Genomic DNA, 288358 nt, shown 5'->3' on the forward strand with positions numbered 1-288358 from the left:
CCCATTATGCATGTGTCACCCTTGAGCCAGAAATGACACAAATTCACTCGAAGGATGGTTTACAGGAGAAGAGTGTTTAATATGAAAAATCTTCTCTTTTATAGACAGATTAGACACATTCTACTTGATTGGCTAACTAACAAACACATCTTTCTCACAAACAGTCCTTGAGAAGAACAGAAAAACAGAGTAGGAAAACACCACTTGCAGTTTGTTTATACTGACAAGTTATCATTGTTTCTACAACTCCCTAAAAAGTCTCACAAGCCCACTGTGAGAAAACAAAGCCCATTTTCTCGCTTTCTGACCAGGCTGTTACATCCACACATCTGGAGGAGTTTCACTATTTAGATGATTACCGTCAAGCTCAGACTTTCATCCTTGCACAATAAGGATCAGTTTGCAATCAAATGTTTTGGAATGCTTTCTGGCCATTTATCACACAAGTAATGTCAGCAACCCCCTTCCAGAATGTTCTAAAAAACCATTAATGTGTAAGTGTTCTACAAGCATGGTTAGTGATAGGATGTTGAACAGTGAAAACCATTTTCACTTTGATACAGACTATCCTACTCTGACTTCCAAGCATGTTTGGATAGGTATAACATTTGCATGGGAAACAATATTTAGCAACAACACAAAACAATAGGCACTGCTAACATTCACCCTGGGTAAAACAGCTTTTCCACTGTCCAGTCATATTTCACACTTTGCACACTAAACACTGCTCATTTCACAAAATAGTCACTGCACTGAACTCTGCCTCTGGCAAATGTAGAACAGGACCTATCCAGAACCATGATGTCTTATGCCAAACAAAACTATTGTTTGGGTTTTTTCAGCTAGAATTTTTAAGGTGAAAAAATGGTATTTGTACTCACTAAGCTAGCAATTTTCTCAGGAGATGCTGTTTCATCCTCACTTACTTGGAACCTTAGTCTCCTCTGCCATTGCAAACAACTGAGCAGTTCTGACTGGCTACATGGGCTTCTGCATCATCAGTGTGAGGTGGTGGAACCACTCACAACAGCCGGGGCCCTGTTTTTTGTACAGGCAACCCAAAACAATGCAGGTGAAGGAAATGAAGGTTTACCTCATTCCTTTAGAGAAATAACATCTTCCCCCTTTCCCATAGTCCAGACTATCTCCATAGTACTTGAGATTCACTGAAAAATGAATTCTAGGAGTAACACTGAAAAACACTGAAGCTTTCAGCCAAAAGACTTTTTCATTTAAAAAAAAAAAAACCAAAAAACAACCAACCAACCAACCCTGAGTTTTTCACTGAAAACATACAAATTTTTCAAGCAGTCCTATTTGTTAAAAACCACTAAGGATTGGTTTTCTGTCTGTTACTGGATTTCTTAGTCCTGGCCTAAGAATATGGCCTAAAAAAATCCATACTACTGCTAAGAAAAAAAAAGTAAGATTGCGTTAAGTAAGCATGGTAAAAAGCATTTCAGTTCCCATTAACTAAATTAATTTAATCACAATAAGAACATGAAGAAAACAATTAAGAAGTTGATGAAACTCCCCTTTTGGCCCTGGGAAGTCCATTTCCTCAATTTATAATATGTATGAGATGCAGAAGAAATCTTTGCTGGCAGCGCTTCAGTTCAAGATAAAAATTATAATGCTTCAGTGCACACTGGCAAAAGTATTTCACAAAAATTTCTGTTGAGCAATTAGAAAAAAATATTTATTATTCCACTCAGATCATAAAAGTAGCTTGATTTTTACTTCAAAAACAGTTATTTCAAACAATAGTTATTACGCATTTTTAATTAAGCAAGTCTGAATAAGTTGTGACTGAAAATTTGACAGAGCTAATCATGAAGCTTTCTGAACCACCAATAATATTTAAATGAATTTCCCACTTCTAGGAAAGATTTCAGAGGACTGAGGTGAGGAAAGAACTAATACAGCATCAGTTTTTCAGTAAGTAGGTAGACTGATTTAAATTGTCATAGCGGGAAACAGAAAGAAAATAATGGAATAACCCATAATTTCTGATCATTCCAGGACACAGAAAGCAAAACTAATTGAAATTAATAAAGCTTACAAGCAAGAAAGCTGGTCAGATAAAACTGACTCCTTATATTGATCAGCTAAAATTCAAAATTGGTTGAAGACAAAGCCAACACACATGTAGTATTTCTGTTACTGATAGGCATTTAAAAGTGTGCCACATGACAGACAGAAGCCAGATTTGTACAAAATTAACTATTTGGTATGAAATACATTGCAACTATGGTTTCTGAATTTATACAGACATTCATTAAACGCAATCATCTGCTCTTATTTTAAAAATTAGTTCTTTACTATAATATTTTTGTTCAATAATTGAAATACAAGATAAAATTACCTTTCAAATCTCATCTAAAGATGAAAAATTTTCAAAGGAGAGAAGCAGAGAAAACTAATGAATACAACTGGCCACTTCCTGCAACCAGCTTGCTTTGTTTTCTGGCTGCAAACTGCATTCAAAGAATGTTGAAACATACAGGGGTTCACCAACCACAGAAGCAACAGGCACAGGGATTATTTGTATTTCAAATTTGATGTCAGTCATGGCCAAGACTGCTATAAAAATGAGGTAGAGTAGCAGTAGGGAGAATTGATACTGTACAATTCTTTTAGCAGTCCTGTTTTGCTATTAGTGTTCCAATTAAAGATGCATTTAAATTATTGTAAAGGATCCAAAGAAGAGTGCCACAAACAGAAGATCCAGAAGACTTGAGCCTATTTCCTTATTTTTAAAAAGAAAGCTGAAGAGTGACTTGTTCAGCTTGAAAATGCCTACAGTGAAAACAGCAATGTCACACCATGCACTTTCAGTTTAGCAGACAACAGACAAAAGATCTGACAGCTGGATATGGAAAGATGACAAATTCAGGCTCAATGTAAGAGGCATGTGTTTAATAGTAATTATACTTTAAACAATTTGGGTGGATTCTTAATTGTAGAAGCTTTCAAATCAATGCAGGATACTTCTTCTAAGAACAGCTTTAGTTCAACAAGAATTTGAGGAAGTCTTGGAAACTGCTCAGCAAGAGAGCAGACTGAACACATGGTGTTTCCTTCCGCCTTCTGAATCAGATTACACTGGAACTGTTACATTTTTCTCATGGAAATACCTCAAAGGAGGTAGATTTAAAAAGGGAAAATGGGCATGAGCATTTTGGACACATAGGACCATGCAGTGCAGTTGGGACTACATGGCTACATTACACCACAACCTGAAAGAAGCATCACTTAGGTACAGCAAGTGTGTAAAATTGTGTAGGTAGGATGGGACCCTACATTTTTGTACTAGAAATTATGAAAATGAAAGCAAGAACAGCATGCTATGTTCAGTATAGTGGATGCCAGAAATTTTGCATGCCAGGAGATTGCTCAGCTCAAGCCTACAGGGGTACTGTTTCTTTCAGACTGTTTTTATCATGAGAAAGAAAAAAACGACAGATGCAATGCACCCAAAAGAAGAAATTCATCTTTTTGGCCTTGGTGAAATAAAGGTGAAGATGCCTGACATGCTGCAGATAAACTTAACCATGTAAAGGAAAAGGCAGTCAGAAGAGACAGAAACCTGAGAATTTCCTGCTTGAATTGTATCCATACTTTGTGAATACAAAATTTGCAAACGCTGAGTTTCTAGTTTCAGGAAATCAAATTATTCCAATTGATGACACTCCTTTTTAGATATAAGGCAATGAGATGCAAGTTGTCTTTTCTAATGCCAAGTAAGAGCTTTGAACAGAAATCTCATGTATCTTAAGATTTCATGCCATGTGGCTGCTGGATGTTTTGAGCATGACTGCCTAGTTCTCCCTTCAAGTCAAGTTTGAACAAAAGAAAGACCACGTAAGACGGCCGCATTTTGAAGAAATGTGTTTTGGTGAAAAGCTGGTATAGATTTAGTTGGAGAATTTTTTCTCCAACTAAAACATTTTTTACTCCAGTAATTCTTTCAGTAGCCAAGATTCTTACTTCACAATTTCAAACTTCTGCATACCCAGCTGACAGGATTAAGACACAGCGTAGGAGTTCACCCTGCACAGACGGTGAGCATAATGTACAGTCATCATGGAGACAACAGCTCCGAGATGGAAAAATCCTTCCAGGTTGTTCATGACAGATCCATGGCAGTGGTCACCCACGACAATATATTTTTAGAGTTCTGTACAGCCCACTTCTATGCATGCTCCTCCCAGAGACCCTTTAATTCATAGATACTGTTAAAGCTCACATGACTCTCTTCAGAGAGATACATCATAGTATCACTTTTGTATCTGCACTTTCCCACATGCTGCTGTGGAGCTGTACTTAAAGCATGTTTGGAACCAGGGACTTTGCAGTTCAACAGCACTAAATAATCCACAAACTTTTCAAGTACATACTTTATTTCATTCATATTTCACAGTCAATTTCTGTGAAGTTTTAGCAAAAAGGTCATGTTCTATAACAGAGGTGTTAGGCTACTGTATTCAGAGCTAGCAACGGGCTTTGAAAGTACAGAAAATACCTAAATTCCAACTAGAACAGTAGAATTTCAAAAAGACATAGTAAAAGTAATCAAAAATACCAACATTTATTAAAACTTAATACAAAAACCAGTCTGTCTGACCCATCAAGCTACCCCACATGTAAGTTGTCAACAATAGCTGAAGCTGCAGCAGGCCATCTGACTGATTAGACCAAGACTGTCTTCAGCTAACTTCTTAGTACCAAATCTTGCTGCTTTAAGGATCAAAAGAAACTGTGAGTTCATTGTTTACAGTTTCCATTCAGAGACTAACATTTCTGTTCAAATCTGCTGGACCACTTTCAGATCCTGCGCAGAATCTGGACTTATCCTGGTCCTGATGTGGTCAACTAATTTTCCAAATGCATTTCCAAGCTAACCTATTTTATTATATTGCAGTCAAGAAAGGAAAGCCCTTGTTGTTTTAAAGCTTTATCAGGGCTCCCAGGAATAAAGGCAGCTAAGAAAACTGAACAGAATGGTACCTGATGACATATTTATCACCAGATACCTTCAACATCCTTATTTTTTTATAGATGTTGAGTTAAGGTGTCCCATTATCCAGGGATATGATTCCTAAGGAGCCCCAGATTTAAGTATGAGTTCCAGAGTGGATTTTTCTAGTTCAGTAAATACTATTTAAGTCTGGACTGATGCCCAGTAGGAGATTTCTAACCAGCTGCTGAACTTTATTCACAGATTTATTGAACATATATTTATACAAATTACACCAGCCCATTAGCTGTAAGCACACCCACTTCAGCCCACCCTCCAAACTGTCAGAGAAAAAGTCCATGTGGTACTACATAGACTACGAGAGATTTCCACCAGCTAAATCTCCCTAAGTCAGAGGGTACTGCCCAGCAAAGCAAGTTTTTCATTCCTTTATACTCTATTAGAGCAGTGGAAATAGAATACAGAAGGTCACTGGTAGACTCATTTTTCCTTGTCTCAAACAGCTACGATTGGACTTCACTTTTTCTGCCTCTCTTTCATCTCCAGGTACCCTGAGCCCATCATCTTGTTTTCTAGGGCAATCGCTTCCTAAAAATACATACTCTGAACTTCAAATTCTCCTCTCTATTCAATTTGTCTAAATAAAAAAAAATAGGGAAGGGGATGGGAAAAGGACTTATTTCACCTCACACCAACTCCTTTCACCTACTTGGAACTGATGATGGCCCAACAGTGGGGCCTGTTCTGCTGCTGCACTCTCAGAAACAACTTTCTGAAGATGGGAGTAAGAAGATGCTTGCAGAATACTGCAAATTACTTTCTTCACTTCAAGAATGGGAACATGCTAGCAGAGCACATACAAACTTCTTCAGACCAAGGAATTACACAGAGTTAGCATGAAATTCAAGGTCACACTGCAGTACTAAGTACCCATTCTGCCTGGAACCCACCATGCTATTCCAGTCCCACAGCTGGCTCTGAAGCCAAACTGTTAATGGCAATGCAACTTTACAAATCCTGGACTCAAAAAATGCTCAAGTAGAAGTCTGAGACAGGAAAAAGGAGGCACAGAAGTAACTTGACCAACAGCTCTGCACATTTTTACTACATGTTGGGATAAGTGGGGTCTTCGAGGTTGCCATCAGCTTTATCAGATCCTGTTAGGGATGCTTCTAGCTCTGCCCATGACTGTGGAGCATTGTTCTTTATTGCCTCTATGAAAAGCTGTGTTTGGTGCTTCAGCTGGTCCAGCTCAGCCTGCGTGACCTGGTTCTGATGAATGAGCTCCTTGGTTTTTAAAGTGATCTCCAGCAAGCCCGACCTGCGCAGCACAACGAGCGTATTCTGAAAGCGTCTGCACTTGCTTTGCTGCTGCAAGAGCAGCTCAGGGGTAGTGCAAATCTCTTCTGGTACCAACGGAGGGCTCCACGCTGCAGAAGGCACTGCAGTCTGTGACGCATTCTCGCTCTCATGGAGGGTGCACTTTGCTGCCTGCAGAGTCCCAAAAGGCAAGAGGGGAGTCAAACCTGGCACTTTCTGAGCATCACTGGAAACACGATGAAAACCAGGAAGAGCCGACAGTTTTCCACTTGTCACCAGAGCTGAAGAACTCTGCTGGCTAGAATCCTGAGGGGTCTTAAAGCTAACTGGTAGGTGGGAAAAAGAACTAGTAGGCAAGCCTGTGCTCGTCAGTCCAGGAGAAGTCTCCATCTTGGGTGCTTCTGTGCAGAGTCGTTTATGGCAAGTGGTTTCCTGACATTCTTCTGGATCAAAGGAGTGATCTCTTTTGCAGGGCTGTGGTGCTATTTTGGGATAAGAATTCAGGATGGGCAGGTAATTAGTGGAGTCATTTCTCTTTTTCCCAGCAGGGTGAGGATTAATGGGAGGTGGGATTGATGGACGAAGAAACACCAGCTGTGGCTGAGCTGGAATCACTTCAAAGGATGGCTGCACAGTCCAAGACTGGAGCTGTGATGAACTCCCCTAAGAAGCACAAACAGGGAAAAAGCACAAGTCTTACAAAAGTGTCATAGAAGACCATACAAACAAATTCAAATGAAACAGGTGGACTGTGCCATTTTTCTACCTTTGATATATACTGTCCAATTAATGTGTTATGAAGAGTTTTCCATCAAACTCATCCTTCTCTTTCTCTGACAATGGAGTATAACGCTGGAAATAAAGCTGTAATCCATAATCCTTTTACTATGCAACAGCAGCTATATTTAAAAACAATTCAATCTGAATTTATATATGCTTTCCTAAGTGAGGATTACAGTGCAAGCTTATACTGTAAAATGTTCATTAAAAAGTTTGACCCAGACTTGGGGTCAAACTACAAGTACACAGGAAAGCTGAAAAATAATTAAGCTTTCTGTTATGAAACATCTTAAGAGTCAAGGAAAGATTGCACAGACATTTTAGGAACAATTCAGGCTCCCTCTTTGTTGAAAGGTAGCAACTCAAATCTTCTCTAATCTATCCTTGTAGAAAGATTTTGAAGTGGTTATTTAAGATACACAACAGCTGTTCAGGAAGTCTTGTAATTTGAAGTACAATACACAATTTCAGTAAATGTCAAACTATGAAACAGAAAAAAAAAGGGTGAATATAAACCGATGCAAGGAGAAAAGCCTGTGGTAAACCCAGAGGAGTTTAACTTCGTACCTCTGGGGAAACATTGTGCACTGATAAACCTTAAAAGCATTTTATTTCAAGAATAACGCCCAAGGCTTTATTCCCTCCCACAAGCCATACTCTGGAATAGAGGGGAAAACGTCAATTTTTACAAGACATTACCTCTTTTTCCTCCAACACCTTACTAAAGATCTTTATGAGATTTTCTGGCCAAAAAAATGATTGCTTTTCTCCAAAGACATCAAATGGTCTAGTAAGGGACACTATTTCTTTCTGAAGCAAAATCTCACTTCTTACTATATTTAAGCCACCGCCGCTACAATTATGCTAATATATTGTCAGCTGCTTTTCCAATTCCTTACAACTTGGCACACAACTGGCAGGCCTGCTGAAGGCACAGTTTTTAGCTACCACAAACATTTTTTTTTTTAGTCTATATTAAGTCATCTGAAATCCATATCCTTTCCACCAGTCTCATAAGTTTTAAACTGGCAAACGCTAACATGCTTTGCTAAAGTCCATTCCCCCAGTAAAGGACTTGGAACTTACCAAAAGCAGGTATTACCCACTGATTAGGAACTGAGACTTGGAGATAAGATTCAATTACCTACTCTGACACAATGTAGCTTTGGTTCAGTGGGCAAGATGCTTATGGAATAGGGGTACAGAACAGCTACCTGTAAAAATAAATATTACTACCTTAACACAGAAGAAAGAACATTCAAAAGAAAAGTAACTGGAGATGTAAGGAGTGAGGAAGCATATAAATACTGTAGCTATACAAACACAGGACAGAACATGTAGCCTTAAGAAGCAAGGGTTTGGAGCCAGAAATTGCCATTTACTGCACTGCTGAACTGCACCCAGCACGGCAGAGATCTATAACCACTGAAGCCAAAAGAGCTGTGGTAACTATTTGTCCTGCTCTTGGGTTTCTTCCTATCTCTGTTCTTTCTTTTCCTTCTCATGTAGCACTCCGCTCTAGCTCTCCTACTCAAAATCTCATTTTCAGTAGGGAAGGCCACTTTGATTTCACTAACTCTACAAATTGTGTTTTGTTGCATTTTTTAATGAAAGTTAACTTTTTGATGTATCAGTGTCACTTGCCTAAAAAGCCTTCCCACTTATTAAAGACTTTTGCAAGACTTAAAGAAACCTTACCACAATCAGCACTGGCATTAATTGCCACTTGATACTTTTTACCAGCATTACTGTTAGCTGTTTACATTCTGAAATAGGGCCAGCAGGTAACCACCACTGCAGAGGATCACACTGGTTCCAAGACAGAAGGATGATGCTGATAGAAACTGAAACTGGAAGAAATAATCAGCACTAACTGGATGCTGCTATTTTTGTTTTTTTTTTTTGGTCCAGCAAGCCCAACTGAGCACTGTGTTGAAAAGGCCATCTTAAAAAGATGACCACCTGAGCTAACTAGGCATAATGAAAAAAGGCAGAAAGACATTTCATTACTATTCTGACCTAGACTTGTTGCTTTCCTTCATTGTAGTAAACATTTTTCAATTTTATATTATTGTCTTTAATCATACCTAGTTAGGTATTATGATGCACTGCTCTAGAGAAATAAGTGTGGACATTTTATCCATCTCCAACTCTTTGTTGCTAAATTTCTTTTCTCCTATACTACCAGGGGTTTATACACACACACACACACACACACACATATATACACACACACATATATATGTATTTATGTGTGTGTGTGGTTGGATTTTTTTATATCTCTCTATATATCAGCTACTTATTATTAGTTGCTGCTTCTTATTTGCAACACATCTTTGAGTTTAACACTGGAATCAGTGCAGTAATGTCTTAATTTTTGTGCTCTGGGCCAAAGGCTCCAGCCTTTGGTGAAGCCTGCCTATTCCTGACTTTACATATAAAAACTTCAGCATTTGTTTACACAGTATTTTGTCCACACATCTAGGAATGTGACTATAAAATAAAATTGTCTCTTGTCAAGATAAAGCACAATGCTCAGAGAGCAGAATCACCTTCCCCACAACTGCATAATCTGCTAAATACTAAAAGGGAATATTGCTTGTTGTCATAACAGGCTCAGTAGAAGAAGAATCAGGATTTATATTCTTTTTCCCCTTCCCACTGTATTCTCAGAAGTATTCTAGTAAAAAACATTGAAGAACTTTTGCTCTGCTCCAAAAATGAGTGAGTACAGAGCAGCAGGTCTAATAATATGACCGTACTTTGGACTTCTACTGGAGAACATAAACAGGGAAGGTAATTGCTGCAATGTGAGCCATCACATGCAATTAAGTAAAACAACTATTACAGTAGAAGTACCACAGCTAACTTCAGACAAGGATTTAACTTTTTCATTTATAACATTCTGGATTGGTGCTTCCCATTGAAGCACTTCTGGAATGAGGAAACAAACCTACCATCCTACTTCACCATTTTTTTTTGAATAAAAAAACAAGAGCAGCTTTCAAAAGCAAATCACCCTTTTCTGTTTAATCTTGGGTGCTATTCACATAACATTCTTGAAGATGTGTTTTGGGGGGGGATTCCTTTGAGACAAAGAGGTTTAAGAGATGGAGCAGAGTTTCTACCTTTCACATTTCATCTTAGTGATTCCAGCTGCCTCTCAAAAGAAGAGAGAAACACACTAGAACTTCTTAAATTACAAGGCTTTTTTCTGGACTGCAACAACATTGCAAAATATTTTTTGAAAGGAAAAATGTTTTTTTAAAAAATTAAGAACATGCAATATTTTTCAAGATATTATTTCTTCCCTACCTGCTTAACCAACACATTTTTCATAACAACCATAGGAGATAGTGCAGGAAAGGAGCTGCTTGTGGTCCTCGGGCATTGCCAAGGCCCATCCTCTGCATTCCAACACAGCGCATTCAGCACATCCTCGGAGTCCGTCTGCTCCATAGCACTCGGGCATTCCGAACTTCCATCTGCCAGATGCAGAATTCAGCTGTAAGTTGTTCCACATGCAACATGTTTACTACTGTATTTCAGTTCTAATATTCTGTCTCCTTCAACCAAGTCACAAAGAACAATAAAGTTTAGTTCTGTAATATCAACAAAATTAAAGCTGCTGTGACAGCTGTCAGACAGCCTCTAAACAAAAGGCTTTGTATTTCAGGTCAGTTCTTATACAGACACTTTCTCCCACAAAAATCTATTACTTTCTTTTCTTTCATACTTAGTCTCCAAGGGACTGCATAGTATCATGAAGGCTGCATTAGTCTCAAAAGTGATACAGCAAAGCACTACAGACTCCAGCATTGCCACATCCATAGTTTGTGATGCAGGCATTTTGTGTCTTGAAATTTTCTATCTAAAACCCAGTGAAGCAGGTATCTTTCATAGAAGTGGTTTTTTTCTTGTTTAAAGGTCATTTTTGCACAGTTTTGTTGAGTACTAAAATGGCACACCGTGACTACTATTTTACTGATGTTATAACCATCACCCTCTGGTTCATCAGGCTCTACTGACAATATGGTCAGCTCATGAGAGACACTGGGCAGCACAATCCAATAATTCATTCAACACTGACTGCAAAGAAAAAGTAATTTTGACATCTCCCCTTCTAGACTCTAAAGTCTAAGATTATTCCATTATTCCCATGCCATTCAAATTCACTGGATGAACTCAGTAATTTAGTAATGTTCCATTTCAAAAAAACTTTGGTGGCAAGAGGATTACAGGTGAAACCAATCTTGCATAGAAAGACCCTCCAAGGTAATGAGACACAAACTGGAAGGAGTTACTCAGATTTGTTAAACGTCACCAGTTAAAGCACAGCCTCAGCATGGTAACACACAGAAAAGGTAACAGAGTGTTCTTCTAAACCTGAATATCCGGAGTCCTTGTCAGATTCAGCTGCCGCCATACTGAAGCGATGGTTGAAGCGATGGCTGAAGCTCTTCATTTCTGTCACTCTGCCCAACAACTCCTCACGGGTGGCAGTAGACCACTATTTTGTCTGAGTGTTTCCATAGTGCCGGGGGCAGCTTTTAGCACCTTTTCCATTGAGAAACTACAAAAGGAGTTAAGAACAAAAAGGACTTTATCTGAATCTAAACAAAGTTCCATCAGGAGGATAGCTGCATATCTCCCTTTACACTGACAGTGACCTAACTGCAGACTTCAAGAGTATCTCAAAATGCTGAAAGAATGAAATTCAATTCAAAAGCTAATGTATTGGACGTGTCTTTCCACCCCAAAAAGGTAAAACAATCTAAAACTGAAAGGCTATTCATAACATTTATTTCAAGAACTGGAATTACTCAGGGCATTATTTATCTTACGAAAGCTTTGTTGTCCCAAGGGCTGAATTGCAAAACAAGACAGTTGTGCTGGGTGAAGCTCTTACAACAAATACAGCTGAACCTGCAAAGCTGTGGTTTTGCTAACACAGTTTTGTTTCACTCTCAAGAGTAGAGTAAGTCATCAGAGAAAAGAATGAGTGACCAGTGAACACACAGGGGGCTAAAGAAATCTGCTGCTGGAAGAGCAACACACTGCAATACACTCCTAGGGGAGAAAGAGCCTCAGAAATGCCCACACCCAGAATGAAAACACTGAAAGGCTGAAACTAAAAGCTATGAAAATCAGAAAAATATAATAACATTATGGCCTCCCACACTACATACCTCTCCCAACCTTCAGCTGCTTTCTGAAGTAGGCAGCATTCAGTAAGACTAAGTTTCTACTTCTCTTAAGGTAATTGAGAAATTGGCTAACAGAAAACTGACAGAATTAAGTGCAGAAATTATTTTCCTATTAAGTAACCCACTGAAGTTATGTCTCAATGTTAAGTGTTATATTTAAATTACAAAAATGGGGACTCAGGAGTCTGCATCATAGTCACGCCAGCAGTATGCAGTACAGGCTGCTTCAAATGACACTGCAACAGACATTCTGAAATAATCTACCCCAAAATGCAAGTTTCTCCTTCAGGTCCTGCCAACTTTGTTAGAAGTGTGCTCCAAAATACTGCACCTTAGCACCAGTATTGAGTTCTGAAATAGGAATATGGCTATTACAAGAATGATGGAATTATGGCCAGCAGAAGAAAATTTCCTCAATTAGCTAATTGCATCACTTTTACTTTCCATCTCCAGTCACACCTGCCTGCCTGCTAACAGGTATGGAACAAACATGGTTACACAAGCGCAACCTAGATGCTATCCTTGCAGTGGAAGAAGTGGTTTAAGTCCTGATCCATACTTTCAGCACTCAACCCTTTCCAAAACAAATGTATTTTTTAAGAAAGTGATAAGCAGAAATGCTAATTGAAACTCCAAAACATCAAAACCATCTCAAACCAAAAACAAGAAACAGCAAGAGGGCTAGAAATAAAGCAAGAACACCTCATCTGCCAGCTCTGCATCAAGTGAAGCTTTGGGCAGGGTTGACACATCATCTTCTCTCACAGAAAAAGGCAAAACACCACAACCACAACCGAAAATAAGCACACCAGAAGTGCCACTCCCCCGAGGCACGGGCGTGAGGAGCCTCCTGCTCATTCCCGGGCAGAGCCGCCCCCCGGCCCGGCGGGCAGCACCTCCGCCGCGCACCGCCTTTACAGCCGGGCTCCCGCAGCGTCCTCCGGGGCCGCCCCTCCCGCCGATCCCCCCCGCCGCCGCCCGGGCCCGCACGCCAGACTCCTGCGGCACGAGGACAGCCCGCGCAGGCGGGCCGAGCCACTCGGCTGCCGGTCCCGAGCCACCGCCCCGCCACACGGCGAGGCGCACCAGGTACAGCACAGTCCCGGGGCGCCGGGGCCGCCACCGCTCGCTCACGGCCCGGCCGCGACCACCGCCTCTCGCCGGGCCGGGCCGGGCCGGGCCGCGCCTCACCTGGGCGCGGGGCCGCCACAGCTCCGCCGCGCCGCGCATGCGCCGCACCCGCCCCGCCCTCACGGCCGCCGAGGGGGAGCGCGGCCGCCGCGCCCCGAGCGCGCATGCGCAGAGGCGGCCGGCGGGAGTGCGGGCCGTGGGGCCGCTCGGTGCCGCGCCGGGCCCGTGAGGGAGCCGGGCCGGGTGAGCGGAGCCCGGGGCTCGCGGCGCTGCTGCGCCTCCCGAATGCTGTACAAAAAAGCACGATTCTTACCCACATGGAAGGTTAGGCATTTGTGCAGCCTCTCTCAGTCCTTGAATGAGAGAGGAAATACGAGGAAAGCAGCAGAGGTCTCAAACTTGTCTCAATGAGGGAAAACAGGGAAGGGGAAAAAAAAAAGGGAATCACAGAATCGGTTAGGTTGGAAAAGACCTCAGATCATCGAGTCCAACCTATGACCTCACACCACCATGTCAACTAGAGCGAGTGCTACATACAGTCAGTCTTTCCTAGACACTTCCAGGTACAGTGACTCCATCACCTCCTCAGGCATCCTGTTCTAATGTCCAATGCTCCTTTTTGTGAAGAGATTCCTTCTCATCTCCAGCTTGATCCTCCTCTGGCACAGCTTGAGACTGTCCTCCTGTCTGTCTCTGGCTGCTGGGAGAGGAGGCCGAACCCGCAAGGCTGCAGCCTCCTGGTGAGAGTGATACGGCCACCCCTGAGCCTCCTTTTTTCTGGGCTGAACACCCCTTCTGCTCCTCACAGAACTTGTGCTCTGGATCCTTCACCACCTTCATCACCCTTCTCCTGACTCACTCCAGCACCTCAGTGTCCTTTCCTGAAGGGAGGGACACAGAACTCAAGGTGTGGTTTCACCAGTGCCAAGTACAGGAGAAGAATCACTTTTTCCTGTCATGAGTGAAAACAAAAAAAACCCCAACCAACTTTTACATGGTTGGGAAGTGTAAAATACATGGATTTGGTTTACATGAACTGCATATAAACCAAGGGCAAATAAATAGGAGGAAGTGAGTCCCTCATTCAATGAAAAAACTGCAGTAGCTGTTCTTGTTCTGAGAACTGCATAAATGTTATCAGCACCCAGAAATATGTCAGAATATTTTGCATTTGGACATGAAAGCCATTTCATTAGAGAAAACTGAAAAGGCTATGTAGAAGACCTGAGCAAATACAAAATTAATTCCTTAAATAGAAATGGAAAGAAACACTTCCATTGTTGTGATGGTCCTGTTGAAGAACCTGAAATATGCTGATTAAAGAGGTCAACAAGATCTAAGAAATTCTTGAATGAAAAAGAGAAGGACCTTTAATCTCAGTTTAGTCTAATAAACAACTTGCCAAATGCAACACAAAAATGTCTGAGGTTACATGAAATGGCACCGTCATTTTAAAAAATGTGGCATTGTTGGGTTCCAGTCCTACCAATCTGAAATGCTGTGAGAGAACACTAGTGACTCTTATTCTTGGGATGTATTTTTGAGCACTTAAATGCCAGAGTTGGCTCTGATTACATCTAAGCTGTAGTGTGAGATGTGTGATCTCTAGGCTCTGGATTTGGATCCCTTACTGTTCAGGAGTTTTGAGTTCTGAGGAGAAGCATGCTAAGAATGCTGTTGTATCATCTTATTTGTACAGGCATGGTCCTGGCTTGCCTTGTACCCAGAAACAGCCCTTACTGTCCTCCCCAGAGGCTGGATTTCTCAGGACATGGAGTATGTGTGGGTGCTCAGTGAAAACAGCTCACCAGAGAGCGAGCAGCCTGTGTTTGGGACAGACAGCCTGCTGTCCAGTTCAGGTGATTCAGAACAGATTTGGAGTATGTGATACCAGGCCTTCCTCCAAGGGGCAGCAGGTAGGATAACTGAAACACTGCACTGTTTAATAGAGAAGTTTTCTTGGACAGTCAAGGTAAACCTCTGTTCTAAATAAATGAAATCATCTGAATTGTCCCTGAATTAAGTTGACTTAAACCTTAGGTTTATATTGAACATCATCTAAATTCTTCCTCCTCCAAATACGCTCTTTTTGTAGTTTAAATAATATTTCTGTCCTTACCCCTTCTCTCCCTTTTCATTTCATTTGATCCAAGGTCTCATTTACTGTGTGAGTTCAGTGATTACAGTCAGTGGCAACAGGATGTTTTCCTCTTTCCTTGTGTTATACAGTGGTTGATTTGTTTATCCTAAAGGTGAGTGTTTTGACAAATAAGAATTAACTTTTTGTTCACTTCCCTGTTTATTCTGGTCATACAACAGGAAAAGAGTGAAAAGAATGTGAGTGAAATATGACTGCATGTTTATTCAGTGTAGGTGTTTCAACACTTATTAAAAAAAGGTGTTGAATATCTTCTTTCAGGAGAAGACGCAGAAATCATCTTTCATGGCTTAAGAGTGACAAAGGCAACTTTTTATCTAATTAGGTGGTTAAATAATGTGTGCTTACTGAACAATTAATAAAGGTGTTGATGCATCGACTTCATAAATGCTTGTGGGACAAAGAATCTTTTGTTGTAACACAGTGGTAGAAAGAAATGTTTGGCAAACTTTGGAAATAAAGCACAGCGAGGTCAGAAGAATGTAGTCTCAAATTACACTGTCTGAACTGGAAAGGTTGGGTCTGAAAACACCATGTACTCTATCTTTTTTCTTCATATACTCACTGCTTTGTTTAGCTATCACAGACAAAATACACTTTAGCAAGTACTGTATTATGTTAGTTTGCAAATAAATAGCTTTATTCATTCTCACTTCATTGAACTAGTCTAATTGTTATGATATTTTAATACAGGTATCTTTGTTCCTTCTGTTATTCACTTCTGTAATTTTAATACATAAACAGAAGAATATTGTTTAAATGATGCCTCATAAGTTTTCATTGGTCTCAACAAAAGAATTAATTCATGCAGATAATTGTGTTGTTGGACATTAAAACAATATTAAAGCTCAAAATCTCTTTGAAAAGACATTCCACATATATATTTTGTTAATAATTAATATCTTATTTAATAAATATCAAAGCAGGAAACATTGTGTGATCATGTGCTCTGACCTGCAGTCTGTCACAGATCATGGAATTTCACCCAGAAGTTGACTTAACAAGATTCTTCTCTAAAGAAAGTACTTTAGTAATAACTCCTTTTCTTCTAAATTTCAACTTTAGCTATGTATTCTTTTCAAAGTACACATCTTTCATATTGTTGTATCCATCTGCAACTTCATCTTTGCCAGAAATGTATCCTGTTTAAGACAAGGCAGAATGAAGGTAATTTTAAAATAACAAATGATTTTATGTTCCCTCACCTCCCCAGCAGAGTCATGCTCTCGTCTGCTCTTCAGTACAGTGTGTGGAAAGCTACAAGGTGTAGAAGGATACCTTTACTTAATCAGTGCAGTGCTGTCAGGGAGATCTCATTACAGTATTTTTTTTTCTGGTGGAAGAATCTGCAGGATTTAAACTGTTGTCATGCTACTGTTTTCTCCAAAGCAGGCTAGATGTCGTGGTTTCCTGGAGTTCAAAATTATTTGGGTTTGTATTTCAGATGTTGGTGGTGGTTTTGGGAGTTGTTGTTTTTTGGGGTTTTTTGGGTAAGTGTTGAGTTTGCTAAGGCCATCTCTACAGACTCGTTACTATGTGTTGTAGCTCGTCCAGTGTCTTCATTTTTCTAGTTGTACCTTAATTTTTGAACCTGAGAGCTGAGACAAGCATCTTCACATTCTGCATGGGTTCTGTGTGCCTGCGTTCCTTGTAATAACCACGGGGTGTCGTGAGTCTCTTTGGATTGCCGGCCATCGAGAGGGACAGATGTGGTCCAATCAAGGACTGCCTATGGATTTATTTTTTTTCCGGGTGAAAAGGCCTTCGTCTAATTTACATAGGATTACAATTAGGAGTCCCAAATATTACTTTAAAATAATGTTATTTAGGTAAATGTGTGATTCTTGGGACTGTCCTGTGCAGGGACAGTAGCTGGACTTTGATGATCCTGGTGGTGTCCTTCCAACTGAGAATATTCTGTGAGTCTGTGCTTTTTATTTTTGTACCAAGGGCAACTAATACGAGATAGGAATACTACAAACTACAGCCTAATTCTCTACGTGTTTTATTCCCATTACCATTTAGTCATTCAACTGAATGACATCTTGTTTGGCAGAAAAACACTAAGATGTCAGCAGGTAATTAAAGAAATCCTGATATCATAAATATAACATAGCAGAACCAATGAATTGGTGATCTCAAGTTGGTATTTTCCTAATTTTTGGGAACTATATTTGACATGGCTGAGTTTGAGATTGTGATTTTGGTAAAGATTTTGGCCTTTTATTTTCATCATTTTTTCAAGTAAATGAAAAGGCATGAATTTGTAACTTTATACAGAAGGATAAAAGATGAACTTCATGCAGAAGAGAACTTGAATGTTGAACCTTCGGTACAGACGTGTGCTGCAGAGGATTAGAGACCAACCATATTAGTTGCACATAGAAGGATTACATTTCCTTCAGACTAGTCAGTAGGAGATCATATGATGTGGTAACATTGATCCTGCCCTGTGCTGTGCCTCACAGTATGGATAGATGAGCCAGGCACATAGACTGGACAGGCTTTCTCAGAAGCTCAGATGCCACTGTGGCTCAGTTGCTTTCCCTGTGGGCTTGTTATGTTAGATGCCTGAGCTAATCTGGTGTGTGGGGGTTCTCTTAGTAGTGGTTGAAGCTTTGCCTAACAGTATGATTGTGAAACATTCAGAATTACTAGAACCATCTGAAAGACAAATATAGAACTGCCTCTTGGTTTGCAGGGCAAAGTCTGTTCCCCTATTATAGGGAACAGTAGTGGGATATATTTTACCTTTAACTTAGAAACCTGCACTGCACTGGCTAGCACAGCAAAACTCAGAACAGTTTGTGTCCAGTGCCACAGGAATTGTGAGGGCTTATGGGAGCAGATCAAGAAAAATATGCTAAATGCTGATTTTTTACAGTGGACTGTGTATAATGTAGCCAAATCTGAGCAGATTTTTAGGACACTAGAAAAAGGTGGTGCCATGGTGGCAGTACTTCACAGATCTTCAGACCAACTTTTTAACTTGGTGGGTGAAGAATTCTTGTTAGGAGGATGTCAGTATCAATTAAAACATGCTTTTTGTTCTGGAGTAATTTATGGACCCTGCTGAGGTCCCTAGTTACTGTTTGCAAGCTATGGTCAGGGAGAAACTAAAAACCAGTTTTTATTTGTAGTGATATAGCAGAATGGACAGAAGATATAAACTGGAAGGCTGATTTCTGTTGTGCTGAATTTATGAGGAGCTACTAGGGCCTCACCAGTCTTGAAAATGGGACCCTTTGTTTGTATGTCTTTGGGAAAATAACAGAGTTTCTATGAAATGTTCTGACAGTAATTGTCTTTCAGATTGTATTGACTTAATACAAGGAGAACCTTTAAGGAATATCTGTCAATATCTCTGAAAAGCTCACAGAAAAATTGCATCATTTACTTGTGAATACAATATTAATCAGTACAGTACAGAATTAAAAAGTAATAAAATAGGTATAAAATGTGGTGGCATTCCTAATTGAAATACAGTCATTGGTTTTTGTTGAAAACTTTTGCAATCTTGGACTTTCCTGGAGTGTAGAAATACTCTACTTCTTTTGTTAAAATTAATATAGCCCTCTAAACTTCTAACCTTCTGGAACAGTTTTATGTTTACCAGGTTTCTCAAGTGTGATTGTTATAGTGGTCAAATAAAATGGAGGATTGCATAGTGGGAATAGGAATGCCTGAAAAATGTGTATTTCTATCCCAAGACAATTTATGTAATTGGATTTGTGATGCCCTGCTGTAATATTGTTTTTCTTTGTTACATTGCTGCATGGAGAGACATAGCATTGATAAATAGTGTGTGTATGTTCCTACAGACCAGAGAAAGAAACCTGTAATGGAATATCAGAAATGCCAGGCATACCCAGGCTGTCACAATCTTGTCCAGCTCTGCTATGCCAACAAATAAACGGTTTCAATAGGGCAAAAGCAAAATGTACTAAGAACAGTTGAATATTTACCAGATGTTATGGCCTTTGAGGCTCCAGGACTAGCTCTGTGTAGATGTAAGACTGAATTAAATTCTTTCAGTTTTGCCAAGGGCAGGAAAAATCATATCTTGTCAGAGAAGACAGTTTTTCTCTTTGTTTAAGGAAATTCTCCACATGATGGCAGTAAAAAACCTCTGGAATTCAGAGGTGGCTTGTTTCACCTTCAAAAGCCATAGAGAAAAAAAAAAAAACAACCCAAGATGAAGAACTGAGTATGTGACTGAGCTTTTAGATTTGCCATTTTTCTCTTGGTAGGCCTTAAATTCCCCAGATAGTTTTCCAGACAGCAAGGCTACATGCAGCCTGGAACAAGGAGAATAGGTCACCTGTCACATTATACTAGGGCACGGTGTCACTCACAGGCATTCCTTCAAAAGATATTTTTGGTTTCTTATGCTGTATAGAAATGTGCAGAGGGAGAGGATAAGGAAAAAAAGAGGTTGTGTTTAATTCCTATCCACAAACTTGTTTCTGCCCAAAGAACTTGGAGTCTGTAGCTCAAGTCACATAGCAGAGAGCCCTTGGATAAGCACCCAGTTTTCCCCAAGTGGGCATTTGACCAACTTGGTTTGATTGCTGTAATGATGCCAGACAGAGATTAGTTGTGGAATGAGTTTGCAGTTGAGACTCAGCCTGTCTAGAGCACTTGGATATCTTGGTGTATGGAAGCACTTAGAGAGGAGTGTATTTAAAGAACCCAGAAGCAGCTGTGTGGCTAAAATTAAAACGCGTTTTTCTTGTATTGTTTTTGCTTGGTTTCCTGTTGCACACTCTGGACCTGTCTTACGAGAGCAAATGGGCAAAGGAAAGGGATGAGTCAAAGGGATGAAAATCAATCCTAGAAATTCCTGCTTTGCTTTTTACAGCCTGGATACACCAGATATTTGACATTAAAAGGCCTGTGGCTAAAACAGTCTTTGAAAGGCTGCTCTTTATGTTCATATGTCTTTCATTCCATTCTTCAGTCATTTAGCCCATAGATTTCCTTTTTGTGTGTGTACAAGGATTGCTGCTCCATTCCTTTCTCCCCATCTTTTCTTCCCAGAAAATAGGAGATCTAATTCTACAGTAGCTAGCACCAAATATGCTATAGCTGATCAAAATGTTTGTAAAAATATCTAATGTAAGAGGCAGAAAACTACTGATATGTAAGTAAAACCATAAAGTACAACATAGAGATATATCAGAGCAAGATCTCTGATAAAGCAAAGTTAAAAATATAAACAATGTTTGTTTATAATTAGTATAGCAACTGCTCCTTTAGCAGAAAAGTAATTTTCTTTGAAAGAGTATATTACTTAGAAGTCTTAGCATGGAAGACATTTAGCAATAAATTTTTATTCAGATACTTCTGACATGGAGAATTATTACCCCAGAATACTGTACAGGGAATTAGGAAATAGTTTTAAAAACTTGGTCAAGGTCATATAGGAAATCTGTGCAGAGTCAACAAAACATGAGAATAATAAAGGCAATTTCTGTTCACCACTTCCCTCTCTGATCATGTGCCTTACAGAGATTGTAGAGCCTTGCTGTCAGACCAAAAACTTGCTTAGTCTGATGCCCTAAAAGCTGCTTTGAAGATAAACACAAAACTCTTAAGTTATGGGCAGCTTGGTGTATGATTCCATATGATCTTCTAGCAAAGCAAAAGGACACGTTTATATGTCATAGTGAATGTAAGGGAGCTATTCAGAGAAGCACAACTGCACTCCACACCAATAAATCTACTTATTCCATCTGCTTAAAATGCCCTGAAAATATTTTAATAGATTAAAAAATAAATACAAATATATGTTAAACCATGCAGCTTTCCTAAAGAGTAGAAATACTATTAAGGAGTGAGATAAAATGACCAGCCCACCTTGCCACCAATGGGAAAGTAGAAGTCAGGGTGTTAACTCTCCAGTTTTTGAAACCACAGGCTGGTCAGAAGTAAGAAACAGGATTTCATCTGGCTCATCTATATTCTTTATGGGGTTTCCAGTCTCTGTGTATGTGCAGCTTCTCTGTTCATGACAAGGAGAGTTGCATACTGTAGCCTGAGCCCCCAGGTCAGCAGTGCTGAAAGGGTCTCATTTGCAGTTTGAATGGTCGAGGTCTACTCTAGAAAAAACAAAACCTAAAAACCAGGGGGTGGTTAACAGTCTGAATAAAAAAAAAAAAAAAAACAACAACCTGAAACTATTACTCATCTAAATCAATCTTCTACAATCAGCAATCATTTCAGCCAGTGTTTTGTGTATTCTGCTGAAATCTCTCAGGGGTGAAAGATTCAGGAACAGTAGCCCAATTAAATGCTGGTAAAGACTGTGGCTTTCACAAGTACCAACTTTTTTTTTTTTCTTTTTGTGGTTATACAGATAATGGATCTCTAGTAACCTTGTACATTTTCTGAAAGAAGAAAAGATGGTGATTACATTTTCTGTTTGTTCTGTTTTGCATTTGTTTTTCCTCTTCAGAAACAGCTCAGTTGTGAATAACCCTGAGTGATAAGTAAGAGAAATTCAGTATGCAGTTTTGGTGCTACAAAAGGGCCCACTGGCAATTTCAATGCATATTTCCCAAGTCCTCAGAAAGGTCATTGAGGGTCTCCATTACACGCAGTCTAGAGCCTGCTACAATTTTCTCATACAATTTAATCTGCTGCCTGGATGGCCTCCAGTGTACAAGCAACTGACAATCTACAGTCTTTGGAATTGATTTCCTGGAATTGTGGAATGCCTACTTGGCCTCCAGATGACAGATGTGTGCTGGAGCTCTCAGTGCTGCTACTCTACAGAGATGATAGAAAATTTGCCTCATTTCAACATTTTCTGTAAGCTTTTAAATCTTCTTTTAGTGATTTTAGGGATGAAGTTATCACTGAGATACAAGTGTCATTCTGAGTGGGCATCATTAATAAAAATTCTTTGCTTTCTGTGGTATTCATCATGTAGGGACCTTTTTGGGCTTATAAATTTACTCTGAGACAAACACTGTATGAATTTGTTAACTCTTGTCATAGCCATTTTGCACTTGGGGAACCAAAAATTAAAGGACAGATAAGTGAGTTGCCAAAGTTCACACACCAGGGCACTGTCACCATCAGAAAAAGTTTTCAGTCTTAGAGTTTACTTCAGGCAACTAATGTGGATCCATTGTCTTTACTGGAATTGTACCTGTACTTTACTTAAAACACATAAAAAATGCAAGTTCTTCTTAGTAAACACGATGTCTGCATAAGTAGGAGACTGAGAAAATAACTTGAGATTTCTAATCTATTTTCTGGTTTTAAGACCAAATATTCTCCTATTTTTCTTCTGTATATAGCAAATGCTCCTAAATCTGGAGTATAGCTGCCCTTCTATTTCTCTTATAGTGCATAGAAGCAAACTCCAAATATCAGACTGAGAGTCAGCATAAAAAACCCAAATGACGAATGAACATTGGGAAAAGTTTGGGGTTTTCATTGAAAAAAACTGATATAAACAGTTCCACGAGAATGGGTGTTTTTCCTTTGATGACTGGCTATGCAGTCAATCTGAAACCTGAGTGATCTGCTCTCCTTTCAAATGTAGAAATGTTTCTTCACACATAGAAATTGGAAACAGAAAATAGTAAAATAGAAAAGCTGGGATTCTTAATATGAAACTCCAACTCAATTAACATAGTAATGGATTGTTAAAATGGCTTATTTGATGGAAATACAAGGGCACACATGGTGGCTTGTCCAGAAAGAGGAAACATACACCTGATGACAAAACAGGGAGATTTCTGCTGCAATCCCAAGCCAGAAATACCTGTTGTGTAAGGCTTGAATTCAGTTTTGGATTTTGTGGGGTCACACTTTTTTGGGGTGTTTTTGAATCTAGCCAAATGCTGTAGGGCATGAAGCTTCATAAAAACAGGGGAGGAAAGTTAGGTAGACTTCAGCTGGAAAGGAATATAACAGCTTACAGTGAGAGAGTAAGTAAGTAAACAAATAAACAAATAAATACATATTTATATATAGTGTCAGCCTTGATACAGAAAGCAGAGAAGTAGAGGAAGCAACTAAAGAGGTTAGCATAGCAGCTTTGTGCTAAATAGGATGTGGATGAGAACATGAGAGTGAAAGAGAACTTGTGTGGATATGAAATGAAAGTATCCATGACCCTTTGTAAGGAAAGGAGGGAGAACAGCAAAGTGAGAGGAAAAGGATTTCAAGAAAGCAGACTTCAGCAAACTCAGGATACTGGAAGATCACATGTCATGGAAGAGAAATTTAAAGGAATAAAGGAATTAAGCACTTCCTGACAGAAAGCATACACTTTGGAATTTAGTGATCCCAATGCAAGGAAAGAATAGTGAGTATATAGCAAGAAGTCATCTGGTTAAATCATATACATTGCCCTCAAACATGTGAGTCATACAGGAAATGAAAATTATGTGAGATTACTAGCATTAGTATAAAGGAATGCATAAGTATGTGGGGACATAAATCAAAAAGAAAAAGGCACAGAAGAAGTTATAATTAGGAGAAGCAAGAAACCTTTTATAGGTGACCAACTGAAAAAAATATGTTTTTATAAGGACATCACAGTTTATGACTATGGAGTTTCTACTTGAATTCGGTAAGGAATGAGAGAAAGACTGAGAAACTATTCCATACTAAACAGAGAGAGAAAACTAATAATATCTTAGATCAATTTAACGCCTTTTTGTTTCAATATTCACTACAGAAGTCTGCTGTAATCATGTGGCTAATAATTATTATGAAAAACTAAGGACCATAATCTTACAGACTAATAAAATTGACTCTAGCTTATTTAGAGCACTGGCCAGAACTATTTAAAGGTGTCAGCAGGCATCTCTGATAACATAGGAGATGCTTGCTAAGGCTCTAAGAGATTGAAAAAGGAAAAATGTAGTGCTTAAAGGATAAAAAAAGCCATTTTTGCACATTAAATCTTTGTGAAAGAAATATTATAAAACAAAAGAAAACTTTGTACTAAACATAGTTATGGAACTGGAAGCCTTATGGGTGGAATTTAGTATATTCTTAGCCACAGGAGAACAGAGATGGAGCTAAATGTTAGATATAGTGAAGGAGAAAATAAGCAAGAGTATCATGTAATCAAGGATGGATTTGATCTGAAATTAATGGAAGAGAAATCATTGAAGATCATGATTAGCAAATCTTTTTTCCATTCTTTAGAGTATTAACTTCAAGAAGTGGTTATTTTCATTTTATTTTTAGTAAATGGGATAGTTATTTTATTAATACAACAAATAGGTAGCTTAGAAGTAGTAGTAACAAAAATTCCATGTATTTTAACCTGGGTTGAGAAAGGGAATACTAAAAGACTTGGTGGGAAAAAGTGATTGGAAAGACTGAAGTTATGAAAACAGCTCATTTTTCTGAAGTAAAATGTAAGCATTGTCAAGAGTTGTTAAATCTCAGGATAAAAAGAATTCACACTTATTTCAAAATGAAAATTAGTTTCTTCAGAGTTTCTACATCAAATGAATGAAGCGTTGTCTGTTGAAGTAGAAGAGAAAACATGGGTTTGATGATCTTCCAAGTGAGACATCTTCAGTGTCATTGAAAGTTAGCCACAATGAAAATGTAATTCCCTACCCTAGGTCTTCCTACAGCTCTTCAACTGCAAATTCCTTTCAGAGCATTCTCAGTTCATCTTTGAAAACCACAATATGACAGATCAATTGGTGACTGCACCTTAAAAAAAAGGAAGAAAAGAAAGAAATTAAGTCAAAGTCTTGAACTTGTTAGAAAGTTGCAATCCTCTTTTCTTCTAAAAACATCATCTTCAGTGTAGCACAAAATGAGCAATTTGAAAGTGATTGAAGCACTTTGCCCTGAATACTCTCATTCAGACAGATTTAAATTTGTGGTTTCATATTAGATACTACAAGTGAAGAGACAGGGGAAAAAATTAAAGGAACAACTAAAAGAATCAGCTTTGACATTAAGGCAGATGGTTCATTGCACATGAGAAATGATCCAGTAGTGGATACAAGTTTCCACAGAGAAAAAGGGGTTCCTACTTAATGCTATTGATTTTGTGTCTGAAAAGAAAAGCAGATAATATTGTGTCCAGGTTGGTGTAGATGTTGCCTACTAGTTCAAAAGAAAAACAGAGGAGGGATCTTTTCGTTTGTTCTAATGATAGAAATAAGGAGAATAAAGCTATTTACATTAAAAATCACTTTAAACATTTCTATGGTAGGTGTTCAGTATGCATTGATAGTACAGTTGTGAAATAATGGAGCATTTCACACCATCATATGGCATATTTTGAGAGTTCAAAGATTTTCCTGCAACCATCTATCTCATATTTGTTTGATTAAAAAAGAGGATTGATGCTGCACCTTCTCAACAACATTCAGAGGAACTCTGTGCAAAATTTTGGACCTGATTTTAATTCACAGAAAGAGGACTTGCATAGCACAGAGTGACCTAAAAACACCTCTAAGTCCATTTTGCAGCATCCAAGCAGTACTATGTCATTTTTTGGTCAAATGAGATCAGATCTAAAAGATCTCTATACTTTGATAAGAAATAACACAGGCTTTCAAATTCATGTTGAACCCAAAGTGTGGTCAAAACACAGAAGACTTTACTGGTTTTTTTTTTGGTTTTTTTTTTTTTTTTTTTTTTTTTGTTGTTGTTTTTTGGAGGGGGGAGGTTTTTGGGGTTTTTTTGTTTTTTGGGTTTTTTTGGGTTTTTAGGGTTTTTTATAGGCATGTTACATTTACAAAAGCTATTACAATGTGGGTTTGGCAGATAGAAATTCTATGGACATGTCTATGGACAAATCTACAGCCATGGTCACAGGGGAAAAAAATGGCACATCTAATTAACAGCTAGAGCCACACAGGGAGAAAAAAATACTTTGATTATTTCTAGATTTTTTGTTATTAGAAATGTTATTTAGCCAGCATCATTGATTATTCATACAGTTTCCTGATTTATTTTTTTTGTCTAAATTAGGAAAAAGTAGCAGAAATGTGGATTGTAGACTCTAAGCCTACTTTTCTTCCTTCTTTTAAGACTAACAGCCTTTGTACATGACATGTATGGGAAGAAGTGATGCCACAATTTATGTCAAAAGACTGAAATTTGGGAGATGAATCACAGTGAATAGATACTCATAATCTGACAGATGTCAGTTTTGCAAAATATATACAGTTCTGTTCAGCAAGCTCAGTATGTGTCTGGTGATTCAGATTTATTTGGTTGAACAGTTAATCTCTGAAAAACAGTTTTCAGTATTCTGGAATAGCTTGTCAGAATCCAGCTGCCAAATTCCCTGAGCATTCTCTGTCTCTACTCATCTTCCTCCTCCTGCTGGATCCTCTTTCTAAAGAGAGAACAAATGGTCCATTTCCAAAAACTCTGAACAGATTAACATGGATCATGACTTTTCCAGACACTGTTATTCTGGAGTGCCCTGGTTACCAGAGGGAAAGCTTTTTCCTTGCATCTTAAAGCTGCTTCCTCTTGCTAAGAGTGGGAATAGAGTAGATAAGACAAGCTGCCTGACTTAAAACACAATGAGGTAGAAAGGGTCAGATAGAGGTGCAATATTTGTCAGGACATAAGCACAGCACCAGCTGGACTCGGTAAACAGAAAAGGAGGGAAGGAAGCTCCTTAATTAGCAGAACAGGTAATTAAACCTGAGTCCTGGTGTTCTTTTGCTATCATAAAATACATCAGATATCGGCTAGCAAAGTGCATCTTACCCACTTCTAAACTCTGACTTATATTGCATTTATACTGGGGATTTTAGTAGAGTCTGACTCTGACAGCAGCATGTAGTAAGAATTTAAATATTAGAACCCTATTATTACAGATATCAACATAGGTCCATATGATGGAATTTGTGTTCACCCCTAATTAATTATTTATTCCATGACACTGGGGGAGCAATAAGGTTGTGCTTGCATTCTAGAAGGTAAGCAGAGTATCCCAAGTAATTATAGATCTGTTACCCTGGCATCAATCAATGCCAATACAATCAAAAGTTATTAAGAATTTGGGTTTTTTAAAAAAGAATTAAATAATGGAAATATAATGAATGCCAGTCAAAGTTGATGTACAGAAAATCAGTCTAGTCAGTCTGTTTGACATTTATATGTACAGATTCTTATAAGGCAGCTGAACTGTGACTAACAAAAACCAACCTAATTCAAGAATGAATCTTATACAGTGTTAACAAAGCACATGCTGCTCTGGTTGAAGGACTTGGAAGACAAAAAAGTAGTTGTTAATTGAGACTTTTTAATGTTAATTGAGACTTGCTAATGTTAATCATGAACAGAGTTTACCTTGCACAAGGATTGCCACGTGTTATTATAGGCTGGTGGACAGCTAATGACAATCCCTGTTTCCCCCATTATTTTAACAAATAAATGGTACTCAGGGCATTTGGAAACATTTGTGAATAATACAAAAATAGTATAAATAGTGAATAGTGAATGATTCCAGGGAAGTCTTACAGGATCACTTGGACTGGTAGAGTAAATTATGGCCATTCAAAGGAAGTTATATTGTAACACTGACAAAAGCAAGATCATACCTTTATGAGCAGAAAACATGCGGTCTGTTCATCTACAGGAAGAGGAGTTGTTTCCTAGAAAAGAGATTCTGAAAAAGATTTCAAGGTCACAGTGGGCAAATGAGTCAACATGGGTTCCTACTGTAACGATTTGGCAAAAATAGGTAAATTGAATTGGAAATGAACCACTTGAGAAGTCATTTAAATTTTGCATATGAAATTGGTGCTGGAATCCTGACTAACTATGAGACTTGCATTTTAAAGAGAATGGTGAGCATTTTGAGTGGATAGACAGCCACAGAAATAATTGTGGAGAATGTAGTTTGAAAACTGAAGAGCCCAGTCTGCCTAATTCATTTTTTTTAAGAGAAGAGAGAGAGAAATTGTTCAGAAGTGATTTGATAACAATGTATAAATTATTTCCCATAGAGAAAATCTGACATTCTATAGAGCTGTTCACTTCAGGGAAGAAAGACATAGTACAGTAGCATCCTTTTGTTTTGGAACCTGGATCCAAATAAATCCACATTAGGAACAAAACTCAAAAATTTTTGACTGAGATGGACTGAACTACAGAGGAAGGTGGAGATTCTTCAACCCCTAAAATGAAGACTTGAAAGTTTCTCTAAAAAGATATTAATAACCTTCAGATCAAAACAGGACTGGGGGTTATTTTCTTGCATTTGTGAAAAATAAATAAGTAGCCTTAGTATGAGATAAAATTTAATCTTGTGTGATATGCTAGAGATCCCACTAAAGGATTTTAAAAGCCTTTTCTGACCTATGACTTTAGAGAAAAAAAAAAAAACAACAAACATTTTGCTAACAAAAATACCTCAAAAGTATTTTAAAGTTCTAAGTCATGCATTCAGAAGAGGCAAAACAGAATGTAGGCTTCCTGAACAAATTTTCTCTGAACTGTTATGAAATAGTCCAATTACATGTTCTTAGATGTTCGAAGTCATGTGGAAAATGGATAATGAGTAAAAAGGCACTGCCTGGACAGAGCAGAGGAATAGCACCATGGAAATACTATGGTCATGCAATTATAAACTTATCTAACAAATGTACATGAACAAAACTCCTGCTGTCCTTTACAGGCTTGTATCTGTAACATCTGTGACCCTTTAATGGGAACAGTGAGATTGAAGGGAATGAGAAAGAGGCCAAGGCAGTTAAATAGGAAGAGAGTATCCTGAAGGCAGATCTCCCTGAGATGTCTATAGACTGCTTTAAAAGTATTGTGGAAGAAAAATACCTCTTTTAGGGTCTGTTTCTGCATTCAAAAGAATTATTTAGGCCCAGTTCCTCTTTTCCTTTGTTCTGTTTTAGGTTAACTTGGAAGAAATTTTAAAGGGTATTATGTTTAACTAATTGTCAGATTGATCAGTTACCTTGTTTGTCTAAGCATACTAAGTTGGCTGGGCAGAGCTTGATGGGAGTCTGGAGATGCTGGAATTAAAGAAAAGAGATGCCATTTCTCTGAATTTTGTATGTACTTCTCCCATCTCAAGGATGATGGAAAACTATGACTGAAGAGCTGTGAGAACTCTACATTTTACTTCACATTTTTGTAGGCTGAAAATGCAAATAGAAGAAATGTCATAATTCTCTGAATAAAAAGAGAATAAGAACTAAATTTTAGTGATTTTCCCTTTTCTTAGATGCATATAATGGCATAGGGATGGCTTTTTTCTGACATATGCTGCCTCAGGAAGAACTTAAATGGGTTTTTCTCGTGGAATAGTAATAGTAAAAAGAAAGAGATACAAAATAAGAAGGAAATGTACCAAACCAGTGAATCCATGTGATCTTCTGTTTACAGTCTATAAACTTGCATTTTATATGTGTTATACATTTTTTGTCTGATAAAATTTCATGGCATAAAACTTAGATGTTCATTTCCCTTTGCAAGATCTTTCTCCTCATCCTCCTTTCATGAAATAAGAAATGAAACCAATGTAATAACCTTTTATTCACACTGCATGAAAAAGTTGCAACAATCTTGGTGCCTCTTGTAGGAAGCAGTGGTGGGAAATATATCTTCTTGTGAATGTTTTCCTGATTTCAGTGATACTTCTCTAATATCGCTGAGCCAAATTATGTTCATGGAGTTTCGTTTATATTCTTTTATACTGTGTTGACCATTTCTTGTATCACATTAACCATAGTGCTAATATAAGACATGTACTTCTGTTGTTTTGGTGACCTACTGTATTTAAATATGAAAAGAGGTTTTATAAGGTGCAATTTTGGTCTTCATGATTTGAGAATTAAATGGAGAATAAAGGTAATTACATTCAGAGAATAAGGATAGTATATTCAATGGGAATAATTATATGATAACAGAAATTACTATTGCCAGTGTGTAAGAATATAGAAAATGTACAGTTCTTACCTGAGAAAACAGGAAACCTGTATTATGTGCCAGAAAGAACTGGCACTTGAAATTTGCAACTCCACTAGCAAGGATTTTTAATTAGTCTTTCAGTTCTGGGGTGGTACAATGGGATTGGCATATATCAAAATTTGTTTGTTTTTTAAAAGAGAGGGAAAAGCTACAGGATTGTTGTTTTGACCTTCATGTTGTGCAAGGTCTTAGAAAACGTTTGAAAGGAAGGAGCAATCAAGATCATGGAAGCAGAGGTAAATAGAGAATGGGGTAAAATATGAAGGGGTTTTAGCAAAAGTAGATCATGTCAGACAAACTTCATCTTGCTCTGACAGGATAAGGGTTTTCTTCAAAAACTGCAGTGTGGTGGACCTGATATGTCTGGCTTTAAGCAAAACATTTGAAACTGTGTTAATGGAAATCTTTTATTTAAGCAGAAGAGGACACGATTTGGAATTAAAAACTATCTGAAGACTTACAGTGAGGTTTTTTGAAAGAGATGATGCAAAACATAGAGGATTTATTTATGGTATTTTTCAAAACTCATCTTGTGGCTGATTCTCTTTACTCATTTCACATTAATGACCCTAATTCAAAAACCAGTTTGTGCTCATGAAATTTGCAGATAATGGAAAGTTAAGAGGTATTAATAATATTGAGGAGAATCTGCCTATGAGATAGGAAGAATGACATGACAGCAGGAATCACCACAATGAGAAAAAAATTTAATACTGCAAAGTCATGCATTTTGGACCTTCTGCTGTGAGCTGGAGGCATATTGGTCAGCAGGCATGTAAGAAGTTAAACCTCTGTGTTTAGGAAGATAAATGCTGGTAGTATTTTTCAGCCATGAAGAAGGACTTGTCAAGCCTAGATTTCTCCTTGGATGTTGGAAAATATTGATACAATTAAGACAAAATACTGTTACATCTCATCTGGATTACTGGTATCAGACTGATTTTCTGTACTGGGAAAAAAAAGTGAATTTTAACTGGAACAAACCCAGGAAAGGTCTTCAAGGACCTTTAATGGAATAGTAAAAAATGTCTTGAGAGGAGATTACAAGAACATGGCCGGTTTGGCTGACCAAGAGGAAGATTCAAAGAAGATATGATTACTTTCTAGAAATACATTTGGAGGTAAATAGCAAGTAGGGAGAAGAACAATTAAAATTAAAATATAAGATCAGATGGATATGAATTAATCAATAATGCATTTAGACAGAAAGTTGAAAGAAGTTCTCAAGCCATCAGAAAAATGAACTTCTGGAACTATCTCCCAGACACAGTAATGGGTGCAAGGAGCCTTAATGGCTTACAAGGTGAAGCTTTGTAAATTTAGAGCAGGCTAGAGATGGTCATGAAGTTCAAAAGCAAAGCTTGTGAAATGAGGCTTTGTGCATTTGGTTTTCTGTCATTCTTATGAGAGCACTAAAGGAAGGTTTGCTCTTCACGTGCAGCTGTGCCAGGAAGTGTTTGGTGCCACAAGCTTTGCTGTAAAATTATTAAGTAAAAGAGAATAACACCAGAAAAGCTGGCAATGAGGTACAATAGCATAGGCAAAGGAAAAGCTAGGTGCTGGCATGGTTTCTGTGCTGTGGCTATCAGGCACGTCCAGGAAAGCAAAGCAACTGTCTGTTGAAGCCCAGGTTTCAGAATGGGCTCCAAGGGCTTCTGTGGCTCATATGTGCAAGGGCAGAGGATTGAGCCCACCCATACCCACTTGTTAGATGAGCTTATTTATCTCTTGCTGGATCATGGGCTTTCAGTAGTGATAGTATTTCATTGTTGTATTTAATTAATGTATCACATGCTTCTGAGTTTCCACTCATTGCCTGAGGAAAAGGAGAAAAATATATTGTTTTCTTCACTCCTTTCTGGTAGTGTAATTTCATTTTTGAAATATTTTTCACTCTCCCAACTTTCTCTGAAGAGATTGGCCATGAGATGAGCTTTGATGGGATTTTAGTTTTGCTGCACTGATTTCAAGTCAGAAGGAAAATTGTTTTAGGGGTCAAGCTGGCAAGTATCTTCTTGAGGGAGCAGAACGGGGTGGAGGGTTCTTTTCCTTGTATGAAGAGTGTTTCACCTTAGTGTCATTTGAGTTCAACCTAACAAAACCCCTGTCATTATAGGGGCATCAGAAGTGACTTCTGGAAGCTGCATGTTCTTGTGCCTGTAGTGTACTTCTCCAGGATTGAGCTGACACATGGTATTGATATGATTCAAAACTACTGTTTTATTGATGAAGTATAAAACCAAGCTCTTGTTTAATTTTATTACAGTTTGGTAGCATCTTTCTCAAGAATTGAATTTCTAACTACAGCTTTTTGATGAGTTACCAGCTGACTTACTGCATTCCCTCTAAAGTTTGAACTAGGCATGATATACTTCATCACTCCCTGAAGTGCTTTTAATACTGCTGGTTGCTTTTCTGCATTTGAGAGTTTGGATGCATTTAAATTATGGGACAGATAAATTTATAATCCTTATCATACTGTCTTGCAGAGAGCAGTTTCTAAGACACATTGTGCTGAGACATTAACATTTATCATCTTAGATTTTTATTAAATTATTATGACTTTACTATTAAATATCATCTCAAGTATAAAAAAATATCCTGCCTTAGAAGGGGTTGTAATGAGTAAACTCCAAACCAGACAAATAGTACAGGAAATCATTAAGTGAAGTAGTTCACATTGTAATTTAAGACAGATGAGTATTTTTATCTCCAGAAAAGAAAAATGCAGCCCAAACACCAGGTGTAAGGAAGAATTTGAAGGATAGATGAGCAATTCTAATGGGACAAAAATATTACCTTCTACCACTTTCTAGCTTTTACAGAGTTCTTGAAGTAACTGAGCTACTAATAAAATATTCAATCTATTTTTAAAAATCTGAAATAAGTTACCACAATATTCCAAACATTTGCATAGAGGTAAATATTGTACCTATTTATAAATGCTGCTGTGAAGGATACAGAATTTACAATCTAAATGCAATTAAACCAATTTATTTATCAGAGACTTTATTTTCAGATAGCCACACTGGACATTGGTATTCAGAAGAAACCTTTCTTATAGAAGAAATTCATGAAATTATAAGTTATTAAAAAAAAAACAAAAAAAAAACAAAAAACAAACAAACAAAAAAAACCAAAAAAACCAAAAAAAAAACCCAAAAAAAAACTTGAGGGTAGGTTCTTGACATTTTGACCTTTCTCAGTGTGGCATTCCCAGTGTTTGTCATTCCAGGACACAGATATTGCCTTCATGCCATTAAAAACTGTTAATGGGATATGATGTTGAAAACCTTTCCCTAAGGGATCCAGAATACATTGTATTCAGGGATACAGTTCTTAGCTTAAGATCTTTGTCTCTCAGGCCTCTCCACTTACACCTAAAAACATAGGATTCTAAAAAAGATGGGATGTAGGTATGGCTACACTGTTTTTCCTCCTCTTTCAAAGGAGGAATTCTCTTATGAAGTAAGACTAGAAGAAGCTATAGGGAAGCCATGACCACCTCCTTGGCTTATAGGTTTCATTTTTAGTTCCTTGCTCCCTTCCCTGGGAAGAATGTACTCCTTCTGCCCTCTACCCCTGATTTGCTATTTTATAGCCTCCCCTACTAAGAAGAGAAGGAGCTCTTCTTCCTAGTAGTCTGACAAGTCACAGCTGTTAGTTCAAGCAGCATGAAGGAGCTGCTTTCCTGTTCTCACACAGTGGGAGAATTTAAATGCAAAGTGAACCAGGAAGGGGTTTATGTGCGTTATCCTTGACTCTGAACTGTTAAGGGGTTTCCAGTGGCAGAAATTTTAATTTTGTCAGAAGAAATGAAGGAAAGTAACTCCTGTTACAGGAGCAAAGAAAGGAAGAGAAGGTGCTGCAACAGTCTGTTGGATCTGTTGATCTGTTTAGTCAACAACCTTGGATCCTATCTCAGGAAAGGCTTCTTGCATTTAGACTGACTGGATCATTCATCTATAGCAATGTGCCACTTAATCTGGCCTGGCCAAGATACCATCAGCTGATGTCTTTTGAGGTACTTATGAAGGAAATGCCAAATAATTAGTTACTGCTGCCTTATCATCTTTAGGAAGCATTTTCCCTGGACTAAATGAGAGTCCAGGAAAATTACTGCTTTGTGTAAGGGAAGTCAAAGTTCAAAGACAACTTAAGGTCACCAAATTTCTGAAACAGATAGATCCCATCTTGCTGTCATAAACCCCTCAGAGTTGAGGGCCTGGCTTCTGAAACTCCACTTAATACAAATCATGTTTAAGCAAGAGAAAACTTTTGAAACTATTGCGGATCATTCAGGTAGCTCTGGAGTTCACCTTCTGACTCCAATTTTCTTCCACACATTCTGTAGCATGGGCTATTGGTGTTAAGATTCTACTCTTCTATCACCCATTCCTCTGGCAGGAAACCTTGTTTCTATACCTGTCAGTGCATAGAAATTCAGGCGTTATCTTCTTTCAGGGGAATACTTCTACAGATAATTTTCAGACTGGCTTGTGACATGCCTTGCAAATGTATTTATAGTCAGGTATACTTCACAACAAGTGATCAATTAAAACCTTTTCATTTTTCCTTAGATACAGAAAATGGGGGAAAGAGTTTTGACATAGGGAAAAAAAGAACCAAAGCAAGGTCTTTATTTTGTCCACCAGGTGTGTACAGTTAAGTTTAATCATTCTGTTTAAAGCTTTAAAAGGTGGTATTACGTTTGCCTTCTAGAAAGCAAAAAATAAACTGGACAAGTAGAAAGAATGACATAGGTGGAATTGACATGCTGGCACCACATGCCTTGTATTAATTTGTTCATTGTTTTACTTTGTCAATTTAAAAAATGAGGATACATGGGGGAAAAATAGCATAGAGGGTGAGTGTGACTTTCATTTGTGTCACAGCACACAGACTAATTTTGGAAAGTGGCAGGTTCAGCCTTCTTCTCAGACAGACTTTTCCTAGTTTTGATTTGTTTAAGGCACCACTTTCTGGTCACTGGTTCATGGAGCATTGTGCAAATTGAGGATTGTTGTGGCTGCCTGCATCAAACCTTCTTTAGGCAGAAAGCAAACATAAGGAAGATAAGGCAGACCAGAAAAGAATTTGTGAGAGAACAAGGCACACCACTACTTTGGGGAAGAAAATGTTAATAGGAATCTTAGGAATCAAAGAATCATTAAAGATTTCCTTCATTATAGATTCATCTAAATGTGGTGGCACAGATATCCAGTACTGTCTCCTCACTCAACCATTTGTATATCTTTTTCAAAGACAATTTTTAAAAGGCCCTAAAGGAGAGATAATAGATAATAAACTGGGTGGGAGAAGATGGGCAGGGATGCATAGCAATTCCAATGATGAAATTTGTTCCTTTCCCTTGTCTCCTGAATTGTTCAGTCTAACAACCTTCCGGTCCACAAACCTAAAAATGTTGCCAAATAGCTGCAGAAAAATAATTTCCAGAAAAGGGTGGCATCTGATTTATTTCCTGCATCCTATCCTGTCTTGTTGTGGTTTTGGCTGCAAGATTGCAAGTCTAAAACTGAAAGAAGTGTCATCAGCCCCTAGAGACCGTGTCCAAACAATTGAACATGTTTGGAGGAAAGGTTTATTCTTTGGCTCTCTCAATACTTGTAGCTGCCAATTATTGAGTAGTTACAGCCAGACAGACTCACTGTGGTTCATGGTTGGCTCTCAGGTTCCGAAATATCTGGAATTTTTCAATGAAATCTAGGGAAGTGTCCAAACATTTCCTGAATGTTCCTTTGATATTTTGTGCTGCTGATGGCCTTTAGACATGATGGTTTCTCTCAGAAGACATTTCTGACTCATATCTCAGAGACTGGGCTAGTATAAGAGCTTAAATAGAGAAATGAGAATGCCTTTTCTGTTCATGTGAGAAACTGGATTCACTGAGATCTCTTCAGCCCAAGGCAGGCAACTTTTAGGAAGAGCTGAAAGCCACTGAGTTCACAGCCTGTTTTCAGAGCCTGAATGAAACTTGGATGTTGCAGGAAATCTTTCCAGTTCTGGGATTAACAGAGTTAGCAGTCCTCTTTTAGAAACGGCTACTTTCAAAAACAACAAGAATCTGTCAGACCAAATCAAGAGAGAATGCAAGAAACAAACCCCTCTTGCCATTCTCGCTCTTCTTACTTTTCTAAAATAAATCAAAATTGCTCCTGATATCCAAAGTTAAAGTTGAATATAGATATATTTGTGACTATGAGTGAGAGATCTAAAGCCAGAGAGGAGATGGTTTTATTTCTCTCCTGATTATCATTTTTCTTACCTTCTAGTCATTTGTTTGAAAGGTTCAAAACAGTAAGGGTTCTGACTGGAAACAGAACCAAAGTCTTGTCCCCTTGTGCTTCTGGTATCTATTTCATGAAACCCTTGAGATTAGCTCAGCTGATTAGAACATGGTGCTAATAATGCCAGTGTTGTGGGTTTGATCCCTGTATGGCCTTTCATGTAAGAGTTGGGTTCATTTATCCTCGTCCTTTCCAATTCAGAATATTCTGTGATGAACTGCCTTTATCTAGGAAAAAAAACCCATGAAGAGTAATACATGGACATTGTGAAAATGTCAATCATAGGAGACATTGCCAGGAGAAAGAGTTTCAATTCCTGTATTCTTTACCCAAACACACACACACAGTGTGTGTATATATATATATATATATACTCAATTTAAATTTCTGCAATTCGGACAAACACCTCAGTGGAAGGTAATTCTGCATGCTCTACTAGAGAACAGTAATGCATCCTTTCAATATGGAGGATGAATTTGGGTCTCTAGGCTTCTGAATCATTTCCACCTATTTCTCAGTAAGACAAGAAAGTACATCATGTTCTCAGTGGGCTGTGACCATTGCCTTTCGAGTTGCAATCCTTCAGACCTTCATTAGTCCTTAGACTGTCATTAAATGCTTAGTAGTGGTTTTATTTTATCTTTGTTGTTAATGTCTGCAGGTGCATATCTAGAGGACTTGCCTATTAGAAATCATTTTTACAGTAGGGTAGTTCTTGCCTTCTGGGAAACATTACTTTCAGAATCTCTGTCAAAATAAGACTTTCTTTTCCCCCATTTCAGATTCTTTCTTTGACAGAGGCCACTTGGGGTCTCAAAAGGGCTCTAGTTTACATGTGCTTAGACAGCTTCTAAAATTTAGTGTGGACAGATCAAGCTATGTCCACAACAGAATACACAGGTTTCATTATTTTGTTAATTTTATACTGAAGAATGATATGCACTTTGGATACTATCTATATGAGAGAAAGAGAGTTTAAAGTACAAAATAAGCATTTGAAGTTTGGACTTGATGCATTTTCCATCAACACATCAAAGACTGGATCCAGTACTTTGATGAATGTGTTCTTCTTTTGCCCTTTTCCAAAAGTCATGATTGGTTTCCAATCAAAAAAACCGGAGCAACTCTTAAATAATAGAATCATAGAATACCAAGTTGGAATGGGACCTTGAGAATCATCTGTCCCAACCTTTTTTGGCAAAAGGACGGTCTAGACAAAATGGCCCAGCACTCTGTTTAGCTAAATCTTAAACTGTCCAACACTGGCAAATCCACAGCTTCCCTGGGGAGACTATTCCAATGGTTGATTGTTCAGTTGTGAAAACTTTCCTCTTGTATCTTACGGAAGTCTCCCCAGGATTAACTTGTACCCATTAACCCTCATCTTTTCCATGGAACCCCTTGAAAAAAAAGGGGTCTCCATCTTCTTTGCCCTGTAAATACTGGCACATGATGACAAAGTCTCCTCTCAGTCTTCTTTTCTCATGCTGAGCAAACCCAGCTCTTTTAGAGTTTCCTTACACAGAAGTCTTCCCAGCCCTTTGATCATCTTTGTGGCTCTTCTCTGGACCCTCTCCAGCCTGTCCACATCTTTATTTTGTGTAGCAGGGACCAAAACTAAACACAGCTTTCCAGGTGTGTCCTGACAAACACTGAGTGGAGTGGGATAATGAATGACTTCTTTATCTCTGCTGCTGATGCCCTTTTTGATGCAACCCAGCAGCCTGTTGGCTTTCTTTGCTGTAGCAGCACACTGTTCTTTCAGATTGAGCTTCTGTCCACCAGGACTCCCAGACCCCTTCGACAGAGCTGCTCCCCAGCCCAGTAGATACCAACCTGTGCTGCACTTCTGGATTGTGTTTTCCAAGTGCAAGACCTTGCACTTGTCCTTGCTGAACTTTCTAAAGTTCTTAACCCACTTTTCCAGCCCATCCAGATCTTCCTGCAGGGTTGGCTCTCCCTTCTGAAGAGTCCAGTTCCCTAATCAGTTTGGTATCATTGGCAAACTTTGGCAAAGTGTGCTTAATTCCGTCTTTCAGATGCCTAATGGAGATATTAAACAGGGTTTGGCCTACTATCAATGCCAAGGGAACCCCACTTGTGACAGGTTGCTGGTTGGAAAGGGAGCTAATCACCACCAGCCTCTGGGTGTCACCTGTTGGCCAGTTCCCCACCCACCACACAGATCACACCAGCTTCTCTAGGAGGAGGCTGTGGGAAACCATTTCAAAAGCCTTGGAAAAATCCAGGTAGACAATGTCCACTGCTCACCCCACAACAGCCAAACAGGTTACTTTGTCATTGAGGTGATCAGGGTTGTCAGGTATGACTTGCCCTTGCTGAATCTGTGCTGGCTTTTCCCAACCACGTGTTTCATCTGACTTGTGATAGACCCCATGATAAATTCTTTCATAACTTTCCCAGGGACTGCAGTAAGACTGATGGGCCTATAACTTCCTGGATCCTTCTTTAAGTCCTTCCTGTAGATGAGGGTGACATTAGCCTTCTTCCACTCTTCTGGGATGGCCCATGGTCTCCATGACTTCTCAAAGATTTGGAGAACAGCCTTGCAATGATATCAGCCAACTCTCTTACCCTGGGGTGATTATTGGCAGGGTTCATCAATTTGTGGGGATCAAGCTCCTATAATAGCTGACATACCAGCTCTTTCTTTACTGATGGTAGGTTTGTGTTTGCATCAACCTGGATTTTTGTTCCCAAGGCATGCACCCCAACAGTGCTGGTAAAGACAGGTGTGAATAAAGCATTGAGAACCTCTTCCTTTTTAAGCGTTGTTGGTGACAGATTCACCTCTTCTGTTTAACAATGGGCCTTCCTTCTATTTCTTCTTGTTTACATACCTGAAGAACACTTTCTTGTGTTTTTTGACATTTCTGGGCAATTTCAATTTGAGATAGGGTTTTGCTTTTCTAACAGCACCTCTGCACATGCTGGGAATGCTTTTGTAGTTCTCAATGGGTGTTTTCTTTTCTATCTCTTGATATGCTTCTTTTTTGGTTTTGAGCAGACCGAGAAGCTCTCAGATAAACCAAGGGGGGTATTGCTTTGCCTACTTCCACTACTTTAAAGGGTAATGAACTGTTTTTAAACTTCCATGTTTCTCAGGAGAAAAATGCCAACATAGAGAAAACTTTGCAATCAGTACGCTATGGCCTACCATTTACATTAACCAGCTCCCATTTCTGTCAGCCAGGTTACAGTGCTCCTTTGTGCACCAGGAAGATCTTACAGCATCAGTTTCATGGTAAAATGTATTAATTCTCACAGAGTGTTTCCCTTTAAAGAAAAAAAATAATTGAGGACATCCAATCCTGGGCTTTAGGAGTCAAACATCATCAGAATAAGCTTATCCAGATGGCTTATCTCTCTGGCAGTTCACTTGCCAGATTTGTGCCCAGAAGAGCCCCTAGAAATTGGGACATCCACAGCATCTTTCCACCGCAAAGGTGGGAGGACATTTCTACCATAGCTCTGGTTTGCCAACAGCTCATCAAATGAGATTTATGTCTTCTGGATGTGTGGTAAACATGCACATTTACAGAGCTCTTCCACGTTTATTGCTCGAAGGAAAAAATGTCATCTTCTTTTACTTCAAGAGAATACTTGAACCCCAAGCTGCTTCTGCTTGCAAAATAGAGAAGCTAGAGCTTCTTTTCCAGTGCAAGAGGCAGACACAACTGAAACAAAATGTAAATAACCAAAATCTCTCACTCCTTCTAAGATTCTGAACAAGGAAGCAAACTTAGTCTTCCATAACCAAGCTATGAGAAGAACCAGTATTTGAGAACAGTGCCTTACCTCTCCCTGGTTGCATTCTCCACTCAGCTCAACAATCAGCTTTAACTTTGCTTAGTCTGAGCTTCTTTGCCCAGAAATTGCACAGAAAACTCCTGGCTGCCTGATGTTTTCAGTCTTCCCATTGGATGTCTGCTGGTTCAGAGCAGGAAGGGATACTACAGAGCACAGGAGTTATACCTTCACTAATCATGACTCTCACAGGCAAAGGTTCAGACTAAGTTATTAAGGCTATTAAAATCACAGATATGAGGTAATACTTATATGAATTAGATGCAGACTAAAATGCAGAACTGTTAGATTTTCCACATGACAAAAGGTTAATAGTGGGGAGCCACAAGGTAAGATACTAACTATTCCTATTGTATGTGATATATTGAGCAGTTACTTAAAAAAGAGGGAGTGAACAATGAGATGGCAGATACTGCAGATTAAATGAAAGCATATCAGTAGCTGGAATTCATACCCAGCTCTTCTAAGAAATCTTCCTGATCCATTGCATTTTTTATCACAGCAGATTCTTTTAGTCCTTTTCACTGTATTCATGAATGTAACTTGCACAATACAACATCCCAGCAACCTTATGCTTCCCATTCTGCTGAGTGAGGTTTATAGCTTTTCATTTTCATTTTCAGCCTTGGGCTGACTTGTAAGACTGAATCCATGTCCCAGCCTGCAGTCTGGAAGCACTTAATTAGTATGCAGGGCAGGTACTGAGGGAGGCTGTCTCTATGCGACAGCTCTCAATCCACTCCTCTGATTATTATGGCTCATAGAAAAGAGAATGCAAGTGAAATGGAAAAAAATGAAAGAAAAAAATCACTGCATTTTCAGATATTAAAAAAATGGTATAAAGTATCTGGTACTATCAAGTAAGAGAATGTGTCTGGTTCTGTGTGAGCTGCCAGTCTTTCCTCTGCTTAATTTAAAAGCAAGTGTCTCTTAAAGATGGTCACAAGGGAAGAAGCCAAACTTCAAATACAAATTACCTGTTGAGTTTATTATGGACCTTTCTAAGGGAGAGCTTATGACTTTAATATGAAAAGCATTGTAGCACCAAGTAAAAATCCACTCTGTTGATAATTTTCATGTTTTCTTGTTGGGGAGATGGCTTCCTGTCAAGATAGCAAAGCTAAGCTCATTGTGTATGTCTGCATTTGCTTATAGGGGAAAGAACAAGGAAGTTATGGAAAGGTATTATTATGGTTTACCTGGGGTTTTTTTAGGCAGCATAAGAAATGGTGGGGAAAAAAAACACTATTTTTGGCTCTTGTCATTCATCCTGGTGATAGAAAAGTATTTCATGAATAATCAGATCCTCTCTCCTTTTTCCAGTTACATATATCCCAGGTGGCTGCTTATTCATGGCTAAAATACTGCCACTTCTGGGTAGGAATATTGCAGCTGTTTAACAATGGATTTTTATACTATACAAGAGTTTCAGGACTAAAAACTACAAAAGACATCGTAACTAATTTCTTCTTCAAATGAGATTGTACAGTGTAACCACCTTTTATATGGTAGTTACCTTACCTTGTGCTAGAGCTCTTGTCATATCCTCTAAGCCAGTGGTTTGCTTAAGAAAGTTCAATTATGCCATCTTCCTGAGAACCTACCCTAACAGTTAACTAACTGGTTGAGGTAGGGACAGTGCTTTTCTTCCTGTTGGCTCTAAGCCTTTGTGATGAAAGGAGCACAAGATTTATGGTTCCAGAAAAGTAGCAGACAAGAAGGAGCAGAACTCACTAACCTGGTACTCTGACTTCTCGCCTTTAAGACGCAAGCCCTGGGTTCAAGAGCATTTCACATTTCACTCCCATTATGCATTGTTGTGCAGCTCACCATTAGTCCTTTTTGAGATTCTGATTGGGGCATTTAATTTTCTGCTGGCACAGTACAGAAAGCTAAGGTACCTAATCCTTGAGGGTCAGGCAAATAAAACAAATTGTTTCAATATGTACTTTATTTTTTTTTTTGTTGGAAGACAGTGGGTTGTTTCAAAGAGTGCCTGTTGTATCAGAAGAAGAACTCAGGTTTTGATTTTGGAAAATTTATTGTGATAATCTGAACAGCTAGTCTGTTCAATAGTAAGATGAAAACAACATTAAAGAAATTATGGAGTCAAACTTCAGATGACAAATTCAAGATCAATTGTGGCGTCACTAGGAGAGAAACATTTCCAAGCTTCGGGAGGCGCTGGATTTTAATGTTCATCAATCATGTATAAGCCAGAGTTATCCATTTAATTATTTTCATGCAGACTTATGGAAAATCAATAATCACCACCATAAGTGAAAGCTATAATTCCATCAAGAACAAGTGACACCGAGAATGGTGGAAATGAAGCCCAAGTCACTACATGTTAGAGCTGAAATTTTCATGGTTTAAGCTGCTGTGTAGGCAGTGTATGTATAGCCTAGCATCTAAATTTTTTACTACTGTGAATTAGCAGATTATTTCACAGTCCAGTTTCTGTTTGGGATGAAGCTGATTGCTTACCTATTACAATAATTATAATCTATTACTAATTTTGATAGGGCTAAAACCCTGTAACACACTAAAGGGACAGACAGATTCTTTTAGAGACCCTTGGCACAGTGATGATGACACTAAACTGTAGCTACAATAAAACTTTTCTCAATATGATATTAAGGCTAGTATAGCACAGAATTTTTTATTAGAATTGCACAGGATTTCTACAAGCAGAATCAATGTAGTATAATTTATAAGTAGCTTAACACAGAATTTATAATAAAATTTATTACTTCAGATCACCTAGACCCTGGCTTAACTTATGGTTTCTAGTCACCAAGACCTCTGCAGATCAGCCTAGATCTCAATACACATTTTCCAGTGTCAATATAACCAGTATAACCTAGACTCAAAAATCATACAAAGAATCCAAGTCACTTAATCCTCGGAGGCAGCAAATGACTGTGGAGACATCCTTGGCCATGGGAGGGTCATGGGTCTTGTCCAAGTGCTCCACTTAGGACTTGCAGCTGCTTGATTTTGTAGAGTGCTCTGTGTGCTGTTAGGCTTCCCTGTCCTGTGACAATGTCTGGGACCTGGCACATTCCAGGCCAGTAAGGAGGGAAGTAATCAGCCAGGTGCCCAGGAATCTTGATACTGGCAAGGAGGGGGAGAAGAAATCTCCTTGCTTTGTGTACTGGATTCACAGGAACTTCAGGCCCTGATAATAAGGGGAAAAGGAACTCATACACAACTTGCTCTGTCACAGAGAACAACTTTGCCTCATAAAATGGTGCTAGGTAAGCTAACCATATTATCAGGAGTCTTGAGCAGCGTGTACCAGTCCCACACTCCCAAAACATGAAGTAATTTTCTATCTCTTGGAGATAAACACAGGCAAAGAAAAGCCCTAAATTCATGCATCATGAAGCACTTTTGATGATGATAAGATTTGCATTACTCATGAAACTAGGTTTAATTTTTCAAAATATTTGCATGGTACATGAATGGCTGATAAAAATTGATATAATTGTCCTTTTTTTTAAGCTGCATAGTCCTCTTCAGTGCAACAATTAAGTAAGCATCCTCTGCCAAGTACAAGGTAAATAATGCAGCTGATTTTCTGGAGCTTGATTGTACCTACAATTTTGACCTGCTGCTCATCTTCTGCTCTATGTGAACAACAGGAAAAGAATGAATTAAGATTTCATGGAAATGTGCATTTTAGTATTTTAAATTTTTAAGTGTTTGACTTTGTGGCCATAATATTCTTTTAAGAAAATCTCTTTATGTGTAATCTCCTATGTTAATTCCATCATGTGGAACCACATGATGGAATAGGTTTCATGTGGATCATTCCATCATGCTGAACCACATAATGGAATAAATTTCATATGGATCATTAGCAGTGCTGGAACTCAGCTTGTGCAGACCTTTACCATTTGAGCTAACTGACCTTAACAACAGGCAGCTATGCTTTACTACAGGCAGCCTCTAAGGCAAAATGAGACAGCCACTTTGCAAAGGGATTTCATGACTATTTGCTGGTACCTGAGGAATGATGGAACTTGGGAAGCCCTGCCTTGGTACTGTTAAGTGCCTAATGGCTCTAACTCTCTAAAATCTGTCTCCTGTATTTGGAAAGGAACTTCCCATCAGCCAAGTTCAGCCTTTAGTAGGACGTACTCAGTATGGATGAAATGATCAACAAATTTATGTACTAATCTCTAGTATGTACTGGGTATACACAGGTAGCCTTTGTAGGTTATTTTCCATCTTACCAGCACAAATTACCTAGGAAACATAAAAAAAGTCTCTCTACCAGGGCTACTGTAGCATTTGGTGTGCAGTTCTGAAGTGTCAAGGTACTGAACTTCTGCAAACAAATGTAAGATTTTTTTAGCATTGAGAAAATAATATCATTGTCTTTAAGCTATTAATCAGAAAAGACAGAGATATCTATGCTGACATTGTAAAATGTGTCAGCCTGAGGTGCAATGGCACAGAAAATTTAAATTCAAATTTTGGCAGCTACAAGCAACTAAACCAAGGCCCCATAACATCAAGTGTTAGGTAACTTACACTCTGTTTAACCAGATCTTAACAAATGCAAAACTTTCCCAGTAAGATCTGAGACTGTTATAGGGAGGATGTGTAAACATCGATACTCAGGACTCAAAGCACAACTGATTAAAAACAACCTCGACAGAGGTCAGCTTTGTTTCACTGCCAGTATTTAGGGAAATCAATAAAAAACTAAGCAGACTAATTGTTGCAAAATAATATTTTAAAGGAGTTTTGGATTCAGTATAATAGATTTTGTTAGCAAGGGCTTTCAAAATAGAAAATTTTATCTTGATCATCTCCTTTCAGCATTTTTAGTCACTATAAACTGTGACATTTCTGAAGACCTTTGTATGAAGCATAGTCTCATAACAAAACAATTTACTTATTTTGGTAGTTGGCTGGAAACAAACCCACATATGGCAAGTGTAAAATGGAATCATATTATCTTGCTATTTCTATCAGTTTCTGTCTTCTGTAATTCACTAGCATTTATGTAGTGCTGTTGATCATTAAGTGTTTTATTGTCAATTTATTCAAAGACATTAAAATAACTGAATTTTAAAAATAGATATAGTGGCAGCTTCTTTTTATATAAAAAGCTAATTGGAATCTCTGTTGCAGTATACAGTATTATTACCCATATTAGGTGAGATTTTCAAAAGCTCTAAATTTTGAACAAAATACTAACTTGTGTTCTGTCTTAGATCAGTAGTTCTCATTTAATACAGTTACCATATACCTCCACTAATTAGAAGTATAATTAATTTTCCAGCTGTATCAACACTGGACTACTACATCAGAAATGGATGATCTGCCAGTTAATATGATAGTTGTTTGAAAAGGAAGATCTGGACATTTAATGGTATTTTTGAGAAGCACTAGGCTTAACCTGGGACATTTTAATTTACCTGACCCAGGCAAGAGCATAGTTTACGAGACTATGCTAAAATTAGAGATATCCTATTCTATTTTGTGTGTATCTGTATACCATCAACCCCTCTTTCATGCTGATCTCCTCATCCCTCACCCATCTTTAAAAAATACAAGCTTAATTTATTCCAAGTTTTTCTACTAAAGGGGAAGCTAATAGATCTTGGCGCAGGAAAAACTTGCTTTGACTTATAGGCAAACAGTAAAGTTTCAACCTGTGCTAGATGTTATCAAGTTTCAGGTCTCCAGAGATATCCTGACAAGTGTCCTGGCCTTGCAAGTCCAGATGCTTCCTTGCAAAACTTGGTGTTGTGCTGGTGGGTGGTGAGAAGCGGGAATTGATGGGAGGAGAGCTAGCAAAATGTAAAGGTATTTCTGTCCCTTTTTGTCATGTTAATAAGGCTTTACATGACTCCCTCCCAAACCTTCTGCTATATTCTTATTAGTGCCCAAATCCTCAATTATTTGTTTGCAGAGGATAAATAGTTTATTGCTCTCTTTGGGCTTTTTTTGAAGAGTAATGAGGCAATTGTAAAATGAATACTGCCCTACAATAATGTGGCCTCTTATGTTTTTCAGAATTTTTAGTTGCTGGCACTTTCTTTATGTTATGTTCCCCTCACCTTTCTGGGCTTTGTGTTTGTGCCAAAATAGGCATCTTGTGTAGAGGGAGAAACTCCCTACAGTGCCCAGAGGGACACTGCACTGACAGGAGAAAAGATTTTCTAGCATAGTAGAAAAGAGCTCCTACCAAATGGCCATAAACACAGTGACTGGAAAAGCACACTAATTAGCTTTTGGCTTCCTTTTAGGGGCTGGAGCCCATGGACATTCCTGGGGAATAAGACATCACTCATGAGAGGCTGAAGGACTGGGTCATGAGGGAAATCAAGGAGTGGAAATAGTAGCTACAAGAAATGGGGAAGAGAAATGACCACTGATGGTGGCCATTTACTCCCATATTTGCATTTTCTGAGCATGCTGTGAATTCTGTTGCAAAATTAATTCTGACTTGTGTCCCCATTAGGAAGCTAGACTCACTGCCTGCCCTGGTGCTTTTAAGATGTTGCTAGGTAGGACTCTATTTGCAGCATCCATTCTGAATGGAAAGGCTCTCATGGGCCCCAGTGTAGAAGTTTTGGAGGACATGGTAACCTTGATGAGTTGATCGAAAGCTCATTTATTCTCTACCCATCAGGAGTTTAGTGCTTGATGAAATACTCATGTTTGCCTCCCTGTCTGGTAGGACAGCATGACCAGGAGAGCACAAGATAGATAGCACTGATCAAACTGTAATCAATATCCTAATGCAGAAAATACAGGAATCTCATGTTCAGTGCTTGCATTGTGTCATGGTGTCCTTGTATTCTTCCTTGTACTCAGCAGGGTTCTATAGGTCAGGAAGTGAAATCTTCTCTGAATAACTTTGTTGAAGGCCCTCTGCACCAGGTAATCCCTTGACCTCTTTCCCTCTGAGCATACTTTCTGGGTAAATGTCTTATGGTCTTGTGTTGGTTTTGCAGAGCGTGGTTTTTGGTAGTGGGGGCTGGGCCACAGAGTTGGCTTCTGTGAGAAGCTGCTAGAAGCTTCCACCATGTCTGGTAGAGCCAAGCCCTGATGGACATTCGCTGGCCAAGGCTGGGTCACTTAGAGATTTGTGATTATATATTTAAGAAGAAATCAAAACAAAAGTAGTGGCACAGTTTTAATTCCATCCAGACAAGAGGAGGAAGTGAGAATATGTGAGGGAAACAGCATGGAGACACCAAGGTCAGTAAAGGAGGGGGAGGAGGTACTCCAGGCTCAGGAGCCAAGATTCCCCTGCAAGTCGTTGTTAAGGCCATGGTGAAGCAGCTGTGCCCCTGCAGCCCCTGGGTCCACGGGGGATGTGGAGATCCAGCTGCAGCCTGTGGGGGAGGTGCCCAGGCTGGAGTGGGTGCATGCCTGGAGGAGGCTGTGATCCAGTGGGAGACCCAGTGGAGAGAGAAGGGCCCTTTCTTCCAGGCTGGAGCAGCCTGTCCTTGGAAGACTGCACCCCATGGAAGAGTGACCCATACTACAGCAGTTTTGAGAGGACTGTCTGCCCATGGGATGGACTCAGGTTGCAGCAGTTCTGGGAGAGCTGCTGTTCGTGGGATTTGGCCCATGTCTGAAAAGTTCACAGAGAACTGTCTCTTGTGGGAGGGACCCCACAGTCTCACAGGAGAAGGAATTCTCTCCTGAGTGGTGGGAACAAACTTTGGGTGACAAAGTGACCAAGACCCCCACCCGCTGTGTCCCTGCACTGTCAGTGGGAAGCAGGGAGGAGTTGCAGGAAGAAAGGGTTTTTAAGGCCTTCTTTTACTTCTCATTATTCTCCTCTGGTTTTGTTAGTAATAAACTCACTTTGTATCTCTAGGTTTAGCCTGTTTTGCCCTTGGAGTGTTCTGTCCTGGTCCTTATCTCCACTCATGAACCCTTTGTTAAATTCTTCTCTCCTCTGTCCAGCTGTAATGGGGGAGGGTGAGTGAGCAGCTTTCATGGGTGCCTGGCGTTTGGCCAGTGTCAAACCACAACAGATCTCAGGGCAACACCATTTGGGTATGGTGGACCTGAGCACATTTGAGTCGACCAGCTGACAATTTTTCTGCCACTGCAAAGCTGGTTGCAGGAGTCAGGAATGTCCAGGCTTTATGAACAGACCTCTGTGCTTATGGAGATAAGGATAAAACCCATCATTGTGCTGGGCAGGCTCCAATAGTTTGCACAGAGTGACTCTTTATCTAAAGTGGTGGAGTCACTGTCCATCCTCTCTCTCTGTAGAATGTGAAGCAGCCCTGCACTACATTCTTACCTTCTCCCATCTCCATTTGCTGGAGAGATGTGTATTTGATAGGCTCTGCTATAGGAGTAAGCTAGATGATAAGTAGCAGAGGTGTTCTGTTCTGAACAGAGCAGTTTCCCTTTGTCTAAGGTGAGGGAGAGTCCTACAGCCCCAAACTCTAATCATTGTGTCCCATCCGACTGTGTCCAAGTTAGTTCCTCAAAGTCTGATCCCATAGGAACCGATAGCAGCAGAAGCAGAAGTTGCAGCAAGAGGCACCATGTGTACATATCAAAATTGCAAAGCAGAAGATGATGGACAGTGCTGGCTGAAGTCCTGTTTGCATACACACAGGCTGTGTGGCACGAGTGAGAGTGGAGCACATGCTGCAGGGACTGGTGCTACTGGGAGGCAGAGCCAGAGCACGGCTCTTGTGCTGTTGTTCTTATCTGCTTATTCAGTGTATGCTCAGAAAGTGGGGGCACGTCTTGCCTTCTCAAAAGGTCCTCAGACTGGAATAGTGTGTGCAGCCCATGTCACATGCCCAGGTATATAAAATGACATGTCTAACAAAGATGCAATGAGAATATGTGTTTTCCCAGTGTGGCCATTGTTATGATAAAGGCTCATAATTACAAGTGCTGAGAATATATTACTGTGTATATGTGTCTCCGTGTGTTTGCTTGTGAGAGACAAACTGTGTGGTATTCAATGTCTACATTATTCAAAATATTTAAAGCCATAATAAGATATAGCAGTAGGAATTTGTATGAGTTGGGAAAAAAGAATACATGCTAAGGTTTTAGGATGTAATCTTGGCTGATACAGATTAGGTGACACTCATTTTTCTCCCCTGTCATGTGCTAGAGATTTTCTGTCTGTAAAGGAGGTCTTTTAAAGGAAGTCCTCCTTTGTTGTGGCCAAATCTGATCATCCTGAATGCATTGGAAACCACACATGTTTGTATGGTAAAAAAATGCAAAAGCAAAAATTACAGCAAATTCTAAACTCAAAGCACATATTTCACAAGTCTTAAATACTCTACATTTAAATAGGAAAAAGAAGGAGTTGGTAGAGAATGTTGTTGAAGCTATTAGAAAAATATCACTAGTCCTTATTTGTTTTATTTATGTACAAAGTTTCCCAATCCACAGTTTTATGAGTCTTTTCTTCTTTGAATACATCTTGCTTAGGCCCATGTTCAGCAAAACATTTAAATACAGACATGAAGTTATTTACAGGCAGTCTAACTGCCCGTGATTCGATTGAGTCATAGAGGAGCAAAATGATCACCAAAGACACTATTTATGGAAAAGACTTGGGAAACCATAACTTCCTGCATTACATAAACTTCCTGAGTCAAAAAACTAGAAACTGAGATAGGTTTGGCTCGTGTTCTTCTGTATACAAGGTCTGCTAATGCACAGAAACTGGCACAGAAAGGCTGACTCAAATGAAGGCACCGCAAGGGGCCATCGTAGCTGCATCTCATGTAAGTGCAGGAGCTGGAGGGATGGTGGAGTAGCCCTTGAAATAGGACCTGCACTGCTAAGACTCCTGGCCGAGACAGCCTGGGACTGACTGGCTGTCATTATCTGAACAGCAAGTGTTACTTTGGCTGGAAAGAGCTATCCATTTTCTGGAAAATTCCCTTCCTACTGTTCTATGAGCTCTGTGGAGTTTTGCCAGCAGGAGCTGTGCTGTGCAGACTGAGAAATTCCTCCTCTTTTTCTTTTGTTTAAATAGAGTAGGAATTAAAGTAGATTCAAAGTGGATCAACCTGCACAACTGTCAAATCCATGTGAAAACAACAACCTGGTAGTCAACTAGCCATAGCTACATAGTTACATAGCTACAGTAGATCCCATGGCATGCTGATGGAAGTCAGGTTATTAATTCTTTTGTCTGGGACAAAATCCAACATGCTTTATTTTCTGCGTCCTTTAAGCTCTTTCCTGAACTTCCAGTAAGAAGCTGAAGTAGCTTTCTTTATGTCTTGAGCACTGTTGCTTGTGTGATGCCCCAGGAGATGATAAACTCATAGGAAGCCATGTGATTCAAATGTACATACCTGTGGGTAAGACCCCTCTGAGATCCTTCACAGTGCTTAAATGCAACTGCTGTAGTTTTTCTCAAGAAGAGCAGAAGGAACTGAAGAAAGTAAAAGCTGAAATGGTATTAGCAAGTCTTCACAGAGTGGACAGGAAAGGATACTGTGCAAGCAGAAATTTCTTCTGACTCAGCCTAGAGTTGATCTAGCTCACAAAAACACATGTATTACAACATTTTAAGAAGTACAGCAAAGCCCATTTCTGCATTCTTGGGTGCTTCTGCTAAGTCCAAAGGACAAAATTGCTTCAGCATAGTCCATTGTTTGTTTTGGAATCTCAAAGATTAAAGATGTCTATAAGTGCTTTTAATTCTCATGGTTATTGTTAAATATTTCCTTTTATTATCATAGCAGCTACTGCTTACCAAAAAAACAAAAAATAAAAAAAAGGTGAGTTCTCAAGTGCACGCTCACTGTTTCCTGTCTCTGAGCATAGGAATGTTCTGTGCGTGAGGAGACTCCGACTCACATGTCCCAGGAGAGCAGCCTGACCACCAGATTGCAGGCTGTTTTGGAGGCAGGCAGTCTCCACCCTTCCTATTGAAACTGTGCCATGCTGCAGAAAATAATTTAAGTTCATTGGTCCAGAGAAAGAGAAGGGGGGTCACAGGGAGTAGAGAAAGCGTAAGCATGACTGTTCTGGTTATAAGGCACCCGTCTGACAGATAAAGCCTTAGATTCTCTTCCTGGCCTGCTTCTTAAATATTTCGTATAAATGGTCACTGGATAAAATGCAGAAACAGATGTTTTGAATACTGTACTCGGAGGTGCCTGATTTTTCCCAGGCTCTATATAGGAAATCTAGACACAGAACAAAAGGTTCTGAACTCCCTTCTGGGAACCCTTTCACTTTGGCACTGTGGGGTTGAAGTTCTGTGTAACTAATTCTCATATTGGACCTGATCCTCAGGCTATCACTGCAGAAGTCTGTTTCAGGGATTCACAGTCTCCATGATATTTCCCTTCCCAGTGTATTTGGCACTGACGGTTCTTTTGTATTCCTTCTTACAAGTGCTCCATTATTCCTTTGGCTCTTCTGGATAGCTTTAAAATGAAAAGCTTCAAAAATCAGGTCAGACTTTATCTTTGACTAGGGTACATTTTTGTTTTGACCTGTTACAGAATGCAGCCATTTTCCCATCACAGAAGCTTGACTATGCCTGTTTTCAGATAACAAGCAAGATTGGAGTTGAATTTCTAATCAAAAACATTTGTGATACAGTTTGGTTTTATGCGTTTCCCCCAAACATTGCCTGCATTGGAATAATACACACCCTTACAGATGAATTTTTGGATTATATTTGGAGAAAAACTGACTTTGAAAAAGTCTGAGGAAAATCACAGGAATCTTTCCCTGCTCCACCCCCTTTTTTTTAACTAGAACATTCATGTAAGCAATGTGAACAATATTTTTTGCTTTTGGGGGGTTCAGTTTCTGACCTAAACTTCTACAGTTTTGCAGTGATTCCTTAAGCCTGACTGGTTTGGCATTCTGAAAGGGAGCACTAGGAAAGGATATATGTGCAGTTCTTCATGACCAGAGGTGTCTCGCTGGCATGAAGAACATTTGGAAGTGGCTGTGGTGGTGACATATGAGTTGCAGGACAGCAGTGAGAGCAAGAAGTGGCTGATTTTCAAACACTCTTATTTAAGAAATGAGGTTTTATTTCTGATAGGTGAAATTTTTAGAAATAATATTTATAATTTGGATTGTGAGTCAATAGCATTGAATTGTGTGTGTAGAGGTCAGCCTCTCTCAGGTCTCTAAATACCTTAACAGTCCTGTTTTTAACAAAGGAAAAACAGCGTGGGCTAGTTTTGTGAGTTACCCAATTTGTTGGTTTCATCTGCTTTCTGGTGGACATCTGTGTGTGTCTGGCACGTTTGTAGGCAAGAAGGATTCTAGGTGAGATTAGTAAATGGGAACAGACAACAAGACCAAACATTTCAACTTACAGAGATGTTTAACAGGAATTTCAATATAACACCAAGAAAACGTTTGGACCTAGTTTTCTCAGGAAGCTTTGGCAAAGAGCATTCAGTTTCCTTCAGAATTGCTGTGCCTTGATGAAGCAGCCTGAATGTGTGCTGCCACTCTTGAGCAGGGTTATTCTTTGGTGGCCCAGTGCTGTAAGGTGCCTCATCACACTTTGTTTGAATGTTTCTAATGGTGGTGACAGATGTTTCATTGAGTTGCAGAAAGTGAGCTTGGGTTGGTGCTTCAGGAAGCATTTTTGAGGTGGTGAGAAGAGCTACTAGCACAGGAAAAATTTGCTTTAGAAGAGTTTTCTGTAGTGCCAGAGCATTCTCTCTTTTGGCCAGGCCACGGTGTCTCATCTGATCACTGGGCTTGCCAAGACACAGAGGAAAGAATTTGACTTCAGTGGTTCACAAATTACACAGGTGCCAGTATGTCCTTTCCAGTCCCTGTTCTGGAAGCAACTCCTCCATCTCCAGTTACACATGAGCACTCTAACATGCTTTATTACTTTCTCAAGCTGCAGCATATTTCCCAGGTTCATTTGTAGCATTTTCCTGGATTGAACCTGGTTCCAAACATAATAGTATGCTGGCTTTATCCCCATTCAGCATTCAGCTTCAGAAGAAATTATAGGAATGGGCAGTGGAGGAAGACAGGCTGGGGCCTTGTTTTGGTTACAAGATCTAGGCAAACAACTGAGTGTTTTTTTGAACATTTGTACAATAAAAAGTATGACTAGGGAAAGGTAACTCACAACAGATGTGATTCCAGAAGTCTGAAATCCTGTCATAGGGAAGGACGGAAGGAAGAAAAAAAGAGAAATATATTTCCAGATGCCTTTCAAAGCCTCCATTGTCACACATGGATGGTGAAACTCTAATTAGAGATTTAAATATACCTGGGGTCAGGAAGAAGTGGCACCCAGAATATTTTTATTTTCCACTATATACAGGCATGCAAGAGAAGCATTATTTGCAGCTGTACCAGGTAGACAGAGTTTTATGTTGTTTCATCCCAAAACATAAAAACAAATACTGATCTGAAGAAACACAGCCACTCTGGAGGAGGAGACAGTAGCTATTTCATTGCACAAGACATTAACACTATAAAACAGGACAGACACCCAAAACCTCCCCTTATCCTGCATAAACACAGTCTAAGAACATGATATAGTTAACTAGCTTTGAATTTTAGAGATATACTAAATTCAATACTTCCAGATTTGTGGGAAATGTCCTGGGAACATTAAAAAGATATCACATGTCCAATTGGTAATTTTATTTCTCATTTGAAGATTTCCATATCCAACAGTATGGGCACAACTTTACGATGAAGTGATGAATTTTAACAAGCCTTTCTGGATTCCAAGTTTGCCTTGGTCTTTTATCAAAGGGCTCAGCAGAGTTTATGCTATTTAGCTGTGAACCATAATAGTAGCAAATGAAGAAGATAGTGAAGATTTATACAGCTTTATATTTAATATGGGGAGTTTCTAGAAGGAGTCTGTAAGTAGGGACTCTTGCCCAGGCTCCAAGCTTTGGCCAAGCAGTTCTTGGCAGGCTTCAGAGAGGGTGGTGAAAATGCAGCTTTAAGCCATCCTTACATCATCCCAGGGCTGTCTCCCTGCCAGTGTGGTTCCTTGTGTAAACTGTAACACCAGCAGAGCTACTGAATTTTGCAGGAGCTACCACTATACCAAATAAACTACTCTGGTAACTGGGAATCCATAAGAAATAATCTTGGCCCAGCCATTTCTAAACTGTACACCTTTCACAGGGGCTCAGGGAAGGGAGAGCCATTGCAGTCTCTGCAGTGGCTGCAAACCAGCTGAGGCTTTGTCATCTGCACTGGCTGATGTGCAAGGAGCTGGCTGAGCTGCCTCACAGACAGTGATAATGTGGCAAAAAACCAGCTTTAAGTGTCTGGAGGATCTGGCCCTGCGTGTGCATATGCAGATGCATGTGATGTCACTGAATGTCCCCTGCTCCCTGCAAAGGTCACTTTGTGTGAGAATTTTCATTTGCTTCAGAATGAAGCAGCCTTGAGAATGTAATGAAGGAAATTAGGTTTGAAATTTGTTTCCTAACATCCATGAATTGCAGCACCAAGCTAGGGGGAAAGCATTCAAATCCCTCTCTGCCCTCTTGGATAGAATTCTGTTTGTAGCTCTGTAATAATCAGCAGACATCAGTGTCTGCTACAACTGAGTATTTTTGGTACCTAATTGGCACTTAGATACTAATGTGATAGGAGCTTTAGAAATAGCTAAAGCAGATAAATATTGCTTCTTTCTCTGTGTGTCTGTATCGTCTGTGTGAAGCTGTGTATTAATGTGAAAAATTCCCTGTTGATTTTAATGGGATGCATCTATCTGGAGAGAATTTGCTTCTTTCAAAGCTGCAGTAATGTATAGAAGGGATTTTTTTGTGTGTGCTGTGAACATCTAGAACAAATTCCTGAAGTATTATTTGTGCAGAAACTGTGAATGCTCCCAGCTTGCAAATGAAGTCAAAGCCTTGTTAATGTTTACAGTAAAACAGCTGTTCTCAGCATTTCTCCCTGAGCCTCAGCTACTTTAGCTTTGCCATACTCAGCCTTACATCATAGCAGCTGCAATAATAAGAGCCTGAAAGAGGTCAGAAGCAGCCAGTCCTGCTAAACCACACCTTTGTTTAAAAGAGATTTTGGATTGTAAAATGTCTCAATTGCTAAATTTTTCAGCCTGACTGGACTCCATGCATGGGCTGGGTCTTCAAAGACCTAGCTCACCAAATGCACATAGGCACTGCAGAGTAAAGCAGAACACAGGCTCTTTATACATTTTCCTGGGAAACTCTCTGTGGATCCAGGCTGGGAAATGTTCCAAGGCTTCACAGAACTAAAGATAACAGTAATAAAAAATTGGACTGGAGCACACTGACTTTTAAATGAAATAGCTTAGCCCAGTACACTTGCATGGCAAAGCCTTCATAATTTGTGCAGCAAGACTACTAATTTACACAAATGAAAGTAAGATCACTACAGATTACTGAATTTTAACAATTAGCAGGTATGAAAACAAACAACATTCTAGGAAAAGAAAAAAACCATCATCATGTAGGTTGCTTTCAAGACTATATTTTCTTTGTAAATATTTGTGATTGCTCAAATAAGAAATGCTCCTGGCTATGTTTCATAAAATTAATTAGGTGTTAGCAGAATGTAAAATAGACCATTGCCCTGCTCGGTCTTCTTTTCAGAAATGAAAGGGCACAATTTTTGTGCTGTGTATGAAGTGTATGGTCTATTGATTTCTGCAGTGTCTGCATTAGATGTCTTACATGTAATTTACTGAAACCTTTTCTGCTCAGTAGCAGAGATAGCATGCAAAAGAAAATGTGTTCATTGCTGCTTTATTGCATTAAGTAGGAATTGGGCAAAATATGTAATTTTCTTATTTTACTGACAATAAAAATCTGAAAATCAAAGTAAGAAGAAGATAGGATTTGTACAGTTGAAAAATTCCAAATAAATTTATAAGTACAAGCGATTATTTTAACAGCACTTTCACAGTTAAAATTGAGTGTGAACATTGCACTCACATGACAAATTCCACCTGTGACACCAACAGCAACCTTTACTAGTCTTGTGATTCACAGGCTGCAGTCACAGACTGTGAGATGATGTCACTGATGTCCTAGGTTATGGCAGTAGGTTGGGATAGAGGGGCTATCACAGGTGGACTGCTTACTGAGTTTAGCAGATTCCACAGCACTTTGCCATCAAAAGGACTTAAACCCCAAATGTGCTTTACAGTACAAGAAAGAGAAGAAGAAGTAAGCAAAGGAGGCCACACAGAAGAATTTGTAGCTTTCATTGATACAGGTACTTCTAGTTGATACTAGATACTTTTATTCAGCAGGACTGCAAATTCCATTGATACATTGTAAAGACAGTGTAAAGTGGAAATTATTGTGTCAAAATTGTAATAAATTGGACCATAGTTTCAGTAATGACTCATAATGATGGTGAATTACTTGCCTTGAAATAATTCTTTAGAGATTCTTATGATTTCAGGTTGTAGTTGTATGAGGTACTGACCAGCAAAATAAAATACACACCCTTTCTTGAAGAGTGTAGAGGCTAAATGTACAAGAACTATGAAAGGCAATAAGATGAGATGTAATAGTCAAGCAAATTATTCAAAGTAATCATAGGCACAAATGGTACTCCATGCTTTTATCACAAAATCCTCTACTGCCTGGGGAAGAACCCCAGCCTCCAAAAAACCAATTTTATTGGTACCTTCATACATATATATTATGTATACATCTATAATATGTACATATATATTTTGTATACATAATTTAATGATGAGTGCTTTTAAAATATGCACATATCAATGGCATAAACCTTTTGTAACTACACACCTGGGCTAAATATTACTTAGCTGTGTGCATTTTTCTTTGAGTTTCACTGGTGCATTCGGAACACGATCAGTTTGCTCTTGTGGCATAAATTGTCACCTGAACCCCTGAATAAAAATATTGCTTCTACTCTGTCATATAGAGAGAATATATTCTGACTCTCGCTCTAGGTACAAATGTGTCTGTCACATTTGAAAAGGCAACAGTTAAATACATGTTTCTGCTGTCAGAAATGCAGCAGTTAAACCCTAAATAATATCTACAGGATTAAGATCCAAGTACTCTACAAGAAATCTATATGCAGGAATCTTTCCACATTTCCTCTCTATCCCCTATCATAGACTATGGAAGACAATTTCAGAAGAGCTCTAGTATGTATGCTCATTATCTCAATTTTCGGGTAAGTGGAGCAAACAACTTCACCCTAGCAGATTAGTAGCAAAATAGTACACATCCCTCTATGCTAAATGAATGAAAAAAAGCAGGGTTGAGTCAGAATGGGGGCAGAGGGAGAGAGACAGGAGGATTTTTTTAAAAGAGTTTTCTGAATAATCAGGAAATCCAGTGAGACAAACAGAATGTGTAGAGAACAAGCCAGAATTATCAAATTACCATGACAACCATAGGCAAGAACCCAGAGAGAATCAGGTAAAGATATTACAGTAGAATTACAATTAACTTCACTTTTTTTTTTTTTAATAATACTCCCAAGCAATCAAGGAAGAAATATTTCCTTTGGCCTAGCTCATTGTGGTGCAAAGGCTTGTGAAATACAGCCTTGTTTGTAATTTTGAAATTGCTTTGTAAATTTATACAAGTAACTTTTATCTTTATTTTAATATGCTGATTGTTTTAACCATCAGAATCTAATGTCAGATACAAAACTCAGAATCACATATGCTTTAATTTGCTTGAAAATATAAGCTAAAAGAAAATTCAGAAAAGGTAGAGAGGGTGTGTGGATATGTGTGTGCACACACACTTATGGTGTGTATTTCTCTGTTACTCCTTAAAAATTCCTCATGTATGTTTTTCAAATGACTACCTTCTTCATTCAAGTCTTAGATTAACACCCAACCAAAAAGCTTTAAATCTGAATACAGCAAAAAAATAAGTAAAACCAAAGTGGAGTGAAAGTCAAATAAGTAAGAGTGGTGGTGTTTATTTAAAAATGCTACAGGTTAGCCAGCAGGTAGTTAACCAGATTGTCTGTTGAATATGGCTTGACATTCTATTTTAATGTTTCATTTCATGTAACACTGTTCACATATATTGGAAAGATAGAAGTATAGAGTTCTGAAAGGTAGAGATCCATGTTTAGAGACAGAAGGGAGGATTTGTTCACAGGGTGGGTGGTTGACTTTTTTCCCCGGGTTTGAACAAAGCTCTCAGACTGTTAACACTCGAGTACTCGAGTATACAAACAAAATTCCCCCAGTGCTTTGTCTTTCCTAGTGTTTTGTGCCACTATCTAAATGCATATTGCATTTTACGTGTGCCTGTAAACACAGATGCATGCCCATACTGATCTTTTGAAATGCTGCCCTGAAGTTTGCTGCATGGTCAGGGAGAGCAGTGATGCACTCCATTGTTCCCTGCTATGATGTCATGCTCAGACTTCGCCTTGGTTAAACAGAATTCAGTTTACTGCTCTGCAGCAAAATGTCTTTAGGGAAGACAGATCTATTGCTGTGGCAGAGATGGAAAGAAACAATGTGAAAAACAACAAAAAAAGACAACATAGGGAAATTAATATAAATTCTGACTAAAATATTTGCTGCCATATTTTTCTCTACATCTTTACAGAAGTAGATATGCACACTCATCTATACACACATTCAAACTGTGCATAGCTCAAAGGTGTGTTTATTTTAATCTTGGGAACTAGGACAAGCTGAAATTCATTCTCAGGACTTGCATCATCAGTAAGGTTGCTCTTAAACATGCAGTCTTATATCACATTGTTCATTCTTTTTATTTACACTAACCACACATGGAGTGCACATAATGGGTCTAATCCTGCTCACTGATGTTAATGAGAGCTACAGACATCAAGCATGCTACAACATCCAGTGGTAAATTAATTCTTTTCCACAGCATCTGAAAACTCTATGTAGGGATAGTGAGGGGAAGAAAGAGGATGGCCTTTTAATTATACTGGGAGATCCTGAGCTAGAAGAGAAATCTAAAGGGACTGAGTGGGGAGAAGGAGGTTGTTCCTTCTCCTTCCTCCCATCCTCCCGGCCTTAAAAAAAAAAAAAAAAAAAAAAAAAAAAAAAGAACACAACCTGGGGGCCAGTCCTTCCTGAATAGGGACAGTTGGCAGGTATGTGTTAATGTTGTTCCCAGCACTTCGGAGGAGCCAGGCACGGAGACTCACCCTGTCCTTTCAAATCAGTGCTTCCTGTCCTTCAAGAGTTAACCTTCTCTAGAACATTTATTTCACGATCTCAGAGAGGAAAAAAAAAAAAAAAAAACAAAACAAAAAACCAAACCCACACACACGAAAAAAACCAACCCAACAAAAAAACCCCCAAAATCCAAAAAACCCCCAAACCCAAACCTGCAGAGCTGAGAGGCTGCAGATCACAAGGCCATTCTGATAGCCTCCTGTCCCCATGGCAACAGCAACGGCATTTATCAGTTCCTTATGAGAGCAGGCACAGCAAATCTGCATTGCACATGGCAGCCTTCCAGCCTTTCAAATGAAAGAGCACTTTGAACTGCTGCCAAGTGTGGAAGGAGCAGAGCTGTCAGGACTGCTTAATGCTGGCAGTTTGTACTTGGGAGCCTTTCAGTTCCCAGAATCCTTCAGCATGGCAGCCTGCCAGGTACTTAGCGGAAGCTAAAAACTAACCCCCAGACCATTCACTGCAGTGCACTCAAAATTTTCCACATGCACCATGTCACAAGTGCAGACTGTACAATGAAAGCAAACGCCTTCTGCTTGGGATTCTAATTTTATTAATAATCTAGGAAAAAGCAATCAGAGATTAGCTGGCTGACAGCACTACGGTATAGCCACTGTTTATAACTCGGGGGATGCATGTCAAATGTGTATTTCATCCCTTAGAAACAGAATTAGCTCAGACAACAGGGGCTGCACAGCCCTAAATCTACATTTAGTACCTGAATATGGGAAGATTGGTGTTAGCAGAAGGGAGAGGATGGTTATTTACAGTGCAGTGTTTCTTAGCAGTCATTATCAAATGCATAGCAGTGAGATGTGAAACAGAAAAATCAGGCACTATTGCTGGCTGGTAACTATTTTTTGCCCTTACCCTCTGCATTTTGATGACATTGTGAGAATCTCGGAAGCTGGCTGATGAATGTAGCAGAGATATGTGGCTCTTGGTGGGTTTCCTTTCAGTGGTGAGTTTTCATGTGAACTTTTTATTGTTTTGCATTCCCCAAAGCACAAGGGCTTCTACTGCACAAGGGCTTCTACTGGCAGAGGAAACAAATTGGCACAGTTCTGCTTTTTTTTTTTTTTTTTTTTAATCTGCACTGAGATCAAGGGCAAGGGCTTCATTTTCCAGCACTAGTCATAAGCCTTTAGCACAAATAGAATGAAAATTGTCTGTCGCTCAGGCAGTTGGACAGGGTTCAGGAAAACTATGTCTGGCACTAATTCCAAAGGGAGGAAGGTTTGGTTCAATCCAGCATCATTAATTTCAATAAACTGTTTTCACTAGTCTATATCCCACTGTTCAAGAGCTGTTTATTATCTTTTACTAAATAATGTTTTTTTGGAGAACAGAGTAATGAAAAATACCTGATATTACTTGCATACATATGTATGCTCTCACATGTATGTATACACATAAGTAGATATGGTATGTGAGGCTGTATTCTTTTATTTTTTTTTTTTTACTTTTCTCTTTTTCTAAACAATTGCTTGTTTCTTACCTTGCCTTCCCATTACAAAACACATTTATAATGCCAAATATAAAATAGCAAAAATAGCCCAGAAGGTAAAAGAGAGAGAGAGAGAAAGAGAGAGAGGGATGAAAAACCCTGGAGCAAAGACAATCTCCACAAATTTGTGAGTTTCACCAAAAAAACCAAGGAAATGTAGAGCCTCTTTTTCACCTTGCAGCTATCTTTGGCTGCTGCTTGAAGATTTGACTTAATTCACCCAGGCAGCAGTGTCTAAAAGTAATACACCAAGACAGTTAATTTTGGCACTTAGTCTCCCTTAGGAATTTTACCAACAGTCTTTGTAAAGAAAGTAAATGATCTTTTTTTTCCTCTTGGTTTCTCCCCATGGCTCATCTTGATATGTGCTAATAAAAGAAGCTGCCCCCAACCCCCCTTCTGTTCTCACCACTATCCTCTGTCCATATCATCCTTCTTTCAATAACAATATTAATCAGCATTTATAACGTGGTCTTGGAGAAAAAGTGGGTTTGGTCTTTTCAGATGGCCTAGTTAGGAAAAGGAGGTTATGCTGAGTGAAATAACTGAAAATAGTGTCAGAGTCTTTCTTTTTCTTTTTTTTTTCTTCTTTTCTTTTCTTTTCTTTTCTTTTCTTTTCTTTTCTTTTCTTTTCTTTTCTTTTCTTTTCTTTTCTTTTCTTTTCTTTTCTTTTCTTTTCTTTTCTTTTCTTTTCTTTTCTTTTCTTTTCTTTTCTTTTTTCTTCTCTTCTTCCCCCCTTTCCCACCTCCCTTATTTTTTGGAAAACACAGTAAAGTTTTGTTCAGTTCTCAAGTGTTATTAATCACTGGTGGAGGCCAAAAGCAGGGATATTTTTCTTGGCAGCACGTTTTGATAAACAATCTGTGTATGGGGTGAAGGGAGGGAGGAGCCTGTCTTGCTGGTAACTAAGCTAATGTTTGGCAGATTCTTAACTGTCACGAAAGTGCAAGTGGCTCTCAGTGGGAATAGCCTTAAAAATGTACCGATTCAGTTGATTCATTGTTGTTGATTGTTTACTACGTCCACAGGATGTAAGATGAAAACAGTCCAGGAAAAAGTAAAAATAACAACAGCGGAGGCCCCAGCGCTGCGTATCCCAGCCCAAAACACACTGCCCAGTCGCGAGTCCCTTGCAGAGTGAGCAGAATTAATTATAGGTGTCTTATTTTGCACTGTAAGATTTGGCAAAGGTTAATGTGTGGAAATCTAGGCTCCCAGGCAGGTTTTCAAGCCTTAAAGACAGCTGTAGGAAAATCCGTGTGGGGTGGGTCTCAAAGAGGGCCTCCCTCAGTGCTAGCCGGGGCAGAAGCGGGAGCCTGTGTTGGGACTCGGGGAGCCGCGGCCGGCTGCGGGCAGGGCAGGGCAGGGATGGGCTGGGATGGGCAGGGCTGGGCAGGGCAGGGCAGGGCAGGGCTGGGCAGGGCAGGGATAGGCAGGGATGGGCAGGGCAGGGATGGGCAGGGCTGGGCAGGGCAGGGATGGGCAGGGATGGGCAGGGCAGGGATGGGCAGGGCTGGGCAGGGCAGGGATGGGCAGGGCTGGGCAGGGCAGGGCAGGGCTGGGCAGGGCAGGGATAGGCAGGGCAGGGCAGGGCAGGGCAGGGCAGGGCAGGGCTGGGCAGGGCAGGGATAGGCAGGGCAGGGCAGGGCAGGGCAGGGCAGGGCAGGGCAGGGATGGGCAGGGCAGGGATGGGCAGGGATGGGCAGGGCAGGGCAGGGCAGGGCAGGGCAGGGCAGGGCAGGGATGGGCAGGGCAGGGATGGGCAGGGATGGGCAGGGATGGGCTGGGCAGGGCAGGGCAGGGCTGGGCAGGGCAGGGCAGGGCAGGGCAGGGATGGGCAGGGCTGGGCAGGGCAGGGATGGGCAGGGCTGGGCAGGGCAGGGCAGGGCTGGGCAGGGCAGGGATAGGCAGGGCAGGGCAGGGCAGGGCAGGGCAGGGCAGGCCTGGGCAGGGATAGGCAGGGCAGGGCAGGGCAGGGCAGGGCAGGGCAGGGCTGGGCTGGGCAGGGCAGGGCTGGGCAGGGCAGGGCAGGGCAGGGCAGGGATGGGCAGGGCAGGGCTGGGCTGGGCTGGGCAGGGCAGGGCAGGGATGGGCTGGGCTGGGCAGGGCAGGGCAGGGCAGGGCAGGGCAGGGCTGGGCTGGGCTGGGCTGGGCTGGGCTGGGCTGGGCAGGGCAGGGCAGCCCCCGCCCCGCTGCGCTCTCGGCTCCGAGCTCCAGCGCCCCTGTGGGAACGGGACCGGGAAAAGCAGAGGAAACGACAGGCAATGTCCATTATGAAATGTATCTTAAGAGTTTCTAGGCGGGAATGCAATAAACTCTCTATGTCAGCAAGGCTCACTACCTGAAAAATGGTAGGAAAAAATTAGAATTATAATGAGATGAGAACTGAAATGATAAACAGAAACATGTAACTACTCCTATTCTTTGTATCTGAGTGTTTTGACACTTCCTGGCAGCTTCTAGTAGAAGACAATGTTGTTTAACTTTTAATTTGACAAAATTATGCAACTTCTTCCTGAAGTGTTTGTGTTTTGATTTGCTGAACACACTCTCTTTACCACCAAGTGCTCTGTTCACTGCTAATCTCTGCATTGTTTTGAAGCCAGTCATTTGATTGTGACGGATTTTATTTGCTATTCTGAGGTAAATCCATGTAAATTACACTTTCTGGAGTGCACTACCCTTCTCGTTCTTGTATTTTTTCCCAGCTGTAGCTGCTGTTTGGATCAGTAAAGAAAGAGCCATTTCTGTGAGTGCCTGCAGAAGAGCCAGCTGCTCTGACGGCTGCAGTGATCAGTGCCAAAACTTTGTAAAGCAAACAAGAAAGAGTTAAACATATTCCCAGGCTGTGAGCATTTAGAGCCAGACCAGACTGTTCATTCCCAAGCTGCTGAGATCATGGGCTCCTAATTATTATCGCTTGCAAACTTTGGGGCTGTCCTGTATTCTGCATAATTAACAATGCACAGCTGATCGATAACCCACAGTACTTCTCTCTCATCCAGACCTACAGTAACCGCCCTGTTGTGGGAGCTCATGTCTGGGAGTGGCACGGAGTAGTGCCTGGGGTGCAGCCAGGCCACCTGGTTTTGTCTCTTTGTCCTTCATGGTGTGTTGCACCCTCTGCTTTCCATACCTGCTGGTGGCTCTAGGAAAAGTAGTGGCCAGCTCCTGCACACTGTATTTTGTAGGATCATTTTGATTCCTTCATTTAAATCGATGCTTCATGTGCTGTTTTATTGTTCCACAGACCCATATGTGCATGTGTGTACTTTCAAATAAAGATGGTAATAGGAATAAAGGGAAAGGGATTATCAGATGGCAGTATTTATCCTAGGACTGAAAGGAAGGAATTAGTAGATTTCACTTCTGATTGTGAAAATTATAGTCCTTGTCCCTTGGGACTACTGGCAGGTGATAAACTTTGGGCAATCTCTGCGGAATCCCTGATGCTACATCCACAGTGCTGACTTGTGTTCTGCACAGAAAACGTAGCTGGGTAGCAATTGTTCGCAGCCGCAGGTCCGTTCCTCCTTGCACTCCACCTCCCTAAACAATCTACTGTTTGGGGGTTCTTACACTATTTTTTGTTTGCACGCTTCTTTCTTTCAGTTAGCCAGATTAGACACCTGAATGGATTAATTGTTTGGGCTTCCTCTTTGCTTCCTCCAAAAGTAATATTAATTCCTGGATTGTTTCAGAGCTAAATAAACACCACGTATGTTTAGTATAAATCCAGCAAAACCAATCTGGATTGCTCCTGTCCCATCACTTGCATGGCAAAGAGAAAAGGCAGAAGGTGAGTGGGAAAGCTTGCTGCTACCCTCGCAAGGACAGTGCTGCCATAGAGGGGAAGCTTGTTACACTGCTACCGTTCAATCTATTTTTCCCTACACAGATTAGATTGATACTGACAAGTCGTTCCCTGTGAAGGTGCCACAGCGTGGCATTTATTTGCATTTACATTGCAGTTCTGTTCATCAATCAGCTTTGCAGAGATCACTGCTGCTGCTGGCCATATTGTTGCTATGCTGACACTTCATCCTTAAGTGCTGCTTGCGTAATGGTACAGTACGTGCCCATGACCAAAGTTTAAATCAAAGTTTAATCATTACGGAAAGACAAACATATTTCCGCAACCGTGTATCCTGCAAGTAAGAGTAAAGGCAGTTTGGTCGGGTCACAGATGCTAATCTCTCTCTTTTTCTATTCACAAACTATAAAGGGAGTTGACAGCACCTGTAAATGGTTTTCTAAGGCTAGATTATATCTAAGGTGATTATTATTTACACCCACTATAAAGACTGCTCTTCTGAGCCAACAAGCCTGTTTCTGTGAGGTGAGTTTACCAAAAAAGGGCTTTCTTGAAGGAGGATTCAGTAGATCGAGGATCCAGGGTGAGGGGTAGTTCAAGCACATGGAGTGCCTTGTCCTATGTTGGATTTGTGTAACCCGGGGGCTGAAATACAGTCAGGATATGTTGCAGTTCTGCATTCTTAGACATGCGGGACGAAGGGAAAGCTTCAGGTCTCTCAACCGGAGTTTTTAAAGCAGAGGCTGACCTTTTACCACAGCCCAGTTCTGCTCTTCATATGAAGATCAACGTGAGGCAGTAAAAGGATAGGAAAGGAGCTGACATTCCAGTATGAATCAGAAAGAACACATGTTTATTTAGTGAAGTAAAAACATATTAATGTAGAAATCCTGCAGCCGTCCCCAAATCGCTGTGGCTGGAGGCAAAGACTTTTACTTTGACCAGCTTTCATCTGCCATACTTCTGTGAAGCTTTTGTAATGTCCACAGTTTAGGTGTGAAATTTTTAAGTGTGAAATCCACTCCCCTTTAGCGCATCTTCTTCAGCCAATTTGCATACAGGAGACTCACATAATTCAAAGACTTTTCTATCTCTACTTACTGCTTCTACAAGCTTCCCCTGAAAAAGAGTCACTTTGTCACAATTAATTTTCTAACTGTATTTTATCTGGTCCTACCATTTTTGTAACTTCAATGTGAGCATTTCATTAAGCCTTCCCTATAAAATAATTCCACACACATATAATCAAACTCATTTGCCAGCTTTATAGACTAGAACCAGACACATATAAAATGCTTTAGACAACTAAAAATGGAAATGACGCATACTGGTGATATGAAATGAAATATTTAAAGGAAGGGTTTTTTGTCATGTGAGTTCCAAAACGTTATTAATCGAATAGAAGGTATCTTTCCCCGTCGGCGCTGCATGGCTGCTGAGCGTGCCGGTGTAAGGGAGCCGTGGCACCCCGCCATAGAAACACTGTGTCCTTTTAAACACAGAGGGAAACCTGCAATGGACGGGGGTTTCGGCGTTTGTAGCAACAAAGGAATCAGGAAGAGGTACTGAAAGAAAGAAATCCACCCAACACAGCCCAGCTGGGAGAGGTTCCGCGCTCGCCGAGCGTGCGGCTGCTTCCCGCCCGCCCCCCGCCCCCCCCGCTGCGCGCTGTCTCCGCGGGCACCGCGCGCCCGGGACGCGATGCCGGTGGCCGCCCGCGCCGGGTCCCGGCCGAACCGCGTCCCCGCAGCCACAGCTTATTATTCTTTGGACGCGGGCAGCGATGTCGACGTTTGCAAAAATAGCCGCCGACTGCAACGAGAGCAAAAGCGGGCTGTGCCGAGCCCTTCCTGGCCAGCGCGGGCACCGGCGTGGCCGCGGGGCCGGGCGGGGAGCGGGCAACTTCGGGGATCGCGGGCGGGAGAAGGAAAGCTTCGGGGGGGTTTATTTTGTTTTCCTCCCAGTGAAATGAATTCTTGGCTTATTTGCATGAACCGAGGTTGTTTTAAGTAATTTGCCTGTTTAACAGTGTTATGCAAATGTCAGCTAGCTATTTAAAGGGGGAAATAGAAGAAAAAAAAAAAAAAAAGCCGTGTGTTCTCACAACGCCGGGGAAATCCTATGTCCCTTTGCATTAGCGAGATGAGATCACAGCGCTTACTCACCTGCCTGGCCTCTCCTACACCCTTGAGCAATGCACAGCACTATCTTTCCCAGCCCAACCTTAAACACTTGGCAAACATGGCTGGTTTAAACAAATCAAAAGTGGAAGAGCTTCTGATGCAGTCACAGGCTTACAAAAACTGTGTCATTCTGTCACTGGGATCACTGGAAGAGAAACACGAAATCGGATATTAAGGCGGGATCCCCCATTTGCCTCAGCAGCCGGAGCGCACGGGAATCCCACCGACAATCGCGGTGGCAGAAAGCCGCGCAGCCGTCACGAAAGCAAAGCGGGGCGAACCGCGGGTTTACAAAATTCCGAAAGCGAGACATCTGAACTTAGAAAGCGCAGTCAGGGAAAAAAAAAACCCAACCAACAAAACAACAAAAAAAAACCCCGCCGCCACCCACCACCACCACGACGACTGTGCATGCGCGCCCTGGCCGCGGTGCCGCGGCGGGGGGCCGGCGGTGCGGCCGGGGAGGAGGCTGAGGGCGCGATCTGGCGTTCAAGTTTCCAAACATAGCCGGCAGCGCAGGCTGCCCGCGCCCCGCCGCGCTCCAGCTGCGGCCGCGCCGGGGAGGGCGCGGGCAGCGCGCCGGGCATGCGCGCCCCGCGCAACAAGTGGGCTCCGCGCCGGCGGCCGGGGGGAGGGGAGCGGGGCGCGGGCGCTCGGCGGTGACGCGGGGCCCCGCCCGGGTGCAGCCGAGCCGGGAGCACGGCGCGGAGAAGGGGAGGGGCGTCGCGGCGCGGGGGGAGCGCGGCGCGGCGGAGGGGGCGCGCAGCCACACGCGGCGGCGCGCAGCACCCCGCGCTCGGACTGCGAGTAGCGGCGAGGATGTGAGTGAGGAGCAGGCGGCGCCGCTCGCCACGCTGCTGCCGCCGCCGCCGCTGCTCCCGGACAGCCGCAGCTCCGCCAGCGCTCAGGGAAGCTGCCGCTGCCGGGACCGAGCAGCTCCGTGCGGGTGCCCCTGTCTTGCTCACGGCGGTGGATCAGCACGTACCGAACTGCAAGCTCACGAGGCAGCCGTGGCGGGTGGAAGGTGACCCCCCCCATCTTCCTCCGTGCACCTCCGCCTCCTCCCGGAGGAGGAGCAGCAGCAAGCGGAGAGCTAGAGAGCGCAGGGAAACAGAAGCGGCTAGAAAGCGACCCCCACCCACCCAGCCCCCCGGAGGAGCGGTGGAATCGTTTCCCACCCCACCGGGGCAGCAGCGGCAGGACCAGGTAGAGGAAGCCATCTCCGGCAGCAGGAGCGAACTAAAAGCAGACGATCCCCCTTGCTGAAACGGGCAACAGGATCAGGTACGGAGAGCCACCCACCCCCCTCCCTGCAGCCCGGGGGGAAGACTGAGCCAGCCCCTACCCCGGCGGCAGCGGCAGCAGCTCCCCAGCCAGCAGCACCATGTCCGCCGCGCAGGTGTCCTCGTCGCGGAGGCAGTCATGCTACCTATGCGATCTGCCCCGCATGCCCTGGGCTATGATCTGGGATTTCACGGAGCCCGTCTGCCGGGGCTGCGTTAATTATGAGGGCGCCGACCGCATCGAGTTCGTGATCGAGACGGCCCGGCAGCTGAAGCGGGCGCACGGCTGCTTCCAGGACGGTCGCTCCCCGGGCCCCCCGCCGCCGGTCGGCGTAAAGGCAGTGACGCTCTCCGCCAAAGAAGCGGCGGCGGCGGCGGCCCAGCAGCAGCTCAACCATGTGGATGCCACCTCCAAGGCGGCCTCAGCGGGGCTGACCCAGTCCAGCCTGGACCGCTACGGGCTCAGCGCCGCCGCGGCGGAGCAGCGCAGCCGCTTCGAGTACCCGCCGCCGCCGGGCAGCCTGGGCAGCAGCCATGGCGCCCGCCTGCCCAACGGACTGGGGGGGCCCAATGGCTTCCCCAAGCAGCCTGAGGACGGGCCACCGGAGCTGAACCGGCAAAGCCCCAACTCTTCCTCCTCCTCTTCCTCCTCTCGTCGCGGGGCGCACGGGGGGCTCGTGTCTGGCCTGCCCCCGGGGGCCGCCGGCGCTCAGATGAATGTGCCCCCCAACCTGCTGCCGCAGACGCTGCTGAACGGCCCCGCTGCCTCCGGCGTGGCGCTGCCTCCGCCGCACGGGGGCCTGAGTGGCCGCGGCGGCGGGGGTCCCCCCGCTCCCTCCGCCTCTTCCCAAGGGGGCACCTGCGGCGGTGGTGCCGGGGGAGGCGGCGGCTCGTCCTCCGAGGCCTGCGGCAAGCGGCCGGGCTCGGTATCCAGCAGTGACCAAGAGCGGGAGCTGAAGGAGAAGCAGCGCAACGCGGAGGCGCTGGCCGAGCTCAGCGAGAGTTTGCGGAATCGGGCTGAGGAGTGGGCCAGCAAGCCCAAGATCGTGAGGGACACGCTGCTCACTCTGGCCGGCTGCACCCCCTACGAGGTGCGCTTCAAGAAGGATCACGCCCTGCTGGGCCGCGTCTTTGCCTTCGACGCCGTCTCCAAGCCGGGCATGGACTATGAGCTGAAGCTCTTCATCGAGTACCCTAGCGGCTCCGGCACCGTCTTCTCCAGCGCCTCCGGCGTGGCCAAGCAGATGTATCAGGACTGTATGAAGGACTTCGGCCGCGGCCTCTCCTCGGGCTTCAAGTACCTGGAGTACGAGAAGAAGCACGGCTCTGGCGACTGGCGGCTCCTGGGGGACCTGCTGCCCGAGTCTGTGCGCTTCTTCAAGGAGCTGGTGGGCGCCGACATGCTGCCGCAGCCCTACCTGGACGCCAGCTGCCCCATGCTGCCCACGGCGCTGGTGAGTCTCCCGCGGCCGGGGGCCGGGGCCGGCGGGGCGCAGGGCACCGCTGCCGCCTCTAGGGGACCTGGCGGTGGCGGCGGCGGCGGCGGCGGCGGGGCGATGCGCAAGAGGAAAGCCTCTCCTGAGCCCTCGGACTCGGCCGAGGGGGCTCTGAAGCTCAGCGACGAGCAGCAGCGGCAGCAGTGGATGGCCAGCCAGAGCGAAGCGCTCAAGCTCACCATGTCGGCCGGGGGCTTCGGGGCGGTGCACGGCGGGGGCCCCCCGCCGCCGCCGCCCCTCGGGCCTCACTCCAACCGGACCACGCCACCCGAGTCCGCCCCCCAGAACGGACAGTCCCCCATGGCCGCGCTCATGTCGGTGGCCGACACGCTGGGCAATGCCCACTCGCCCAAGGACGGCAGCTCGGTGCACTCCACCACGTCCACCCGCAGGAACAGCAGCAGCCCCGTGTCGCCGGCCTCGGTGCCGGGCCAGCGCCGTCTGGCCTCCCGCAACGGGGACATGAACCTGCAAGTGGCCCCTCCTCCCCCTAGCACCCACCCTGCCATGGACCAAGTGCACCCCCAAAACATTCCGGACTCCCCCATGGCCAACAGCGGGCCCCTGTGCTGCACCATTTGCCACGAACGCTTGGAGGACACCCACTTTGTTCAGTGCCCCTCTGTGCCCAGCCACAAGTTCTGCTTCCCTTGTTCCAGAGAGAGCATCAAGGCCCAAGGGGCGACTGGTGAAGTCTACTGCCCCAGTGGAGAGAAATGCCCCCTAGTCGGTTCCAATGTGCCTTGGGCATTTATGCAGGGCGAGATCGCGACCATTTTAGCTGGGGACGTTAAAGTGAAAAAGGAGAGAGACCCTTGAGTAAGAAATCCAATCCCTTCAGACTCCTGAAGATGTAGAATTGTGAATATAACAAACTGCAAAAGTTAGTCTTATGTATAGACATTATTTTCGTCGTATGTTTCTATATTTTGAAACAAAGGTATGTACTCTTCTTCATTTGAAGGATAGAGCTGGTTTTTGTTAAACAGAATATAATATTGTTTGGTTACTACATAATACCTGTTCTCATTTCTTTGGCAGTGTGTTGGCTAGGTACAAAGTTAATAGCCCTTAGCGATTACCTGCTGCTGGTGTGTATTTTTGTAAATGTATGCACTTCTCTGAAAGAAGAAGAAAAACACAAAAGACAAAAAAAAATTTTTTTTGCCAAGGCCAGTGTTGATGCCTAAAAAATTGCTACAAAAATGGTGACAGCTTACGTTTTACAAGCCCTGAGTGTTAGTCTTTCACCTTTTTTTTTTTGTTTTTGTTTTTTTGTTGCAAAACGGTGGGGTGGCTGTGGGGGGAGGGTGTTTTTTTGTTGCAAGTTTGTAAGGAAAATGTTTCAGTTTGTTTCTATTGATCTGAACGTTTTTTAATCTTCATGTGTTTTTTGTTTTTGCTTTTATTGATGCACGGATGCTTTTGAACAGTAGAGCAAAATGCTGTACATGAGAAACATGCTCTGTTTGTCCTTTATACATTTCTGTAGTTAACAGAACACTGTAATGTGCCTTGGAGCTTAGTAAATTGTAATAAATTCAATTGATATTAATACTTCTTGAGTAGCAAGTTTTATTTTTCTCTAAGCTTAGGCAGTGTGCACAAACCGTGTTGGCTTTTTAAAGGTCTCCATTATACCAATGCAGTTCGTTGTGATAATTGTGGCACTTGTATGCACATTTCCACTAATATGTAGTAATATGATGATGTTGGTGGTGTTATCAAACTTACTTAAATCTTGGCACTGTGCCTATTTACATTTCACCTTTAATGTTGCAGTAACGGTTGCTGACTAAGCATTTTCTATTTACTGTTCCTGCATCTCATTTCCTCCTCCCTTCTCCTCCCCCCCACCAGCTCTCCAGCTGCAAGCTGTTTGCAATACAGGATGCATACATTGCCTGTGCAATTTAGTAAGGCTTGAGATTTAAAATGAAGCCTTCTTTTCACAAAAAAACCCAAAAAAACCAAAAAAAAAAAAAACCAAAAAACCCGCCCAGCATCCCATAGTTAATAATTTTAGTTGATTTTAAGAGTGGTTGTCAAAGTTTGACATTAGCCACAAACTCATGGTAAGGCAGGGCTGTAGCTGAACAGAGTAAGAAAAGGGTAGCATGAAATAACAGCTTCTGCAGTTGGTGTTGCAGCTGGTGGGTTGCTACCCCATTTAGGCATTGGCTTTTCATAACTTGAATTGATGAGCTGTTCAAGGGCTTTATTGTGTTTTCAGGCAAGGAAGCTTCCTTTAAGTGCTGAAGTGAATGCTTTCCTTTCGGCAATGATTATATGTGATTCTTTGTATAATTAACAATTCTGTGTGACATTGGCATTTTCTGGAGATAGGGGAGCAGTGTGATACCTGTTAAGTGATCAACAGGCAAAGTAAATACACAGGCCTCATGCTAGCTAGAAAATGCAAACAAACCTAGTGTGAACTTTGTCCTTTCCAGCGAGGCAAATGGAGGAAAGAGGGGAAAACCTGAAAAAAACCCAGCAGCACTGCTGAAATCTTTTGCAGTTTGACCAGCAGTATATAGAGCTGTTCCAAATGCAACAGTGCCATAGGTTAAGAGCTCTTCATTTTATTGAATAGTAAGGATCCCCACCTGCCAAAGCCCCAGAGTTGTATAAAGGAAAGTCTGGATGGCGTTTGGTATCTGCTTGGTCTTAATACATGCTTGATTTGCATTCCTGGTGGGAACGATGGTAGAAGCCTTGAGACTATATTCTTAGTGTGCCTACAGATCTTTGCAGTCTTGTATAGATACACTCTGGCTGTTTCATGTGTGTGGGGAGGGGGTGGGGTTTGTTATGTTCTGAGATTTAGTATTTGGCATCACTATATCTGTGATTTCAGACAATGACTTTGTGTATGTATTTTTTTTTTCCTGCCAAGTAATATATCAGTGCTTAAAAACCTCCACACATATTGTTCTTATGTAATGGATCAAAGAAGTAATGCAGAAAAATAATGTTTTGAATTAATTGTTGGATACAACTTACATGCTTTTTAGAGTATAGATTTGTACTGTTCCTATTTTCAGTTATTTCTAAGCATGCAATTCTCACACAGCAGTTTATTTTTAAATCATGAGATAGGGAGACTGACACTGTAAGCTCATGACTGGCAGAGAAAAAAATTGTACACATGGTTGAAATTAAAGTTTAAACTTAAGGAGAAGTAGTATTCATATGTGAATTGCAACTGCTATTAAAAGACTGGCTATTCAACATTTAATTATATCACAGAAGTGTGAATACCCTGATTTATATAAACAGAACCAGTCCTGTAATCTTAAAATCATCCATCAGTAGTTATAGCTAGAAAGAGACACATTTGATGGATTTTTAAAATTTCAGATAATTTTTGAAAAGCTCTTATTTTTTGAAACATAAGCCTACTTATGAGACTGATCAGTGTGACTTTTAGCAGGCAAAGGAAAGGTAAGGTGCAGTAAACATTGGTGGAAAATAAGCTTGAAGTGAATTGTAATACTGCAGTTAATTAAAGTTAACCATAGCTACGGGGCGTTTGTTGTATGGAGGTTTTTTGTAACCATGTGACCTTTTCTTTTACTCCGGCTCATTAAGCAGCCAGTCTGGGCATATTAGCCAGCATTTCTTTGAACCCACTCTGTAGGTTTTTATCTTTCTGAAGATGTCCACAGCTGACAAACAAGTTGTAACCTTTTTTCGAGGAGGAAAGGGGAGCTGTCAAGTGAGTCTCATGTACAGAGATTCAGCTTATTTCTGTATTTTACAGTAATGCTCCCATCCCCCATACTTGGCAGTTATTTAAGGTACAGCCCAATGTTTGCTTGAATAAATGGTGTAAGTTAATTTATTTGTCCAGATGGTCATTTATTGTGCTTTCATTCCTTCTTGTAATGGGGAAGTATTTAAATGGTTTATTTTCCCAGGGAGGGTTGTTGTGTTTTGCTTTTTGGTTGATTTTTTTTTTTTCTCCAGTTAGATTATTCTTGACATTTCTTTTAATAGCCTTGTAGCCTATTTTCTTAGAAATGGGTTAGAACATGTGTGTCACTGGATGTTTGTTTTTTAAGCATTGGCAGCTGTGTGTGAGTTGGAGATAGATGTGTTTGTGCAGCGAAGAGCTGCTATGTCCATTTGGGAGAAATACTACACAGTTCCAACAGGAACTCGAGTTTACCAATGGTAACTGGTGTAATTTAATACAAACCTTATCTTTTTTATTTGCTTAGCAATGTTGTGCATATGAGCATGCTCACCTCCCTGAACTAGTCAGGACTAACATTGTTTTGAAACTGCAATCTCTTCAAATAGGCTGGCTGCCAACACAGCTTTGCAGGGCTGCAGCAGTCACTGGAAAAAGGGCTGTCTGTTTCTTTACGTGTCTTGTGAGCTGACATTTTCTTCTCCTCAAGGGAAAGGGCTTTGTCTTCAGAGCTCTCAGGTTCCCAGCTTACTATGCAGTAGTTGCCTTGCAGCTTCCCTTTTCCCTAGGTCTTGCCATTTTCTTCTTTTTTTTTTTCTTTTTTTTTTTTTTTTTGGTATCCAGTCGTTCTCCATTCATTGTAGGATGGATTGTGTTGTGCATTAGCAACTTCTCTCTCTGCCAAAGTGACACATCCTGTAGCTCTGCAGCAGAGTACTGAACTGTCACTGTAGTGCTGACTCTTGTAAGGCTATTCTTGAAGCAGAACAGCTTCCCCCTTGGCGTTCAGCCATCAGAATCCATTACAGCACACATTTTCTACCCAAAACATAGTTCTGTACCTACAGAATTGTCCTTACAACCATCCCCCAGAAGACTCAGAGGGCATGGTTATACCTTCCTGTATAGAAACATGCGCTTCTGTGTTCATCTCCAAGGTGTCTGAAAACCATGTAACCAAGCTCTTGTTGTTTCACCTCCTGCCTTAAAACCTATACTACAGTTTGGTAAGGGGAGTGCCTCTGCTGATAGGGTGATGTGAAAAGAATGGCATACAAGGTCTTTTCCCAGATATGTCTTCAAAGAAGAATTAGTCATGTGTGCACTGACTGAGGCTACCACAGGGCTCCTGTGATGAGCCAGACAAACATCTCTGTCTCCACGTGTTTTCCACAGGGCAGCCCAGCCCCACGCTGCCACTCCTGACTGGGAGACTGCAGGAATCCAGTTCTTCTCCCTGGGAATTGACTTGCCTAACTTCATGAGAAGAAACATGGGAGATTACATGTCATTTCAAGTTTTTGACAGCAAACCCACTCTCTTTCAGCCATTCAGGGAACTGCAGGGTGAACAGCAGAAGGGAGCAGTTAGACATGTGAATGGGAGGGGGAGGATGCTCACCAAAAGTCTGTCTGGCCAGAACAGTCTGTGACTGGTTGGACTGGCTGAGCTGCTTGGGGCTAGGTAGGTTCAAGATTCCAAGGTCTGACTGTTTGGCTGGATGCAATGAACCATGCTGGTATAAGTCTGCATTGCTGAGAGGGGACACAGCTACCCTGAAGTGTCCTCTCTCCCCCTTCACTGACACAGCCGTGCAATCCTGCCTGTTGCCGGGTTGAGACTGCGTTCTCCTCGCTGCTGTGTGCTTTGCCTTCCCGAAGCGCCCTTGCAAGGTTTTTTGGAGGCGGTGGGAGCAGGGGTGGAGGTGAGGAAGGTCAAGCTTCTTAGGTTTCAGCTGATTTGGCATCCGCTCACAGCCCTCCCCGCCCCACCCCCCTCCCCCGTAGCCTTGCTCGGCCATATGCACCCGCTGCTGCTTTTATGACCCTTTGCAAAGAAACCTTTAAAATGTGAACTGCTCCAAATCGCAATTTATTTTCAGAAAATTTCTCTTTCCCCTTTCCTACATGATCATCGTTAACAGTGAGAAGACTCTGGTTTTCTGTCGTCCCCGAAGAGCCTGTAATGGAGAGCTGTGCCTTTCTCTCTGGCTGGCACTGCTCTCCCGGCAGTACTGGGTGTGCCAGGCCACCCGTTCGCTCAAGTCTGCTTCACTGGGGTATTTTTCTATTTCTTTTTTGGCCAGCGCAAAGGCCCTTTACTTTGTTTAGGGAGTGGAGGCTGAGCCTGGCAACTCCACCGCAGCGCGGAGAGGCTTGGCACTGCTGCGGCATGGCAGCTTAGGCAGGGACTGAACCGAACTGAATCAAACCGGGCTGGGCTGGGCTGGGGAGGGTCGCCAGGGCATGCAGTTGCCGCTGGGTTGGGCCGACCTAGACAGCCATGTGATCGCCTGCCTGCCCTCCTGCCTGCCCGCCTCTGCGCAGGGGATGGGAACGGGGACATGAAACATGTCTGTGCAGCTTCAAGGAGCCGAGCAGAATTCCCCACTGTCATCATCCTCCTCCCCTCCCTCCCTGCAGGCTGCCAGAGAGGAGGGCTGATTACAGCTCCGCTATTGTTCAAGTAACCTACAAATGGATTTGCATGGAGGCAGGTTGGGAGGGGCAGAGGGTGGGATTTATTAGCAGCAGCTAAATTCGTCGGGATTACTATTAGACTGAGAGCTTCTCAATGGGAATGATCCCTGGGTGAGCGATGGGGTGGAGGGGAGGGACTGGAAAGCTCCTTTTCTGCAAATAGGTGAAGGGGTGGCTGGCTCCAGCCGAGTAGGAGAGGCAGGCAGGGTGCAGCTGGCTGGGGACGGCGCTTCACCTCGGTTTAAACTGTAACCCTCTATTCCAAGCACGCAGCTCCTGGCAGCGCCGCTCATACCAAAGCCTTGACTCAGGGTTATCTGCATGCTGGGTAATAAGCAGCGTCACCAGAGGAATGTGCAGAGAAAGCAGCCATGCTGCTGCAAGCCTCCGCTCGCTCCTCAGGCAAACCACTGATTTAGCAGCCTGCTTCTGCTTCTGGGCTGCCGAACTGGCGAGGCGTAAGGGGCTTCTCCAGGGGGGACAGCCCCGAGTCGGTTTGAAGCCAAACCAGCGTTTTGCCCTTCCTTAAGCAAGTGTTTTTTATGCAAAGCTGCCTGGGACTTTGCTAGCCATATTTGAGAACCGTGCCTAGGAAAGGGTGAAGCTACTCCTAAGTTACCACATTAGTTTATCCATTTTCCAGATGCATAATCTCAAGTGTTTGAGCCAGGGTCACACAACAAACTCCTATCAGAACAAGGGAGACCATAGCCATTGGTTACTGCCCCAAATGCTAGTCTTCCTTCCTCTGGAATAAAAGCACGTTGTTACAACAACTGTGCAGCTGAACTGAAAAGCGCTTGTGTGACACAGGTGTTTGGGAACAACAACGCTCAGTGCCAGGCCAGTTGCCTGTAGCGTGCGTGCGTCCTTCACTCTGATAGCTCCAAGGCTGGAGGCTGTTGCTGTTCTTGCTGATGCAACATACGGAGGGCCGGGGTGAAGAAGAGTGCATACCTGTGTGTCAGAGGTAGCAGCTCCCCTTTGGCTATGATGGAAAGCACACCACATCCAAATCAAAGACAGCACTGGGTTGCTTTGAATTGCTATATTCCGGATTATCTAAGGCAATCTTCCTCTTCACTGCACACATCATGGCAACAAGAGACAAGATCATAATGTAGCTCAGGTTTTCATTTGAACGTGTCCAGACTGGCACACTGTTGGAGTAAGGACAATACACTTTTGTAGGTTTGATGTATGTAAGAGCTAGGGGCAAAATTAGGGAGGGAGTGGGAAGCCTGAATATCTGGTCTGCTACTGGAAAATATAGGCCACTGACTTGTAGATGTTGAAAGTTTATTTGATCTAGATTGATATGCTAGACAATTTCTCTTAGAACTCAGTGTCTATAACTGATTTCTGTAAAATAAAAAGACAAGGTATAAAACATCTGAGATTGAAACAACTGAAAGAGCTCTTGTCTTCCTGCAGCAGTAAATTTTGGAGTATTTTTTTATTACTTGCTCAAGTATTGTTGATGTTCTTGACTCCCTGTTACATGTAAAGATAATTCCTCCCTGAAGAATTCAGACTGAATTGATAAGAAGGGCCAGTTGGCACATTTATTGTATCCCATCTCCTGCAATTAAAGATTATACTGTGTATCTTATCAAAAAGATGCAGCCTTTCAAGGGCTGTACTTTGCTAAGTATATATACTAATTTTTGGCAAACATTTGCTGTGGTTTTGAATGGTTCTCTGACTCCAACACCCAGCTCTTCACCCTCCCATTCAGCAATCAACTTTTCTGTTAATCCAACTGCACTCATTCAGCTGTGCTCACTGCGCCATTTCTGCTGGAGGGGAGGCAGCAAGAGGTGCGGGCATCAAGGGCAATATCAGCTGTGTGATCTGTGGATATCTAGTCACATTCTGCTAACAAGGACCCGTGGCCTAAGATTGATTCATTAGTCAGCAGCCTTGATAGAATGTCCAGTGGCTTGTGTGACAGTTAAATACCAGGAAGCAATGCAGAAATTCTCATGCTCTTTTGTACCTGTCTTTCCTCATGCTAGAACTGATGACAGCATTTCTTGAGAACTGCACTGCACATGCTTAGTACAAAGAGCAGCTCCTTTCAGGTTTTTGCGTGATCAGTTGCAGGTCTCTGCATAGATCTTCTGTGTTCTGATGGCTGGATTTTTACAGTACATATTTTGCAAGTTACAGCTTGAAGCTTCTTCCTTGCAGAAGGTTCTGTCATTTGAAGGAACCCCACCCTGCTCTCCCTTGAAGATGTGCAATCCTAGGCTGTGTTTGAGCATGCCTGGGAAGGCAGGTGCAGCCTGGCTGGATCCTCAACATTGCCTGCAAATAAACACTGCTTAAACAAATTGGACTAAAAAGAACATTCAAGATTCAGGTAATAATCAGGACAGGTTTTGCTCTGTAGTCTCTATTCTGTGCTTTTCCCATCCCTTCTCCCTCTGAGTTATAGCCCAGAATATATGACACAATTGGGTTGCTATGGAAATAATTTACAACATAAACTATGCAATAATGAAAGCTCATAATAGCACCTCTATTAAACAACATCAGGTTAAAGTCACTTTAAAACCTCCCGATTTCCCTTCTGTTGTTGTAAATGAGGACTTAGGTAAAATTAAAGATGTATTTTCTAATATTTTAAGGAGAATAATCCTTCCAGCATAGAACATGTAAATACATTTGTATTTTTTCTCACTTGACCAGCACATGCATAGCTGTCAGATATGTCCTCCACCTCAGAAAAGATGGAAGATGCTTAAAGCCAGTAAAATTCTTATTACCATACAGCCTCCTCAATGATGTTCTGTTTCAGGGTTGTAATGTCTGTGTGCTGATACACCAACTTTCTTTGATGCCTAAAGATGTCTGGTCTTTTACTAAGCTTCTTAAGCCTTTTTGGCTCTTGTTCCCTAAGGAATCCTGGCAATGTAGTTACCAGACTTCTCTTGGTTTTTCATTTGGTTCACAGCGGAGTTCCCACACAATTTCAGACCATTTGGTCTCAATTCAACGTTACACCACTCACTTACCACACAGGAATTTCTCTAACTGCTGTGCTGAACAGCTCCATGTCTCAAATGGCACACTTACCTGCATATGATGGGCACATGCCTTTATATGCTCCAGTGAACAACCCCTTCCCTTGTGCAAGTTTGCATGTCAGCTGTGTATCATTGGAGTATCCCCATTCTCAGGAGAATCTTCTGTAAGGTGGTGTAGGACTAATAATTCTTCTTTATTTCTGGTAGCAAAATGCTATCATCTAATATGAATTAATTTCCTCCATGCCACTTCCTCCATCATGTTATGGAGGAATTCTCGGGGTGGCAATCCATTTAAGCTCTAGCAGCACACCCCGTGGAAGTAATTCCGAGGCTATTTTCATCTCTGGACACGCAGGTAGTGATGTTCCCTGGGTGTAAATGAGCACATTTCCCATGAGTATAATGCAGCCCAGATGCCATGAGAGTATGCTTCTGGAGCCAGTCTCAGGCTGGCCAGAACAAGAGCCAAATAGCTCAACACTCCCTATGCTGTATGGCCTTCCTTTGTTGAGGGGAGGTTTTCTGTAGCTACTCAGTTTTAACCCTCTACAGCAGCAGCATTAGGCATCCAGAGATACAAGTGTGCATGTGTATTTTAACTCCATCAGCCCTGAGCTAAGCTGGCCCAAACCACCTCCTGCCAGTCCTGCAGTACTCCCCAGGCCCCATGTCAGGGTACATTGCATCAGTCTGTCCTGCTGAAGTGCAAGCTGCACTTCCTGTTGCTTTTGTTGACTGCACAAGGAGTGCCTGGTCTGCTATTGGTTTTTCACCAGCAGAAAAATGACATTGCTGTCTTTTCCCCTCACAGCACAAGAGTCCATTGAGATATATCTACCTATTGGTTTTGCCAATATCTTTTATGTAGTTGCTCTGTTTTTCTCTTAGTGATAGGGTCCATTTGTTGTCAATGTGCTTCATGGTGCACAAACTTCTGGTTTACTTTCTGCAAGGATTTCTCCATCTCAAGGTGCCAAGTCCATTAAGTCAGCAGTTTCTCCCCCTTTGTGCATATCTGCTTGCTGCAGCAAGGCAAACCACACAAATCCAGCCATTTAATTTGCTCCCACTACTAAGTCTTTTCTGTAATTCCTCTGGCTCCTTCTCTGCTGGGTTTGATGATTGTCCTGGGACAATTGTCCAGGACAATGATTTTACATAATTGGTTTGCTATAGGATCCTTTGGAGAGGCAGGTTACATTTAGCAATTTGCTGGTAGCAATGTTATTTGTGGTATAAGCATAGCAACTCCTACAAACGTTTTTTTTCTTTTTGGGAATTTGTGAGGTTAACTTAGATTTGTGTGACAAATACGCATGATGAAAGGCCATGAGTCATGGTTCACTTGAAAGTGTGATAGATGTCAGGATTAGAATGAAGTGCACCTTACTTGGGACAGAAGAACTACTGTTGTTTTTTACCTTCAGAGCTTGAAATATGTATCACAGTGTTCAGAAAATATTCTGAGTTGGAAAGGACTCAAAAGGATCATCCAGTCCAGCTCCTAAGTGAATGGCCCATGCAGGGATCAATCCCACAACCTCAATGTTATTAACACTGTAATCTGAGCAACTGAGCTATCACTTACAGATACACTTCCATTCTTGGCCTGCAGGACTTTCCAGTCCCTCTTACAAATTCCTGGGCTTACAAAGGTGGTGCTGAATTGCCTTTGTATACATTTCCTTCTAGAAATGAAATTGCTGAGTGTTGAAAGGGAAGTTTGCTGTCAGGAAAGAGCAAGAAATGGAAATGTACCTCTTTTGGAGCGTGTGTCAAGGAGATGTGGAGATCCTTTACCTGAAATAGAGGACAAAGTAAGAACAAGTGCCAGTGGCAAAGGCAAGAAAGAAAAATTATACAAACTCTATCCTTCAGCAGGTGGGGATGAAAAGGAAAGAGAGACATGCAGAGTTTTCTGGGTTTAAATGCTTGAGAGATGCTCTGAAGCTGTTGTGATAGACAGACACATAAAAGCCAAATGATTGCATAGTTATGAGCAGCAACACTTTGCAGAGCAGCAGAGGCACTGGAAATAAAATTAATTATAGTTGACCAATAGGTTGCGAGGTGAAGAGTCCCTCATTACCAATTTGTCAATGAATAACAAACAAAGAAGTTTCTGAAATGAGAGGCAATAGATAATGAGAAGGAAGATTGTTACAAGATGATGGTTCTTAAATGTGAATCTTGTCAAATACTTTGGTGGTCATTATTGTTATATTCTTGTGTTAGCCAAAGATGTGCAACATAATTTTTAGAAGACAAAGACCTGGTTGTCTTAAAAATAGTTATGATTTGAATACTAAAGAACCAATAGGAGATGTTGAAATGTTTGAAAGTGCTATTTGAGCATAAAAAAAATCAAACCAGTAGGACTTGGCACGCTGCTGATAGGTGAATGATCCAGACTGTAGCAGGTTATGTTTATGGCATACGCAGATGTGCATGCTGTGAGAAAATCATTTTCCTAAGCGTATTGCCTAGTTTTATTAAAGGTACCATGGTGTTTGTGGGGAAGGTCTGATTGCCACTGGATAACTTATTGGAAGCTGTCTGTAAAACGGGCATCTGATCAGAAAGTGACTGCCAGGATGCATGAGGAATGAAATGCTGGATGCTATGTGGAGCTTCATACCGCCGTGACAGGAACCAAGATCTGCCCTTACCTGAAAGAGTATTGGTGACCCCATCTTAAAAATTATAATGAACCGCTTAAAGGGGTTTGGAGGTAAGCCCATGAGAACAGTTAGAGACATGCAAAAATGTCTCTGCATCGCAGCAGAAGTGCAGTTATTGTTTATTTATTCTACAGCTAAAGCCCCTTAGTATGCATAAGACTTTGCAGACAAATAGGACAGGTCTGTGCCTGAGGAATTTGCCTTCTGAGCAAGACGGAGCACAGCAAAAGGAAGCAAACCAAAAGAAGTGTGTTGGTACATGTGCAGAGTAGGGAGGCAGTAGGAGGCAGAAAGACCCACGGTCAGGGTCAAAGGTATCACCAGAGCTCTCCCAGGATATGCACTTACCTTCCAATAAGACAGGCCCCTCTAGTGTTGCTGTGTGAGGAAAACATCTTGTTTCATCTATGAGGTGTGACCTGTCTGCTTACAACTGTGGTACTGTAGGAAATATCCTCCAGACTCCACAAATGGCTTTCACTGACTTCTTTTTCTACATATTCAGATGCTTTTACAGCAGCTCCATATCTGTGTGCATGGAAAAGCAGCTGCATTGCACAAACAGCAAAAAAATTCAATTTGAATTCAAAAGCAAATTTTGGTGGACTTGTGTTGCTATGCTTTAATATTCATGCACTCAAGATTTATTCATACAAATGAATTTTAAGTTGAATTCTAAACATGAAAAAGGTAGTATTGCACATTTTGTTATAAACTTCATGCTAGGTTACCAAACATGATACCAAATCGGTATCATCTGAGATGTGTAATTAGCCATCATATCAGTAGACCTAAAAATGTTCATCAAATAATCATTTTGAGTGATGAAAATCTTGAGTATTTTCTAATCCAGTTGCAGCTAATTTCAGAAGAGAAGAAAATAATATTAATAGAATATGTTTTTTGTTGCATATTACTTGCTCAGTTCTAGCATTATGTATGCAAATCAGGTAATTTTGTACCTAATTGCCTGATTTGCATGCATAAATGTAGGTTGCACATGTGCAAATGATTTAATTCAAATTTAGTATATGCCTAATATGTAAAGTGGCTGAAAACTTGAATCTATGTATCTGAATAACTCAGAATTTTCACTTAAATAAAAACCAAAATTTGCCACCAGCTTTGGAGGTTAAACGATGTAGATTGCCTTCTTTGGATGATTTTGCAGGTACAGTAACCCTAGAGTTGTAAATTTTTCTAGAAAAACAAGGAATTATGTGAATGCCCAGTGAAAGAAGTAAATAAAAAGGTTCCTGTTGCTTTTAATGCTATAAGAAAATCACAGAAAAATGTGACACTTGCCAAGTGGAAGAAGACAGAATCACTCGAAAGAAAATGTGGCTTTCAAAGCCTTAGATGATTTATCAGACAATTAATCCTAAGATGAAAAGTGTGAAAATACAATACTAAAATCTAAGTGCATTAAAAACTCTTTCAGGTAGTATCATGGCTGTGAAAGGAATTGAGCTGACAGTTCTTGTGAATGAAGTTCTGTGACTTTAGGAGAAGGAGGTCCATGGGCAAAGGATAGAAAAGCCTCATTTGTTCTGCCATGCCATGCATTTCATCTCTGATCTGGAAGATAAAGAAGATCCAGACTTGGAAGATTTGCAGGAAAAAAAAAAAACACAGGCTCAAGAGGCTGTTTTGTTATGAGTCTTTCTGAGGAGCTCCCAGTACTGGGATCGAATGCGTTGTCACCAGCAGTTTTCATAATGATGTGGAAGAGCAGGAAGTGTCCCTGAGGAGGGGAACTAAAATTACCAACTGCATTTTTTACTGTGGCATCAGCTGTAGTCTAATACAGTGGTAGGCTGTTTTCTCCCTATTACTCAGAGCTCCTCTGCAAGCTTATTTTGCATACACATGGGTGACAACTACTGCTAAAATAAGCATGTAGAAAAATTGGAAGCAATTTAAAGGCACATATGGACTCACAGTTCCAAATTCTCATTCACACTAGTAAGAAGTGCAAACAGGGTCAAAACAGGTATGATATATGCTTCTTCCAATGTTCCTTCATGCTGGCAAGAACTCTAAAAAATTATGGGTGTAGATTAGAATTTGGCACAAAATTATTTTCTGTCCTTCTAAGGGCTGGTCTATCCTAGCCCTGCTGACATGAGTATGGTTCAGATGCTTTCTGACCAGTGTAGCTTTGCTAATAAGAATTTCTAGTATCAATGTATTTGTGATGGCAAAGACATACCTTTCTTGGAAGAGGCTGTTTTACTTGAGAGAAGGAGACAAGATGGAGTACATCTTACTTTTGTAGGAATACACAGCAGCAAGCATGGAGGGGAAGGTAAGGAGAGTTGCCAAGCACTTTTGCATGGTGTGTCTGGAAGCTTGTGCTCTGGGTGGGAAGCCATGTGAAAGCTGGGGCCACAGCTCTTTTACTCTCCTCACATAGTGAGTCTGTTCCATGCACAAAAGCATGGCTCTCCTGTAGAGGCATTTTTATGGTGCTTTCACAGGTTACCTACCCCAGAAAAGTGCTCCTAAATGCAGACTTGACTTTGAGCTCTCTTTTTTTTGCTCCTGGGCATACAAAATGGTTTTGATTTAAATGAGAATCAAACTTACCTTTTTCCTCCTGTTCTATCAGTGGGAGAGAATACACAGCTTGACTAGTTGTCTTACCTCTTTGTTTGTATGATAACCTCATCAGAGCAGCACATGCAGAGGTCTGTACAAAAAAAATAAACCCAGACCCTGGGCTGTATTCCCAGTTCACTCTCTGAGTGTTTAGCTAAAGCAGGACTTCTGCTGGAGATGTGCTCTGTTGTTTGACTAAAGACTGTTATTTCTACTTATTATAATTTCATCATAGAGTAAAAAGATACTTTCTATTTTCCAATTTTTCAGCATGAGTGAAAAGCACTGCCTGATAGCCTTGAAGATTGAAGGTTTCTTGTTTTTTCAGACAATGGATATACCTTGGGTAGTGTTAACTTCCTTCTCTCAACAGCTTCTTGTTCCTCCCCAGTTTAGTGTTCAGGACTGATTCCATTCTTGATCTCTATTCTGAGTCTCACTTCATGTGTTTTCTGCAATTGAGGCAGCTGCTGCCTGTTGCAATGCAGGATTTTGGGGTGGCCATCAATCCTGTGAAACTGAGCTGAAACTGCAACTCTGTCTCAGCAGCACAGAGCGTACAGAGCAGGCACCACATTGCAATGGCCACCAGCCCGGGCAGGGGGAAGGGAAGGGAAGGGAAGGGAAGGGAAGGGAAGGGAAGGGAAGGGAAGGGAAGGGAAGGGAAGGGAAGGGAAGGGAAGGGAAGGGAAGGGAAGGGAAGGGAAGGGAAGGGAAGGGAAGGGAAGGGAAGGGAAGGGAAGGGAAGGGAAGGGAAGGGAAGGGAAGGGAAGGGAAGGGAAGGGAAGGGAAGGGAAGGGAAGGGAAGGGAAGGGAAGTCAGCACATAGCATACCTGGTTGCCTGAACCATCTTTTTCACAAAACAAGGGCCCCATGAAGGGCATGACACTGTAAATGCACTAGGACAGGACCAACTCATATCAGAATCCCAGAAGGAGGAGAGCATTTGCACTTGCACTGTTCACCTTGTTGTTGTTGCCTGGGAGATTACTGTAGTTTCTTGACTCAGATCTTATGTTCCTCCATAATAAATTTTTTCAAAGAGATATAGCTTTTTCCTGGTTGCCTTTTTGCCCTCTTTTTTTGTAATCCCTGCTTGGCAGCTGAAGTGGTCTAACATTTTATGTAACTGGTAGCAGAAATTATTGCCAAGGAGTGAATTGTTTTTAGAGAACATCCCTCCCCTTGGGTTAAATATAGGTTGCAGCATTCCAGTATAATGAAAAGATTGGAAAACATTTACACACTGGAGTATTTTCTGCTTTGTACTAACAGAGTAAGACATTCACAATTGTCAATATTATACCTGCAAAGACAAGTTTAGTCAGCCTCCATCTTTACTGTATTTCATCCATACACTAAAATGTTTCCCATTTAAACCAAATTCTCTAACCCTTGTGTTTTATTACCTTGTGATGTGCTGTTGGCTACAGCATACTGGTTTGTTATCTTACCATGTGCATTGTGGCACTTGCATTAGTTTTGTACTGCAAAATTGCATAGGATGCTGGACCAAGAATGTCTAATCCTTTTGATTACAAAATATGAAAGCAAATCTGGAGAGGTTCTACTGCTACAAAAATTAGATCTGTATTGTGTTGCTGTCACCAAAGATATTTGATTTCAGACACATTTACAGTTGCCATAAACTCTGCTTTGTAACAGAAATCATCTGTACCACTGTGATTAAAACCTTCAAGAAAAGGGTTAAAATTCAAACTGGAAAATAAAGCCTGAGAAACACTTAGCCTTGCTAATGCAAATACCATCTCCCTATCTTTTCTACATATACACATGTATGCACATGCATTCCCAGTGTTGCATATACATTTACAAGCTCGCACATTCACTAGCTCAGACACACATTCACAGGCGCTCTCACACAGAGAATGTGTTCTGCAGTATAGCTGGTACACAGGGTATTTTTGAAGACAGAACAAGATGACTGTAAATTGACACTTCCACCCACTAATGAAAAAAAGCCAAGAAAACCTCAGCAGAGAATGAGTTTTATAATTAATGCTGAACAATTTTCATTGACAAAGCAAAAAGAAGCAAGTGGATGGCTGATTTAAATGTTGAATGATTAATGCACAGAGAGGCGGCTGAGGAAAAAGACAAATTCAGGAGCAACTATGGAAATTTATGTATGAGAGAGTCAGCACCATATTCTGATCTCAGTTACACAGTCGTAAATCTGTTATCTTAATGGAAGTATTCAGCTTTTATATTTGCATAGCATAAGTGAAAATAGAATTTAACCCAGAATGCGTTTTCGATTGTGCATTTGCATGACTGAAAGGGGAGAGATGTGTATGTTTGCATGTGATAAACTGCAAATACATGAGACTTTTTGTATCTCTTGGTAAGAAATGTAGAGAATGAATATGTGTGTGATTGTGTACGTGTGTGCCAGTTGTGGGGCTGTCTGACAGTGCGTGGGAGGGTGAGAACGTGTTTGTTCCTAGACTCCGTGGTTGAGTGAAAATGGCTCCTGGAAATGCCGTTTCAGATTAGAGAGCGACGGCTGGAGAGGTGGATATTTCATTATCTTCTTTGTGTGGTGTTTTGGAGTTGGTAATGTGAAAGCAGAGCTATATATAATCCGGTCACACATGTGGTGTCCTCGAGATTTATAGTGCCTGCTAATGCCAGAATCTTTGGGGTGTTTCACTGTGCTAAGCAAAATGCCTCAAAGACCAAGGCAATGCAGACCCTACCTGACTTTTCTCATGACCCAAGAAAGAAGAAATTCTCCTTCTGTCGAGATGTCCAGTTTTATTCCTAAATTTGTGTGCAACGCCAATCACAATGTAGAGTGATGCTGTCTCTTGTCCTTGTGAACTGGGGCCATTGCCCACCTGCCTTGGGTGTGTGTGTGCTGGGAGAGGAGGGTGTAGAGGTCACAGGCAGTAGTTTGCTGTGTGCAAGCATCTGAGATGCACAGGCTATATTTTTAGCTGCTCCAGATTCTCTCCTGGCTGGGATATGATGCTGAGGAGTTTATTGCCGTAAGGATGTGCCTAGAATACCAGGCAGCCTCAGAAATTTACTGTGCCGCAGAGCCCTGACTCAGTGCTGCTCTGTGACTTTCCTGTGTTGCTTCTGCACTGGAAAGAGAAGAAATGGTTCCTTGTGTTCCCGGCTACTGCTGGCACTAGAGGGACAGCTACTGTGATTTTCTGAGAAGCCCTGTCGCAGGGAATGACAGCAGCTCTGGGTCTGGCTAAACTGCAGTTTGCTTGCTGAAGCTGCTCTCAGATTTCTTCACATATATTACTCTACATTTTTGTCTGAACAGTAGGAATAATCACATTCTGCCTTTGATTTGTGAATTTCCCAAACATGTCTGTAATGCCTCTGCAAGTAGGGTTTTCTTTGCAGCTGTGTACACTAAATGCTTCCAAAATCTTAGGGACATTTCACAGGTAGTTTCTCTATAGGGCATTTCAGGGGAGAATGGGGAGACATGGCCATGCGTGGATTTCTGTACACCTGGCTGTGAGAGAGGGGGACAGCCAGGCAGCGGGGTGAGAATCTGGTAGGGATGCTCCCCGTGGTGAATCCTGTAGGAAATTAAATTACACTCATGGTCCTGTTGACACACTGGTGAAGATGCACCTGCAGGTTTGAAATTATGGTTTCAACCTAAAAACCCTTTTTAATTGTGAGATGCAGTACATTTACCAAGTTAAATTATACGTATGAAAGATCAGCAACTGACTTCTTGAAAATCTAAATTTTGAGAAGCCCAGCTTGTCCCTTACAAGTCCAGTGAAACCACATAAATGCTTGATGAAGAAAATTTATTTGTACCTTCAGATATTTTAGAAACAAGTATGAAATACCCCGAAAAGCCTGGGCAGGATACCCCTGAGTCTGTCTGCTTGAGAAACACGGTAAGACCCCGTGTATTCTCTTGGGGTTTGGCTGCATTATATTCCGCAAGAAGTGGGCTTTCCTCCATTTTCCAACCTAAACGACTCTACGAATCTATGATCGCTGCCCGAAGGAGAGTGGAAATAAGGAGCTGACACCCGTCTGCTCTTGCTGGATCCCGAGCTCTGCTGGAGGCTCCCTGCTGCCCTCTTGTTGCTGGAAATGACAGTGGAAACAGGCGCAGTGTTTTGTGATGGGAGCTTGACTAATATCCTCACATTTGGGGGGAAATCGTAGAGCTCACATAGGAATGTCTGTCTCATTGCTGTGGCATCCGGAATAACAAATACGGCAATGGCAGCTACAGAGCCCAGCGCTCGTCTGAAGTGCCGCATACTCGGAAGCACAAACACGGCTGAGGGGCAAGCTCAAGAGAGGATTGTAGGCAGAGGCGATATATCTTTTCAATTTCTTAGTCTTGCAAAATACAGATGAGCTTTCAGCCGTACAAGCTTTCCCATCATGCTTGCTTTTCCCACATGCTTATTTTTCTGATGTGCTTAGGGCATCGCAACTGCTGCTTTAGTAAATGATAGAGACTGAGACTAAAGTGACTGAGTGTTTTCCAAGCTGAATGCCACACACACAAGGCTTGAAGCAGCTCTGTATGGCTACCAGAGATTCTATATTTTAATTTTGTATTATTAGTTATTTTCTTTCCTTAGATCACTAGTACTCTGACATTGTTGTCATTCACATTGTATTCATGAAATTTATTTGAAATAATTTTTGTGGCTTGCAGCTCAGTTCCTGCTTGGTTTGCTGGTTGATTTCTCTTCTGAAAAAAAAAAAAAATCAAATTTGATTCTAAATTGCTCCTTGTTTGCAAAGACCAGTGGCTATGAATGGGATTCAGAGAACGAACTCTACTCTGTCCAGTCATGAATGGTAGCCAGGTCAGGGCTGAGCTGCATTGGCAGGAGGCAGTGATGTGGGAAGGTTGCCCTGCCATTATCTATTCTGTAGACAAGCAGCAGATTTAATTCTCAGAGGATCTCAAGCCTATAATAAAATCTCAATGGGAACAAAAAACCCTGACCCAGAAGACAGTGGTATGTTCTACTTGTCCTCCTTAGTTGTGGGTGTAAGTGTGGCTGTGGATCAAGAGAGCTGTGTGACAATTTTGTGGAGCCTGTGTATCAGAAGAAACCCATCCCCCAGTGTTCTGCTGGAGTCACTGTGAGGTATGTATTTATACTGCTAGTGAAAAACAGAAGGAAAAATGAGAGTGTCTCTAACACATGTAATCTGCAGAAAAATACACATTTGCATGTTGATTTTAAGCAAGGAATCTTTGCTGCTAAGAGAATATTGTGTGCTGTTTTCCATGTTCCGTGGACATGTACTGAAAACCTGGCATTTTTCTCGAGTTGGCACTGCTGGATGACCTCATACACCTATTTGTCATCTCAGCAGTTTCAGCTTCACTGTTCTTCCTTAGATTCATTAAGAAAATATTTAACGTCCAAAGAAAGGAAGCACCCTGTGGCCTGCTGTGCTCCCTACAGCCAGGCCAATAAAAACAGAGCCCCAGAGCACTTTCTGAGGGTGCAAGGGTGACTCCAGGGCACTTCTGTTCCCTTGGAAACAGGAGAAATGGGTCACAGCTACAAAAAGTGACCCAGCCTTAGTTGTGATGACCTTCTGCATTTGAGGATGTTTAATAGGATCTTTGCAAGGTGATTCACTTAAAAAAAAAAATCTTGTTTTGTAATAAATCATGGGTTTTAGATTGGGAGGCTGAGATGAAAATCTGCTTTCCCTTCAGTTTGGGGTTCATTGAGGTTTTCCCCTACAAGTCTCTTTTTAGTCATATGTGCACTGTATTATCAGCAAGGCTGCTGGGGACAGCTGAACCTTTTTGTTCTAATGTAGTATGTGCCTGATTTTTCATTGAAGAAAACAAAATGGAAGCTATTATCTGAAGACAGCTTTCATCGTAGCAGCGAGGCAGGGAGCAGCTCAAGTATAATAAGACAAAATGTGAGACAAATGTTGCCTCCTCCGAGCCAGCCTCTGACCTCGACAGTGAGCGCCTTCCGCTAAGCTGGCTGTTTACAGCCCCCGCTCCGGCATCCATCTTGAGGTTTGTGGGATGTTGTTTTTGTTCCCATCCCTCCATCTGATCGGGCACAAGCAACATATATTCCTCTGCCTTCAACCCCGACCCTGAGGTATGCTGACATCTTGATTTCATCCCCTCCTCCACCTCTTGCAGCCCAGCGAGTAAGCTGGGAGAACAATTTACTGAGAATCAGCAGGCCTGGAGCCAGGGTGTCACCCTGCTGCTGTGGGGGGAAGGCTACATTTGGGAAGTGAGATTTTTCCTGTATTACCGAGGCTTGGGTGTGCAGCACCATCTCCACTTGGCCCTGCAAAGCAGAATAACTCAGTAGCATGAGGTTGCCTTTTTCTCCCCTCTGCTTCCCCTCCCAGGAAAAAGCCACCAAGCACAACAGCAGGAGCTGATTTAGGCAACGGGTGTTCGGTCCCTTCAGCAAATGGGGCTGGGAGGAGTGATGGAGGAGGGGTTGCAGACCGTGCTGCTGACCTGCTGAATTATGACTTTAATGCAGTCACTTTAATAACTTGCTGTAGCTCCAACCACCAGATGCAATTTATGGCAAAGCAGGCGCCCAGGCATTTTTCTTTCTATGAAGACTAAGCAGATCTCTGATTACCACCCCCTCCCCCCAAACCATTACCTTCCCCCGCTTGCTCTGCTAATGGAAAAATGTTATGTGTCTATGTGCTTTTTTTCCCCAAGCCCTGTTTTCAGGAAATGGTGGAGAATGAGAAACTAACACAAGCGTGCACACATGCTTTTGCAGGAAAGATTGCTTTAACTCCATTCTTTAACCACGCAAAATTCCTCCTGCTAGCAGAATTGCCAGTTCTTTTTCTGAAACCTCAGCCAGATGCAAAGCAAATTCCGAGGTTGATTTGTAGGGAAAAAGAAAGACCCCTCCCTCCATCTGACCAAAATCATCTGAAGTTTGAGTGATTTCACTGCACAATACAAAGCCTGCAGCCCTTTAGATCTCCCTTAAGAAGAAAGCTTAAATACAAGCCACAAACAAACAAACAAAAAAGATTAACCTGGGAATCATGAATAGGCAAACTGAACTCCAGATTTAATTTGGTATTTAATGTTTGTATACAATAGATGGGTACATTGAGAAAACAATGTACAGATAGGCAGCAGATTCCCTGCTACTTCTCCTATTTTAAAGACCCATTCATTTTCCATCTAAGGGATGAAATCTTCCTCCCACTCTCTTCTACTCTCTCTTATTCTGTGATTTACATGATCATTTTCTACATGTATTATGAATTACTGTTTATCTTAGTTCAGCCTGCAAAGCAATTTCCCAAATAAATTTCAATGGATCAATAAATTCAGATTCTGTTTTCTCTTCTAAATTGAGGGAAAGAAAAATAGTAAGATAAAGTAAATGTTTTCTTTTTAGCTAAATGGAACAAAAATCTGAATTAAACACATATGCCTATTTCTGAATTCTTAGGGCTTACACAGAAGCCCTGTGATTCAACTGTTTTGTATCTTACTTTTGATTTTCCTTTCCATTCCTGAAAAAATAATATGTACTTGGAACTGCAACCCTGAAAAATTGTGTGTACTTCTTTGAACCCCACTGAAAGAGTGTCCATACAAGGACTAGCAGATAAGTCCTTTGTGACTGTTAAATATTTATCAGCAAGGCGAATTCCTCCTAGGTTACAGCAAGTACAGTTTGGAATGACCTGTCTCCACGCTTTCAAAAATGAGCAGCAGATTCCTGCAAAACATCCATCTCCTCATTCAGCTAGGATAATGTTTTCCTCTCAAGCTTTGAGATAGCTTGATTAATATGTAGCATATACGGCAAATTTCTTAAGGAAAAAAAGTAGCAACATATGGGAGCATTCAAGTTCCAGAAAGAAGAGTATAAATTGGACATTTCCATATGGGTTCGGTCTGATGTGTCTGTCTATCTGTGTTTACAGTGACCTGCCCTGATATTACCAAGATTGCATTACTGTCTCCAGTACTGCAAGATGCATCTGCGAGCACACACTCAGCCACACAGGTATTTCTTTTAGGTGTGATGAGTTGTCTTTGAGCAACTGAATTTATCTCTGCTTACTACAGAGGCAGCCAAAACCAGATCCCAACTTTCTGAAGGTTAGAGTTAGGTGGAATGAATCTTTGCTCAAGCATTCAACCACAGCGCCTTGGCTTGTGCCGTTAGCTTCCTGAATTCCCAGATGGCTTCCCACCACAGCTTAGCCAGGCCTGGAACTGCTTATTTTCTCAGAAGGGATGAGGTGAAATGCAGTTAGTACAGCAAAGCCAATGGCATTTCAAAATTATATGTAAAAGTACGTATTTGTAGTCTTGTTTTTGAAATGTTGTCGTAAATATGTTTAATTCTTAACAGGCTCAAAGTACCGTCTCCAGTTGTGATGATTTTTTAAAATCGTGTTCAAATGTTTATCAGTCCATAAGGAAAACCGCCCATGCAGTGGTCAGTAAGTCAGTGTACGTGCACAGAATGAAAGCAGACGCTTTCGTGCGCCCTCGCTGCCGCCGGGGCCGAGCCCTGCCCAGGTGCTGCTCCAGGGCGGGCACGGCGCCCTCGAGGCCGCGGAGAGCCGGGCCGGGCTGGCTGCGTGCTGCCCATCTGCCCCGGGCGGCTCGGCGAGAGCTGAGGCAGAGGCGAGAAATTCGGAGGGCAGCCATGGAGTTGTGAGGAGGTTATTAATGGCGGTGCGTGTGACTGCAGGTACTTGGTGACACTGGAGCTCATTCTGGAGCCTCCTCTGATTCTGCTGTGTTTTTCTTTTTTGAACCTGGCCTTTGATTAAAATGCCTCGCTTCCAGCTCACATTGCCTTTTAAATGGCTCTGTAAAGCCCTCTCGCGGTTCCCAGCTCACATCAGAAGCAGGGCTGGAAGTGTTTCTCTGCAGAATAAACATACGGGCTGTAAATCCTGTGATTCAGAAGATCGCCTGCAGTATTCCTCTCCGCTGTTGCCATAGGTAACCGGGCTCTGCAAAACACCATTTACCCTGGAATGCAAGGAGACTCGGAGCTCAGCAAGGGCACTCCGGTTAACCCTTTCCTAGCAGGAAAAAAAAAATTTCCCTCTGGTGATCCCAGCCGAAACTCCTCTCTCATACGTGTAAGTTCACACACAATAAACCCGCATTGTGTACTTTGAGGCAAATTTCCCTCGCAGCGCGGCCCCAGGCGTGTGCACATGCACTCGGCGGGAATGGCGGGTTTCTTCTCTCCCCCATGAGCAGCGGCAGGCAGCCGCTGGCAGGGTGCTTGGGGACTGCTGACTCACGGGGCTGAGCGCACAGCCTCGGCCGTGAGCCCGCGGGACGCCTTAGACTGGCACCACATGAAGGAACTGAGAGGCAACTGAATAAGGCTGGCCCGGTCTGCAGTACAAATCCAAGGTTTGTGGGCTCGTACTTGTCAACTTATTTAAGACAGGACCTTAGAAAGGAGGACTTTGAGCTCATACTCACCACAGTATGTGGGAGGTTTTGGTAGCTAGCAGGGGATCCCTAAGCTTTACAAGGTTTTGCCAATGCCATCTAATGGAGACTTATCAAGTCAGACAATGAGTGCAAGTTTAACACTTCTTTTCTCCCTCACACTTCTTTGCAGTTCAGGCACTTTAAAAGCATCTCCTCATGGTCTTCTACTCCATTGCTTCAGACACTGAATGTGGACAATCAATGGTTATCTGCAGTTTAGGAGAACAGGGGCAGAAAGTGGCCCCCACTTTTTTCCTCCTCTAATTCTGACCTACCTGTGGGCTAATGTGGATTCCAGCAGAACAGGAGCTGAAGTGAGATACTATGTCTGAACAGTAGTTTTTTGCCACAGCCTTAGCAGCAGTGCTGCTCAGAGAGCAGGTACTCTGACTTTGCCCTTTTTTCCCACATGAAGCTGAGGAAAAGTAAATTCATAGCCCTGTGTTCAAAGAAGGGGTTAATTTATACTGCAGAGAAGCTGCAGGTGAGACTGAAGACTTGTCTTATTTTTCAGTTTCACAAACCCTGATACAAGAGCCTAAATATGTTTTGTTCCAAAACACTGCTGTCTTCTTTCTCACACTCCCCTCTGCAGTTCAATGCATGCACAGATACACACTACCAAATTGGGGGGTTTTTTATGACACAGTATTGCTGCAGGGTCATTTACATATAGGTGAAAATGCAAAATTCCTGCTCTGAAGTGTTAACAATGTTGGCTACTTTTACATCGAAAGTCTGATGGGAATACAAAGAAGTCAGAAAATGTGGATAAGGCTGAAATTGCATTCATAAAAGATCATGCAGTGGTTGGGAATCACAGCCCATGCATGGACAAGCCTGTATTGAGACTGCTGTAATCCCTGGGCAGAGCAGGGAGGAGGGAAGGAGAGGTCAGTGGGGCTTTGTGGGATTCTGTGGCATTACTGGGGCAAGGGTAGTTAGTCCTTCTCTGTTATTTGAACAGTGAGTGAGTATTTTTTTAAGGATTTTTTTTTATGTTGCTAGAATAAAAAGGAACAGGCAAGAGAAAATGACCCCAAATCATAAGGGGATTGCTGTCTGTGGAAAAGTGCAAACACAAAATAAAATTATTTTCCTGCAAAATTCTTTTTTTCATGGCTTGTTTCCATGCCACCACAGAGAAGAATGGTGAAGAAAATTATATACAAGGAAAGGTACTTTTAAAGATTCCCAAGAGCTACTGATTGGGTGTTGCTGTTTCACATTCTCCAAATTGCTGTTACATCAGTCTGGATGGTGGAGATAAACTGTAAGAGAGCTTAAAAGCTATGGAGCGATGCATGGAAGCACAGCGATAGATATATGTGCACTCTTTTTTGATTTATAGGTTTTATTTGCATACTCCTTTGGCATTGCCAGAGCCTCTCTGCAGATCTAACACTTGATCCCCTGTTGTGCTGAGTCCCCTGGGAGCTGTTGACATTGTGGGGTACTGCTGAGGTGTCAGGGACAGGTTGTGGGGATGGAGAAATGAGAGCCTGAGACCAGAAAGAGGAGTGTCTGTGGGGCAGAGCAAAGTGATAACTGGACTAGTTGAGCCTCAGCCATCTCCTGAAGGTCTGAAAACCACTGGAAGCACTGAAGAAGCAGAGGCTGCAGCTTGTTCCTTTTCCTGATTTTATATGATTGTCTTAAGTCAAGGGTATTTAAATGTCAAGTTTTTATGTAGTTCCTAAATTTACTTTGGTTCGGGTGTTTACAGCAGAAGGTTTGTGTCCTTGTGCACTCCTATCTGTGTACTTGAATGATGATAAATGCCAAGGCTTTCTGTGGGGGCTTGTGTTTTTCCACAGCCGAGGTGACACATTCCCATTAAGTTTAACCTTCTCCCCCAAGAGTTGATACAATTTATTTCTTCTTTTGGAAGGGAAATATCGGAGCTGTAGCAGGCCCAAAGCAATTTTCTTTGAAGGCTGCCTTGGCTGCGACTGCGGATACAGTGACAAAGAGGAGATTGTGGCAGAGCGTGCTGGCTGGGCGCTCGGGCAGGAAAGGGTTACTGTCTGCACAGCGCTGTGTCTGGAGCTCCAGGCAAAACCCAGAGAGAGACAATGATGTCAGCACTACCTCCAGGCCCAGGGCCCCTTGCCTGACAATGTGGGCAATCCAACACATTCCCATCTGCCACAACAAGAGCATTCATGCTCCTATTTCCTGACCTCTTTGGATTAAAGCATGTGGAGTTAAATATACATCCAGCCCCGTGCTCATGCGCTTGCATTGCACCAGAAATAGACTTATGGGAAACTGGCTGCAGCTTTTGCCACCCGACACTCGGGATCTGTCTCAACGTTGTCATCGACAAAAGCACATGCTGGTCCGGTCGGGAGATTGTACAGTCATGTACACATAGCTAAAATACAGTTCCCTTTTGTGCCTGGAAATGCTGCATGTAATCAGCACGCAGTCAGAAAGAGGTGGGGCGGGGGAAGGGCAGATTAAATACAAAATGAAGATTAGTCAGAGGCAGTGATTTCAGCGTTTCAGCCATCTGAAACTTGCTGAGTTTTTTAGTACCACATAAAAAGTTCTGACAGCAGCGAGAGACCTTGGCTGAGCTGGGTGTCTGCACTCCAGGCTGGTGGAAGAGGGAGAGCATGCGGCAGGGTTTGCACGCTGCCATGCCGGGCTGGCAGCTCTGACAAGGAGAGCTTTTTGTTTGCTTAAGAGTGAAGCCGGTCTGGTAGTGCAAAATTCTAGCAATGAGAAGCATTTTATTGCTTTAATTCAGGATGTATGTGTGTGGGGTCTGTTGCATGCACATGGGTATCGTGTTGTTTCTTTCTCATGTCTGTGGGTGCTGTGTATCTGTGGCTCTATGCCCATATGTATCTGTGCATCTCCATATTTATCTGTCATTCTGTGTCTGCATTGCTCAGTCTTTTTCCTTTTAAGTGTCGGAGTTGCATTTATTTTCTGTGCACAGATGAGTTATCCTGTACTGTACACTAAGGGGGAAAGAAATGTAGGGATAGCTTGCATTTTGTTTATGTCTTTGTCAAGAAGATGCTTCACAATTGAGAAGTATGAATTAAAAAGAAAATGAGACTATTTATTTTCCTTTCTTTCTCTTTTGTCTACAGTCTACATTCTCATGTCTTATCTTCCCAGTCATGTATTTTCTTTTCTCTCCCTTTTCCCCCATCACACTGCAAACTCCTGTTCCCATAACAAATGTTTTAAATGTTATCTATCCTGCCTGTACAATCAGTCCCTTTTTTCATAGCATGTTTCTTGTACAGTAATCTTTTTTTTTTTTAACAACTCATAGTAATCCTTAACACAGCAAATTCCTGTACACAGTTTGGTTTGGTATCTTTCCCTTTCATATGTCCTCTGCTTATGGCACTCAGAATCTCACAGCGCACAACACAGGGAAGCAGAACAAAAATAAACTCTCCAAAATCTGTAGTTCCCCAATGGCTCAAAGAGGTCTTGGAAGAAGGTTTAGCTAATAAAATCCTTAGAGGGTGGTTGGAGGGGTGAGGCCAAATGGTTAATGTAGGATAAAAACTGCAAACCCCTTAATTCTCTTAGTGTTTAGCTTAACTTTGCCTTGACACTGAAGAGATGGTGGTAAGTAAGGATGAGCTTGTATTAGAAATAGGATTCTCTCTTTCTGCCCAGCCTTGCCTGTGCCAGTTCCAGTATCACAGGGCATCAGTGCTACAAAATTCTCTATCAGTTTCTGCTGGTAGAGGTTTGGAACTGCCTCACTTCTCAATTAATGTAATCAGAGCCAAAACCCTGGCATCTTTCCCAAGAGCTTTCTTCTCCCTGTGAAACACAGAATACTGAAAACCAGTCAGAAAAAGTGGAGCCAGACTGTAGCAAGCACTGGATTTCACCGGTGGTATAATAAGGAAGCTGCCTGTAGTGTCAGCCACTCTAAAGGAGATATACAGACAAGTTAAAGTGGTAATATGCATAATGTCTGCCATCCAGATATTTCAGAGCATATAATAAACTGTGATTAAATCATTAAACTAAGAACTTCAGAAGGGTCTGGCTGTGTAGACTGAGGATCTGAATGCAAGAAATTTCCAGTCTTCTTTCTACCTTGGTACCTGATTTGCCACTGCTATAAGGTAGTCATTTCACACGGATCTTTAATTTTCTCATCAGTACCACCAGGAGTTAATAATACTTGAGTAGAGCAGGGCCTCCTATAGAGTTGTTTTGAAGGAAATGGAGACTTACTGAAGGAGTCTGTGTGAATTTGCGTGGCAGTCTGAAGTTCTTCAGAAGCGGAGTTGAGGAAGCATGTTCAGCATGAGATCATCATAGAAAGCATGAAGGTCAAGTACCAGGGGAAAGACAATGTTAAAAACAGGAGCACTGCAGTTTTCAGGGACCCTAAATTAGGCTGTGGAACCTAGGAAGAGTTAGGTTTGCAGTTTGAACTGAGACACCTGCAGTGGCTATGATCCAGCCATGGTGCCTGATGGACCTCTGCTTTTATTACTTGTCTCAACTTCACAAAGCTAAATAAATAGATGAGAATAGAATGTCTATTCCTGACATCCCATCTCTTGCTACTTAGACCAGCCACCAAAAGTGTGAAGAATATGTCCCGAGGTTTCCCTGCTTTGATTAGGATCATTATTTTGTTTATGAGCTTCAATTTTTCCCTAGAAATCCAACAGTTTCTCTGTTTATGGCTACACATACATTTTATGTGTCTCTCTTAAGCCAGATATAAGCAACCTTGTGAGAAGTGCTCAGGAGCAGGGTGGAGGAAAAGAGGAAGCCTGCAAGTCACATCCTCCTGACTGCCTTCCTCTTCATTGATGTGTGCAGTCACACTGCCCAAAAGAGCCATTTGAGGAGGTTTGAGAATGTATGGAGCAAGTGCTCCATTTCACTTATGATCAAGATAAACAAGGGTGTCAGCTGAAGCAGAGCTTCTGAGGTGTTCTGTGTAATTCAGTGGCAGGCAGTAGTGACTGCTGCTTAGGAGATGGATTTATTAAGATTATTAGTAAGTGTTATTTGGAGGTGACTGAAATCGCTGGGTGGACTCCAGAGGATTAGCTTTCCAAAGATAGCAAATGCAAAACAAAAAAAATCAACCCTAAACAAACAAGTCACCAGTACCAGTTGTGTTTATTTTATAAAGTCTCTGCACGGGATTAGCTCACAAGCATTTGCTTGTTTTTGTGACTGGAGATATGGGGGATGGGAAGGAGGAACCATCTTAGCATGTAATTCCCAAGTAAAAGCAAAGCTGCAGCAGAGCATCTGGCCTGGTTCACAGAGTGGTGACAACACACTGTGAGCAGGGCACCAGAGGAGGAATCACCTCTTCCTGGATTGCACCGGATTTAGGCAGCCTAGTGTGCAGCAACTCTGATACAGAAATAACCTGTGTGAAGGAGGCTCTGCTCAGGAACTGTCATGTCCCTGTATAAAGGGCACGAGAGCTTTAGGCAGGACATCATGCTGATCTGAGCCCAAGAAGTGGCCTGTGGGAGAGACAGCAGCAATCAAAAATAGTCATTTTCTATAGTGAGACTGCAAGAGGCCTCAAAGTGCTTGTAGACATGAATTCACCAAACATCACCCCCACAAGCCTATCTCTCTGGAATGGAGGTTGGTGTTGCTCATCCCAGATGTCCAACTGGAGGCAGAGAGAGCTATCCAAGCTCCCACAGAGATCAGGCCAGATGGGAACACAGGGAGGGCAGCAGGAGAGCAAGATAAAATTAGGATAAAAAAAATCGATCCCTCAGAAAATACAGATGGGGGAAGGGGCTTAAGGACCAATTCAGCCCATGTTTTTATGTTGCTAATGTTGCTAGACAAGTCCCTCCAAAATGCTGATAGTTGGTGGTGTGGAACAAATGAGTCAGTCCTGCTTTGTAGCCTGGCTGTCCTGCTTCAGTACTGTCACCCAGAAGCAGACACATGGGAGCTCCCTGCTGTCCCTTCAGCCTTCTCCAGCATTGCTCTACCAGAAGCATGATCACCCAAAGGAGAAATACGCTGTTGCTTTTTTGTAATTCATCTAGGCCCCATTGGGATGTGGCAGGAGAGACTGATTCTCCACTCAAGCCAAGGCACTGGAAAGGTGACCAGTGCCCTTGCAATTTCCAGGGAAATTGCTTGTTTCCTTTCATGAGAAGCTGCTTACTTGTTTCCTAAATCCACAGGGGTTGCACTGGCTCCTCTTCCCTCCTTCAGAGAAATCCCTTATGCAAAGGTAGTCCTGGTTTGCTATTGCTTGTGCTTCTCAAGACTTTCCTAGATACCACAGCAACAGCAATAGAACTGAATTTTGTAAACCTTTAATTTTATACAGTCAGAGTAGAATGGGACCTATGAATACAATTCAGCAACTTCATTCCTCAAGGGTGGGGATTGGGGCCAGGAGGATGGGGATGGGGAAGGGGCAATGCACTATTTAATGTTATTGGCATAGGCTATCACAGGTGGAAATAGGTGGAAGGAAAAGCTGCAGCTCACTGAAGTGGAAGAAAAAGGGTGGGAACCCAGTGATCCAGTTTTATACTGAGGGGACAAAATTGTCTGGTAACCTGTGTACTTAATCCCGTGCTGTGATTGAAGGATATGTCAGCAGTAACTAAAATAGAAGCACAGTGTGAGGTATAGAGCCCTGGCTCCAAACTACCCAGCTATTACAGATGTCTTCAGTGCTAAAACTTGTGTTACTGAAATCATTCATTCCTGCTTCAGAGAAGGTAGAGAGTGTTGGACTAGGAGGCAAAGGAAAAAGGAAGAAAAAGGAAGAAAAAGAGAAAAGGGGAAACAGAAGCAGACTGTAGCATTTCAGGATCATGTTTTCATCTCTTTCTATTTGGCTTCACTTTTTTTATAGAAATCATAATTTTCACTTGAGAAGCTGATGGGTGAAGAAACTATTTTCTCTCACAGATGAAATAAAAGTACCCCTATTAAAATAAAAGGGCAGGATTTTCCTTTTCCATGAGTTCTTTCATTGGAGAAACATCCTCTTTCTCAGGAAAGGAAAGAAAAGCTAACATTTATTTGGAAAACACTTTGCAGTATGAATAAAAGATACTACAGCCCTAGTCCGCTCTAACTCTTGATTTACAAAGAAGTCCAAAGAGCTTTTTGCTTTCACCCTGTGAAGCTGGTCAAGAGGTGCAGGTTGCAGTGTGGTGCTGAATAAATGAGGCTCTAGTGTAGGCCCTAGACTGCTGGAGGATCTCACTTCTCCAGACACAGAGAAGTGCTGTGGCACATTTTACTGCCAGGCTTTGTGAACACATCCACAGTAAAGGTCTTGACTTTTTGCCTGTGGCTAATTTGCAATATCTAGAAAAAAAATCAAACCCCTTTAGCAAGACTCATTTGCTTGCTCTAATTTACATTAGAGAACCCAGCACTTATGACTGGTGACACCAAGGGTGGTTTAAGATCATCTCTGTCCTTGAACTTAATATATACATAGAGTACAGCCAAGAATAAGGATCTGTCTCTTTCTGTGATAAATACCCACTTTTATGGGACTGTGGCCATGAGTCCAATTTAACATTATGAAGTAATTTTCTGTGACAATTCAGGACCCAACTTCATCACTCTCATCACTCTCATCTTTCTCTCTACTTGATATATTTTAGTGTTTGGTATTATGCCTAATATGGAGAGATTCAAGTGAATTAGATGAGGCATTTAATAAAGGTGATGTCTGGACAGTGAGAAGTTTTTTATCTCTGAAAAATCTTACAGTGATTGTTGGAATATTCTATTTTAAAATGGGTTTTGCTTAGAAGGGCCACATTTGTATGATTTGTCCTCAATAGAAATTAGAGCCTCTCAGTATTTCTACATTGTGGAATGATTATTTTTTTGAGTTATTCATTATAGTCTTCTGAACCTCCCAGGAGTCCATGAGCTCTTTATGAGCCATATAAAAGGATGCAGACTCACTAGCAGAGCAGAGAAATTCCCAGGAGGAGAGAGATTTGTAACTAAACTGAGATGGACAGAAAGAGATGGGAAAAGCAAAATTCAAAAAGCCTGGAATAAAAGCAAATTCTTTAAGAGCCTAACAATGATCTAGACTCCTGCAAGTCAGGAACATAGCAGGCTATACTCAGGATGTTTAGGAAAAAACCCACAGGACTAACCTGCAAATATTTGTTTCATATCTGGTTTGGCAGCCAGAGAAAGATAGAAGAAGGTTTGTTTTCTAAGGCTTTCTCAAAACAGTGACCCTGAAAAAACCATGCCTGTTACCCTCAGAGGACCTACTCATCTTACTGACATGTAGAATACTCTCCAAAAGAAGAATAATTTCTTTAAAGTGCAATAAACAGGGCATACAGGTCAAAGTGAAAAACAGCAAACCTGGTATTTCTGAGAATTCACAAACAAAAGAATTTAAAGAAAATGCAGACAGAAATTGTACATACTATAAATACCTAAGTCTCTTAATAAACACTTTTGGGATTCCCAGACTGCTAAAGAAAATATTACATAGCAAAGCCCTTTCTCACAAAGAGACAATTTGTTAAATGCCACCTGCTGATTGCAAAACTGACTGGAACTTACTGGGATCCACGCACTTTACAGACTCCAGCTTATTTTCCTACCTGGAAAGAAAGTCCGGTAGAGCTGTATATTAAAGGGAATGTGACAGAGCCAAAGCTAGCTAAATAATGGAAACATATTTGTGAATATTTATTCAGTGAAAATATTGCCAAAATTCTCAATATTATTGATAATGAATTATTTAATCACCTCCAGACGAAACTCCAGCAGAATCCCTGTCTGTACTGTTCTGCCAACAAGTATTATGCATTCAGAGCACTCCCTCCGCAGTGACTGCAGAAAAGCACTCTGCTTGCCAGTCTCCAAGAGAGGATTTGACTCTGCTGCTATCAGCTAAGTCAAAGTTTCACAGTACTGACAGAGCTACTCGGTCAGGGACGGACCAGACGGACAGCCAGGCCTGTGGGCAGAGCTGGGCTTGTGGGAATGCTCAGGACAGGGGTACACCAGGGCTGTGCCCAAACAGAAGCCTCACATACAAATAAATGGAAGTATACAAGACACCTGTTTAGCACGTGGTAGTGTTTCTGCCTCCTCAGAGGTCTGTGTGCTTTAAAAGCGTGCATGGGCTCCTGCAGCTGTGGGACAAATGCATGTTCATGGCCACTGTGCATTGGGGTAGATGTGCCTATGGGCTGTCCTACCTGTGCCCTTTGGGGAACTGGTCTCCATGAACAGTCTGGGGTAAAAGGAATTCTCTAGGACTTTGTTTTCTGTCTCTTCCTCTACTTTGTCTCTCACTTTCCAGTAAGCTTTTCTGCAAACAGCTCCTTACACAGCCAGGATATGGGATGGCCCTCGTGCATGGCTGTCAGAACTGCACGGAGTGGCTGCAGGTGTCTGTCCTGCCTGCAGCATCAGCCCAAGGATGCCTCTGCCTCTTCCTGTGTCATCTGCAGTTCACCAGCAGCAGTTTCTCCCTTTGGCATGAGGAATTTTGCCTGGGCTTATGCCCAGACCTGTTGTTCAAGCAAAGGGCAGAGGAAACACTCAGTGAGGAAGTCTTGCATGTTTCAGGCTGTTTTAGGCATGTTTGTTCCAGATGGCCCAGTTTGTTGATCTCACTTGTTTTTAACTCATGCAAGGCACAGAATTCAGGTCAGCTCTTTCCTCACTCTCCCCTCTGTCCTGCCCTGCTGGAGTGCGTGCTATTTCCAGATGAGGTCACACATTCCCCCTTTTCTTGTCCTACCACTCTCGAGCCCAGGGTTTAATGAGAGGCCCACAAGCCGTGGCAATCCCAGCCCTCCAGTCACTGCTGCAGCCAAGGTCAAGCCCGGGGCAAGAATTGTCCACAAATACCGACACCAGAGTGAAGGGAAGGAAAGAACAATAAGAGCCATTTCCTTCCCAATGCACTTAAGCGCTTGAGAGAAACTGCCCCCCAGACTGCTGAGTCAGCAGAGGCTGACAAATTAGTCAACAGGATGACTGGGCCTCAGCTCCTGGCAATTAGCATGGACAAAGCTTTGTGTGTGCCTGTTTTCCTATTAGCTGCGGCTTGCACGCCTGTGAAGGGAGGAGGGACTGGGGAAGGAAATGGCTTGCTTTGACTTCACAAACACATGGAATTTGCGTTCCCAAGGTTGCACAGCATTCATTTGGCTTCCTGTTTCAGCATTTTTGCAGGCTGTAGCCATTAAGAATAAAGTATGCTGAGAGCCTCTTAAGAGGGAGGTGCATCAACACAGCTGGAGGAAGGGTGAGCCCTGAATTGTAGTAGCAGAGGCACTACAAACTGGGAGGGGTTCAGTTTAACCCATCAGTGTGGCTAACAAAACCGGTACTGTAAGGGTCAAGGAGTATTGGCAAGGGACGGGCAGAAGGGTTTACTAGAGGCATTGCTAGTATATTCAGTATGGGAGTAAGAAAGGTGTCACAGATCCAGAGTGAGAGGCTTTGGCAGAGCTCAGGGTGATGAAATGATAGAGACAGAGGGGGATAAGGACTGGACTAAAAGAGGATTCTGTAGGTCAGGAGTTCAGAGTCTTGTCAAAGCGATTTGGGAAGCCAGGGGCTAAGAGGTGGAGCTGCAGGTCAGGATTAAGCTGAATGTAGGAGCTGAGTTCTGTCACCATTTGGCAGAGGTCACTGCCTCCAAAGCAGGCTGCAGTGGTCATGGCCCATGCTGTGAACAATGAAATTTCCTGGATTCAGCTCTAGTGGAACTACAAACACACTTTGTTGTTAAAATTCTCTGCATCTCCTCTTGTCTTTCCATCTCTGAGGCCAGGTCACTAGTGCTCTCAGACAGGGTGTGAGTTGCAAGCCCTCAGAGGACCCAAGATGAAAGGTCAAGTACACCTGGTTTTTTAGACTCACCTTCACCCATTGCATATCCATGTCCCTGGTAAGTCAGACACCACCATGTTATCATCCTCATTTACGATAAGCTGGTCAGAGTGATTTAGCCAAAGTTCAGTGGTGACCCCAGCTGTGAAAGGCCTTGCTGTGACCCGTGAAGGTTTAGTGAGCTTTGTTCTGGGTGCTCTGAGACCCATCTCTCTGCTTACAGGCTTTCACAAAAGCTGAGCTCAACTGATAGCTGCAAAAGCATTCAACCTATCAGTCCTCCTATTTGTGAGAATGGGGGTGAGAGACAATGTCTTTGTATTCCGGGCACCACTGCATGCTCCTTTGCTAAGCATAACTGGAATCCCTGGACTTCAGATCCTGCTGCTGAGAGCCTAGCAACAAGTGAATGTATCTACGTAAGCTTTTAAGGAAGGACTAGGTTAGTGGAGGTGAAAGTAGGTCAGAATGTTTTATTTTCTGAGTTTGTTGGATTTCTTTCTAGGAACAGCAATGCTCTGCCTCTGTAAGTCGCCTCTGTATCAAGAGACTAGCAGCACCATATCCATTTATACACCTCTATGCCACACTAAACCTGAGACAGTTCATTCCTTTCTGTTGACAGACAACAGAAGCCACAGTAGCCTCACACTACATTGCCTTTACCAAAGGAGAGGGGTATGCACCAAGGTGCTTCCTGCAGAGCAGCTGACACTCAGCAGCTTGCTGTCCTATGGTGAGCTCTCTGTCTTTGACCCCTGTGATTTTCTGCTTGGCTGTAGGCTGATTTGGGGCAGATTTTTACTGATCTCTTAACTGGTGAACAGTGTTTTCTGAAAATACTAGCTGGCATCTATCTGTATTATTAGGTGTCTCAATAGCACTTGAATCTGGGTGTCCCTTCCTCATGCTTCAATTCTTCATCCCTTAAAAAAGTCTAACTGTACTTTGGGTTTGGGTCAAGGTTGTACATCTACACATGAATGTGGCTGCAGAAGAGCTGTGGCCATCTAGGTCCTCCTGTTCTCCTAAGGAATGTAGCTGGGACTTTCCTTCTGCTCATCCTGTCATGGCAGTGGTTACACAGCACTTCGGTTATGCTGCTGTGCCTGAGCTTCAAAACTTGAACTTATGAATTTTCTCATCCTGTCAGCCAGGACAGGGAGTTACAAGGAGTAAACCAGTTTCATCCAGGATTCAAGCCACTACACATGCATGCATGAAAATAGCGAGTCCTCATTGCTTGTCTTTGGATTTCTGCAGTACCAAGAAACTCCATAAGTCTTGCACCACATAGAAAAACCCATGGCTATCTATTTCATGTAACACACATAATTTATCATATATGCATCCCATAAGGAACCATGGACAAAGATCAGCCAAATTGTCTCTCTGTTAACCTTCCTTGTGATTGTCAGAAAGTGGTTTATCTCTTTATCACAAGAGAAAAAGTTCAGGGTAGCTTTGCTGCACTTTCAGTCCTTCAGTTTTAGTCCCATAATTTGCAGCACTTGTTATAATTCTGTGATATGCCAAACACAGTTGCTTAAAAAATCCAGACTTGTTCATGTGAGGTGCATGTGCAACTGCAATAAGGTCCATGCTGACTGCAGCATTTACAAGAACATCTGAAGGGGCATTGGGGTATCATAATGAAAAATATGTTAGTGACAAGGTAGTGCCCATGTGTTATAGCAAAGACTCAAGGGTGTCTAAGGTACTGTAACTTTGAGAGTCAGCCTCTCATTCCACTGAATTTCATTCCAAATGAGCTATGCTTCCTGCAGCAAACAAACCTGGGATGGATACAGTGCAGGAGTGCAGATGTATTTTAGTAACATGGAGTTATAGCAGATTGTTACTAGCAGTAATTCCCAGATTCCCATTTCTTTCCTGGAGCACATTCCTGAAACAGCTACTTTTGGGAAAGTGCCAGCAAATAACACTCCCTGTCTGACTGACACCCACTTTCTCGCCTCTGCTGTTTAAAGTGGTTATTTTTTATGATGGAAGGCACTCAGTTAATTTTGGTGTCTAAAAGGTACATGCAGGACAGGGCACATTTCTTTAACATGGCCTTGACATTATTCCTCCTGCCCTCCTGGAAGTAATGTGCCTGAGGAATGCAATGGCCTCTTTTCTGACCTGGCAAGCAGTGCCATTTGTAGTGTTGACACTTGTCCCAGTGGGACTTGGGCTGAGATTTTTCCATCCTTGCCTTGCCCAGTTCATTTTGTCCAGTGTGCCAAAAAGGTGTCAAAAGGCATTTTTGCAATTATCAATCTAGACTGAGCTGGACCTGGTGACATGGAGGTGAAAGGATCTGGAGTCTGTTTTCCTGTCCTGCTAAACTAGCCAGTATCTCCTGGTGCTTATTCAGCAGGTTAACTTTGATAATGGCAGTATGAATATTTTGCTGCCATTTAGCTAATAGCTACATTTCCTCTTGCAAAATCATGTAAAGGGAAATAAGAGAAAAAGAATTGCTGTGGCAGGAGACAAAGGCCCCATTCAGTGGCTGCTTTAACGTGTGCTTATGCTATAGGTTGATTGCTTTTTAGCAGCAGGTCTGACAAAATGTTGAGTATATATCCCTGAAAAGAGATATTTGATTTTTACAAACCAAATGCTTGAGATTATAATTTCACCATTTCTGCTAGGTGTTCTTAGGTCTCAGATACCACATGCAGATCAGATCCAGCCTAAAAAGATTGAAAGGACTATAGCATCTAAATAAGATATTATCAATGCCCCCCCCCCATAATATTGGTGGTAAAAATAATTAAGTCTTTCTACTTCTCTAGTGTGTTCCATCTGAGGGTCTCAAAGCATTTTACAAGCATTAATTAATTAAACTTTCATCTTCTCCCTGAGGCTTTTTCTGTGCTGGAGGTAGTTCAGTCCAGTTGGGTAGATGAAATCACAGCTGATTCTCAAACCAGTGGTTAAAAACTCCCTCTGGAAATCTTCAGTTCTTACAGCTGCTGCCCTTTCATCCTGCAGCTGTGCTTCCCCATCTTAGTTTGGTGTATGATTTCTCTTCATCTGGCCCACAAATGCTCAGATCTGCAGGTCCCATCTTCTAGCTCTGTCTTGTTTGAGCAGGTGATGCCATTGGCATGATCCCTAGGAGCTAAACTGACCTGCCACTAGCCCCAGAATTACTGTAGAAGTATTTAAGTAGCTTAAAGACACTTTGAGTTCTGTAATCCTCCCTCCCACTTAGACCAGGGGATCTGGACTAGAAAGAAATTAAAAGAGAAGGGATAAAGATAACTAAGCACAAATATTTGAAATTAACTCTTTAGGTAAGCATTTAAATTTGAAATATGCCAAGTGTTTACAGATAAAACACAGAAATTGCTTATCCCGTTGTTGAAATGCAGTCATTCTTAGGGCTGAACATGACAATTATTTAACAGTACAGAGTAGCACTTTCATCGTCTCTTATGGAAGGAATCAGATTATATCCAGCTGAAACTGAATAGAAGTGGGAGAAGATAGAACTGCCCAAACTTGGAGACAGTCACTGGGATTCTAGTCCCATCTGAAAGGAAATGCATCAGAGAACCTGGAGTAATAGTTACAGCCATACTTAATATATTATATTACTTGACTTTAAAAGAAAGTTATAATAAAAATAGTAATAAGCAACTATGCAAAGTATGCAGAAAGCCATTGGGGTTTTGTTGGTGAAAACTGTTGAAATACTTTTGCATTGGTATTTATGTAACATATTTTGTCTTGGGGATTCCAAACTATATCACCAACTGCAGCAATAAAAACCTCCTGGACATGGCAAGCCATATGTTGTTCTGTTAACAACATAATTTGGAAATCATCTGTAGCATTTCTAATCAGAAATATGTAAAGTATTTGATTTAATTAATTTGAGTTCAATATTGTGCATTCCTCACCTAGAAACTAAATCAACTGGCACATTATAAATATGCTGGCATATAGAATTGTAGGGTGAGTGACTCATTTAATAATGTGTACTGTGTATTTAATGTTTCTTCCTGAGCAATGAAGGTGCTTTACAAAGGCTGGTGGCAAGAGAGAATATTTTCAGTTAATTGGAAATGCATACTTTGTTCCCAGGATACACAATTATCCATTCATTGAATTCTACACTTTTCTTGTGTTTAATGTGTTTTGGTGCCCATGTTTTACAGGTAAAGTAATAGAAGGGATACATTAAACCCTTCACAGTCAGTGGCAAGGCAGGGACAAATTAAAGTCTCTTGATCCTCTCTCTCAACATTGAGAGTATTGTTTCTCTCTCAGTTTCGCTGGGCAAGCAACACAGGACTGGAAGAAAGGGTTTTCAAGGATGACCTTCTGGGTCATCCTCTCCTGTCTCCTGCCATCAGGGGCAACATGTTCTATTGTGGCTTTTGTGACTGTGACAAAGCAAGAATGAGTCACACTTCTCTGCTGGACACCAGACCGCTCATTGATACAGTCCAGGTTGCCTTTCTGAAAGAAGGCAATGATGGTATCTTAAGGCAGCTTGCAGTGGGAAAAGGCTGGTATGGTTTGTTTTCTGGGATGAGAGGAGAATGGCAGCCTTCCAGTGTCAGGTGTTGGGAACTTAGAGGTGCTGCTGAGTAGGGGTTTTCTCACAGACTCAGCTTCAGCTCTGCACTTCCCTAGACATGTGAAGCAGTACCTTCTTAAAGCTAAAGGCTACTTTCACAACACAAGAGACAATGATTTCAGGAAGCATCTTGTAAGAACATCCTGCAGACTACCTTTTAAACCAGTGTCTGAGATTAGTTACATTGGTCACAGGATTGGAAGGTAGAATTAGATAATTCCATTCATCCCCTTATTCCCCACAGTACAGTATTCATGGCAAATGTTAGATGGATTGTTCCTGGGGCTTTGTGATGCGAGCCTCTTAGGTCCTTCAGGCCTGTACACTGTAACAGTTCACCACCTCCCTCACCACGGCTCTTGGGCTGTTCTATCCCTTTTTGGTGCTCTACATGAGCTAGTGCTGCTTGAAGAGGTAACTAGCTGGGCTATGTGTTTGCAAGTCCCTGGATGTATTTGGTTCAGTTTCCCCCACCTTTATTTTATATCAGTGAATGTGCACAGGTGTCAGCAGGGCCCTTGGAGAAGAGTTCAGGGAATATAGTGGGAATGTCCTCAGTCTGAGAGCTGGGAAGTCTCAGTTTGGCTGAATTTCATGTTTTCCTTGGGCTGTACAGTGCTTTGCAGGCTGATGACAAATGGGAAGTAGCCAGTTCTGTAGCCAATTTATTCTCTCTCATTTTATTGTCAAAGGGAGGGAAATCCACAAAATTTGTGAGGATCTCATCTACTTCCCCTCTCCACTGCAGATCTGCTCATTTATTTTTGTTTTATACTGTAAATAGTTAGAGAAGCAGAGCTCCACAGACCTTGAAGTTAATCCCAGAGTGTAGCACCATACATGACAAATCTGTGTGATACTTCTCATCACTATTGCCTGCAGCCTTCATACCTGGCTAGTATCACTTGGTTCCTGTCTTTAGCTCTCTCTCTCTCTCAAGTTTCAAAGCATGAGAGGAGCAGAAATTGGATGGCAGGGACAGACAAGAAGATGGTGTAAAAGATAGGAAGAATGGGGAAGCATATGAGTGACAGCAGAAAGGTCACAGGAACACTGATGAAGCTGGGAAAAGCATAAACAATCATAAAGCACTCTCCTATGGAATCTGGTTCACTACTCATTATATCTGCATACTGACATTTCTCATCTGTCAGCTTACAGCTGTGAAATCTGCTGGCAAACTGCATCACGTTCTTTAGTAGGACATGGATCTGAAAAAACATCAAGCCTTCTAGTAGTCCTAAATCTCTTGTGCATAAGCTCAGGCTGTAAGAAGACTGGAGAGGGAAACCAGATATTCAAATTTGAGTTTGGTTCAATTCACTGGACTGGAAGGAAGGCTGATGATGTCCTCATTTGCTGAATACTTTAAGATGTCTGGTATATTGAATAGGCAGGGATCCGAAAGAAGGGAAATGAGAGTTAAAGACTGGATTGCTGCACATACATTTCATACCTCTGCTGGCCTGTACTATCTTTACACTTGTATGTAGGTATTTTAAATACCATGTGTAGTGTGTTTAAATTAGTAGTACCACTTTCTCCAGACACATTAGAAACACTTGCCTCTGCCTTGTGTTTCTTGCTCCTTAATTTTCATGCAAGTTGGTGAAACTCATGCAAGTCATGGGTTAGGACAATCAAAACTTTCTTTTTAGTTCTTAGTTAGATTTTACCAAACACCAGATGTTATGTCATGGGGCTTTATAATCTTCTTTGCTTCATCCCTATGTGCCATTCTGAATCAGACCTGGATGGACACCTGAAGGGGAGTCACTGTGTTCAGAGCGGAGGCTGTGCAGAGCTGTGTCTCTGTTGTCTCTGAAGACAATTTCTTGTCTGATATACTTGTCTGGAAGGGATAATCCGGCACTAACTTCTCCTTCTCCCACCTCCTGGTTGGAAAGTCCATGGGAACTAATAGGTATTTTCATGCCTAACATGAGTGGTTCACGAAATTTTCTGTGGCTGACTTGGTGCCAAGAGGCAGAGGGGTTATTTTGGGGCACAATCCTTTTAATTTGTTTTGTTTTCCTCTTTCTATAGCAGTGTAGCAATCACCGTCCTGGCAGCAGGCATGCCCTGAGGGAAGGGAGAGGAGCCGCTTCTGAAGACAGTCAGGATACTTCATGGCTGCTTGTCCTCTCTTTGACTGCGGCATCAGCTGGGGGCAGGGGGAGGAGAAGTGCCTCAGGCTCATTCAGAGTTGACCCATGGTTATTTTTAGCTCCTTAATGTTCTTTCCAAGCCCCCTGCCCCTCCCCTTCCTCCCACCAGTTCATTTCTCTCCTCTTGGCAAACGGCACTTTGTGAGCTACTCAGTCACAGGTTAAAAAGCACTGAAAAAAGTCAAAGGGCAGGCAACGGAGGTACTCCTCCGAGAGAGGCACTTGAAAGGTCAGGAAATGCCTGAGCCGTGGGTAGGAGCCCCTCCTAGCCTAGCTCTGCTTAATAAGCAGTCTTGCCAGCCCAGGCAGACGGGGTTATGGGGCTCACATCTGAAAAACCATATGAAAGAGGGAAGAGGAGACAGTAAAGGAAGAGTAGGAAGAGAGATAGGGAGGTACAAAAGAGTTGTAAACAAAGGGGACTAATTGAGGTGAAGGACGATAGAACTGTTTGAGCGTGAAAGAAGAACGAAGAGCAATTTTACTTCTCTCTTTTGGAAGCCTGGAGGATCTCTAGCCAAAGGGCGATGGGCTTCCTCATCCCCTGCGAAGTCCCTAAATATCCGTAAAAGCCAAACCTCCAGAGGCGTGAGAAGACATGTAGGCAGCTCCACTTGAAGGACACACCTTTTACCTTGCCATTAGATGCGACATGCCAGTGAACAATGAACAGGTGACAAGCAAGAAGGTGCTCGGTCCTGGAGGAAGTCAGGTCTTTGCCTTTAGGGGGAGAATGAGAGTCATTGTGGAGAGGCTTTTCCTGTGCTTTGCAGAGCTGTTGGCAGCCCACTCTTGCTCCTGCCTGGTAAAAAAAGAGATGAGGTCTGAAGCTGGGCCCAAACCCTAGGACCTTGGTCAGAGCAGGTGTGCAGGATCTAAGACACCTGCACCAGGTGAGGTAGAAAGCAATGCAATAAAGGAGGTTTTAATTCTGACGTGCTTGTCTGTGGAGGACCTCAGCATGGGCCACTCTGATGTCTCACAGCATTTTCTGCCTACATTTTTTTCTCTGTTGTTTTGTCTGTCCATCCATCATGGTGCAGGATTTGAGCTTTCCAAGCAATATAGGGCTTTTTCTCACTGTGCCCCAGGAGGCAGGATTGTAGTGTACTATACTCTTCACTCAAGAGCTGGGGAATGACAAAAGGCAGGGCAAGCCCTCTCCCCAGGCAAGCCCTCAGGTCTGAGAATGAAAAATCCCTCCCTTTCCCTTGGTGGGGACCTGGAAAGGAGCAGCTGGGTGGCTCAGTTGGCTACTGCAGCCGGGCCCAGTGTCAGGAAGATGCCATGGCAGAAATAACCTGCTCAAAATAACGTGGCTCCCCCCTGCACCATTTCCCCTGCTGCCTCCATGAAGGCCACTCTTTACAGTAGCTTCTTCTTAGTTTTCCAAAGTCCCAGCTGTGTGTCCTTGTCTCAGGCAGGGGAAGCAAGTTGCCTGGATACAGTCCCTCTGCTGAGCAGTGCAGTCCCCTGGAAATCAGTCTGCAGTCCCTCCCCTCCTCTTCCCCAGCATTGCTTCACTGTGTGGAAGATGGATTTGGGTCTCTGGAGGACTTCTGGATGCAAAAAAAAGGCGGGGTGGGAAACAAAGCATCAAAAATGTCAGCATTCCCTCTTCACCCCAAAGAAACAGTCAGATGAAGGGATTGCAGAGAAAGGCAGGGCAAGGAAACTGTTCCACCCATTGTTGGAGGCCAGGATGAAGCTGGTCCTAACCCAAAAAAAGAGGATCCCACCCGTGAACTGAGCCAAGAAGCCACTCAGATATTGCATCACTAGCAACAGAGGCTAGGTCTGATTGATATAGTCCAGCAAGAGCAAACCCAACTGAGCAGACCCAGATGTCAGGATAATCATTGCACTGAAAATGAGGTTGCACAGAATGGGGCAGGTTTTGGAGGGGATAAAACAATTTTCCTTTGTCTTGGTGTGTGAAGGGATAAAACAATTCCCATTCCTCTTGGTGTGTCTTTCTTCACAGTTTCGCAATTGCAGAGCTTCCTTGGCAGCAGACAGCTTCCTTTGGCTGATGTTGCTAGAAAAATCTGCTAATGTGGAAAAGCACTGTGATGTGCTTACAGGCATCTTGAAGGAGTGTAGGGGGATGCCCCCAATGAGAGAGGGACAAACTAGCCTTTGTCCCCCAAAAAAGGAAGAAGGCCCAGAAGTTTCTCCCAACGATCAGGTGAAAAGCCACCTTATAGGACCCCAGAGACTTCACTAAAACCTTGGGGTCACCTAATTGGATGAGAGCCAAAAGATCCCGCCTGGGCCATCAGGTAGAAAAAGAGAAGACAAAAGAACTGCGAGGCTTTTGTGAAGGTGTTTTACCAGGAGCAGACCTCTGTACCTGGATCGGATTTTCTGTTTATTGTTTTTCCTTTTATTAAACAGTTTTGTTTCCAACACTGCAGCAGAAGCCATCCTGCTCATTATTTGCCTCCAAAGGTAATAGCTGAGCTATCCTTTGGTATTAAGTTTTCTTTTAAAGGCTCATAAAACCCTGGCCCGACGAAACAAAACTTAATAGCATCTAAACTGTAAAGACCACAAAAAATGTTCACCTTGTTTCAAAAGCCTTAAACCAGGAAGAATATAAGAAAGATGAAAGAGCATTTACTATCAATATCAGAAAAAAATGGATTCAATAGGTCCTTCTTGCTTGCTTTATTCCCTAATTTTCTTAATGCAAAAAGCCACACCTGCTTCATTTCTAGATAAGAAATACAAATCCTTACAAAGGATAATTTCTCAGCAATATTACCAAGTCTCCATATAGCACAATTCTGTAATTGAAAAATACTGTATTACTGCAATAATCCTTGTACTCAAACCATCTGTCATCAATGGTCTGTCTCCACCTTCCCCATAATCCTCTGACATGGGCCAGTTTTGGAGAAAGGTATCAGTATAATTGGACTTAACTGGTTGATTCCAGAAGGAAAGTTCATGCTCCACAGGTCCATTAAAGTAGGTGGTTTTTGTAGCAGACACTAAAATGCAACAGATGAGACGTAAAATACAAATATATTTCAGGACCATAAGGAGGAAAAAATCCCTAAACTAAGACTCTTTTATGCAGTTTGGCCTGTCAGAAGCACTCAGCCTGCTTGTCACTACAGGCAGGGCATCAGCAGAAGTGTCTCTGCTGACTGTGGCACTGCAGGATCTCAGTGGGAGGTAGGTATCTCTCAGTTACACTGGTCTTACTCAGGGCTCTAATGAACCAAAGGAACCTTTCACATTCCCCAAGAAAAGCAATGGCCACCCACTGCAGCTTGGCAAGCACTGGTAATTCCCAGTGAGAAAGTCTATTCAGCTGGCAGTCATCTGCATTCAACAGTAGTTTCAGTTTCTTAGTGCACTGAGAGTACATCCCCTGATGCAGTGCTTTAGAGCGCATTGAGCATGACGTAAATCATAGATGACAGTAGGGATTTCTGCTCTGGGGGGAATGACTGCAACCCTTTAGCCATATTAAGATAGAAAAATGCAGCCTTGGACACTGGCATGTATGGTAATATAAAATCATTCTGGCTCTGATACCTTCCCTGTGGGGTGAACTGTGAAAACTGGCTCCAGCATTCTTGGTTGCTTTCTTCAACCCATCAGCAGCAGCTCAGTCATCTCCTGATGTAGTGTTGGAGACTTACAGTCAGGCAACTGCAGGTTAAGTCATTCAGCTGCATCATATATGCAAGTAGAAAAAGACTAACCACAAAGCTGGGATTCATCCCTGTATACAGAATGACACAACGTGTGCCTTCTTGCTGGCCCTTTATTAATCCCATATGAATTTCAAGTAATGAAAGTAGCAAAACAGAACTGCATAGCACCCAGCAAGTGCCCTGAAGCAACTAGTATGCTCCTAAAATAGGTGTGGAAACTTCTCAAGGCAAATCTCCTGAGGGCAGGGCAGGGAAAGGAGAACAAGAAGTTCAATCTATGGCAGCAGCAACTATGATAAGGATCTGTATATGGGGGGGGTGTTCCTTCTTTAATCTCAGAAATTAGAATTAATCAGTGCATAACAGCACAATACTGATGAGACTTTTTAACAATGGTGGCTCCTCTGCTCCGTTTTCTTTTCATCAGACACACTAAATCAAGAGACCAGATATGGATGTCACTGGGAATTGGGGTCTAGCTGAGGAGGGAAGAAGGAAAAAGGGAGAGATAGAAGCTCAGATTACCAGTTTTTGACGTTTTTTTCCTCATTCCCATTTCAAAGAGAAAAAGAGAAAGACACACACAGAGACAGAGAGCGTGAATCATTTAGCATGAATTTTGCTTGAGTGAGGACTGACATAAGTGTGTGAAATAGGAAGGCAATGTATGAATAATGCAGAACAAGACTCTGTGCAGACGGAAGACTGTTACTGTGTCCCTGTTTACAGCTATTGAAAGCACAATCAAATAGATACGGAAAGAGTGCAAAAAGCCTGCCTGGTCATCTCATGATGAAAAGGTGTTAAAATACATTGTGGGCCACAAAATACCACTTCTCAATAACTGCTCTGAATTTGCTCATCTGCTCATACCAAGACAAAGAGAAGTTATTGTTGCTTTCAGTTGGAACTGCAATGACTTCCCTGCAGGTTAGGCTTGCTCTAAGTTATGCCCAAGCTGCACTGGCTGCTATGGTAGACAAAGGCAGAAATATGGGGGAGAACATACGCTGAGTACCTCTGTCATGCAGTCTTTACCATGCACTCCTGGGAGAAGGGTTTGTAGAACTACAGAAAACAGGTATTTTTATGAAGGTTACCCCTGAAAGAATTCACATGTGTCCTTCTGCTTATTTACAGTTGGTACATGCAAGAAGCTGAACACATTTCTTATTCCTTTTATGGGAGAAAGTATGGTTAGGAACTAGCACACTTTCCCAGGATGCTTGGGACAGCTGGTTTCCATTTGTGGTCCTGCCACTGGCTGGTTTTGGCAAAATATCATCATTTTTGTGCCACTGGTGAAGCACTTTGAATTCTTCTAACAAAAAGCAGCATGTAAGAGCTGGATATTAATTCAGATTCTTCTAAAAGCCCATCATCATACCGTGTGGTCTCTTATATTCTGTAATTAAGGCACACTTCTGCCCTAAGGAGGATATTCTTATTCCTTCCCTTGCTTTATTCCAGTTCTGGATGGAATTTGCAATAACTTCTGAGGTAGCCTGTTGGATCCCATCCACATGGCTGGTCCTTTTCCAAATCACATTCCAGGAGTTCATCTGAGTAGTCATGGGAGGCTCTGCCTGTATTGTGTGCCTTAAGAATTCAGTAACACCAGAACTCACACATCCATCCATAACTGCTGAAGATTTCTCAGAAAGCTTTAAGAAAAAATGGTGGCATACTGAAAAAAACTCCCCCTCTCTCTAATTTATCATTGTATTAGACTAGGAAAAGATATAACATTACATAGGTTTATAGAAGTGACTGGAGGGTGTTCATATTTTTTGGCAATACTGAGAAGCTTACCTGGAGGTCTATGGAAGGGTGTCATAAAGAAAGACCCCAGAGAGAAACAGAAGGAAGGCAGGGTGCAAAGCCAGGACATCAGGGCATAAAGTAAGGGAGATCCAGAAACACTGGTGTTATATTTTGAATTGAAAAGAAAAAAAAATAGGGAAGTGGTAGTGTCTCTGAGGGCAAGAGAATAAGGTAGCATGAGAGCCTTGGAAGAGAGGGCACACTGTTTGTAATAGAAATACTATGTGCAAATAGACATTCTCACATTCTGTCTGTCTACCTAGTTAACCAGTATCATTTTATGAAAAGGCAGACCATGAGAAATCCTTTTGCACAGAGACACACAGAGTTATAAGTATGGCACTACAAGCAGCTGGGATGGAGAAGCAGTGATGCTGATGCAATGCAGTGATGAAAATAAGCATTCCTGCTACTTCAGGGATAGAAAAGGCACATCCCATCTGCCTCCTGGAAATCTGCTGCACCCTTTCACCAGCCAAAAGAAGCAGCTAGCTTGAGTCAAAACCAGCCTGCTTTTGGTTCCTCACCTCTTGCTTTCCCATTTCCTCTTTTTGCCTGGTAAAAAGGAGAGGTCAGCAGGGACTGCCATGTTTTCAATACACTGTATTTTTATGGTAATATTACAGTGCTGTCTATTTGCTTTTTATCTTTTCACCTTGAAGTGGGAGCTGCAGGTGCTTGTATGCTGTGCAGCTATTGCACATAATGAAAAGTGACAGGGCAGTTCAATCTCTGGGGTCCTTTCAGTCCACAGGCTTCCCGCTGAGAAACCCAACAAGGTGGGCACTTGGGTTGATATTTTTTCCTAAGTTGTTCTGACATATCTCCTCTGGGAATGGTACTGATGCCCCCTAACTCATATCAAGCCCCCTGGCTGCATCAACTAGCATTTATTTCTGGTCACTCACTGGTAATCTGAGCTTCTATCAAATCAGTAGCCTAAATTTGAAAGGCTCCCTGCTGTGGTGTCCACAAGAGTCCTGTGGTGTTAGATGCTTAATAGGTGATTAAAGGACAAGTCACACTCTTTTCAGCTGTGCTTTGAGGTGTTTTGAGGGAGGATGATATGAAGGGTGGTGATTAGTGTCTTTTGGAGACAAAGAAAAGAAACCTGAAGCAGCCTGAAGTAGGAGCTCTAATATGCAGTGAGATCAGCTTTTTCTGCATACTGTGCGATGCAGCAGAGAAAAATCATGCCAATAACAGGTCTGATGTAAAAGTAGGTTAGGTTCTTCTACATCTTCCCTTTTCTTCATAGCCATAAACCCACTTAAGTTTGCTTCAATGTACTCTGAGGAGCTGTAAAGAAGCACTTCCTTCTCAGACATTCAGATAGCCTGCCACAATGTTGTCATCCTGGAATTAATCATACCCCTTTCTCTGCTTCTACAATTAATATACAGTTCATATAAGCTCCCTATTAAGCATGATCAGGAACAGTGAATCCAGCTTTTGTAAATTAGGGAGCCCACCAAATCTACCTCTGCAGAAATGAGGAACTGCCTTAAGACTGTCTTCTTTAGAGAAAGATGTAATTACACTGAATCCAGAGGCTTCCACACACTCTAGTACAAATTGAATCTTTGCCTTTCATAAATGGGAAAGCATAAAGAGATTTCTAAGTCAGAAGCTCTGTCGTACAAAGTCCACACTCCCACTGTACTGAACCTGCCTTTGTCTTCCCAGTCCTATTGTTGATCTGAAATGCATGTATCCCAGTGTTAGGTGGTGAACCATATATATATATATATATATATATATATATATGAAGGCCATACTGAATCATCTCCTCATACATGGAGAGACATATTCTGTCAATTTGCTCTAAAAGCAGATGAGCCTTATTTAGTCCAACATACCACCTCCTTTAATGAAGGCTGAGATATTGATCTCCCTGGTAAATCAAGGTGAGATCTGTAGATCCCTCCCAATAAATGATGGTGGATTTATTGATTCTTTTCTTCCCACCCTCTGGAAGTGAAAGCAAGACATATTAGTTTCTCCCCATTAAATGGAAGTGAGCTGTATTAAGGCCACCCCCATAAATACAGGGTGGGCTATGCTGACTTAGGCCTTAACCACATAAATGGAGGTGAAATGTATTGATTCCATCTTCTGTAATTGAAGGAGTGTTGTATTATGGTGCTCCTTCCAACATAAATGATGGAAAAACATATTGATTCAATCACACATGAGTGCAAGGTGAGTTTTGCTGAAAATACCCCAAATGAGGAAGGAAAGCCATGCAGAATTTAGCACCTTATTCAGAAATTTATTTTGACCCATTATTTTCACATGAAGGCTTTTACTGTATTCGGATGGCAGAGGTGTTACTGCTTAAAAGCTCTGGGCACCAATGAAGTGAAAAGGAACCATGCTTTCACTGAAGGGATGTAATGCCTAAGTAGAGGGCCTCCTGAGTTCCAGTCCTTGTGCTCTTGTAGACCACCTGATTTAGGCAAGTTTCCTGGCTCTTATGTGTCTTGTTTATCCAGTAAGGCTAATCATTTTCCTCTGACATTAGACAGTAGAATACATTTGTTCATGATTGTCTATAATGTTCTGTTGGTTAATGGGACCAAGTAAGTTCTGGAGACAACAGTAGAAGTTGATGAAACATTATAGGGCAAAATGTTTAAAAATAAGGTGTACTGTATAAGCCCTGTGCCCTAAGAGAAGCTAGGCCTGCACACTGCAGATAAATAATTAGCAGCAGCTGCCTGGGCCCTGTGGTAATTTTTGCTCTTTAATTATTCCTGCTCTTTCCTACTCCTTTCTACTAACAGCACTGTTTTTAAATTGCTTTGGCTGATGGGAAAGATACCAAAGTTACCTCACCTCAAAACCATGCACTAATTCAGGAATTCAGTCTTTTGGACTGTGGCTATTGCAAGCGAGGCAGCCGGGACACTGCCCATCTGGAAAGCAAACATTCAGATTCAACTGCACCCCTCCAAGGAGAATCATGTTCAAACCCAGCAGCATGACAAAGCCCAAGACAGCACAGGGACAGCTGCTGATGGTGTAAAAGAAAGGTGCCAACTCCTTGCTTCCCCAAGGAAATGCACTCATTTTCCCCACAGTACTCCATTGCACAGCTGTTGTCTTTTGTTAACCTGTTACAAACATCGAAATCCTTAGGGAAGCTACAGAAGACAAGTGAAGAGGACAGAACCAGCAGAGCCTTGCAGAGAGATCTGCCTATGCCTTTCTTCATAATTTGTCCTAACAGCAGCAACAAGATAGAAAAAAAAGAAAAACAAAGAAGACAAACAACAAAGTGAGTGCAGGCACATGTAGATGACACTAGGAAGTTAAACACAAAGCCCTTACACATGCCACACAATAAATCCTACCATTGTCACCTTTTTGCCTAATCACAGAAGAGAAATGCACCTCTGGTACTACATCTTGTGAGGAGCAGGCAGAGTTATGGTGCCTTGTGGTGTTGCCATGTATCTGCAGGGCACCTCCCACCTGATGTCTGGGGGGCTACACATGCAGAGAGGGGGACACGAGCTGGATATGTGTTATTGTTCTGTAAATCTGTAACATACCTAAGAGGGTCACAGGCATCCTAACAGTAGTCACATCCAAGATAGAATCATGAGTAATGCAAGCTTTGATCTGATCTTTAGAATGAAATACTAAGGTATATTTTATCATGTATTTCTTAGCACACAATGATTTATCTTGAGACCTTACAGAAAGTAAGATGTGGTAGCTTTTACATGAAATAGCTGTTCCTGGAATATCTTGTGTTCTTCCCATGTGGGTATTTCCAAGCATACTGCTTTGCCTAGAACAGACTTTGAAAATGCCAGTCAAGTGCCAGCCTCCCCCTAAGCCCTGCAATGGAAAAGCCCAATTTCTTTGCAATTCTCTCATATCGCCAGCTGTCTAAAACCCTCTGTGAGAGGATTTAAATTGGATTTTGTGCTGATTTTATACAGTTGTCTTATGTCTTCCCCATGTGTGGTGAAAGAGATTTGTTCCATACAGCATTGGGGATGCAAATATCATTCCTGTTTCAATGCGTCGTTTGAATGGAGGACCAGACAGTTGCCATGGCAACTGCACATCTGAGCCAGCTGTAGTTGCCATGGAAACAGAAACGATGTGAGCCAGAAAAAGTAGTCCCAGAGGACAAAGCATTTTAAAACACACACAAAAATTCCCTTAAACTAAAATAAAATCTTGCTGTGAGATTCTAGGATCTCAGAAACAAGGGGCAATTCAGAGGAGAATGCCAACATCCTCTCATGATTGTGATGCACTCTTTTTTTTTTTTTTTTTTTTGTGAGAAGCAAGGGAGAAGTCATTGAAAATGATCCAGCGATTGCTAGAAAGGAGGTGAAAGTAAATTCCACCATAGCTTTGGCCTGGTCTGTTGATCCTTTGGGAATCTGAATGCTGTGCATTTTTTTTTGGTAGCTCTGTGCCACGGAGGCACAAATCAGTACTCCTGTCACAGAGCCTGCTCTGAACAAGTATCCCTCTTGTTCACAGCAGGCTCTCCTTCCATAAACCTAACCATGTTTCATACAAGTGCTTCCAAAGAATGACATCATATCTTTGGAGAATCTCTAGTCCTTGAAAGAGGCATAGTTTTTATCATTAAATAGGGGGCAAGATGCACTATTTGAGATGTCCAAGGCCTAAGTCTGGGATCCTCAAGCAATGCCTGGATGCCTGGCAGCACTGCAATGTGTGCTCTGGCCTTCAGGGGTGGACCAGTGTGTTTGATAAGTACTAAAGAGAATGATCCACAACATCCTACATCTCATCAAAGTGTTTTGTTATTGTTTATCTGTAACTCTTTTTGAGCTTTAATGTTACAGCTAGTCAGAGGGAATGATTAAAATGAGAAATGAATGATGCTGTAGAAGAGACTAAGGCAAACATCTTCAGCATCCGCACGGAGATGTGTGGGTTTCAGGTCTTCTGAGAATGTAACAGGGGCAGACACAAGGGCTGACACTGGGACTGGGCAAAGAGAAGAGAGCAGATGGAGAGAGAGGATGACAAGAATAGACTGAGTAATAGGGAGAGGTGAGGGAGGAGAGCCTCAAATTGGGAAATGATAGGGATGAGTGAGGTGGCTGGAGCCACATGTGGTAAAATAAAATGTAGTGAGAGGTGAGTAGGACAGCAAGTGAAGTTTGAGAGAGAGAACAAGGATGGAAGCAGGCAGAGATGAGGATACAGAGTGGAGCAGGATGGGAGAGCACAGCATAGGAGGGTGAGCAAGCTGAAGGCAATGCAGTTGGTACAGCAGGTATGGGACAGGACAGGCATGGAGGTGAAGCCTGGCTCAGTATGTATAGGAGCAAGGAAAAGCAAAGGGAAACAGGAGATGTGGAGGCCAGATAGGGCACAAAATGGTTTGCAGGGTAACAGACTTTCAGTTGGTTTTCTTAATATTGCTGTAGTTCAGCATATTTCCCTGGCTTTTCCAGAATCACTGCATATGTAAACACTTCTGTTAGCTGGTTCACTCATCACACAGTGGTGAAGGGAGCTCAATCCAATGTAGTGTTGTACTTAAATTTTTCAAGTATTTATTTCCTTGCTCTATACAGCTAATGTTATAAAATCTTTCAAGGTGCAAACTTTGATTATTTTCCTACCAAAAGCAGATTTAGAAAAGCAGTTTATTATCTCAGGTGTCTTTGAATTGTCACTGCATTTTCTGCCTTTTCATTTTGTGATCTCAGTTCCTGCCCCTTCATTTCAGTCCCACTGCTCTCTTTCTGTCTATAATAAAGAGGGAGGTGGCACAGTCTGCACACACCTGTAATTTCTGTTGAAGCTAAGGGAATCTGCATGCACGTAACCAACAGGACTGGAGAACTTGGCTACGGATTTCTGTTTAAAGGGATAATAAACTGCTCACGTTTACTGAGAAGGAGAAAGAAAAAAGTCTTTATTCAAAATGTAAATATCTTCCTGCTGAGGAGCAAACCCAAAAGTCAGCCTTCAGGATATAAATATTTATGCCTTTTGCATAAACAGCAGATGTAACATTTCCAATTAACTGTCGATCTTTCCATTTCTCTGGCTGCTGCTGCTTTCTCTCACAGTATCAGAATGAACAGTTTGCTTGATTTGCCTGAGCTCAGAACTGTCACAAATTTCCAGTCAGTAAGATGAAATTGTTCCTGAAAATGTTTGTTTATCAGAGCCTAACAATTTCCCTGTATTTTTATCCCTGGTGTTCAGTGTAAGACTAATTCTATACTGCTGAAAGATGTGAGATTCACAGCCCAGGCGAGACAACAGAGAAGAAGCAGAAGCAGGCATTGGTGAGAGTGTAGACTCAGTCATTGCAGTACAGTCCAGTCCAACCTAGAAGAAGCCTGCCTGGAATGAGAGGTCTCTGACCCATTTGGCCACTGGCCCTTCTACCAAGGCTGCCAGCCTGGGGCTGGGCACTATCAAGTGTAAGAGCTTTTATGATGTAGCCACCTGTTTATGAAGAACTGCCTCCACCAATTCTTCAGTGTCAGCTTTCTCAGGTATCTGACATTTAATCTTGCTAATGGCAGCCTCCCTCCTTCATGACTTCTTTCTCTCTGGGAGAAAGTGTGAACTGTGTAAGCAAGAAAATGAACCCTACTAGAGCTAGTAAACATCAGTTTTCATTGGCATCATGCCTACAAACCAGAAGATTTTGCTGGAGCACTGGAAGGGAGGGTATGAACAAAAAGCAACAGCAGAGAAGCAGTGGTAGTTAAAAGCAAGATGGAAAGGCAGGTGCAAGGGGAGCAAAAAGCACTTGTCTGCAAGTATGTCAGAAAAGGGGGATCCCTCTGCTCTTTTCTGCTGAGGATTCTTTGCATGTTCTCCTGTCCTCTGACCTGTCCCTCAACACCACAAAATTTAGCTCAGTATCTTTCCATTTCCTGGGAATCCAAAAATCTGTTGAGCATTGCTGCAAATCAGGAGCTGCTGTTCAGCTGATCCAGCTTTCAGTGGGAGCTTCAGTGAAGAGCTCTTGGCCTGCTCCTTATAGGGAAAACTCTGGCCTGGGAGCTGCACAGCTGGCCTGGGACAGGGCTGTGTGCTGCCCGTGGGGTTAGTGTGGAGGCAGGTCAGCCTGGTTCTTTACCTTCCTCCGGAGCTGCATCCTGATGGCTGGCAGCTCTGATAGGTGCTGTTGCTATGGTAACTGGCTCTGCTTTAAAACCGTCCATGTGGCAGCGCAGGGATGGAGGCACCTGCAATCCTGCCTCCTGCTTAGGGGTGCACCCTCCTCACACAATTCTCTTACCTGCTCCCTGCTGAAAAGATTCCCAGGACTTGGAGCTGCATTTTTGTCCACTCCTTTGGCTCTGTCTGTCACATCCTCCCTGGTTCAGGATTTTCACTGGTGTAAACAGCTGGCCTTTTGCGTAGCATGAGAAATCATCAAATGCTAACCCATGAGAGATGGTCCAAACTCACAAGTAACTGGAATTTGAATTGCTTAATACACACAATTTTCACTCTGTTCTGTGCTGTGCCAAAAAAGCATATGTGGTACTTCCTGTCTGTATTCAAGTGCAGTCATTACTCAAGCATCTGTGACCAGTGATAAGGTTATCAGCACTACAAACCCCCAAATTATCACCAACATTTGCTTCAGATGAGCTAACTGAAGTGCATTTTGACTACAATTAGAAGCTAACTTGCTTGGCCCACTTAGTGCAAATACTTGCATGTGTAGGATTCCATCACCAGGAATTGACATAGCTGAAGTTACTACCAGCTGCATGCTACCTTCGTCTTCTTCATATCAACCTCTCTATGTAACCAGTTACATCTCAAAAAACCTGATGAGACAGCATCAGCAAAATGCCCAGGCTTTGCCTTCCCACTAGGAACAGGAGTCAGGGTAGCACCAGTGCTGACTGACTCTTCTGTCATGGCCTGTCCTTGCTGGGACTCACACCATTCCTGCCCCGAGAGCTTCATGGGCACGAGGTGGCTCTAGCAACTTTCTTAAAGTGAATCAGTGTTTATTAACAATTTAGAATGGAGCAATCCTGAAGAGACTGAAAGTCAGTTTTCTTAAACCACAAGCTTTTTTTTTTCAGTTCAGCTCCCTTGACTGTGGCTGACTGTCTGGTATTTCTCTTGAGTTTTCACTGCTGGCTGAAGAGTCTCTCCAGTTTAATGGCATCCATTAATCATACAACAATGCATCTCAGCAGCACAAGAGCTCAGAATTCAAGTTACAGTACTGATGAGCATTGGCCCAGCTTCTCAGGTTGAGGGTGCTCTAAGGTCAAGTCAGAGACTTCAGGCTCTGTTCACATTTTGGGTGTAATGTAGGACACCCAGGATGTAGACAGCTGCTTGTTCAGGCACAAGAACAGACTTTCAGCTGAGCATGCTGAGTGCTCCAGGTCACAAGTCACTCTTGGGGCTGAGGGAAAGGGAATAAAGCCACTGTCACGCTTGGTGGATTTGAAGGAGATCTGACAGATGCAATAACTCTCCCAAGAATTGTCCCACTCTATTTCAGTTTAAGCAGGTCCTTACAAAGACCAGGGCCTCATTCTCTCATGTCCACTGGCTGCTCTTCTAAAAGCAGATGATCATCTTAGGTACCCTTTGATCTCTGTATTTTCCCCAGAACATTTTGTCAGGTTCTTACCAAGGTATCCAATTTTTCCACTACTCAAAAACCCAAAGTAAGCACTGTCTTCTCTCAGATGCCTTGTGGATGCTGTGATGATCTGCAGGTACACTGAGAAGCAGCTTTCCAGACTATCCTCCCCCTCCTATCTGGACACAAAAGCAATTGAAGAGCCTGTGGCTCAGGCTTGCAGGAATGAACTAAAAATGGCCTTCAAGGGATTCCTTAATCAGCTTTTCCTATCTCTTGTATTGCCAAGATGGTATTCAAAGGAAAATGTCATGGCCTGATCACAGCACACAGATCACCAGTCAGACAGCTCTGTTCTAGACACTCTTGGGGATGCATGATCCTTGTTTCAAGGCCTTTCAATGTACCCCATTCCTTTTTCAGTCTGTCAGGCACAATGACTCAGCAAATACATATGCTTCTTGTTGGCAGGTAGTGCAGGCATTTGTAGTGTTGAATATTATATGGCCTTCTATTTATCTTGCCCTAGTGAAAATTTGACTACAGACTGTTCCATTGTCACTATAATATTTTGTTCAACCTCCCAGCTTCCTTCAAGAGAGGAAACAGCCTGCAGGTGCTGCAAACACTTTTTGTTCCTTTATGACTAGAAGAAACTACTCTATTCCTCTAAGGCTTTAGTCTGACTTGATGCTGGCTCACCCACCTGCCTGCTTTCTCTGGAGAGCTGGCAGGTGAATATTTTCAGTAATTTACTTTAAAGCTGTTCTATCATTCTGCTATTTATTTCTGCCATAAATTATGCCCAGAGGTTAGGATGCTCTTTTTTTCCCCACTCACAAAGGAACCAAAGGAAAATATTCTGCAGGGCACAGAGGCACCTTTGTGTGGTTTGTAAATATTTCCAGAGGCAGATATACTGGGGAATGAAAAGAGCTGTAGTCTCTATCTTGTAAGCATCGCCTGAATTAACCTGCATCTTCTAGGTTATGCAACAGGGAGCAGTTGTGCTCATACAGCCCCCTCTTCCCACTGTGATTTACATCCAGCGTCTGCGAGAAACACCAGCTGGTGCTTCAAAGCATATAGAAGAAATAAAAAAAAAAAAAAAGCCTTGAGAGATTATAGCTTACTCCTCATGCAGTGGTTTGACTCATTAAAATCAGTGGAGCAATTTCAGTGACTTCTCTGGGATTGGATCAAGCTCTAAAAGCACCAGCCTTGAGAACTGGACTGCAGCCAACTAACTTAAGAGAAGCAGAATTCCAAGCGGGTCTTCATTTTTAATTCAGAAGCTAAATAAAATTGAACATCAGTGCATTTAGATGGGTTAGCTCCAAGAAAAATCCAGGGAACTGAAGGAAGTGATATTTCTTGTGTGTTTGCCTCTTCTTAGCTATACCCTAAGGGGCTGGTTGCTCTACAAAGCAGTATCAGTTACCCAGCAATGGATTACTGCTCTTATTACCACTATATACCTGTGTGCTCATTGTACAGGACTCCAGCAAGCTGGACAATAGACAAGTATACAGCAAAGAGATGGCCCTTGCTGTCCACAGCATCTCAGAGTTTAGATTTACCATTTAATGCTCAGTTTGCTGTGGGTGTTGTACCACAAAAAGGGGCATTTTTTTTCCTGTTGAAGTCACTTATGTTCCTAGTGCCCTGAGAAGGTGATAGGGAGGTTTGAGCTTCTTGCTTTGACAGAAAAGATGAAACATTAAGTCCTGGTTTTGCCACTCAAATTCTGCTATGTTTTGTTGGAAAACACCTGCAGAAGCTTATTCAGCATGAGGGTGAACTTAGTTGTATCATACAGGCTTGTTTACAAAATGCAGCACTGCCTGCCTCAAGGTCAAATTGGTACCTTGTGCCAAGGCTCCCTGCCCCGCCCTAGGTAGCAATGGAGAATTAGCCTGCACTATCTCAGTATTTCATAAGTATGTGCTTTCCTCAGAAATATCTCTTTTTCTGCATCTTCCTCTTTTTTTTTTTCTTTTTTTTTTTCCCCTCAGCATGCCCTGATTTCCTGTCCTTTCCATTGAAACCTGTCTTTGGTTTTTGTCTTTTCTGATAGCATCACCTAGTCACCCTCTGCAGACAATTCCTCTGGAGAAGGGCAGACATACAAAAATAATAGTTGTAAATCTCTCCCGATAATTCACTTGGTTTGTGAGGTGCAAAAATAGACATAATTATTTAATTATTTGAGGGGCTACTGTGCTCCTTTGTATTTAGATGAGCCATAATCATGTTCCTCCAGACCCCAGGAAAGGAAGCTCAAGAAATTCCAGAAGAAAAGGTCGTCCCTCTTTCCAGCTTTCCCTGTCAAAACCTTTGCCAGTGTGAGATAAAGCCCGCAGTATGAGCAAAGAAAGGATAAAGGAGAAGAGAGGGGAAGCAATTCAGAAACTTGGGGGCAGTTCTGGCTCTGCACCAGCAGCTGGTGCTCACCTTTGACAGGTACAGGGAGAAATCAGACTGAAGAGGGATCTCAAGCAAGCAAACAAACAAATCACCTAAATGAACAAGCTGGGTAATAAAGTAGAGCTGAGAATCAGTAGCTAACGAACACATCTCTGTCACCGCACCGCTTTCTCCTGGGTAGAAGGGGAGTCAATTACCCACCTTCCAACAAGTTATTGATCAAGCTGCTGCCATGGATTGAATTGGAGACCTGGCCATCCTGCGTGTGGCTCTTTGATTTTCTCTCCCTCTGTAGTAGCACGTGGATGGAAGCCAGATGAGCCAGCACAGGACTATCGATCAATCCGCCTCCCCCCTCCTCCTCCTCCTTTTCACCCCGGTTGCCATGCCAACCACGGCTGCAGCAGCAGCAGCAGCAGCAGCAGCACTGTTTACCTGGCCTATTTATTTTCCTTTTCAATATCCTTCCCTTCCCCCCACTGCTCTCACCTTGGCATGATATTGGCAAAGCACTCAGCAGTTGTAAAAGGGATGAATTTTTATGACTCTGAGGAGGACGATGCAGTTCTTAGTTCTACTTTATCACCCAGTTTGTTCATTTAGTTGATTTGTTTCTGAGAAATCATTGCCTATAAACAACAGACATCTCAGTCACCAACTAGGTCATGCTCCAGACATGGAGGAGGACCTGTCATTCCAAAAATACAGGTCTCCTTCATATGGTTTAAGTGTGCCTGTACTAAGATGCACATTTTCTTCATATATATTGCCCAAGAGTGCCAACAGAAAACTTATTCTCGGTATGCCATCATTTACAAGCTGTTAATCTCACAAAACTCCTGGGACAGTACATCATAAACATGAAGTGCACCAGCATTTCTTTCAGGTCTTCAGCCACCTTTGTAAGGGCTGTTGAGGGTACAGTGTCTTACAGGGACCAGCTGCCATGGAAGGAACAGTGACCAGAGTCATCTCAGTAGAAGACCTTTGCATAATGTTCACCATGGCTTCCAGCTGCATACAATGAGCAGTTCAGTTTCTGGCTCTTCCCAGTTCAACAGCAGTTTCAATCATCCCTGCAATCTTCCCAAGTGGCAATGCAGTCTTGTCCCATCTCCTTTCTCATACTGCTTTCATTGCCTGAAACTGCCTTCCCATCCCTAGGCAGGATGACAGTCATGCTGCAAAGACCAAACAGTAGATAAATGAACAATGTTCAAGGAGTAGCTCATTTCCCCCCTCCTGAATGTGTTATTTTTTGTGCTGAATCATCCATCTGCTGATTCTCAGTATAGCATTCTCTGCTGAAAAAGGCTTTGTGCAGGATATGAAATATAAGATACACAAACAAAAAATATTTCTTAGAATATAATACAGGTGTCCACCCTGTCTCAAAAGTCTTCCTGGCTTCCTTTTAATTGAAATTCTTCACCCAAGTCTCACATTCCTGATTCTTTCCACTGCAAAGCTTCAAACCCTCCCAGGAGACTCCCAGTTTTCCTCATAATTCAGTATGATTGATACAGCATGTAAAAAATCAGTTGATATTATCAAGAACATATTATCTCTCCTTGAAGCAAAGCATTATAGGATAAACTGTGGAAATTGCTACTGCATTATATTAGGGAAGCAAATACTGTATTTTAAAGAAAAAAGAGACATCTCTAAGAAACAGAAAGGCATTGGGAATTGGGTGAAAGGAAGTTCCAACCCCCAGTGCTGGGAGGCACAGAAGGACTGGGGTCAGTGAGAAGTCCTGCTTAATCCTTGTGTTTTGTCTACCCCAGATCACTGCCACGCTGGGAGTATTACAGAGCTGTCATCCTTGCCTTGGAACAGTTTGGCTAATGTCACTCTGTCAGATACGCTACCAAGTTCAACTAGCCTAGAGTGTCCCTGTATGCAGGAGCTCAGCTCCAAGGTTGGCTGGGCCATGCATTCATTGAGAACGAGCAAGTCTTGGACAGACTCTGCAAAATGAGACTGGAATTGGGCGTCCAACCACTACCACACTGGGGGAAAATTGATTCAGAGCACCATGAGATAGAGGTACATGTTTGACTGGCTGGAGCAGTGGTCTGATGTGACATGGCAGGACTTATGATACTAATGCAAATTGTTAGTAGTTGTTAACTAATGAAATTGTTATGCCCATAAGGCACTTAACACTCTGCATGAACAGAAGAGAGCCCAGACCCTGCCCTCAGGAGCAGAAGATATAAAAAGGCAAGCACAGAGACCAATAGTGAAAGGAAAACAATTAATATAGATGGGGTGTAATGAGAAGCAGCACAGGGTTTTGCAGTCACAATTTATGTCTGGTTTTGCAAAGAAAGGTTTGTGTGATCACAAGATCTTTGGTGGGGAGAGAATGTATGACATCATAGCTCTGTCCAGATGCATGTATGGTTTTTGATACATTGGTCAACTAAAAGCAAATTGGAGGGGTGAGAAGCTGGTTCAGATATACTGAATTAAAACAAAAAACCAAGAGAAGACCCTTTTCCTCAGTTCAGAAGTAGGTTGCAACAGGACTTTGTATTTTCTCAGACTTCAGAAAATTCACACAGGCTGCAGCTCCTAAAAACACACGGAAGAAAGAGCTTTTAACTGGTGTTTGGAATCAATAGAACACAAAACTACAGGAGATCAGACTACCTTAGTTGCAAAAAGCTGACCTGAGTAGAGATGCTGCTACAAAAGGTGGAGCAGAGGGGTATTAGAGAATGGCATGAAAGCGTGCGAGGAGACTGGCAGGGCTAGCAAAAGCTCACATTATTAGTGGAGGAAACAGGGAAAAGCATACTGGAAAAGGTGAATGCACAGTCTTGCACAGGTGACTGTCATTGTAACTAGTTCCTTAAACTCAGTTAAATAGGAAGTAGCAGATAAATTCAAGCCAGGGACACGACAGTGTGCTGCAGAGACGACCTTTCTAGCTCCACTTGCTGTGTACTGCAGAGGTGCACCTCTGATCTGGGATATGAATGCTATTGTAATAAAGATGAGAGATGCAGAGCCCTTGATCCAATGACTATAGGAACAAAGATCTTGTGAACACTGGGTGTGAAGAAAAATTAGTTTGTCCACAAATTGGATGGGTGAAGTAAGAGAGAGAGGAATTACAACACTTAAGCCACACAGGGCTGGCTGTAGAGTCTACCAGAAGAAAATCAATGAGCAGCAAGCGCAATAAAGATTAGGATTTCATTTTTATCCAGTATTTTAATTAATGGCAAGATGTGCAAGAGGGAGCATGCATTCAGGATACCAAATGATAGTCTGACCCAGCCCAGGCCGTCTTTTCCACAAAACATTAGCGTTTCACTAAGCACACGCTGCTGTGCTGTTTCATCAGACACGCTGCTCTGGTGTGTATCATATGATATGGAAGCCGCTCAAGCAGGCAGGGAGCAGCACAGCCTGTAATTTCCTGGTCATATGTAACTGGGTGGGGAAGCGCCTGATCCTTGGGGTGAGTAATGCTGGAATCACACCATGAGGCGCCCTGCTCTTTGCTGTTTGAGGCAGTTGAGGTGTTGCTCTTGCTGTTCTGGCAGACATTCCCCATGGCATCCGAATGCACCTAGGCTCTGCTACACTTACAACACCCTCCTGTAACGTGTTTCGCTGCGTACACGGTCACATTCCCATTCCCACGTTGCCAGCCTTTTGCCGGCGGTCGCCGCTACGAGGACTGATGTGAGCGCGGCATGTTCGCCTCCGCCCGCCGCGGGTGCGGAGCAGGACGCTCCCGCCGCCCTCAGGACGCCGTGCCCGCGCTGCGGCGTTCATTTAGGAAATGCTCCGGGCTGCCCAGCGAAGGAGGCGGCCTCTCCCCGGAGCTCTGCTGGCCTGCGCGGGGCCGGGGGCACCGCCTCGCTCCTCCCCGCCGGGCCTGCCTGCAATGGCCGCAGCCGTACCTCCCCGCCGGGCCGCCCGCCCAGCAGGCCCCGGCCCCCCCCGACCCTCTCCAGGCCAAGGTTGCTTGGTTTTTTGGTTTTGTTTTATTTTTTTTTTTTATTCTGTGAGGCTTTTTCTTTCCTTCATTTTTTCCCTTTTCCTGCTCCGAGACATTTTCCTACGTGCATTTTTCTCCAGTCGAGCTAATTTACGAGCTGGGTTTGGCGAGGGCCGCAGTTGCCGGCCCCAGCGCGGGGAGGGCGGCCCGGGGTAGGGGGGCTCCCGCTGGGCTCCCCAGCCGGGGAAGCGCACGTCTCCCCGCCCGACATGAGCTGTAATTTCCGGCAGACATTTGAGGTCTGCGACATCTGCAGCAAGGCGCGGCAGCTCCCAGCAGCCCCATGGCCGGGAGCGGGGCGGCCCCTCCTGCCTCCTCCCCAGCCATTTGTGTTTTACTCATTTCCTGCTCCCAGTAATGAGGCCTGCCATGCCGGGGTGGCGGTGGTGCTGCTGAGAAGGCAGATTGTTAAACACACACACACACACACACACACACACATACACATACATATACACGGATGTTTTTGGTACAGGATGAATTTTTAGTGCTCGTGAAAGGGAGGGACTAGGCGGAGCTCTCTGGAGCCTGGCACAGGACCAGCAAGCTTCCCGGCAGCTCTCTGCCAAAAGAATCCAGACACCCAGCCCCCCCCGCCCCGGCTCCTGTGGCCCCTTCTTGTCCGCTCTCTTCCCCCCTGGGCTCCTCAGGGGCCTCTTCCCCGGGCCAGCACTGCCCGGGATGCTGCAGACCCCTTGCTCACCCACGCCTGAGTCCCTTCACCAGCCCAGCACAGGGTTCCTCCCGCCGTGCAAACACGCTGCAGTCCTGACCCCTGACTCCTTAATCCCAATTTTTCTTCTCGGTCGTCTATGGAATTACTGCAGGAGGGTGGACGGAGGCTGTCACATTGACATCCTCAGAGTAGAAAACAACTAGAGGCCAAATAGATTCATTGCACTAGTGACTTGAACTAGGTGAAATGTCGACAGAATTACTCAACACCACAGCCTCAAACTCTCGGTACAGAAAATAAACAAACCTTCTAGTGATGTTTTGTATAGTCTCCAGCCCAGCCCCAACCCACCCATCTGTTTCATTCCCCAAGGGACCAAAGGGACGTGGGTCTCCTGGCATGTGACTATCTTCCCCTACACATCTGCTACAGATGAACTCTGTCTCCTGTTACAGTGTACTAACAGGATTCTGCGGGTTTTGTTCAGTTTTCTTCTGTTTTGATTTTTTTTTTTTTTTTAATTTGTAGTTAAAGAAAAAAGAGAACAAAAAACTTTCTTGGCTGCAGCTATCAGCTAATTTTTGGTTGCTTTCGAATGCCAAGGCCAGCAGGATCCAGGAATTCATCTACTGGTGCCAGCAAGAAAGCACTGACCCAAACAAGGGAGCCAGAACTTGGACTGCAGTCCTTGCCAGGGATCAGCAAGAGGCCAGAGAGACCTTGCTGCTGAGTCATCACCGCTCCAGCTGCTACAAGCCTTTTCTGGGGACGCGGCTGTTGCTAAGATTCCTGGGAGCTGACTGATTGCTCCTTCTATAGTCATGTAGCACACACAAACACGTCAAAGGAGCAAGGAGCAGCAGCTGGGGCGAGCTCAGAGCGAGCACACAGCCTGCTGGCCGCCCTCGGTGCCTGTGCGGGACTCCGCGGGAGCTGCGCTGCTGCTCGGGGCTCCTTTTGCAGGCACAGAGCTACCTCGTTCTCTGGAAGCTCAAAAATCAAACAGTCCAGTGATTCTGTACGAAGTGTTTTTTCTCTTTGTACTTGTACGTTTCACTGTATTCCCCCGCTGCCCCGCAGTTAGAGGTAGGGACATGCTTAAAATCTGTGCAGTGCATTCCTTGCAGGGTCACCATTCGGTCATTCTCGTCATGCAGTAAATAAATATGTTCAACCAGCAGGCAAGTAAAGTGAGCACTTTCCAGTTCTAGGGCCCAGTACTGAAACTGGTGATATTTCTTATTAAGCCCTGTGAGGTTTCAGAGTGTTCTGCAGTTCCACACACTGCACAGGAAGGGAATGCTTGTTCATGAGCATCCCGCATTTTCCTTCTCCCAATTTAATATATTTTAATTTTTTTTTCTCCTGCCTTTTATCTGCCTGAGGCACTTGCCTCCCTCAGAAGCTGCAGTTACCCTTGTTTCCTGATCCACGTTTGACACTCAACAAACTATGTGTACTCAGGCTTTAAAATCTTATGCTATATAATCACATTTAGCTTGTTAAAGCCTAAGGATATAGGACCTGTCTTCTCTCTCTGACATTAGACATATCACTGATTTCAAAGGAATAACTAATCATACTAACATTTAATAGTAAAACTAATGATTCCAGAGCCCAGTCTCCTTCCTTCTCTGTTGAGTGTTTGTTGAAGTGCCAAACTCAGAATTACAAATTGCCAAATGAGGATGCTGAGCACTTGAGTTTTGTGGTCACTTTTTTTTCCAGCAGCACTTTGGAGTTCCTAGCCATGGTCCAAGATTACTATATACCATAATACTAGAAAAACGCTCTCTGCCCCAAAGTGTTCCCAGTCTAATAATAAAACAAGAGACCGACAGTGGGCAGAGATAGACAGGGGAGGACTAGCAGGAAATTAATTGGTTTTGGCCAGCATGGCAGGAGGTATTGTTCACAAACAAGTAAACCAACTGAATTTTAGGGCAGTTTCAGGTCAGGAAGGAGAGATTTTCTGAGGTCCTTAAAAAGACAGTTTTCAACTCAATAGCTCCTTTTGCAGGAGAAGATAGGCACCTATGGCTATTTCCAAGAAGGACCTTTAACTATTGCATAAGGTCAGTAGCACATTTGAATCTACTTCTGGCCAGATCAACACTGAGGTCGTCCCTCAGCATATGAAATTTGTTTATGGAGACAAATGTAAGGTGTAGCCAAATGCAGACATGGATAAACTTACCTGTTAAGTGTTTTGAGAAAGATGATAAGAAATTATATACATGCCAATACAGAAACAATTGAAGTCTAAATTGCTCAAAGTGGATGTGGGCAATCTCCATCACACCAAATGCAAGAAAGGCTTGAGGCATACAACAAAACTGCTAGGAAAGAAGTGCTTGGGGACTGGAAGAAGCCACTCAATGTTGACTACAAAGGAACAATTTAAATGGGATTAGATAAAAATTTTCTTGCTTTAATTTATACAGTGGTTTAGGTATTGTAGAGAACAGAGGGGAAAAAAGCACTACACACACACACACACACACACACACACACACACAAAGTTTCTAATTACTTGCATATGCAGACTCAGAAGCTGCTCTTGGCTTGTGGCCTGACGGTATGCCTGCATGGGTGGTGAAAGACATGTATGATGAAGCTCATCTTTCCACTCCATGCAGTTACAGGCATGCTGTGCTTGAAAAATTCTGCAGTTACAACATCTGAATAATTCCTTTTTGCTAACCAAGAGTGGTTTTATGCCCCTAGAGTGACTAGTGCTTCAGAGCACAGGGAAGTCTCTTGGGCATTGCTTGCAGAAGCTCACCACCAACAAAGCAATGAGAAAGGACGCTCTGACCTAAGATGCTACCCAACATCCCCCATTCTCCAGTTTAGGGCTTTTTGATATCATAGGAACCCTTAGATCTGTTGTAAAGCATCAGCCACCCCTTGTATTTGAGGCACATATCTGCTGTGGCTGCGATGGATGGCGAGGGATGCCCAGGAGCAGCTTAAGCTGCAGATGACAGGAAGTCTTAACACTGGCTTTGAAGAAGAGGTCAAGCTCCACTCCATACTGAGTCATGCTGTTGTTCAGCCAGTCCTCTTAATACCATCTCTGGAGCAATCAGATCTTCCAAGCTACTGATTGGTGTTGAACCTCTCACATTCAAACAAGACAGTAAAGTGGCCCATGAAGAAACGCTCCTGTGCACCTATTTGTCACTGAAATCTAGGACAGTCCTCAGCAGAGGTTCAGGTTTGGTTGTCATATAGAGGGTGCTGGCAGCTCTGTGTTCATTCTCCTGGGCTAGCCTGTAGTGCTAGCTTCTAGCTCCAGCTAGCCTCTGCAAAACTTTCTTTCTCCAGACTCTAGTGATAATTACAGAGCCTCTGAAATGGATCCTTTCTGCTTATAAGAATGTTTGTTCATATGATATGAACAAGGATAGCTGCTTCTTCCGCCTTCAAAGAAGTCATGTGAAGAGCCCCAGAAGGCTTCAGCCTTCCCCCACCATTTTCTACATCAATTCTAGGTCTTTATGTTTATTTTCAAGGCTGCCTGTGAAACTGTCCAAGAATATATTAGAAAAGCCTCTTTCTTTGCATGTTGATAGCACTGTTCTTCTGAACCTTAGGATAATGAAAGACAAGGCATTCTGTAAGCAGGGTCATGGCTTTACAGATCACTCTGCTTGAAGATATAAATCTCCTTTCTCTGGCTTTACTGAAGACAGATCTGAAAACAGCAGAGAAAAGACGAGAAGGTGAAAGAAAAAAGAGATGAAAAGAAAGCACGATTGAAAAGAGCTAAAACAGTGAGAGAGAGGGAGTGAGGAAAGAAGTAGCTTGAAAATACAATTAAATCAGTTACAATGAAAAAAAAGGTTTTACCTTTCCTGAGACGTGGGAAAGAAAATCAGCCCAGTGGGATGCCATGCATTGTTCTGCTCTTAGATACTCTAGAGAGAGAGTTTATGAGCATATGGAGAAAGGAATTCCATGCAGTACAAAGAGAGATACTTAGATAGGTGATGTGTCTGCTTATACAGCTTAGACGACTCTAGTTCTGTGCAGTACATTAACAAAACTAAGTCCTATACCAAGGGCTTTGCAGCTGTTTTCTAATGTCATTCATGAGAGCATTTGACTTGATGTCAGCAGGGATCCATGTGGCATGGCACCCCAAATCATAAGCTTTTTATGGCATGTAAGTTTTCTCTTTTCTGATATTTCTATCCTGAAGCTTTAAAATTACTGTAGTAATACACTCATCTGAAGGTCACCAACGCTAAACAACTCCAACATCCACAGATACTGAGCAATCTCAGGACCACTGTGAGATTATATCAATGTCAATGTGAGGAGTCTGCCATGGGAAGAGAAATCCCCACTCCCATCAGCATGCTTTTGAAGGCCCACAAACCTTTAGTCCAAGAGACTCAATAGATTGTAATAGGATTGTAATTCATGCAAGTGTCATGCTGTCATGGTGTCAGTGTCATAAAGGTTTAAAAAGTGTTGTTAATCACTAATTGGTTTGTGATACTGAAACACATCAATTACAACTAAAACATAAAAATCTAAATGAAACACATATCTACTATCATTTTATAGCGCAAATCTTTAACGATATCTCAATCACTGTTACATTCTGTTCTTGAGCTCTCTTCTGACACAGAGCAAGCCTGATAGTGCTGTTTGTAGTACTTCAGCCTTACCAACAGACAAATACTTCCCTAGATTTTCTTTGTAAAAACTACTAGCAGGTTTTAATCCATCTGTGGTAGAACTACCTCTTTCTGTTTCTGCTATGCTATATTACAGTCCACCAGAACTTCTTTCTCTCTTCCATATTTAAAGTAGTCCACTTGCAAAATCAGGGTGCATCCCCATTTCCCAGAAAGGGTTCAGCTGCAAAGTGCTTTGGTGAATTTTAGCATTAGCAAATTCTGGTTTTACAGACCATATTGCTTTACATTTCGAGAAAAAATTGAAAACCTTAACTGTTGTTCTGGAGTAACTCACAGGGTTCAAGTAACAACAGGGCTCCAAGTCAGGAAAGTATTAACATGGGATTTCTCACAGTGGGTCATGAGATGCTGGTTGATCACATCACTGTTAAGCAGAGTACTTAATCACTTTCTCAGCATTAATACTTGTATGGAAAGGTTAAAGAGAAATAATAGAGGGCCAGGAAGCAGCCCCCTTAAAAAGGGGTAAAAGCACACTTTGACATTGTAAGTGAGTCAGCTAGCTTCAATATCTGAAAGAACACTGGAATAAGTTATCAAATAATCAATTCATAAGCACCTAAAGGATATCCAGGTAATCTAGAACAACCTGGCTTCAGTTGTTAAGAACAAATAATGTCAAAACAATTGAAATCCCTTTTTGACAGAGTAACTGGCTAACAGTGAATGGCAAAATAATAGGTATTTATATCTGGATTTCAGTAAAGATTTCGATGTGTCGTCTGACTTTCTTAGGATATGGTAGAAATGTGAGGTAAACTAAATCATCATTAAATAGAAGCACGATTTGTGGCAATACACTTTGAAGAAGTTCTCAGTAAGCTGTTTGCTATCAAAGGGTGGCTAGGATTTTAAAAGAAGCCCCCAGGTCTGTGCTGGTCCTAGTCAAAGATGAGAATTTGTAAGTTTCTGGTAAATGAAGAAATGGCCAAAACCTGGTTCAGTAAAAGCATCGTTTTTTTTTGTGTCACAGATTAGATAGACTGCCATAGAACAAGAGCAATCTTTGAGAGCCCTTATGGTCCTACATGTCTTTACTTTCTATTTACTTGACTGACTGAAATGAGAATTTTCTGATTAATTTTTTTTTTTTTGGTAAGCTGATTTTTTTCCAGACCTTTGTATCAGTGGTAAGAAACGTCTTGCTGGGTCAGATTATTGATTACCTTGGTGAGTTTTCTGATTCCAGCAGCACCAGCTGGAGACTCTATTTGGGGAAAGCATGAGTATTTGATCAAAAGAGATATTACACAAATCAGTGTTGCCCTTATAACCAAATCTGGTTCCTTGTGAGGCATGGTGAGGAGAATAATACTAAGGCAATTGTCCTCCTAGTTGCTGTTAGGATATCTCATTTTGGAAATTTTGGAAGCCCAGGGACAGTGGTTTTTTGTGCAGTTGTTATTTAGGCTGTTGTTCCTGGAGTAATGAGACTCTGTATTTTCAAGATTTGTTACATGGACACAACCTCATGACAGCAGATAAAAGATGGAAGAATTGACACTTTAACAATTTCAGAAAGTAGTCTTAGAAAATGAACAGCGATATTAGAATTTGAAATTGTCTTGTTCTAGTCCTTGACTTCTGTTGCAGTGAATGCTTAGCACTGGCTAGTGGTTAGTTAGTTGCTCTGTGCCTCTGCTTCCTGACTTTAAAATGTCTCCTTCATGGGATATTGTCATTATGAATACATAAGAGATTATGAGATATTCAGATACTGAGGAATAGGCTCTATTTAACAGTCTGATCTAGAGATATATAAAATACAGAGGGTTCCAAGAAGTGGCTGGAATCTCTTTTTAAAATGAAAAAATTCTATCTGAGGAGGTTATGAGAGCATTGGGAAAATGAGCAAAATGTGAGCATGACCATTACAAAATAAGAATGTGGAAACATCAGAAGAAGGATTAAAAGGAAGCTTTAAGCAGGACATTTTCACAGATGTGGTTATAAGGGAATCACATGGGAGTGGGAGAATTCTGCCTAGAGCTGGAAGACCCAGTGTGGACAGACATGTCTTTTCTCCTTTCAGATTCCAAAGTCATCATTGGCTGGTTGTGTGGCTCTGAGTAGGTCATTCTGTGTACGAGGCACCATAGTCTCCACTGGTGACACAGGGGTAATGGACCATGACAGGGAGATGAGAGATTACAGATGGGGAGATTATACTAACTGATGTCTGAAACATTGTAAGCTCTTCATGGCAGTGTACTAGAAGATCAAAAATACTGTGATTTGTTAGTCACAATATTGACTAGAAACATTTGAAAGATCATGAACTGCTGTTATTTTAAAAATGGGATGGATGTTGTCAGTGATGAAAGACAGAGAAGTGACACAGGGACAGTTTTCCCAGTGCAGGGGCATATCACTCCTCTGATCCCTGCAGTGTTGGCGGGTAGTATCTGGTGTCCTCTTTCTTAAGAATCAGTTGTCAGGTCCAGCTGTGCCTCAGACCAGTCCTGGACCACCCAAGGATCAATAGCCTTTTCAGCCTTCCTCCTCTGAGAGGAAGAAGTGCCAGGTGTGATGTGGCTTTTGGAAGGTGAGAACCATGTGAACTACTCTGAGAACAGGTAGTGTAATTTCCCTGGTTGCAGGGGGACATTACACGTGGTCTCTGTCTCGTGGGCAGCATTGGAACAGGCAGCATGTGCAGGAAAGCATGGAGAGCACCTGCAGTGTCCACAGTTCAATCAGCCTTTTTCCAGGTGGAGATTAACTCTCCTCTCTTTACTCTGACTAACGAAAACATGCCTTCAGCTGCTGTTTTAAAGACAAACCATGGATATCTGGCACCTCTATAAACCATCTCAGTGAATTAAAAAAACCAGAGTGCATTGTAAAGACCTTTAAGCTACCTGCTTGTTTCCAGGTAATTGAGAGGCTGCCCTGGAGGTAGCCAAGTTTTTGGTCTGGATTCCAAGCATCTTTCTCTGTCTTCTATCACTTTCTTCTAACACTATTGGTTCTTTGTCCCCTTCATTCCTTTTGTAGCTGTCTCATATTTAATATTGAAATCAGCATTCCTTGGGCAAGGCCCATTCTTTTCTTCTCTGTTTGCACACTGGCTAACACAGTAAGGTACTGCTCCTTGACCAGAACTACTGGGCACTATGCTAATGGTTATAATGGCAGTCATTAATAATGCTTTGATCTCTGGGCTTGCCGAGGCAGTCAGCTGCTGTAATTGTTCTCCACCCTAGGGCTGAGTATGTAGTCAGCTTGCTCTTTTTGGCTATATCTGTTGATTTGATCTTGGTGCCCCATTCTATATGTTCACCCTGTCTTCAGACTGGCAGACTGGAGTCTCCTAAAGTGGTTTTGAGGGCAGTTAGCCAGGCTGCCTTTGGATCCACTCCTTTCACTGGGAATAGCTTGTTTTCCCTTGTATGCTCTACTGCTAGTGTTATCTTCCTCTGAGTTCACACCAGCTCCCAAATAAGGTATTCATATTTCCCTGTTGTGCTGATGCCTTGTCATGGTATAGCAGTGCTTTTTTGCACTCATGAATATTATTCACAGGTCACTTGTTATTTCCAAGTCCTTACATCCATACACAACTTCTGTTGGTTGACTGAGAATTTCAAGTGGAGAAATCAGAAGCAATAAATATCTGAATGACTAGACTGAACATCTCAGCTGATCTAAGGAGGAGATCTGAGATGCTAAAATGGTATGGATTTGTGTTTCATGTCACAAATCATACATGCTTGTACATTTTTTTTTTGAGGGGATACACTACTGGTTATATGTGTAGTCCTGGAAATGGCAGTGGACATCCCCGTGCAGCTGTGAGGGAGGCTTGTCCCTTGAGGGACAGAGGGAGACTTCTCAACAAATGGTTTCTCTAGAGCATATTGCTTCTCCACTTAGTACTTCAATTGCCGTAATAAGAGAAGTGATGAAAATTTGTATTTCCCTCCCCCTTTTTAAAAAAGTCATTCTAAGGCCATTGCTAGTTCCTTATCAGTTGAAGAGGCTTCCATCTGACAATTCTTCTAGGTAGCTGAACTGTGTCCTGCTGATATCAGCTGTGCTGGCAAGGTCTGAGTGGTGTCACTGGGACAAGCCAGCTAAATACATTGTGGATACCTGAGGTCCTAAAGAGAGGCTAGGTAGGTGTGGCCTCTTCTCCTCAGCAAGAGCTCTAGTACCTTTTCCAGAAGTGGAGTGGTGCCATCTGCATGGCAGGTTTCTGCTGCTGTGGTACCATTTAGATCCCTATATAACAGTGTGCCATCGGAAGGCAGAGGGTGAGGAGGCAAGAGTCTGGAAAAATGGGAACTGAAACCCTCTTGCCTTTATTCCAGACTCTCTCAAAATAATTTCCAAGCCACCCAGAAGAGCTGAAGTAATGCACAGGTCTCACACCTACAGGGGAAACTAAACTGGTGAGTCACTCCAGGAGGGCTGGACTAATGCAGCAATTTTGGAAGCTTCATCCCTTCATCAAAGCCACAGGAGTCCAGGGACGGCCTAGACTGGCAGGATTAGCAATACAAGGGTGTTGGAGAACACAGCAGGAGATCTACCCAAATTTGATGACCTGCCTGGACAAATACCTATGACAGAGAGCTGAGGAATATGATATTTGTGCTTGTGTGAGAACCAGCTCAGTGGAATAGTAATTATCATCTGCTGAAATGGCCAGAGCATGGTGGAAAGTCGGGACAGATATTTTCTAGCTGGAAAATGTGACCTATCAAAAAATGATTAATTGTTTCTCAGGACTTGCCAAGTCTTCCAGGTTATTCAACATCACTCCAGCTGCAGTAGTGGAGAGGACAAAAACACTCTTGCAGTTAACCTGTGTTCATACTGGAGATCTAGAGCAGATAATATCTTACACAAGGCTTAAATTTTCTTGTGAGGTCTTTTGGGGCATTTGCAAGCCAAGCCAGGTCCTATTTTACTTGGGGAAAATGTTTCATGCAGTGAAGAGAATCAAAGATTTCCTTTCTGAGTTCTCATACTCCCATTCCCTCCTCTTGGCACAGAAATCAATACCTCTAGCAATGGATTCAGCCTTGCAGATGAACTGTGGGAAGAGAGCCGAGGTCCAAAAATCTCACTACACCTGATCCTTGCTGGCGGGATTCCTTAAGTCTACAAAAGAAGGAAGACCAACACAAAACATCTGAAAAGCAGAACTTGGAACAGTTTGCTTCTTCTGAATACTAAATTCCCAAGGGTTTCTTTTCCAAACAAGATGGGGCAGTTTAGGGAAGAGCCAGAAACTTTCAGTTCCATTTTATTAGTGTGTTAGCAAGAATCACCCATTAGCTCATTCTCGTCTTGCTGCTTCACTTAATGAATTTCAGATACAGTCTCATATCTACCCTGAGACTAACATTGATCCCTTCTGATCCCTAACCTGTCCTCCAAATCCATTCCTTGCAGCTAGGAAAAGACAGGTGTCTTCCTGCAGTCTTGGAAGAAAGCACGGATCCAAGTGCATTTAAGTGCTGGTGTGCAAATGTTATTAAAGGACAGAATAAACCCTGATGCAGGCTTACACCATTGTGCATAAAGCTGTTCCTTCTTGTACTGTATTGATGTTTCATTCCCATTTTCTTTTGTTTAATGAAAGGTTTGCAGTCCTTCCCTTTTTTTAAAGGGACTGCAGTATTTATTATGAACATTGAGACTCCCTGGTCGGGGGAGAGTTAATATGCACATAGTAAACAAGCCAGAACGTGTGTAAACAAAAAAATACTGGTAATTCTTTATTGACTTCGACCACAGAGTCCCAAGTCTCTGAAATCTTGGCAACCCCCAAACTCAGAGTTCTTCCCTCCACTGAGATGAGACATTAGCCAGTGTATCAAGCAATTACATAGGATATTTTTTTCTGCAGAGCTGTGACATCATGCTTGGCAGCTCCCCAAGGCACCAGATCCAATTACCTGAGTCACCAGCAAAGGGAAATTGCCAAGAGGCTGTCACTGAATTCAGCTCTGGTGAATGCAAGAGCAGAAAAAGCCAAGTGAAATGGCTGACAGCAGACAGGGGGAGAGAGGGGGGAGGGAAGGGAGCAGCAGCAGTTTCTCATCAGAGACATAGAAGGAGAAATGGATCAGGAAAGGATGAAAAAAAATCCAGAGAGAAGGAGCTAAGAAAGAGCCGTAGGATAAACTCTGTAAGGGGAATTTCCAAATGTTGCCTCTGTCCTACATAAGGGATGATTGGAGCCACTAGATTGACACAGGTCAAATGCTCTTAGAAGAGTTTTTTGGTATGTAATTTCAAAATTAATCTTCACTGTCAATGGAACTGATGCCCTTTTCTTTTGTGATCCCATCTGGAACGTCCTTTTTCAATTTGCTGCATTTTCCAGCTTTCTGCTAAAGCTGTTTTCAAGGACTGAGAAACGGACCTCATTGGTGCTTGCTGTTCCCTGCCCTGGGTTATGTTTCCTTTGAAGCTGCAATATCTTCCTTGCCTGGAGGAGTTTGCAAGGAGTACAAGGTTCCTCTGAATCTGGCACGTGGTGCCTTGTTTTCATAACGAATCCTCTGGAGGCTTCTGTTAATTACTTCACCAGAATTCTTATATATAGCATCAAAATGAAATTCCCCTAACACAGAGAAGAAATGTAGGCCCCTGTTGCCTAAGGAGCCAGCACGGAAGTGGTGACTTTAACATGCACAAAAGTATACCGATGGATATCAAAGCCCTGGCATAAACAGGGTCCCTACTCAGATCACATTTGCAAACTGGGAAGTGCTCACAGGGACAATTCCACCTGCATGCAGCATAACCAGCTACAGCCAGGGAAGGAGGTTTTATGTGCTGGGCACAGGCAGTGCAGCACACAGCATTAGTCAGGAACAGCAGCACACATAGACGTACCTGGTAAGATGAAGAAAAGAAAGTCCATAAACCACAGAAATACACACTGCTCACAAGCACAGCTTGAAGTACTGTGCACACACAAAAGCTATTAAGATGTAGATGCAGCCTCATTAATCTGGGCTGTTTTACACACCCTATTTCCTAGCTTTCGTAGGGGATTTAGGTGATAAATGAGGCCATTTTGAAATCTGGCAAAATGCCGCCTTCTTCAGAGCATACTACAGAATAAAATTCTTATATAATGTGTAAAGTGTGAGGGGGAGGGGGCATCTCCAGGATGGAGCACATGTCTGGGCGTGTGTTTGCATGTAAACTATTAGCTTTATTTCCACTGCAGTGCATTTGTGCAAGTATCCTGCGTGTCTGTGTTGTGTGTGGGGGGTATGGATATACACCTGAGGCTCTGTGAACTGATTTGCACATTAGATAGGAAGAGAAGGGACCTCTGAGTGTGGATCTTATATCTGCCCCCATCCCCAGGTTGGAAAACTTACCATGGCTGACCTTCAGGGTCTACTACAAAGGTTATGGGTTAAGCAGGAATAAGGGCCTTAATTTATCATGGGTGGGTTGGGAAGTTGTCTAGCAATAAAGATATCTTGTCAGCATCATGACCTTTGCTTTGTGTTTGTGAACTTTTGCTATCTGTACCCTGGGGGCTTAGGAGAAATGAAGGATATGAACAGAGATATGTGGGTATGTGTATGGTGTGACCATCGTGTTCATTAATTGTGGAACCGTGTGTGAAAAATATTTACATACATCTTTTCCTTTCCCATCCTGAATTAATATCAGAGTTACAGACACTCTGTAATTTATCAATTAGTCTTTATTGAGTTTGCCTCTGGCAGTGCAGACCTTCAAACAGCTTTGAATGGGTGCCACTGATGGAATCTTCTGTAAATGAATGATGCTTCATCTCCTGTTGACTCACTGCCTACAACTCCCTTGTTTGTACAGTAGCCCATGTAATCTCTACATCTTTACAACACCCCACTTGGGTAGGAGACTGCACACACACAAGTAGCCTGTGTTCCAGCTGGGCACCAGTACAGGCTCACTGGTCAGCTGGCTGCTAACAGAATGTGCTGCAGTTAGATTTTGCCCCAATTCCAGAACTCTGTGGAGATACAAATTTGGGTTGCAGTACTTGATCCAGCCATTCATTTTCTTGAAACTTATTGCATGAGGTTTTTCCTGGGATTTAATTGCCTGAAGGTTCTGTGAATTGGACTGCAACTAATCACAGTGTTGAAAGGGTAACAAGGAGAAAGGTGTGTAGGCAGTACACTCACATAGGCTTTCTTTCCTTGAAAGGTAGTCTAAAGAAAAATATTTACTTCTTTCACCAAACAGAATTTACTTGGCTTAAGACTTAAGTTAGGCAAGACTCAGATGAGTAACACCAGCAGCCATTGAGTTTGGTATCTCACTGCAGGTGTAAAAAAAAAAAAAAAAAAAAAAAAAAAGACAGCTTTATCTTGTTGGAAAGCTATTTTCAAGGAATTATGGTGGGGGAAAGAGTTGATTTGATTTATTCTTTAAGGTTAGTCTCCCCCAGTTTCAGCTAATCATTTCCATGTCTGAAATAACTGACCTATATAATAGCATAGTCTGTCTTTTAGGAGGTTTCTCTGGGCATACTCTTCTAACTGGATTTGTGGAGTGTTTTTGCAGAACACAGAGGCACACCCAAGCTAGCTTTCCTTGGGTTAACTCAGGTTAACCCACTGCTGCTGGAGAAATGTGATCAGCCTCAACAAATACCCCATTCCCAGGAATTCCCGCTGCTTCTGCTGCAACCCATCTCTCTGTGCTTCCCTTTTCCTCCTCTTCATGTGCGTAGGTTCAAATTAGTCCTCTTGCATTTCTGAGCAGAGATGTGTTTGCCTTGGGCTGCAGGTGCCGTCCTGCAGCTGCCAGGGCAGCAGGCAGGTCCATGCAGGGTGAGTGCTGACCACGCGGGGTGTGCGGGGGCAGCAGCCAGCCAGGCACAGCACATGTGCCACGCCTGGAGAGGCTGCACGGTGCAGCCTGCAGCGGTGCCTGCCTGCAGCGGTGCCTGCCTGCAGCGGTGGCTCGGGGCACACACTCTCCATCTGGGCATGCCTGCAGTGAGTGCACAGGCACGCACCTTCCACCTGCCTGTGGGTGAAGTGGCTGTTTGGGGACCACCTGGCATCAGGCGTATTGTCAGAGCTGTGGTGGCATCAGGAGGCTGGTCCTTGTTCCAAATACCCTTGTTCCTCTCTTTTTCCTCAAGCAGAATTTTTTGATGGAAAAGAGGAGCATCCCCAAAGGTAGTTCAAGTGCACAGATCTGTGATTTATGTGCTGCTTACATGATGGGCTTAATCCCTGGGTGTATCAACGCTCCAGTCCCAGAAGGACTGTGGTACAGTACAGAGACCCTACAGCTCCTCTGACATCCTGGCTTGGGTGCTGGCAGCAGTCTGGCTGCAGTGCCACACTGAGCTTGATTCACAAAGATTTGCTGTGTTTGCTTTGTCATGTGGAGTTTGGCTTTGTTTTGAATCAGACTGTTAAATCACAAATCTCTTCATTTGAATTCAGTGTCCCTTTTGTAATGGCATCTGGATCCTGAATAGGTCCTTGAGGTGCTGCTACTGCTAGAATAATGCCAATAATAATAATAACTGCAACTGGAGGATCACAAGTGCAGCACAAAGTACTTGCTTCTAGCCTTCAGATGGATCAATACTCTGACCTTCAAAGTCAAGGCATATTTATCTACTGAAGGTATTTTTCATATTTATTTGGAATTTTAATGTGGTTTTATACTTTCCCTCTGCTACTTCAGCAATTTGTTTGTGGTACCAGGGTATCTGTGTGGCTCAGCAAGAAGAGGCATTCAAATACCCTCTGGAAAAGGTTTCAGAATACTTCACACTCTTTCTAAAATGGTTGCTCTGTAGCACATATCTTAGAAGGATAAATGGTGATAGGTGGTTAGAGATTTGTCTGCAGTGACCTGAATGATTCATTGGCAACAAGGGTGTGTGAGCAAGTGCAAAGAAAGCTGTGCAGCTTGGCCTGCCTGTGAACATGCCATCGACCAAGGAGCAGTGCACTGTCTCCCTGTGCCCAAATCTCATTTGCAAAAGCCCCAGAGTGTGGCTGTTCGAGCCTACTTTATCCTCCCTGGCCCAGATATCAGTCGTGCTGGTGTATGTCACATAAGCAGGACCCTGTCTGGGATGCCTTTCAGCCAGCTGGACTAAGATTCAGCTGGTCGTGACAGTATGTCATGATCTGTGTCCCATGGTTGCCTGATCTGCAGAGGATGCTGGCATGTCACCTCTGTGTGCTACTTCAGCTCAAGCAGCTTCAGAGACTCTCTCTTTGTGTTTTGGAGACAGGCACTGTAGTCCTGAGGGGGAGACAAAATGGTTGTGGGTGCTTGCATATATCCTTTTTATATGTGCCATTTTAAGTATAGGTAATGTATGGTGCAATGCAACCTGTGTGTGTGTAAATGGAGCCTGCTTTCAAGCTTCAGTGGTCACAGCAGCCTGCACTCAGTCTTTTCTTACAACAGTGCTGGTCCCTGGCTCTGGCCAGAGTGCAGCACATTCCACTGAGGAGTGAGATTTCACAGCTGAACCCCCCGAGGTGGCCCTATTCTCCAGCCTCCTGTTGTTGCACAGTAAGGGATGGTGTCTAACCAAATCTACAGCTCTCATGTTGCTGGCAGGGAGTGGAAATGGCAGCAGCAGGATTTCTAATGAAAGTGCCTCATGACCTCTTCTGTCCAAAGCAGGGCGCCATCCCCCAGGCCTCCTGCCATCCACGTCTCTGGGCTAGCAGGGAAGCTTTTTGTGGTAGGCTTGTGACCCCCAAAGTAGATGGATTTTCCATATTGCATACACAGCCTGCTTTCTCCTTTTAGAGTATGCAGAAGATGTGCCAGGAGCTGGGTCTGTAGTGTTCCCAGGAATACAGCATACATGGCTGCACGTGTGGCAGTGCGGTGGAGGGCAACAGGATGGGAATGGAACAGAGCGTAGAGAACACCCTTTCTGCCATGCAAAATCTGTCCTCCTTCCCTCTCCCCCCTGTCCTCCCCTCTTCCCTTATATTTTTGTATCTCCACATCTGTGCAAAATTTCAGGCACTTGAGGCTCCCAGGAGATAGCATCATTTTTGTGTTAAGGATGCTTATTGAATTTGACAAATGATGATTTATGACAGGGCAACCCGCATGGGGCGCAGTGAGGAGTCTCAGTGCCTCGTCACAGACTGGGATTCTGTTTCATTCCCATCTCAGCTCCTCTTTTGCCTCTCATTGGAGCTTAGAGCAGATCAAACTCGACAGATGCTGGGAATGTATTGCTTAGCTGAGAGAATGAGTTTGAGAGAAAGCATGACACAAACAAAGAGAGCAGAGTGAGAAGCTGATCTTCCCATGTCTCTCCCTTTAACCCATGATCTCACCTCCAAGACCTTGTAGGACACTCAATAAATAAATTAACTTTTAACTGCTGTGGTAGCCTGGGTTTGATTCCAACTTCACTGAATATTCTGCATGTCATGATAGTCTAAATTCAGTTTGCAGGCTGCATTTGCTGTCTTGTGGGTCAGCTGGAGGCTGGATCCTCTGAATGCAGCTCACTCAGATCTGCAGCAGATTCTGCTACTGTCTCCTTTGGCCATTCCAGTCTACTGTGCACCTTTGACTTCCACCATCCTCTCTGTTTTGGTCGTGGAGCCCACACACAGCTCTGTCTCTGCCCTTCAGTCTTTGCTGCAGATGCAGAGAAAGTAGAGCCAGACCAGGTCTGGCAGGACTCAGAAACGGAGGCTTTGTGCTGCACTGTGTGACTGTGGCCTTGCTGCTTCCAGATCTGGTTCAGATTTCTGAGCAGCTTTGCCACTTCTGCCAAATGTAGATCCCAACCTGATAAACCTGGCCCAGGTAGAACCAGTGGGGTTGTTTCAGGACCCTGCTGGGGCTGTGAGGGTTGGGAACCATGGTGCAAAGACACATGAGAGAATTCACACAAATCCTGCTGGATTCAGCAGGGCTGGCTTAGTACCTGTGCCTTAGTACTTTAGTGACTGACCAGAGCTGGACTCCCTTGGAGCCAAGCAGGTGTCTTTCCACAGTGCTCTGAGCACAGTGAAACTCAGTTCAAGCACGATGGAGATTCAGAAAGACAGCTCATGTCTGGCACTGTGCCCAAGCTAATAAACCCTCCCAAATCCAGAGTGCTGGGAGGTGCAATGTGGAGACACTTGAGCAGTCCTGTTGGGTAGCAGCCCAGGTCCAGCAGGGTTGATGCTGAGCCAGAGCTAATAATCCCTGCTGCACTTAGGCTGAGCTTGTGCAGAATGATTGGGTGTCCCTGCATTGCATTTCCAGCACATCCTGTGGGCCCCACGTTTATGGGTCTTTCCTCTGTCTGAGGTATATCCCAGCCCCCTTATCTTGGATCATGGAAATGTGACAGTAATGTCTTGGGGACAGATGATGCATGCACCAACCCCCTCAGTGAAGGCAGTCTGTGAGAGGTAGTTGGGTTGGAAGGTCTGGAGGGAGACACTCCTCTGCTGGCAGCATGGTGAGGGGGAGGCTGGGCAGCACATGGCTGCTCCAGATGGAAGCCATTAAGCAGGAATGTCTGTGATGTGGTCTGGAGCAGTGTAAACAAGGGCCATGAATTATCCCGCACCTTGTAAGCAGGGCTGGAAAAGATCCCCTGCCATCCTCTCCTTCCCTCCCTCTTCTATCTCTCTCCTTCCTTTTACCTCCTCTCCCTTAATTCCCCATATTGTTGTAGACATTTCTTTATTTCCATGTGTGGTTAAGTAAGGCTGTGCTTTCTTCAGTCCTTCTGCTTTTAACCCATGCTATTATTCCTTAGAAAAGGGGAAAGGCTAGAGCTGGAGAGGGGCCAAGGTCTCATGAACCACCTCTGAGCTAAATCAGCCCTTGGATGAGTGAACACAGCTCACTGGCATGCTGGGCACATTCACTGCCTCAGACACTCCTGCCAGCAGCAATACCCTTGGTCACCCTGCCAGAGACTGCCTGGTCCCTCAGCCTCCATTGTTATTGAGTGGGCTGACCCCTAAGAAAGGGGAACACCTTCAGCTTGCTCAAGATCTAAACCAACTCAATATTCTGTCAAAGAGCCTAAAACACAGTTTACAACAGCACTAGTGAAGTATCCTGTGTTCCTCAGGCTCCAGAGTAGTGTCTTCCAGGTCATCTAAATACCGCGATCAGCAGAAAGCATTGAGGAGAGAGTAGCTGGGCAGAAATGTCCTTCATCTGACAGGTTCTGGTGGACTGGCTAAACTGACCATACTGGATGCTCCTCCCTATTAATAGCAGCTTCTCCAGACAGCAAAATCAAAAAAAGTTTATGTTTATACATTTCAGCAATCCAAACTAGAAGCTCTAGAAACTATAAATGTTAAGATCTCTTTACTTACTATTGAAATGTAGCTATTTCTGGCAAGGAAGAAGGAAGTTATTTAACAGAGCATAGCAATGCTATGCAACATTTGAAGTAGCAGGATGCTGCATCCAACCATCTATGATATGGAAAATTTAGGAACTGAAATTAAATTGGTCAAATTGAAATACCAATTAACACATGGTTCTGCAATAGAGCCATGTATTATTTTAGGTGCAGAAAAGGAATTTCAATTTTGAAAATAGATGAGTCTTCTGACTATATCATGTGCCCAAGATAGCTCTGGTTTGTGGGGTCACTCCTTTACCACCTGCTGAACTCTCCATGCCCCATCTGTAGGATATATTTCCCTTGGACTCATCTAAAAAAGTATCATCCACTCAGACACCTCTGAATCTGAGCCCTGATGGGAACACTCTCCTGAGTTAGATTGCTTCAGAGCAAATGTCCTGAGTGTCTGCATTTCTAACTCTGCAGTGGCAAATTATTGATTTGTTCCATTTTAGCCACCCAAATGCAGAGTATCTCCATGGGGGAATGATCTCCAATGCTTCTGGACAAAGGCATTATAACCCCCACCAGGCCCTGCTGCTAGGGTGGATGTCATCTCTCCAGGACAAAGGATGGGATGTGGTGGGCCCCCTGCAGTGACACATGTCCCAGGAAGCTACTCAGCTTGGTGGCAAAATGGTTTTTGACGGAATCTAATATGGATGGCAGTACCTCAGAAAGCAGATGTCAGGAGGAATAAGCCCTGGCCAGCTAGACTGCTGCATCATTTAGACAGCAGCCTAATGTCTATTCCTTACCACCTCCAGGAGGGTGTCTCTGCTAATAGGGCTTCTTCCTATCAGCAGCCCTTCTCAGTTTCTTGAACAGTAATGAAGCAAAACTGGTTTGGGAAGAAAAATGTAGATGAGAATGGGCAGAACTCCAAGCCTTTTGCAGTGTTTTTGTGAGCACATCCAGCAGGTCACATCTATTTCTGTGTCATGAGACAACCCAGAACACAATTCTAGCAATCCCATGGCCTAATGTTTATTAGTGGGGTTACTCTGTACACTTTGTGGACCCTTGTCCTTCTGCCCACTTCAGAGCCAAACAGAGTAATGTTGTTATAATTCAAGTAGTTTCTGTGAGTTCAGTTAGGATGTACCATTTTACACCAGAAATTAAAGTGGCCCATTTATAAGCTCTGGGCTGTAAAATAGTCTGGATAATCTCTGATCACTAGCAGTATGTGCCTGGGAAAAGAGTGGTAATCAGATATGATAAATACAGTATAGACAAGAGGTAGAGGTTTCATATTTTTGAAATTACATCCCTGGTTCAGTGAAATTTCTTTCCCTGTAGAACGCAATGTACTCATGGCCAGATGGATTATCTGCTATTCTCACTGTCCTCTGAGACATCATCAACTGGACACTGTTAAGACTGGCCTCCATAACAGGTATTCCCAGCTGATCAGGTTTGGTCATATTTTCAGAGATTTTAAGGACAGAACACATCATCTTCTCTGTTTTTTTACATAATGCAAGCCCTGATTTTAATTCAGCTGGGGAACACACTATTCATTTTCACTTTCAAACATAATAAGGGTAAAGTATGTCTTTGCACAGTCCTTGTATTTAGAACTGGAGAAATCCTAATTGGTCTCATTTTGTGTGTCTCCTGGGGACCAGCAGAGGATCATTTCCTTCACTGAGTACAGATGTAAGTTCTAAGTGATTCAAACGATAGAGTTTTCACTGCTTTCCTGAAAAAAAAATAATCTCCATCTGCAAAAAGATCTTGCTCATTTTTTCCACTATTCCTAGTATTATCTCTGTAAACAAAATAATCCAAATCTCTGGAAATGTTTTCATCTCAAAAGAGGCTACCAGGTTTCTCTGTGTACTGCCTCTCAGGGATTTGTACAGCATTTCCTTGGCTCCAAATTCACTTCAACATCACTTCGACTTTTTTTTCAGGTGCAAAATCCACGGATCTTTGGATCCTCCATTTTCTCATTTTCTTGGCCACCTCAGGTAAGTCCTGCCTGTCATCCAAGCTTGAACCCTCTGCTGCAGAGCATGCTCAGCAGTAACTTGCTAAAGTACTGGGTCTTGGACGTCTCTACAGCCGGGAAGCTGCCGCCGCCCACTGCGTACATCAGTGCCAGAGATACTGTCTCCATGGCAACTGAGAGCTTTTTGTTTTTCTGATGAACAGTTTCAAAGAATAGAAAAAGCACATCTGGAGTTGCCATATCAGCTGGTCCCTGCCCCCTGCCTGCCGGTGTCAACAAGAAACAATACCTCAGTTTTAGCAGACCTGGGCTGAACATCCCGAGACAGAATGAAAGCAATTGAGGTGCACAAGAGAGAGGAGTGTAGTGGAGTGTATTATTGATTTAAGGATGGCTTTGGGTTGGTTACCTTACTGTTTTCATGTTAGGGGCTTTCCCTGGGAGTAGCTCAACCACACCAGCCTGCTGTGTATTTTCTACCTGCTATGTGTTGCTGAACATTTGAGCAGGACTAATTTTTGTATCCCTCATTTGTAAAGGTAGAGTTTCTAAGTGCCCTTAGTTCAACTGTACTTTTCTTATGGGATAGAAAATTATTATGTAATTTTATTGGGTCAGTGCTTCAAAAAGGTTCTTTAGAATTGTCATTATTTTCAGCTTCCATGTCTAGTTCTAGGAGCAAGTGTTTTGCTGCTGTTTTCTGCTGCACAAGAAAGCCTCTTTTTTACAAAGAGAAGCCATTAAGAAATGGCTTCTGGGTTATCAAACAGGAAAGCTGTTTCTGCCATGGGACAATGCATAGCCCACTGTATGTGGTTTCTTCTTTGACTCCTTATGGGTCGTCCTTCAGATAATTTTTTGCTCTGTTCTCAGAAAGGAGATCAGGTGGTCCTGTTCCTTCCCTGCCTTACACCAGCCTCTCTTGAATACAGCAGTTCTAGCAGACAATTTAACAAAGAGGTGATGCTGGCTGGCTGTGTCCAGCACAGGAAGAGGCAGAGGAATCGGGCTCCCTGCCATCAACCTCTAACTTCAGCAGGCGGGATGTGGGAAAAAGCAAAGCCCAACCCCAGCCAAATAAAGCTGGCCTGCAAAAGACCTTCATTCCTGAAGAATTTTTGAATTAAATACTGGCTACATCCAGCCAGATTCCACTGAAAATGACTGTGTCAACTGGTTTTAAATAACAGTCTTTCATGTATGTGCTTTTTATGTTGCTTCCCATTGTCTCTTGATTTCCCCATAGACACCAAGAAATTAAATCTTTTGCTCAACACATTTTTGTTCCTTCTTACTTTGCAAACAAGGATTTTTGAGTCTGACTAGAAACAAGATGGCTGTCTATGCATTGCTCACCATCCACTCCCTGAGTGGCTGTTGGGAGGAGGTGACAGCTACCTCTGTGCATCTGACAAAATCAGTGCCTCCTTTGGGTTTTCTGCATGCCTATGACTCATTCCTGTAGCAATCCCTGTTACTCTTCCTATTATTTTAGTAGTGCTGTGGGAGTCCTTTTGTACTCTTTACAGAACAAGCCAGTCCTGGCTACACTGGGCTTCCTCTGTAAACAGGCAATTTATTTCCAAACCTTCTCCTAAGAGTGCCAGATCCAGAGTACAACAGTAGTTGCAGATTGCAGAAGTATTTCTGTAAGTTACCTACCTCCAGTGTTGAGCCAGGAAATGAGAATTAGTCCCTCCTGGGGACACAGTGCCCTTATTACACTGTATGAGGAGAAGTCTTATTTCTTTGTGAAAAAAAAAAAAAATGGAACAACTAAAGCTGCCTGAATCCCTCTCTCTGGAAGAAAGTCTGACAGAGACTTGGAAATGGTAGCTACAGTATTCCTTGAAATTACTGAAAGCAAATGGTAATGAGGACCAGCTGGAAAGAATGAAATCTTCCACATGGCTATATGTGCCATCTGTATTGGCTCAAATTGTATGGCTATGGCCTGAAAATAAAGATCCCTTACCCTTATGTTCCATACCATTGCTACAAGTATGGATTTTTTTAATGCCCCACAGAGTGCACTGAGATACGACACAAGGCTGTCTTCCCACAGCATGAGCCTGTTGATGTTGATGTTACTACAGCACCTAAGAATTAGTGGCTCTCGTGCTGGCAGAGCAGAGTTCTTTTCATCAGGGTCAGCAGCACATGATTCAAACATTTTTGTAATACTGCAGGTCTTGAACACAGTTGTCTTCCATCTGCATCTGCTTTAAAATATAACATTAAGTAAACATAATGTCCCTCTGGCTTTTGAATGGCAAGGCCCAGCATTGTATTGAAAGATCTTCAGGGCAAATCTGAAGCCTCCCTTTAAACCTGGCCAGCTTTGCCTGGGCCTCCTCTGCCTGGAGAAAGGGCCTCAGTCATGATCTGCTATTTGACCTGCTGATTCATTTCAGCATCTTGGATGTAAGAGAGTAGTCCAGGACAAAGAGCAAAGAAGGGTTCACTGCATGGCCTCTAGTGCCATAATAGTTGACTTTACTAATGTTTTCTAATCTCTGAATTTCTGGTGGGTTTTTGTTTATTTATTTGTTTGTTTGTTTGTTTTGTTTTGTTTTCCTAAAACTGCTTGATACCTAGACTGTTCCCTGGGGTTTGTAGTAAAGTCATCCATGACTATCCATGTCATACTTGGAGAGAGATGCAAAGCTAGGAATGTAATTTGTTTGAGTTTTTCTCACTTGCCCTGCCAAATATTTGTAAATATTTACAAAGTTCAACAAACCATAGTGGATTAACTATCTTTAAATTATTAGAGCTCATTCCTAACTCACAGAGATATCACAGCAAAAGTGAGCTGAGAAACAGTTTGAAAGATGACAGGTTCATGGTATCCTTTACAGAGCAAGAAAGAAGCATATCAATACTTGCCAGAAGGACTCAAGTGGGAAGTGAGAGCTGTTTAGATGAGAGAATAGACAATACAATAAAACCAAACCTTCCCCATGGGGTAAGAGGGTAGTTGGGCTTTCAAATGCAAAAGCAGTTTCTCTTTTTGCCAGGAATTAAAGTATATGTTTTATATTCAATTATGCCTTTAAGTATGTAGTCTGGGCTCTGAAGACGAGAATGGCGACCATGGTTATGATCATTAATTTGGTTCTGCTTTGCAGCATTAGCTGATTATCTTTGGAGTCTGACCTTTCTTCTTAACATCCTACCTGTAGGAAAGAGCCTGGAAGCAGCACCAGGGGACAGCAAGTGGCCCCCTGAGGATGGGCTGCAGGGAGCTTCAGGGAAAGCCACAGGGCAGCAGGGCACAGGCTGCCAGCCCAGGCTCACCCCACTACCCCAGCCAAGGGCGCCAAGGCAGTGCCAGCCTTGGGCATTGGGCACCTCCCTGGGAATGGGGGCAGGCCTAGGCTGGGCTGCCATGTCAGCTCCCCCATGGAAGTTGGAGACCAGTGTCCTGTGATGTTGCTGGTTAGGGCCTGAAATGGGGTCCTGAGCTATGGGCAGGGTGAGGGGAGACCCAAGTGAGGGTACTGGGGCCCTGGCACTCAGCATTGAAACACTGTGAACTGTTTAAAAACAGCATCAGAAATTCCATACCATTTTTCTAGTGTGGGTCACTGAGTGCCTGAGAGTGGATCTGGACTTTATGAGCATGTTTCCACTCTTCCTTTAGCCTCAGTGAGCTTGGTCTGAGTTAATTATGTATAATTAAATCTTTATGCACCAGTTTTGTGGTGCATAAATTCCAACCAAGCAGTATCATACAGAGGTGCTCAAAATTAGTAAGAGACCTAATTTGGGTCAGGAAATAAATGTATCTGTGTGCAGTGCATACATTTAAAATAGAGGCTAAGGAGCCCAGCTGGGCTACGTTAACATGACTGCATTGCTTTGGGTACTAGGGTTGACTTGGACCTCTCTTAATGGCACCATATGATGGACACCCCACAGACACTTCAGTTTTTATTTCTAGCTGCCTGCATCCCTCAGGTGGTTTAAAGTGCTTCTGATGCAGAAGAAAGATTCCCTACTGAGTCACCACTTTCTCCTTCATGTTTTCACAGCTCTGGTCCTGTGTGAAGACACCAGGGGCTGACAGAGGTTCTTTAGCAGCAGCACCCCAGTCAATCACTGCTATGGAAACAGCCAGGAATTCTGTGTATGACATCTGGAGAGCTTCCACAGAGGTAGCTCTAACTATATTCAGCCCAGGCCATGCATGTATCTGTAAGGTTTCCACTATCTTCTGCCCAACGTGCCATGTGAGTGAAATTGTTCGGACTCCTGTTTTGATGAGAAAAGGCCTAACCAGTTGCAAACTAATGATAGCCAAAATTTAACTGTCAGCATTAAAATATATATGTACACATAAAAAAAATTAACTGCTAGTAAAAGAATGTAAAAAATGGAGCGTGTCAGTAAAATATTTTGGCATTTCATTGGTGTAAATACCCAGACTCCCTAAGCACTTTCAATGCATAATCCAGATTTACTGCCTTTTCGTGATGGCTGAAGTGGTAGATTCTTTAAAGCTTGCAATGACTGACCATAAGCATGAATTGTACAAATCCAGAGTTACAATTTTATGGTCTGTGTGAACACTTTTCACCATGTGCTTTAGAGATTTACTGAGGTCCTCAATGTTTGAAATGTTTTTGTGAAGAAAATTAAAATGTCAGTTTAAAATGTGAAAATTACCAATAAATTCTCATTGGAGGTCAAAGGGAAAAAAAATCTGTTGGTTTGCATCTAAAATAAAAGCCCTTCCTCAAAGGAAAATAATTTTTCATCTTCTCTCCTATCTTTATAGTTGATTCAACTTGATGAGGGTTATCAGGCCAAGAACTTTAAACATGGAGGATAAAAAATATCAAAGCTTCATTTAGCCAGGAAAATGCAAGTAGTGACAGGACAAACGTCCCCTGTGTGCTCTTCCACAGTGAACACGTTGGTGCTTTCATTCAGGCAGTTCTCAGCTTCCTAGACTACTGCACAGAGTTAGCTGGTAATTGGATGGAAAACCCTCTACTTCAATTCAAGAGAGCATAACAGCTCTCACAGAGCACAACAGTCATCACCCTTCAGTACCAAGAAGACCTGAACTGGTGACTTACACAGAAACCACATCTATATCCTTCTAGTGCAAGGAACCATATTTCAGACTTGACTCAGCTCATCACCTCCCACCCTCATAGCCTCAGATTCATGCTGAGACTGACTGCAGAATGATGAAAATAGCAAGACAAGGCATTTCATGTTCTATTTCTGATTTGTAAAGAAAAGCAAAGAATGAGAAATGTCAGGAGTAAAGCCAGCCTTAGGAGATAACCTCTTTCCAGACAAAAGAGATTTGAAAGCACAACCATCTTTATTTTAATGCCTTTCTGAATAAAACCTCTGAATCTCTTGATGCATAGGCCACTACTAATGTGATCAAATCATACTCAGAATGTCTGTGGGTTTCTAAAGTACCTATCACTGCCACAGCTAGGTGACAGATTACAAGAATTAGAAGAGACATTGCTGCAGTTCCATTTATACCGTATTTTCTGTCCCCCCTAAGGCATTTTAAGATGGATTCTCTGCTCTCTGCTAAATTTGCTTTGCACTGGTTATAGAGCACAGAGAGAACTCAAACAGGCAGGAGATTCCCACAGGAAAACTCCCTCAGTATGAAAGGCCTGTGCCAGTTGTATAGCTGTGTCTTCTCCACTGCCTGCCTGTCTACTCTCAGCAGGAACAGGATGAAACAAAGTGCTATATTACAGCAGATCTTTCTCTGGTATAAGGTCCATTATCTTGTTTGCACTGGTGGTGTAAACTGGAGTATGTGATTTATTGTTATAGCTTCCAGTTGGATAAGACAGCTAAGATTTGGACATCTGCCTTCCAGCATGCATTAGTCAAAGGTCAAGGTCTCTCATATTCTGTTTTGCAGGAAAGCAATGGGGAAAGACACCCACTGTCTGTTTGGCAAATGACTTCACAGAAAATGATTACTGCATGCAGACCATGTATTGGTCTCAGCCTGAGGTCAGGCTGAGCTGTTACTTCACTGGAGAACATGACAAGATGTTCTCATAGCTTAAGGTTTTCTGGCTCAGGAGATCTTCTTGCCTCTGAGGATGGTAAAGCAAAATTTAAGGGCTTCCCTACCTCAACTGCTCACAGGAAAATCAATCATTATGTCTTTTTTTCTTTTCTCTTGCCTAGGTTTTCACACAAACAAATCACAGATACTTTTTCCTGCCTGTTGTTCGTAATCTTCTCCCATCCCCATAAACTTCTCTAAACCAAGCCAGCCAGCCTACTCATTGGAGAGGAGTTAGTTTCAGTTTTCAGTGTTACCTGGATTTATAATCTGCCTGCTATGCTTTATTGGATCATCACGGAATCATAGAATTGGTTTGGGTTGGAAGGGACCTTAAAAATCATCAAATTCCAACCTCCCTTTATTAACTAATAAACTTATTAATTTATTTGCCTTTCACTGCTATGGGCAGTGACACCTTCCACTAGACCAGGTTGTTCCAACGTGTTCTTGAACTCTGTCAGGGATTGGGCATCCACATCCTCTCTGGGCACCCTGTTTCCTTGCCTCACTACTCTCATTTGTAAAAAGTTTCTTCCTTATAGCCAATCTAAACCTACCCTCTTGCACTTTCAAACTGTTGCCACTTGTCCTGTCACTACATTACTTTGTAAGAAGTCCCCCTCCATTCTTCTTGGAGGCTCTTTCAGGTACTGGAAGGCAGTATGAAGGTGCAGTTGAAATTTCTCAGGTTTTATTAGTCTTCTGTTTTTTCCCACCTTGCTCCTACTGGGCCCTGCAGCTGGTTAGCCAGAACTCATCCTGTACTTACTGCAGCCCAAAATGCCTCAGGACATTCCTTCTGGGTTTCCCAAGTCCAGCTCCTTTCCTTGCATAGCCAGCCACTTTGTACAACCAGCTGAGGAAATGTGTTTAGCTGCTTCTTAAAACCAGCTTGACTTTTGGCCTTACTAAACCCTTTAATTGGCCTTCACAGAGCATCAATGTGTTCAGCATTAGAAACCTGACAACCCCTAGCCTAAATGTATGCATGGCTACTTCATACCCATTTGTTCTTGTGCCAGCATTGTCCTTTATCTTTAAATAGCTTTTTTCTCCTCCCCATGTGTTCATCCCCTGAAGTATTTATTTATAGATTGCAATTATATACCCCTTCACTAGGCTAAACAAGCCAGGCTCCTGAGTTAATTGAGATCTGGTGAATGATGCAAGGCCAAGCATCATGGATGCCCAAAATCTGCCTCGGTCAGGGCTACATTAAGATTGTCAGGAGCCAAAAAGGACACACCTAATTTTTACTAGAGTTGGTTTTAGCTGCCCTCCTACTTAATGGCAAGTTTCTTAGTTTAAACTGTGATCAAGTCTTCACTAGCCAGTCCTCCATTTTATCTTTAAGGTAAGGCAGATGGGCTACCTATGATGCACCCTGTTCCATCCTTCTTGACATGTCCAAGTGGTAATCTGGGTAATCCACACTACCTTAATCACATTGGGGGTTACTTTTAAAGTAGAATTAAGAAGTGAAAAATAAGTGAACCTCAGTTGCTTGCTTGTTCTAAACATGTCCAGACAAATACAGGAAATGTGTGAGAGGCAACAGTACTGCATCAGCTCTGGGAGATGGGCTGGAGGAGTTAACAGGGCTTTTCCATCTCTATACTGCGGGACTGTTGTAATTCATCATTTCTATAGCCCCATAAATTATATGGCACTTTGCAAGCACAGAGGCAGTTCTTGCTTCCCTGAAGTAGCATGACTCTCAAGACAGGGTGCCTGGCTGAAGTGTGCTCTTCCCCAGAAAGGCTTCCACTATGAACACCATGCCTACAGGGCACAATACTGCCCCATTGTCCCATCAGGAGTGGGAGTGAAAAAGCTGGGGAAGGCAGAGAGCTTTTTTCCTCTGCCCTGTATCACAGCTGGATTTCTCGACTCTCCATGGCCTGTTTTAGCATTGCCCGGATGGAGAATAGGCTTCTTGGGGCTTTGATGCAGTCTGGCTGTCCTCCAGCAATATCCACAGTACTCCCTCCCCTCCCATATGCTCTCCATTAACATCCTCCTGTCTGCTGAATAAGGAAAGAATAACTCTCCCAGCCCCAGCCAGAGCCCCTGAGCCAGGGGAGTTCATCAGTCAGACTGGTTTCTCCTGAACCCAGAATAGGCCTCGTTAATGGGCCAGGAGGGGATTTTGGTTTTTTTTTTTTTGCCTTTCTGCTTGTGGCTGCCCTGAGCCAGAAGTAGAGTCAAGTTACTGTGTCCGGGAATCTCAGCTATTCCAAGAGTAGGAGCAAGTGAGCTGCTGACTCAGGAGGTTTCCTAGTGTTTTCAAGCAGGGCTCAGCCCTGTCAAAGCAAACTGAACTGTTGGCCTTGCCTTCTTCTAGCCCCAGGACAGGCATTAACAAAAGTCACAGTTGGCTGGAACAGACTGGGGAATTGATCTGGAGCAAGACTGTGGATCATACTTTTTCCTGGCATGAACACAGGTCCTTGCAAAGACTCATATTAGTCCTTTACCCTTTTTTACTCCTCTCCTTGGAGGGCTGTTTACTATAATACAGATATCCACAAGCTATGAGGCAGCTTAGCTTTATTTGCATCATTTTCTAAAAGAGAAGATAAAATCAGAAGGAGAAACAGACTTACGAGCCAAAATGTTTCATTGCAAATCAGTGTTAAAGGGTCAGGAATCCCTGCCACCCTGAGCCATGCTGTTGCCCAGAGACCACCTTGCTTCTATGTTATGCAAGGATGCAGGAGGATTCCTCCTGTGTGGCTAAATTGTCCTTTGGACTTCCCAGAGCCTGGAATGGAGTCACAGGCAGTGTCTGGAACAAGCAATTAGAAGTCATGCTGAGTTCAGGATTCTTGTCCTCCTTTCAAGTCTGCCCACGTGCTCTTATCTCTTCTAAAGGAACCAGTTTCTAGAGGTTAGCAGAGAAGACAAGTCTACTACAGCAGTCCCCTGCATTCACCCCTCATGAAGCTGTGCACACTCCTTTGCTCAGAGCCTGAAATAATTGAAGAGCATATGCTCCCAAGTTTGCACCCCTCCATCTCCCAGCACTTCTGTGACTCCAGCCAGCCTGTTATAACCTGTCCCCTCTCAACCCCTGCAAAGTTCTGTCAGCAGAGAGTCTCACTGTTTTCTTTGAAGTCATGTTAGTCTTTACTTCACTGCCTCTGACTGTGGGCTGCATTTTCTTACTGTCCTATTCCCTTCTTCAAACTCACTTCACCAATGAAAACCCAGCCTAGTATGTAAAAGGCAATTGAGTGGAAGCTGGTATTTATAAAACAGAAGGTTTCTTCTGCCTGCAGCTACTGGCATGTCTATCCCAGACACATGCCCTAAGACTGGATCTGATACAGGGACAAAGAAAGGTAAGAGCTGCTCTTACTTGCCTTCAGTCTTGAGGATACAAAGGTCCCAGTCTGAACAGCTGAGGAGCTCTTGGCTTGTGGCCTGAATGCCACCTGTTTCTGCAGTATGGCCACATGGGTAGGATGCCTCTCTTAGCTAGCATCTGACAGACATTTCCCTGTGTAAGGAGAGTTTTCAGCTATCTTTTGAGGGACTTACTATCCCTTCAGAGGTGCCCAACACCCCAACAGTGACAAGCTGCAGACTAAGGTTCTGGCCCACTTACCTTTGGCATGCTGCTTGTTTTAGGTCAGGAGATCTGGCAGAGGTTCACAGATGGTGCCTGGGACTTGTGATGGGTACAGGGAAGCAACCAGGGAGGATGAGCATGCTCCAGGACATTTTATTTTCTAGAAAAATGACAAGTGCTGATCTTTCTCCATAATTTAACACATCATTTGGATTAGGATAGGAGTCCTATCTACAGAATTTGTCCATTGAACAATGACTGAAAGAAATCTAGGTGTCTTCCTCAAAATCTTTGCATCAGAGGGGACTGAATTGTTTCATGTCAGCTAACCAGGGTATGATCAGGGACTGGAATACAGTAAAAATGAACTGCAGAAAGCAGTACCTGTAAGAACAGATTTCATTTCACCTGCTTGCTACCTATGAGACAGTGATCCCTTTAAAAAAAGCAGGACAAACCTGATCTGATAAATATGACCAGATGAAATAACTTATTTCATAGTCTGTCATCTAGTTCAGTGAGTCACAGGTGGTATCTCTAGAAAGTTGGTAACACCCTAGAAATCTGTAACTTAATACATATTTAACTGAGGTCTTGTCTCATATTTAATAGCAACTCCAACTGGGCTTGCATAACAATCTAGAGAAGGGTGGGGACTGCCAACATAGGCTTGAATAGAGCACTAATAACCCTTTAGTATCCATGATGCCTAAGAAAAAAATCAGCAGAGCATTTGTGTTTGTAGCTAAGGCTTATTTGCAAAGCGATAGAAATGTGATTACCAGGACACTCAGCTACAGTTGTACTGCTAAAAAGCTGGAATCCAGGCTGAGAGCAAAGGATGGACACAGAGTGGTGGTAGGGATACCCTGAGCACAATGGCTTCCATGTAAGGGCAACACTCAGAAGAAGCTGTGAGCTCCAAATTACCAGCTCAGAGACAAAGACTGTCTTGAGAGTTTTAGGATAAACACAGCTAAGCTATGAGGATGCTTTATCTTCTCAGAGAGAGAGAGAGAGAGAGAGAGAGCCCAAATGCTGCAGTGTTTCAGGCAGCCAGAACAGCATTTGCTGCGTAATGTGAAGTATTTAAGCACACATGGGCTTCATGGTGTTTCCTGCCAATCTGCAGAGTATCAGAGTGGCGCCTTGCAGTGCCAGGATTAAGGAGAGGAGTTCCCCAGTGGGCATAACCTAATTGCTGTCCTACCTGGGGCACATGGCTGAAAGGCTATGGGGAAACCCTGAAATGTCACACTGTCCTTTCCAATAAAATAAATGTATCTGCCCCTTCTATGTCTTCTAGAGAGTACTGTACCTTCTTCTCTGGCTATACACCTGAGGAAACAAAAATATTCTCCGTGTTCCCCAACTGGCCTCAGCTCTGCAGACCAGGGGCTGTGACAGAGTAGTACAGCATGTAAGGACTGTATCCTGTGGACATGGACTGCCCTTCCCTCTGGGTGGCTTCTCCCCCATGTAGAGGTGACTCCTGGTGAGGCACTTATCCAGCTGCTTCAGATGATGTACGTGTGCCCACCCGAGTCTCCCCTGGAAAAATCTCATGCCTTCTTAAGGGTTGTTCACACCCATCCATATACCTACACATGTAAACAGCATGATAGCACATTAACACAGTTATGACCTATGATAATGGTAGTGAAACATGAAAGCTTCTTTCCTCATCCTTGTTTTTCTGGTTTGAAAGACCAGGGTGTGACTCCCTGAGTGGAGAAAAGAGAGCTAGGTGCTTCTGTCAGTTTAGCAGCCCTGCTCCAGCAGTGGCAAGGCAGCTGCACTGCAACTGCTTGTATGCAACTTAAGAGCTTCAGGTCACTTCTGACTCGAGGAGGCATTTATTGTCACTGGTAATTGTTACTTCCTTACACAAAGCAAACAAAAATACCTGCTGCACCAGCACAATCACCTGCTGTGGTTTACCCAGGGGGAAAGGGGTGGGCAGTATGGTCCAGCTGATGCAAGAAAGTGCTCTGTGCTACTTCGTGCTGCTTTGTGCCTTTTGGGTGATTAGGGACGTGCAAAATGTTTCATACAGCACCTCAGCCAGTTTTCCTGTCATATGCGTACACCCCACACTAATCATGGGCACTGTCTGAGATAAACTGAAGTGCTTATAGGTATGTGACTTGAAGTGCACAAGGGAGGGACATGCATATGTCGCTTCCCTCCCAGGCCAGCTGGGAGGGTGGATGGAAGGGGCTGGGAGTGGTGAGGGGGAATGACACACTGAAGATGACGGGGATCCAGTGCCCCAAGCGTTTTGCAAATGGCTTCCTTTCGTTTGAGCACAATGAGCTTGTGAAGCGAAAGGAGACAAATGCCGTTTGCAGAAGAGCAGGGATTTTTTTTTTCCTCCTTATTGCAGGCAGGACCAGCTGCGTTCCAAACCCGTGACTGCAGCAGCCATGACCCCTCCGAAAGGAAATCTGAGCCCGCGAGCAGTTGTGCTTGGGGAGGGCCGGGCTCTCACGTTTCTCTGTTTTGTTTTGGAGCCTCGGATAAGTAGTGGGCTTGCTTTTTCCCTTCGTTTGTTTCTTCTTTTTCTTTTTTTAAATTATTTTTTATTTCTCTGAATGTATTTCCACAGCCTCAAGGAAGGAATTTAAAAAAGAAAAAGAAAAAAAAAAAAGAAAAAAAAAAGGGGAAAAAATGGTTCTGGCATGGGAACAAGTATGTTTCAAATTACAGAAAGGATGTGAAAGGTTCAAGAATTTGAGCCCTGACTCCGCCTGTGCGTGTCTCCACCCCCCCCGTCCCAGCCCCATCCCCCGGAGCGGAGGGCCGCTGGCGCTGCGGCTCCCGCGCGGTGCGGAGCGGTGCGGAGCGGTGCGGAGCGGTGCGGAGCGGTGCGGTGGCAGCGGGTGTGCCCCGCTGGGCGCTGCGGGCACCGGGCCCGGGCTGCCTCGGAGCGCAGCGCCCGCGCCTCCCGCACCCTGCCCGCCCTTCCGAGGCTCTCAAACGCCCTTTTCCCAGCTCGCAGCTTTGAGCTCGGGTTTTTTGTCTCCTAGGGTGTGCGTGTGTGCGTGTGGTTTAGCTATATCCCAGGAATGTGCCGAGGTTCCACTTCTGAGGGAGGAGCGCCCTCTGCTCGCTGGGGAAGGGGGAAAAGCAGGCAAAGGTGCAGCTCCAGGGCGGAGAAGCAAGTTGCTGCTGCTGCCGAGGCGTAGACACTTGCCCGCAGGAGCCTGTGCAGGGACACGTCCGTGCCCCCGCGGTGACTCGAGGGAGGGCCGGTCGGGGCGCTCAGCGCTCCGCAACCCCCTCCGCTCGAACGGCGCTCGCTGCTTGAGTTCTCTCGACCGTACCCCGTGTAGCTAACTGGCTCCCACTGCAGGTCCACAAAAAGATGGGGTGGGGAGAAACCACTGGCAAAGAGGACGCTTGAAATGGCTTGATCTTCCCTTGCAGGGGCAGATCATGGTTAGATTTACTCTCAGTCCCTTATGGAGAGTCATATCCTGAAGACCTTCTCCGTTATATGACCACTTTATCCCGTGTCCCCAGATGGAAACACAGACCACCATAGAATGCACATACTCTGTTTCCTGAAAGGGGGATCCTGTGAATAAGGTTGCCTGGCAGAACATTATTTTCTTGTCCTCCTGTAACGTGATCAGGTACCCCCTTCCCATAAGGCTGTGAAAGCTGGCATATTTGTCCCTTGAGAGTTGCACAGCTAATTGCATGTCAGTGAGGTAATAGCTAAGGTCTTCATGAAATGTCTGGAAGAGAGAGGACTACCAGAGCAATCTGTCAGGTCTGTAGCATGTATCCAGCTGCCATCTCAGCAGCCTACAAGAGAGGGTGGCAAAGCATGAACTATGGCTTGATTGAATTTTCTGTTGTGCCAAATTCAGAATGAAATCTTTTTGGTTGGGCTTTCTGGATTAAGAAACTATGGAAGAGCATCAGTATTGTTGATAAGGACTCACCCTCTTAAGAAGAACAACTACAACATAAATCTTCAGGAGAAATATTTATTATGATCTTGACCTTACCAGTGTCTTGTAAAAACCATTAGCACCAGTCAATTAACTTGAATCTGCTGCTTCATGCTGAAAAAATTAAATTTTGTCCTTGCAAATTTTTACTCCATCATCTCTTCAGATTCTGTGACTTTGCTGTAACAGATTCAGGTGAGGGGCCTGAAGCATCTTAGTTGCACTGACTAGTACTTTGTACATGGCATGCTCCCAGTACTGTGGTGCTTGATTTCGTGCATGGCTGCAAGACACCCTTTTGCATAGGGCACATGTCCACTGATACACAGTGAACACTCCCTATATGGATGGGAGGCTACTGGAACAAAGAACTATTGATCTAGATTTAAAAGAGGAAGACTAGGATCAGTGTACCTGCTTCAGCAGCCTGTGAATTTTCTCCTTTGCCACTAAAAGCCAAAACCCCATAGGCCAGTTCGGCTAGACAGATCAAAGGTCTTCACTGTGAACAAGCTGAGATAGTTTGTCATAAAAGATTAGTCTTTATACTTACTTTGAGATTTCCAAAGATTCTAATTAGTGATGTTGTCCTAAGCATTGTGATGGTACCTAGGAAATTAGTCTGAATTGGATCTCTTTCTGCTGGATGGGATTCATTACAAAAAGATTGTTTTCCTTGCAAGATATCCAAAGGTTCATCTAAACTAGCTAACACATTAAATACTCTGGTGTGCATGTTGTGTTTTCAAAACATATTACTTAAACAGTGTTATTTTCTTTCTAATATTGAAGAGCTCTGACAATGTCACTTGGCTGTGTCACTCTCAGAAGCTATGGAAGATATGTAGTGTTTAGCCAGCTTTTTACACTGTCTAATTTTGTGCTGGCAGGCTGAATTCCTGAGGTATGTTAGATGAGTCTCAGAGCTGCCTTAATTTATGCTAGCCCAACCATTTCCTTCTGCGCCATTTCACAGGTGCAGGATCAGCAGAGCAATTCATGTTTCACTTTCTGACTGCCCCTGCTCAGTGTCTTACCAGAATTTATCCCTGAATTCCCAGCAAGGAGACAAATGCTGCCACCAAGCTTAAAAAAGCTTTATTGATCTGAGAAAGCTCAGAGATCTGCACAACACAAACCGCAGCTACATCCCTCTACCACACTGCTTGCATGTGATCAAAATCTTCACTCTCAATTTTAGTTGCATCAGGCCACATAGTAGGACAGAAGGTTGCATCTAGTTCCTTCCCAGAGGTTCAGTCTCTTTTGATTTTGTGTTCTGGAATGAAAATGTGGTCTCAAACTCTTCATCTGAAAGAAACCATTCAATTTCCCTGCAGGTTTTTCCTGGTATAAAGGTACAATCTAGCTGCCACATTGTTGTTGCTCTGGAGTTTAAGTGGACACTCAGATAAATAAACGTGACACCTGCCGCAGGCCAGTTCCCATCTCTATTTGATTATGTTGTTTTCTTACAGAAGATTTTTGATGGCTGTAGCTAATCTAGAAACTTAAGTGTGATAATTGAACAAATCAGTTTAGTTGGGCATCTGATTCTGTGCAAACCTAAGTGGAATAGTAATGCGTGACTAATACACAACAGCACTTTGCATAAGATAAAGATCCATGTGTAACATATGCAAGTCCAAGATACTGTGGGAAGAAAACACCAAAGATATTGAACAGGATGTATGTGCTACTCCTCTACTCCAAAGTTCACCCTTTTCCTATACAACAAACAGTGCTGTAAGGACAGTGAAGCAGGACCTTCATTCTCTGAGGTGAGATCCCATTGTTCTCTCTTCCTTGTTTTCCACTCTGGAAACACGTGAGAAACTTCTCACTCCTGATCCAGCTGAACTGACCTTAGATCATCTGCCTGCTGATAAGCCAGCAGGCTCATTTCAAAGGAAAATATGGGATGCTGCAAATCTTGTTTTCTGTCATGTAACAATAATTGTGTGTCATGCAAGGAAAAAAAAAAAAACAACAAACCAAAAACCCAACTTTTTTTTTTTTTTGGTGCAAATATAAAATCATTAGATTTTCACAACTCTCCAGCCTTAATTCTGAGTCTGCATATGTTGCTATTTCATTTTATGCCTCTTAGGCTGAAAAAAAAGATTATAAAAAGGATTTAGGCACAGATATTTTTCACTGGCATAGCCAGGGAATGGTGAACAGTTGGTCAACAGACTTGGAGCCACTGAAGAATGTCCTAGGGCATGACCTGTTTTAAACAACAGCCCCAGAAATGCAGAATATCTACACTCAGGTCTGGGAATCAGCTGCAGTAACTTCAATGGGTCCAAAGATACTAAGACTGTCCTGCAGCAGTGAGACATCACACATGTGAGCCAACAAGCAATGGCAGAGTTGTCACACCAGAATGGACCAGCTGTCAGGTATCTTCAGTCCAGCACAAAACGTGCCACGGCCACTGCTGAGCCGCCAGCCTCTGGAGCGGGTGCTGCAGGAACAGCAGCTGCAATGCCACTGCCGCTGGTGGCTCTGCACAGGAAAGCAGCACTGAGGTAGCTGCGGGAAGAACAGCTCTGGTGAGACCCCACTTGCAGCCACTTCTGGGCTCCACAGCACAGGAAGGACATGGACCTGTTGGAGTGAGTCCAAATGAAGGCCACCAAGTTAATTAGTGGGATGGAGCACCTTTCCTTTGAGGAAAGAGTAAAAGAATTGGGAATGCTCAGCTTGGAAAGAGGGTGTTAGCCTGACCCAATTGTGGCCTTCCATTATCTGAAGGGAACCTACTGGAAGGCTGGAGAGAGACATTTTGTAAGATTATGTGGTGATGGGATATGAGGGATTGATGTCAAATGCAGAGAGAATAGGTTGAGATTAGAGATCAGTAAAAAATTCTTTGCTGTGAGGGTAGCGAGACACTGGAATAGGTTGACTAGAACAGTTGTGCATGACCCATCCATGGAGGCGTTTAGGGCCAGGTTGAATACAGCTCTGAGCAATGTGATCCAGTGGAAGATGTGCCTGTCAGCGCCGGGGGATTGGAAGCAGGTGATGTTTCAGCTCGTTTCCCACGCAGGCCATTGCACGGTTCCGTGAGGGCCGGCTGCGGGCGGGGCCTGGGCGGCACGGCCGGGGCTGCGCTGACACCTGGCGGGCGGCGCGGGCACTGCACGGCCCGGGGGCACCGACCGCGCCCCGCAGCGTCCTGTGAGCCTGTACCCTGCTGCGCTCCTTAGGCGTGGGACAGTTAACTTTCTTCCAAGTGGCTCTTCTTTGGATTTGTGCTGAACGCAGGGTTGATGATAGAGAGATGTGTTTGTTATTGCTAGTACAGAGCCAAGGCCTTCTCTGCTTTCCGTACTGCTAAGCTGGTGAGGAAGCTGGGAGGAGACTCAGCCAGGACAGATGACACCAGCTGATCAAAGGGATATTCCACATCATGGGACATCGTGCTCAGTATGGAAAGTGGGGGGAAGCAGGAGGAGGGGAGGGATGTTTGGAGTGATGGAGTTTGTCTTCCCAAGTCACTGTTACATGTGATGGGGCCCTGCTCTCCTGGAGATGGCTGAACATCTGCCTGCCCTGGGAAGGAGTGAATCTTTTCCTTGTTTTACTTTGCTTGTGTGTGTGGCTTTTGTTTTCCCCATTAAACTATCTTTATTTCAACCCACAAGCTTTTTAGCTTTTTACCCTTCCAGTTCTCTCCGTGACTGCACTAGTGGGGGAGTGAGCAAGTTGCTGCTTGGGGCTTGATTTCTGGCTGGGGTCCCTACCAACCCTAACCACAACAGCTTCTACAAAAATGTACCTCGGTGTTCAGCAGTAGTCAAGAAACAGTAATGACTTTTCAGGAATGATTAGGAAAAGAACAGAAAACCCCCCAGTCTTATACCCCTGCATGTGCAAACTGGCCAGCATTTAAAATGCTGCTCTGATTCTTCATCTCAAACCCCCACATATTCCACAGGTGAAGGTGGCACTGACTGCAATTGCAAGGCAATTCTGGAAGAGTCACAGGCATCAGAGCACACAGACCTGCTGGGGTAATGAGCTAAGGCCTTCTGAAGGCTACTGAGCAGATATTACCAATGCCATCATGCCAACAGTCACCTTGACCTCTGATTAGGCACTGGAGATACCTAAACTCTATCAAAGATTTCAAGATATATCAAAGATTTTTTTTTTTCTACATGGGAATCTCATTGGGAAAGAGAGACTTATCAGATTGCAACTAGCTTCTTTCCTTTCCACTGAAAGCTGATCTTCTCAAAGTGGCCAACATTTTCCAGTTTGTCAAAATTTTTGTTGTAAAGTCTATGTTGGCAGTTGGTCACATGGCAAAATTTATTTCCTGTACAATATTAGCATTTTCTAGATTATATTTTTAAAATAAATATTACTATATGCAAGGCTTTAATTCCTTCTTAAGAACTGAAAAAAAAAATTATTGTTGGTTTAAAAAAAGTATGGTGTCTAAGCCAATCTGTTATGTCTCTCATTTTTCTAACATATTTTTTTCCCAGGGAGATATTAAAGAAAATATCTATCACCCATAACTTTTTAAGCAACATGAGCTGTTGTGTCTCATGAATTTATTTTTTTTTCTCTTGCAAAGGTCCCTGTGTCAGATCTACTAAGGTGACAGGGGATGACTGACAGCCCTTACCTCAGTGTTTGTCCATGTGCTTTACCTCAAAAGGAGATAATAACAATATATGAGTGTTTTCATTTCCCAATTCCCACTTTTTGACTTCATCTTTGTAAATAAGTTCATCACTGTCAGCATACAGAGCAAGACAGATTTGGTAACCAGATTCAAAGACCAATCCTTCCTTAGTGGAAAGAGACCAAACTGTATAGGAACCTGCTGTGTAATGGAACATCAGCTTCATTTTTACATTCAATAACTTAGACTGTCATAGATCCCTAGTGTTGGGCCTCCCCAAGCCCAGAGCCACTCTGAGCTTTCTTTCAGTGGTTCTCACATAATCTTGCATTGTCTGACCTGCTTCCTTGCTTCATTTTTATGCCTCTTCTATTTCTTCCTCTATTTCCCCTTCCACAGGCTTCTGTGCTGTCTCTTGGTTTTTTAGTGACTGGTTGAAAAGAAGTGAACCAGTATTATTCTAGTAAAGTGAACCTTCTCTGTCAGATATCTTAAAGCTGCTGAGAGGATCTTGAGGAAACAGCCTGATGTAGGAACAGTAAGGACAGCAAAGATCACAACTCTTCTGACTCTTGTCTGCAAGGTCAATATTACAATGTCACACATGATACAGTGCTAAAATGCATCAAGAAGCTAGATAAGAGGTATATATCCATATCTATTTTTCCCCTTATATCAATTCTGCCATGTTAAGGACACCAGATGAAGTCTTTTCTGGCCACTGGGTTTCAACAGTTTTATCTGCTTTCTGCTAAACCACAGGTCTGTAAGTTGTGCCTGAAGTACTTGGGAATCCCATGTAAACTCTGACTCAAGGTTAACCAGGCTAAAGCACATCTAGCATCTGAGCATGGATGCTTTTAGTATGGTACTGCTATTTGTGAAGGAATAAAGACCGGACCCAACAAATTAATTTGCTTCTCTTTGAAAACATTAGGAGGCTAAGAGCAAAATTGACCCATTGCTTCTAGCTATAAAACTAGACTACAGCATATATTTAAACTCGTTGGTATGTGCTGAGGTATGGGAATATTTGGGCATGATTAACAGGGCTTTCAGCTGATGAGTCACATGTCAGAACTGACTGAAAATCTAGAGGGACTTTTGGGTCCAATGACAAGCAGTTTAGCCTGCAGCGACTGACAGCTTCTTAGGAGATTGCTGCTGAATGCTCAGGCTCTCAGAACTTGGACATGATTGCTACAGGCACTAAGGAAGAGGCACTTTCAAGAGAATAAAAAGTTCTGTAGTGTGAAGGTGGATTTCCAGGGAAAAGTAGGTCTCCTAAGAAGAGGAATCAGAGAGAAGGAAAAAAACCAAGAGTCCCCGAGGATGGAGGAAAAGTTCTGACAGCACAGATATGCTGTCTTTGCAAATCTTACTTTGGCTGCAGGGGGGATAGTGTTGTGCTGATGCTTCTCATCTTAGGTTTAGGATGAATGAAAATGCCATTCAGCTCTGAGATTCCTGCAAGATTCTCATGGCAAGTTTATAAAATTGTAAAATAAGACTTGTAGTTTGATTCAACAGAACTTCTAAGCATACAAGCTATTTTTTCGTTTACCTTTTATTTGCATAAGTAGTGGACTGGCCAAAAACATACGTCCCTTCACATCCTAAGATGAATAAGGTTATGTTTATTTGGTGTCAAGCTGAATTAAAGAAAGAAAGACAAACCAGGAGTCATTCACTTGTAATCCACAACTGCTGTCTAATTCCAGTCTAGATTGTGCACTAGTTTGCCAATTTGGACTCAGTTCAGTGGGATGCTTTGTTGGTAAGAGGGGAAGTGCTAGGAAGCCTGGCTAATTTTAAGCAGAAAAATTCTCCCTATCAGAGTGGGGCCTGGCTGTCTTCTAATAGGTGAGCAGATGGCCTGGTGCAAGGAGGAAGAGAGACAGAAAAAATCCAGAATGGTGGTGGGAAGGCAATTTCAGCCTTAAAAAAAAAAAGGAAAAAAATTATTATTATTATTATTATTATTATTATTATTATTATTATTATTATTATTACCACCATTATTACCATTATTACTATTATTATTACTATTATTATTACTATTATTATTACTATTATTATTATTATTTTTGTTTTTGCAAAAGAACATCATGTCTGGCTGATCACTGCTACTGATCCAAGCACCACAGTGGTTTTGGCAGGAAGACAACTGTCTACTCCATTGTACGGCCGAGGGTTTAGATGCCTATTTTTCACTTTTCCATAGCAGTAAGACTTAAGAATCTATCTATATCCTCTATATCCTCTACAAACAGTGGCTGTCTGTGATATTCTAAAGTTGGTCCATTATCACTGATGCTATCTACACTCTGTATTGGGTGTCATGGCATTTCTGTTGGTCTCATTCTGGGCTCAACATTTGCTATGAGTGAATTTTGCTTTTTAGCCTTAACAATCACAGAATAGTCTGAGTTGGAAGGGACCCAGAAGTGTCATGATGTCACCAGCAAAGCTGGCTGGTGGCTGTGCTGCAGCAGAGAGGTTTCCCTAGAGCAGTAGCCTACCAGAAGAGCATTCTGACCATGCTTTCAGAGGCACACTTGCATCATGGCTTTCCAGAAGGCTGCCACAGGAATCTTTATGTTTCCATCCTTATCAATATTCCCAAAGAAGTTCTCAGAGTTGTAGGTTGTGCTCTTTCAAAGAGTTCTGTTGGAAACAGAGATAAAACACGGGCACGACCGTGAAACAGCCACTGATACCTGCCTCCAGCTCTGCTCTTATTCTTCCATCACCCTGCTTTTATTCAGCCCATCACTGAGAGATATGAGTTCTCAACTCCTTGTGCAGTCAGACTTTTGTCAGAACAAAGACCTTTTGTTCAGGTTAATTCCATTCTTCTCAGTTGTATCTCCTTCTCTCCCCCTACCTTGAAATAAGACTCAGTAGTAAACCTGGATTTTTTTTTTTCCTTATAATTGCATATGCTTATTTGGTCCTCATCCCAGCAGCCACTGCTTGGCTAGGCTGTCTAATCAAGACAGTTCTGTCTCCCAGATCTTTGATCACTTTAGTTACTATTCTCTGAATTCTGCTTCTGTTTGAATGAGAATACCTGAATACCATAATGGCTATTAAAAACGGCAAAGCATGGTAGTGCAAGTGTCACTAGCTGTGAAGCACAGCAGCATTGTTTGATGTGAGCTAACAGCCCAAGCCTTTGCTTAAGTTCATCTGAAGCCTTATCCACCGCTAATTCTCACCCAATTAGCTGAAAATCTGCACAGCAGTTAAGAAACACAGTGAAGCTGGTAGTGCAAGTGTTATTTAGCTCAGCAAGCTTCAATTGCTTGCGTTGGCTTCCAGAAAGGAGGACAGCACCATCTGCTGCTATCCATGGAAACTGCAGACCTTGAAAAGCTGAGAAATGTCTGAAATTTTCCATCTGAAAATACCCTGTCCTTATAATGCCATATCCTACTTTTATGAAGCGCATTAATTTTGATGCTAAAGCAAAACTGTCAGAGAAGTGTTTTATGAAAGTCAGCTACTGGGATGGGCTCGTGATGAGGATCATTTGCATCATACCTGAAATCAATCCATTTGTTTTACACAGCGAGCAAGTATCTATTCACGGTCCTTTTTTCTCCCTCAGTGCTTTAAGATCCCGAGGCAATACCTTCTCCAGAAGATCAAAGGCTTTGCTTAGTCAGCCTGTGTGTACTGAGATGTGTAAACATTGTGATTCTCTTTGTACATTTACTTTTCTGATGGAATTCGGCTGAATTCCTTACTTGAAAGAAAACTAACCCCTTTGAACCTCCATCCCTCCAAGTGTCCACAGCATGTGGTACTGTGTACAGGGAGCTAAGGACACAATTTGGTAGCTCACCTGAATCACTTCCATGGGATTTGGATGCTGTTGGGGATCTTGGTGATACAGTCTTTGACATTACTGTAGATGACATCTAGTGCAGGATGCGTTTGACACACCAAATCCTGCAACTTGATGAAAGTTTTATTCATCAACTCATTGTGCTACATAGGGCAAGGAAAGTGTGGACACTCAGAGAACAACAAAGCCTTTCTTGTGTTCATAAATGCATTAGCCATTCTCTCCTAAGGGTGGTGCCTACTGCTATCTCTGCTCTTCACTTTCAGGAAACTCCTGGAGACCCAACCATAAATAAGTGTTCATCTTTCTCTTTTTCCATGTCTGAGACAGAAAAAGATCTCCTAATTTGTGTAGAAATTAGCTTAATGCAAGGTAGGTGTTCATTAGTGAATGTCTACACCAAAGACCTCTTATTTTTGGCCATTCAAGTGGTTCATGTTCATCCCTGAGACAGTCCCAGAGAGGTCTTCTCTCCATTCTATTAAGACACAAGCTGCAAGTTGAACAGTTAATGGCCGCAATGTGCCATAGTGTTCTGAAAAATAAAGATCAGAATCACCCAAGACCTTAAAGAATTAGTATCTCCAGCAATGGAGCTTTATAGCCCACAAGAAAGATGATCCTCTCTGGGAAAGGGCCAGGTGTCTCCAGATGAACAGAACTTTTGGGAAAGCTCTGCTTCATTGTGTAAGCAGAAGAAGGCCTGAAATTTGTTTTTCCCTAAGAATTTCAAACAGGGTAGTGACAGCTCAGCATTTCAGAGCTCATGTTGTAAGTTTTATGTTTTAACATATACTAAATGGGCAGTAGCACCATGTCCTGATTCAGGGTTTGGAATGTTACAAGGTAACTTGTCAATGCAAATATTATTGACGCCACTGTCAATTATTCCTCTAAATTTTACTTTGTGTTGATTGATCTCTTAAAGACATGACTGTTATTTTGTTCATACACATGATGACAGGGGAATTGTTCATGTATTATGTTAGTTATATACTTAATTGTTGAGAGTTTCAAGACAGCTACGGAAATTTATGAAAGCTTTTGTTTCTGTCATTGTGAAAGGTTAAAGCACTGTATTTTCCCCTAAAGTTTATTTATAGTTTGCCAATGCATTCTTACAGCTTCTTTTTGGAAACTTAAGACCCACTGTTCTGCAGATCCATCCACAAGCTTATCATCTACTGTGCAATGAGCTCTTGACTGTTACTACAAAAACCCAGTCTTGAACCAGTCTGGGTCCAGCTGGGTTTATTAGCTTTCATTCAGCACCAAGGGTTTGATGAATGTGGAGTGGCTCTCTGATGAAGCCATTCAGACATCCTTGCACTATGGACAGCAGCAGAGTGACCTACTCCTGGGAATGCAGCACAGGAAAGTTTGAGCTGCCTTTAAGGCTGCTGGCTCTCCCTAGGGCTGTCGTTGCCAGCCTGACTTAAGCCCATGCCAAAGCTGGTGGGCTGCCAGTGCAGCCTCAGGAGCAGCAAAGCCAAAGCACCGTGTCTGGCCTAACAAACTGTGCTGGGGTCAGGCAGCACCTGCAGGGAGCCAGCTTGGGCATTTCTGCATGTTTGACACGGTCAGTCCAGTCCAGAAAAACAACACGCAGGCAGCTGAAAGGCAACAGTAGTTTCTAGTGTACTGTGATGCTGAAGATGAGCATGTGCTGGCCACTTTGATTCACAATTTCTGAAAATGTCTGATTGTCAGTATCTGCAAGTTGGAACCCTATAAACAGATTATAAAAAGAATGTAGGGAACAGTCACGCTTAGAAATCTTGTCAGAAGGAATAAACTGTTGTTAAAAATATGCCTTTCTATTGCTTCATCATCGCTAGTACCATCAAACCCATGCAAAGGTTTCTAGATGTCCTTATTCCAAATTCCTCTTATAGACACACTAATTATTCATTCTTTAGAAGTCAAGATAAGCATGCATCACTGAGAAAAGGGGCAGAAAAGGCTTTTGTTTATGTCTTCCCTTAAGTTTCCTGTAAAGGAGTAACACCTTTACTAATTTCTCAAAGATTTAAGAAAATGCAAGGTCTTTGGCACTGTATATTTACAATTACTTATAATTTGGCACTGTATATTTACAATTACTCAGAACTGAAATGCAAGACTCCCCCCCTACAGTATCCCCCTACATCACAGGTGGAATGAAATCTGTCAGATAGATTAGATGTTTACCTACAGACATTTGATTGTGATACTGAAATGTCATTGTAAATGTAGGCCATTGACTATTTCTCTTGTAAAATGACAGGCAATTTAGATTTTTGCAAGGGTGAGGTGAAGAGAGCAACTGTTAACCCTAAAAAGCAGATTCATAGTGAGATTTAGGTTGAAGATTAACTCCTTGACTCAAAGTTTCTGAAGTGTTTCCTTTTAAATAAATGCATTTCAATAATCTCTTTTAATTTCTCAGAATTTAGCTGAAATTTATTATTATTTCCAATTTTATTAATTGTTTAGGTTATTAGTAATAAAACTAGCAGGACCATGTCTATTGTAATGCAGTCCTTTACACCTATGCAGTCTGTTTTACTTTTTCTTTGCAGCATGAGGCCTGATTCCTTGTAGACTTGGAAAATAATTCTCTTTGATCTTAATTTATGCAGGGAAAAATCTTTACCCTAGAGGAATGCCTGTTCTTCAGATTATCTCTGCTTAAAGCACTTGATGCCCTCGGGAAAGACTATGGATGAATATTATTTATTCTGCTTATTTTTAGTTTCTTTCATTAACATAGTAAAAAGGAAACACATGCAAAAGTAACTTAGGTACAGCCTATTACCTGAGTGTCCAAAACTACCCATCAGTGTTATTTTTAGTTTGTTTCAAGTGTGAACATAATACTTATGTTCCAAGTCCCAAATCTAATTCTTGTGAAAACTCTTTCCTTTAATCACAATGGTCCCAAATGTGGATGGAGATCCCTGAGGCCCCTGACACCTTCTGTAACTACTGCCATGAAGAACCAATGGATGGATGGGAAGGCCAGGACTGGACTAATATATAAACAGGTGTCTACCCCGTGTTGTTCTGCAATACAAGCTCTGCTCTCACTCAGGAGCTTAGGAGCATTTCTCAGTCTCCTATTTTCAAAGTAATAGAGGCAGCACATGAAATTACAATATTTGTCCTGCTCCCACCTTGCTACAGAGTATACTAAGATTTGGTTTCTTTGGTTTCTTTTTCCTTCCTACCAGCCTTTTAATGTTTGATTTCCTTTTGTTTTTTTAATAGGTCTGCTTTGTTTTCAATGCCTTGAGGCATCCATGTTCTATTCCTCAGACATACTGACAGAGTATCAAAGTACTTCACAGTATCTAGCATCTTAGGCTACCTTGGAGAAAGACAGCTCAGGGGATGAATAGAATTTGTCCTCCAGTGTTCACTCCTTGTTCTAGTTCTGCTGTTAGAAAATGGAAGTGAGTGAAATGTGGTGAAACTACAAGCATCTCTCCAGAGCTAGACCAAAGCCAGATTCTGCATGGCTCCTGGAAGAGTTGTCAAATACTAGCCTTTTTTTATTAATGACTATGCATAAATGAAACAAACAGCAAGTGGCAAAATGGCCTCGGAAAGGGGCAGTTCTGTGATCCACCCACTTCCTAAAAATGCATAATGTATTGTCCTGGAGTCTTGAATTTGGAGGGAGATCTGTTCTTTCTGATGGTTGTGACTAGTGCAGTGGCATCTTCTGTGGTCAGGGGATTACTGGCTATCTGTAAAAGAATCCAGACATGGTGAGAATGAGGGTGTCATGTCTAGCAGAAGGCATGCTGTATCCTCAAGGATGACCCTTTCTTCCCAGTCTTCAGCAGGCATGTGGAAAAACTGTGGTCCTTTTGAATGGGTTTGTCTGTTATCTCATCGTATCCTGTCTCTGTCCCACAAAAGTCCGCAAGCTTCCAAGTCAAGTGGAGCTGCCTTCTCAGTTTCTCTCTGTCTCCTAGTGTGAAATTCCATATATCAGGTCCTTTACATCTGTCCTGCAGAAGGATGTGATGTGCATCATATTCAGTTGTGATGGGGAGAGGCTGAGGCAATGGGCTGCCTTTGAGTGCGTACCTGCTAGTAGGGCCCCTCTGGATGGGATTGTGCCCCTTGGGACATTTCCCATTCACTTTGCTCCTCTTGGCAGCACAGCAGATCAGAGCTCAGGCTGGTTGTCTGCCTGCTACAAGGTCTGGCTATCTGGCATTACAGGGTTGGCTCTGCCGTGTGCCTCTCTCAGCGAACATCATCTCTCCCCCACCTTGTGCAGTCCCCATTCCCACAATTAGAAAGAAAAGTTTCTTTGTTAATGTTGGCCAGCAGAAGACATGTTCTTCTTTAGGTCCTTTGTGCTATCAGCTCCTGAGACAATCTGAATGGCTACAGAGAGAGAGAGGAATGCCTCTGGGTGAGCTAGTGACTTTACCTCAAGCCAGGTTAAGAGCAAGGCACACAGACATGTTTATTTACATAATCTGAAACAGCAGGCCCAAAGACTGGTGTGGTTGCAGTGATTTACAAAGACAGGGGTGTCCAGAGACAGGCCTATATTAACAGCTTTAAAGATGCCTCTCAACCACCATAGTGTCATTTGCAGGCTCTCAGGATGGTGATGCTAGATCTAGCTGAGAATGCATCTTGTAAGCATTCTGTAAGCAAGCTGGCTTTTCTGAGATGAATTCCTAGTGTCTGATCTTGGATTGAGAGGGTGTGTTAGCTCTCATTTCTCATCTCTGGAGGAATCTTAGCTGGTTATTCAGTTTGGCCTTTTCAGGGATTATTGACCCCTGTCTTACTAGAAAACAGTTTTGGTTTTATTTTGCCAGGGCTTGGTAATACTCCTTTATTTTAGGTAGCGCCGTGGCATTGCCCTGTTGTGGCAAAGGCAGTTTAACCTGTGCTTGAATAAATTCTTAGCAAATCATTTCCATTGTGAAGGAAAAAGGTAGAGAGAGGGAGGATTTCTTATATTAATAGACACTGCCTGTTTTTGTGAAAAATGTCTGGATTCTCCTTGCCACATCTAAAATATCAAGACTCACTCTACTTATGTTTGATTATCAGAGGAGAGGAATTCAGCTTCACATGATAGCTGTGCCCAGCTGTACGAGTGCCAATGCCAATTCATATGCATCACACACCTCAAGGTGTAAGTTCTGCTTAGAGCAGGGTATGTGTGAATTTATTTGTGTCTGCTGTGACATTGGAAGGGATAGGACTTGCTGCCAACACTTGCTTCACATTCTCAGAGAGAATTTCTCATCCAGATTTTCCATGTATGGAAGGTTGGATGGAGGCAGATGGTGAATTCAGCTGACTTAAAAATATTCCTTTTAGAAACAATACAGAAAGAAACAGATTCTGCAGATTCTGTAATCTCTGCTGCTCCTGCTTCAAGTGAGCTGAAGGACAGAAGAGATGTAAAACCTTGAATTTTGGAGAGGCATTTTTCTGGACTAGGAAGGTCAAAATGTTTTGGTACTGATCTCTGTGTTGCCTGCAGGTTTTTTCAAGGCAGGAGCACATTGCCTTGCCCTCACTTCAGTTGTAATTGCACCACATTTTAAAGACATGGACTTTTATTAGAAAGAGATAACATATCAGTGGAAACACTGAACCAGGAGAAGGAAGGTGTTAATGAAACAGAAGGCATTGCATTATTGAGATGCTCAAGGAACACTGGATGCTCACACCACATGCTTGTGGCCATCATGGTAGCAGGTGTGTGGAACATCCTGAGGGAAGAAGGGCATTCAGATATTCATGCAAATCTTACATTTACTACACATATTCACAGTGTAGTAACAGCACCTGAGATTACTGAAATACTAATTGTTTTGTTTGCTTTTTCTCTGAAGCACACTCAGTTTCTCACTTTGTCTGAACAGACAGATTAGGCAGCTTTATTTTAATTCTTTCTAATCTGTGTCTCTTGCTGCTTACTGTGCAATGGCTAAAACCATTAGGTTTGGGCTACTTATGAAAAACTGAAGTAGCTCCTGAACTTTGCAATCAAAACAAGCAATGGCTCTGATCCTCTGGGATTTTAGTAATTTGCTGCTTTATATGCCCTGAGGGACTTCTCTTTCAGCTCCTTCCTCTCTGACAGACTGCTCTGTTACTGTGGTTTCTCCTGCTGCATGTGTGTTCCCATACACGACTCATGGTTGCTAGAGTCACCTGTGGGGATGAGGGTGAGCTTGTGAGCCAGCCAGAAAGTTCTGGATCTGGATGCCCTAGTTTTTGTGCTACCCACCAGGTCATGGGGCATTCTTGCTAGAGAAGGAAATGCATGTTCACTGTGCTGACACCATCCAGATCCCCAGTGCCTGTACTCCTGTGTCCTGGTTTTTGGCCATGATAGAGTTAATTTTTTTGCAGTGGCCATGAGGGGGCAGAGCCTGGATCCACATGGGCATGTGTAGGTTGTTATTGTCACCACCTCATGTCACTGCCATGGTTTGAATTACAGGACTCTTACGTCCAAGAGGAAGGTGGGCATGACTTGCAGTCCAGGGGAGGCAGGAGTGCAGAGAGTCCATCATTCCCTGCTTCAGGGTCACGTGGCATCAGTCAGTTGGTGAGCATTTTTTGCACGTAAATCATCCTCTTTTTGTATAATTTTGTTACTAATATTGTTGCTGTTACTGTTCATTTTCTGATCTCATTGCTGTTTCCAGTCAATTGTTCCTTTCTCAACCCATACTCTCTGCCTTTTATCTCTCACTGGAGAGAGAATGTGGTTTTGTCATGGTCATAGAGAAATGTGGTAGAGTTTCTAGCAGTGTAATTCCATACCACCCAAATCATGGCAGGGGCATGGGTTCAGCAACAGGAAGCTGAAGCTGGAAGAGTGATCATCTTTTGCTGGGCTTGAGCTCAGGGGTGTGCACATTTTGGGATCAGCCTGGTGGAGATAGCCCCTCTCTGCCACGAGTGGTCCCTTTCCCCTTTCTCTGAGCAGTGGCTTTTCTGGTTCGGTTCTGTAGGTTTGAGTCAGTGAACCCGAGAAACTGCTCTGAGAAAAAGAATAAAAAAAGAAAGAAAAAAGAAAAAAGGGAGAGAGCAGTGGCCACATGGACTGGAGCCCTGCTGAACCATGTGGACTCCAAGCTGCAGCCACAATGACCACAGCTGGAGCCACAGCCGCAGCCCAAGATGCAGCTGAAACTGCTGAGCATTCCACTCCTGCTCCCACAAGGTCAGGCCCAGGAAAAGGGTTCCCAGCCTGTTTCAGAATCCTGTCAGGTCCCATCAAGTTTTGTTTTGTCCCTGTTTTTCTGTTGTTTTTCAGTCTGGTTAACTGGAAAGTTAATTGTGCTTGGTGCTGTCTTTGCAAAGTGTCTCTCTTTATTTAGTGGGTAAAATACTCTCTCTTTTGTATACTCATTTATTATTGTTGTTGTGGTTAGAACTATTTTTCAGTAAATTGTGATTATATCTTATAATCTCTTCTAGTGTTTTCTCCATTATTGGAAAGGAGCAGGTAAAAGCATTTAATTTTCATGCTGTATTTTAAACCAGAACATTTTTAGTGCTGTTCCTAAACCATGACATCCTGGCTTTGCAGGAATAATAAGTTACTGAGCATCTATCCCAGGAGCTGTCCTCCTTTCTCAGAGAACTCCTCGTGGCTGAGGTTCAGCTCCTTCTCTTGCTAATTGCCCTATAGAGAGACAAGTGTGCAGAGGTAATGTGATCTTCCAGCCAGCTGCAGCCAGATGCCATACCAAGGCAGCCACATGAGGATGAAAGAGAAGGATATCAGACACATTGAAATCTTCAGTGCATGGGACATCAGCAGCACAGATATTGTGGCACTGTGTGTCCCCAAATGGGCATATAACATCACAGTGATTATCTTTCCAAAACAGCAAAAGCAGTTGGACTTTGTGTTGTGCAAACTTCTCCCAGCTCATGTCTGGTCTGCAACACATCCTGCAATTCTGTTCTTGTCCCTGTTTCACTTCCACCATTGTCCCTTGACCAAAAGCTCTTTCTTGTATGAGATCAAGGTCTTGCTTCAGGGCAGCTTCTGAACCAAATGATTGAGAGGCTTTGAGACAGGAACTGTCCAGAGAAGTCAAGACTCTGCAGTAAAAATATTTACTGGAAAATTGCAAACTTTTATGAAATTGTATTCTCTTACACAGTTCTGAAGGTTTGTTTCTCAGCCAGAGACACAGAGCTCTCCTGAAAAAATATTGATGCAGTTCATCCTCTCAGTCTCTCTTATTTCTGAACTAAGCACTTAGCGGAATTATGCCAGGAAATCATATGGACATTGCCAAGTGAAATCATGCCAAGCGAGAGCAGCAAATGACCTTGGATTTCAGGTAACTCACCATTAATGTCTCAGCAAAGTATGGTGCAGTCTCCTTTCCAAAGTTGTTTCGTGGGGAAGAAAAGTATGTTAACAATGTGCTGATCTCTCCTTTGGTGCTGCGCTGGAGTCTGCAGAAAGATGTGCTCTTAGGTAAAACCTCCAGTCCATCACAGTCCATATCTGCCTGTAAGAAGTTGTGGTGGGTTGACCTTGGCTGTACATCAGGTGTTCACCAAGCCTGTCACTCCCCTCCTCTGCAGAACAGGGGAGAAAATAGAAAAAGCCCTTTGGAAGCAAGATAAAGGCAGTTTAATTAGGCAAAAGAAAAAGTCACACACTAAAGCAAAGGAAAATAAAAGATTTATTCCCTATTTCCCATCACTAGATGATGTCTAGCCATTTCCCAGAAAGTCAGGCTTTAGTACACATGGTGTTATATAGTGGTGCATACACATAGGGGTCCAGAAGACAAACATTATAATAACAAATGTGCTGCAGATTCCCGTCCTCCATTCCCTTTACCTCCTGCCTTTCTCTTAGTTTTTATTGCTGAGGAGATGTCAAGTGGTATGGAATACCCCTTTGGTGAGGTTGGATCAGCTGTCCTAGCTATGTTCACTCCCAAGATCTTGCCCACCACCAGCCAAGTGGTGAAGGGGGGTGGTGATGTGGGGAGACACTGATTGATGCTTTGAGAGCCAAAACTTTGCTGTGTTTATCAACACCTTTCTAGCTACCAATAGAAATCACAGAACTATGAGGGTTGCTATGGGGATAATTAACTCCACCTCAGCCAAACCTGATAGGGAAGTTAGTCATTTTACTACTTTGCTCCATGGAGTGGAATTACCCAAAGATGTGGGAGATGCTCCAGAAATTAACTAAGTTCCTCTTGAGGGACTGGTTTTCAGAGATGCTGGAAATTGAGCAGGTAAAATATTTAATAATTTAAGTCTAGATTTCCACTGTTAATCTGGGTTCCCATCAGAGACATGGCTGAGAGATTGATTTTGCCCATAGCCCAAGTAATATTTTCAAGGTGAGAGACTGGAATGAAACAGATATTACTTCACTTCTACTGCCATCAGTGCTTGTGTGCATACAGCCCCTCAAGAGCTGAAAAACATCAAGGTAGACAAATTATCCAAAAGCAAACTGGCAATGGCTTCAGCTCCTAATGTGTGCTCCTGGAAGAAAAGAAGGGAGTATAAGAAGGATGGGTCCAAAGACTGTATTGGTTTTCCTGTCTTCTTAGTGCCCAAGATTCCAAGGGAATAATGAAACATGAGAAATATTAGCCAGTCAGTAATTAATGTGTAGGTTATAGGTGTATTTAACCCTGTATCCTTCCTAACACAAATAAAGCCCTCAAGTATCAGTTTCACATAGATCTTTGTCTTCAGTGAACCAAGAGGCATTTTGCCAAGAATCTTCTCTTTCAGTGTAACACAGATCCCATGGCCTAACAAAATGTATTTTGTATACCCCAGTTTCAAACTGAAGGAACATTTCCACCAGTTCATATCTGAGCATTTAGTATTATTCCCTTGATCTATTTAGAAAAGTTTCTCCATGTCATATTGGAGAATGAAATTTTCTGAGCAAAACCATCTGTAAAAGAAGAGACAATGTCTCTATATGCACACTTTTGCTTTTCAGAAGCTTGTACATTATAAAAGTATTGCAGCAGAAAATATCATGACTTTCAGAATGTGAATGTTTTTGCCTGGGAACAACAGTTGTTGGGTTAAAATTGGTTTTCTTTCAGAAGATTGAACTTGATGAGCAACAATTTTGACTACAAACTATGTCAGATCAGGTACAGTTCTTGAAGGGATGAATTCTCTCACAACATCTCTCCTATGCATATAGCTCCTTCTACCAAAATGCAGTTGTCTTCAAACGGTAATTGTGTAATGGTTGTGCTGGACTGGGAAGACAGAAAGGTAAACAAACACATACAGGAGTCCCTTCTGTGGCCCTGTAGGGGTTAGAAACACTGAGGGCTTGTGTCCCATGGAAGAGTATCAATTGCTTTTGGGGGTAACTCCATTAAAGGACATCAGTTGCCACACAAAATTTTCATGTGAGGATGAGAAACATTAGGGATGCCTAGGATTCCTGTGGTTTTTTACCCCACACTGTGTACTCATTGATGACTTCCATAGCACTAACAGTGTCTTTGACACCTTTAGAACCTAGACCATAGTGGTTCAGATTTATGTAAGGCTTAGCCAAATTTTGAATCAAGTGTGAAGCAGGCACCATTTCCATCAGCCTGTGTGCTTCCAAATATATGGGCTCTGTGCCCATAATGTCACCAAAGACCTTCTCAGGATCTATAGAGAAAAAGTGTATTGATGAGTGGTGCATTATGTCCCCCATCTCTATTAAAGAAATTAAACTACTTAACAAAATTAAATAACACTATGCAACAACAGCACAGTTTTGCTTCTTATGCATTATCATCCCCTGGTTCTCCCCATGCCTTTATCCCAGACTTTCAGCAGTAAATGTATCCTCCTTGCTTATCCACTTGTCATCCAGTGACTTGCTGCAGCTTCTCGCAGTCTGCAATGTGACTGATTTTTTTTGTGTGTAATTGAGAACTTTTGACATCAGGTAAAAACTTTCCACCCCCCTTAATTTAAGCATGCAGCTGATATTGCCAGCAGAGGTAGGGCAGCTCAGAACATTCTGGCTTACAACAAGCAGAAAGAATGCCAGCATTTTCATCTTGGCCATTGGGTGTTGTTGACACAGCTGCAGTGAGACATATCAGTGCAGCTGGAGGCTGTATTTCCACAAAAACCTGTCATTTGGAATTCCTTCATCAAACCCCATACTCGGAGGTCATATTTCTCCATGCTGTTATATGCATTCAGCAGTCTAACCTCAAGACAAATTCCCCTCTCAACAAAGTAATTTTCCAGTTCAGTCTGTAGCCTTCAACAAAATAGTCTTTGTTCTTGTGTTATTATGTTTTTTGACTTTCCTTCCATTTATAACAAGTTAGAAAGTTCTCTTCCTAAATCATGGAAAAATCCTACTGTTACAAAAATGAATGCAAGACTTGTTTTATCAGATGACTGACTTCATAAGGCAGAAAATAAGAGGAGAGCCACCAGAAAAGACTAGAAGGGTTGTGGCAAACCTATGGTGTGCAGACCACAAGTGCTGCAGTGTTTCATCAGGAGTGCACCAACAGGGATGCAGTCCCATTCTTGGTTTCAGCTAGCTCCTCCTGCTGCTCTGTTAACAACTAGAGGAGACAACAGGAACAAAGAAATAGCCCTGGTGTGTAGAAAGCAGTTGAAGAAAGATGTTTGATGTCAAAGGGAGAGCTCTTAAATGGAAATTCCCATTCTCCCCCTCTCCCCCTTGCCTTTATCAATAGCCAGATTACATGTGGCTGTTAGAATTCTGGCAGGATCATGTCCTTGGTCTCCTTTTTGGATACATACCAGTTGGTAGGTACTCTGATGGTATGGAAAGGGTAGTGAGTGCAGATGGTGAGAAAACATTCAGTTTCAAGCCCTAGGTCAGTGTCAGGAGCTTGTATTGCCTTCTTTGCTGAGGCATCAGCAGCAAGACACTCCTGCGGCTCACTCATTTTGGACATTTCATTCTGGTCTGCCATGAAGCAGGTTCAGTTTGTCAATGCAAGCCTAGCAAAAATGTGACTCCCTGGATGTGACAGATCTTCCATTTGTCTTACTGAAGTCCCTCTTCAACATGCTGGGGATGTATTCCTGTAACCCTGCTTCATGCCCAGCACTCCCTGCACACTACATGTGTGTGGTGCTGACCCCAGTGTGGGGAAGGGCTAACTCTGGTGCCAAGCTCTCCTCAGGTTCTTCAGGCCATGTGCAGGGAACTCACAGTTATCCCACATTAGGTTCTTGTTGCGTCACAAACCACCTTTTCTCCCCTTTCTCAATTTCTGAGCCCACCAGACAAATCTGTTTTTTATCTTCATCCTATTTCCCCACAAACATGCAAGCCAAAACCATACCAGCTCCTCCTACCTCTCTTGAACTGACTGACAATTCACCAGGCACAGGGGCTGACTGTGATCAGACTCTGGGAATGCTTTGCAGTATACTCATCCTGCATGGCACAAGAAAAAGCATTTGAATGCCACCGTATATTGGGACTGAGTGTAAGCAGACTCACTGGAAGTGATACAGTTTCTCTTGCCCACAATTCATAGTTTATTTTATAGTTATAGAGAAAGAGAATTTGGAAAATTCCCTTTAAATGGGACTAAATGCATGAAAAAATTATGGAGTGTTATTTTGCCAAAATAATTTCTGGTTAATAGTATAATACATATTTTTTTTCTACCCTGAATCTTGCTTTTCAGTCCCTGTCACTGCTTTTACTGCCTTCTTCCCTTACTCTCTATTTCCCTTTAGAGCTCCAGGCCATTAACCTGTAATTTTGTACCCTTCCTGGGTGTCACCTAGCACTGATGTGGAATGTGGAGCAGTTTAGCTATTCATTCAGATCTGTATGGGGAAAAGACTGGCCAGCTGGCACCCACATCACTACACTTCAACCAGCTCTGCAGCTGCATCTCCTTTATTAAGACCCTTTCCTTCTGCCAGATTTTATTTGTCAAATGATGGGTTTACTTGCATTACTCTAGTGTGAGAAACACAAAAGGAAGGGTAAAAATAGGCTTAGATCCCATGTAAAGAAGTCATGAGACAAGTCATGTGCCCAGTACATTATTCAGTCCCACAGTGTGTGGATTGAGCCTTCTGAGGTAGATTCAGAAATCATTTTGGCACTTCATAAATTGCATTATGCACTATTTAAATATAGAAAAAACAAGCCTAGAAGAGTTGTCCCACATATGTCCATGACTTACAGTAATTGCATTATTTAAGAAATAATTGCATATATAACAACAAAGGAAAGGAAGAAATTAACACATAATGACTAACTGACAGGCCAAAAGAGGTTTAGAACTTTGAGAGGAGCTGTTATGCTAAGCTAGGAAGTCAGGCCAAAGAGCTGTGAGCAGCCCTGGCACCTGACTCTGCTGTGTACAAACAGAGCCTGAGAGCAGCACTTTCAGAAAACCCTCCTGCCCCCGTGCCCCGCCTGTCCTTCTGGGCAATGAAGAGCCCAAACAAGATCTGGTCTCAAAAGATGCTGAGCTCTGACATCTCTCACAGACAGTAGGGGCAGCTTGGTGGAGTGTCCTGGATGCTGGTACTGCCAAGTCCTCTAATGATTAATTTTGTTTTTTCCAAGTGCTCCCAGATGACAGCTCCCATCTCTGGGCACTGGCACTCTGGATCCCTGTTCGCCACCCTTCTTCTCATGGCTGCCTGGCCACGGGAGAGAAGCCTTCCCAACCGGTGATCAGCCTGGTGCAACCACAGTCCCTGTTAGCTGCTGCTGATTTTTCTTTGGCCATTTCTGACAATTTCTGAAGTGAGTTTGCTAGTAAGGAAACCCTGCACCTGCATCCTTCTCAGACTCATTCTCTGTATCGCCACCAGTGAGTCACAAGTTCATTTGCTTTTTCTCTTCTGTAAATGAAGAGTTCACAGTCACCTCCTAGATCCCGTATGTTTCTCACACCTACACAATAAAAGCACAGCTGCTTGGCATCAAAACATCTCCAGGAGGAATGGTGCCATTTGTAAGACCTGGGTTCCTGATTTATGTTGCTTATAAACAGGAGAATCCTGTGTCTTATTTGCAGGGCTGTCCTGTGCTGCCACATCACCCTTATGTGTCCTCACCTGCACCTTCTGACTCCTAAGGGTGACATTCAGTGCCAGAAACCCCATTGTTCTGGGATCCAATCAGCTCACAATAACTGAGAATAGCTATGGTTTTGGCAGTAGACCTTCCCCCTTTCCCCCCAGATGTATCAGTCACTCCAGGCCGCTGCTAAGTGTTCTTGTCTCCTTTAAGTTCATGCTCCAGTTTGTACAATTTCATGATAAAGTCAGACTGTGGCAGTTATAGTGTTAAATGAGATGAAGATAGGAATGTATTCACCTTTTTAGTCTGCAACAGATTCAGACTTCCCAACTGCCAAATTCCCAGTATGTTCAGTAATAAAGCATGGCTTGTAAACATGTCAGCACTTAATGGGGCCTTGAATCAAGTACTCACTCATTCCACGAGCTACTGTTGGTGCCAAAAGTGGTTCAGGGCTTATTATTTTACATTTCTTTTACTGAGGACTTTGTGATTTTTCCTAAGGTGCTAAAACCAAAACTGTAGCAGAAGAGGCTTTCTGATAAAGGTTGAGCAGAAAAATTCATACACTTAGAAATATTTTTATTTCCCTAAGAATAGGATAATTTTTGTGGCTTTATTCCCTTAGGTTCTACATAGACCTCTCAAATAGTCCAGTCATTAGAGACCGTGGAAGGGCTATATTTGGATAAAAACCAAAATACCACAAAACCCAGTGGAAGGCTTGACCCTGAAGCAGGTGACCATTGTCAGCTTTGATTTTATTGCCAAAATTTGTAAATATTTTTCTAGTGTAGGCCAAACAACTGTGGCTATTTGGCCACAGCTGCTTGCTTGTTTGTAGCACCAGCTAACATTCTTCTCTGATTTCAGTCTGATTATTCTGATGTGGGTTGGGTCTGAAGATCTTTTCTTAGATCTTTCCTTTTAAGGAACAGGCTGGTTTTAAATGACCCAGTTATGAGCTCCTAATGTTGCAGAGGCTTCCCCTGGAGAACAGCCTCCATTCTCTGACTAGAAACCAATGATGGATTGGTTACTGCAACAGGAGATGGGAGACCACAGTCCAGTGGTCTCTGTCTCTGTCTTTGCCAGACATCTGTGGGATTTGAGACAAGTCCCTGCTTCTATGGTCTGTGGTGTTTGAAAATGGAGATTTGAAAAACAGTGGTAGGATTATTATTTTTATACATTATAACATAATCTCAGATCCTAGCTATGGACACTCATTATGCTAATTACTAATGGGAAAAATGGATCTTAAAGTCTTCACAAGCAAGCTGAAAGAACCAATCAGGTTCTGGAAGAATGACTGTGGGGATTTTAGGAGAAATGGGTGTCAATTGTCTTAGAAATGTCTTCATGAATATCAAGCTGCATTTTTTGCAGAATCCAGATAATTTGAGCTTCTAAACTTTAGGGCAATGTGTAGTAGGTGGTTCGGGAAGTCTGTACCTTCCTAGTGCCTCAGCTAATAGGGAAAGGAAGAGGGCAACCTGCAGCCAGGAGTTTAGGATAAAAGGAGGCTGCATCCTCCAAAAATTTGAGAGGCCCCACGGGAGTATGGCCTAGTGGACTCTATCCCTTTACTGAAATAAAGTTGCAAGATTCCTGTCTCTTTTGTGGACACTGGCTTTTCACAATGTGGTTTTCTGCACATCAGCAAGTATTTAATTTAATTATGACCCATGAGACGGCAGCTGGTCACCATGAAGGGAACAGTTTGGCAGCACTCATCAGTGTAAAAGGCAGGGATAATATGAATCTTGACTTCATTGCAGGTACTCTGAGTTTGAAGAAGGCTACTTGAGATTACAAGTTAGAAATGTGTATTTGCTGTAAAAAAGCTGTAGTGTGCTCAACTCAACCTGTTTCCCTTCAGATGTTGAAAACATTTGATTGTGGAGTGAAGGAAACATTGAAATTCTGGACTTCAACCAGGACTTCGCTTTTCATATACAACTGTCTAGTTGCAGCATGTGATGGATCTCAACTTGCAAATGCCAGAGTACTCATAGCCAGGTGAGGACTGATTTTGTAAACCTCTGATGACCTCTCAGCAGCACCCAGTGAGGGAACACTCCTGCTCTGCTGTCTCCCCCACCCATAGCCACTGCTGCTTAGAGTTGTGCTTTGCAAAACCTTAGCTATTAAGAGTGCTGTTCGAAAAGCCTGAGTAACATCTGGAACAAGTGGGGCTTCCCAGGGAACAAAAAAACAAAAAAACAAAAAACAAAAAAAACAAACAAACAAAAAAAAAATTCCTTTTTGTATTTCTGGAGAACACGGGGTGAAAATTTTTGTTTGAAACCACAAATTTCAGGGTGGCAGAGCCATAAAGTAACGTTCACTCAGCCCAGGGTCACAGCGTCTGAGCCCTTCAGGGACTGCACGGCTGCCGGGCCCCTCAGCAGGCCGGGGGCCCCGGCTGCGCTCCGGCCCTACCGCGGGGCAGGCAGGGCCCCACCCCGGCCGGGGCCGTCCCACCACGGGCCGCGGCCTCCCGGGAGCGGGCGGCCCTGCAGCGGCGCTTGGGGAGGGCCAGGCCCGAGCCGGCTGCGAGTCCCGGGGGCCCGACGCGGTGAGTGCCCGGGCACGCCGGGCGCCGGCGAGCCCGCACCGTGAGGCCGTAGCTGAGGCGGGGCCGGCGCGGCGGCGGGGCCGGGCTGGGGGCGGTGGAGGCCGGGCCGGGCGGCATGATCGGCACCGTGCTCTGCTACGTGCTGCTGCCGGCGGCGCGGCTCCTCCAGGCCCTCCGAGGTAACCCGGCCCCGGGCGGGCGGCGGCGGGGGCAGGGGGAGCTGCCGAGGGTGGCCCGGAGGGGCGGGGATGTCCCTCGGCGTCCCCCGCCCCAGCCTGAGGGGGTGCGGCCCGGCGGCCGGGGTCGGCGCGGCTGCCCCGGAGCTCCCGAGGCCCTGGCCCTCGGCAGACGGAGCGTGGGACTGCCGGGCCGGGGCTGCTGGCCCCGGGCAGCACGGGGAGCTGCGTGTTTGGAGGAACAGCTGGCGGCTGTTGTGCTGCAGAGGCAGACTGCGCTTTGCGCAGGGGCTCCAGCTCCTGCCCCCAGCCTGCTCTGCAGGCCTGGGGAGATCCTTGGAGATGGGCAGCTCAGAGATCTGTGATCCCCCAAGGACCTGCGGGTGACTTCGTGGATGGGCTTGTTTCGTGTGCATTGCTATTTCACTTAGTTTCCCTAGATCCTGCTGCTACTTCTCAGTCACTGGTTACTGAGCTCATGTAAAGCCACCCTCCAGCCTGAACCTGTGCCTGGGCCTGTAGCAGCTACTGGACTGGCACACTGTCTGTTTTCATAGTGAGCAACGAGCTGACTCCTCTTAAATTCAGCTCCTATTGTGTATTAACAGGCTCTTATAGGCACTCATCGTGCCTGGCCAGTGGTGTGTGGAAACATTACCTTGGTGTCTTGGTGTTTCTGACATTAATGAACTTAATTACAAACTGACAGAGAGGAGTATGGCTCTTAAAGCTCCATTTCTGAGACATACAGAAAACTTTGACATAAAAGTTATAGTAAAACTGTACATGAATGTTGCTGACTCCTCTGTGTTACTGTTCTGGCTCACTGACAGGGATGCAGAGAAAAAGGAATTTGCAATCAACAGAAATTGCTAGTTAACAGTAGGGACGAGTGTCTGTCCAGAATTCATAGCAAAGCGTAAATGCCATCTCTTGCAGATGCAAGTGAAAAGAGTCTCTTTCTACTTTACTGCTCAAATATTAGTGTATTCAATGTTACATTAAAAACAGTTTAACGTGGTTTTACTTTTTTGCCACGTCAGTCATCAGGTGATCTGTAATTCTTGCCAGGATTTCTTCTGTGCATATACTCTCTCTAATGAGGCGTATGTTGGTCCCTGTGTGTCTTCATTTTTCATCTCTTAGTAACAAAATGGTTTTTCTCCTACAACACGTCTTGGTTTAGGGCAAGTTTGGGAGATAACCTCTAAAGGGGCTTTTCTACAAAAGCAGATTCAATCGCCCTTCTTCTTTCTAACCGGTTCGGGAGAATATATCTTTTTGGAGAAAAAGTGGAAAGAAACCTGTTTATTAAACAATAGAAACCAAACAATATTAAACAATAAAACTTCTTATTGCTCTAAAAAAAAGCAAACTTAGAACAGTCTTTTCTCTGGGTTGCAGCTCAGCTCACTCAGTCTTTGATCAGTTTCTGGTGCTGGAAATGCCGCGGCCCAGGCCTGGCCAGGGGGGCTACAGGTGGAGTTGTCAGTGCTTTTTTGAGTGTTTAGTTTAGAGCAGGTTTGAACAGGTCTAAGCAAAAAGGAAAAAAAAATCACAGTCCAGGGAACTTCTTTGCTTCAGCTAGTTAAAACTAACTAAAAGCAAAAAAAAGGAAAAAGGAGCTCTGTCCGGCTGTTTGTCTATTTGCTGACAACACAGTCCAGGAGCAGGAATGTGGAGGAGTGAGAGCAGTCTGAAAACAAACTGCGCGCTTCTTCTCTCTCTTCTTCACTGTCCGGAAGAGAGTCTTAAAGGTGTAAAACTTATTATTCAGTATAAACAGAACAAGGTGATTGGGGATAAAAGCATCATATAGTCAACCTAGGACAAACACATTCTTGTGATATATTTTACTCTCTTAGCTGGCTACTATTTCTTGCTCAGTCCCTATAAAGAAACTTGCTCCAAATGATGATCTACAAGACCTTGGCTTCTTAGCATATGCACCTGATCAGCTAACTTCTAGAGACTGCCTTTACGTATGTTGCTGAGAGCTGATAGTTTCCACAAGGCCTTTCAGCTTGGCTGACTCTTTGTGCTGCTGCATGAGTTAGAATTGCATTCTCTAGATTTGATAAAGCCATTGCTATTGTTTGCAGTTTCAGTGACTTGGATTAAAGTAACTGGGTTTGGACGGTGGCTTAGCATTCTGGAGGAGGCAGGGGAAGTTATTTAGACTGAAACTGTTTTCCCTCAGAGAAGTAATTTGTTTGGGTTGCTATACTGAATGGTATTGCACAGAGTTACAGCAAATGTGTTGGAATAAGAAAATAACAAGTAAGAAAGTATTTCTGGCTGTTTTATTTTGATTTTGTTTTTAAATGACAGATGCTTTCTTTACCTATCGAAAGAATGTGCTTCTGGCGAAGAGCCCGTCCACCCAGATAGAAGGTGTCTTTGCTGCAACCAGAGGAAGATCAGTTCCAGAAGAGCAAGAAGCCCTTCTCCAGCAGTGGCTGGAGGAAGGAGTAGAGAATTTGCCAGCCAGTGAGAGAGTTCCAGCAGTGAGGAAAGCATCAGTTACACTCACTAGTGACTGGTTAGAAGGTTCACAGCTGTTGATGACCAGCCTCAGTGACCTGAATACATCTCCAGAAGCCACCCGGTGTGCTGATCAGCAGCACTCAGAGCTAAATGCCTTGGCTTCTTCAGAACTGCAAGATAATGCAGTAGCAGAACTAGCAAGATTACCATCAGAGGAAACAGTGACTGTAGCAGGCAGTGCCCCTTGGGCAGCTGTGGTGCCACAGACAGATCAACAGACAGCTGGCTGTGCTGGTATCAACGTGGAAGTGCTGAATGATGACCCAGCTGTGCTGGCCTGGAGTTTAGCATGTGATGCAGAGACAGTGCCACCAGTGCTCCCAGCCCAGCCCATTCAGGATGCGGTGCCATTTTATCCTGTCTCAACGGAGGTGCCCTACCATGGTCAGTGATGGCTCTGAATCTAATGTTTAGTTTGGGATTGGCATTTGTGGGGAACGTGGTCAGGTTATTGTGTCTGGGCTTGCTGTCAGCAAGACATTGATTGCCTGTGCAGAGTTGACAGAATCTGCTAGTGAAAACTGTAAAGTGAATTTTTGCTGGGGAGGGGCTGGTCACAGCTAGTGGTTTCTGTGCTGTGAGACTGTCTGGTCTGAATATCAATATATGCTCCTTACTGTTCTCAGATGCTGGCTTTGTACTCTAAGAAGCATTGAAAAGTGGGTCTGGTGTTTCAGTATGCTTACTCTGGTCATGTGTTATGCCAATCTTTACAGACAACTATCCAAAGATATCCAGAAAGAGCATCTGAAAACCAGAGTGGGTGCGGGTTTGCTCAGAGGCTAGAGTGCCCTAGCTTAGGGAATGAGCATGGCTGTTCTCTAGGTCCCAGGGGAACCAAAGTGTCCAATAGCAAGGTACCCAGTGTGGCTGTAACTTTGCTTTTTGTCTCTTGCATATAGAGATCTTATGGAGAGACTGGGAGGATCTTTCTGTCCAGCCCTGTGTCTTAGAGCAGGTCTCAAAAAACACTCCCCTCTTTGAATTTCGAGTCATGTCTTACAACATCCTTGCCCAGGACCTGGTGGAGCAGGGCCTTGATCTCTATGTACACTGTCATCCAGACATCCTGAACTGGAACTACCGCCTTCCAAACCTTTTGCAGGAGATCCAGCACTGGGATCCTGATGTAAGTATGACTAAGTTCTCTCTACATCAGTGTCACCAGAATTTGAATTCCTTGTTTGATCTAACAGTATTAAGAAAAGAAAAAGATGGGGGCAAGTCCTAGGAAGATACTACCTGCTTGGTAACTGGACACTGGTTGGCCTGAGAGTGATTGAGGACTTTCACAGACCATGTTTTTGGTGTCTGTCTTGCTTTAATTGTAGAAACTAGTCATACTTTGATAGTAGGGCTTAACTTTTATAAACAGCAGAAGTAGAGGAAGAAAGACCAGTGTTCTAAGGCAGCACAGGAGGGGAAGCTTGCGTAGAAGAGGACTCCATAAATTTCTCTATTCTTTGAGTCCTCTTTGTGGGATGAAGGATCTTTTATCTCATCACTGGAAAACTGAATGATACAGTACTGTGACCTAGAAAGTTAGTTCTTTTCATCTGTAAAGTACAGGACAGAGTTGTGGTGATGACATTTCTGTTGGGAGGGTTGGCTTGTGAATGCACTTTTCCGCTTTCTTCCTTCCCCAAAACAAGGTAACTAGCAAATACTTGTGGAGCAAGTGAGGTGTCTGCTTTCCTTCCAGGTTCTGTGTCTCCAGGAGGTGCAAGAGAACCATTACTGGGAGCAACTGGAACCAACATTCAAGGAGATGGGTATGTCCAGCTTTTGTGGTTCTGTACATCCAGCTCATGGCACTGGCCAAGCAGTGCTTCCTGCTTAACATCTTCCAAGCACTCAGTTTCAAGAGACCTCTTCCTGTTTGCCGGGTGGCTGCTGGCCCTACTTCAGAACTATCTGCCTAGACCTTTATCCTTTCTTTTGAAATTGATGTCTCTGAGTTTGAAAGATCAGAGTAACAAAACAGAGGGCCCTAGGAGGACAAGGAAAGAGAAAATACGCCCAATAATTAATAATAAAGGGTGGTTATTGGAAAAGAATTGGGTATATTCCTGTACCCAAAGGTAGTAGAAACCTTTTCTATACAAACTTGCTGAGCCTGAGGTAGTGACTGGATGAACCTTTTAACAGGTGATGGTTTCTTTTCAGGCTTTGCTTGCTTCTATAAACGGAGAACCGGGACGAAGACAGATGGATGTGCAGTGTGCTATAAGCGCAGCAGGTTCCAGCTGATCAGTCTCAGCCCCATAGAGTACTTCCGGCCTGGCCTGGACATCCTCAACCGGGATAATGTGGGCTTGGTGCTGCTGCTGCAGCCTGTGCTCCCTGAAGGTCTGGGTCTGAAGGCAGTCAGTCCTTTGTGTGTGGCCAACACTCATGTGTTGTTCAATCCCCGTCGAGGAGATATCAAACTGGCCCAGGTGGCCTTGCTGCTAGCAGAGATTGACAAAATCGCCAGAACTACTGAAGGCAGCTACTATCCTGTCATCTTGTGTGGAGACCTGAACTCTGTACCTGATTCTCCACTCTACAAATTCATCCGGAATGGTGAACTTTCCTACCATGGGATGCCAGCCTGGAAGGTAGTTGCCAGCCAGAACTGGGATCGGATAGCTCTTTATTGTCCGCTGCTAGAGAAATGCATGGCTGCATTTTTCCTCTTGTGAGGAAATAGTCTTAATACTGGATTAAGTTATTCAGCAGTCTTCCCCAATGCCTCCAGCACTGCAGGGGAAAGAAGTGGACAAGTGTGTGCGTGTTGTTTCCATCACTGCTTGTTGCCATTTTGTTGCAAAGGTTTCGTACCTTCTCAGTGATATCTCATGGGCAGCTCCTCACAGCACTGACTTTTTCTTCTTCTCAGCACAGCCAACAAACTCCATCTCACATCTTGACCACCCAACCTGCTCTTTTACAATACCCCTCTTAACTGGATCCAGCTGTGGCCTGCTAAGGGCAGGCTTGTTGTTAATGCTTGATAATTAGCACAGCTGTAACTCCTTAGGGGTGAGATTACCTTCACCACTCTCTTTATTCTCCTACCTTCTGTCTATCCACAATTCCCCCTTTTCTTTTCATTGCAAAGTTGCAGTATCTCTAGAAAGTTATGTTCAAGTAAACTGACACTATAACATATTCACATATAGTACTTAGGACTAACAGTTATATGAATGTTCAGGCAACATATCACAGTAAGAACATAGGTTTCTAAGTTCTGATTTTGTTTTGCTTTTCAAAATCTAGAACATCAATTTAAGGCTGATCACCAAAAGCCCTTGTGCTTAGACTTCTATATCACAGTCAAAGTATACATTTCTAAATTCTAGTTCAGTTTTGCTTTTTCACAGTATAGACTTGATTCATTCTCTAAATTCACAGAGTACTTATCATCAAAATCTTTAGATGTATGCCTAATTGCCTAATCAAAGATTAACTCACAAGAATGAGTTAAACTAATGCTGTGTTTACTATCTTTTGCAGGGCCCTTTGCAAAAGATAGTAAACCCAGTACAATCATCTTTTGTGTAATTTTATTTAACTTTGGAATGTGTTTGTGCTGACCTTGATTTGTTACACAAACTTACATTACATATTATCAGAAACCCTTATACTTCTGAAATATTTACCCAAACCTACATTACATATCATTACCCAAATTTACATCATATATAAACAGTAACCTTTATACTTATGTCTCTAGAATATTGACAATATCCACAGCTGTATAACTTTATAAGGTAACTCACAAGAATAAGTTAAAGGCTATATATTAAGACAGCAACAAATCAACAGCTATAGAACTTTGAACAACATTGATCCAGCATCTGTCAAGTGTACTTATGCTTATGGAATATAAACTTTTACACTTATGCCTAATCAAAGATTCACAGTTGCAATTCACAAACAAAATGCACATGTTTCATCATCAAATAAATACACCATAATAAATAATAGAGTTACTCTTTCCCCAGTCCCCACAGCTGTTTTAATAATTCTCTTCTTCCTTCTACAGATTTTGTTGTATTAGTTGATCACTGCAAGCCTCTCTTGTCTTGCTCTGTTTTCCATTCTTTTAAAGTCTTATAGAGTGATTTCCAGGTGGCAGCCAAATTTGCAGCTGCCTTGCCCCCTTTTTGACACTATATTTCACAGTCTTTTTTTTAAATTTCTTTCCACATATCTCAAACAGTCTGTTCAGCACTCTACATGTTATTTCTCATTGTGTCCCCAGTGGCTCACCTGTACCTCAGGTGTCGAAATCTGTCAGGTCTGGACCAGGCAGCTTCCCCTGCTGCTCTCAATGCTACGCTGGGCTCCATCTCCGTCTGCACCTCACCCTGCAGCCAGCCCACTCCCAATCACATCGGGTTACTGTGGAGATGGCCACTATACAATTTTAGAAGGCTTTTCTTACATGTTGTCTATGCAGCTCTGACTCTGCTTCTCAGAGCTCCATGTTGCTGTTGTTCCAGTGCTCATGTAGCAGTGACTTAGCAAACCTCGCCCCATACTCCTTGGGGCCCATGCTATTGCACCCCCTGCTGCTGTGACTATGCCATTTGCCACTTCTGTCACACAGCTTGTGTCCTGCTGCACACACTGTCATTCAGGGGGAACCCAGCACCATCCTGTATCCTTGATCACATCGGGGTCACCAGTTGTTGCCATCTTATTGCAAAGGTTTTGTACCTTCTCGGTGATATCTTATGGGCAGCTCCTCACAGCACTGACTTTTTCTTCTTCTCAGCACAGCCAACAAACTCCATCTCACATCTTGACCACCCAACCGGCTCTTTTACAATACCCCTCCTAATTGGATCCAGCTGTGGCTTTTTAAGGGCAGGCTTGTTGTTAATGCTTGATAATTAGCACAGCTGTAACTCCTTAGGGGTGAGATTACCTTCACCACTCTCTCTATTCTCCTACCTTCTATCTATCCACAACTGCTCTTTTGGTTTCTCTTGGGGCACACTTGTGATAATGGATCTCTTAATATCAAGTCTTTTTTTTTTCCTTTCCTATGGAATTTTTGTGCCTGTGTGACTGGAAGTGTAGGGAAATGCAACTCCACCAAGACTTACTGAAATTTTTTGTGGACGTTTGTTCTAAAAAAAGTTAGAAGTGGGTACTTATGCTAGAGTCTCTCGTGGTTGTTATGCTGTGTGTCTGTGATCAAATATATGGTTGGCATTCAAGCTAAATCATGAATAAGATACCTGTAAAGTATCTTGTCATGTGACTTTTAGCTAATTGTATCTGTCCCCTACAGTTGAAGGTTTATTATACCTTTACCAAACTCTGAATAGCTTAGTTCATGCCTTTCTGAGAGGGCATTCTCCTGTCTTGCTCTTGGCAAGTGTATGTATGTACATTGTCTATAGCTTGCACATCTGCTCTCTGTCACTGATGGCTGCTTTCCTTTCCTGGCCTTCTTGCAGGTGTCTGGTCAGGAAGACTTTTCCCAGCAGTTGTATTCACGGAAGCTGCTGGCCCCACTGTGGCCGAGCTCACTGGGTGTAACAGACAAGTGCCAGTACGTCACCCTGTGCCAGCCGAAGAAACCTGGTGAGCTCCAGTATGCACTGACAGTATGAGTTTGCTGAGGATGGCCAGTTTGTCTGCCTTGCTGTCTCTCTGAGTAGCTTGGGCATGTGCTGCATACGGCACTTGACAAAGACTCTCTCTTTCTACTTTGTATGTGAATTAAATACAATTTTTTTTCCAGAGCCTATTGCATTTCTGCCATTTTCTTTCTCTAGTCAGGAGCTGAATGTTCCTCTACCAGTAACACTTGCTCTGTGTGTCTCTTTCATATTCCCAGACTTATGCTTTTGTGCAGTTGTAAACTATGTTCAACAGGCACCGCTTTAATCTCTGGGTGTTTGGGGTGTGGTTTTGGATAGTTTTTGCAAACCACTGTAAAGAAATCATTCCTAAGACTCAGTTAGAATCATGTCTGTTCTCTGCATCCATAGAGAGGATTAATAAACAGAGCCCACATCAAACAGCTTTTGTTAAAATTCTTGAATGTAGAACTTGGATTCAGCCTGATCTCCAGAAATGTTTTTCTCACAGACATTTCCTGGAGCTGCACACCAACTGATCTGCTTGAAAGTCCCTTGAACTTTTGGTGTCTCAGAGAGGACATTCTTACTTTGTGCTGACAATGACTGTTGCACAGCAATAGCTCTGCTCTGTTCTTCCACTTTTACACATCTGTTCTACATGTAGGTTATTAGGTGATTTTTATTATCATGGTATCAGAACGCTTGGGCACAAAAGACTGTCTCAAACTAAAGATCTCTAAGAGGCCCAATGGTCTAAAATATAGGTAGGTGTATAGGTAGGTGTTCCCTGGAGGTGTGACTTTGCTGCAGTTACTTTCTTCTTTTAATTTGTACTTTTCTCTGCAGGGAGACGTGAATACAGCCGTGACTTCCTGCTGCAGTTCCGCTTTTGCGATGTTGCCTGTGAACGACCACCGCAGCTGGTCCTCCTGGAAGGTGTGACAGATGCTAAACCAGGTATTAACAGGAGACTTGTCAGCTTGTCACTCTGCTAGCTCAGTGGAGCCTCTCCACTGAGGACAGACTGAGAGACTTGGACTGGAGAAGAGAAGGCTCCACTGAGGCCTCATTGTGGCCTTCCAGTACTTAAAGTAGGCTTATAAAAAATGAGGGAGAGTGACTGTTTACACAGGCATGTAGTGATGGGACTAGGGGTTTTAAACTTCCTAAATGGTTTTAAACTTCCTAAAATTGTTTACATAGAGGGTAGTAAGGCATTGGGCCAGGTTGCCTGGAGTAGTTGTGGATGCCACATCCCTGGAAAATGTTCAAGGCCAGGTTGTATGGGGCCCTGGGCAGCCTGATATAGTGGGTGACATCCTTGCCCATGGGATAGAGGGATGGAACTAGATGATCTTTAAGGCCTCTTCCAACCCAGGCCATTCTATAATGGTATGATTCTATGATCTCAAGGAAAACATGAAGTGAAGGTAATGCCTGGTGAGGAAAGGGAAGGGAAGAAGGGTGCCCTCTGTGACCATGATTAGATTCCAGGAGAGCTCAGAGAAGTACACTTTCCTCTCTCATACACACTGACTGTGTTCCTTGAGATGCACTGACATTCAGCTTCTTGAAGCTGTTTTGTATAAACTTCCTTTAAGCTGAAACAGATACGTATATTTCTTTTTTCTGCTTCAAGATTTTGGTAGTGGAGAACAGCCTGAAGAGTGTAATGATACACGTTGGTCCCAGTATGGATATCTCTGGAAGCTGGTCTGGGCTTTGTGACATGGCTGGTTCTGATTTTTCTGTTCTGCCTTTCTAGACAACCTTTGAGTAAGCTGTAGGCTAAGACAAGCAAACTTCCTTTTGAGAGTAAAGGTTGAAATACCCTGGACTTTGGTAATATTGAATGCTTTAAGGACATGTCCTCAGCAGGACAGAATATGACTTCTCAGTTGTTGGCACTGATCTGCTCTAGGGATGTTCGTGTTAGCCTTACAGCTTGTGTTGCCTTTGGATATTTTCCTTTACAATGTTCATGACTGGAAGCTCTCTGCTCTTCTTGGGCAAAAAGATTCATTTGGTTTCAGGAGAAGCTTCTCAGACTTGGGATGAGCAGCCTGTTCTGGGATCTGTGTAGGTCTGGCTGGAATCTCTTTGCTCCTTTGCAGACCGCCCTGCACACTGGCCCAAGCCTGCTGCCATGGTGAAAGACCCTGATCCCCAGCCATTCATCCCGAGGTAACTTGGTGCACCTTCAATGGCCATGGTCTTCAAACTCAGCCTTGTTTTCCTGAGCCCTGAGAATCTGGCTGAAATAAAGACTGAAGTAAATGTGAAAGACAGTAAGGTGGGCTATCTGGAAGAGCTAGGTCCACCCAGGATTGTCTCAGCAGCTGGGTGCTGTTCTGTAAGCATTGTGTTGGTGAGAATGAAGGGCATAGGCACATAAAGGACTGGGTATTGACGACTAAGTAAATTCACAGTCTGTCTTGCTTTGGTGTATGTGGACTGAATAGTTCTGAAAGATTTTTTGTGCTCATAAAGTAGGAGTAGTTCAGACAGTTGCATCAGCAAGGGAACATTCAGCTGTGACTGCAGTACTGAAAAGGTATAATTCTCTTTCCTTTCTTGGTAAATGGTGACTGTTTGTGTGCAGGTGTTCAGGTGTTATCCAGCACGGCCTCAACCTGACCTCTGTCTACAGCCACTTCTTGCCACAGAGGGGACGCCCAGAGGTCACAACAATGCCCATGGGGCTCGGAGCTACTGTTGATTACATTTTCTACTCAGCAGAGCCTGTGGAGAGCAAGGCGGGTGAGTGTGGCAGTGCAGGGCTTATCCCTGTGACATTGAAGAGGACTGTGAGACAGGCCAGATGCATTTCATTAAGCTGGTGGATCTACAGGATCTGTCTTTTAAATAATACACAAGGTGAAAGTAACATTTGCTGATGTACCATGAGAAGACACTGTTTATCTTTGCTGTGAAAAAAATGAGGCTGCTTATGTTCATGTAGACTTTTGAGGAAGCTAGAACAGAATATATTCTTTTCTGTATAAATATCTTACTTGTGCTCCTGGTAACAGGCAGTGCTGGGTCCTGAGTTCAAGGCTTGGACTTCTGGTCAGTCTGAGACCACATGCTGTTCTTGGAAAGAGGTGACTCCGGTTCTTTTACAGTGGCACCTCTTCTCTGCTGCCTGAAACAGGAGATCTGTTGATGAACAACTGCATGTAAATGCATCCAGGAACTCTCTTGGAGCTGATTTGGGTCACGTCACAATCATGTTTGGGGAACAGGTTAGGAATGAAGAGATTAATTCCTCCTCAGCGGGGAATCTGAAGTTATTGCTAGGCCACAGTTCAAGAAAGGACCTTCTCATGTAAGCAACTACCTTGTGAATTTAGTGTATTCTTGCTTCCTATGTCTGCAGGTATATGAAACCATGAACAGCAGTATTGTAGGGTGCTCACTGCTTTCACATCTAGGCTCAAAGGTGCATGTAGTGCTTGTGAAGGCTGTCTTCATTTTTCCGGGAAAGAACAGGAAAGGATTGACAAGCATTCCTCTGTGAGCGTGTAGACTTAATCTGTGGTGCCAGTCTCTGGCTGATGTTTCTTCCCATTTTCTTTGTCAGGTCGCAGGCTGTACAAGGATGGAGCCCTGAAGCTGCTTGGCCGTCTTTCTCTTCTCTCTGAAGATGTCCTCTTGATGGCAAATGGCTTACCAAATCCTTTTTGTTCATCTGATCATCTCTGCCTACTGGCTAGCTTTGGCTTGGAGATCTCCAGCCTCAGAGAGAGTTAGTGTTGGTTCTCTTTCCCTAAAGAAAAGTTGTTCTGAAAACAGCAATTGAGACTCTGGATTGCACAACCTGCTTGCAAGAAAACCCTTTTCCTTGTCATGTCCTAAAAGTCCTTTTCTCCCCTCACACCTTCACTGAACGCAGGGATGGGAGAGTTGGAGTGCTTTTTGCATTGGTATTTTCTGCATCTCTGCAAACCTGAGCTGTGTTCCCAGTGGGCTGCCAGGTGTATTCAGGCATTAGCATCTCTTTAAGAGACCCTTGTTCCACTGCCTTGGTTGGCAGGTGTTTTTGTGCTGCAGGAACCAACATTTATTTGTCCCTTTGTAAGATTTTCAAGGAGCTGGAAAAGAGAGGGGCAATGCTATCTGCTTTTGGTTAGTTTAATTGCTGCCAAGGAGCATGGGATGTATATGCCAATATTCTTTCACACCAAAACAAGTTCTTTTAGTTCTTTTCTCAGTAATAATTCAGTACTTTCAGGGCTCATTGTTGCCTTGCCTTTTAGATTGGATCTGCTAACTGCTTAGAAAAGTCTTTTACTTAATAATCTGTAAGGGCTGACTTGCTGACAGAAGGGTTTGTGTGGTGTAACAGTTTCTACAAGAAACTTCTTACTGTGACTAGTGGACCAAGGAATGGGATTGCCAGGAATGGAACAAGGAGTTCTGCAGAGCCACTCACAGCAGCTCTAGAACTGCAGCAAAAGCCTAGAGGCCTTGGGGAAGGCTTCCTTCCTTTCTAGCAGTCTCAGAATGGTACCTGATTTGTCATTTTTAGCAAAAATATTTAGGATCCTCCCAGTGAATATCCTGTGGGAAAAAAATTACCCTGAAAGGCATGATAACCCCAGAGAGATGAAAATGGAAGGCACGTGGGAGTCAGCAGAGCCATCAGATGGAAGAGCTGGTCTTGTCACTTGCCCTGTTCTTTGTGCACTCCCTGCTGCGTTCAGCCTGCCAGGGGTCAATAGCCAACCTGCAATGTCCATCTCCTGCGCCAGACTGAAGCCCATGCTGCATCCTTCTTCTGCACCCAGCCATGTTTAGGTGTAGGTAGAACCCTTAGGATCAACTCCTGTCTCTTGACATGTGTTGGGAGGAAGGGGAAGGCTGTGTAACTTGGAGCCAGACTGCAGTCACTTGGATCCCAGCACACCTTTGGTGTCCTATCAGTGTGCTCTTGCAAGCAGTGGCTTGGCCAGTCCAAAAGCAATCAAGCTGTACCTGTTCCTAGAGTAAATTCCCCAGTTGAACCTGACATTTGGTGCTCAGTTTTTCCCTAAGATCTGAAACCAGTCTTGACAGAAACCAATATTGGCAGAAACATTATCAATCTTCTGTTCACAAACAAGGCAGAAAATCTGGTCCCACCTCTGGCTTTTGCAGGAAGGTACGGGAGACTTAAAACATTGTTTGTTCTTCGTGATCTATATTGAAGGACTTTGATATTTTAAATGTTACTTTCTTTATTGAAAAATAAAACACTGCTAATCTGAGAAAATACCACAGAGTAACTGTGGCACTTGTATTTCTGGCTGCTGAACCTCTGAAGACTTGCTTGACAAGGGTTTGCTGGCTGCAAGGTGAAAGAGGTTGAAAGGCTACACAAGAAAGTAATGAGGGTTGAAGAGAGGGAAGAAATGAGCCTAAATTAATGTCCCAAGACATCTCTGAATCCCAGAGGGGTCTTCTTTGGCACTGAGTTTGTCTTGCCCCTCCATCCCCCACCTCCCCCTCAGAAAGATTTGCATTCAGGAACCCTTGTCCTCCTCCCTAAGAAAGGAATGCTCCTGATGTTTACCGCTCACCTCTGTAAACTACAAGGTGTGTGAGGGGGAGGGAGTTGTGTTCTGTGCCCTTGTAAGGATTGCAGATTCCCCTCTTGCCCTGCCAGATGGTGTGGTATTTGTCTGGTGATGTGTGGATGGCTTTTGCTATCATTTGTGAGTTTCTGTAAGTGAACAGCAGTCTTGAGGGGGGTGTGAATAATTTCGCCCTTAGGTAATAGTTCTGGCATGGCACTGGTACATGGGGAGGGATGAATGCAGAGGTTTGCATTTATATGACTGTTTATCTCACAGTTTGACTGATTTCTGCAAGTACTCTTACTCTGATTTTGTATTTATAAAGAGAGGGAGAGAAAGGGTAAACTCAGAGCTTTGCTTTCTATCTGGCTCAAAAAGCTTGCCAGAAGGCAGCCTGGTTGCAGATGACTCCCTCCTGCTGTTAACATTGTAATAGGAACCTTAGAAGACCTAAAGGTTTAACAACAACCAACCAAAAGCACCATAAAAAATTATGTGACACACAGTGTTGGCACTTAGAACTTCAGCTGTCTGCTTCTATTGTAATTGCTGGCTGAGTCTGAGGTCAGTTGGTGAGGAGGTGTGTGAGAGTGTGTGTATGTGAAAGCTGCCCATAAGAGAGCCAGACTGAGCTCTCATAAGGTGTGCACCATACACCAGCAGATGAACTGGCTGGCCGTGCACTGCCTGAAGCACCCTGCCAGTCCTGTGATATAACTCAGGTGAAGGACCTGTGTTCCAGTATCACAAGTGCTTTTTCCATTTTATATAAACCAAAACCTTGACTTGTGGGAAAATTCCATGGAAGCATCTCAGGGAGATTTTGAGATTCCAGCTATACTTTGCTGGAAAATCTAATGTTGCACAGGTCAAACTAGTGGTTTCCCTTTCCATGCATGAAATAATGTGGTATGCACTTGGAATTGTTAAGTTTTTGAACACTGGATCTCGAGTCATGTGCAGAGAAACCCCAGGACAATGCCTACAAGTACCCTTATTCTTCTTTCCAGAGGTTATAGTGTTCCCAGGCTGACTTGCAGCTCTCAAAGCCCTGCTTATTCATGTTTTGTTGGGCACTCATAGGTGAAAATATGACAGAAATGCAGGACCATGGCTAGTGACTGTATAGAGACACAAAGGCAGAGTTGAAAACTTGATCTCTGTGTTTATTTTGACCACTGTCACAGGAGCTTTGGTATGGACTCTTACAGAGGTGGTCTGTTTCAGGAAAATAAAACCCCCTGTATTCCAGAGCAATTTGGAGTTAATATTAAAGGGATCTGGAGACCTGTGAATGCCTCTTGAATGTGTGGGATTATAGGAGAGGTTTGGAGGTGGGGTTGGTAGAAAGTTCCTAACTGTAAAATTGCGACTAGCATTGGAGAGTTGGGAGAAAAATAATGTGTTTTGTGATGCTTTAAGAATAGCACCCACAGATACAATCAGAGCCTCTGGTAATGAGAATTGTGATGGGATGCAGAACTGAGATTCCAGATGTAGCTCTTAAAACTGTTTCTGGACCTAAATGCATGATGAGTTTTCATTAACACAGCTTTCTGATGAATTACAGAGGGATCTGTAAATGGTTCTGAAAGTAGAACAGCAGTATCTGCAATGCTCAGAAAGGGGAGGTGTCACACAGGTAATTACCAGCTACATGACCTTAGTAGTGATGTAGAGTTCAGGGAGACTGGTGCTTAGGGGAACTGGTGCCAGAAACCACTGGCAGTGTGTGTATGTTCCCTGTTAGCAGCTTCCTAAGCATGCAGCTGTTCAGGCAATCAAGTATTTGACTAAGTATCTTTGCTAAAAAACAGTTTAATTTGCACCACAGCTGCTAGGCTGTATTTAGTTATTCTATTTAGATAGAAGTTGGACTTCCTTCATTTTCTCAGTTTTAAGTTCATTGCTTCAGGAGGTTGTCCTTCATAATCAGTTTTCCCTATTACATGGGATGGGAGAAGTGGTAAACAATATAATTGCTCTAGCTTCTTTCCTGTTCATAATAAATGAAACTTGGCTGCTGTTAGAGGTCCTTTCTCCATGCCTTTTTCTTATGAGCTATTTCTCCAGCAGCTGTTTTCCCATGACTACTCTATCCACTTATCTTTCTGAGTTACTGATGTTTATTTTTTCTGCAGCTGCATTTCTTCAGTTACAAGTTATGGGTGCAATTCTCTAGGGCTAAGTGTTATAAATGCAACATATAAATGGTGTCAAGATGTAAGATAGTGAATTTCCTCACCCCTGAAGAATTGAGTGGGAGGAGTGGGAGCTCTGAAATGAACACTTAGATGGGAGTAACACTTGTTATATAAAACAAAAAACCCAGAGTTTCAGATTTATTGTTGGTGCTTTGTATGCCACCTGCTTTGTGAAGGCAGAACTCTGAAATATGCTTGACCTTAGTTTGTCTTCTCTGAGGAGTCTCCAAGAGGTCGTAATAAGTTCAGCGTCTCAGCGGATCAAGGTATGAGTCCTGCTCTTAAGGATGTGTTGATGATGGTGTTGGCAAACAGTCTGCAAAGCAGGGTGTTGCTGCAGTCCAATATCTGCTCCCATTGCCACCACCTCACCATTGAACATTTATTGGATGTTTGCAGACATATCCATGGGTCATCCAAATGCAGATGAGCCCTTTTGTTGCTTACCTAGAGGGGGAGCACATAGTGGGATACCATCTCCTTCCTGTTGTGCAGACTAATTGAATTGCTGGCTGTCACCTGCTTCTTACCAGACTGTAACTGCCTGGCCTGTAGTGCTTCCCATAGCACTGTCATGTTGAAATGCACAAGCTGAATTGAATATACTGCACCGTGTTTCTAACTATGACACTGAGTTTCTGAAGGGAACTCACCTGTTACAATGATAACCAAGATGACAGATTAAACAGCTGGCATGCCTCTAACTCCTTTTGTCAGCTGTAAATGTGTGGCATCTCCTGTCAAGGCAAGTTGTCCTGCTTCCACTGAAAATGTCATGCTAGTCTTGAAGCTATTTTTTTTGTTTATTTAAAAAATTATTTTCTTTCAGATTTAGACTGTACATTCTTATGTTCTTGTATAATAGCCAGAAAATTTTTTGTAACTTTGTTAAGACAAACACAGCAGCTTTCAAGGTCCAGGTCTGTCAAGTGGGAGAACTAAGCTAGACACTGGCTTGTGCTGCAACAAAAGATGTTTGTTCCATCCAGTTGTCAATTTCTACACACCAGAAAAAAACCCCCAAAACTAAACAACAACAGAAAAAAAAAAAGACCAAAAAAACCCAACCAAAAAACCACCAAAACCAAAACTCCCAAAAACCCTTGGCTTCAAGCCTTAGCAATTTTATTCAGTTTTTTGTTATTTTCTTTCTGAATGCAAAGCCTTCTACTTATATTTATTCTGTATATTCAGTTATTGGCCAGTGCCTGGAGCTGCTCTTGAACTGGGAGTAGATGAATGCAGTAATTATTCCATAGTTATTCCTCTCCTCCTTTCCTCCCTTAAAATGAGGTTAGAGATAGGCTAGAACTCACTCTTTGCCAAAATAAAAATATAATCCAGGAAAACAAACCTGACTGAGTTAACTTAATTCTGTAATGGCCTGCTACCCACAGCATGTCATATGCCTTTGCCTGCTATAATCCTGCAGTTGCTGCATGAGTGCTGCTCTTAAGGCTCAGTCTTGCTCTCTCATGAATGAATTTCTGTGTGCTTTTAGACATTTGAGAGCCTTAAGTCTTGGGCCTCAGTGTAAAAACTGACAGGGTGTGTTTTTTTGTTTGTTTCTTGGTTTTTTTTTTTAATTTTCTGCTTCAAGGTGTTGTTTATCCTTCCCACAATAAAGATTTTCCACTTAAGGTCCAAGCAGCATAATCTCTAACTGAATTGAAAACTAAAACTGCAGGAACAACCAGTAGCAGGGGAACAGCCTGATGTAAGAGGGAGCAGAAAATCTATGGCTGCATCACTGTTTTGCTGTTCTCACTCCACCCTGATCTATACATCCCTAGGGGATATAGGAGTTACCTGATTTAAAGCAAAATATATAAGGCATGGAGGAGAGGGTGTTTTCAAGCCAGCAGAAGTAGATGTTTAGAACTGTGCAATTACTTTCCCTCAGGGCAGAAGCAGTTAATATAATTAACTTGGCTAAGATGGACTATTGCATGTGTCTTTCTCTTTGGAGTAACAGGGCAGAGAATGTTTATTCCTTTCCTATACACACTGTAGGCTTGCCTACATCCTGGCCCTGGTCCCAGCTATTACTCATTTCCCTGGAGAGAAGGGGTATGTTATGCCTGAAAGATGATAGCCTGAATAAAGTTGGATCCCCTTGCTGGGGATCCTTGCACTGAATCTTGCAGCTGTCCTTTATTAACCCAGCATTTGTCTTGAGAAGTCCTGGTGAGGTCATTAGTCTGGAAGGTCACTAAACAGACTTTGAACAGAATTGCTTTTCAGGCCAGGAAGGGAGACTGAATTGTACACTGAAAAGATGAGCAGTGCAAGAAGAGGTTTGTATTAACCCTTACAGTATTGTTTGGTACAGTATTGTAAGAGTGAAATTTTTGATGCTGCCTGCACTGATTTTTTTTTTCCCCCCATCCAGCCTGACTGATGGCAATTCAAGAGGGAAAACATGAATTCTGGCCTTTGCTAAACAGCCACATACTTACTTACTGCAGCAACTGCCTCTGTGTGCAGACATACTCACCTGTTCAGATGATTAGAGGTGGTTGAGGGTTCTTCCATGTCTACTAGTGTAACAAGTAAAGGACATCTTTACATAATTTGCCTGATACCATCACTCAAGGCTGTCCCTTTGATTTTCAGCTGACATGTAATGGGAAGGTTTAAAGCAAAAAGAAGGACAGTACAGACAATTTGTTTTCTCTGCACAAGCTGGGAGCAGTACAGAGGGAATTTTATTGTCTAAGTGTTAAAGGAAGCTGGAAGAAGTATCAACATGAGGGCCATGGGAAGTGCGGTAAAAACTAAATCTAAATAAAAATTCTGTGCTGGCTATGTAAGAACACAGAACCACACTGATTAATTACAAAAATACACACATGATACTGTTATTAAAGAAAAAAAACTTTCAATTTCTTAGTTCTGAGCTGTACCAGTGATAAAGATGTAAATGGTTTTGGAGCACTCTATCAGTGCTGGAGTAGAATACTGATGTGCATGGAAGGGGACCGCTCTGGTCCCACTAGCACCATCTCAACCCTGACCTGGAGGGAAACTCTGCTCTGCAGAGATTATGGGGGATTCAGGGGCCTTCTGGGCCTAAACTGAGTTGCTCTTGAGCAGAAAGGGCCAGGGCACCACTGAAGGAGAGTGGTTGTGATACAAGTAAACACCTGCTCAGAAGACACACAGAAATATTAAATTCTCTAAGGAGTTCAGCTTGGCTGTAGAGGGCCATCTCCATCTTTCTCTGGGAGAGCAAACATCAAGCCAGAATAGCACTTGCTTTAAGTAAAATTAGAAATCCATAATGCAGGTCTGAATGTTGTCAGGACAACAGTGCAAGGCCACTGGGATGTGTGGTGTAATTTCAGCCAGACTTGCACACACAATACACCTGGGACACCCCCTGCCTATACCTACTGTTTCATTATCTGGACCCCTTGAAATACTTCACTCAGAAGAAGCAGGTAGCTAAAGCAACCACCTGAAGTGATCAGCCAGTGCCACTGGAGCAAGGTCAAGCCAGTCTAATCCAGACTCTTGCCCTTTGGCTGACAGGAGCTTTCTTCTGTTCATGATGGTTTCTTAAACTCTCAAATTTTAAAGACAGTCATGTTCCAGTCAATACAACACCACACATGAGTCTGCCTTAGGGAGCAGGCACCTGATTAAGGCTTTCACCTGAAATACTTAAAAGAAAATTCATCCTGTTAAGCAGATTTGAAAACAGCAATACAGCTACTATGTGACTATGTTTCAACTACAGTTCTGGAGTAATTTATTCTGATAGATCCAAGGAAACTGTACTGACCCCTACCCTCGACCACAGTAACTGAAAAATAAGCACTGAAAAAAAAAAGCACTCCATTCCCACCTAAAACAGTTGCAAACGCACGTCAATTTCCAAAAGACTTCTTTAGCTTCTACCAGTAAAAAAAAAAAAGGTTAGTGTGTCACAGACTGGACACCCAACCCTGCTCATTAATGTACAAAGTTTGTTTCAGAGTGATGTTGTAGCAGAAAGTTTTGCTCACTAATGAATCTGTCCATTAAAAAAATTGCGGTTGGCCAGGTATCAATAGACTTGTCTACATAAAAGTATAAAGAGGGGCTCTTATTTTAAGGTTTGCATTATGTTTAGAATAGTTCTGCCAGTAATAGGTCAGCATTTGTTGAAGTCTTTCAAAGCTCACCTCAGCTTCACATACAATGCAGGCAGTTTCTATCCATTCCTAGTGTACAAACACAGTTCCTTTCCACAGAGTTCACAGGACTTGTACTGCAGACCAGACACCATGTGAGACCTGACCACTGAAATTTATATCACAGAGCTACATGAGCAACCCTATTAATATTTAACATAAAAAAATTAATAGGACTCCTTGAGATCCATCTTCCTTGTTCTGCAGGCACTAAAGCAGTATGACTTACATTATCATTCCTTCTGTGTAGCTCTAAAGCCTGCAGAAGTGAAAAAGACTCTCAACACCTTTTTCCTTACAGTTAAAGGCAGACAGACCAGAAACCAGACCAAGTAGGTGGGGGAGGAAAGAAGTTGAAGTGCTAAACTTTGTCTTGCACTGCACCCTCAGCTTTCTTACAGCATAAAGCTAGATTGCATTAATCCTCTCTGTCATGGAAGAATGTGGTTTTGTTTGTTAGGAAGGAAGCAAAGCTTTGTATTGAAGTGATTCATCCTGTTACAAAGATGGGGAGAGCAAGAGCAAGAAGGGAAGAACTCTATGGTCCTTTTCCAGTTTCTTGTACCATCTGCTGAACTGGAGATACAGAAACAGTAAGGAGCAGGAATTCTACACAGAGAAACACATTAGAAGGCTTGAAAAGGTCACCCTAGCAGAGCGCACTTGTCTGCTCCTGTGTCCATCTTGAGAAGTTAATCAACATTAGATAAAAGCAAAGAATTAAACACTTCCTAACACATATAATTGTGCAACTAGATCTTGAAAGAGAATGTTCTTGTCTAGCTGCAGCTGAGGATTAAGAGACCTTGAACTCTACCTGTCATTCATACCTTAAACATCCATTTCCTTTGCTTTTTCTAAGCTAATAGCTTTTTCTAAGCTGTTGGCCTCAGTTACATCCTGCAGGAAAGCTCTTAATTACAAAGTCAAACAAAGCATTTTGTTTTAAGCCATTCTGCTGTGGTGATCTAACACTGCTGAACACCCCTGTTGCCCTGCTCTCAAGAAAGCATCATTAACTTGCAGCTGACCCGTCACTTGTCTCATCTGTTATAAAGTCTTCCTCCCACCCCCACATTTCCCCTTTCCATCTAAAAAAGCTCAAGTCTGTCCAGTTATTCAGTGTTCTCTGTATTAAACTAATTACTCTCAAGAGCTCTCCAGTTACTCTGAATTAACCAACCCATTGACTAAACAAAGTCATAGTGAAGATGCATTCTAGGCATCTAATTTTTTTAAAATTCCGGATTTCATCCACTTTATAATAAAATCTGACAGTCAGTTTTCCCTTGTTGACTGCTGCTTGTATTTATCATATGATTCACAGTGGCATCTGAACTTTCAGTCTGCTGCATAGTAAACATTATGCAAAGGCAGTTTGTGGCTTCCAAGTGGCCCATATTATTTACAGGTAGCTGTGGTGCCTTTACAGCTAACATCATCATTAGCATCCAGACACTAAATATGTTAATTTACAGCCACACAAAAATGACCAGAGGACACGTTCAAATGGGTGCTTGGCTCACTGCTGCTGTTAACTTCAGTTGTTGCATATAGGTGGAACATAAGGGAGTGGACAGGTGTTGCACTGCACTGTGGAAACTGGCATCCTCTTCTGGATTAACCTTCTCTTGGCTCAGCAGCAAGTTCTGCCACCTTCTTACAGATTTTCCTCCTGGTTGTACAGCACAGCAGAAAAGTACAGACTACAGAGGGAGACTGGAAGGACTGACTGCAATGGTATGGATACGTCTCACAAGTTACATCACAGTTAAGGATGTACAATTAGGAACCTGTAAGGGCTGAGTTAAATCGCTTGTGGGTGGTGCTTCAAGGATTAACTGCTTTAACTAGGCAGAAGATCTGATTTGTTTGGGGTTAAGAACCCATTCTCTGCCACCAAAATAGCTCTACTTATTCTGAGGATGTGGCACAGGAATACCATAACAAAAAAACTAGTAGAGCTAAGCTGCATCATGTTTCTAACAAAGAAAGAAAGGAAAGAATAAGCTCAGTTCTAACAAAATTAAATATGTGGTATTTCAGAAAGTTTAGCTCCTTGTCAGTGCTGTGATAAAACAAGACTGTTTCTCACCAGGATACTCCCACTCCCAAGATCAGTTTATGCAACCCCCAGATCTATGCATCCAAATCACTTTAAGACCATGCCGTTCTGACTTCTGGAAATCCCACTGTTCCCATGGCCTAGGCCTCAAATAGAGAGACACTGACAATACTCCAAATTTCTGATAAGCATTACACTGCTGAATCAGTAGTACAACACTCCCCCAAAAGAAGCATAGGAAATAAAAGGCCACAAGTGGCAGAAAGGCCCAGCCCTTTGGGAAAGATTAGTCTAAGTGGTGCTGTTACATACTGCAGCTATCCAAAGAGCCAGAACACAAGCACAGCTCTGGCACTGGGGTAGGGAACTGCTTCAGGAGGCTCCAGGGTGAGCTGTCAGGAAAGCAGCTGCAATTTCCTTGAGCAGAGCTTCTCACAAACAGGTGTATGCAACTCTGGCACTAACACAACAGGGAGGAAGGAGCAAGAGCCTCGTGAAAAGGAAAAAATGCTTGTAAAACCTTTCACATTATTACATCCTCCTTTAACTTTTTACTCTTAAAACTCGTACCTCAGTGACTGGAGTGCCTGCCACAAGCTTTCTGAGTAGCAGCCACTAGAAATTAATAGAGAGAAGGCTGATGAACAGACAATGTGAAGTTCAGGTTTTCCACCACCCCCCCGCCCCATCTCCATTGCTGGAACAATTGAGCTCACTTTGCCTGTTTTCATGTAGCAGTGGTATAGGCATATCCTGATCCACTCAACCACCAAAGGACCTACAGCAACAGTTCACCAGCATTCCACTGTCTACCCCCTCAGAGACAATGAAATACTTTGAAATAGGCAGGACTAAACATACAGGATGTGGGTTTTTTTCTGGATGAGAATATAAATCAGGCTGAGCAAATTCAGACCTACTCTCACAAGAGCAATGATAAACAAAGTGTTCATAATGACAAAACCAGGAGTTTTTGTACAAGATTCAGGGGCCATCCCATTCCAGCATCACTTCTCCCTCAGCTCTGCAGGCCTTGCAGGGGTTGAAAACTTCTGTGCACACGGGGAAGAAGTACTGTTGACAAGATGCTCCATCTACTTGCTGTCAAGGCAAAGATAGCAAGTCCACTGACCCCACTCATTTAATATTCTTCCTGAAGCAAACTCCCACTAATATACATATTTTTTTTCTTTTTTTTTCCTTTTTCTTTTTTAAAAAATACTTAAGTGAATTAGGATGGTCACCTCTCCCAGAAACAGGCAGGCGAATCCTCTGGGACCCATGGGATCCAGCTCTGGGACTGGCCCACTAGTAAGCACCTGGGAAAACCAGCACTCTCTTTTGCTCCCACTCCCCTGTCCCATTTGTCAGAATCACTGCAGGTGGATCCAGGTCTCAACTGTGGCCAGCAAGAAGTCCATGGAGCCAGGCACAACAAGGCACAGCTCTCTTCATACCCGGATCTGGTACCCATTGAGGTCTGGCATGGCTTTGGAATCAGCAGGCTTCTTCTCACCAGATGGCCTGTGAGCAAAGAAAGTAACAGCTCTTCAGAAACTCTTTTCAGTCAGGTGATGCTGCACATAGAGATGGCAGCACAGGAAAAGGTACACAGAGCTTCAGACTGATCCTGCACTACTGAGGACAGGACTACTCTGCAGCCTCCAGTAATTCTCCCAATGATCTCAACAGAACAGAATGCAAGTTAGGAAGCAGGAGGTCCACTCTGGAACCCCAGGTTACTATCAGGAAAACAATCTTGCTGACAGCAGAATAATTTTTGCAATCTCTTTGAGGCACAGGTCTGTGAGACACCAGAGCTTGGATCCATGTAAGGTTAAAAGTCAGCTACCAACATCACTGTCTGTTTGAGCTGCCTCCTCTTCCCTGCCAAAACAAGCAAGCAAAAAAACCCAGCTGTCCCCTCGAATCCCTAAGCAATGATAAACTCACAATGGTACTGCTACTGCAGATCAGAGAAATAACCACTGTTCTAAAGAAACCCAACAGGACACGAGAAGGATCCAAAACCAAACAGCAAGGTGGAGTCTGAGTAAAGCAGATGTACTACATAGGTCTCCTGCCCAGCAGCCCCACTCACCGTCGGTCCCCACGGCTGTTTCGCCGATGGGGGCTGGCCTGACCTCTTTGTGGGGAGGAGACATCTTTCTTTCTGTCCTTGGTGGGAGATGGTGGTCCAGTTCCTTTCCCAATCTGCCAGAAAAACAAAATTAAGAGCTGCATGAGCAGAAAGCCAGTGTGAGTAATAACAAAACCCACAAAAACTAACAATGATTTATTATATGGGGAAAAAAAACAAAAAGGCAAGGCAAATGCATCAAAAATGCAAAAGCCAGAAAAAACAAATTACAGTGACAGCTATGGCTCCAAGGACTGTACACAATCCAACCTAAGCACAACTGCAGCACTGCACAAGCATCCATTAGGGGACCAGCCTGTATAAAATGGGTGGTATTCAGTAAGAAAGAGGCCCCAGCCTCCAATTCACTTTTCACTCCACACATCTAGAAGTAGAAAGTTTCCTGTCACTTCATTCCCCCAGTACACCAGCAACCAGGCAAGGCAGTGGATGTAGCAGTGAGTTACTCCATCCTTGCTGCTTACCTTCAGCCTCATATCACGGGCATGTCTCTCAAGCTCTTTGCGAAAGTCTTCCCGTGTTAGCTTGTCTAGATCCAGGATGGAGTGCTTCCACTCAATCTGCTCCACACTGTGTGGGTCATGGGACACGCAGTGGCCCAGCTTCACCTTTTTCAGCGTGTGCCAGCAGCGGCGATACGCCTCCTCGAAGTCAAAGATGAGCTCGCTCAGTGTGCGGAAGACGGGCGCTTTGTACATCAGTTCCTCGCGGCGGCTGATGCCCAGTGCCCCATAGCGGCCGCCAAAGTTCACCCCCAGCACGATGTGTCGGAAGTAGTTCCCTGAGAAGTGGGTTTTGAAGCTGATGGGGAAACGGTCCAGTGTGGTCATGTTGTTGGTGAGGTAACTGACAGCAGCCATTATTCAGGAAATAACTGGTGATAACAGTTTCCTGACAGGACACGTCCTACCTGCTCCAGACCCTCCCAGCCTGTTTAGCAGATTGATTCAGGCATCACATAGACAGGATTTGTTCTCCAGGTCAAGAGCCCAGCTCATTGCAGGCTGCCCTACTTTCATCTGGGTTATGGGGAAAACAGACTTGGCCTCTTCAAGGAGACAGTCAACAAAGGGAAGTTAATTTTGATGCAGTTCTGTGATGCAGAAGTTGCAATGCTAGCGCCTTAAGTGTACTGTATTCCATAACTCCCAAACAGTTAACACTGCAGCATTATTCTTCGGTTTGTTTTAATTTGTTTCACTAGCTACTGTTTCATACACCTTCAGGATAAAAACTCACCAACCTCCCCTTTTGAACCATTCACTCACCATCTCTACCCCTCCAGCTGCATGAAGAACCTATAGCCCAAGTACGAGAAACTAAATCTGGAAGATAGCTAGGAAAGATGTGTACTTAAAAATAACACACATCTAGAACTAATAAAGGTATTGCCTAAGCTAGTAAGTGACATACACCATAATTAGAAGTTGGGGAAGATCTCTAAGTTATTTTAATGCAGAACACATGCAGGCAGTAGGGGAACAATGCTATCCACAAAGGATTTCCTGACCTAACTCTAGCTAGTGTTCTTGCTCCTCTTTAGATGCTCTTTTGTCTTTTATAATCTTATATGGCTGACCAGAGCAGCACCACCCTTCTTGGTGAAGGAGGAGCAACTCCAGAGTTGTTCTGATACTTTAGAGAATTGCTGGGATTTGGATTTCATTGGTGGGGTTTTGTGGGAGAACTGGGGAGGAAAAAAAGAGCAATGTGGGGCTTGGTGACAATATTATCACCACAGTCAAAGCATTACAAGCAAGAGAGCAGAGGCAAAAACACAAGGATGGGCAGACATGCACAACTCTAAGAGGAAAGGATACATTCCCAGGATCACAGCTTCCAGGCATTTTATTGGCAGGGCCTCTTTGGTCATTTCTTTGGCCAGGTCCATCAGCCTGCAGAGTGGGACAAGGGAAAGACGAGGACAGTTAGAGGGCTCGTGGTATGCACTATGGCCAGTTCAGCCCTTTTGCACTATATTTGTTAGTTGAGTTTCCAGGAGAGAGGGTGGCCCACAGAGGAAAGGGAACAGAACAAAGTATCTTCTCTTTAAGAAGATATTAAATCCAAACCAGGTCTCTGCCACATGCTGTTGTTGCTTCCGAGGAATTCACTTCAGTGAGTTGCAGCAAAACTGCTTACTGGCCAATGTGGGTTCTCAGAGAGTCCACAGCACCAATGTGTCCACAAGTGAAACCCTCAAAGGACCTAGAGCTAGCAGTGTTTGCTACACAAGCCTCAAGGACAATAAAGCCTTCTTCTCTGGCATTAACCCTAGTCCTCTCTGGCATTAACCCTAGTTCAGTGACTACCATGGAGGAGACCTTGGACTGATTACAAAACAAGGCATTTAGACCCACATAAATCTATGGATTAGACCAAAAGTAAGAAGCCAGTCTTGGGAGATTCTCCATATGCTCTTTAAGAGAGTCAATGAACATCAGGTGCTTATTGCCAGGAACTTCTGGGGCACAACAGTTCCCAAAATCTGCAGTGAGGAGAATACCCCTTCTCCTTCAAAGTATGAGTCACCAAAAGCTTAGCGAGCCTAGATTCTGCAGAGGCACTCACAGAAGCTATGAAGTTAGACCTGTAAAAATACTTGGCTTTTGTAGAGCAGGACCTAATTTCAGAATCCCTCAGAAGTTCATATAGTTACATTCCAATTAGAAGCAGGTAGAATATGTACATTTTTGCAATACATTATTTTTGGTCTACTGGATTTACTGATTAATGACAAAAAACCCTACTCTCTTTCTTGAGAAAGACCAGACACAGCTATGCTCCAGGCAACAGACAATAAAGTTACCCAAAGCAGGATGCAGCTGCAGTAATGAAAGCCCTAAGTGCCACTAGACCTTGGGCAGGGGATGGAGAAAAAGCAGTGTGTATAGCAGGGCTCCAACAACAAAGAAAGGATTAAATGCTGTAGAGGCTGCCAGCACTTACCCAGTCAGAGGTCTGCTCTTCTTAATCTCAAAGAATTGTGTCCCAGTGTGATTGTACCTGGAAGCAGGAAGTTAAGGGCTTGGCAGCTTGGAAAGTAGAGTTTGAAGAAAACTTGTCTGAAAGACATTCATGTTATTTACTATTCTCACAGCAAAATCATGATCCCACCAATGTAGCAGCAACACAAGAAAATCCCTACCTCCCTTTCCAGCATTTCTCCCACTTACACATCCTCCATATTTCCACTGTATTTCCTTGTCAATTCTTCTCTTCCTCATACCCACACACGGGTTTCCACTCCAATTCCCAAAGGTTTGTGCTGACAGTACATGCTCTGCTCAGCTTTGCAGTTAGAAAACTGGGGCAGAACAGTTTGATATCTCTTCCTGCCCCAATCTGCACATAATACACCCAATGAACAATGAAACACTCATGGTACCTTATTCTAAAATTGACTGGGATCCAATCCAGAGCACAACCACCCTGGATAGGTGAAAGATGGCAAAAGGTCAGCCTTCTTACCTTGAATTAGGGCTGAAGCCAGAGCTAGATCTGTATCTCATCAGTGAGATTAGACTGTGTTTGCATGGCATATACCTGCTCTCCAGCACAATAGGAATGGAGAAATCTCATTCCCAGAACACAGCCACACAGCTCTGCATATAAAGGTGCAGTCACCCTGCTTTTGTGCACAGATGCACAAAAGCAGGGTGACTGAGTATTCTTCATACAGAGAAGAGTGATCGAGTAGGATGACCTGAGAAGGTTTGCCCATCACCTCAACTTGCCCACACCTTAACAATGAGGTGATGCAGTTTGCAGTACATCTGACACTTGGCTGTCAGGATCTCAGATATGTGTTTTTTTAATGAAATACCACTGTAAAGCCATTGACCTAGAAGAATGGGTAGTGGGGAAAGGCCTTTGACAACATGCTCATTTGTTACATGCAGCAAACAGAACCAGAAAGTAACTTGGGCAAAAAAAGGAAAAGAAATGGAGCAGCAAAACAAAACATTATCCCAAGTCCAGCTTCCTGTTTTCAGGGAACAAGTTTCAGTTCTCCTCCAGCCACAACAGGAGGAGCTTTTCTGTTTGTCACAGGGAAAGAAAGTCCTCTTGCTCTTTCTTCCTGGGTATCACACCAGTGAGTAAGGTAACAGCAAAGGATACTGAAGCTCCCTGATGTAGCGCTGTACAGCTTCCAGGCGCTCAGGGATGGGGGTGGACGGCTGGAACACAGGCACACTTGGTATGGGAATCTGAAATGAGCAGCAGAACATAAATCACTTCTTCCAAACCTCTCCAGCTTCTTGCTGAGCTCAGTGGCACATAGCTATAGGGAGCATGTTCCTCTGAAACCAGACCATTTTGCCTGCCCAAAGTGACCACACCAGAAACATTCCTCTTTTTCCACAACGGAAATTGGGAAGGGATTCAGAATGAAGCATCACCACAAAGCTGCAAGAGAAACCATGTGAAAAAGGTCCTGCATTTATGCAACGTTACATTGGACAAAATAGATGGAATTAACTGACAAGGCAAGATACAAGACAGGAAAGTGATCGTCTGAGGGAGTGTGGCCTCATTTGAGTATTGAAACTGAAAGGCACAAAATAAAAAATAAAGAGGCAAAAATAGACAATGAGTTTTCCAATATCACCAGAGGGTGGAACAGTCCTGCAAGCAAGGGTAGAAAGGTCCTTCACTGCTTCCTGGCATTTCAGATGAGTTGGCACTGACTAGGACACAGGCTTGACAGCATGACTCCCTGCCCTGCAGTGTCTGGTGTTTTGAATTACATGGTCAGAGAATGACTTCTGGATGTTCACCTTCCAGACTGCTGTCCCATTCTGAGGCCTCAGCCTTATGGGTCCAGTCAGATTTTCCTCACCATTTTCTCTGCAGGTGATAACTGTAGTCTTGTCAGCAGCTGATATAATGGATCTAAGTAAAGAGAAAAGACCTGTCCACAGGACAAATAAAAAGAAGACACAAGTTTGGGATGACTGATAGGCTTGGAGAAATAGCCCAATATTTTCTCTCTGAAAGATAGCTAATGTCTTGTATGCACCTTGCTAATATCAGACTGCATCTTTTCTCAGCTGTTTGGCTTTTAACATTTCAGTTCCTCCTCAGACTTCCCCCAGAGCTGGCCTATCCACAGCTATAAAAGAGTGAGTCAGAGCCAGTTCTTCCTTTGAGCCTTCCACTCTGCTGTGCACAACTGCCTCTGCTGGACATGGTTTCATAGCCAGTGGTATTGCTTAGTGCACCCTTCATGTGTATTTCTGTGGCCACTCATTTCCATATACCTCCTTCTTCTCTCCTGTGTTGGTACAAGTGACTAGTGGAGCAGGTCAGGCACCTGGAGCAGCTGAAAGCTGAGCCAGCAAGCATGGGTAGTTTTCAGCCAGATCAGTTCCCTGTCCTGGTTTGCCACACGGTTGCACTCTGCTTCTGCCCCCCACGGTGCAAGGACCAGAGACCGCCTGACCTTGAGCTGCTGCCTCTCACATCACGCAGAGGCAGCGGCTGCCTGCTCGCAGGGGGCAGCACAGGCACGGTGGGAGCAGATGTGAAACTGGGTTTGTTCAGCTGCAGCAGGAGCAGGGAAGGCTGCAGAGAGTGGCACAGGAATGGAGCCATCTCTGGTAGTGCATGAGCTGAGTCAGTTTGGATGCTGTGAGCTGACACACTGAGTCATAGGAAATAATTTCCAGGCAGAAACAACGAAAGAGGTAACAATCAGGGCAGGCTGACTATTCAGTTTTGTTTTTTTTTCTTCAGCATGGAGACTTTAATGCTTTTCAGTGGAGACAGACAGATTAAGTGCATGTTGACAGCAGAGACTAATGATTCTGGGTAGTTCCTCCTCCCTTTACTAGTACAGACCCCTGATCTCCTTTTCCTCAAAGGACTGTGCAACACTGAGACAGCACAATGGCAATCAGTTCAGCAGGGGACTAGTTAATGTGGAAGAGCCTCCTGCACCTCAAGTAATTAAACTGATGAAAGTACACTGTGCTCTCTCTCAGATCTGGGCCTGCAGCCCAGACTGGGCTACAGTTTCTTTTTGCATCAGGTCTATAGCATTTTAATAGGACAATAGAAGCAGAAGTAGAGGAATAAGGTCTCCATCCCTCAATTCCACACTGACAGGACAAGAGATCCTTGTACTTTTTTCTTCCCCAGCATCATCCAGGGCATATCTCCTAAGAGCTATAAATATTAGTTAGTTTTCACAGTCCTTCAGAAAGCAGAGAAGAATTTATTTATAACAGAAAAGATAGGCAATGAGATCTATTTTGACTTCCCTTTAGCTATTATGAAAGCTGAAGAGAGCTCAGATTTCCCAAAGTATATAACCTCTGCCAAGCTTAGCAGACCAAATGAACACACCCTTGATCCCTCATCACTTGTGTGGAGTAGCTGCATCACCTCACTCCTAGATTCATGCACCCTGGCAGGCTGTCTGTATGCATGGGATTGGGACTCTGCTTCCAGAAAGAAGATCCTGAGAACAACCAAGATTTTCATATACAAGTGGGCCATGCTGTATGTGAGGAAAGGCAGATGGGAGCGAGGCACAGGCAAAGCTCCACCCTCATCGGTACCACAGAGGTGCTCTTCTGGCCAGCCTAGTTTAGCAACAGTTTCTTTTATGGTACTTACGTGTATCCAAGCTCCTCCCTACTCTTCCTTCTGCAAATAACACAGGAGCAGTATCAGGCTCGGTTGAGAGCCTGACTGAAAAAAAAAACAGATTTTTTTTTTCTGGCTCTCTTGTTCTGAATCCATTAGATGCAACTCTTCCTGTCTTTGCCCTCATAACCATCTCATTTAAAATCCATTTCTTTATGAGCCAAGCACACATCACTTTGTACTTCCAGCTTGGACCCATTTGATGGTTCCAACAGCTTGAAGCAAGGCAATACCCCACCCTGTTGCTGGAAGGAACACAACCTACAGGAGAGTGGCACTCACCCCGAGTCTACTGGAAGGAAAGAGAGACTAGAGAAGCTCTCTGAGCTCTCAGACTCCAGTGAGAGACACAGCCCCATAAGCTGATCTGTAAACATGTGTCTAATCACAGCCTCCTTCAGTCATAATTTTATAGTATTTTAGTTTATTGACAGCTTTTTAGAGAGTTGTTTCTCCCAACAGCCAGTGCTGGCTATGATCCATGGCCAAAATTTTGGAGTAGGTAAGTCACTGTCCCATTCCCAACACCTAAAAAGGACTATTCACCCTCCAGCACATGGAGAGAGCCTGGCTTTTCACAGGAGCTAGCCTTGCAGAGTATACTTACTGCCCTCATTCTCATCTGTTGCACCAGCCTTTCAGAGGTGCTTGATGGCACCGAGACAAGTAGAGATAAGCAGCCCTCAAAGAAAAAAAATACATCCCTACAGGGGAGAAGGAGCTAAGGAAACAGAGCTCATCCATCCTTGTGGTTTCCTGAAATCCAGCTACATGCTTAGTGAGCTTGGGAATGGCATCTCAGATGGCAGAGTGCTGAATACAGTTTACAGATCTATTTCCCAGGGGTGCTAGCAGATGGAAAAAAACCCTCAACAACCCCAAACCCAACAACCCTCAAAACAAAACAGCTCACTTTTGCCTCTTACCACAAGACCTCAGACCACTGGTGTCCTCTAACTAGGGTGTAACCCTCTTGGATGAAGGCTCTAAAGTGACAACAGTGGAACTTCTCCACATAAGACCAAAACAAGGGACTGAACACTGTATTTCCCCACCTGTCATTCACTGGAGTCTTGTTTGTCAGCTTCTTTCTTCCATTTCCCTCGCCTCTTTTGACCAAATCAATCCTTATTGTTAGGAAATTAGGTAGTGTGTGTTCTGACTGATCTGAAACATGTTTTCAGCCTTCACCTAAGCTCAGGACAAAGTCACAGGAAAGGAAGGAAAACTGAAAAGGAAGGAAAAGTCTAATGGAGTTAGAATAGGGACTGTAATCAGGACTCAGGATTTGTTCCAGCTGCTGCCACTGATGCCTCTGACTCTTTACTGCACAAAGGATGTTGCATCACATGCTTCTCCAGAATTCCTCATGGAAAGCAATATGGATTGTCTGTATAGCATATAATAACATGTTCTTCCATACTTCAAATTACCTTCCCAAGGAGGTAAGTCCTTGCTAAAAAAGCCTGAGATGAAAAAGTGTCATCTTTTTGTATTTGAATTTCCCCTATTAGAGTGATGGGAATACTCTTATAACCTGCCAGTGGAGTGACACACAGAATGTTTGCAGTGTCTTTTGTTCACAGTATGCCAATAAAAGGGAGAGATTTTTCTCCAGCTGAGATGCAATACAGAAAGCAACAATCACAAGAATTCACATTGAAATGTGTCAGTTTGGTACAAGGCTCAGTGAAATGGTCAGTTGTTCCTCTTTTCATAGAGTTCTCTGCAGCAAGGCCAGGAATGTGCTTGGAAATCACACCTGACCCTACACAAGCAATAAGCTCTGCAAGCGTTTGCTAACTCCTCTTAAAACGCTTGGCATGAAAAGTCTTTTCTGACAGACACAGTTCTGTTCCAGAATGCCTTTTGGTGTGGGAGACTGTACCCAAATCAAATTTCTTCAGGTTCAAAGTCTCACCTCCGCCTGTCTCAATTCCCCATCTCAAGTATTTGGGCTCTTCTAAATTTAACTCTCCTCATCTTTTCATCATTCATCCAGTCTTTCTCTTTAGCCACTGCCCATTCCCCCCTTTGCCCTCCAGGCTGCTCACACATTAGCTACCTGAAGCCCGTTTTCCAGCAAGGCCGCAGAAGAAGAGGGTGCTGCTGGCGCACCAGACAGGGCAGAGCCCTGCAGATACCCTCTGGCACTCGGAGTTGAAGTGTGGCTGTGCTTCCAGCAAGAGCAGTCCCGGGGCCCGTTTTTCCCAGGGATCGCTCCCGAGCCGGGGAGACCGGCCTCCTAAGGGGACAGGCGGGCGCCTCCTCCCAGCGGGATGCCGCCGCTTCTCCCTTCCCTCCGTCCGCCCTGTGGGGCCGGTCCGCTCCGGGCGCTCCCGCACGGACCCCGCGCCGCACCAGCCCCGGGTGAGATCGGGGGGTCTCACCTTGGGCAGGTCGGCGGCGCCCCGGATCCTCTGCGCCACCCGGTCCCCCTCGGGGTGGATCCTGCCCACATGCCGCCACATCCGCTCCCAGGTGGGCTCATCCACGGGCAGCCCGCCGCGGTTGACGAAGAAGGGGACGCCGCCGTCGCGAAGATCCTCCTCGCCCTCCTCCTCCTGCTGCTCCTCGTCCCGCGGCGCCGCCGCCTCGCCGGTCGGGGGCTGCCTGGCCGCCGCGGCCCCGTCGCCCCCCGGCATCGGCATCGCCGCGCCCGCACTCAGCGCCTGCCGCCCGCCGCCGGGCCGCCGGGGGCCGCGCCCCGCATGGCCGGCTCCGGGCACGGGGCGTCACCGCCCCCGCCTCGCCCCCAGAGATATCAGAGCGGAGGGTTCGCCGCGAGAAGGGGAGAAAAAGCCGGGCGGGGCGGTGCCGGGTGCCGCATCAGGCCGCCGCCGCGGCGGGGGAGGCGCCGGCGGCCCGAGCGCCCGCGGCAGTGACGGCGGGCACCGCGCGGGGCGGGCCTGCCGCCGGGCGCCCCCGCCGCGCCGCCTCCCGGGCGCTCCGCGGGGCGGGCGGGGGCTGCATGCGGGGGAACAAAGCGCCGTGCTGGGCGGGGCTGGGCCGGGCCGGGCGGGGCCGGGCGCCGCTCCCCTCCGCCCTGCTCCGCCCGGGGCCGGGTCTCAGCGTGCGCCCACCGCCGTAGCGGAGCCGGGCTGCCGCGGGCGGGGCGCGGCCGGGCGAGCGGCGGTGTCGCTGCCCGCGGGCGATAAGGCAGATAAGGGCGATAAGGGAGGCGGCTGCGGCCGGGCGATAAGGAGGCGGGGCGGAGGGCGGGAGCGGCCCCGGGGCCGGGCCGGGCCGGGGCGGGGCCGTGGGGCGGCTGCCGAAGGGTCGCCGTGAGGGGCAGCGGCGCCGCGCGCTGCCCGCCGGGGCTCTGCGCTCGGGCTGCGGGGCCTGAGGGACGGGCCGGGTGGGCTCAGGGGCGGCAAAACACTGCTGGGAGGCCGGGGCAGGTATCCGTGTTGACATAGCTTTGAGGAACGGAAGAGCTGGGATGAGCTTTCCAGGTAGGAAGCAGTCCGGGGTGGAGAGCGTATTCGATGCTCCTGTAGCACAAAGTAGTGGTGAAGGATGGGCCCTTGTGGAACCGCGCCGCTCATCTAGCGGTGTGCTACATATAGCCAGTCTCCCTCAAGGGAGGGGCCACCAGGGCTCTTCTGCCTGGAAGAGGCAAAATACACCCTACCGGAGGTCTGGAGATGCGCCACAAGTGGAAGATCGAGTGTTTTGCTCTGCTTCATCATCTGGTTTTGTTTCAGCTCTCCTGTAGTGCTGAGAAGTGTGAACTCTCATGGGAGGTTCTCATGCTGCAGGAGACTTGTGAGCCTATTCTCCAGTGTGTACCTGCTGCATTGGTTGTGTGCTCATCTGTAAGAGCCAGGCTATGCCTCCAACACTGGCTGTGTTTTCTCACCACCCTGTGGTATTAAGCCATGTTGAAAACTCTAACATAAAAGCGTTCTGTGTTTTAAGCACCAAGTACAAGAAATGTATACAAATTACCGGGTCAGCTACTGAGGAACCCTCTGAAGGGCATCTCAAAATACTTGCATTTAGCACTCCAAACAAAAGGCTGTGGTTCAGCATCAGTGTGGGGAAATACATGCTGGTTGCCATGGAATTTGATGATCCCTGAGAACAGGCTATAGCATTTACAGAGCTGGGTAGAGGATTTCAGAGAGAAATTCCACTTCTTCTGTAGTGCTCTGTAGGCTGTTACTCACATGAGATCATTTCTGAAAGCAAAATACTTGAACACAATTTTTTGTTGAACTCAACATTACCCAAAATGCTGAAAGGTTGATTTTTTTTTAAAGGAAAAATAGGCTAAATGTGTATCCCTGCTTCTGCCTTCCAAAAAAATCACTAGAATAATTTCATAGATCCTACGTTAACTTCTGTAATACTTAAACAAATAAGACACTGAATAAGGATTTCTTTTGAATGGGGACCTTAAGCACTGCAGATTTATCACCTCTGTAAGGTTTTTATTGTTTTTATTGCCTTTGCCTCTTACTTGTGAGCAATTGATGGTTGGTTGAAATTGACCCCTTGTATCTAAAGAGGCAGCAAAGCCTGTGACAGGGATCATTCTACAGCCCCTGAAGGGACACATTTTGCAAGAACAGTTCATAACCTCCCATGTCCTCAGTCCCTTCTGCCCCAGTGGTCCTCAGTGCCTCTAGAGACACGGGACTGGGAGTGTGCCAGTCATGCACACTCCTGTTGGGGGATATCATCTGCACTTTGCTTGAGGGGCAGGTATATTTCCAGTAACAGCACCGCAGAAAGGACAGGGAGCAAGGAGTTTAAATGCTTCTTTTAGAGCTGTGTTGCCTCCCGTGGCTGAAATTAGGCACAGCTGTCCATAGAGGCAAGGATGCTTGTTTTGATTCTGAGCTCCAGCACTAATTCAGGGCTGGTAGTTCATATTGCCTTCTGTACCTCAGCTTTTCTACCTGTTGGAGGGAAATGCTAATAACCCTGACTTGCAGCCAGAGATTTTGTAAAGATTCGTTGGCATTTTTAACACATTAACAACTATTCTTTCTTAAAAGTAAAAATAGTCGTAGTAGAAGTGAAATATAATTCTTGTATGTTTCATGTCTTCAAATAGATTCTCGAATCTCCGCTGGAGGAAATGTAGCTGCTAAGTATCAGCAGACCTCAAAATAAGCTTATCAAGGAGTTTTTGTTTCAGTTTGTATTGGATAATTATTAGGCAGTATCTCTCCCTTCTGACCATCACTCAAATAATTGGTCTGTAGCAGGGGATCTGTGTTTTGAGGTAGTACCATGGCACTAAGCTTTGTGCAGCTGAAAAAGGATAGAGCAGAGCCATGCCAAGCGAGGCAGTCCCTGCAGTGGGAGCTGGACACAACGGAGGTGACAGCAGAGGACAGAGACTTCATTTCCCCTTCTGCACAGCTTGTGCCTCCGTGCCATGAGGTGCTGCTGCCTGCAGTGCAGGGTGTGTAATGTGCATTAAACAGTGCCTTTCATTTCTGGCAGCACACTGGCTGGGATGATGAGGGACCAGAAGGCATGCAATTTCTGTTTAATAACAGCATAAATTGTTCATTTACCTGTGCTCTGTAGAGGAAGACTACAAATGCTCTGTATCACATCTCAGAATGGTTTAAATGGGTGAAACTTTGTTAAGATGAAGTTTTGCTGTTAGTGAAAAAATAAATAACATTGATAAAGGATTGAAATAAAGGCATAAATTATTGGAATATATGCTATTTTTTAAGATATAAAATATTTGATAAAAGTATACAGACCACTTGAGAAATAAATTCTTTCTTCTGTTCTTCTCTGAGATGGGAGGTTTGTCTCTATTAGAGAGGATCTGAAATTAGTTTCTGTGAACATGGAATACATGGATAGTGTTCCCTTTGTTTTATAATGTCTTCTAGATTTTTATAAATATTTAATTCTTTTTACTCCTGACAATCATTTGTTCTTACGGTGTCATTTTGGTTTGGGGTTTGGTTTTGTTTTGGTTTTTTTTTGGTCTTCAAATACAGTGCAGTATTTTTGTGATCTTGCATAAGACCAAATAAAACAGCTGAGATTTCTTCTTCTGAATGGCAATTTTAGGCCACTGTTTAGTTACATTTTCTTAGTGTGAACTGGAACATCACAACGATCTTAAGGGTTTTTCCCAAACTGCATGATTCTGTGTAACACTGAATGTTGCTTAGAGCATGAGTAGGGGTTGAGCTGTTTTTATCCAACTTGGCCTAACTTTTTGTGATCTAAGGTTCTCTGTGGCACTAACTTCCTTCTTCTGTAACTGTTTTGGACTGGTTCCCTTTTCTGTATTCCTGAAAGAGCTCTGTGAAAAACCTTATGTGACAAATCAACATATTTCTGAATTTATTTCCCAGAGTACTTTGAGGCTATTTCCTTCCCCTTCCTTGTTTTTTTCTTTTTTTTAAAATTTTTTTTTGTTTGTTTGTTTGGGGTTTTTGTTTTGTTTTGTTTTTTTGGGGGGTGGTGTTTTTTTGGTTGGTTGGTTGGTTTTTTTTACCTTTTCAGTTGAAGATAGAGGGTTGAAACTCATTGTCTAAATGGTGTTTATTGGTGTGTTTTCTTTCCCTGTGTTCACTTTTCTCCAACTCACAGTACTCCCTTTAGCCTATTGATACAAATGTCTTTACCTGCAGTGAAATTCTGTGCTGTGCAGAAACCCCTGCTGAGATCACTGTGCTGCTGAGCCGTTTGCACGTGCTGCAGTAGACCTCTGCCCTGAGCAGGAGTTCTACCTTTGCCCCTAAATTTGTTCTTGCCTTGGCTCTAATCAGGACTGCCTATGCAGATAACAGCAAAGCTTTTGTTATTTGAATACAGGACATGTAACATTTATTCTGTCTGGGAGATCAACTGGTATAACAGTGCCAGAATTGCCCTGTTTTGTTGGCAGCTAAGAATGACTTCAACAGAGACTGATACAGTGACTCTACACATTTTTCTCTTCAGGTGCAGTCATTCTGGTTTCTTTTCATGCATAGATCACACCTAAGAGAGGAGACTTAGATCCAATCAAGCTTTAAAATGTCAGCAAATATTTATGAGGCTTCTGTATTTGTCATAGAATGGTTTGGGTTGGAAAGGACCTTAAATTTAATTTAATTTTATTTAATTCAACTCCCCTGCCATGGACAGGGACACCTTCCACTAGATCAGGTTATTCAGAGACCCATCCAGCCTAGTCTTGAACATGGATGGGGCATCCACAACTTGTGTTTCAGTGCCTCACCACTCTCACAGTAAAGAATATTTTCCTAATATCTGATCTAAACATACCCCCTATCCGTTTGAAACCATTCCCCTTATCCTGTCACTACCTTCACTTGTAAAAAGGTCTTCTCCAGATCTTGTAGCCACCCCAGCTTTGAGTACTGAAAGTGGGTCTACAGGAAAGACCACAGACTGATATGATTTCACATCAAACTGCACTGAAGGGAATATGGCTATAAATATAGCAGGTATAAAACACTGTACTTAGCTGGGAAGGAAAAGGGATTTTTTTCTGAAGGGACTGTGGAACACAAATTGCAAAAAATTGTACCCATTTTAAAGTTCATTAAATTCTCCAGTGAGCTTTTGAATAAAGGTAGAATTTTATCACAAAATTCTTAATTTCCTTTCTGTCCATCTGATATTGTTTTCTAGAGATGAATAGGAAATGGGCTCCTAGCCCATAAAATATTTTTCCTGTTCTACACTGGTAGAGACAGACACTTCTGAAAGATTTAACTGGAAACAGAATAATGAATACACCAACAGACAGGGTATTTTCTTTTTTGAAAGAACTGCTATCAAATCCCAAAAATGCTTTGTGTGAAATAGAAATCTAAGTGTAATGTTCCTCATCTCCAAACTAGTGTGCTGAGCTTGGTCTAGCATGGGAGCCTTTCTTGTAGGGGTTACAGTGAGCATTCAGTTGTACCTGTAAAAGGCAGCACTTCTGTACTAGCCAGGTCAGGAACTTATATGGAGCCATAGGTTTAATTTCCTGTGCCAAGTCTCGTGCATGCAGTTTGAATGTCTGTCTGTCTAATCATTAACGCTGCAGATTGTCAGTGCATTCTGGAATTGGTGCCAACATTTCTTATCATTTTCCAAGTCAAATTGATCCTGATCAGTTTTCACATCTTGGTCCTCAGTGTCTCCAGTTCTAACTTTATCATTTAGCAGTAATAGATGAAAAAAAATATTTCCCCTGATGCCTAAGATAAAACTATTGCAGGAAAGCAACTTTCAGGTGCTGCATGGGTAGAGTTCTGCATGCGTTCCCTCCTCTCTGGTACTCAGTTCTATCTGCACTGCTCTAGTTTTCTTGTTTGTATGCCTGCAGCATGTCTCCAAAACATGGAAGGGCAGCTCTTCTCACTCTTCAAATGGAGAAAAGAGATAAAGAACCAGCAAGTGCTTTTATTGTTGGTGAAAAGACACCTGAGCAGGCTGTGTGATCTCTGATCTCATGAGGCAGCCAACCACCTCCATGATACCTCAATGTACCAGTACTGACTGGTTCATACAGGTTCAGCAGTGCTTGGGAATCTGCAGCTCAGAGCACTCTGCATTGTTCTGTACTGTGAACTGTAAACATGTCCTGAATGGCTTGTCCACGATCCTGCAGGAAGACATTGGCAGACCAGGGACATAATGTGAGTTTTCTCCTAAGCAGCAAGCCAACCTTCTTTATTTTGGTTTCTAGGGTACATAAATTGTAAGTGAATGAAAATTCTGTGCATGTGGAAAGGCTTCAATATTGTTTTGAAAGTAGGTTAATTCTTATAGCATGGTATGTTTGGGGGACTGAAGAGGACTGATTACAGAAGGATTAGCTATGCTAAATAAATAGTTTATTTTCACTGTTTGAAAAGCTTTATTGATGTTGGAGTAGAAATGCATAGATCAGTAGAACTACACTGATCTGCTCTGTTATGTCATAGACTGAAATGAATATAGGAATTTGTTAATATTCTAATACATTGAGGAATGTATTAGAACAGTATAAATAAAGAGTTTAATGAAAAAAGGGTCTATCACTATTAACAAATGGCACACTCTTTTCATCAGTTCTCAATTTCCCCTCCTTCCCTTTCCCTGTTACTGTTTCATCGTCTTCTCATATGTTCCCTGGTTTGCTGAAACCTGCTAATGTAGTAATTACACTTTGACATTCAGTTTTGCATTACCTTTTTTTAGGCATCATATGAAATGTGCTAGATGCCACACAGTGACGTCTGTTTATACAGGGGAGAGAATTTATCATTGCAGGTTTTGCAGGTAGGGCTGGGGTTTCATGAAACTTAAGGTATAGTACAAAGAGCTGATTTCATTTTTTAAACTGGCTGTAAACCAAGAAGATACCTTTTCCAAGGGAATATCTTATAAGGTATGTGGAGAGAGACAGCAGGTAGTTGGCTTCATTGGGATGGGGTGCCCAACTTAAATGCATCTATGCAATTGCATGCAGTGTGGGGAATGAACAAGAGGAATTAGAGATGTGTAGGTGCTATGATGTGGTATATACCTATATATAGTGACTTTGTCCCTCTGGTCTGCTCTGGTGAGATGGTGAGACACCCCATGGAGTGCTGCATCCAGCTCTGGGGCCCCAACACAAGAAGGGCCATGAAGACGATCAGAGGGCTGTAGCACCTCTCCTATGAAAGCAGAGAGAGAGAGCTGGGGCTGTTCAGCCTGGGAAAGGGAAAGCTCTGGGGAGAACTAGCAGCCTTCTGCTACCTAAAGACTAATAAGAAATCTTGAAGAGGGACTTCTGACATGGGCATGTAGTTATAGGACAAGGAGGAATGGCTTCAAAGTGAAAGAAGAAGGTAGGTTTAGGTACTAGGAAGAAATTATTATGAAAGTGGTGAGGCACTGGAGCAGAGAAGTTGTGGCTGCCCCATTCACAAGAGTTTTCAAGGAAGGCCAGGTTGGAAGGAGCTCTGAGCAGCCTGTTCTAGTGGAAGGTGTCCCTGCCCATGGCAGGAAGCTGGAACTGGATGATCTCTAATGTCCCTTCCAGCTCAAAACGTTTTAAAATTCTATGATTAGGAATATACTGCAGAGATCAAGGCTCACACTTTGGGAATATAGTGGACTTTGCAGAGGCTTAAGAGGTGATTCTTTCTACCCAAGTTGTTCACTTTGTTGCTGTTTGAATTGGCAATAAATTGAACAGTTGATAAGTCTGTGCCTGTATCTATGGAGTTGATTTTTTTACCCTCTCCAGCTGAAAGTGGTGCTGAATTTGTGTCAGGTTCAAAACATCTTGACCTGTGCGTATTCGAAAGCTACTGCAGGCTTACAAAGAGACTGTGTTTGGGAAAACTTTGTGCGCTGTGGCACATGTTCTGTTTTTCTCCGTAGTGATTCCTTAGCTTTTTGTTTTGTTTTGTTTTTTTTGGATGTTTTATTTCCCTCGGAGTAAATTTCCGAGGTGGTGGGCATGAGACAGAAATGGGTTGAGTGACATCTAGTGGTTAGGAATGAAAATGTGTAGGATCAAGTGTTTTTTCCTGCAGGACAATACAAAGTAAAAGTAAAGCAATTCCTAAAAATGGACTGGGATTAACTAAGAATCTAGAAAACCTGAAATTTAGAGAACATTTCCAATAAATGCAACTTCTGTCAGCCTCTGTAACCAATAACTTTCCTGAATGATGTCTGATGCCAAGGAATGACTTTGATGTCTGGTGCCAGGGCTGGGTTACTTTCAACCCATTCTAGTGTCTTCTCATGTCTCTTTCCCATTTCATTGCTTGTTTGGTTTTAGGTATATTTTTACATGACTCTCCTTTTCCACAACCAGAATGACTTCAGGAACATACAGCTTTCTGATTATTAATTTTTTTTAGGCCATTGGAGAGAGGTGATCTCATTAGTACTGCAGTTATGAGAAGCTGATCTTGGTAGAGATCTGCTGTTTTTTGCTGCTGAGAACCCAACTGGCTTATTTGTTACCTCCAGTTTTAGAAGAGTTGACACTGACCACTGTTCACTTCCACTGGGAAGGATTCTAGTCCAGTTCTCTGCTATCTCAGACAACCTTGTCAAATCAATTCTGTCTAAGGGTACAGAGTGGATTATACCTTTATGGTGGCTGGTGGAGGAAATGGATGGCTTTAATAGTATATTTCCTCTTGTAATTTCCAATGATTTCTTTCTAGGCAACTGGACCAGTGTAACTCATCTTGCTATCAAATAAATACTTATGAACAAATTCCAGCTGGCCAGTTGCCATTGAAATAGGAGCTAGATAAAATCTCTGTTACTGTAGGGCAGTGCTTGTCTTGTGTTACACAACACTATGCTTTCCAGTTATATTTGGAATGCTGAGAAATGAGCTAGTGTATGGTCATATTTTTTAGATTCCAGTGATGAAAAAGTTGTGCCTTCCTACTTGCCTTGCAGGCTTCAGAGAAAATGGAAACAGATTTTTCCTGAAACTTGAGAAAGGAGTGGGCTCCACTAAAATTATATCCATCTTTCTAAGGGCTTCCTGGGAAGTCACATGCATATTCAGAAATCCACCCACCCATCCACTATAGTTTGAAGCTGGATAAGTTGTTTAGTCAAGTTTAGATTAGTAACCACTCCATATATTATAGAAAATTCTGGGAAAAGAGGTGCATTTAATATGTAGGAGGAGCAGTAGCTATTGCCAATCCGTCTGGTGTCGTGACTCTTTAATCGGGCCTTGCATACATCCACATAACTCTGGCCAGCTCAATTTCCTCTCAGTACTTCAGAGGTTAGAAATGGAGAGAGGAAGATAAAGGGACACGTGGCACATGTGCTGTGTGTGTTAGTAACATATCCGTCACAGCTGTGGGATCTGAAAGGAAAAGGAAGGAAGCAGGTGAAATCTGTTGTGCTCAGAGGAAGACAGCATGTGTTTGTGCGCTAGCAAATGACAGATTTTTTCTTTAAAAGTCTCTGCTTTCATATTGTGAGAGTGGGACAGGCATGCCATTATTAGATACCACCTTTATGAAGCTGTAAATTGAGCTTACTTGTTTGGTTGCAAGTTTTGGGGAGAAATTAATACTGTAACTTACTGTAACAGGGACAAATCCTGGTGCCATTCTGAGTTCCTCTGGAGCAGGGAGTATTATGGGCAGGAGCTGTATGTAAGGAAAAACAGCAAGGGAATTTTTGCAAAACTTCAACAGTTATTGATACCAGGATATAACAGAAACAATTCTGAATTTAGCTTCAATGCTCTTTGGGGAAGAAGCAGTTCTTCAATGTGTATGCCTATTGCATTATAACTTCTGCACAGGTTTCTAAAGTACATGTGGTCTGACAGAGATTTCAGGGGAAGCCACCCCAGCTGCCTCTCCTGCAGTGAGTCCGGGCTCTTAGGCCTAAAGTGGCAATGACTTTCTCCAGTCATGGCTTCATGCATAAAAGTGTAAGAAATACCTTATTTTGTCAAACCTAAGGCCCACCTAGAGAGATATCTTTGCCTTGGACAGTAACCACAGGCAATACTACATGGAGCTAGGACATGATCCTGGCCATTAATTTGTGCATTCTCCTCATTCTCCCTCAGCATCCACAGTCACTGGATTAAAATTTCTGGGAGGTACACCTGTGGCCATTCCCTTACCTATTTTGGAATGGCTGTCCATAAAAAAATACTCTCCTTGTAGCCTGCTTTTTTGGTCTAGCCTGCTGATAGTCCCTAGTCCCACATCACCAAAATTTCACTACAGTTGTGTTTGCAAAATAAATTTTTTTTTGTTTTTTTGAAACCTATCTTGCATGCAGTTTGAGTGAGTGGCCATAGTTGTAGTATTACAAGGTTTGGTAACTAACAATCTGCTCTCCCTTTCTCAACTGCCTTCATGATTTTGCAGTTCTCAGTTGTATCCCCCTCAGCCTGCATGTCTTCAAATTAAGGAGAGAAATCTCTCCTCATAATGCAGCTGCTCCATCCCCTGAATTCCTGCTGTACAATTTATGTGCTTGATGAAACATGAGTGCTTAAATGTGGATACAATTCAATCTCTCGGTAGCTGCATTTCCCAGCTGTCTGTCACAAGGCAGAGCTGGCTGCCCAGTTAAAACAGCCAGAGTGATCACAGCATAACTCTTTTTTGAGCACCTTCTATCTGACCTTTTTTAAAGCTGTAGCAAGCAAATTCCAAGAACACTTGTGGGATGAATGGCAGCAGCTTTCTCTGTTTGTAGAGAAACAAATTCACAGCCATCCCTACGGATGTTCAGCTTTTTCTTGGCCCGAAACCAGCTGTTACAAAGTGCCAGATCCTCACTAGTTGCTTGTGGAGTTTCTGGTCATTTGGGTTACGGTGCTGGCCAGACACCCATTTGTACTTTTTGTGGTGATTCCTGCTGGTCTCAGTGCTGAACAAGTAAAGTAACTTCTACTTCTTGGTGGTCGGTACCCTTGCTGTATGTGACAGGATAGCCATGGTGAGAATGCAGTCAGCTGCAGGGCAGACACTCATAGCAGCCAGGCTTGGAGGCACTTGCACTGATTTTGTCCAAGACATTGATGCCCTCTCTCCTGAGAAGTGGACCTTTGGAGGAAGTTGGTGCTGCATCTATCAGTTCACTGGTCCCTGGAAAGAGTGGAAGTTACCTTCCAGTGGTGTGGTTATGATAAAACTGGTTATTATATGTTACCATTCTTGACTTCTGGCAGTTTATTGTATATTAAAATATCTTGGTTTATTGAAAATAACCAAAATATTTTTTTGATCAATCAATTTTAATAAATTGATGAGTTATTTATTTAATTGATGACTGAGTTGTTCTTCTTGGGAACCCGTGCTGAGGAAAGATCCATTTCTCAGTTTTAGATCCTGTAACTGATTTGACTAAATACCTAAGGGAAGGCCAAAATGTTACATTTTATTATACTAGTGGGAATCAAAGGGTGCAAAAGAAAAGATAAAAGACTATTACTTGGTATAACTGTGACTAGTCTGGTAGGCAGAAGACTGCAAATGGAAATTTGCTGTATTTTTTCTCTTTTAGAAACGTAAAGATTTAAAGAATTGAATGAGAACAAATATTGCTTTTAGATATTAGATATACAAATCACTGAATGTGTCCACCTGCTCTCATCCTGCTGCTGATTTTGCCACATTCATGTGTGAACAGTGTGAGCTACAATGTCTTGCATTACAGTGACCCTAATTGTGTAAGGCATGAGACACATCTTCTCTGTGAGCTTCTGTAAACACAGTGCTGTGAAACCTGCAGCACATTTTCTAGATGCATTCTGAATTGGAGTGTCTTCCTGTTTCTTAATATAAATAATACACCCCAGAGTCAATCTCCCATGTCTCTGGCTGCTACATTCTCCCTGCCAAGAATGTAACCTTGTTCAGCCTTTGCACCAAATGCTGTCCTGGAAGCTTTGTAGGTCAAACTAAGAAATGAATACATACCAGAATAAAGTCTCACAGAAAACTAGCAAAGAATAAACACATGCACAGTTGGTTTACCCGATCTCATGTCTTTTGTTCTCAAAACACCTTCTTTATCTCAGAATATAAAACTGTCACTATCAACTGTAGACTCAGCATAGCTATTATAATGAATGATAATTTCCCTTCTCACAAACTCTCACTATTTCACACTAGCAATTATCTCTCTCTTTTCCTGAACAGAGAGAGACCAGGTGCTTTTTCTCTTGCATGCTTTACCAATGCCTATCAAAGTCAATGCAGAGTTGTTGTACTCAGCTCTACTCAGAGGATTTTTGATCTTTCAGTGTTGATTTTTGGTTTTTTTTTTTTTCAGTTCTCATGTTTCATCTCCTAAGAGCTACTATGTTGGTGTACAAACTCATCTTAGAATAATTTGCAGCTACAGCAATGCTAATGCTGTAAGGAATGAAAGTGACTCAGTTGCTTCTGTGATGAAGGGCAATTGCTCCCTCTGCTGTGTAATTCTCCTGCCAGAAGCTCTGCACTTGCAGTAGTCATTCAGCTTTGCTTTTCCTGTGACACAGTTATGTTGCTGGCTGGTGGTACCTTGTGCATACCAGAAATTTTGAGAAGCCCTCAATCCCTAGACTTTCAATACCATAACACAAATTTTTCAGTCACAGTTAAAGAGACTCACATTTTTATATTTATAAATGTTAGCATAATTAAAAAAATAAAATAACTGTAAAATATTTTGAATTCTGCAAGGTATCACATTTATAAGTCTTTTAAAGACAGCATTTCTAGGATTTTGGTTGTATGAAGTAGCACTGCAGAAAGACATTTTTGACTTACATGAAAATGGAAAAACCCAGTACTTTGAGTGGATTTTCCTGTGCAGAAAGTACACTGCTCCTTGAGAACCTTCCATATAGCACAGGTAGTGTTAATAAAATCTCTCATTTTTATTTGTGTAGCACAGACAGAGCTAATAGGCTAATGATTCCTTAGTGGTGGTGGGTTTTGGGTTTGGGTATTCTTAGCTTTTATTTTAAGTACTTTTATTTTGTTATCTTTCTTCTGGGGAAGCTTGTTTTTTAAGGAACAGGCAAGCATATTGTTATGTGATATTGTTAATGTGATTCCTGTGGTAGACAAGATGTTTCAAAAGGGGAACAACATTTCCTGGAATATCATGCAGCAACCACCTGATCTCTTCAAGACTGTTTTCCAGGCAGATGCCCAAGAAAGACTCTTGCAAGTTCCTTGCCCTGGTATTTGTGAGCTGCATTTTCACAGGGGAGTGCAGCTTCAGAATGCTGGAGTTCCAGGTATGCTTCAGATGCATCCAACATACAAAGAGCCACAGAAGTCTGAAGCAGAAACTTGTTCTCATTACTGCAAAGCCACCAGAGTGTCCTGAGCAATCATTTACCATTAGATGGCTCTCAAACTGTAATGAACATTTGCAACATAGAGTCATGGAATAGTTTGGGTTGGAATGGTCCTTAAAAGGTCATACTGTCCACAGCCTTGCAATGAGCATGGACATCAGTTAGAATAGGTGCTCAGAACTGCATCCAACCTGACCTTGAATGTTTCCAGCAATAGGGCATCTACCACCTCTGCGGGTAACCTGTGCTTATGTTTCACTGCCTTCATCACAAAAAAATGCCTTCCTTATATCTATTCTAAATTTACCCTCTTTTAATTAAAAAAATATTATCTCTTGTCCTTTAGTAACAGGACTTACTAAAAAGTCTCTTCCCACCTTTATCATAAGCCCCCTGTAACTGCTGGAAGGCCACAATAAGGTCTTAGAGCCTTCTCTCCTCCAGGCTGAACAACCCAGCTCTCAGCCTTTCCTCACAGCAGACGTATTTCCTCCTTCCGATCATTTCTGTGGCCCTTCTCTGGACCCACTCCAACAGGTCAAGTTCCTTCCTGTGCTGCAGACCCTGGAGTGGACTCAGTGTTCCAGGGGGGCCTCAATGGAGTGGAGCAGAGGGGAAAAGTCACCCCCTCAGCCTCCTGGCCACACTGCCTTTGATGCTGCCTGGGATATGTTTGGCTTTCTGGACTCAAGTGAGTGTTGTCAGCTCATGTGCAGCCTCTCATCCATTAGCACCCTCAATTCCTTCATCCCCCAGTCTGTATTGATATGGGGGGTTACCTCAGCTCAGGTGCAGCACCTTGAACTCGTTTTCATGAGGTTCCCATGGACCTACTTCTTGAGTTTGTCCAGGTCCCTCTGGATGGCAGTCTGTCCCCCTGGCATGTCACCTGTACCACTCAGCTTGGTTCTCGCACTCAAACTTGCTGAAGGTGCACTCAGTGCCACTGTCTATGTCATTGATGAAGATAAAAAACTGTGCTCATCCCAGTCATCTGAGGGACACCACTTGTCACTGATCTCTGTCTGGACATTGAGCCATTATCCACTTCAGCCAATTCCTCATCTGCCAAACAATCCATCCATCAAGTCCATATCTCTCCAATTTAGAGAGAAGGGTGTTGTGAGGGACTGTGCCAAAGGCCTTACAAATGTCCAGATAGCACCCATGGCTCTTCCCTTGTCCACTGATGTTGTCCCTTCATCACAGAAGGCCACTGGGGCTCACTTGTCTTCTTGTTGACAGATTTCCAGCTTCCACTGCAGGCTGGGGACTCCTCACAGGTGTATGAGCACTGCATATTGATCATGATGTTCTACTTGGCTTATGATCATAATGGGATCTGAAATGGGAGAGGGTATTTGCTCTGTTTTTTGGTTTATTTTAAATACATCAATGATTTTCTTTGAAGTTAATGCCTTAAAAAATCATAGTGTAATACAGCCTCACTGGAATATCTTCTTCCACAAGCCACAGTTGATTGCTTTGAAAGTTTTAGAGCAGCCTCCTCTCATATGCACAGGATGTAGAACTACCTTATTCTTATGCCTTTCCCTAGGTATCTATCTTTGGTCTCTGTTCACAGTAGCACAGACAGCAAGATGAATTCTTTGCATGCCTCTATTCAGGCTGACTGTTCCAGAATTGATTCTGCTCTGGGATTGCACATTCAGTGACTGTGAGGTAGTGTAGGAGACAAATTATCAGGCTAGACTGGCCTTTGGTCTGGCCCAGAACAGGTTTTGTATCTTCTACCTCTGTTCTCTCTGTTGGGTATATTTGAAAAGTACCTTGTAGGTCAGTTGAAGGCTAGCCAAAGGTGTAACCAAAGAAGAGAAATGTTTCATTTCAAGACCCATCTCAATGACATTTTCCTAGTAGTCACCAGACATTTTGCTTCTTTATTTCCATTGACATGGCTGTAGTCTTTCCATCTGGCTTTTCCAGGTATGAAAGGTTTATCCAGAGGTAGATTGCATCTGTGACAAGTAAAGATCCACTGTCTGTTTTTATTCATCTCCCCTGGTGTATTGCTGGAGTTTTTACATTCTGTGGACTGAAAATTAATCAAATACTGAATTAAGTCCACTGATAATAAAAAATTATCTCACAAAGACAGGCGTTGAGTATATGTGTACTTGAATAAGTGATTAGCAAAAAGACCTGTGATATCAGCCCAAGGAGACACTTAGCTTGTAGATGGTTTGAGTTTTCTGCATTTTTGCTTAGTATAGTGCTGTGTTTGCTGGAAATGTGCAAAGTGAAGATGAAGAAAAATTTAAAGATCAGTTAGTGAAAACTAACTATGTTGTTTTCTTTTATATTTAGAGGGGTAAAATAATGTCAAAGTAGCTGAAGAGATATTTGTACCAATTTATAAACTACAGTCTGATATAAAAATTTCTTTATTATAGTATCTACACTTTCTGTTTCTGAAAAACCTTCAAGAGTACAGTGAGTTCAGAACTGACATAAACTTAACTAGATGTCAATGTTATTTGGATATTTCATATTCTGACACTGGTAGTACAAGGTTGTGATGGCTTAAAAAGTTGAATCTGGAACACTGCTGAATGCTTATATGCATGTAAGAATATATGGGGAGGTGTCAGGCAGAGCACACAAATGCATGGAATCCATAATCATTGATTAAAGTTATATTGAAATAGTATTTTTGAGTGCTTGCTCGTCATCACACTGAACTTTTCTTATGTTTAAAAGAGCTTCCTGTGTTTCACTGTGTGCTCATTGCCTCCTGTCCTGTCACTGGAAGCCACTGAGAAGAATCTGGTTCTCTCTTCTTTCCTCTTTCTGAATAGGTATTTTTTGACATTTGTAAGATTCTCCTTACATCTTCTTCTCTCCAGGTTAAAGAATTTCACCTCTCTCAACCTCTCCTTGTACGACAGGTGCTTCAGACCCTAAATCATCTTTGTGGCTCTCGTGCTGGGCTTGCTACACTATGTTCATGTCTCTTGTTCTGGCAGCTCAGATCTGGATGCAGCACTCCAGGTAGGATCTCAGCAGTGCTAAGCAGAATGGAAGGAACACCTTCCTCAAGCTGCTAGCAATACTCATCCAGTCCTGGAGGCTATTTGCCTTTTTTGCCACAGGGGCACATTGCTGCCTCATGTTCAGTATGCCTAGATCCCTTTCTTCAGAGTGTCTTTCCAGCTAGTCAGCCCCACCTTGCACTGGTGTGTGGGGTTATTTCACCCTTGATGAAGGATTTGGCATTTTGCTCTGTTAATTTTCATGACCTATTGACCAGGGTCCTTCTGATGGCAGCACTAATCTCTGGTGTGTCAACCACTCCTCCCAGTTTTGTACCATCTGTAAAATTGCAGAGGATGCACCCTGTCCCATTATCCAGGCCATTAACGAAGATGTAAAATACTACTGGCCCCAGTATCAACCCCTGGTACACTATTAGGGACTGGCCTCCAGCCATTGATCACAACCCTTTGAACCCCTTGACAGTTCAGCAGGTTTTCATTCCACCTTACAACCCATTTATCCAGCCCATGCTTCACCAGCTTCTGAGGAATTTCACAGAGTTAGCTAACAATTGCCAAGTATGAATAGGAAAGTGAATCTATATTCTTCTAAGATATATAACATTTTTATTGGCTAGACAGCAGCAAAGTGTTTTCTGAATTTGTTTGATTTTCAGTTAACAGAGAAATTCACAACTCCTGCTTTTTTTTTTTTCATGGCTGAGAGCAGTGTCAGGTTAATTTTGTTGCAAAGAGCAAATTGATCACTATTCACTACATAGATGATTCAGTGAAAGTGTGAATTATTTGGTTATATGTGTTGCATGTAGAAAGCTGTGTGAACAATATTAATAAAATCAACCATGTGAGGATTTCCCTCAATTTTAGAAATAGTTCTATTTTCAACAATTTAATTGTCCTTTTTGTCAGATCAGATCATGAGTGAGCTGATGTGAGTGAACTCATATTACTGTATCACCTGGAGGGCAGAGAGTTTGGCATGAGATCTCTATACAGAATAACAGCAGAAACAGAATTAGTGCCCTTTCTGAGAGCACTTGTTTGATGTCCTAATCTCTTGCGTGGGGAGAATCAAGAGCTGTTTCTAGGACCCATCTAACTGAGCCACAGCTAGATCTCAAAGAACCCGCTCCTCCAAACTGTGTGAGGTCTCCACACACTTTGATGCTTTCCAAGTGAATTTTTCACTGTCACAAAGATTGCTGCTTGCTATTTTAAAGTGTTGCTTCTGATTCTCAAACTTGGGAGTGAGAATCTGTTCCTGTTTAGGTGTTGGATGATATGGTTGAAACACTTTTGTCCCCAAACAGAAAAGAAAGGTCAAACCTTTCAAAGTACTTCTTCCAGGAGGCTGATGCAACGCAGTTGGCTCTGAGATAAGCCTTATGCTAAGAGAATCTTGTCATCTTATTGCAAAAGCTCCATACCTTCTTGGTGATTTCTCATGGACAGCTCCTCGCAGTTCTGACTCCTTCCTCATGGCACAGCCAACAAACTCTAACTTCCCAACCAGCCAACCTACTCTTTTACAATACCCATCCTAATTGGATCTAGCTGTGGCCTATTAAGGGCAGGCCTGTTCCTAATTCAGCTGTAATTAACACAGCTGTAAGCCCTTAGGGGTGAGATTACCTTCATCACTATCTCTATTCCATCCGTCCACAATTCTGGTTTTGGAAAATGACTGTGCTTGAATATTGCAACTCTGGACAGTCTTTGTTTTTAAGACCAACGTGATTTAAGGCATTAGTCACTGTCAGAGACAGTGAGAGAATGCAGTGGACCTGGTCTGTGAAAGCCTGCATTTAGCAGCTGTTTGCCAACAGGCTGAGGTGTTCAGGCAGGAGGAATCCAGAAGCAGTGCTGCTGTTCCTGCTGCCATCAGGTGCTGCTCTGCAGGTAGGCTTTCTTGTTCTCTTTCTGTCACCCAGGCTGGGTAGAGGAGCCAGCAATTAGAGACTAGTGCTTGCAGTACTCAAGGCTAGGCTTGGGCTTAGACCAGGCTTACGTGTCTTGTGAGTCAGTACAATTACTCCCAGGGATAATCCTATGTTTCCCCCCAAGCAGAACTCAGCCTGGTAACCCTCAGTAGGCTCTGACCTAGCACCTCCAGTACCCACTGCTTTAAGCACCTCAACCAGCTTCCTTTTTACCACATATCTCAGCTTTCTCTATGGATATGTAGGGCCTGCCTATGTACATAATGCTTGGTACTAATGGAGAAGACAATGAAAAAGATATTAGAAGTGCTTGAGTGGATGCTGATTTATTCTTGTGATTGCCACACCCCTCCATAAAGGCAAGTACTGAGAGTAGCCCTGGATTACTAATATAAAAGCTGAAATGCACTTGCCTTTTCAGTGTAATTTTGTTGGTTTTGAAACCACTTTCGAGTGGAAGATTCCTGCCCATAGCAGGGAGGGTGGACTAGATGGTTTTAAGTTCTCTTCTGACCTAAACCCTTCTATGATTCCATGAAACTGTGTGGTTGTGAACAGGTTGAGCTCATTAGAAATAGTGAATTTAATGTGGGATGGTCTCACAAAGCAAAAATTGAGCTTCTTGGCAAGGAATTTATTCCAAAAATGCATTATTTTTGTCTGGAGAATGGAAGCAACATTATATGTGTTACAAAACACAGGTAAGGAAGTCATTGTACATGAGTTCCTGATCAAGGCTATTCATATGGATTATTCAGCAGATTGGTTTTTCTTGAATAAAACTGTGTAACAAAGGACAGGGGTGAGCTATCAAATGTTTGGAGACAGTTCACTAAGGTGGAATTTATCTTCATATTTGCTTGATTTTGGTTATTTTCTCTTTGTGTAAGAAAAGTTTAGTGTAGTCTTGTGAATAGGGGCCATGGGACTCATTGACTTCTGCAGGTTTTTATTCCTTTATGAACTACATTATAAACCCATTTTATTTTCAAAACTATTTTCATTACAGTTGTGACTGTTTTCATTGTGGGAGGCAGTGGATTCAGAGAAAATGGTGAGAGTATAAGTGATAGGTCTGAAGCCAACGAGGAATTTTTCATTGAAATGACTGGTTTTCAGAAAACTGAAGGTTTCTATCACTTCTGACCACTTGTGACCATGAATTGGTTTGTGAGAAGTTACAGAGAGGGCAATAATGAAGAAAATAAGTGAATTTGGGAAGATTAATAGGTTTGTCAAAAAAGAGCTGAGAAATATGTAGCCTCAACTTTCTAGTCCTCCATACTAAAGGAAAAAGTATTTTTCCAGAGAAAAGCATTATCAGACATATCCTGGTTCTGTCATCAATAGCAAACAATTTTTCTTTGTGTATCACTTTCCTCTTTGCAAAACGAGGATAAGGGTATTGGGCAGTGGTTTGAGATCTGTACCAGTAAGTGCAGGCGAACACAGCACTACTCTCCCTTGATGCTGGATGCTCACCATGATGCAGGACTAACAAGTTGCTGGCTCAATGGTTGTAGGACATAGGAGCATATGACACAGTGACATTCTGATTTTGCATAAATTTGTGTGATTTTTTTCTGTTTCCTTTTATATTTCTTTCCCATGGGAGAAAATCAGGCAATTGTTTTTTCCAGTGCTGAGGTATAAGCTACAAAGCTGATTCTGATGAAAAAACAGACTATGATCTCTTGATGATTGATGAAAGCAGGTGATTTTGAACTTGGTTTTAATACATTATTTAAACAATATGCTAAATAAAAAACTACTTGAATAACTTCACATCTGTTTTACCTTTAGAGTTCTTAGTGGTTTTTTAAAGAAAATTATGTTCACTGTAAACAAGCAAATTTGTAGCTTTTACTCTGACTTTCACAGGCCTGTTGACATCACTTCTTGAGCCACTGCACATAGGAGTACAGTTCACATGGTACCACCTAACAGCTCTGCTGTTTCCCAGAAGGGTCAGATCTCCTGTGTGTGTTGGAAAGGCCTCTCCTGTGTGGGTGTGAATGGATTCCTTAGGTATTTATCTAAGGGGGGTAGGAAGGGACACCAGAAGAGAGTGAGTCAAAGAGGGCAAAAGAGCGTGCTAAAAGGTCATGTCTGAAAGTCCCTCAAAACATAATTAGCTCTAGAGTCAGTAATGCTGTTCCATCCACAGGCATGGATATATTAGCATGTGAGGCAGACAAATTTGCTGAAGGCCACCAGGCCTCCAGCAAACATCAGGATCAAGGGTGGGATGCCTAACTCACATGGTGGCTGCTCTCTGCAGAAAGCAGCTACAGGTTCAATACCAGCTGAGACAAGGGATCACTGGAAACACTTTCTGAACCCCTGCTAGCCCTTGTTGTATCAGTACAATTTTCTGTTTCTGATGGAATGGCTGATGTTGGCATACCAGCTGTGGCTCCAGTCTGGGAACTACCAGTTAATGTTTTGCTATGAGTTTCTGAAGGAAATATGTTGAATGTAGTTATCTGTTATTGAAATTAACAGCTTGATTTTATTACTAACAACAGCTTTATTTAAAAAGAAATGTCCTTGTAAATATGGGTTGTGATGTTTGTTGTGCTTCAACTTGATATTTTCCACATATGCAGTGAGTAATCCAGGCACACAGATACATTTGCTGAAGTTCCTCAATGATTTCTGGCAGGTAATGGGATCAGAGCACGCCTGAAGACCACTCAGGGTACCTCAGCTGACACATACAGGGTCTGCATGTCATGGATGGGGCCTTCCTGTAATTCTGTTCACATTTGTAAAATTAATTATTCAGACTTATCTAGACTGGTCAGGTTATTTTTCAGGGTGCCACATTTCTTAGGTACTAAGATGTGAGTGGGTAGGTGTGTTTTTTTTTTTTTTTGTGTGTGTGTGTTTTTTTTCTTTTTTTTTGTTCTAATTTGGCAAGCTGGATTTTGGATAAAAACTATAATTTATTAAAACTTGGGAATAAAGCATTAAAATTTTATTTAAGTGTATGGAATATGTTAGGCAAATTCTGAAGAAATTTTTAATTTTAAAATTAATTAAATTTTATTTATAGGCATTTTATTAGTATTTGGACATTTCCTTATTAGATAACTAAATCCTGGAGAGCAGAATTAACAGTGACATGCTGGAGGACAGAAAATTTTATATGAAAGAAGGAAGGACATCAACAGATGAAAATAGTGTTGGAATATATAGAGGAATAGAGTGGAAGGGCTAGGCCTTAGTTTGCCATATTTTGGTAGTGGTAGATGCCACTCTCTTCTCTCTGGCTCTTAGATGTGACAGGAAACAGGATTATTAGTTTCTTTCTTTTTCAATTCCCAGGTGTATTTCAACTGTCATTGAGTTAATGCAGCTGATGAAAATGGTATTTTTTCACTTTCTAGCTAGCAATAGCAAAACTAATGAAGGCATATTTTTTTTCTACAATGAGAGCTGGAAGTACTGGAACAATGAAAACACAAGGTTTTGTTCTGTGGTAAAGACTGGAAATATGCTTGTCACGAATAACTATGGTTTATAGAAATGAAAGACTATTATGTAAATTCATATTTGTCAGAGCTGCAAAATGGAGTGTTATACAGACCTTTGATTATGAAAAGCTGAGTTCTGTAGAGCACACCAGTGCACAAGAGACAGGCTGGTTGGAGAAAAGAGCTCAAGACTTTTATTTCCTGCAAAGGCAGTTCATTCAAAGAGGTGTTCAGACTGCTGGGAATATCTATTTTACCCTAGGCATGCTTTTACTGTGTGCTTCACAATAGGGCATAGTTTTAGCAGTCCTCTGAAAATTTTAAATCTGCATGAAACATGGCACAAGCTTGCAATGACAGTAGGATGGCTTTCAGGAGATCAAAGAGCAGATTTTAATATTCAAATGAGTGACTGTGTATCCATAAAAAAAAAATCTCGTAAAATCATTAACCTTAAATTTTAATGGAAAAAGCAAAACCCGTTAGTTCTCCCAACCCTTACAGTGAGATTTCAATTGACTTTGAGGCAAGGATTTGCTCAGTAATAAAACTATTAACTGATTCAGTCGCTACAGTAATTACTTGTTTGTGTTTTGCTGAAAGGTGATCTAGCAAAGCGGAACATGTCTCTCTGCAATTCTCAGTGTGATGTCTATGAAGAGCCATGGATGGGTAAATTTAAAATCTAAAAGAAAAAAATAAGCTATTTTATTAGCTAAAGATTTAATTTTCCTTTTACTATTACAGCATACATGTAAGCACCTTACAATTAATGAAAATATTCATGACTTGCAAAGCTGTGTAAGACAGACAAAAAGCTAATTTTTCTATTAGCTGTGTCTCACTTATTCACTTCACTGTCATGTGAATTAATCCAACATTAGGCACCAAAGCATCAAATGTAATATTAACTACTGGGGGATGTTATTTACCTCATATTGCTTACCTACTGTAATCTTAAATGAAAAATCCTAATAGAATCCAGCTCATGAGACAACCCTTCACTGACAAAAAGTCAGTGTTAATTCAGGATCTTCCCCTTGATTGAACAAGTCACTGTAGGAAACTGAGTGGAAACAAAATTTGCTGCAGACCTCATGGTGAGGAAATACTTCCCTAGATTAATAATTCCAGTGTTCATCAGCTCAGAGATGTGTGTGGCAGATGTGTGAGGAGGGAAACAAGGCGTCTAAGTACACAAGGTTCACCTCATAAAGCAAGTTCTCAGACAACAATGGGTTGTGTTATCTTTTCTGATGGCTACAGCTGATCCTTCTCCTTCCTTGAAAACACTTCCTCCTTGAATAAAAATTATCAAGTGCATACATATTAAACAAAAAGGCTAAAATTTCTAAATTGATTTTATTAGCTAATCTAAAATCTTTATAACCTATTTGAGATGTAAAGGTCTAAAATACTGTACTCATAAGAAGTGCTTTTCCAACATTCATAACTGAATTCAAGTTCTTCATGTTCCAGGATAAAACTTTGAGTGTGCTGTTACAAGAAATACAGGATGATCACAAGAAGAAAACTGTTGACACCAAAATCACAGATTTGCTCACTCACCTTTGTTCCCGACCAAGCATCACCCCCAGAGAAATAATTTCTCCATTGTCTTCTTTTACATATTAAACCCATACACAAAGCATTCTTTGTTGATGCTCTTACTCTATTGACTTCTCATTTGTAAGTTTGTGGTCCCCAAGACACCTCAGAATATCAGTGTTGTGCATGTCCTTGTGAATCAAAAGACCTTCAGCTCTGTGGGGTTTAACCAGTTTTACTTAAGGGAGGCATGGCTGCAATTGTGTACCAGGTTTTTCCTGTATTTTTCCCACATGATTGTGTTTTGACACTAAAGAGAAGTCCATGATGAGCTTTGGAGGATGGGAATTTGGTGACTAATGACTTTTAATTCCTTCTGCTGTTGTGTAGGTCTGTAAAAAGAGAAAATCTTAGCAGAGCATGTTGTTCAGTAGCAAGGTAAGGTTTGGATAGGGTGATAGGGCCCTTCCAAGTCTTGTGGTACCTGTCTATCTGAGTTAAATGACACCTAACCTTGGTCAGGCCTGGAAGGACACTTTTTGTTCAAAAAAAGAAAAAAATGTACACGGTGATAAGACCATTTCCTTTCTCACAGTGTCTCCTTTAATGTCAGGCCTGAAATATGAAGTCATTAGGGGATATTAAAACAGTGCTGACAAACTAATTAACAAAAGACATTACGCCGGATGGGCTCAATTTATCCTTTTTAATGGTTCTTATAAATGGGTGCCGCCAATTAAAATTAATAAAGATTTACCAGCGATTGCCCAGCATACACTGTTAAAGAGCTTCACTGAAGGTCGCCTTAAAGTCAGCCTTGTCAAAGCTGCAAGTTCAGCTCCCAACACCAAGCCATGCTGAGCTACTCTCAGTTACATTTTTCCAGGCAGTTTCTCTTTCTTTGTGTTTGGCTGAAGTTTATACACTTCTGTCTCTGCCTGTCTAAAATCTCATCCATCTGCCTGTTGACTCTATTAAAAAATATCCCCCCATGCACTATTAGATTTGTCACAGTTTCGCAAACGAGAATCTCAACAGTCAGTATAATGAGAACTTTGTTCTTTCCAGATCTGTCTGTTATTATGAAATCCTTGACTAACAGCTTTCATTTTAAACCACTCTTTATTTTCTTGCTGTCAAATTAAGGTACAACAGTGTCCCTGCTTAGGCGAAGAGTCTGGGTGATCAAGAATGCCCCGTGTGGCCATAGCTTTGTTCAGTCTAGACCAGACTGAATTCTGCCAGGTCATGCTCTTATGGCTTCCAGCATTTCTCCATGTGTAGATGATAAGATATTAAAAATATGAATTATGAATTCATCAAGGGAGAAGTCTGCTAGTACCCTAGTGACTAAAACTTGGTGACAAATAATAATTTCTTTGCAGTCTGTCCACCAAAGGAAAACAACTAGGAGACCAGCCATGCAGCCAGGTGCTCACCTCCGATGTTCTGCCCTCCATTTCCATTTTGTACGGCAGTGGGGCAGGCAAACTGGCTGAATGCCTCCCTTTTTCCACCCTTGACAGAAATGCTGTCACAAAGACTGCTGTAAGTGGATGGATGGAGATGCAGCTGTAGCTTGTGCTGGGCTGTGTTGGCAGGTCTGTGCTGATCTCTGTGTCTTGGGAATGTATCAGCTGTAATGGGGAGGAGACAGACTGTGGGAGAAGGTGGAATTGTCTGCTTAAGAACTGAATTCTCTGGCACAATCTTTTGGTGTTGCTGCTATTAAGGATTCCCCAGAAGGCAGCACTAAGGGCCAGCTGCTGTTGTCTTCTCATGCATATTTAAGTCTAGATTATCAGTGTGACATGGCAAGAGATGCTGATGCTTTTGGAGAATAGCAAACAGTTCCAGATGCATTACTCTTCAGTTCCTGGGAAGTGACTGCTGTATGCCAGAAGAGGACCCCAGAAATGGTATCCCCTGTTTTGCTCTTTGTAAAAAACATTGATGAATTGATGAGATGAAACACAATAAATTAAATTAACAGAAAAAAAAAAAAGAAAAAAAAGGAAAGAGACCCATGGGAGCAATGCTAAACATAGTGTTACAGGAGCTAGAGAAACAGCTCAACTGATTTGGTGAGAGACCACCTCAGATTGCCACAACCAGGGCACAGTGACCCTGCTGGGTAAGTTGATGAAGGTTCAGGGAAATGAGAAGGATTAAATCTCTGACATCCTCAAGAGAGCTGAATCTTCTTGTTGGTGTATAACTGTAACTGTCTCACTGGAGCTGGTTCCTTTCTTTAATTTTGCCACCTCATTCCCCCATTTTGAGTATGCTAAGCACATGCAGGAAATCTATACATTATATTCCAGGAGTGAAAATGTCCTCCTTGTAAAGCTTAAAGGACATGATAACAGAGAAAAGATTTGCAGATTTTCTGAGCAGGAAGGGAGGGAGGGTGTAGGAAGGAGAAAGAGAAGAAATAAAATCTAAAGAGAAACTGGAAAGAAAGTTAAACTGAATCATTGTTACTGAGTAGTCTTTCAAATTGCTCTTAGCCCTTGTCTGATATTTTAGTAACTGCTCTCGATGAACACTTATAAATCCTTTTCTCACTTACAAGCAGTATTCTTTGGCAGAAAGGTACATGATTTTTTCCAATAAGGAGTATGACACATGGGGACTAAGGGTCAAACTTTGGATTTTGCAAGCAAAGTCTCTGCTCTATTGAAACAAATCAACTGCAAAATTATAGGATTAGAAATGTCAGTCCATCAAAGGTTTTTCAGAAATGACTAGTGGGTTCAACCTGTCTCAATTTCTGTATTTATTTCTCCTATATTTGCTGTGTGAAAAGGCATCAGACTCAGTTCTGGAGCACAGACAGGGTACAGTGGTACAGCAGTGGATGGAAAATCTAAAGCCCTTTATTCTAAGTGGAGAAGGGCTAAATCTGTTACCAGGCTTCCTGTAGAGTGAAGCTCTCATCTATGACTAAATCTGTTGATTTCAAAACATGTCTCATTACAGAGCTCTCTGAATTCCTCTTGAGTTGACTGAATACCTGAAAGTCCCAGTAGATGCAACAGCTATGGGACCAGTTGCCCAACACAAATTCTCTGCTGGTTTGTCTAGTGAGTCCGTATTTAAGTTGATGACAAGAAGGTATTTGCACATCACTTCAACATTGATTTTAGTAGTGTGCAGAGTCTGTACTTTTCCTACTCCACTTGTTTAAAACCTCCTTTTCTGTAGCATTGCAAATATCCTTGAAACAAGAATTTTGTTGAATCCAGTTACTACCTTGTGTCCTATTACACTTAATGTCACAGGACTATAAATTGTTTACTGTCTCATAGTAAAATTTTGGCACAGATATTTATGGCAGAGGTCCTAATCTTTGTAAATCTCCTTAAATGTCTTTTCCTGTGCTACATTAAAATAAGCATAGTCTTTTAAGCTCCTGATGCCTAATAATGATGCTTAGAACAAAGATGGTCTTCAGATAATTAATTTTTCCTTTTCATTTTCTTTCTTCTGTTTCTGATGTGTATGAAAGCAAGAGCTTTGTAGTGTCCCTGTAAGCTGTTCCATGTTTGCTATTCACTTTTCATGTTAATCTGGAGAAGGGAAAATGAAGAAAGAAAATGCATCTTCTAATTTAAGAAATATTCAGCTAATGTCAAGAGTTGTATTTTGTGTGTTAAGACTTCTCTTACCCGATCCCCTACCTGTCTTGCAGCAGAGGATGCTGCATTTTTTTCTAGCTTTGTACTACTCAATCTTCTTTAATTTCCAGTTGCTTTGCAAATTTGCTTGAGCTAGATCCCTTAGATCCCCTAGCAAGGTTGAGCTAAACTATCAAGTTAAACAGGCAGAAAAAACAACAGGTGAGAACTAAAAGTGAAAAGCAGTGGAGAATTGCGATTTCAAAAAGTCTAAATAGCAGGAAAGAAAATAGAATGTGAGTGATTTTGCTGTGTTGTCAAGTTTTGTTGCTACAAACAGTGGCTATTCTGGAGCTGCCTTGGCTTCATGTGCCACAGTGTGTAGAGCTGGGGGGACATAGTGATTAGCGGTGGCAGATCTCTCAGTACTTTGGATCTTTGCATCCTCATGGGCCATGTCACCTAAACTCCTTGGCACCCTGGAATCTTCTCATGCAATGAACATCCAAAGCCCCCTGCTATTCAGGAACAGTCATATATAAGCTTCAGTCTTCTCTTGCTTGCGGACATTTGAGGGTGAGCTCTCGTCCTCCCATATGCAGTGACTGCCAACCAGAGTTTTATAGGTTGTGCTAGAGGGGAATACTGGGGGATATGTGCTGCAACCTGGTTCCAGGCTGCTAAGGTTTTCAGCTTCCTCAAACAACCCTGCACTGAGGGATCACCAGCTTTTGCCTGTACTCTTGATGTACAGTACATTAATCGTGCCCTCCCTAATTCCTGCTTCAAGATAAATCTCTTGCGCTCCCATTATTGGGCTAATTGCTGTGGATTATATGGCAGTCAGTTGCTCTTTGGCAGGGAAAGATTAATGGAGGACACTTCCTTTGTTTTGATTTCATTTGCTAATTGCTGTATGGAGAGGTGGTTATGTTAATTCATCCTCTCCCCCTGTAAGATAGCAGGGTTTTATTTAGCATGTGCTGGGAGAGGAGTAGTTGTCAGGAATCCTAAACGTTTCTTTGTCTTGCTCTGTGGATTTGGGACGGTTTTAGCAATTCATGGAGAGAGTGCTCATATGTTTATATGCTTTTTTCTAGCACTATAGGATGTGCTAATTATGCACAACATGAGGAATAAAGAATTTTCTGCATTTTTGGTAGGGGCTGAATCGTCTGGTTGTGGGTGTCTTTGTACCTCTGTCAGACTCATGGCAGAAAGTCAGGACCCGCTGAAAAACCTGGGCCTTTTAATTGAGCATGTATGTCACCATTCTGGCCCCTGGACAAGAGACAGAGGCTGTGAGCAGCTAAGCACCTGGGAATTGAGTGTTGTTACTAGCTTTGTTTTTATTAGGTAATTTAAAAAAAAACAACTGTCACCAAGTGTGCAGTTTGCTCAGCTTTAGATAGATACAGAGGTCTGAGAGAGTTGGACAGATAATTAAGCCATTCACACTTGTTTACCAGAAAGAAGTCCAAGCCAGTCAGTAGTGAATTAAAATTGCTGCCATCTGTTGCCTGTTCTTTGGCTTTTGCAAAGTGCCTGGATGTCACTCTTTCCTGCTGAGGCAGATGTTTCCCACTGCACATCTGCAGTCCGAGATTTGTGCTAACTGCCACCCTCACTGCAGCAGAGATTCCTCAGAGCAGAGATTTTATTTGAGTAACAACTAAAAGGCATAGTTGTGAGGAATCTGCCCACTGCCTTCTATAATTTAATTGCTCTATGAATAAATGAGACACCTCAGTCTCCAGAGTTATCAACTTGACAGTTTTTACTAGAATAAAATTATTTTGATCCAGTGGCTGCAGCTATTAATTTAGGAATCCAGACATAAAGTCTTTATTATAGAAGACTGCCAGTCTTTTTACCGAGAAACTTGTCAGCCAGTCCTCTTAGTTTGGAGAAGATGAACAATCTGCCCATCTTTAGATCTGGATGTTTCAAAGACCTTTAAATTGAGCACAATAAAATCAATCATGGATAGTGACAGAAATAATTGTGCTAAACTATTTATGTTTCTGATTGTTTGTAGCAAAATGGAGGGAGAGGTTTTAGTTGTTGTTATTATTATTATTATTATTATTACTACAGTGGAAGCCTATCTGTCTTCACTTTATAAGAGTATAGAGCATACTTACCTGCTCCAGACTGTTCATTATTTTTCTATTGCTATGAAAACATGTTCTTTTTGATAAGCTCCTCACAAGGAAAGATTCTGGGGCCTCTCACAATTTTGTTGATCCATTGTTATTGCTATTGTTTCAAGGTAGGCTCCCTGCATTATGTCACTGGCAATTTCTGCTATGCCTGCAGTACTTTTTGCATCCTTTTTAATCTTCTCCCCACTGCTGTGAACTTAGCCTAGAGAGGATTTTCTTGGCTGAGCAGTAAAATTCCACTTCCTATAATGTCCATACTTCAAATAACCATGCAATGTCATATCTGATCTTGGATATTGCTGGATTACAAGTTAGGACTCTTCAGCACTTCCTTGATCTTCTTCAAACCCATAATTTTGTGTTCAGAGTGCATCCTGTATGCAAACTGTCAAAATTGCTTTGTGTAGGTCTTCAAATTGTATTTCAGGTCCCCAGGAGGATGCTGATTTCAAAAATTTGCCCGGAGGTTTTAAGACATACTGCCCTGTTTCAGGTCTCTCAGAAGATGGCTGGGCAGGCTAAGCTCTGCTCTGCTATAAATAGTTCCATTTGGAGCACTTGAACTTCTCCCATCTCAGGTTTACAAACATCAGCCTCAAGCAGGTTTTTGGTTTAAGGTAGTCATTATCTGGAGTGTGAAAAGTGGTTTTCAGAAATCTCTTCACAGCTACTGAGAGCATTAGAATTTACCACTCATAATGTAGCTGGGAAACCTGATTTATTTTGCCTTATCACTGCTAGAATGTTTCTGTAATTGTGAGTGAGGGTGGGGGAAACATGAAACATTACAGGATGTTTCATGTTAGAAATGAGTTTGAGAGAGGCTGTGACTAAGAGTGTTTTACAGTGGGTGTCTGAGAGAAGGCCCACTTTGAACTAAGTCATGTGGAAATGATTCCAAGACACTTAATGTATTTTGCAATTCATAGTACTTATTATCCATGGCTCTCAAAGCCCTTTCAAGAGAGGTTAATGCTGTGAGAAGCCTTTAACACAGGGACTGCTGTTTTGCATGGAATAAACTCACAAAATCACAGAATATTGAACAGGGCAAGCTGACTAAGAAACGCAGAGAGGAAAGCTGTTTAGGAAAAAGATGAGGCTCAGCTCCTCAGATGATTAAATAAGCTGCAATGCACATGGTGCTCATTTGCTCTGAAGAAACTAATTTTTGCCCCAGGAGTCCTAGCTCTTAGTTAATGTCTAAACTCTGGCTGTTGCTCCCTACTGTGAATCGTCAATGAAACAATTGCAAGGCTAGACAGGGGAGACACAGTTCAATAGCAGAGAACAATAGCATCAGCACACCAGGACCTCTTCAACCTAAGGGATGCAACAGTCAGAAGCCTCTGAAGAACCTTATGGCCCTAAGAACAACAGAGACAGCATTACCATCGTGGCATTGAAGCCATGAAGCCTAAAGGTAAGCTAGTGCTCCCTCGAAATAGCAAACAAAATATGTGCTACAGTGACCTAGCACTTAGCTAGAAGTGGCCTTCATCGTGCATGTGTGTCTGATGATTTAACTGAGGTTATAAATTTTTCAGTGTAGTACTGGAAACATGAGCTTGCAACACAGGTTGCTACTGGCAATATGGTCTGGCACACACCAGTCATCTGGAAATGTTATTGATGAAACATCATTAGCAGCAAATTTACCAGGAGAGTGGAAATTATTTCCATAGGCCACAGAATGAAAACTAATCATGCTAAGTATTGGTCCCAGTTCCTGGCAGTTTCTGATAAACTTGAAAGCTGTGTAAAGGGAAGGGGTTTAGGACATATAATCACATGTCTCTACTACTTTGCCAGCTGTTGTTAGTTCTAGTAAGAACTGATTCTTCAGGGTGACTTTCCTGATCTCCTAATCTTTTAATTAGCCAGAACTGATAACAAGGAGGTGACCTCTATAGACAGGGCAATGGAAATTATACTGAATCCGAAACAGAGGGGAGACTTACACTATTTTAGAATTGAAAACTGTTATTATTTAAGGTATCGTTCATTGTTCAGAATGTGGCATTTCCCCTATGAAATGAAACACAGGTGGAGGACACAAGCATGCAGCTTTGAAAGACACCTAAGGTATTATTAATGTATGTGATACAGATAATGATAACCCCATGCAAACCCACACTACACAGACATTTTATTTGTGCCCTGTATAGAAGAAATACCATCTGTAGCAATGGAGGGATGAGGTTTTTGACAAAGTCTGCTAATTGCACTGGATGTTTGGACTTCCTCTGCCTTCCTTCCTGTTTGTGTGCTAAAATTTGCCTATTCACTTCATGTAGAGATGACTCCCAGTGTTTGTTGAGAAGTCACTAGGCATATGCTTTTGATGAAGCTGATGCTGATTACCTCAAAAAGGAAATCTGTCTCTCCCATAATACTTTACACTGTTTCATCTTCCAAGCCAGCTTCCACAGGAAGTGAGCTGCTGGACATCCTCCTTCCCAAGTCAAAGAACCCAGAGAAATTGGTACTTGCTCTCTGATCTTGTGGATCCTTGTAAACTAGCAACCTTGTAAAGCAGGAACCAGCAATATTCTCTCAGTAAGGAAGCCAGTGGGGAATACACTGATATGTAGCTATCAATGTGTAAGAGAACATAACAGAAAGGGATGTATTTTCTATGCTTTTCTGTTTCCTATTTAAAAATAAAAAGAAAAATCTGAGCAAGGAAATGTAGAAATTATCATCATGTTTCTTCCTCTAAAATATGTGATGGGTGTTTCAGGCAGTTTTCTCCCCACTGAGGAGAGACCTAAGGGCAGATCTGGAGTTATATGAAGCCATTTTACTTCTCTAACAGTGCTGCTACAGCTATGGGCTTTGCTTAACATGGCTGTAGATGGCTGTTGTACAGCTGTGATGTACCACATCTCGCCAGCTGCTGCCATGGTGGGGGGAGCCCATTCCCAAGGCTCAGTAGTATCTGTGCTTATTGGGCTGGAAGTGCAGGGTGTATGGGAAGCCCCTTTGTTTCACAGCACTTTGCCTTCCAAGGGGCGTTGGCGTCGAGCAGGCAGGAGGCAGACAGGGAACTCAGTGGTGAGTCTTTCGTGGCAGGATGTGGAGGATACCAGGTTATCTTGGAGTTTTGAAATACACCTGTGGAGCTTTTGTTTTGCTGCCATTCCTATCAACCTGTGTTTTAAACAATTGTTAAAGCTGTGCTTCCTGCTTGTTTTCAGATCAGTGAGCTAGTTGGGTTGTACACATCCAGTAAGGTGGAAACGTGTGTGTGTTAGTTATTCTTTTGATTTATTTACTCATGCAGAGGAGGCAGACATGAGCCATGACTACATGGGTCCAGTCACTACAGAAGCACAAAACAGGTTGACCCTTACCCTAAAGCTGTTATAATTTATCTGTGACTGAGGTGATTTTTAGGAGAAAATGATGATTTGTCACAAAGTATTTGAAATACTTGAAGATTCTTCCAGCTCTGTAAAATATATAAAATTATCAATGGAGACTACAATGCCCAGCTGTGCAAAACCTTGGGTGATTACAATTACTAATTGTGAGAAATTATTTAGACCATGGTAGTTAAGGGAGCATAAGCAAAGCAGTTCCATAATTTCCCATAGTTTCAGAAGGAATGCCATTAAAAAATTACCTTTGTTGCAAAAGAAAATTTAAAATGCAGACTGCAGCGAGGCAGTATCCTTAATAGAGGCCAGAAGGGTCATATCCATTGATTTTCATTTTTCTCCATGGGATGTTGCCATCTGAGAATACTGTCATGTCCCAAGCTGAATTCTGAAACAGGGAGTTTGCAAGTTCATTTAATCAATCTGTAATTATTGATTTGGTTTCAGAGGGGAATGTATGGTCAGTGAAATGACAGGCTGACTGTACTTTCTCTTCTCCTCCCAGAATTTAAGGGAAGACCATGATAGCCCAAGATTATTGCCAGAATCTATCTGGCTGTTTACAATGACTGCCCTATCTTCAATGATTCCTGCATTGCAATAAGGAACAAAAAAAGATTTCTTGTTCTCATACGTGTTCTGTTCACTTGCTTGAACCCTCAGAAAGAAATTTCCTCCAATACAGCAGCTGGCAGGTGTCCAAAATGGATTATAACCAGAACCACTACCCCAAGAGAGTATCTGCTCTTTCTGGGAAACAGAAAATGCACATCAATCAGAAAAGCACACACAAAAGGCAGGCCATAAAATATTAGTAGACCTGACCACAGATGAAGCTTTCTGGCCTTGATAGAAATATAACTATGTCATGCAAAATCAGTTCTTGAGCTCCCAACTCATCATAACCAACAAATTCATCTTGGGTAGATGCACCTCTTCCAGCCTGTGCAACAGGATAAACCCTACTATGCTTAAACTGTCTATGGCTCATTTCCTTGACTGATCCTCTTCCTGTCATCAGTTCATTGGAACATGTTTACAGAAATAAAACTATGTGGACTGAAAAAAAAAGTAGCCACTGACACAGTGAGAAGAAGTACCAAGTTATGTGTAAATGAGTCAACACAATCCTACAGACCTGTCAAATTAAGACTGGAGGGGTCAGTGAGCCCGAGACAAGAGAGTACAAAGGACCATAAAATGTCCAATAGAAATTTGCTCACACACATTTTAAGCCAAAAATGAAGAAAGAGATTTTAAAATATGTAGTGAAAAGATGAGGCTTGTAAACAAATAGAATTGAGGTAAAGAGTGGGAGGGAAATATACTTAATTATACTGTAAGGACGTTACAAGGGAAGGGAACAGTAGATTCTTCAGTAGATTAGAAGCATTGTATTAGCTGAGGGTATCACTACATTTTTTTCAAGTCACATGGACAAAACACCAAAGACTTAAAGACTAACAATGTGAGATCAGTCTACACAAAAGACAGGAAAGAGTTCCCAACAATCAATGTAACTGCTACTAAAGTAGCACAGAAAAATATATTTAGGTTTTATTTAAGCATCAGCTAGTGCTTGCACATAGATAATATGGACAATGGGATCTCTAGGTGGAGAATCTGAGGTCTGCAGTAAAAGTGAATGGCTCCAGTGAGGGATTCTGAGTGTCTGTTTTTACAGAGCACTCATCTTCAAACTGTTTTCATCTGCCATCCCTATCAATAAAAAAAATTTTGAGCATGCTCCACAAAGCCTGGGCCCTTGGAGTTAGCTCCAGAATCTGCCAAGCTCTGAAGGAGTTGCCTGAAACCCAGGGTGAGCCACACACTGCTGGAGACACCATAAGGCCAAGGGAGACACTAGGGAAGAAAAGTAAACTAATAAGATTGATATCTCCAGAGAAAATTCAACTTCCAGTGCTTAGATACCCACTGCTTGAATTGATTCTCAGAGTCCCCTGCCATTGTTTGGGTGGATGTTTGCTGGGAAGTGTTTTTACTGTTCTTAGAGTCTGTGGAGAAATGCAAATGATTTATTCTAATAGATAACAGTTTGGACACAAAAATAACCATTTCCATCTGACTATAAATGAGGTACTAAACCTTTCATTAGAACACATATTTTTGATCTAAAATACTAAATCATTCAACCTATTGACTATTAAAAGCTTGACAGTTTAAGATACAGAATCAAGACATTTCTGGAAGCTGGAATTTTCTCTCTATAGACTGTTCTAGTCTTAGATGTGTATAATTTGTATTTTTTCAGTATGATTTCAAAAATGCAGTTCTTCATGTTTTTTTTTTCTCTGTTTAATAAAATTCATGTATTTTTGAGTTATGTGATGGTATATTTAATGTTTGGCAATCATGTGATTTCATTTTAACTGCCGGCTATCTGAAAGATGCATCTAAGTGATTTCAATGACTCCTTTTTAGCTGTAGCAATTTGGAAGATCAGCCTGTCAGGTAGCAGAAGTTTAATTTCCAGTGTGTTTACATGCATAGGCAAACCCCTTTTTTCTTGTCTTTCCCGTGTGCCAGGGATCAGGAAGAATGTTAGTACTTAGCAAGACTTCTCAGTTGTCTGGAGTAAAGAAAGGAAATGGCCTCTGTATTTGTTCTTCTTAATTGACTTCTGTTTTCCTGAATAGAAGTTTGAAAATCCATTGCAAATCAAGAATTTTCTCACTGTTGAGCAACATGTAATTCCAGGAAGATTAATGTAATCCATCAGATCCATTCTCTTGCTCTTTGGATTAACAAATTTAGCTAAAATCTAATTTCTTAGTCCAATTTTATTTCCACTCCATGAGTTTGCAGGGTTATATGGATTCAGTATTCAATAAGATAGAAGAATTAAACTGAGGAACAGGAAATATGATCTTAAATCTATTTTAATCTTGTAGTGCAATTTTACATTTTGAATTCCTGTGGAAATTACTGATTTTATTTTGGTGTTCACCATTGAACACACATGCTGGTATACTCTCTATGATAGTGCCCCTGACCAAGAGGATAGATTATACCTGTACCAGTCTGATACTGCAATTTAATGTGCACCCATTTAGGATCCTAATTTTTGCATTTTACTATACTTTAAAAAAAAGGGTTCTTTTTTATCAGAAGATTAATTTGTATCAAGATCTAATTGGATTGAAATTGGAATTCAATTACAATGCACAAATAGCTTTAAATGTGTTATTTTTGTTACCTATCCAGATTGTTGGTGGTAGTTTTACCTAAAGCTTTAGAAAATATTTTTTTACTGAAAACTGAGTATTAAAACTCCATCCATACTTAGGGAATTGAACAGGTTGCTTCTGTTTGTTCATTTTTTTTGTATTTTAAACGAGCTTAATTTCCACTCTCACATGTTATTTTTCTTAACATTTTGTAAAAGAAAATAAACTTTCCTGGCTTTTCAGCTCCCAGTTGATTTTTCAGCTTTCAGTGAACAAGTCTTTGAACTGAACTAGTTGAATAAACCAAAACATTTCCCTGTACTAAGAAGAAAGGCTCCTGTTGTCAAAATAAGTTTCCTTATCTTTTAACAAGCCATGAATCTAGAAGTTTGGACAGTGGGTTATGTGGATTTAGTGGTTTGGTTTAAAGTGCCAACTGAGAACCTGTACTTGCTCTTTTCAAGTTGATTTTTAAACAGGTTATTTAAGAAAAACCCCAAAGGGAATATGCTTCTGCACTTCAGCTGCTTTAGTTTGCAGTCCAACAGAAGTTTAAATTATGTGTATTTGTAATGTTTCCTGCATGTCCAGTGACAGCAGCAGTGGCTGATAAAGGAGCAGGTACTGAGTAGGTTACATGCATAATATTATGCTAAAAACAGTAAAAATGCAATCTCCATCCCACTACTGTGGAAGATAGGTGTTCATAATTTCATTATATTCTTTCTGCCTGGAGATGAATGTGCTTTCTTCTAAGCTAAATCTAGGGTATTTTTCCCCCTCTTCATTGTGGAGCATGAGAATAGATTAAGGAAGCCCATTACACACTGAAAGTCTTGGTTTGGTCAAAAATTAGATTAGAATTAGGGTGAAGGTATTCAGGCACTAAATGGCACAAATCCTGACTTGTAAAACCAGCCCTAGACTGACCATTCCAGTGCCTCTTCAGCTTTGCTAAGATTAATCTTGTTCATTCAAAAAGAGGTTCAGCTTTTCTTAAAATGCAGCCTGCATCATTCTTTGCTTTTTGTCACCTCTCAGGCCATCTTTTTGCATTGTCACAATATTGCTAGCTGAATTTAGTTTTATTTTTTCTCTTTGTAAATTTCTACTGCCAAACCGTTGCCAGCAGGACCTAGCCGTGAGTATTGTGGAACAATCCCAGGAGATGAATGGCTGTCCCTCTGTTTCACACTGCAGTGTCTGCACTCCTGTACACGGGGTACCTGCTTTGCACTGTGAACCTTCCTTCCTTCCTTGTGAGTATGTGACATTGGTTTATTTTTCTTTTCCCCCACAGCTCCCTTTGAATTCTCTCATTTAATGCCTGGAGCTCTTTTCAATCAGCTATTCAGTCAGCAAAATTTACAACTACATACTGCTTTCCCTTGAGTTTTTCCCATAGGTGTGTTTAAAGTGTGGTTTGAGGGAAATCAGGATGGTGACTCTTGCTCTTAAAAACCCCAACAACAAAAACAAAAGACCCACAAACATGTTCTCCCCTCTCTCCCTACTCCCAGAAAAGAAGTCTGCATCCTTTGCTATTTCCTAGGAGAGGGCTCTTTGGATAGGCCAAAACCAGGGAGCTTTCACCATCCTTCATAATAGAGTTGTTGAAGCCTTTTTATCCTAAACAACAAACCCTCTTTACTGCGTTTTTCACTGCTTCTTAGAAGCAGGGCAGAGTTAGAGCGGTGTGCTCCATTGCCGAGGAGAAGCGGGAAGGAGCTGAGCCCCGCTCCCGCCGCTCCTGCCGCTCGGCCGCTGCCCACGGGGCGGCGCCAGAGCACCGCGCTTGGCGCGGCGGGGCCGCGGAGCCCCGGGAGAGCCGCGGGCAGGCCGGGGCTCCCTGTGCCCTCCCTGGAGCCCCGCTCTCCCGGCCCGGGGCTCCCTGTGCCCTCCCTAGAGCCCCGCTCTCCCGGCCCGGGGGCAGGGCCGGGGCTCCCTGTGCCCTCCCTGGTGCCCCGCTCTCCCGGCCCGGGGCTCCCTGTGCCCTCCGTGGAGCCCCGCTCTCCCGGCCCAGGAGAGCGGGGCTCCACTGCCCTGCTCCCTGCCCTGCTCCCTGCCCTGCTCCCTGCCCTGCTCCCTGCCCTGCTCCCTGCCCTGCTCCCTGCGGCGTCGCAGCCGTCGAGCCCAGGGTAAGGGAGTGCTGCGAGCTCCGGCTGCAGCCCTGCGTTTGTTACCCGGCGGCTGGGCAGAGAAAAGCCGAATAGGATGGCGTGTCTTCCCTGGGAGGGTTGTCACCTCGCCCCACACAGTAGTCGGGTGCGGCCTTCAGCCACCACCGTCTCTCAGGGTACCAACCACCCCCTGCCAATCTCTTCTGCATCGTGTTTCGATGCCACATTTAAAAATTACTCAGAAATCTTAAAAAGCTTTTCAAAGTAATGCCTTTAAACAATATTCCTTTTCATCTGAGATTGGCAGATACTTAGTGAAGACCAGTCCAGGATCCCAATGGGGTGAAACAACTGTGTAACCATTTCAGGTTGGTTATGGTACAGACTCAAGGAAATATAGGTGGTATGAGTCCGGCCTGTGTTACTCCTGTAGCTCTGTGGGATGACAGCTGGGAGAGCCTGATTCTGCACGATATCTGAATGTGACAGAGCATATGAATGTTGCCTACTTTGGGAACCAGTGCATGCTGCAAAGTACAGTGGACATCTTTAAAAATCACTGTCTTACGGCTTCCCTCCATTAAGTGCCACTGTTTTGGTAAACAGAGATGTAGGGAAGCTCTAGTGTGCCTGTTGCCATCTGTTTAGTGTCCAGCAGCTAGCTTGGTGGCGGGGCACAAGGAGATGCTGGTGGGTGGTCATGTAGGGCAAGGTGGCAAGGGAATCCTTGATTACAGTTTGGTCCTACGTATAACTGTGGTAGGGAACTGATTAGGCCTTTGCATCTGAGGGAGGTTGAACAGAAGACAAACTAACGTAAACTGTATTGATAAAAGGTCTTTCTATTGCATGTGAAGTGTTGGTGCCCAGGCTGCACAAGTCACAATCCTGCAAGCTCTGTCTCCAGTGACATTGCCCAGGTGGTGCAGCTCAGAACATTGATGTTCCTGCTGGTGTTGGCAAACAGGCCGAGCTCAGATCCAGCTTTAGCCCAGTGTATTCTTTGGCTTCTCAGATGTAAGTTGCTCTGTGGATCGTGAGGGAGTGTGGGAACCCCCAGGAGCAAACACATCCCTGGACACTAGTGGAGAGTGTAAAAAATAGGTGGCACGTTAGTGCAAAACCAGCTTAGCAGTTGTGATGTTGGAGAGTGTGTACTTGTACTTGCTTGCATAGAGGTTGATAGCTCAAGCAAGGTTTTGAGGGGCTTCCTGTAACATGTCCAAGCACCACTGCCCTCTGTGTTGCATTCTGTCTCAATGGAAGGTTTTGCTCCCAAATCCTTGCTGTATAGCCGTGTAGTAACAGGTGGTCATGGAAATGCTGAGTATTCAGATGCAGCAGAGTAGTAGAATTCCTTCATCTCTTAATTTAAATGCCAAAAGCTGCAGAGACTACAGAAGTGAGGAGTGGGAAGGGCAGTTTGGGGCTTCAAGCTTCCTACAGGAGCTACTTGATGACACCAGTCTCTATAGTTTTGACGCCCTCCAGGAAACTGAGAAACATGCTGAGAGATTGAAGTCCAGAGTATAGGTTTCTATTCAGGGGATAAATCTTGCAGAAAACTTTTTGCTGTCTGGTGCATGAGCCCTGATATCCTGCAATCCTGTAGTATCTTTCTCAGAGCACCCCAAAGTACTTAGCTGTATTTTTAAATGCTCCACTGTCCTTTTAGTTCATCCAGAGTTTAAAGTCCTGACTGACTGATGGGGGCCCCCAGGCATAGATCTAGGTTACAGGATTGTTGCAAGGTCATACTAGTTTATTAGCTCCCATTTGCTGGCTTAAAACTTTAAAGGTTTTATAAAGCTTCAGAGCTTAAATCCCCTTTCAATTCTCTGTCTCTGTGATTTTCGCCTTTATTTTTTTTAATGCAAACCTATTAAATCTCCTATGGGCAGCCTTTTCTGTTTGTAGAAGATCACATAATCTCACTCATGGTGGGAGGAGGTTTCCAAAGCTGTACATGCTAGACAAAAATCCTGCTGAGTTCTGTGTATTTATTTAACCTCTGCAGAACCTGACACATGCAGAAAATACTTTTGTCCTATGTCTGAAAAGAACAGTGTGCTTGTGGACCATGTGAGGATCCATTGGCGCTTCTGGTCCATCAGTTACCAAAAGTGAGTGTTAAACAACATTCAAAATGATAAAATCCTTTTAAATAAGCAAGTTGTGGGTCTTAGGAAATCTCTGAATTACTGATACTAGCTTTTGTTCCATTTGGGTATTTCTTTACTGTTTCAAGGACTGTAAGATCACCTGGAGAAGATTCACCCTGGATACGGAATGGAAGACAGCCAGGGAGGCTGCAATTTCCTATTAGTACTGTTTGGTGGTGCCTTTGGGAAAGACAGTATCACCACATATCTCTTCTCTTGCACTTCTCCCATTCCCAGCCATGCCGTGACTGCATCATGCCCTGCCTTTGTATGCCAGAAGTCAAAAAAGAACAAGGGAGTAATGGGAAATCTGATATGGAAGTCAGTTGCTAAAGAATAGGGATATAATTAATGCCAGTCGACATAGTTTTATGGAAACTAGGTCTTGTCAAACAAACTTGATCTCAATAATGTAATCTCAAAGAATGGATTGTTAAAGCCAATTGTATAGATGTGAGGTACTTATACTTTCATAAAGCATTTGGCTTAGTACTGCGTGATAGTCTGGCTAAAATTTTAGTATTACACGATATCAGTAAAGTGCCTGTTAAATGGATTAGGGACTGGTTAGTGAAGAGAGCTCAAAGGCATCATTTGTGGGAAGTATCACTGAATGAGAGAGTGTCCAGGGGATTTGGCAAGAACTGATATCAAGTTCAGTGCTATTCAACAGGTTTGTCTATGATTTGGAAGTAACTATCAGCCATAGCTGAGTGTTAAGTTTTGCAATGTCACAAGATAGGGTGGTAAATAATGAGAAAAGCTATAATATAAAGTGATTAGCATCACAAGGAAAGTAATTGTACCAAAACGTGTATTAGCAATCATGTTCAAAGTAATACACTTGGGAGCAAGTATCTTTCAGTCCTCCATTCTGTAGCTTTGTATTAAAAAAAAAAAAAAAAATATTGCATTCCTTTGAGTTGACCACAGGATCAGGAAGTGGGAGTGCTCTGTGACCTCCGTGTATGGCACTGACAGGCTGCTAGTAGAATGCAGCATATACCTCAGTTTGTAGTTTTTAAAGGAAAGTAGAAAAACTTAAGAGATCAAAGCAGAGGAACCAAGATGACTTGGAATGAGAAAATAGATCTCAGCTACTTTCAAAAACATTGAAAATGGTAGTGCAGAAATACCTTAATGGAGAAAAAGTGCCAGGGTGCACTTTTATCCCCCACGATCAGAGGACCCTTTCAGGACAACAGGAACCAACATCTGGAACCTAGAACAGTTTCTATTAAAATTGCTAGAGAAATTGATATTAAAATAAAGTACATTTCTTTTAATAGAAGAATTAACAAATTCTGGATAGACTTAAAAGGATGCTTTTTGTTTTGCACATCCTTAACATCTCTCCAGTGCCTTAACAAAAAAGTCATTTTAACTCATTCAGATCAAAGTGTCATTTTGTGGTCTGAAATATGCAGGAGAGCATCCACATGGACTTCACTCCCTTAAGCATGAATCCATGAAGTGAGCACAGTGCTAAAGTTTCCTGTTGGCTAAGCATCATCTTTGTCTTTGCATCATATGAGGTCATAGGAGCCCTGCAGTGTTTCGCATATCCAAAAAGAATAAACCACGTGATCAGGTAATGTATTATGTATATACATTATGTACATATGTACATATATATATATACATATATAAATGTATAAATGTATATATGTATATATATTATGTACATATACACACACTCTGTATATAACTTGCAAAAATCCATTGTTCTTCCATCTTGTGCTCCCAAGCCACAAGTGTGTTTCTAGCCACGAGTAAAAGCCTTCTGTTGCTAACAGCTTAGCCTACATTTCCAACCTGCTGCCTTCAGTCATCTTGCTAAGTCAGGCAGCCTGCTGTGTTCCAGTCTTGTTTTTGGGCCCCATCACCTACACCTAGAGCTCCTGACTGTTCTGAAGACTTTGTTTGGTTCATACTACTCTATTTCCCTCTTCCTCAACCTAAAGTTCAGGTAGGTTATTTCTGGCTTTCTCTACTGGTAGGAGTCAATGTGGGGAGCTGTGGAAAACTAAAAGGGTACTAAGGAAGTCGCAGTAGGTTGAAGTAAGAAAATGCTCTGTTGTGTCCCCTTTCTTTGCACCAATGGGGCTGCAGATCCAGGGGAGGGGTAATGTTGGAAATACTCAGAGGCCTTGGGCAAAAATTAATAAGCAAAAATGGGAACAGGCACACGAACATATGTGATAGAGAAAGCAGAAAGAACCATATGAGGAGGCTGATAGGAGGTCTAATATTATTTTTTTATTAGAAGGTTTCAGGAGAATAAGAAAAATCATTTGCAGCCAAAGCTGCAGTTTTGAAAACACAGAGGCTTATGTGTCTGTCTCATGAAAGAACTGCAACACCCTCCTGTTTCTTTCTCATAATGGACACAGGCATGTGTCCTGTCCTCCTGTTTTGTGCTTCCAGTGGAGTTGGGTTTGCTGAGCTAGGTGACAGCTGATCCTGCTGTAGATACTGGTGCTGTGTTCCTGGCAGTACCCCTGCATTCCCACCGTGGTTGTGGCCAGGGTTAGTGACCCTTGCAACAGCTGTGTGCCCTTTACCCTTGCCTTCATTCTCTGTAATGGCACTACCACTGATTGAATAGCATTAATGTTTAAGCCTCTCTCAGATCATTCTACTTCCATTGGCCCTCTTCTTTTATCTTAATTTGGCTGGAAGAAATGGCAGCTTTTCTTGTTGTTTGCTAATGAACCTGCCTAGAGCAACTTTGCAGGTGGCAAGGAGCGTGATGTGTCTGTGGCACAGAGCAAAGCCTGCCAGTGTCTCTGTGGACCAAGACTTTTTCTCAGATATGTTTCATGTTCTCAAATCCAATGACTTATTTTGTGAGGTTTTTTTCCCCTGTTCCTCGTGTGGTTAAATTAGCATTCTGTAAAGCTTTGTCAGAAGAAGAGAAAAATATTTGGCTTGTAGGATAGACAGTATCAAGCTGGTCAGAATTCTTATGTGGGATACTGCAAATATTTACTGCAGCAAATCTGAGCTGGACTTTTCCACAGGCTAGTGCAGCTGTAGGACTGTAGCAGCTGTAGGACTGAGCTCTTGCCAAAGAAGGACTTACTAATTCACACAGAATGAAAAAGTTCCAACAGGAGAGACTGTTCTCAGAAGGAGAAGTTACACCATTCACAGTACCTAGCTGTGCTGGGGAGGAGCTAAAGTCAAGTTTCAGGTCCAGAAAATAGACCAGGAACTCAAGTCCAAATCCCTTGTAGGTCTCTTTCTACATGCAGCCTTCTGTGCTGCTCAGTGCAAATTTAGGGAGCCTTCTTTAGCTAATGTTTCCTCAAGACATTGAATTCCTGCAAAACGTGTAAATTCAACAAACTGAGTATCTCCCAACAAAGTTGGTTACACCAGAGACACAAGGAAAAGAACTCCACAGCCCATTAGCAGTTCTGTGGACGAGATGCTGCCGTGTAGGTGGAGAGGGAGATGTTAAGAGAGATAATCAGATGCCTAGGAATGGACAGACTTGAGGAAACTGCTTAACCCATGCCTCTCTTTTGAGTTCTTTTGTGTTTGGGCTGCAGCATGTGGCAAATGAACAAACTTTATTTGGAATCATAGGGAAGATTGGGAGGTTTAAATCATTCTCTATGCAGTCTATGCCTGCAAAATGCCATACTCCCTTTCCTTTGCCAATAAAAATGGAGCTGTGTTTTGATGTGTGGTGCTTTTTATGTGTAGATATGAACTTTGGAATTTTAGTCTGTATGGAAAGAAATCCTACCATTACATTTGCTCTACTTTTCCTGTTTTCAGTGCTGTTTTGGAGCAGTTCCTAGGACTGTTGATTTGTGATTCATGGCTGCTTCTTCTTTGTGCCCATTTGGACTGGGGCTACTAATCAGTGCTGTCATGAGTAGGTCTTTAATTCACCACCTTACCCTTCCTAGAATTATTGTTGTGCTTGCTTGTAACTGGAAGGATGTGTTCTCTCCAGACCCTTGGTATTGCATCATGTAAGTGCAAGGTCACTTCTACAGCACTGGTTTTCATCCAGCTCCACTGCTGCTTGTAAAGCATTCTCTAATAACTGCTTGGCCCTTGGAATGAGACAGGCTCAGTCTATTGCCTGTGGACATCTGGATCAGAGTCACGGCTGGCATTGACCAGCCCCCTTGACAGTAGTCTTGGCAAAGAAGTCAGGAGTTGAACAGACCATTAGATAATTAGAATCTACTCCAGTGGCTTGCAATCAAAGACCCTAAAGAAATGGATGCAGAGGGTCCTCTTGAACTCCTAGAAGTAGTAAGTCCAGAGGAGTAAAAGTGGCTCTGAAAATGTTTTGTTTTCTCTGACAGAAACCCCTGTGTGTATGGCAAGCTTTTGCCAAGTTTCCTGACCAACTACTGTCTCTGCTAGGGCAACTTGGAAAGCCAGGAGGTTTTTAGAAGGTGGGCCTGGATCTTTCTGTGGCTTGTTCACTGTTCATATAATGATTAAACATTTCAATTGCAGAGTTTTCGATTGCTGGTGGAGGAATCAGAGAGAGTATAATTCTAAAGTGTAAGCTGAACTTTAAGATCTCTTTTCTCTGTTCTCCAGGTTGAGCACAAAGGAGTGGAGGGTTTTATGAGTCTGAAAATCTGACATTGAAGTTGTTGTTCTGAGGAAACAAAGGGGATGGGAATTGATCATAGCATCTGTATTCAACCTTTTTATTTTGCCAGTACTTCTAGTGAGAAATCTCAACCTTTTCCATTTCCCCTCTGCCCTCTTGCTCTCCTGTGAAAGTGAACAAGATTCATAGCTGGGCCTACACACTTAGAGAAGTTTGAAACTAACAGTGTAAATTGAAGCTGGATTTTCTGTAAATATTTCCTCTTAGCAAAGACATTCCTAAATCAGAGGTGTTTGTGTCAGTTGTTTGCAGGTCATCAGATAAAGTGTGTTGAAATATAAAGTCACTAGTCAGCAACAGCCTGTCTGAATGGCCTTTAATGAGGCTTTGGTGCAGAGTGTTTTAAACCTTTGTCTTCAAAATCAGAGCCTTTGCCTGTGCTGTGTTAGCACCATTTCATAGCCAGAATCCTATGAAGAAATGAAGTACCTTATTAGTGTCTGGTAACATGCAGAAGCCCTAATCCAGAGGGAGGCCTGACTAACAGGCCCCAAATTTATTTGGAATCAAAGGTCAGGACACTCATGTTAATTATGATGTCGAACTGTTTCGGCAGTAGTTTGTAGTGCACTTTCCTCTCTGCATCAGTCCTGTGCCACATTTATTTCCTTTACTGATGGTTTTGACTGATAGAGAAACTGCAAATGGATTGCAGGGAAGACTTCACACTCCAGATAGAATCACCTCCCAAAATTAATATCACTTTTGTTGTTACGGTGACCAATGACAGAGACATTATTTTTACTTTAATTTGTGGCTTATAACAAGGGAGTTAAACAGATTTCAGGACTGTAGTTCAAACAGGTATGCATGTAGAATATTTTTCTCACATGAATCTTGCTGATTCCCCTCATTCTTGATTCTCTCTGTTGTTTGTCACATATCATTTCAAGAGCTAGCCCCATCTCTGACTGCAGCTATTCGTTATCAGCCCCTTTGCCTTTACCACTTCCATTTGTAATTTAAACACCCTAATTTAATAGGTTTGTCTCATTATTTTGATTAATCATATTAACTCATATTAATTAAGAGATGGATTTAGGTAATGACAGAGGTTAATGGAGTCAGTTTTCACTTTCCCCTGGTTTTTCAGGGAAGGGGGGACTTTGGTAGGAAGGGAAAATAGAAAGAGAGACTGGAAAGAGTGAAAAAGAGAAACTGTTGGGGGGGAAATCTCAGTTAGCAATCAGAAATTCCCTGCTAATTGAATGTCTGATTTTATTAATGATGAAATTTATAAAGGTCCTTAAGAAAAGAAAAGAATTTAGCCAGTTCAGCAGTTAAGTGTGAATATTAACTAACTCCAAGATAAAAGTTAAAATATCCATTTTCTTTTCTTTTCTCTAGTTCTTTAAATAAAAAGCTCTCTTTGACACTTCATCCTATTAGAGCTTTAGCTTCCTTTGCCATCTATTGCTAAATGTCTGGAGACTATGCAGAGAATGTAATGTCCTGTATGATTTAAGAAATGCTGACCCTGGAGGGTAGGAAGTTCATACATGGATCACCTTAGTGCTTATTTTTCCTTGGTGCCTGCTCTCTGATGAGGCTTTGCTAAGTGGGAGAAGGTTTCCAGCTCTGCCCTACACTCTGTCTCTGCTCTGTCACGCTTGTTTCCCTGAGGCTCGAGGAAACACAAACCCCGAGCAGAGTGTCAGATCCAGAGGGAACTTTGTGTTGCTGCTGTGGGCTGCATTTCCATCTTCACAAAGGCATGGGGAATCCTTTGCTTATCCAAGACCTCCATGGCAGGCTCTCACAGTTATTATTCCCAGGCATGTCCAGACTGCTCCTAATTTGTCTCTTTCTTATTTGCAGCAGCACTATATAGGGGCAGAATCCCATTTGGGGAGCAGAACTCTTCATAGCCATACTGCCATTGTTCAAATAACAGCATGAGGGCAAGTCAGAAAGGAAAGGGCTTTCCATGACACTTCAGCTGACCTACTTCAGTCAACGTTTGAACAGAAGGTAATTTTGGAGCTGGAGTCACTTGGTAGTGAAGTGTGGGGTAGCCGTGCGAGACACCAGAGCAAGCAGTTAGCCTTTTTCCTTACCAGAAAAGACATTTCCATGACAATAGTGACATTCCAATAGTAATATTTTTGTGAGAAAGGTAACAAGTTATACAAAATTTAGAGACGTAACCATACAGGAACAAAATCTGTTATGCAAACCCTAAATTAATAAACACAAGTAAGGACTTTGTACAATTTGTCACAAATCTGACTAAAAAAAAATTAGAAGAAAAAAAGTTGCTTTGTCAACCAGCTGTTACCAAAAATATTTTAACAAAGTTGACATCTTTGTATATGCTCTTCCAGCAAGTGTTGCTGTTGAAATGTGGTACCCATAGGTGACTTGTGAAAGGCAGCCAGTAAAGTTTGTATGACCAGGTTCTAGTCTGAAGTGTGGTGCACTGTCAGCCCAAAGATTATAGGGCAATAAATTACAAAGCAAAATACCAGGAACGTGGTGACCATTTCCTGTGAAGTGTTTGGGAAAATACACTTTCAGTGCAACCAATTGTAGTCATTGTATTTATGTTAAATTGGTGGAATATACTGTCTCTGGAAGGACACACAGTACCTCTTGAGTATCCAGATTGTGCATCTGTGGGACAGGCCTTGCTCCCAGCTGCTTTAAAGTTTGCAACATAGACAATCTCATATGAGTTTGTAATTTCATCCAGCTGAAGTGCTAATACCTAACCTGACTGCTACTCAGAAAAAAAATTAATATTTATTCCAGAAGTTGATTATTTTCTGGTGATCTCTCAGTACAATTGCAGAAATCAAAAGTGGAATTTTTCCATAATCAGTACTTCAAAGTGTATGAATGTGACACATTTTTGTTCAAAAGGCACTAGAAAAGTTGAAATCTGATAGACTAAAGACTGACTGACCTTTTTTGTGACTTTGATGAGAGCATCAAAAATAAATTTTGCTTTATGTATGATGTTCCAGAACAGGTAAAAAATATACCACATTTCAAGATTGTTGGCAACTCGGAAATGTTGACTGTCTGTTTATATGAAGGTAGGAAACACTATAAAATTAACATTCTATTTGTTGTTATTTTGTTTAATCTTTGCTTAATATAAGCATAATTCAGCTAAGGAATGATTCCTGTGCAAAATGACAGGTGTGCTGAACAGTGGAGAACCACAAGTTAGAAAGATCCAGTTGGTATTCCCAGTTTAGTATCCTTTGACTTGCATATAGAGATATAAGCCTGTAGGACTTGTATTTCAAAAGCACGAGGTTCAGAAGAGAGAGAGTGCTGGGTATGTACCGTTAAGGGACTTCAGAAAGAGATGACTGGAAGCATCTGAATGCAGCCTGACATTATGAAATGACCCAGCAAAATTTCACTAAATTGGGAATTAGAACAATATAACTGGCAGCATGTTTTTGTTCCGAGAGCTAAGGTCTTGTTCAAGCAGGGAAAGCCTCTCAGGCAGGCTTTGTCTCTGTGGAGTCTTTTTTTCATGGTTACTGACCCATCACAGCTTCCTCTCTACCTGGGAGTATTTCTAAAACTCCAGTCTCTGAAATCCTGCTTTCCCTTGAAGAATTCTTACTTTATTAAAGCCTGCAAAGCTTTTATCTCTTCAGAAAAGCTTGAAACAGTAGAATATTAATGGCTCAGAAAATGTAAAGCCTGACAGGAAAATACAATGCTTGTATATGGATGTGTGTGTATATGTATCTGTATATGTAACATTCAACAGTACCTTGTGATGTTTTAAGACATTTAGGAGATTATTTCGGAAACCAACTGACACTTGAAGTCTTCCATTTAGCAAAACAGTCAATGATCTCAGTGAAGGTTCAGATGGACAGGTACATCAGGTACAATATTTTCATTGTGGTATTGGAAGGACTGAAATGCTCCTTTTTTGAGACTCCTCATGGATACTATTTGAATTAATAAGTGTCTAAAGGGCAAGTTTGAAAAAAAAAGCTTGACTTTAAAGGTCAGGATTTTTTTTCACACTCCATCATTATAGTTTGATGTAGAGATTTTTTTTTTAAATTACAGTAGACATACAACCAGAGATTTGCATACTGAGAAAAAGTACTAAATAGGCAAAAGCAGATTGTACTGTTGGACTCTGACTATAAATAAAGATTGAAAAAAAAGAGCACAGAAAAATTCTATAAATAGGATACTTTTCACCTAAATAAACCTAGTTAATCCTGACTTTTTTGTGTTGAATTTACACCAGATGAAAGTCAGTGGAGTTTCTGCACAGTGTACAGTAGCACAAGGTTAGAACCATGTGCTGTATCATAAAATACTATATGTAAGTGTATACATGCTTCTTTGTGGGTGCACTGTATCTCTTTGTCTATGCATATTCAAGTGTATATATTTCACAGCTGCTGTCTGCATAATTCACTTCCAAACCCAGCATGCGTTCATTTTCATAACTTTTTGTTCTATTACAATATTAATGGGACTATCAATGGGAAAGGACAAGAGAAGCATTTTTAATGTTTATCTGACAGTTGCAAATTTCACTTGAGGTTGTTTACTGGGATCTGATTGTTGGCAAAGAGGAGTAGGAGAGGCAGCAAGATGAATGGGATCACAGGAAGAAGATATGTATTTATGGGTCCTCTTAGCACCATCTAAGAGTAATAAAAAGTCCTGTTTTACCCCTCCTTTACCTAGTCTTTGGTTTAAAACACTAAAAAATGAGTGATTGTTTTAATTAACTTCTATTTAATCCAGGTGGCCTGTTCAAAGTGAAACACATTGCATTTAAACATGTGAAAAATAGGTATATATGTATATTCTCATCCAGTATCTTTTCCCCAGTGGGAAAAATGCCTGCAAATAAGAGAGAGTTTGTGGACTTGTGGATGAATGTGCAATGTGATGTCAAACTGTGTACCAAATTATTGTCAGAGCTTGTCTTTTTTGACCTTCAGTTCCTGGACTATCCTAAGTGAGACTTATTTTTTCATGGGGAGAGCTAAATATTTTCCCAATTTTGCTCTTCTGTTTTATGAACTTGGGCATTGCACATCCAAATTTTCAGCTCTGCAAAAAAAACATTGCCTCAGACCAAAAGAGTATTGTGTTCTACTCTGGTCACCTCTGTCACAGACTACTGCAGAAATAAAATAGAAGAATTTCAGAGCTAGGCAGCAGGATAAGTTGTTTGCAAAAACAGGCTGTTTATCTGTAGTGGTGGTGTGAGGGAAGAGTTTAATTTTTCACACAAAATGAAATAAATTTTAACTAGTTATGTAGAGCTGAACTGCTAAATTTTCCTTTCTGGGAATCACAGCTCATGTGGTTCTCTTGCTGTTCTTCTTATTAGGCTGCACTTTTTTGGTGGACTCTGTCTCCTTTGATGCACCTTTACTGCTCCACTAAGAAGCTTTTGTGAGGTCTTAGGTCACCACTACAGAGCACTGTGGCAGATTTTTTCAAATAAAGTGTATGAAGTTTTTCCAGGAAGCAGAAACTTTCCCCAAAATTGTAATTATGTCAAAGGTAATTAATTTGGAGGAAAGCTTGCAAGAACTTTCATCTGTCAGTGTATAAAATAATAATTGTCATAGTATATAGTACATTAATTCTTACTGTGCTTTATCAGTGGGGAAAAAATACATTTGGAAGGGACAGATACAAAACCCTTGAAGGGAAAATCAAACAGCTGTACAAATTCGGGAAATGGATGACTACTACCATTTGCTCTGTTTCAACAAAGCAGTTCTCAGGCAGTTAGACTGCTTTGTCCTGCACTGTGGTAGAAATAGATGTATCAGAGGAAGCCAGCTTGGATGGGCAATGAACCAGTCAACCAAAACAGTGACCTTTGCAAGGTGCTGTTGTGAGCCTGCCTGATCTGTGAGCATTTGGGCTGGATTGTTTTGGTAGGGACTCCCTTTTCTGGCCCGTGGTCCTGCCTTTCCTGGATCCCTCTCTTTCCCAGTCTGTGAGCTGGGGAGCACCATGGAGGCAGACAGTGTATAGTCATGCACACAGTTGAGTTGCTTGGAAAACTGTCATGTGGGAAAAAGGAGGGAGGTGAGAAAATGCTTCACTGCTGCTTGTGACAGGAATCCCAGGGAGACACAGAGACATCAGTGGAGTCTACACATCACTGCCTGTTAACTCCACTCACTGTTTATCAACTACCAGCACTAATTTCTGTTCAGTGTTATGTTGGGGTTAATTACAGTTAGGTTCCTTTCAGTAGTTAGGTTAATTACAGTTGTGTATTCCCTGTTGTCACTGCCCCAAAAGAGGGTGTGATCCTGGCTCAGTTTCCTGCCTGCAAAGTCCAAATTCAAACTGGGACTAAGGTGGTCTGGGGCAGTGCTTTGTTAAAGAGCCAGTGGAGCATTGGCCATGTTGCAGGTGTCTTTACCAAAGGCTTCCCCAGCACTTTAAGATCAATCTAGATTTAGTGTGTCCCTGTTTAGGGATCCTTCCATGTACTGTACACAACAGGCAGTACACTGACCCCATGATCCATGTGCATCTCTCTCTGCAGTGCCACTGGTCCCTGCCTACCTTGAGAGCCAAAGCCACCTTATTTGGAAGGTCTGCAGGAAAAGAAGAATACTACCCTTTAGTTTAATAGTGAAATTGCTTGTATAGTATCCAGACATATTACTGCCAGGGCCAAACCCACAGTAATTTCTCCCCAGTTTGCTGCAAACTAGCCTTTGGATTCCAGTTCTTTGTAGCAAGATGGCCTCAGCAATCTACCACCGTAAAAGTGGCATGAGCAGTGCCTTTATCTCTGGCGTACAAATGTCTACATCTTCAGTCCCAGTCACTGAATCTTTCTAATCTAATTCTTCTTGTAAGAAACTAGAGTGTTTTTGGGTCATAGATAGAGCCCTCTGCACAGGGGACAGTCTCATCTATTGGTCTAACCATTAAACCGAAAATCCCTGTCTAAAGACACAAGTCCCTCTTCAGTGCAGTCAGGTCACTTGACTTCACTGTCCCAGCTTTTTCCTTTAGGGAAAGGAATTCAGCTCCTTCTTGCAGGGCAAGGGCTGAGGAGAGCAGCTGAGAGGCTGGCAAATGAGCCTACTGGAATGGAGTAGGCTCATTTCTTCCTCTTGTCTGCACCTGATTCTATTTTTAGGGCCCCTGTGGTAAAAAGTACAATCCGGGGACAGACACCTTTCACAGCAAAGGTGGCAAATGTTTGGTAGCCTCTGGAAAAAGCTCTGCAGGAGTGCTTTCAAAAGGTGCCTTTATGAAATAAGATAATACATAGGGAAAATGGAGAACAGTTATGTGCTAAATTCTACAGTACTAAAACAAGGCAGAGCTCCACAATCCTGACAGGATGTTGGTTTAAGGCAGATAAACTTCTGTGCTTGGCTGCTGGAGGCTGTGGCACCTGAGAGCACTAGGATGTTTAAAGAGGTACTAAGCAAATTTGTGGATAACAGACTCATTAAATTGGTGCCAAAGAGAACTTGGGGTGGTACTGCTGAATGTTCCAGTTCTGAAGGAAGAAAGGAGCTGCGAAGGTGGAATTAGAAGAGATGGTACATGGCTCTGCTCAGCTTGCTTTTTTTTTGGTGTGGTATGACAGAAAAATGGTGTGACAGTACTAAACATGAGGTGACCTGTGGACACAATTACCAGAAGAGCTTGTGATCCTAGGAGCCTGCATGGGTTTTATGTGAAAGTAAATACCTCTACTGGCTCTGATGTAGCACTCAGTGAATTGTTTCCTCAGGGTGATGTAGACTGACATTATTATTTATGTGCTGTAATTTTCCTTAACGTATCCCAGGTTGGCTGGTGGATGAAACTGAATGGACACCAACATCATAAGCCCATGAAAAAATATCTTCAGCAGTGCTGTGTGTGCACCAAGGCTGGAGCTTGTTCTGTGGCTCAGGATGTTGGGACAGACTGTGCTTTCTGCCTCTCCTTATTCTTCGGAAGTCACTTCAGCAGTGAGCACTGATGTGCAGTTAGGCTCCCCTGAGCATGCTGGCAGCAGTGATTCTCAGCTGGGTGACATGATCACAGATGGTACCTGTTCATGCTTCATACTCATCCTAGAAGCTTGTTTCACAAGATCATCCCAAAATGTTGAGAACAGCTATGTTGTTAATGCAGAAATATTATTACAATGCCTTCAAAGCTGTCTGTGATGCTGAAAGTCATGTTCCATGTGTTTATGTGAAGCTCTGCTCTAAGACAGCTTCATTCCATTTCCAGGACATATCCTGAAGTAGTAGAGGTGTTTGCTGTATTTATTCTCTCTTTCCAAGGGAATGTCTTGCAGGTGTACACAGCTCTTCTCAGAATAGCCTTTCACAGGATACAATGGGGAAATTTGGGAGTTATGTTTAATATATTTATAGCTACATTTATTCATATTCATAAAGTGCTTTGCAGGCATTTACAGTGCATTTTCAGATCCTGCTCCTAAAATAAGAAAGTGTTATGTCTAACTTGAAGGAAGGAGAGTAAAGGTAGAAGAAGGCAAAAGCTTTTGCTCAGGTCTGCAGAGAGAGTCACTAGACATTGACATCTGAAGTCTGGTGCTTTTATTTGTGCCTCAGAATTTGGCTGCACTGCTGAAGGTCTGGGGAATCACTAAATAATAACTTTGCTGTGCTTGGTAGTAATAAGCATACTCTCATCTGTACTTCTTGGGAGGATGGCACTGGAGTGTGCATGATGGGAAGGGTGTATAGACTGGTGAGTAACTCTAGGTTTCACTGGGTATGTGAAGATGAGAAGAAGGAAGCACTCTGAAGTATCAAGTTGAATTTAGCAGTAGAATTTATTCTCACTGGATGTTGTAGGTGACCAAGAATATAAATTATATTAGGTATTGAAGTCCATTGATGGGTAATAAATGGAATGGTTTTAATACAGCCTTTGGCTTTATTAATTCCCTAAAGGACTGGGTACTGGAAGACTAGGTGGATGCTTTCCCAAACACCTGGCACCAGGTGTTTAGACAGGATATTTGGTGTGATGGGCCTTTAGTCTGTCTGCTCTTATGAACTTCACAGTGCACGTTTTGTTATGACAATCAACATAAGCTGTAGTTTTGAGAATGATGCATAGTTAGTAATATTAAAAGCTATGACAAGGTCCTACAGCAACTCTTCCACTTCAGTATTCCTTGCTCTGTCCTTGCAGCACTCTGTGCAAAATCCCAGTTCTCCACTCTCTAAGGATTTGACAAGTATCAGGTAGCACAGGTCCTGCTATCAGAACTGGTGGTAGGGACTTGCTCAACCTGTGATTACCGAAGTCATACTGATCTCCTGCTATGCTGTGCTCGTGACATTGCAGTGTTTCAGGAGCAGTTTAAATCTGAGGTCCTTTTGTGTTGATGCACAAGCTGATGTTAAATGTCACTGTTCTAGACTTTGACAAATATGTTAATTATATTCTGTATTCTCTAAGTGCTGTTACTGCAATACTGTCCTGACTTTCTGTCCTGACTTGCTGCCTGTGTTGTGAAGTAGCCTGACATAGATCTGGTTTATAGCTGCCAGTCTTTTCAAGCAATGTGAAATTATTCCAATATATGAATCTCAAGGTCTTTTTGAAAAGAACCAATACATGTGCCTAGGAGTAGTACATAAAAAGCTTTCTTTCAAATGCCAATTGAACAACAAAGCTGCTACCATCTCAGTGTTTTCGATACTTTTGAGAAGTCAAATGGCCAGTATTAAGAAAAGCATGTATCCTGTATCGAAAGTGCAAGACATATATGAAGCAACTGGAGACAAAGCTTCCCCAGACCCCTCCCTTATTTTCAAAAATGTTAATAAGTTTAAGTTTAAAATCTGGTGTTCATTCATGGGCTAGGTTTGTAACAATCAGATTTGTTTCTGTGACTTACATGGCTGGGAAAGGAAGAAATTTTGGAGCATAGTGAAGTTTTTTTCAGAAATCACACACCTCTGTGTCTGCTTGGGAAGAATGTAAATGTGGCTGTGTTTCCTCATGATTGTCCAGAAGATAGCCTCTTCGGCATTCCACCGGACGGCCACCTGTCCACCTGTAATAAATGATGGCTATAAAGGGAAGTGATTGCAGCTATGATACAGCCAGAGGCATTTGTTTATATTCTTATAATATGTATCAGATTGAATAGAAATTATCACAATTGACAAATGGAGAGTGAAGATAGTTGGTGGGTATGAGGAAGCTCAGTAAGAGCTGGGCCAGCTGCAAACTTTCTCCAGTGAAGGCTGTCACCAGAAAGCAGGTGTCAAGCCAGCTAGTGATGAATGGTGATGCTGGAGGCTTGCTTGTGTTAATGATCCACATATCTTTGTATAGCAGCTCACGGTCAGTAAAGCTTTTTGTTGCGGCTCAGAAAGGCTCCTGATGGGTAAAGGCTGTCATTTTGGGCATGGAGTCTGTAATTCAGTAAATGGAGGGCAAAACAGAGGAGTATTGTTGAGCATTTCTCCAGAAGAGTAGTACTGACATGCAGTGTTTCCCTTAATAGTTTGTGTTGGCAAGACCAGGTGGCTGAACCCGAGCAGAGCACACCTGGCTGGATGCAGAAATGGTATTATATGTTACTGTAACAATAATACTGCTGTGTGAACAGGGGCGAGGGATATTCCTCAGAACATTTTCAGATCAATAAATTGCCTTACATGATTGCTTTCCTGGATGGCTGCTACTATTTCTCCCTCCTGTCTCTGTGTAGATATAACACTTCCTTCTCCAGATCAAGAAACTCAGTATGTCCAAGTGAGAAGTCTAAGAACTTATCAATGGCCTGGAGAAAGAAAGTGCATTCAATCTGAAAACAGACTGAATGTTTAAGCCCCCAGTAGCATCTGATATTTTTTTTTGCCAAGTCTTTGGAGGGATACTGGAACTAAAGAAAAATCTTGGACCAGAGATGGAAAAATGTTATGGCTTAACCCAGCTGGCAATGAGGCACCATCCATATGCTCCCTCATTCCCCATAACAGGATGAGGGGAGAAAGGACGAGAATCAGAAGAGTAAAAGCGAGAAGACTCATGGGCTATGATAAAGACAGTTTAATAGGTCAGGAAAAAGCCATGCACACAAGGAAAGCAGAACAAAGAATGAATTCACCACTTCCTGTGGTCAGGCAGGTGTTCATCCTCTCCAGGAAAGCAGAGCTCTATCAAGTGTAATGATTACTTTGGAAGACAAATACCATAATTCTGAACATCCCCTCCTTGCTTTTTCTCCCTCCCCCCTTATATGCTGAACATGATACCATACAATATCTGATGTCCCTTTGATCAGTTGAGGTCAGCTGTCCTAGCTGTGGCTAACTCCTTCCGCATGCCCAGACTCCTCGCTGGTGGGGTGGTGTGAGGAGAAACTATCTGAACCAAAACCAGCATAAGAAACAATTTCTCAAGACAGGTAACAGCACCCGCGGTGCTTGACATAAATATAAAACAAGAGTGGACGAATCTCTAGAACATGTGCAGCTGGTAGAAGCAGTGAATATATGCCCTCTATATGCCCTCTGTGATTTGCAGGAAATATATCTTCTACATGTGAAGATATATTCCTGCAGATACCTGTAGTGATGTGCCATATTTTTATTTCCTGTATGAAGCTTTGGAGGTGGAGCTGTTGAAAGAGATGAAGTAGGAGTGGCTGTGGAAGAAAAGTGCAGGTGAGAGTGCTGCAGTACAGATCAGTTCCATTCTTTGTGCTTTTTTCCCATTTTTGTGTGAAGGAATAAAGATAGCATCACCATCTATCTTGAGCAGAGAGAAACCTGATGGAAGAGGCAACAAGATCTAGAAGAATTTAATGTCATCTCACCCTTCTGAAAATGTTCCTTATGGGCTCAGTCTATTTGTGAGTCTGGGATACAGAGCTGAACTTGACTGAAAGCTCCTCAAGACAGAAGCTCACTACATACCTACTGTCAGGAGTAGGAATAGACTGGTTATAAGGTGCCTTGTGCTCTTCTTTCTGTTTACTGAAGTACTGCCTTGTGGCTGGGAAGGGAGGCTACCCCCTAATTCTTGGAGTCTTTCCCTAAAGCTGTCTTTTCAGTTTGGTAGAAAATTTATGTCCCAAGTATGAGAACTCATTACTCCTCTTGGATGATAAGTTCAGGGAGTGCTGCCAGTCAACCCTATGCAAGGACTTTGAACTTGGAATGTTCTCTCTCTTAATTTTCTGTCCAGATACTGAATACTACTAGGGAAAGGGTTATACATGAGCTGGATGATTGAAAACAACATTACAGAAAAGTGAAACATTTGAAAGAAACTCCAGTTTCTTCCTCATACATTAGCTCTGCTGACAGCTGCTACCTTAGGTTTCCCCAACAACACAGGAAGCTGTTAGATGCAAATAAACTCTCCATTCTTTTTTTTTTTCTTTTTTTTCATGTTGCTTACAGTTAGAAGATGAATGGTTAATTGTCTGGCTTCAAATGGAACAGCAAACTGTTCTGACTGCAGACCCAATGGTTTTGGCTTGCTTCTTTGTCTTAAATTTCTTTTCACACCTCATGTTGTGCAGTGAGAAGGCTCCTCTCCAGGGACCTGGCTTAGACTGAGTTCACTGCTCTACACACTGCTGCCTGCTCTTGCTAGGACAGAATGTTCCTTGCATAAATTCATAAATCACAGAATGCCTGATTTGATCAATACATCCCTTCCATATTGAAATTTTGCTAATCAGCTTCTGCAAGAAACTTGGTACATATGCACTTCAAATCCTGTTATATCCATTAATATGCTGTTTCAGGGGATTTTGTCACAGATGCTGGCACTGTAAAGTCTCTAAAGCAGTAATTATGATGTGTTTCTGCTTATGAACCATTGTTCAACAGTAGGACATTATTTTTATCCTCACGTTTAGAATGATGTCTTTATTTTAAGTTTAATGTCACAGCTGTGGGCTTGTATTCTTAGTTCCGCCATCAAGTCCTGTATTGGTGAAATTTTGCCCAACTGGCAGGAGGAGTGATGAGGAGGACTCTATGATATTAGAAGGTTAATTAATTACTTTATTATACTATATTATTTTATACTATTTTACATTATATTGCACTACATTTAAACTGAAACTGTACAAGTACTTAACTGTACAAAATCTTGTGACTGTCTCCTGACTGACCATCAGGACACAGCTTGCAGATTGGTTAAGAGAACAAAACACTCACACCATAATCTAATTACCAAATTGCTTCAGGTAAAGAATTTTTTATAATGCATTCTACTTGTGCACAAACACAGGCGCAGCAAATGAGATAAGAATTGTTTTGATCATTCTCTTCTTTGCTTTTCTCACTGCTTCTCTCATGTTCAGAGAATGTGAATCCCACACTCCTGTGCTCTGGAGAATTCACTATTGGTTTCTGTCCTGTACTTTTGATGGGACAGCAATACTTCTGAAACCACTCTGAAGTCTTTAGGCAAGATGAACCACCCAAAGAATGTTTTGTGAATAAACTGCTTGGCTGAAAGGTAAAGCAGAAACTCAAAAATCCCTTTGCTGATTTCTTAATATCTTATTTTTTAATAAATTCTCCTTCTTATAAAGTTTTCAGCAGAATAATTTTGACACTTGTTTTAAACCTGAAAATCCTTACAATAGGAAAAAACCTGTTTATTGCCTTAGCTTTACTATACTTTTCTTTGTGTGTTACATTGACAAATTCTTGTCATCTTTTATTACAGAGAAGTACAAAATGGTGTTTTAAGGGTGAATCTAAGGCAGTCTGAATTTATCCACTCAGACCTGGTACTGAGGTGATAATAAAGTACTTATAACTTTGCTTAGGTAAGTGCCACTTTGTTGTGGTGTGAGAAGTAAGGTCTGTGCAGTTTTAACAATTAAATTAGCTACTGGCAGTAATTAGGTGTTGTCTCCTAAATATTGTTAGCTGGTGTGGACACATAACTAGATTTGTGATGTGTGAAAGATATGTCTTCAAAAAACCCCAAAACATTGAAAACCAAAATCATATAACAAAACAATCAACTCCTCCTCCCCTTTGGAGGTTCACTTTCTGATGTTTGATGGAACATTATAGATCTGAAGGGCAGTGCTGTTGCACTCATCTGACTGGCACTTTAGTAATAACTTAATTTGCTGCAGCTTCAGCATAGCTGTGCTTACCCACTTTAAAGTTTAACTGGGTATTATCTTTCAGTTCTTACTCCGCTGTCTTCTTGTAGCTGAAGTTGAAAGTGTCTACTGCCATATTCTTTTGGGAACACTGACTTTCATTCAGAGATACATTTGAGCTACAGAAACATTTAAAATTAAATAGAAAGAGATAACAGGCAGGCAGTGACAGCATATCTCACCAGTATAGTGCTGAATCAATTAAACACTGTGAACACATTAGTAAAGTTATGGAAGATACAGGAGGCCATAATATATATTGATTGTATAGCTGCCACCTGGATATTTTCCTAGCTGCAAAGGCTTTTCCCCTAACACAAACTGCTCCAGGTTGGGTGTGAGTTTTCTTTTTCCAACCAGGACTTTTGTACATAGAATAATGGCCTTTACTCAAGTCTGGAAAGTCCTCTCTGTTTCATCAGCACAGATGTATGAAAAAAAAAACCAATAGAGAATGAGAGGAACTGAAAAGGATCAAATTAGTCTGTAGAGGATACCGTGGAGGTAAAAATGAATGTAAGCTGATAGAAGCTGTTGTAGTGCTAATGAGAAGCAATGGGCTGAGCATGGCTGCTCAGTGTGCTTCCTAGAGAAGAATGTCATTGCTTTTGGTTGGGAAACTTTCCATCTTAGTCCTCTCTATTCACATTGACAAAATCCATGGGAACTTTGGCAGTATGAAGCAGCTGTAAATGTTTCAACAAGAATTCGTGTAGCTTGGTATCCTGTTTGATGGTGGCACTATTGCATACTTTGAGAAGAACAGTACCTTTGGAAATCTAGAATTTTAGGGGCTTCCTGAGCCAGAAATTTCCCATTAACTGCTGTGGTGAACTACATTCAGCAAAGCAAGAAGGGGAGCTGTGTAACTTAGATATTCTTTCATACCTGAAATATACTCAGAAGTGAAACCAAAATACCTTTAGTCAAGTATAGAGGTGGTTGTAGGGCAGCAGTGCCCTGGCTGTTTTGATGTACTCAAAAGAGCAAAGTTCATCTTCAAAATAAGTGGGAGGGAGTTAAATGAAACCCTGTGACCTGGAAAATACAATCTGTCTGGAGCATTGTTTCAGTCCAGAAGAGGTATTGTTTGTTTTGTGTAGGATATAAATCACAAGAGGAGCTAGTTCTCACTCCATAAATTTGTGACTAATTTTTGACTTTGTCTTGTTCTGGAGAGAAAATGTATCCTTGTTATTATGGTTGCAAAGAGGCCTGCCATTGTGTAAAAGAGAAGTTTAATTATACAAGGGTCCCCTCAACACTTAGAGCTTTCTCAGAGCACTCACAGTTAGTATATGAAACAGAACTGATTATAGCCTTCATGTGAGACTGGAAAGTTAATGGTTAATGGCTCAAACATGCAACCATTTGCAAAAGCAGTGTTGATTTGCTGATGATGTGCAAGGTCACAGCCCAGGTGCAGAACTGATTGAGCAACCACCACAGGATGCTACAAACTGGGGTTTGAGCTAGATAAGGGAAGAGGCTGAGAATAAGCAGATCCTGTGAAGTGGGATTTTAGCATGTATTCTTTTTGTCATGGCAATATACAAATACAATTGGCTCAAGTGTGAAAACTCCCTGAGAAGTATCAGCATTCACATGTAGTCCTCAAGGTATTTGTCCCTTCTGATGAGCCACAGTTGGCTCAACTACTGATGTGATAGGCAGTTGTAACATCTTAAAAGTTGTCATAAATCATCAAGGACTGTGGAAGTGCTCTGTGATTCCCTGTGTGTTATATCAGACAGTGTAAAACTCCCCACCCCAGGGGAGGAACCTGGACATTCCCACTTGGAACCTGAGCCTATATTAACCCATTGAACTTTGTGCTTTGTGGGCTTCCCCACCCCTAGGTTAAGACTGTGCCCATCTCTTCAACCAATGGAAATGGCAACAATCAAGTCTCATCACTGAATCCAAGGGTGGTGATTATGTACCTTTCTACTCTTATCCTTTCTTTCTCTTTCTTTCCTTTCCATTATACATTTTCTTATGTGTTATTTTTATGCTTTTAGATTGTTGCTTTTTTTAACCAAAATGGCTACAAGTGGCTTGCTCTACCTCTATGTTCTAAAGTTTGCAAGTAAAAGTTTGTCATTGAACCTCCTGAGAATTTTGTTGTTTCTTCGTAGACTGTAAAGAGTAAATCAAACAACCTTCCCCTAAACCAACCAAGCAAACCAGGGCATAACACTTCCTTGCTTGGAACTGGGCCATGAGGCTTGGAGTATGAAGAACATTTATGTGTGTGTGGCTGGGATGAAGATGGAGAAGGGACAATGAGGATAGGAGCCTGCACCTGTTCTTGGTTGTGCATGTTATTAGCCCAAAAAGGAATAGGCTATGAACCAACTCAGTCTCAGCCACAGATTCCTGGCAAGTAGATGCTATTTAGGACTTGCATCTATTTTAAAGAAACATAAATCAGTAAGCTATTACTTGTGAGACAAAGTGATAAAAACATAGTGTGTGGGATTTCCTCTTTCTTACAGGTTTACTGCTTGTTCTTTCTACCTGCCTTTTAAGGAGAACCAGAGATTTGACTAATTTGTTGGGTTTTGCATGCATGTTATTTTCTTCTTACTTTTTCCTGACCTGCTGGTTTCTCTTCTTTTCTCTGTATCTGGACTTTCCAGGCTGGTATATATCTGTAGCATGAATGTGAAGTCATGCAGCTCTGGTACACGGCCATCCCCTTTCTCCTGCAAAAAAAAAAAAAAAACAAAATAACCCAGCACCTCTGCTCCTCCTACCACCCTGGTAGTGCAGTATTTAAGCATTATTGTCAGCAGGATGGCACTCCCTTTGGGGTGCCCTAAGTGGATCAGGCTTTTATGTCACTCTTGAGGGTTTCCTCCATACACACACACACACACAGACACACAGCCACACACACACTCTCAATTGTGTACTTATTCTCAAATTCCAATCTAGATGGTGACCTCTGCATTTTGTTCTGTTGCATCCCAGACATCCTGCATGCAAGTGAGTATTCCCATACAGAACCAATGGCATTTCCCTCTTGAGTAATTCAGTGTTGCCCTTACCTGGGCTGCTAGATAGGAACAGGAGATATAATATCTCAGGTCCTCCTTTTGTAACAGTTTTGCCCTGTGTGAAGGGTGGGTCCCATGGCAGTATATCTCAGCATATCCTCAGTGCATAATTTGCTCTGGAGCTGAGTTTTAACAGTGATAATTACCTTCCCTGTAGTTTTCCAATAGGGAACCACCACATGCTTTACATGGGTTAATGAATTAAGTACCCCATGTGACCTCAGTCTCTCTCATTGTTTGTTCCAGGGGAATGAAGGAAACAAAGCATTATGATGGGAATTGACAACAACTTGTAGCCTCATGCAGACCGCACAGCTCTTTCCACTAAATGAAAGGGCACGTTCCCTCTGAGCTGGATAGCTTTTGGGTCCTGACTCGCAGCCACTAGCCCATGACACTAGGCAAGGCTTCCTCTTCTCCTTGTCTCTTTCTTTTTCACTTTGGCTCTTCCATCTGCTCACCTAAACAAAATCCAAGAGAAGAGAGCTAACAACAAATAACATGGGGTGGGAATCTTTCCACTGCACCCTCTCCCCACCCCCCCTCCTGTCCATACAAGATTGATAATGAAACCAATACCTTTCACCAGCGTAATTTTCATATTTAATGAGCGTGACTCAGAAACTATTACATTAATTAGTCAAATCCCACAAACTGTTAATGGTGCACGTGGTAATTAATATTGTATTCAATTAAAAGCTGACCTGTTTCAGGTCCCTTCCCCTGGTTTGGGGGGCTCTTTGCAGACAGCGTATGTTCCAGTGCCTGAGGCCAAGCCTTTTATTTTGTTCCAGTGGTGGGCAAGGGAGGTATTTTTTTTTTCCTGTTTAGATTTTATGTTTTTTTCTCCATGAACATATGCTGGTTTCTCCCCCCCAGCCCCCGCCTCTCCATCTCCAAACGTGCTCCTCTCACTATACAGACAACCTGCTTGCTGTGATTTATGGGTTAGCGCAGCGCAGGGCTCACAGACTGGAAAATTTCCAGTTTACACAAGAATTCCCTGAAAAATGAGCTTGGTTAATTTATTTCTTTCATTAGCAAGTTTGAACTGTGAGATAATCTTTCTGAAACCCT

At 42.6% G+C, this 288358-nt stretch overlaps 5 protein-coding genes and 5 long non-coding RNA genes across 24 annotated transcripts; 5 read left to right on the top strand and 5 right to left on the bottom strand.

Annotated features, from left to right (window-relative positions):
* Nucleotides 1-4385: 4385 nt before the first annotated feature.
* On the bottom strand, nucleotides 4386-13573 carry CIPC (CLOCK interacting pacemaker). 4 transcript variants are annotated; one of them, XM_064423767.1, is made up of 4 exons: nucleotides 13480-13573; nucleotides 11468-11654; nucleotides 10397-10566; nucleotides 4386-6964 (listed from the first exon to the last, which is right to left on the bottom strand). In XM_064423767.1, exons 2-4 carry the CDS (start codon nucleotides 11544-11546, stop codon nucleotides 6086-6088), a joined length of 1128 nt encoding a protein of 375 aa, XP_064279837.1. In that variant the 5' UTR covers nucleotides 11547-11654; nucleotides 13480-13573; the 3' UTR covers nucleotides 4386-6085. The 4 variants fall into 4 exon arrangements, with proteins under 4 accessions (XP_064279837.1, XP_064279838.1, XP_064279840.1 ...); XM_064423768.1 differs by having other exon boundaries at nucleotides 13375-13507; XM_064423770.1 differs by lacking the exon at nucleotides 13480-13573 and adding an exon at nucleotides 12991-13194.
* A 98-nt stretch (nucleotides 13574-13671) lies between these two features.
* Nucleotides 13672-182998, top strand: LOC135302833 (uncharacterized). Of its 9 annotated transcripts, none has more exons than XR_010364408.1 (7): nucleotides 13672-13982; nucleotides 15119-15335; nucleotides 153140-153196; nucleotides 157215-157412; nucleotides 181757-181864; nucleotides 182274-182485; nucleotides 182855-182998. XR_010364408.1 is itself a non-coding variant. In XM_064423776.1 (7 exons), exons 1-7 carry the CDS (start codon nucleotides 13930-13932, stop codon nucleotides 182869-182871), a joined length of 678 nt encoding a protein of 225 aa, XP_064279846.1. In that variant the 5' UTR covers nucleotides 13672-13929; the 3' UTR covers nucleotides 182872-182998. The 9 variants fall into 9 exon arrangements, 3 of the variants coding, with proteins under 3 accessions (XP_064279846.1, XP_064279847.1, XP_064279848.1); XM_064423776.1 differs by lacking the exon at nucleotides 182274-182485 and adding an exon at nucleotides 182743-182770; XM_064423777.1 differs by lacking the exon at nucleotides 182274-182485.
* Nucleotides 23574-60855, bottom strand: LOC135302825 (uncharacterized). 2 transcript variants are annotated; one of them, XR_010364403.1, is made up of 3 exons: nucleotides 60701-60855; nucleotides 28138-28205; nucleotides 23574-25273 (listed from the first exon to the last, which is right to left on the bottom strand). It is a non-coding gene; the product is annotated as an uncharacterized LOC135302825 (long non-coding RNA). The 2 variants fall into 2 exon arrangements; XR_010364404.1 differs by lacking the exon at nucleotides 60701-60855 and adding an exon at nucleotides 59983-60107.
* LOC135302826 (uncharacterized) lies at nucleotides 55964-62657 on the top strand. Its single transcript, XR_010364405.1, has 3 exons — nucleotides 55964-56877; nucleotides 57761-60250; nucleotides 62366-62657. It is a non-coding gene; the product is annotated as an uncharacterized LOC135302826 (long non-coding RNA).
* On the bottom strand, nucleotides 65617-67703 carry LOC135302828 (uncharacterized). Its single transcript, XR_010364406.1, has 2 exons — nucleotides 67317-67703; nucleotides 65617-66661 (listed from the first exon to the last, which is right to left on the bottom strand). It is a non-coding gene; the product is annotated as an uncharacterized LOC135302828 (long non-coding RNA).
* Nucleotides 67825-71670, top strand: IRF2BPL (interferon regulatory factor 2 binding protein like). Its single transcript, XM_064423771.1, has one exon. The coding sequence runs from the start codon at nucleotides 68719-68721 to the stop codon at nucleotides 70930-70932; it is 2214 nt and encodes a 737-aa protein (XP_064279841.1). The 5' UTR covers nucleotides 67825-68718; the 3' UTR covers nucleotides 70933-71670.
* Nucleotides 77985-132150, bottom strand: LOC135302835 (uncharacterized). The gene is made up of 3 exons (XR_010364414.1): nucleotides 128659-132150; nucleotides 81306-81347; nucleotides 77985-78822 (listed from the first exon to the last, which is right to left on the bottom strand). It is a non-coding gene; the product is annotated as an uncharacterized LOC135302835 (long non-coding RNA).
* On the top strand, nucleotides 104326-105835 carry LOC135302836 (uncharacterized). The gene is made up of 3 exons (XR_010364415.1): nucleotides 104326-104584; nucleotides 105116-105232; nucleotides 105800-105835. It is a non-coding gene; the product is annotated as an uncharacterized LOC135302836 (long non-coding RNA).
* A 369-nt stretch (nucleotides 182999-183367) lies between the features above and the next one.
* ANGEL1 (angel homolog 1) lies at nucleotides 183368-205482 on the top strand. 3 transcript variants are annotated; one of them, XM_064423774.1, is made up of 11 exons: nucleotides 183368-183620; nucleotides 191220-191359; nucleotides 194426-195025; nucleotides 195544-195770; nucleotides 196344-196413; nucleotides 196808-197241; nucleotides 200098-200224; nucleotides 201073-201183; nucleotides 202341-202410; nucleotides 202829-202986; nucleotides 203810-205482. In XM_064423774.1, exons 3-11 carry the CDS (start codon nucleotides 194659-194661, stop codon nucleotides 203977-203979), a joined length of 1734 nt encoding a protein of 577 aa, XP_064279844.1. In that variant the 5' UTR covers nucleotides 183368-183620; nucleotides 191220-191359; nucleotides 194426-194658; the 3' UTR covers nucleotides 203980-205482. The 3 variants fall into 3 exon arrangements, with proteins under 3 accessions (XP_064279844.1, XP_064279843.1, XP_064279842.1); XM_064423773.1 differs by lacking the exons at nucleotides 183368-183620; nucleotides 191220-191359 and adding an exon at nucleotides 191781-191918; XM_064423772.1 differs by lacking the exons at nucleotides 183368-183620; nucleotides 191220-191359 and adding an exon at nucleotides 191959-192097.
* A 5172-nt stretch (nucleotides 205483-210654) lies between these two features.
* On the bottom strand, nucleotides 210655-226002 carry VASH1 (vasohibin 1). Its single transcript, XM_064423775.1, has 7 exons — nucleotides 225437-226002; nucleotides 220515-220603; nucleotides 219342-219398; nucleotides 218213-218287; nucleotides 216857-217238; nucleotides 216333-216445; nucleotides 210655-215755 (listed from the first exon to the last, which is right to left on the bottom strand). Exons 1-7 carry the CDS (start codon nucleotides 225695-225697, stop codon nucleotides 215683-215685), a joined length of 1050 nt encoding a protein of 349 aa, XP_064279845.1. The 5' UTR covers nucleotides 225698-226002; the 3' UTR covers nucleotides 210655-215682.
* Between the last annotated feature and the right edge of the window lie 62356 nt (nucleotides 226003-288358).

This window comes from Passer domesticus, chromosome 6, assembly GCF_036417665.1.
Source record: "Passer domesticus isolate bPasDom1 chromosome 6, bPasDom1.hap1, whole genome shotgun sequence".
Classification (NCBI taxonomy): Eukaryota; Metazoa; Chordata; class Aves; order Passeriformes; family Passeridae; genus Passer; species Passer domesticus.

Coding starts and splice junctions, on each gene's coding strand:
- CIPC (XM_064423767.1), bottom strand. CDS start 11,546: ATGAAGAGCTTCAGCCATCGCTTCAACCATCGCTTCAGTATGGCGGCA. Junction 10,567..11,467: donor CAAGGACTCCGGATATTCAG/GTTTAGAAGAAC, acceptor TGCATCTGGCAG/ATGGAAGTTCGGAATGCCCG. Junction 6,965..10,396: donor AAAATGTGTTGGTTAAGCAG/GTAGGGAAGAAA, acceptor TGTGCTTCTTAG/GGGAGTTCATCACAGCTCCA.
- LOC135302833 (XM_064423776.1), top strand. CDS start 13,930: ATGTCAACTAGAGCGAGTGCTACATACAGTCAGTCTTTCCTAGACACT. Junction 15,336..153,139: donor CTTCCTCCAAGGGGCAGCAG/GTAGGATAACTG, acceptor CTTTTTTTTCAG/GTGCAAAATCCACGGATCTT. Junction 153,197..157,214: donor CATTTTCTTGGCCACCTCAG/GTAAGTCCTGCC, acceptor ATGTTTTCACAG/CTCTGGTCCTGTGTGAAGAC.
- IRF2BPL (XM_064423771.1), top strand. CDS start 68,719: ATGTCCGCCGCGCAGGTGTCCTCGTCGCGGAGGCAGTCATGCTACCTA.
- ANGEL1 (XM_064423772.1), top strand. CDS start 192,034: ATGATCGGCACCGTGCTCTGCTACGTGCTGCTGCCGGCGGCGCGGCTC. Junction 192,098..194,425: donor GCTCCTCCAGGCCCTCCGAG/GTAACCCGGCCC, acceptor TTTAAATGACAG/ATGCTTTCTTTACCTATCGA. Junction 195,771..196,343: donor TCCAGCACTGGGATCCTGAT/GTAAGTATGACT, acceptor CTTTCCTTCCAG/GTTCTGTGTCTCCAGGAGGT.
- VASH1 (XM_064423775.1), bottom strand. CDS start 225,697: ATGCCGATGCCGGGGGGCGACGGGGCCGCGGCGGCCAGGCAGCCCCCG. Junction 220,604..225,436: donor GCGCCGCCGACCTGCCCAAG/GTGAGACCCCCC, acceptor TGCTCATTTCAG/ATTCCCATACCAAGTGTGCC. Junction 216,446..216,856: donor CCCGTGATATGAGGCTGAAG/GTAAGCAGCAAG, acceptor TTTTTCTGGCAG/ATTGGGAAAGGAACTGGACC.